General features: G+C 40.9%; 2 protein-coding genes across 4 annotated transcripts; both read left to right on the top strand.

The window, feature by feature from the left end:
* The first annotated feature begins 83323 nt into the window (after positions 1–83323).
* Positions 83324–102937, top strand: NSMCE4A (NSE4 homolog A, SMC5-SMC6 complex component). The gene is made up of 11 exons (XM_065408170.1): positions 83324–83627; positions 86792–86872; positions 87439–87569; positions 89516–89667; positions 91599–91698; positions 92863–92953; positions 96690–96784; positions 98903–98951; positions 101111–101202; positions 102023–102092; positions 102706–102937. The coding sequence occupies exons 1-11, from the start codon at positions 83324–83326 to the stop codon at positions 102708–102710; spliced, it is 1170 nt and encodes a 389-aa protein (XP_065264242.1). The 3' UTR covers positions 102711–102937.
* Positions 102938–106058: 3121 nt separating this feature from the next.
* On the top strand, positions 106059–259992 carry ATE1 (arginyltransferase 1). Of its 3 annotated transcripts, none has more exons than XM_065407279.1 (12): positions 106059–106828; positions 112581–112644; positions 115578–115640; positions 116508–116611; positions 118904–119179; positions 133295–133527; positions 137598–137726; positions 162696–162728; positions 178827–179008; positions 185317–185416; positions 230420–230540; positions 258850–259992. In XM_065407279.1, exons 1-12 carry the CDS (start codon positions 106741–106743, stop codon positions 259026–259028), a joined length of 1572 nt encoding a protein of 523 aa, XP_065263351.1. In that variant the 5' UTR covers positions 106059–106740; the 3' UTR covers positions 259029–259992. The 3 variants fall into 3 exon arrangements, with proteins under 3 accessions (XP_065263351.1, XP_065263349.1, XP_065263350.1); XM_065407277.1 differs by lacking the exon at positions 106059–106828 and adding an exon at positions 107239–107452; XM_065407278.1 differs by lacking the exons at positions 106059–106828; positions 137598–137726 and adding exons at positions 107239–107452; positions 136410–136538.
* Positions 259993–288358: the final 28366 nt, after the last annotated feature.

Here is a 288358-nt window from a genome sequence, read left to right as displayed (position 1 = left end):
TTCTTTATGTTCCTGTTCATCAGTACTTGTGACAGTATTCAGATTGCTTTGGTGTTTGTGTTTTTCAAATCCTATATTTGAAATGTGCTGTTGACTCTTTCTGGCAGCAAAGTTGAGGCTCTCTCTCTGCTCTGTTTGTGGAAGGGTTATTGACAAATCTCCCATTTCTTGCTTTTCTTTAATATAGCTTTTAAGGGTCTCTGGAGAGCCATCTTTGTCACTCTCGGATGGCTGTTTATTCTCAGTTATGCTGCTATCATGTAATTCTTCTAAACTCCACCGCTTTTGCTGGGGACTGAACTCCTCAGTATTTGCTGATGCTTGAGAGATTTCAGAATGAACCACTTGCATACTTTTGTCACTTTTTGCAGCCATTTGTTCCTGCTGAACTTGCTTTGGTGTGTCAGATATGCATTCCTTTTTCAGTGCCAAATCTTTATCATCTACATAGCTTTCCACTTCAGCTCTGCATTCCTCCTGCTTAATTTCATTATTTTCTTTAATGTCTACAGCACTGCTTTGTTTAACAACAGTTACAGGTACGCAGGCAGGATCACTATTAGGCACCTCCGCTACTTGTCTGTTCCATTCTTTGCTTTCACAAATACGTGAGGCCTCCTGAATTTTTGCTTTACGTAGTGCAACACAGTCAGTAGTTCCTATCAATTCACTTAAGCCCTGATGTTCAAGTTCTGATTTGGGAGTTTGTATATTTTCTTCAGACCCTTCATTGCTTTGAAACATTTCTTGATGCTTAGTTTTGCACTCTGACTCCAATACAGCTTCTTTAGCAAAAGTGTGTTCCCAGGATTCATCTTGCTTAGTTTGCATAATATTACTGTCCTGAGAGTGCAGAAGCGGTGAACCATGTGCATTAACTGAACAAACCTTTTCAGTCATTTTATAGCCTAGCAAGGCTAAAGTTTTGTCTTCTGTGTCAGTGTTAAAATGATCAAAACTCAGAGGGCATTCTTCCCTGGCTAACTGTGGAGTTTCCACAAGTGGAAAGCTGCACTTTGAGGACAAGTCGTGTGTGGCAATTGCTTTCTCTTTGCTCATTTGTTGTTCAGGTTCACGCTGGAAACAGAGTGAATTATCTTCAGCTACTTTCAAGTTACTCTCTGAATTCAGATGCTTTTCCACAGCTTTTTCATTTACGTCACTTTTTAAAGTCTTGCCTGAAAAGCTGATTTCTTTGAAATCATCCCCCCAGTTGGCATCGTTCCTGTCCTGCTTGTTGCTATTATCAAAGTTCAATAGTATCCCTTCTGCCTCATTGAACCCTTCAGGTGATGCACTGGTTGCTATAACTTGCACTTCCTCTGTTCTGTCCTTTCCCATAGAGTCTTCAGTTTTTTCTGCAGGTACTTCAATGTCAGTTTCTTTTAGATTCAGCTCTGTGGGTTTACTCCCACAAGTTAAATCTAATACATATTTTTCCAGTGCCAATCTTTCATGTACCATGGAATCTTCCTTGTTGGAATTCATAGCATTTTCTACATCAGAAAGAAGGATGTTTTCTACTAACACGATATCAGCTTTTATTGTTTCATTAATGCTGTCTTGATCTTTTGTGTTTTCAGATGTGAGATCTGTTTTTTGCTCTCCCTCTGCCTTAAGCAACAGAGGCACATTAAAAGGTTCAGTGCTAACAAACAAATTCACCTTTTGAGGCTCTCTTTCAAAATTGGGCTCCGCTGTTTTAGAAGTTGTTTTTTGTGCTTTACTTCTAACTGGATCGTGTTGTTCATTTGCAGATACAGATTCCCCTGAAAGTTCATCTGTCTTTGGTACCAGGAACAGGTCTGAAGGGTTTAAAGTGCAAGCTGCTTGTTGCTTCCCATTGTTTTCCGAGAGATGTAGGTTTGGGTCATTCTCTTTAGTTGTGGTTATATCTCCTCTACATAAACTGTTGGCATCACTGAACTCAGGGTTATCAACCAAACACTGAACATTCACAACTGCTCCATATTTTTCACTGTCTGAGCCTCCTGTTGTGGGATAATTTAGGATTAAAGTTTCCTTTTTCATTAACAGACCCTCTGTGCCATCTGTTTTCTGTCCACCTCGCTGTATTACAGTCTGCTCCTTATGACCCACTTCCAAAAATCCTGGCCCCTGCTTGGCCTCTTGAGTGGTAAAGTAATCTCCTGCTTCTTTACCCTGGGGTAATGAGACAGCATGCGAATCCCTCTTGCCATCCAGCTGTTCACTCTGCCATAATGGTTCTAATTCACATGAATTTGTTTGTGTAACTACTTGTGTCAAAGTAGCTTCTGCAGAAGGGCTAGATTCTAAGCTTGTATTTTCTGGATCATTCTCACTCTTTTTGATAGAAGAGGCAGCAATATTGTCACTTTCTGGGCCACTGTCCACAAATATAGCATCTGCTGTTCCTATTTCTTTGTCATCCACAGTGTTTGGGGAAGGCACCGTTACAATACTCTTCGGGGTTGGTAAATCATCACTGCTGTCCGTGAGATCTGCTGTGACATATTCTTTGGCACATTCTGCTAAAGGCATGGAGATAGGTAGGCTTCTCTCCGTTGCTTCTGCAGCCTGTATTAATAAGTCAGAACCAGTTTGTCCTCCATGTTCTTGCAGGATATTACTCTGTGCCGTCACCTCTGCAGACACTGCACATGAATTTGGATCAGATAAACCTTCAGCAGTGTGGCTACCGATGCCTTCATTACTGCTGCTGCCAACAATGGAAATGTTTATTTGTTTCATATCAGCAAACAAAGGGGAGCAAAACATAAAAATAATTCATGCCACTGAGGTTTCAAAGCCATGCAGTACATGCACTGAAAAGTTGACAATCTGCTTTCAAGAGGCAAGATATCAGCGACACATTCTATAGTGATTCAAAAACTCATGACACTGAAATATACTTCCTCAGCCTTGTCTGCTATCCATCATACTTGCCTTATGTTTTTTTAACCTCGCCACAGATTTGGTATTAATAATTTAATTCCTACACTACTATGTTTTTCCCTCCAAAATGCTGACAGAAAAAAATGAAAAAAAAATTATAAAAGAGAGAATTGGACAAAAAAAATAACAAAAATCCTCAATTTTGCAGTTCCTTCTAGCATAGACCTACCAGTGGAGCTAGAAATGTTTGTTTAGGGTTAAAGGACCTGATGTCCCTGATCATCATCATCATCATCATTTTGTTGTGCTTTTCTTGATCTTATTCAATTAAGCGATAAGGGCCCCATCTGTTAAAACACTTACTTCTGGGTGTGGTGCTTACTTCTGTGAGTACAACAGTCCCATTGATTTCACTGCGATAAGTGATACTAATAAGCGCTGCACCTGATAATAAGGGTTTGCAAAATCTGGCCTCAAGACATGAATGTGTTACTGCATAAAACTGCATTTAAGCACAGTTGAGGCTAGTCATGAGGCCAAAGGTTTCCGCCCACAAACCTGCATTGTCATGCAATAATACACACTTTGGACTGGTCTACACGGGGGGGGGGGAATCAATCTAAGTTACGCAACTTCAACTACGTGAATAACGTAGCTGAAGTCGATGTACTTAGATCTACTCACTGCGGTGTCTTCACTGCCGTGAGTCAACTGTTGACGCTCCTCCGTCGACTCCGCCTGCACCTCTCGCTCCGGTGGAGTACTGGAGTCGACAGGAGAGCGCTCGGCGGTCGATTTATCGCATCTATACTAGACACGATAAATCGTCGATCCAGCGGGTAATGTAGACAAGCCCTTTGTCTGGCCTTTTTGATATGTTGTTTGTTTTTTCAATACATATAAGAGATAACTGCTTGCAATAGCTATTTCTCCCCCTCAGAGAAAGGTTGAGGAAGAAGAAATGAAGAGAATAAGATTGAGAGTGTGTGTAGGGGGGGAATAGGATATTTTATATGATTTATCTCCATATTCATTTCACTTAAAATTGGGCTGATGATTAATCACAGTTAACTCACGCAATTAACTCAAAAAAATTAATCATGATTAAAAAAAATTAATCACGATCAATCGCCGTTTTAATCACATTATTAAACAATAGACTACCAATTGAAATTTATTAAATATGTTTGGATGTTTTTCTACATTTTCAGATATATTGATTTCAGTTACAACACAGTATACAAAGTGTACACTGCTCACACTATATTATTATTTAGATTACAAATATTTGCACTGTACAAATGATAAACAAAAGAAGCAATATTTTTCAATTCACTTCATACAAGTACTACTTCTTGTTCAGCCAATTGCTAAGATAAAACAAGTTAGTTTACATTTATGGGAGATAATGCTGCCCGCTTCTTATTTACAATGTCACCAGAAAGTGAGAACAGGCGTTCACATGAGATTTTTGTAGCCGGCATTGCAAGCTATTTACCTGCTGGCTTCCTAAACATTCGTATGACCCTTCATGCTTCGGCCACCATTCCAGAGGACATGCTTCCATGCTGATGACGCTCGTTAAAAAAAAAAGTGTTAATTAAATTTGTGACTGAACTCCTTGGGGGAGAATTGTATGTCTCCAGCTCTATTTTACCCGCATTCTCCCATATATTTCATGTTATAGTAGTCTTGAGTGATGATTCAGCACATGTTGTTCATTTTAAGAACACTTTCACTGCAGATTTGACAAAACACAAAGAAGGTACCTGTGACGTTGTGCAGTCTATATAGTTTTATAAAAATATGATAAGTGAATATAATGTAACTGGAATATGCTTCATGCAAAAGGTCTCTTGTAAGGTATCATTACAAAGCTTATAATCTACTGAGTGTGATCATCCTATTTGTATAAATGTACCACTCTTGTATCTAAAACTAGAAATATGAAATATAACTCTGAGGGCCTATTGTAATTATGCAAAGTGTGGGCCATTAATAGTGGTTTGGAATCTTGATGGCTCCCATTAACCAGGACCATTGTCTGCAGATGGCTGTGTTTACCTGTTAGTCTTCCTGTATATGTGTGTGCTGGCAAGTGGGTAATGAAGTCTTGCAGTGACATGTGATCATGTCACCTGACCTGGAATCCATCTTTAACCTGGGTGCTTTTCCAGTGAGGGGGGGGTTTGGAAACCCAGAGGGACAAAGGGTTCCCACCTTATGCAAAAGATATATAAAGGGGTGGAAGAGAACAGAGGGGGAGAGGAACCATCATGAAGAATCCCCTAGCTATCACCTGAGCTGCAGCAAGAGCTGTACCAGGGGAAAGAATTGTGCCCAGGCCTGGAAGGTGTCCAGTCTGAGAAAAAGCTTACTGAAGCATCTCTGAGGGTGAGATTATCTGTATTCAGTTTGATTAGACTTAGATTTGCGCATTTTATTTTATTTTGCTTGGTGACTTACTTTGTTCTGTCTGTTACTACTTGGAACCACTTAAATCCTACTTTCTGTATTTAATAAAATCACTTTCTACTTAGTAATTAACTCAGAGTATGTATTAATACCTGGGGGAGCAAACAACTGTGCATATCTCTCTATCAGTGTTATAAAGGGCGAACAATTTATGAGTTTACCCTGTATAAGCTTTATACAGGGTAAAACGGATTTATTTGGGTTTAGACCCCATTGGGAGTTGGGCATCTGAGTGCTAAAGACAAGCACACTTCTGTGAGCTGTTTTCAGGTAAACTTGCAGCTTTGGGACAAGTGATTCAGACCCTGGGTCTGTGTTGGAGCAGATGGGAGTGTCTGGCTCAGCAAGACAGGGTGCTGGAGTCCTGAGCTGGCAGGGAAAACAGGAATAGAGGTAGTCTTGGTACATCAGGTGGCAGCTCCCAAGGGGGTTTCTGTGATCCAACCCATCACAGTACCAATGTGAGATTTCTAAAGATAGCTACAGCACTCGACTCAAGGTTTAAGAATCTGAAGTGCCTTCCAAAATCTGATCAGGACAGGATGTGGAGCATGCTTTCAGAAGTCTTCAAAGAGCAACACTCCAATGAGGAAACTACAGAACGCGAACTACCAAAAAAGAAAATCAACCTTTTGCTGGTGGCATCTAACTCAAATGATGAAAATGAACATGCATCGGTCCACACTGCTTTGGATTGTTATCGAGCAGAACCCATCATCTGCATGATGGTTGAAGCGTGAAGGGACATATGAATCTTTAGCGCATCTAGTATGTAAATATCTTGTGACGCCGGCTACAACAGTGCCATGAGAACGACTGTTCTCACTTTCAGGTGACATTTTGAACAAGAACTAGGCAGCATTATCTCCTACAAATGTAAACAAACGTGTTTGTCTGAACGATCGGCTGAACAAGAAATATGACTGAGTGGACTTGTAGGCTCTAAAGTTTTACATTGCTTTATTTTTGAATGCAGGATTTTTTGTACGTAATTCTACATGTGTAAGTTCAACTTTCATGATAAAGAGATTGCACTACAGTACTTGTTTTAGGTTAATTGAAAAATACTATTTCTTTTGTTTTTTACAATGCAAATATTTGTAATAAAAATAAATATAAAGTGAGCACTGTACACTTTGTATTCTGTGTTATAATTGAAATAAATATATTTGAAAATGTAGAAAACATCCAAAATATTTAAATAAATGGTATCCTATTATTAACATTGCAATTAATCGCGGTTAATTTTTTTAATTGCACGATTAATCGCAATAAATTTTTTAAATCACTTAACAGCCCTACTTTAAATCACTAACAATACACCATACATTTCAGGGTGCTGGGAAAGACTGGAAACCTATGCGCTGGTGGGAAGATTTGGTGTGGCGTGGGAAAATACCAACTGTTTATATCTGCCAGAAACATGCTCATAATGAATTCAGAGGTAGTAAAACTCAGTTTATAATATAGTAACTCCTCACTTAAAGTCGTCCCGGTTAACGTTGTTTCGTTGTTACGTTGCTGATCAATTAGGGAACATGCTCATTTAAAGTTGTGCAATGCTCCCTTCTAACATAGGGTTACCATATTTTAAGTGTCCAAAAAGAGGACACTCCACGGGGCCCCGGCCTAACTCCGCCCCCAGCCCCACCCCTGCCCCGCCCCCTCACCCCCGGCCCCCGGCCGAGCACCGCCGGCCCCTCCCTCCCTATTTTCCCGGACATGTCCGGCTTTTTGGGATTTCCTCCTGGACGGGGATTTGAGGCCCAAAAATCCGGACATGTCCGGGAAAATCCGGACGTATGGTAACCCTATTCTAACATCATTTGGCAGCTGCCTGCTTTTCCACTGCTTACAGGAAGAGCAGCCCATTGCAGCTAGCTGGTGGGGGCTTGTAACCAGGGTAGACCGGCAGCTCCCCTATTAGCTCCCCCTATCAGCTCCCCGCTCTCCTAAGTTCCCTGTGCTGCAGCCACCCAGCAGGCTATCAATTGCCAGCAGTTCAGCTGTCCCTCCCCCCACTGCCATGTGCTGCTCCTGCCCTCTGCCTTGGAGCTGCTCCCAGAGACTCCTGCTTGCTGGGCAGGGGGGGAAGAGGAGGGAGGCTAATGTCAGGGTGTCATCCCCCCCTGCACCCCGCTTACCCCTTCTCCATATAGAGCAGGGAGGGGACACGGACGGAGAGAGACATAGAGAGCTTGGGGCAGCAGCTGCTGTCTCAACTTCCTGATCCACTTAAAAAGACAATGCACTTAAGAGTGGGTCAGCTTACTTAAAGGGGCAGTGTGCATCTCTCTCTCTCTCCCACACACAAGGTGTGTGTCTGTCTCTGTCTGCTATGCTATCTCCTCTCCCTCATGTTTGTGCTGCCTTGTGTGAGAGGCTACATTAACAACCCTTGAGGGCTCAGCCGAGTGCTAGTTCATCATTTAGCAGCAAGGCATTCCCTGGGAAATATCCCTCCCTCTTCCACCCTCTAACTTCACCACCTCAACCAAGCTTCACAATCATCATAGCTGTGAACAGTATTAAATTGTTTGTTTAAAACATATACTGTGTGTATATCTATATAATATATAGTTTTTTGTCTGGTGAAAAAAATTTCCCTGGAACCTAACCCTCCCCTATTTACATTAATTCTTATGGGGAAATTGGATTCGCTTAACATCGTTTCGCTTAAAGTCGCATTTTTCAGGAACATAACTACAATGTTAAGCGAGGAGTTACTGTATTTAGAAATGGTATACTGTGCTTTACATGCTCAAAGCACTGGACAAACTTTAAGGCCTGGCTTCCTCTGAAGTGCTGAGCATCTTCTGCAAGGATGGGCATGGATTAGAGTTAAGGTTGCCACTGTCCAGGTTTTCCCAGGATCATCCCTTTTTTGAGGTAGCTGTCTAGGAAATCTGTAAGAGTGCTCAGTACACATTGCAAACGTTCCAGTTTTATAAGCTCAGGATCATCCAGGTTGTCCTTGTTTTTTGTACTTCAGAAGTGGCAACTCTAACTGGACCCTAACTAATTAATCCTTGCAATACCTGTGATGTATGTGAGTATTATTTCCTCCACTGTGCACATGGAAGACCCCTGGCAGAGAGGGGAAGTGACTTGTTCAGAGTCACACATTGAGTCAGTGACAAAACGGGTTGAACTCACTATTGCCTAGCTTGTAGTAGGTCTACATTTAGTCCACTACTATACCACACTGAGCCTCAGGTGCAGGGCCGGCTCTAGGGTTTTTGCCGCCCCAAGTGGCGGGGAAAAAAAAAAAAGCCGCGATCGCAATCGACGACAATTCAGTGGTAGCTCCACCGCGCCACTTTCTTCTTCGGTGGCACTTCGGCGGCAGGTTCTTCCCTCCAAGAGGACCTGCCGCCAAATTGCCGCTGAACAGCCCGATGTGCCGCCCCTTCCCCTTGGCCGCCCCAAGCACCTGCTTGCTGAGCTGGGGCCTGGAGCCGGCCCTGCTCAGGTGACTAGTGAAGTAGAATGAAAACCTCAGATTGTTGTAATGCACTACAAGGTGCAAACTGCTATTGCAGCTGTAGTAAAAATCTCTTTGTACTGTGAAACTGTCCTCTAGGACCAATTACTTCCCTATAAGCAAGTTCCAGGATACTACCCTATTCCTAAACACTACAAAATAGTTTCCCCAAATCCCCCAAGATTTGTTTTTTATAAGACTGGTTTCTTTTCAAGGCTCAACAACTTTAAATGGCCAGCCACCTGGATTTGCATGTCTTAAAGATGAACTACAAGTCAAAAGTAAAATCGCAGTCAAGACCAGAAATGTGTGCTTAATTCTATTAACCAAGCTGCAGGGAATCAATCAATCAGTATTAATTTACAAAGTGAATTGATAACATTAAGGGGTTTTAAAAATTATTTTCTCCACTGTGACATACTCCTGGCACCTTCAGCTCTCTAAAAATATCTCGGAATGTATCATTCAGTGACATTAATGGCAAAATGAATGGCAATGAGATATCCGGTATCAGTGATGTCCCAAAAGGATACTCTGAGCAAACCAGAATATGCCAATGGGATTTCACTAAGGAAGGAAATAATTTCAATTCATAAAAGTTTATTTCTGTGCTAAATGCATCCCACTGCCTGGCTGGGGGAGGTGGGGCAACCACCACGTACCTGGGATTAAGTCAATTTTCATTTTAGATTTTTGTTCCATTAGCAGTTCACCTCTTCCTTAAAGAAATTATTTAGTGGAAGTTGTTACGTGCCTAAGGCCTGGTCTTCACCTAAAACTTGGGTTAGCCTAGCTACATAGCTCAGAGGTGGCAAAAATTCACCCCCATGAGATTGAGAACTGGGAGGTGTGGAAAATGATGGTACTTACAGGCACTTATATAATGATAGATATCATTTAATAGTGTTGCCAACACATTAACCCCAGATTATGAACTGAATTATCCAACAGCTCAATAGTTAAAAAGATTAATGGTGGGGAATTAGAAATGAAGAACTCAGGCTCAGATAAAGAAAAAGTGTCAAGGGCATAAATTCTAATAGAGTCCTGCTGCTGACTGGAGTATCTCGGAGACCTGACAAATGCATGTGACATCACAACAGACTCATATTTGCAGAGTCCACATTGTGTAAGGTCAAACATCTGTAAACAAGTGTGGAGTGGTTTCATTTTCTTGAATATGGATTTGTGAGTTCTTGATCTGTCTAATGCCATGTGGGTAGCTATTTTCAAGAGCTAAATTAGCAGGCTCATTCACCAGAGCAGATTTTTTTTCTTGAAAATCTGCAAGCCAAACTGTTTAACACTGTGTATGAATTATAGCACACAAATATCCCTTTATGGCCCTGGTGTTTGGACTAAGAGAAAAATCTTGCCTATCTTATTCATGCCAGTAAGACAAGTAGGGTGACCAGACGTCCCAATATTAGAGGCTTTAACTTATATAGGCAACCTATTCTCCCCCACTCCCCACGATTTTTCACATTTGCTATATGGTCACCCTAAAGACACGTATGATTTGTATATAAGTTTTAAACCTTAAGTGTATCCTACACAGAATCAAACGGACAATGATAGCATATGTTGTACTGACAACATAGATAACTAGTTCTTACTCTATGTCTTCTTCTACCATATGCCAGTTTGTCTTCATTTTTTATTCTGGGCTGCAATAGAGGAGTTAAAAAACATATTTCCTAGCTATAATCCAACCTCTGTGAAAAAATATTATTCATCAGTAATTACAAGGAGGGAATATATATATACGGTATACTGCCATTATTTCAGTAATGTGGCATGATTAAAAGATGCTATACCCCTGAAAGTCCTTTACTAATGTAAAATAAATGTACATCCTCTACTGGGGTTACTTGGTCTTTCTTTGTACATAATCTGTTTTTGCTTGGTATCCTTAAAGGACAATTCATACCAAATGGTAATATTTAAAATGAGAAACACAGGTACATGCAAATGAGAAAGTGTAAAAGAACATAAAGTAGGTCTTCATTGCTTCAGTATAGCTTAAGGCATGCAAAGGAATTTTGCTAAAATTAGTTGTTGCATTCAGTGAAAGATACATCAGGCTGTAATCCTGCAAAGTCTATGCACATGTTTAACTTTAAGCGTGTGAGAATCCCATTGCATTAAAATTTGCTCAATGGGGATTACTCAAATGCTTCAAGTTAAGCATATGCTTGAGTCTTTGCAGGATTGAGCCTTAAATTTCAAACATATAAACATTACCCTAAAATTATAGTCTCAAATAATAATAAAATTATTTTGCATACGACAGAAGTGAAGAGAAATATAGCTTGCTTGCAGTTGAACATTTAAAGAGCCCTGTCACTACAAAAGTTAAAAGTATGCAGCTGCTACACTTTTTAGAACATACTGTGACAGAAGTGGACTGCTTTGTAATTTATTAAACACTGTATGTTGACCTGGTTGTTGGGATATTTACTGTATAACTGTATCAGGTTAAATATTTAAATGTTTATTGTATGACATATGGGGGTTAAATCAACAGGGATGATGGGAAAACAAGAAGAAAGGTGAACCTAAGGCTCAAGAGAAGACATCCCTTGGTAAACACTTCAGGGATGTTAAGAGACAATGCCCAAACTATTAGCTGTGTAGTTCTACCTCCTGACTCCGGCCAAGTTACAAAACTTGTTTTACCACCTACAGTATTCTAATGGTGATTAAGGAAGGCTTCAGGATAACTTCGTTTACTTTATAAATTATTTTTTGTTAGTTAACAACATATTCATGATGCTGTAATCTAGCCTGGTTGAATTCTCTGTCACAGCAACTGGTCCCCAGTCTCTGTGTGAGAGACAGCCTAAGAGCCACAGAAAATGTGGCACTGAATAAGGTCTTGCAGGATGCATAGCAACTTGAAACCTCCTGCTGATGCTTAACTCTTTGTAGCACAGGGCTGATCTCCAAACTGAGGATCCCACAGGATCTGTCTGGATCATTGAGGACTAGCATGAGGCTAAGATCATCCATGCAGAAGCCTTCTGCCTAAGCACTTGCTCTGGGACTCTGACAGCAGGCTTCAAAGGAGCCTCCCTTGGCCATGGCTGCTACTGAGATTTTCTTAAAGAGATGCTCTTGATCTGTATTACCTTTCCTGGTCAAACTTCATAGGGCCTACAGGGGTATGATGTGTGTCCCGACCCCCACCCACATCCCTACCAATAGCCCACCCTGCCCACCCGTACAGATCACAACCCTGGGAGGATGGTACAATGGAGGTGTGAGCAGAGTCCCCGCTGTGAATGTACTGGGGGAAATCAACCATCTATGTGTTAGTTACATCAAGGCCAAGGCAAAGTTTGGGATTGGTTAACAATTCCCCAACAGTCCTACTGCATCTGAAGAGATGAATGGCGAGTAAAGAATAATTGCTGTTAAAGAGGATATTTAGTACTATAAAAGGGAAATAGAATCTAAAATTGGAACCTTTCCTTCCATGCTGAAAATAAGTGCCTCTCCAGTAAAAATTGGTTTTTCCATATGTTACACACTGATATTCTAACCGGAGAATGCAGGCCATGCACAATGAGTATTAAAACACTTTACAGATTGTTATCCAGCTTTTCTGTTTAGGTCTATCCATGTGCATGGAAAAGATGCGGTTAAAGTAGTATGAAAGAATGAGAGTTTAAAATAAACAAACTGGAGTCTGAAATATTTGTGAACATCAGGTCTCTTCCTTTTATTGTCATTGTTTTAATTTTGCCAGGATATAATAGTTTAAACAAAACATAACTGGCTATGTGCCAGCAATTTAAAGAGTGGGGGCTACTGAAAGCTCTCTTGCCCAAATTACCCTCTACCATCCAGGATGTCTTCTGAAACAAGAATTATTCTTTCCTAAATTTTCATCCCACTAGTTTAAAAAAAATCAAAATTTTCCATACCAAAATGTCAAGTTGTCTCAACCAACTACTACAAAGCATACATTTGGGGTTGGCATTTCAGACCATGAAAAGCTACCAAAAAAGTGGTATGTTTACCATTAAATAAACTGCCTTTGGATGATAGAGGGAGAATATGAAATTTTAGTACTTCTTGGCATTGAGGGTTTTAAATCATAATTAAAACTGGTCAAGTGTATCAAATTGTAGTTTTAAACCAAAGCAATTTGTTTGTAATCCTTTGCTTCTTCAATGAACTTATTGTTTGGAAAGCCCACACACAGGAACTGCTGATATTAATAGAAGGTATCTCACACACACACAACATATCAGCTAAAGCAGTTCTGTTATTTTTCATTCACACTTAGCATTTCTATACCTGCTTATAGCTGGGATCTGAGAACGTGCATCTTCACTAATATCCAGACCAGCAAAAAGAAGATTATTGGGCCCAACTCCTTGCTGGGGTTCCCCTTTCTTGAAATCAGATACTACTGACCAGCTCTCTCTGCCAGAACTGGAGCAGGAAAAAGAGAAACACTCACTACATGGGTTTTTACAAATATATTTGCTGTTATTTATCTCAAGATAACAAGAGTCTATCAAGTTTTTATAGAACATTTTCAAAATATCATCACATTCTTCCTGATAACCTTTGAAATTAGTACATTGACAGGATCAAATTCTGCTCTTGTTATCACCAGAGCAACTCCACTGAAGTCAATGCAAAAAACTGAGAGCAGAATTTAGCCCATATGCTTTACAGCATGTGAACTGGATTTCTGTATATTCATGAGAAACCTCACCATAATTATAGTAGGCCAGATCATTCATTAACCCATCAAAAGCCACAGGAAGGTCAAAGTTAAGCAAAAAATGTGACAGCCTTGTTTCCTACACATTGTCTCCTCTTGTGGGTAGGGTTTGGCAGGCAACAGAAGGACAAAACTCCACTCCTAAGATGTCCTGAGATCTATGGGTCTCTAGAAAAACCCATAAGGGACAGACCCTGTGAGAAACTTCCTGGGTCTCCTCTGTCCCCACATAGTGGCAAAGACCTATCTGAAGGCTGGCTGCAGTGGCTTTTCACATCTGAATGGCTGGAATAAAAAATACTCTGAGGAAGTTTGCAGCAGAAGAATGAAAACTTGCAGGAATCGCAAGGACAGCATTCCTCTCCAGGTCTGCTGGGAGATGATACTGCTGAGAACATTTCTGCACACACCTTCCTGCCTAGCTACAGCTCCCAACCCCAAGGAGCTCTCTAACGATGTGGAATTAATGTAGAGGGGCCCCCATGGGCTTTGAAAAGTGGAGGGAAACGTTGCTATGCAGAGAAACTCAGTTTCCTCCCTCAAACAGATTTATGGCCTTTTGAGCAGGTTTACCCTCTCATTTCATCCTCTCCATGACAAAAACTGGGAGGACAGCAGGATGATTTGGCCCATAGTGAATGTAGTTTTTTTCTATAAATCCAAAGGCTGGTCAAATGTATCAAGTTTCAAAATTTTGATTAAGTTTCAATTTTTAAGAAAATTAGGGGGGGGAAATATCATGAAAATTGTTTTAAAAATCCATTTATTTCCTCTGAACTCTTAGATGGATTTACTGTGCTTGAAGTTTTTGCATTGCTCCCAGCTATCTTCCTTAAGAATGCAACAATAACTTTAGCCTGCAGTTCACTGCTGAGCTGTGCAGAGATTCTGAGATATCAGTTGTTGCTCTTTAGAACATTTTCCACCTTAAGGACTCATTTGAGGATGTCAAACTCCTTTACAAATATCAGCGTTTTAAGCCTTTCAACACCCATGTTAATAAAGTATTACCATCCTCATTTTACAGATGCAGAAAATGATGCGCAGAGAGGTTCAGTGCCTTGCCCAGGCTGACCCATTTGGGGGCTTGTCTATATCGTGGAGTAAAGTGCACTATGTGTGTGTGATTTCTAACGCTAACATGTAGACCCTAACAGTGCACATTAAGGGCTCCCTCGTGTGCATTAACGTAGGACTGTTTCAGCACTATGTTAAAGTGCACTAGGAAACCTTTAGTACGCACCAGCTCATGGACCAATTAATGCACAACACGTCAGCGAACTTTAGAAATCACACCCACATAGTGTGCATTGCTGTACCGTGTAGACAAGCCTTGAGCAGGGACTAGAACACATTTCTCAGTCCCATGTTTTAATTACAATACCATCTTTCCACTGACCTTCCAATTTTGTTACATAATTGGTAATGGGTTGAACTTGAAAGGGCCCACACATAGATACTGTAGTCGGGGTTTGTATGTGTTTTTCTTAAGAGTGTATAAATGTTGAAACTGTATAAAGATAAAAGGTGCTTTTTGATAACTGAAAAGAGAAAATAAATTTCACAATAATGCTTTGGAGCTGGGAATGAAGCAGCAGAGAGAGCAAGGAGGAACTACTACATGCTAAAGATCTTGGAAGTTAATTATGTTATAGATGTGGGTACAAACAGTTTTCCTCAATTCTAATGAGCACCACTAATAAAAAGGATGTGTGTGTGGAGATGCAATTTCAAATATATACCCCACATTTCACCAGTTTATAATACCTGTAGGCTTTAAAAATGTGCTAGCTACCATGCTATCTAAAACATAGTGCGAGCAATTATTAATCCCCATCCTATCCAATTGCTTTCCCTCTCTGACCCTAAAGTACACTGAGTTTTAGAAACAGGAAATTAAAGAGATGAGGCAGGAAGTGCCCACATAATGCATCAAATGGTAACTTACAACATGTTTAAAATAATTTACAAGAAATGTATATTTTCATTAGTTATCCCAAGCAAGTGTACTGTATAATGATTACCCAACCATAAACTGGCTAAGAGACTGTATATAGTAGGGAAAGAATCTACATAACTGCATGTGGTATGTGTTAACCACAATAATAAAAAGAGAGGAGAAACATGTGCCTTTGAAATTCTCCTCCTCCTCAAGTTTACATCACAACTTGAGTTAATTTTGCTAAACTAGTGTAAATGACACATCTGGGGCCTCACTGATTTTGAAGATGCATACAGTATAGACACTTTGCGTGATATTCGGAACTAATCCAAGAAAGAACACATTTTCATGTACAGACCTGGTCAATGATATTAAAGTGATTCCACATGGGAGAGACTCATTCATGCATCATTAGAAAGTGCAACACTTCGTCAACCTAACTTTGTTACCAAGAACAAAACTGGGAATTTGTCCCACAGGAACTATGTCTATTTATTTATCCAACTAATTTTGATGGACATTTTCTTATTAAAGCCAGTTTTGACTGTTGATGTTTCTTCATGCTGCTTGCCAATTTTGCTATTTAAATGATACTCTGGGGCAGATATATAGTGTGTTGTGGAGTTTTGTCACAGACTCTCTTGGACTTAACTCCCTTACATGAGTGCTTTGAATAACTTGTATAGTTATGGTCATCAAAAGTAAGAGGTATGATTCTTTTTCTGTAAAATACTGTGTGCATTGAATCACGATAATCAATGGAATTTTAAAGCCTTCAACACAACAACAGGCACAAGACAGCAACCAAACAGATTTTAAAACTGGCCTCCCTTGTGTAAACCTTTTTGCTATAAAGCTGATTCCCTTGGCTACAGTCTTTGGCCTTGGCTACACTTGCAGCTGCACAGCGCTGTGAGGTAAACCTGTCTTCGTGCAGCTGAGTAGGGAAAAGCGCTGCAGTCTGTCCACACTGACAGCTGCCAGCGCAATGGTGTGGCCACAATTGCAACATTTGCAGCTGTGTTGGGAGCGGTGCATTATGGGCAGTTATCCCAGCATTCATGTGGCTGCAACGTGCTTTTCAAAACGGAGGGGTGGGGTGGATTGTGACAGGGAGCGTGGGGGGGAGAGAGAGTGCTTTTTGGAGCATGTCAGCTCTCTATTTTGCAAGTTCCGAACTCCCGGCCCCCTGCTCATTCATTTACTCACTCAAAGCAAGCTGCAAACTGTTTGCTTTTCTCTGTGGTACGAGCTTTGAAACCGGCACTTCCGTATTCCTGCAGCCGGTCACAACAATGGAGAGGATTGGCCACTTGACAAGGTGATTAGTACAGCGCTGCAAGCGTTTACACTCACACCTGTGAATCGTAGCCACTCTGCTGCAGCTGTTATTCCTCTCGGAGATGTGGAGTACCTGCAGCGGTGTACCCAGGGAGATACAGCACTGTAAGTGCCCTGCCAGTGTGGACGGGGAGTGCGTTACAGCGCTGGGGGAGGCTTTACAGCGCTGTAACTTGCAAGTGTAGCCAAGGCCTTTGAAAGCCATCAGTGATAGCCTTTAGGCTATCTATACTATGCACCTTTTAGCGACACTGCTGTGCCGCTACCGCCGTGCCACTAAAAGGCATGCAGTGTAGCCGCTGTTTGTCGGTAGGAGACTGCTCTTCCGCCGACAAAAATCTTTCACCCCCAACAAGCGGCAGTAGCTTTGTCGGCAGGAGCACTGTTCACACCCACGCTTTTCATCGGCAAAATTTTGTCATTTGGGGGGGGGGGTGGATTTTTTTCACAAAAGTTTTGTCAATCAGGTTCCAGTGTAGACAAAGCCTTACTTCTTAGGTTATATCTACACTACGCAGCTTTTAGCGACACGGCTCTGCTGCTACAGCCGTGCAACTAAAAGGCGCACAGTGTAATCGCTGTTTATCAACAGGAGAGAGCTCTTCCACCCCCAAAGAGCGGTGTTAGCAGTGTGTGCAGGAGCACTGTTCACACCCACGCTTTTCATCAGCAAAACTTTTGTCTTTCACGGTGGTGGTTTTTTAACACCTCTGAACGACAAAAGTTTTGTCTTTCACTTGCCAGTGTAGACAAAGCCTTAATGTCTGTGCTTGTGAGAGTTTAAATCCAGCCTGCTGCATGACAATAGTGATTTGTTTTGTGCTCATTCACAATTTGCATTATTACTTAAAAGAAGAAAAAGATGAGCTAAATATCTTGGAAAAAGAACAGGAGTACTTGTGGCACCTTAGAGACTAACAAATTTATTTGAGCATAAACTTTCGTGGGCTACAGCCCACTTCTTCGGATGCATAGAATGGAACATATATTGAGGAAATATATATACACATACAGAGAGCATGAAAAGCTGGGAGTTGTCTTACCAACTGTGAGAGGCCAATTAAGTAAGAGAAAAAAACTTCTGAAGTGATAATCAAGATAGCCCGGTACAGACAGTTTGGTAAGAAGTGTGAGAATACTTACAAGGGGAGATAGATTCAATGTTTGTAATGGCTCAGCCATTCCCATGACAAAAGTTCATTTTTTCAAAATGAAAAACTTCAAAAGTTTTTTTCTCTTACTTAATTGGCCTCTCACAGTTGGTAAGACAACTCCCACCTTTTCATGCTCTCTGTATGTGTATATATATATATATCCTCAATATATGTTCCATTCTATATGCATCCGAAGAAGTGGGCTGTAGCCCACGAAAGCTTATGCTCAAATAAATTTGTTAGTCTCTAAGGTGCCACAAGTACTCCTGTTCTTTTTGCGGATACAGACTAACAGGGCTGCTACTCTGAAACCTGATAAATATCTTGGATAGTTTGGGGCAGTACAGTAACTCCTCGCTTAACTTTGTAGTTATGTTTCTGAAAAATGAGACTTTAAGCGAAACAATGTTAAGCGAATCCAACTTCCCCATAAGAATTAATGTAAATAGTAAATGGGGGGGAGGGGTTAGGTTCCAGGGAAATTTTTTTCACCAGACAAAAGACTATATTATATATATACACACAGTATAAGTTTTAAACCAACAATTTAATACTATACACAGCAATGATGATTGTGAAGCTTGGTTGAGGTGGTGAAGTCAGAGGGTGGAAGAGGATGGATTATTTCCCAGGGAACGCCTTACTGCTAAATGATGAACTGGCACTCGGCTCAGCCCACGTTGTTAATGTAGCCTCACACTCTACAAGGCAGCACAAATGGAGGGAGGGGAGACAGCATGGCAGACAGAGACAGAGAGACACACCCTGTGTGTGTGTGTGTGTGTGTGTGTGTGTGTGTGTGTGTGTGTGTGTGTGTGTGAGAGAGAGAGAGAGAGAGAGAGAGAGAGAGAGAGAGATGCGCATTGCCCCTTTAAGTACGCTGACCCCACTCTAAGTACATTGCCTTTTTAAGTAGATCAGCAAGTTGAGACAGCAAGCTCCCTCCATCCTGAGCCCTGTCGTCCCCATCCCCCCCACTCTATAGAGATGGGGTAAGCGGGGGGCAGGAGCAGGCGGGAGGGGGATACCCTGACATTAGTCCCCTCTCTCCCCCCCTCCGCCCCCCGCACAGCAAGCAGGAGGCTCCTGGAAGCAGCTCCAAGGCAGAGGGCAGGAGCAGCACATGGCAGTGTGGGGAGGGACAGCTGAACTGCCAGCAATTGACAGCCTGCTGGGCGGCTGCCGCACAGGGAACTTGGGCGAGCGGGGAGCTGATAGGAGGGCTGCCAGTCCACCCTGGTTCCAAGCCCCCACCAGCTAGCTGCAACGGGCTGCTCTTTCTGCAAGCAGTGGACAAAGCAGGCGGCTGCCAAACAACATTATAAGGGAGCATTGCACAACTTTAAATGAGCATGTTCTCTAATTGATCAGCAACATAATGACGAAACAACGTTAACGGGGATGACTTTAAGTGAGGAGTTACTGTATTGTTTTTACAGTGTTGGATTATTTTATTTGGCTCTTGCTGAGTCAGGAACCAGTTTTGAGAAATTTGTGTTTGTAAGGGAGTTCCTGTTAAAACATATTTGCTACTACCTGACTTTTGTATAGTAACTCCAATTCACAGTCACCTTACTAATGTAATTGTATGTTATACGATATACTGATTACATTAAGAGGAATTTTTGCCAGTTTTCATTATTTCTGCAAGACTTTTTAAAATTAAATTGAATAATTTGCATCGGTATTATAATAAACAACACAAAGGGCCAAGTTCCCATAGGCTCTGGAAACAGAGATAATAGCTCCCAGAATGAGTATACTAATACACTACAAAAGCACCGTATTGTGGGTGAGATCAACTGACTTGCAGCTCCCTCACATATACTGATTCTGCTATGGTCTGTCAATATCCACCTGTTGTCTTGTGTTTTATACTTAGATTGTAAGCTCTTTTTGTTCTGTGTTTGTACAGGACCTAGTACAGTGGAGTCTTGGTCCATGAGTGAGGGTTCCTAGGTGCTACAAGAATACAAATAAATAGTAATAAATAATAATAATAATAATAGCCAGGGGGCTGTGAGCAGGGCAGGGCAGCCCCAGATGTATAGCCACAGAACTAAATTGGTTGCTCCACCTGACCATCCATGACCTGTGTTGCAGAGGACCTGCAGAGCAGACTCTCTCAGTTCAGACAGCCAACTTTTGTTCTGTCAAAAAACATGTTGCATGTTTGGTAGGGATTGGAAGTGGTTACATTTATAGCACTATATGACTGTAAAAAGAATGAAAATATAATGTAATGTAATGTAATAAGTATGAAAATAATTATTTTTATCTCTAATGTTTAATGATAATCATTGTTTCCAGTGTTTGGTTGTGTCATCTCACGCACCACCTTTTTAAACATAATTTTTACATTAAAAATTTTAAAAAGCTGCTGAGAGAGAGAGAGAGAAGGAAGCTATTGTTGGTGGGGAAAGAGGAAAGCCTATGTGCATATTATAGGATTTAATTACTGCTCAAGAAGGATGCACTCAAATGGTGGCTACTTTATCTTATTGAAGAAGTTTCCATGTAAATATAATTGCAAAAATCCTACCCTCACACCAGTAAATCCCTGCCACTCCTTGTGAATGATAGATATCGTTTGCATCCTGAGTCATGCTTATGATCTGGAAAGAATGCAACCCTGTTGAAATCATGCTGGCATTAAACAGTCTCCCCATTGTAACAGCTGAAAACGTTACTAACATCAGAAAGTAGAATTCAAATTCTCCTTAGATGGTATCAGTGTCTCAGGGGAAAGCAGTCTCCCTGTTTTATTTAATGAAGTCCAGATTCTGTTACCCTCTGCCATCCTTAATCACACCACATAGTACTTAACTCCTTGAGTAGTCCATTGACTCCACTGTGATTATTCAGAGAGTAAAGTACTATTCAATGTGAGTAAGGGTGGCAGAATCTAGCCCTAAATTATGGCCTTTCTAAAACCTGTATTATACACATACCACTGCACTTAGCCGTATTTTAGCACCTAAAAGACATTTCTCAGTATTTTTGTGTCCCAGGAAAAGTTTTATTAGCATGAACAAACAGCAAAGGAGATTTAGATGAATAGTTATTATGGCAGCTAAAGAGTACTAATTTACAATGATGTATTTAAAAAAGAAAGATAATTTTAGTTAATGTTAATATCCTTTGTTTTTTGATGTGCTATTTTGCAGACCATCTCATTGTCCATGAGTAAGACAGATTTTAAATATTGATTGCCCACTAACAAAGTCTAGCAACAACACACACCCGATCTCTCAAATAACAGAGCGTAATGTTACATTCTCAATATTGACCATATGAAGAAAGAAAGTCCATTTCCTACCTTGTAGCCCTTGTGGTTAATGGTGAGACATTATCAGGCAGTGGTGCAGCAGCAGTAGTTGCAGGTAGAAGATTCAAGACGTCTTGACCACCAGATCTTTCTGTACTCTTCTTTTCCTGCTTTTTCTTTTTTATATCTTGCCCATTACCAGGAGGTTGGCCTGGTTCCGGAGCCAGGGCTGAGGAAACATTCTGAAACATTAAGGAAAAGGGTCAAGTAAGTATCTCATAATATAGTCTAGAATACAGAAGATTTTGTAGATCATTATCTAGCTTCCATCATTTTGTTCCATCCACTGACAAAACTTTTGAGTAGGGTACCTATGATGGAACTCAGAGATTCCATCCTTAAGCCACTTGCTTTTCCTAACTATATATTGAACACAGGGAAATCACTGAGTCAAAAATAAATACAAGAAAAAGAGCAGAGATGGAAGAATGCAACAACTGTTTTCAAGCCTGAAACTGCTCAAGGCATTTACTGGCCCAACGAGGTATTCATCTTCTCTTTCTCAAGCCCAGCAAATGCTTCCTTGTGCTAAGTGCATTTACAAGGACCAGAAGGAAGGATGGACACAAGCTATAACTTATTTATTCATAAAGGTGACAAACAATTTGCAAAATAATATAATAATAAATCAACATTAATCAGCCTAGGACCCAAAGCAAGATAGTCAGAGCCAGATTTCAAATTCTCCCCCATATTACAAGGGTATTCAGAACCAAGGTTTGGCATTCGATTATTGAAGTTAACAAAACAAAACAAAAAGGAAGGCCTGATTCTCCCCTGCCATGTACCTTGTGCAATCATTCACACCCACACAAAGTGGGTATGAAACATCAGTCTGACTTGGTAACATGTTATACCCACTTTTCACAGGTGTAAATGGACGTCAGAGGAGAATCTGACCCAGAGCATGAGCAGGCTCTACTCAGGACTCAGCAGGCCAAGCATGCAGCTTTGTTGGCAGCACAAGAGATCATATCAATATAGCATGAATTTTTATTTTCAATAGCTTTCCATAAGCCCGATACAGTCTCCCCACTCACATTCCTACAAATGGAAAAGGTTTCAGAAATTTCAACATATTAGCTTCCTGGCTGACAAACCTGTATTTCAATTCACAAGAGAAGCTGTCCTAAGTATTAGTTTCTGCATGGAGGCTGCCACCCTCCCACCCAGCCAACTGATGCTCAGTCTAAGGCAGTGGTTCCCAAACTTGTTCCGCCGCTTGTGCAGGGAAAGCCCCTGGCGGGCCGGGCCGGTTTGTGTACCTGCCGCGTCCGCAGGTTCGGCTGATCGTGGCTGCGGTTCGCCGCTCCAGGCCAATGGTGGCTGCGGGGAGCGGCGAGGGCCGAAGGATGTGCTGGCCACCCTACCCCCCCCCACCCCCATTGGCCTGGAGCGGCGAACCGCGGCCACTGGGAGCCACGATCGGCCGAACCTGCGGACGTGGCAGGTACACAAATCGGCCCGGCCCCCCAGGGGCTTTCCCTGCACAAGCGGCGGAACAAGTTTGGGAACCACTGCTCTAAGGGTATGTCTACAGTGCTTCTAGGAGTAAGCCTCCCAGCTTGGGTTGATGGACTTGTGGTAACGGGGCTTGGGCTAACGTGCTAAAAATACCTGTGTAGACATTGCAGCTCGGGCTGGGGCTGAAGCTCTCAAGCCTGGGGGGTGGGGGTAGGGGTGGGCTTGAGAGCCCAAGCTTCAGCCTGAGTTGCAAGGTCATAGCAACATCTACACACATTTATTTACAAGAACCTCCACAAATATTGTCAAATTGGGTGCATTCCTTGATGGCACTATGACATATTATCTGTTCAGAGTCAAATTCTGCCTGGCCCTTACTCAGTTAAGGGAGGGTGCAAAGAGCCTTCCGACCCCTTGCACCATTCATGCAAAGGCCACCAAAGGTGATGAGCAGAGAGGACATGAGGCCATTTTTCTGGACCTGCTACTCCCTATGGGGTCAGTAGACCTGGCTGGTTGCATAAGATAGAGGGAGGAGAAGTAAGTTGCATCCCCAAAAGTGGTACATAGGCAGGTATGCATCTTTTAAGCACCAAGATGCTCCGGGAGGAACTGCCTTCCCAAGGCAAAATGCTTCTTGATGCGCCCCCTGGGGCGGTGCAGCCCAAAGTGCCCAATCCTGAATCAGCAACTACTGATTATAAACCCCTGCATCTGCATGGAATCCCATGGGTATATAAGACTGATTCCTAGTTCTGGGTTTCTGTATTTGTATTTTCTTCATTGACAAATGAAGTTGATAAATTTTAATTTTAGAAAGATTTTGCATATGAAACCACATTTCTTTCCATGTTAACATGCTGTGCTGTCATGCCAACACAGACTTTTCACATTAATACTCTGTGCTGTCACACCAACACAAACTTTTCAGGGTCAGAGCAGAGAGCCAGAGACACCCAGTGGCCAAATTTTTTTAAAAAAATTGTGCATGTAAGAAGCAACTGAAAAGAAGAAGTAAACTTTCAGGACATACTAAAAGCATAAAGGAAAGAAAGAATAGTCAACATCCTTCAGGCTCAATGCAAAACTAATAAGCTCTCATATCATCTTCCTATCCCTGGAGGGAAAGTACACAGTTTTGTTTACATAAGAGTGTTGCAGGGCTCATCTTTGTCACAACCCTTTCAGTCGGGATAAGCTGATGGCTCTAGGGTTGTTTATTGTGTGTATGGATATCCAGCTTGTAGGGTTTTCATCTGTCTGGTTATGTATACGGCTTCTATCACTACAGTATCTGAGTAGTTCCCAAGATTTAAAAAGAAAATCTCTTTCTACCAACAGAGGTGCGTATACATACGTGTGTGTGTGTGTGTGAAGAATTCACGGAGAGAAAGGAATATTGAAGAAATGTGTTTTGCATTTAATTCTGGTACCCATGACTGCTGTCTTCATCTCATCTCTTTCAGAAGCAAGTTCTACAGCCTAGGTCCTGCTCACCTGAATGTTCTGACTCCCACACTCATAAACCTTTCCTCTGCTGGTTGACAGTTTCATAGTTCCAGTGGAACGTAACCTTGCACAACAATTATGATCATGGAAGGAAAGGAGCTCTCAGGGAGCTGGGGCTAATCTCTTGGAGATCTTTGCACCATTATTCTAGTTAGTCCTTGAACTGGACTTAATTAAATGAGAAAGCAGTACAGAGAGTAGAGTACCAGGGTAATATGCTCACAGCAAGCTGTGCTGTTAAGCAAATAAATTGCTGTGTTTTGTACTAGCTGTAGGTTTTTTCAGTGTCTATGGCTTTACTTCTAGATATGATGAGTTACAATAATCAAAACCTGGTCACAAATAGGATGGAACGTAATCTTCTGGCCACTCACAGATGGATGGGGTTGTGGTTTTTTTTGCTGCCACAACTATTTGGGCCTCCAGTAGCACAGAGAAACATAAAAGAACCCCAAGGGAACAGATCAATCTAACAATCGCTGTGCAGATGCTTTCAACAGTTTGGGGTGGTGTTACAGAGGAAGCTTGTTCTTCTAGGTACTTTCCTCTTCTTCTAATATCACCTTAATGTTTCCTGGGATCCATTTTAGTCAATTGCTTTAATCAAGGTGCTGACTTCAGCTAAGAAAGCGAGGAGACTGTTCTCTCTGTGTATAATGTAGATAGAGGTGGCTGTTGTCTGCTGGCACTAAAACCTGTGTAGTCTCCCCAGATCTCCCAATGCCTTCATATAAATGTTGAGCAGGATGGAAGAACGAACTGAGGCTATTGATATTCCACAGTTGTGGGTACTGGATGTGGAGAAACAGTTGCTCACAATGACCGTCCAGGTTAAATTTGAGATATATCAGAATGCTAAATCAGGAAGCTGAGTTTACTTAAAAAGTTATTCAATTGTACTAGTGCTTTGGGACAGGGACCATATTTCCCTGTGTGTTTGTATAGCACCTCGCACAATGGGGCCCTTATTCTGATTGAGCCTTTTGGCTCACCTTACAAATCATGAATACCAACAGTCTATACAGATGAACCACCTGTAGCTTTCAGCACCACATTTTCTGTCAGGATGTCCCACTTTCAGGCTCAGGGAGGCTGAGAGGAATGCAGTGACGAATTAAGGCATTAACTCACTGTGGTCCTGGTATCTACTCCTCCTTCCTAATTAATCTCTTTCACAAGATCAGCTCTTTAACTCACAGGTCTCTTTCAAATTACAAATCCTCTGTGTCCTACTGACCTGAAGTCATCCCACTTTCAATGCCACAGGGTAATGGGGGATGTCTCCTACATACAAAGCCGTTTATCAAAACTGTTTCCTAGAGAAACAACTTATGTTCTCTAAATTTACACCCAAAGCCAATGAATCCTGAAAGTAGCATGATTAACCTGAAGTTAATAAATAGGGTGGACCTGATTATGGTATTGAAAAAAATTCTTGCTCATCAGCATGTCAGATAGCAAAATTATCAAAGTATCATCACCAAAACACGTAATACCGGTAGTAAATATTCCTGATGAAAAACAATGTTGATATCCATGTTATGCATTTGCAACATCACAACCTGATTCTTCCAGACCCTGTATGGTGTCCTATAGCACTGTCATGTACATCCAATTTTTCTAGAAAATCTGTTGCTTCCCAGAACACTTTGGGGACAGAATGATTTTGGCAGATGTATATATTGGCTCAATGGTTCTGAGCAGTTTGAATGCAAATCTCATTCTTGCCCTCACATTCCCACACTGGCAAGTGTCTGGACCCTCATCAATGACAGGAAAATTAAGCTTATGCTCAAATAAATTTGTTAATCTCTAAGGTGTCATAAGTACTCCTGTTCTTTTTGAGGAAAATAAAAAACACTTCTCATCTAGTTAGGCAAGAACACATAGCCAGGCAACTAAAATTTCAAGATCTAATATTCAATATCTAACAGGGCCCAGTCTCAGGATCTGAAAAATTATTACAATCAAGGTGTAGGTCTTTAAAAGGTAATGCTCCCCTTTTGGTTTAAGTGATCAAGAATTGCATTTTAAAGTAGGTTTGTGTTAACAGATTTCTAGTTCACTGTTACTTTTCCCTCATAAAAGGATATGCACCTTGTGAGTCTATGCTGAGCAGCAGAGAAACAAAATTCAACTGTTTTGTCAATTTGTTCAGAATTCAATCACAAAGATATGCAAACAAATTGCTGTACTAGATTTTTCCCACAATACATACTTAAGGTAGAAAGTTACAGGTTCAGATTCCACCACAATTCTTTTTTCACATGGTGAAATTACACAAAATTTACAGTTAGAGAGCTGACATTAAAAGAAAGCACACATATGAAATTAAAGATTACTACTTGTTTGACCTCTTGAAGTCTCTGAAGTGATTTGACACTGAAATTTCCACAGAAACATTTAACCAGTCAGTGGAGCATGACATTTTCTTTATTTGTATTCAATGATCACTGATGAGACAATTTTTAAAATAGTTTTTAAACCATTAAATCAGAAAAAAGTTACAGTTAAGAGAGACTGAATTGAGGATATACAAATATCAGAAGAAACAGCAAATATCTCAATACTGCATTTTTCTTTAAGCCTGTATTATACTTAAGGGAGTAAAAGTATTTCTTCTGGAAAAGGAAATATAATAGGGACTGTATTTAATCCTTGCAAAAGGACAGATCTTTTATGAAAGCACAAGGCAAATGTACAATGATCAGCTTTCAGTATCCCAATAATGGTTTTCTTCTGGTGCAGTCTGTTTGATCAGGGGCTAAAGAGACCAATGATTTACAAGAATAGTCTATTATTAAAATGATTTTAGAATCCAAGAGATTTAAATGATCCAGTAAAATCCACTGTTATACTATGGCAAACATTATTGAATCAGAAAGTTGCTTTAATACAACATTGGATTCTATGCACAACATAGTTTCCTGAACACTCATTGAATCTCCCAGTCTGATTTAAAGCCCTAGCAACAGCATTAGCTGCTGCCATGGTATTGTATTACAAAATTCCAAGAGGTCTGACAGTTTCCCCAACAGATCAGTAGGCTCTTGATAAGGCACCACTAAAACGATTGTTTTAAAAGTAGAAATTTGTACTTAAACACAAGGGATGGGTGGGCATTATTTTTTTTCTTTGATTGAACGAAGTTGCTTTCTTTTAAATCTTCCCCTATGGTACATTCTTACATTAAACACACATCCTTTTATGGAGTTGTTGAAACATGCCATAGTTCTGACTGTAGTTGAAAGTAACCTTTGAAGAGTTACACTAAGTTTCCATTTCTAATAGCTCCTTGTGTTTATTGGGAAGGGAAAAAAAGAGATGGAACAAAGCTTTGTTCTTAATCAATAAACCAGATCTTACCTTTTATTTTCTGCACATCTTCCATTGCTCTTTTCTAACGTGAACTACAAATTATTTCTTAGATTGGTTTAAAAGTTTGTCTGTTAGAATCATCAGTTCATTCACTCCAAGTCAACAACTTCCTCTGTAAGAAGCTTATGGTGAACAATCTGACTGCAGGTGAATGCTGGGAAGTGGACCAAAGGTCATCCCCATGGTGTCAGGAATCAGATTTCAGAAACAACTGCCAAGCTGACCAAATAGGGAGGGTAACACATGTTAACCGTTAAAGACAGCAGGCCACACATCTTTTCAGCCAAATGGTATGCACATGTGTGACTTAGCAGGCTATTATCAAGTGAAAAAAATGTGTACAAGATACTTTGCGGCCAGTACACTGCTCATTTTACTGCCCTGAACTGATTGCAGAAAAGGGTAGTGGAAAGTTTGTCATCCAAAACTCAGAATAGTAGAGCACTAGTCAGTATTCTTGTTATACTTACAAATTAAATCAATTTCTTAAAACTGCAGCAGAGCCCTTGTGAAAAGAGCTGGCTGCTATTCACAGTGCATCCAAATACACAAAGTGGGATACTGCCACTTGCCTAAAACACTAATCCAATACCCTAACAGCTATTAGACAGGAGTGCCTATATACGTACGTGTGTGTGTGTGTGTGTGTGTGTATATATATATTAATGTTCCATCTCCACTATAAAACTGGCCAGAAAAAGAGTTTACAAGACGGATTCTTGAAAAAGATTTCTGGTAACATAGTTGTGTCGATCATGTGGATGGGAAATCACTAGGGCTGTTGATTAACCATAGTTAATTCACACGATTAACTCTAAAATTAATTGCAATTAAAAAATTAATCACGATTAATTGCACTGTTAAACAATAGAATACCAACTGAAATGTATTAAATATTGTGGATTTTTTCAACATTTTTAAATATATTGATTTCAATTACAACACAGAATACAAAGTGTACAGTGCTCACTTTATATTATTTGTATTGCAAATATTTGCACTGTAAAAATGATAAACAAAAGAAATAGTATTTTTCAATTCACCTCATACAAGTACCATAGTGCAATCTCTATCGTGAAAGCGCAATTTACAATTGTAGATTTTTTTTGTTACATAACTGCACTCAAAAACAAAACAATATAAAACTTTAGGGCCTACAAGTCCACTCAATCTGACTTTTTGTTCAGCCAATCGCTCAGACAAACAAGTTTGTTTACATTTGCAGGGGATAATGCTGCCTGCTTCTTGTTTACAATGTCACCTGAAAATGAGAACAGGTGTTCACCTAGCACTGTTGTAGCCAGCGTTGCAAGATATTTACGTGCCAGATGCGCTAAAGATTCATGCTTCAACCACCATTCCAGAGGACATGCGTCCATGCTGATGATGGGTTCTGCTCGATAACGATCCAGAGCAGAGTGGACCGACGCATGTTCATTTTCATCACCTGAGTCAAATGCCACCAGCAGAAGGTTGATTTTTTTTTTTTTTGGTGGTTCGGGACCTGTAGTTTCTGCATTGGAGTGTTGCTCATTTAAGACTTCTGAAAGCATTCTCCACATCCCATCCTGATCAGATTTTGGAAGGCACTTCAGATTCTTAAATCTTGAGTTAAGTGCAGTGAAAGTGTTCTTAAAAAGATATGCTGGGACATCCGAGACTGTTATCACATGAAATATATGGCAGAATGGGGGTAAAACACAGAACAGGAGACATACAATTCTCCCCCAAGGAGTTCAATCACAAATTTTATTAACTCTTTTTTTTTTTTTAATGAGTGTCATCAGCATGGAAGCATGTCCTCTGCAATGGGGGCCAAAGCATGAAGGGGCATATGAATGTTTAGCATATCTGGCACATAAATACCTTGCAATGTCGGCTACAAAAGTGCCATTCGAACATCTGTTCTCACTCTCAGATGACATTGTAAATAAGAAGTGGGCAGCATTATCTCCCATAAATGTAAACTAACTTGTTTCTCTTAATGATTGACTGAACAAGAAGTAGGACTGAGTGGACTTGTAGGCCCTAAAGTTTTACATTGTTTCATTTTTGAGTGCAGTCATGTAACAAAAAAAAATCTACATTTGTAAATTGCGCTTTCACGATAGAGATTGCACTATGGTACTTGTATGAGGTGAATTGAAAAATACTATTTCTTTTATTTTTACAGTGCAAATATTTCTAATAAATAAATATAAAGTGAATACTGTACACTTCGTATTCTGTGTTGTAATTGAAATCAATATATTTGAAAATGTGGAAAACATCCAAAAATATTTATATAAACAGTATTCTATTATTGTTTAACAGCACAATTAATTGCAATTGACTTTTTTAATCACTTGACAGCCCTAGAAATCACTTTGTGAAAATGGTGGTAGAGAATTATTTGAGCAGAGCTCCTTGCAAGGTCAGGTCCATCATTTGCATTTTTGTCCCATACTTGTTGGCAAGGTCATTTTACTTTACTGCAATCTCTGTCAGGTAAATGATATTTTTAGTACTGAGTTCTTTGGTGTTGTCAGTGCCTCAGAAGAGATTTTATTGTGCTGTTTGATATTGCAATAACCAATGGAGCAGTGGCAGGTGTAGCCTCCCGTGTCGATGGGTGAACTCCTCCTCCTGCAGCAGCATCCTTTGCCGGAATTGCCGCAGCACCATAACCTTAATCCTAACCTAGCATGGAGGGGAAAGCCCAGGAACTCACCCAGCAGCGGCGGCTACCTACTCAGGGCACTGCAACCCTGCGACCAGGCCAAACCAGAGCAGCACTGCAACTCCATGGGCCAGTTTGCAACACCCAGAGTAGGGAGCCAGGCCCACCCCACATGTGGGGTGAGTGCAGGGTGGGCTCATTCTCCAACACACATACCCAGGCCTCCTCTCTGCACCAGTCGGAGATTAGGGTTGCGGGGTGGGGGGCAGAGAGTGCTGCTGCAAGTGGTCAGTGCCTCCAGGTCGCAACTTCTGGAGCAAGGAGAAGCACATTGGGAAACTTTTAGTGCACCTCAGCAGGGTCCACACGGCCAGTTAGTGCCCACTAGAAAACAAACCCCCACTGGTGTGCACTAACACATCATGAAGATAAGCCTCTAGTGAACACAGAAGTTGCTGCTTGACAGAGCTCTAACACGAGGAGTTCTCTACCAACACTGCAAAGGCAGTGGCAGCTTTCTGGGGGCAAGGATCTTTTTGTTCTGTCTGTGGCCCAAGTACAATGGCCTTGATCCTTGACTAGGGCTCATAGGCACTATGTAATGCAAATACAATAATAAAAATAATAAATAATAATAATAATAACAACAACTGAAGCTTCATATCAATGTGTCTTAAAAGTAACCTTGTGGGTAAAGTAATTCAGCTTTCACAACCTTTCAGTATTTAGCCTCCCTGCTGAAGGTGACAATTATCATGGAGGTTTTTCCCTACCATTTTATAATCGACACTAACAGGACAAAGTTTAGGCAATTGTGATAACAAGAAAGCAAAAGCCATTTTAAAATTCTGCTCAGAGACTTTTATTTTATGACCCTACAGTAGCATGTTATTTTCCTCCTTTTGAGTAATAAGTTAGAAATCTCTAACTGCGCATGTAAAAAATCATTTTAAAAATGCTGTGCTTCCATACTTAGCCACTGTCTTAATCTCACTATCACACACCATATTTCTTTTTCCTTTCAGAAAAAGCAACGGCAGTCTGAACCCAAAGGTTGCACTACTTGCACTGTTGGTGTTTATGACCTTTCTGCGCTACTGAGGAGTCTGAACTATTTATCCCCAGAACAGGTGCAGCACAGGCAGTGGCAACGTGAGCTTCTTCACAACAACCCACCAGTGTGCTTCAGCCCTGACCTGCATGAATGTATATAGCAGATGCTTAAGTGCACTTTGGGACAAATGCGTTACAGCTACAGAACTGCTTTCACATTTCTGGTAAATGCTTTGTGTTTTACGCCTGCCCATGTGACCTACATCACTTGGTTGTTGTGCAGCTGTCTGTCGCCCATTGGAAATTCTGGAAAATGCTGGGCTTCTTGGACCTCATGTTAAGTATGACAAGAGAAAACAGCAACTCTGGCTTCATATAGGCTTGCCAGGCGTTTGGTTTTCAACCGGAAACAGCTGATCGGGCCCTTTCGGCTAAGGCAGGCTCCCTGCCTGCCCTGGCTCCGCGCCACTTCTGGAAGTGGCCAGCATGTCCCTGTGGCCCCTAGGCTCAGGTGCGATCAGGAAACCTTCGCACGCTGCCCCCGCCCCGAGCACCGCTTCCGCAGCTCCAATTGTCCGGGAACCGCGGCCAATGAGCACTGCGGGCACGGTGCCTGCAGCTGTGGGGAGCGCGCAGAGCTGCCTGGTCCCACCATGTAGGGGCCGGACATGTCGGCCGCTTCCAGGGACAGTGCGGAACCAGGGCAGGCAGGGAGCCTGCCTTAGCCGCGCTGCGCCGCCGACCGGGAGTCGCCTGAGGTAAGTGCCACCCGGCTGGAGCCCGCACCCAGTGATGATTTGCCAAAATCTTAACAACCGGTTCCCTATAAAAAGTTCTGATTTAAGGGATGTGCCACAGTATGTATTTTTTGTACCTTTCTCCATAGGAAGTGGCAATGCATTGAGTCATTGGAAGTCATACTTAATAATAAAAAATACGTCCGTATTTTCCCGGGAAGAATTTTTAAAATTTAAAAATTCCTCCCAGACGGCGATTTAAGAACCAAAAAGCCCGATATGTCCAGGAAAATACTGATGTATGTTAACCCTACCTAAAGTTATTTTTTAAAAAGATGGGCCTGAATTAGAAATGAGCTCCGTTTCACATGTGTGGGTCCCCGTCACTCCCTGGGGGTGTGGTGTGCACACGTGTGGGTCCCAGCTGCTCCCTGCCCCCCTCATTGAAGCAGGTGTGCAGGGTTACTGCCCTGGGAACTGCAGGGCACCAGTGGCCGGCTGCAGACAGGGGCGTGGGACAGGGCTAGCTGGAGGCAGGGGGTGCGGGGCTGGCTGGGGGCAGGGCAGGGGGTGCGGAGCTGACTGGAGACAGGGGTGTGTGGGGCTGGCTGGAGACAGGGGTGTGTGGGGCTGGCTGGCTTCGGGGAGGGCCACAGGGGGGTGCGGCAGGGGTTGGCTGGAGACAGAGGAGTGCGGGGCTGGCTGGCTTCAGGCAGGGGTGTGTGGCAGGGGTTGGCTGGAGACAGGGCAGGGGGTATGGCAGGGGCTGGCTGTGGGCAGGGGGTGCGGGCTGGCTGGAGACAGGGGCTGGCTGCGGGCAGGGTGGCGGGTACTCACCGGGAGAGCGGCTTGGAGCAGTCCGAGCAGCAGGACGCAGCCCAGGCCCAGCAGAGCAGCCGGGGACCCACCAGGAAGCAGCGGGAACCCCAGGACCAGGGGTCGGGGGAGCAGCAGCAGCAACAGGGCCCGTGCCCAGGGCCAGGCGGCGGCCCACATGGCTCCCACAACGCCCCCGGCAGCCGGAGGAGGAATTACATCACTTCCTGTCCAGAGCCCATCAAAGCCGCAGCACCCCCTTGCAGGGACGCGGGTTAACAACCAGTTCTAAAACTGCTTCAAAATTTAACAACCGGTTTGCGCGAACCGGTGCGAACCGGCTCCAGCTCACCACTGCCCACACCCTAAACCCCCTGCCCTAGGTCAGAACCCTCCTCCCACACCCTAACTCCTTCCCAGACCTTGCACTGCAACCCCCCTGCTCCAGGTCGGAACCCCCTTCCACACCCAAACTCCCTCTCGGAGCCTGCACCCCAACCCCCTCCCGCACCCCAATCCCCTGTCCCACTCAAAACCCCTCAGCCCCAGCCCAGAGCCCCCTCCTACACCCCAAACCCACCCCAGAGCCTGCACCCCCAGCCACAGCTCTCACCCCCTCCCTCACTCCAACCCCCTGCCCCAGACTGGTGAAAGTGAGTGAGGTTGGGGGAGAGCGAGCGACGGAGGGACAGGTATGGAATGAGTGGGGGCTGGGCCTCAGAGAAGGGGCGGGGCAAGGCAAGGGTGTTTGGTTTTGTGCAATTAGAAAGTTGGCAACCCTAGTGACAGTTGCTGTGTTTTTAAATGCCTAATGGGAAGCCCAGTGACTGGGCTCTCCTGGAGCACCAGAAGTCATTTTGCCTTCCACAGCTTTCCCCTTAGGAAAGGGTGACTCTGCAGCAGCAGCTACTTGTAGTGTGCTGAAAACTGTGTTAAAATCCCAAGCTACCACTTTAAGTGTGAAGGGTTTCCTGGTCCTGCTTGTGTAACACTGACAGATCCCCGTGGTCAGTGGCTGGGATCAAACCTGGGATCTCTGGAGCTTAACACATGAGCGTCTACAGCATGAGCTAAAAGACGTGTCTCTCTTAGCAAGGCTGTAGAAAACTCATCAATCTCTAGTGCCACACCAAACAGGCATGGGTTACACTTGCAGGCTAAGGGACTCTATAGGGAAGGATGCCATCTGTACCTACAACAGTCAAGGTATAGCTACACAGCAATTAAAAACCCTGCGGCTGGCCTGTGCCAGCTGACTTGAGCTCACGGGGCTTGGGCTAAGGGGCTGTTTTAGCCCAAACCCCGCAAGCCCAAGCCAGCTGGCATGAGCCAGCCACAGGTTTTTAATTGCAGTGTGACATACCCTCTGTCTACAGCCAGCCAAAAGGTCTGGAGGGGTGAGGTGTGCCTCTGTTTTATCTAGAGGCCTGTTCTCTCTCTCTCTCCCTCCCTCCTTCCTTCCTTGTGGATTGTTGTTCTGAATTTTAAGAAATAAAGTGGTGTTACGCTGCAACCTTCCAGCAAGAGTATTTTATGTTTTTATCTAACTTCTCTGTGTGTATGTTGTGAACATAACACTAATAAGGGCTGGGCCTTAATTGCACAATCTGGGCCAAAACTTTTGTTGTCACTAACTCTCCTTGAATTTAACAACACAATTTCCCCTTAATTTGAACTGTTGCTTTTCAAAGGAAATGTGACTTTAAAATCCCTGTATTTCTAACTCAGTGGAAGCAAATGTGCTACGCCACCAACAAGAATAATTTTCTGAAAGTAACTTTTCCCCTGTTTCTAGGATGACCAGAGGATGGGGGGTGGGGTTGATAAAAATCACACAGCCGCTGAGAACTCATGCACTGCCAGAGCCAACTCTAATATCAAAAATGCCAAATTCAGTTCTAAATCTAGAACTTTCTGCTTCACTTTCTATTTATTACCATCACTACTTGTGTGATTTTTGAATGTAGATTGTATACTCTCTGGAGCAGGACTGTCTTTTACTCCTTTTCTGTGAAGCTCCTAGCACAGTCTTGGGTGCTCAGAATTAATAAACAGACCTTCTAACTTTTAAGTCAGTGCTAAATTTAGTGTATAGTCTCCCATCTCTGATTCCATGCTTGTACATTTTGTTCATGACACAGCTCAGTGCTGGAATTTTGGGATGTTGCTACCTGATAAATATATCAACACACACCACATGTGAATTGGTATGGGCTCCATCAACAAAATTCATTTCTCCATCTTAATTAATAAAAAACCGGAAGGAAAGCTGGCATGCAATAACATATTAGCATTGGACATTTCTCTAATAGCATAGAATGTTACTGAACAACTAAACACATGTTTAAAAGAAACCAGATTTTGATTTTTTTTGACAACTTGCTGAAAACATATACATGGCTGCTTATTAAATTTGCAGTCAGCGTCAAGAAAAGAAAAGCCAAAAGGTCATGCATGTCAAACAAACAGCCACAACTTATGTTAAAATGTTGAAACACAAACCATGCAAATCATTTTCATTGTCTAATACCTGCTGTGTTCCTTCGTTGGGTGGTATTAGGGTGACTTTATTTGTGCCAGCAACTTCTGACTAGAAACAAATGTAGTTAAACATTTATTAACTGAAACATGTTAGTTTGGATCACTGGATAAGCAAAACATAACAAATCTTTTCAATGGATGCTTTGCAGATTTCAGTGATTCCTTCCATTCTAATTACTTGTAATTTTCTCTGCCTAATAATGCATTTTGTGTTAACCAAGACCTGGAAAATAATTTGGGCTTGTATCCTTTTTTTTTGTAGCTACAGGGCTATAAAATTGCAGCGTAGGGCTAGAGCTGGACTCTGAGACCCTCCCTGCTTGCAGGGTCTCAGAGCCCAGGCTCCCAGCCCAAGCCTGAACGTCTACACTGCAGTTTTATAGCCCTTCAGCCTGAGCCCTGTGAGCCCAAGTCAGCTGACCTAGACCAGTTGCCAGTCATTTATTGCAGTGTAGACATATAGAGTCAACGTAATCAACACTATGCGATCTCACTCCCAGTCCCAGCATAAGGGAGAAATGTGGCATGGCCAGAGAGCTGTTGTGTTCCGGTGATCTCCAGCTCTTGGAACAATCACAACTTTTACTCACATGTAATCAATGGGCCAAATCCTGAGAGGCGTTGAAGCATCTGCAACTCACTATTAGCAGCCCTTGGAGTTAGGGCCAATGTAACTAGACATATTTAGCAAAGGGAAAGATTACAGGTACTTTGCACTGCAGTGATTTAAAAAATAAAACGTTTGAAGGATAAACACATCTGTAAATTTATCAGACAAATAATCCAAGATCACCTTCCACCAAAATTAAATACTAGAGGACTCTTGTGCTGAGCAAGGTATAAATGCCTGGATCAACACATGTAAACTAGGCGGTTATCTTGAAAGAAGAGGAAACTAATATAACATTTTACTGTTTAAGGCCCAGATTCTGCCCTCAGTTGCATTCATTAAACTCCTTGGACTTGCATGGGTATAACAGAGCAGAATTTAATACATGGGAAAACGAGCAGTTCTCTGAAAAGACTTGCTGTAAGATAGGCAGTAAGGACAAGGGGGAAGGAAAGTTTCATCACACCCACCTGATTTTCTGTGCGGCTGTTTTCATTCCCCATTGTGATGCAAGAGATCCAGTATCACACAATAATTAGGTTAAGCCAGATAACTAAAAGAAACGAAAAACTGTAAACCTTCATTTTATAATCAAGTGATTTGAAACTTTGCCTCCTCATCCTTCTTTCTCCTAAAATTAAGGCTCATAACAAGCTTCATCTCAAACTTCATGAGAAAATAGCTTTCAAAGGGTTCCTTCTGTGATGCTCCTCCCTGATCTCTTCTCCAACATTGTTTTTGCTGAAGCTGGCAGACTCTCCCCTAAATACAGTTTTGTTGCTATGTTTCTCAGTTACCAGAAGCACTGTGTATATCATCTGAGTGGCAAGGGATTTTCTTTGCCAAAGTTAGTTCTGATGGACAGCTCATTTGAAACTTTTTGCTTTTAACTGTATTCAAATAATTTTAAAAATTTCTTATACTACCCTGAATTCATACGGTGTCTGGAATTCTAAATGTCAACTTACTACATTAGAAGTATTATTTTTCCATTGAGCTTTAGATAAAAACATTTGGTTTTCACATCCTTAACACTAAATGCAGTCTTATCCTGCTGTCCTCACTTAGGTACGTCTATACTTACCTCCGGGTTCGGCGGTAAGCAATCGATCTTCTGGGATCGATTTATCGTGGCTTGTCTAGACGCGATAAATCGATCCCAGAAGTGCTCGCCATCGACACCAGTACTCCTGCTCCGTGAGAGGAGTACGCGGAGTCGACGGGGGAGCCTCCCTGCCGCGTGTGGACCCGCAGTAAGTACCTTGTAGTTCGAACTAAGATACTTTGACTTCAGCTACGTTATTCACGTCACTGAAGTTGCGTATCTTAGTTCGAACTGGGGGGTTAGTGTGGACCAGCCTTTAGACAAAACTCCACTTATAGGCAGCGGGCCTGACTCTGATTTCATACCAGTTTCACATAAACAGGGCCTGATCTTCATTTCTACCCATTTTGTACCAGTGTAACTTCATTGATTTTAATGGAATTACTCCTGACTTCCAGAATTTAAGACCAATGGACTATTTCCCTGAGTAAAAAGTGCAGAACTGGGTCTTTGTTCATCCAATCTACACAGGGAGATTAAAAAAATAAAACAAAAGGATGGAATTGTTCTCCACTTAGGCGTTACTACCAGCTCATTTTCCTAATTTATCAACTCTCTATTATGATTGACTCATGACACTCAGAACTATTGTACAGACTATGTTCAGACATCGTTTCCAGTAGTTTAAAATGCAGGTTTTAAACTACTGTTAATATTCTCTAAGGAACTCTCCACCACTCTCTTTATTTTTGCCTTATGATGAAATTCCAGATTGTTGGCCTAAATCTGCTCGCATGCTCCGTAATAAAGCAAGAGTTGCTAACTAAAATCGATGGCACTATGTGGGTGTAAGAAAAGAATTGGGATCTAGTAGTCCATAAAATGCCATAAGCTTCTAGGGTATTTTATTACCATGCTAGAATATTAACTTTTTTAAATTGGAGGGGTTTTTGAAGTTATTTGGTGCTGTGCTTATGTATAGTGCCTGAACCTGCTCCATAAGCGCAGGATTAAGCCTTTAGGGTATGTCTACACAGCAAAGAAAAGCCCGCAGCTGGCCTCAACAGGCTCAGACTCGTGGGGCTCAGACTTCAGGGCTGTTTAATTGCTGGGTAGATTTCCAGACTCAAGCTGGAGTCCGAGCTCTAAAACCCTGTGAGGTGCGATGGTCCCAGAGCTTAGGCTCCGTCCTGAGTCCTGAAGTCTACACAGCAATGAAACAGCCCCACCACCTGAGCCCCGCGAGCCCAAGTCAGCCAGCCATGGGTTTTTCTTTGCTGTGCAGACATATCCTTAAAGAGTAATAGGAGTCCTAGCTTTTTCCTGTTGAAGTTACTGTCAAAACTCCCACTGGTTTCAAAGGGAGCAGGATCTGGCTCAAAGATCATACCAAATTTCAGGATGGGTTCTCCCAAGAGATAAAGTGGTTCATCATAGAGTGGTGAATGCTCTCGACTCCCATTAAAATCAACGAGAGTTGAGGATGTTCAATCTCATAATTTTGCCATCTGAACAGGGCCATCCTTAGGATTTATGGGGCCCTACGCAGTATTATTAAATTGGTGCCCCTATGCCCGACTTGGGGCACAGCCACCACCCCCACCCGTGGACCCTCCATTGCTGACACACACCGAGCTTTGTACGCAGTAGACGCTGTTGTAGACGCTGTGGCAGCTCGGGCTCACAGCCTAGGGGAAGGGACGAGGCAGCAAAGGATACCGAGCCGCCCGGCCCGCCTCACAGCTCCCCACAGAGAGCCCCATACCCTCTCCCTCACGCACAATGCACCGCGCCAGCACATTCGGCTCTGTGAATACGGCCCCTGCCTCAGGAGACTGCAGAGAGCGCTGGATGTGTGGGAGCTGAACTGCTCTTACCTGCTGTCCTGGTGGTGCCCCAAATTTTCAGGTGCCCAACGCAGCCGCGTATGCCTAAGGCCGGCCCTGCATCTGAAATGGAAACCCCACAACATGACAAAAAAACACCTGTGGATGAACCCTTTTCACAAAGCAATCACTCTTTATCTGACCTCTCTCAGCGGGGGCTCCAGGCACCAGCGCTCCAAGCGCGTGCCTGGGGCAGCAAGCCACGGGGGGCGCCCTGCCGGTCCCTGCGAGGGCGGCAGTCAGGCAGCCTTCGGCGGCATGCCTGCGGGAGGTCCGCCGGTCTCATGGATTCGGCAGCAATTCGGCGGCGGGTACCCCGAAGCCGCGGGACCGGCAGACCTCCCGCAGGCATGCCACCGAATCTGCGGGACCGTGGACCTCCTGCAGGCACGCCGCCAAAGGCAGCCTGCCTGCCGTGCTTGGGGTGGCAATAAAGCTAGAGCCGCCCCTGACCTCTCTGTCCTTATCTTCAAAGGAAACCTGCACAACACCTTCAAAAGACGAACCTGGGATCTTAAATTCATAACTTTGCTAGACACTAAAAATCATGAACAGCATATAGACACTGGATTTATGGTTTATTACAACAATCTATAACTCACTAATCCCCCCCCTGCCCCCCAATGACTAGAGAGGTGTTAATGGGCCAATTCACCTTCAATGATCCCTTGAAATATGTGTTAACAATTTATACTAAACAATTTGTTCCACCTTGTATTTAGCTGTGACACTCTGAAGAAGATCTGAAGAAGAGCTCTGTGTAAACTTGAAAGCTTGTCCATCTTACCAACAGAAATTGGTCCAATAGAAGATATTACCTCACCCACCTTGCCTCTCCAATCTCACAGGATGAGTCTCTGAAACAAGGTCCTATTAAGCCATCCCAGGCTAACAGGTAAATATTATAATATATTTTGAAATATATACATATAACAGTGTTTTAACAAACTGCTTAAACAACTACTCCAAGACACTACAGACATTTTAATTAATTCCCCAAGGGAAGACTTTGATTACGTTTCCATGCTGCTGACCAAAACCTTTTTCTGTTCCCACAGTTTGTTCTGTGGCAGGAAAACAGCTGGCCTTGTACTCAAATAATGTTGAGATTGTGATACTAAATGACAAAGCCGGGAAGTTCAAAGTTAAAGCTCCCAATTCTGCCCTCTGATGGATGTGCACAGCAATAGCATCTGTGGGAGAAGTGCACACCTGAGACCAGAATTTAGCCCATTGGCCTTAAGTGAGACCTTCATGTCATTTCCTCTTCCCCACCCGCCTTCAGCATTGCGAATGATCATCAAGAACAGAGTTTTGGGCTCAATTCTTCCCTTGCTTTGGTCCCCTTGTGTCATGTTAGTGTTGTTTAACACTTTTAGGTGAAATTCACTCAGTTTCAGAATATCCTGCAAGTGTTTTACACCACTTCAGTACTGTTAAGCACAATAACTACTAATGGAGACTAAAACTGTAAGGTACTATTACAACCAAAATAAGACAGTGTTGCTTACAGGACATTAGAATTTACAGCAGTTAAGGTACATGAAAATGCAGCTGACATATAAGTACTAAAAACTCTAATCACTAATCCCCAGTAAAATATATTTTTTTCTTTTCTTGCAATATAAAGCTGTCTGGACTTCTCAGCTAAGATATCATCCCTTATCCAGGAGTTAAAATAAATCTGCCATAAATTAGGAGTAAAAGTAAAGTCTCTACAGGCTCTACATTAATAAGTGAAGTGTACATTGCTGAGTTAAGACATTTTTGCAAATTAAAATACAATTCCAATGGGTTTAGTTTACATATATCTGAGTTCATATACAGTTCTAAAATATTTCCTCAATGCAAGTCACGACTCTAGTCTTAAACTGAGTGTTCTTTCTAAACATTTTCATATTTATTTTATTTCAAGTGAATATTAAAAGCTTGCTAATAAAACAAACCTCAGTCCATACATTAAATATTAGTTCAGTTAAAATATAGTGTATCCTTCCTATGTTCCTAAATACCATGGAACAACTTTAAATAAATAATTTTAATAATGAAATGTATTTTAACACTTCACATTTCAAAAAGTAGCTGCTACTACAAAGCTGGCCTGGTAAACCTTTCGAGCCCTTTTCTGGTGTACAATAAAATCATTTGTCCCCTTAAATAAAGAGAATACTTTATTTTGCACTTACATTCCAGGATTAAGTCTGGTTGCTCTGGAACTATTGACACTTCAGACTGTTGTCTTTAAACCATTCTTTTTGGCTGCACCTCGCAAACCTCTAGCTCTTTTCCCACCTCCTCTTCCACTCAGAATCACATGAAATGTAGGCTTATTTCAGACACACCCACCTTAATTTACACATAACCAGTTGAACAAACAACTCTGCCTCCACCCCAGGCACAGACGAGAACCAGTTTCTCTCTCTCTCTCTCTCTCTCTGTACTGTTCAAGTGAGAGATCATTATGGATTTGCAATTTCATTAAAAAAATGCTACTCTATTACACAAATACCATTTCAGAAAATGTTTGTCTCCTCATCACAACGTATAGTACTTCTCCATCTGTAACATTGGCACTTCTCCTTACATTGAAGATTTACTCAAGGTGAAACTGTATCAATATTAACCATATGGTGGTTTATTTTAATAGAAAAAAATCAGTATTTTCACTGTTTTGCTTATTTGTATTTTTTAAGTTTGTCTTTCATTTTCTGACACTGCTGTCAGAAACTCCCAGAAGTGTTTACTGCCAAAGGTAGGTGTTCCGGCACAGGCTGTATGTTGGAGTAATTTTCCAATGAATCATCTTGAAAGGTGGAGGCCTATAACAAAAACTCTTTGAAATGTGATGGTGCAAGAAGGACCGGTTTATGGTGTGAGCTAATTGCTATTATTACTGCTTGCTGTCAGTTCCAGGAAGTGCACACAAAAAGGGTGTTCACAAAGGCAGCTGACAGCAACAGCCAATGAATTTCTCATTAGTTAGAACTGCAAGTGATTAACATGCTTCCACACAGAGCAGTGGCTCTTGCGGTACCACATGACACGACAAACTGTCATTTATTGCATTTTGAGGGATTGCACTACTGTACTAATTTTTGCACTGTTAAATGCATGGTATCTAAAGAAGGATAAGTGGCAGGACTTTCATTGGGTAGCTATCAAAAAATGCTCTTTTTCCTACAGTTACTCACAACTGAATTCATCTCAGAGGATTTTGCAAATGACCCTGGTTCTTCAAATATGCAATTTAATAACGTTATGCATATGAGCAGTCTGACTGAACAAAGTATTTGCAGGACCAAGGCCTAAATGAATTCCATTGCTTCTGTACCATTTTTGTTAACAATATACTGGAAAAAGCAACAGAGGGTCCTGTGGCACCTTTAAGACTAACAGAAGTATTGGGAGCATAAGCTTTCATGGGTAAGAACCTCACTTTGAGGTTCTTACCCACGAAAGCTTATGCTCCCAATACTTCTGTTAGTCTTAAAGATGCCACAGGACCCTCTGTTGCTTTTTACAGATTCAGACTAACACGGCTACCCCTCTGATACTTAATATACTGGAAGCGATTCTGTCCCCAACTCTATCCACTATACGCTGGTGCACAGCTACTGACCAGAGGAGAATTCCCTGGTGCAGGCATAAGTGACTATGTTCCCTACTCTCTTTTGCAAACCCTGGCATGCCCAGGGTGGAGTTAGTGGTGGTTCTGTAGCACATAGCGCCATGGGGATTCTGCGCCACAGCTCACAGGGAGCTCAGGATGGGCTGCCATAAACGAGAACAACAAAATGCTGGTTTGGGTCTTCACAGGAGCCTACAAACTGGAGGGAACAAAAGTGGCTTAAAACCACTTTTCCCCTGGGCTTCACCTCCTGGTTTAGGTTCTGTAAAAGCTTATTTTATCAATCAATGTTTTATTTTATCAAGCTTATTTTATGAAATGTGGGTCTTCACTGTACCTGACAATGCCCCCTTTATTTATTGATTTTTAGTTGGGCCATCATAATGTTCATTGTTGGCAGACAATAAAATTATCTAAAATGTATGTCTGAGCTCTTTCTCTTCACCTGTAAAACCAAAGGCCTCTTACTGGAGCTTAGGAAAACACCTATAGCTAGCACTAGTAGTAGGCAGGTACCATATCCTTTCTCTTTGCCAATCACGAAAAGGCAGCATCATTCACTCATACGCACACACACCAGGCCAGTACATGGCACTATTCCACCTATCATATCAATGTGGGTAAACCCAACTATCTGAAATTGGGGAAGGCGCCTTGCAGAATATAACTTGTTCGGCACAAACTATGGGGGCGGGGGGGGGGGGGGGAGAGGGAAATTAACCTTTTGTAGTTGTTCATGATTCAGGCCCTCTTTATATTTGCTATTAGAACATGTGCAAAGCAGAATTCCTTTGTCTGTCCAAACTGCAAATATTTGCACAGCATCTACACAGCAGTTTACTACTGCCAGAAGCATGAGTAATCCGAAAGATGGATGGAGTGGCATATGGGATCAGGTGGCTATGCGCTAAGACACATCAGCCACACCCCCTAACCCTTGGACCTACTCCAAAACAGCTCTCAATGTATTTGAGGACATCAAGAGGGTAAACAACATAGTTTTGGGGAAGCTGCCAATGAGGCACAAAAGCTACATATCATTTAGCGTATTCTACATATTTGTAAGAGGCGACCTGAATAAGTCCTTTGTAGACTTAAAGGTCCATAGGCTACTCATGTATTGTGACTTTTAGAGGAGCAGAATATTCACTGGCTAAAATCTATATGGGAAAGCGTTAGCTCAGGGTCATTTTACTTTAGAATCCAAATACTGTCAAAGGAAGATGGGATACATTTTTTCCTTAATGTCACACTGCCTGGTACTGTGAGATAAATGGATTAAATTGCATAAAGTTATGCATCTGTAGGGTGACCAGATGTCCCAATTTATAGGGACAGTCCCGATTTTGGGGTCTTTTTCTTATATAGGCTCCTATTACCCCCCACACCCTGTCCCGATTTTTCACATTTGCTGTCTGGTCACCCTATGCATCTGCTACACTCAGAGGTACGACACAGAAGAAGGGTGTGTTCAGAAGAGATATAATTTCTGCATTGTATACTCTTAATGTAACCACGTCTGTTTGCTTTCTGTATCATAATAATATCTTGAAGGCCTACAACAAGCATCACCCTAAAGTTGTTACCAGCCCTAATTTCCTGTCACACAACAACTAGCAAGAGCCAGGCTAAGATCTAGGAGAAATCCCATAAAGCACTCTTCCTATAATGGGATATTACAGGATTATTCCAAAAGTGCACACATTGATGCCAATTGATGTTGCTTAGCAACTTTGGCAGCTGGAGCCACTGTGAAAACTGCAGAATTATACTGTTGCTTAGCAACCACAACCAGAGTTGGCTTTTAAGGGGGGAAGCCTTTTGCTGCCCCTTCCGCAAATGGACTGCAACCAGTATTTGTCCACCATGGCTACACCACTATGCACAGGGACAGAGGATTTGGGGGAGTGTTTGTGAGAGGATAATTTTGGGATACATCCCACATTTGTCTGATTCATTCTACTTCAAAACTTACTTTACCATCCTGGTGCTATAGGACTAAAGATATTATCATTATTATTATTATTATTTTTAAAGAAAAAACCTAAGATTTTCCTTTACATTTCCAGGCCCTCCAGATCTAGGGACCTATTTCCGTCAATTTTAGGGGACCCATTGTCTGGCTTTGACCACAGCAACAGAAAACCTATTATGTGGTCATGCCAGACAGGGCCGGTTCTACCATTTTTGCCTCCCCAAGCAAAAAAAAAAAAAAGCCACTCGGACTGCCGCCCGAACTGCCAAAGCCGGCCCTGATGCCAGATTGGGGAGGGTAATACCTTATTTAAAAATTACAACATTGTACTTTAATGGTACAAGTACTACATCTAGCAATGTTGATTTTATACACTACAGTATCTTACAGTAATAATACAGCTATTATTCTCCTTCAGATTTCCTTAGACACTTACTCTATTGACATGAATCAATCATGTCATCTTCCCTCAGTAACTAGGAAGGAGGTTAAACAGCAACTATTAAAGTTAAGCAATTTAAATCTGCAAGACCTGATAATTTGCACACAAGGATATTAAAAAACAGTTGGCTGAGGAGCACTCTGAATCATTGGAAAGTTATAGGCTGAATCAAATCAGTCCTGGGCAAAATCATGGAAAGACAGATATGCAATGCATTTTGCAGAGAATTAAAGGACAGTAGCATAATTAATGCCAATCAATGCTGTTTTATAAAAAATAGGTCTTGTCAAACTTGGCATTGTTTTTGATAAGGTTGCTGTTTTTGTTGATAAATAATTATATTGTCATAATATCCTTATACTTCTGCAAGAGGTACGACTACATGATCATAATGGTTCTATTTGATGTTAAAATCTATGAATGACGTTTCCCTGATGCATGTAAGTCTGTGAATATCTGTTTTTACATTTGCCTTGTGTGCTGTGAAGTTCTTTTTTTCCTGAATATTGTGACTCCATAACTTAAGTTTGTTTCCAGCTTGTTTACTGAATTTCCAGAGTACTTGCTCAGACTTAAGGAACCCTCTAATTATGATTCTGCTCCCATCTGTTTTGATTTCAAAGCGTGGGCTGTGAATATGCTACCATGATTTACTGAGATCACTGATTAAACTGGAGAATCAAATGGATTATATTATTAGATTTTGACATGGGGTAAAATTTTCAAAAGCACCCAAGTGATTTCCAATGGGACTTAAGCTCCCAAGTCATTGGGCTCTTGAAAATTTTACTCATGGTCCTACTGTTATGAAGTACCTAGGTATTATAGTGATATGTTTAATACACAACCTTAAGATAAACAAACAAATGCTTGTTTCTGCATATCACCTTCGTAAGTGGTTTTAGAAAATAGCAAATGGCATTTATGGGAATTACAGAATACATTTTAGCAGCCATTTTTGCAGATTCTTAATTAAAGTGATGCTTACAGGCATTGTACAAATTGTCCTTTCCCCCAAAGAGCTTACAATCTCTAAACAGACATGACAGACCAAGGGTAGGAGGGGAAACGGAGACAGAGAGACTTGCCCCAGGTCACAGAAGTGGCAGAGTTAGGATTAGGACACTGCTCACCTGAGTCTTATTCCAATCCACTGGCCTTTCTACTTCAAATTTCTTAATGTTTTTACAAATCACCCAAGATATTGCTTTTGAGTGAGTAAAAAGCATCGATGTACTCAAAACATTGTCCTGTTCCCTGATGAAAGACGGCTACACTAATTAATAGTGAATTCTAGACCTGGAATAATATTTCCCAGGTTGAAAAAAACTGTGCCCCATTTCAGGCTTTAGTAATACCAAATAATCCCATGGCACTATAGGCTGAAAGTTGGTCTGGAAGCCTCCCATGTAGTGAGTGTCAAATGTTTTGGACACATGTACTTCCCATTTCTTCTCCTCAGGGAAGAAATATGTTTGTCATATTAAAGCAAAGGATCTGGTCTTTTAAAATGACACTAGAATTATTTGGTAATAATTCTAAGTGGCTACATGAATAGCTTCCAGTCATTAAATATTGAAGAATTCTGGTACTCTTACAAAATTCTGTCTATATCACAGACTGGTCTAGGGTTTTCCACTTGATTGTGTGGCACCATGAATGGTGCAGAGTATCCAGGTTTCATGATTGCTTGTGCCCATTCCATATTAATATAAGAAAATACCTCACACCCAGTTATGTCATTAGACACCTATGATTATATAATTAGGTACATAGTCGAAGGGCCTGTTACAGTGGGTGTCACCATATTTTAGACACACTCCACTTGGTAGGAAATGAAGGAACTGAATTCCTAAACCTAGCTGAGGCAGAGGCTGGAATAACATTGCTCTGACTTTGTGAGGGGTTGGGAAAGAGCACGCATGCACCTGGGCGGCAAAGATCTGAGCTGATGGGGACGGTCCCAGCATCTGCTGACTTCTGGGCCATACTGAAGGGGCATTTTCTCCCCCAAACTACAGCAATAGGGAAAGTGGGACAAAATCCACAGACAGTGGAAGATGGTTTCAGTTATCTGCTGGCAGAAGGGGAAGAAGGAGCTGCTGCTATTTGGCTCACCAGAGCTCTAAAGCCACATACAGAGTGGGGAGACCACACTGTCAAAGCCACACAAGGAGCAGTGCCAGGAATCTTTCATCTCCTGCCTCGCTCCAGCTTCTTCCTCCTCCCTATTGCTACCCCTGGCAGCAGCTGCTGTAGTGTTTACCTACTTCCGCTGCCCCCTCCTTCTTTCCAGAGACAGGCAGAGAGAAGAGAAAAGAAAAGCTCCGGGGGCTGCCAGTAAGTTGAGTCTGATAACGTTGTGCCAGGTGTGGAGAAGGACAGACAGGAGAAAGGGAGCAAGGGCTACTTGGAAAATGAATGATTCCTTCCTCCTCTCTCTGAAGCTGTGGAGAAACAGCCTGAGCCAGCTGCCAGCAGCTGCCTCGCCCTGCTTGTGGCTGGCAGCAATGTTTCATCTTTTAATTTCTGCCCCCCGCCCCAAGGCTGCAGTGGCAGAGCAGAATTGCTGGGCTGCGGGACTACTCTCAATCCCTCCCTCGCCCTTCCCTATCGCTTCCATGCCAGGGCCATAGAATCAGTGGAAATAGTTCTTTGGCTCCTACAGAAGGTCTCCTGCACTTGGGTATTCACTTGGGGACCTTATGGTTTTTTTGTGCTGCTCAGAGTACAAGTAGGAATTCCCTTGATGGTGTACGTCCCTGCCAGATCCCATCCAGCATCCTCAAAATCAGAGAATTTAGCCTGAAACTTCCTTTCAGTGAGAGGAACTGAAATTAGCCACCAAGAGAAGGAAGCTCATACTAACTGTTGAAAGCCACCTTATGAGGTCAGAGTTATGGAAGAGAATGACAAGTGAGCTACTCGATCAATGGCTGAGGATAAACGTTGTTTTAAAACAACACAACTTACCAAACACTCGACAGAGTGGCCTGACAGAGAAACAATAATCTCTCTCGTGAAAGTGCACTGGCTCTCTTAATATCTGAGGGCAGAGCACCAAAACAGGTCCCTCATCCCAACAGGATAGGTGTCTCTCAAACTCAGATGTTAACAGTCAGACCATGACTTTGGTACAGTGTCCAATCCAATGCAAACAATAGCTCCACAGAATGACCACCAGCTCTGTCACAGCTGAGCCAGTAACCCAACTGGGATAATCTACTAGTCATCATGATCTTCATCCTGAGCTGATTCTAAAGTGTCACCTTTCACACTGATGTTAAAATCAGCTGGAACAATATTCTATGAACTGAAGCTTGGCAGTTATCAGCAACAGAGTTTTTTAACCTTCCCCACTATGGGTTCTGGGGCAAAAATCAGTACTTGGTCCTGCTAGTGAAGGCAGGAGGCTGGACTCGATGACCTTTCAAGGTCCCTTCCAGTTCTAGGAGATAGGATATCTCCATTAATTAAAAATTTAAAAAAGAGTATATTTTACAATAATTATACTTAGCACTTATCATAACACCTTTCACACCATGATCTTCAGTGAATTACAAAGAGGGATAATAATGCTTCGCAACAGAAGGGGGAATTGATGCACAGAGAGGTTAAGTGACTTGTCCAAGGTTACACAGCACATGAGGGTACAAGTCAGGAACTCAGGGCTAACTCCCTGACCCCTGAATATTATTGCAGAGGGGAAATGGCTACTGACTCCATCCAAAGTAGTCATCTTGGGAGAGCAGACCATGCGCTGCAGGGAACAAGAAGTCCTGTAGCAGTGGTCTTCCTAAAGTGGCCACATTGTATCAGTCCTTCACAGAGAGTCCCCTTCACATTTTAAGGCTGCAGGAGCTAAATACACTGCTTGGGATGGCTCTTAAGAACAAGCCAGGAAGAAGAGCCTGACCACAGCAACATTACAGAGGCCATTAAGCAGTACAGAGAAAGAAAGGAGGGAGAGAAGTGGCGGGCATAAAGCCACTTTTAATTATCTTATTTCACATGGAAAACAATTGATGAATACCGTTGGTGTCTCCTCAGTATAAATATTGTTACATAACATTAGTGTTTAAAGCTAATGTGCAAATTATGCACCTAGATTTTGTCTTGATTACTGTGGTGCAACTAAATATAAGCAAGCAGGTACTAGGTGAATTCAAAAAATTCAAGAAAATATCACTTAAACAGAAAACCTGAAATAATTGTTATGACCTAGTGAACAAGACTGGTTGCTAAATACTTTATCACTTCCTAAAACGAAGCATTGCTTCAGGTTTGTTCACATGGTGGTGGCTTTTTTTAAAAAGGTGATCTAATCACATGGTAATGGATAGTGGCCCAACGTCCCACTGTAGTTGTTGAAGATAAGTAACTAAGCCAGTCACTGTTGTCACAGATGGCACGAGTCTTCATCCTTTAGACAGACATAAGACCTAATCAGCTTCTCCTAATGACAGATTTAAACTCATAGCTCATTACCTTGCCCCCTGGGTCTGGCACTATTTATATTTATGTTATCATTTTCCCGTAATATAAACAAACTGCTGGGCAGTGAGAAAGTATCCAGTGTCAGAAGCTCACTCTACTTTAAAGTTGTACTTTTCCATAAGGATTTCACTATGGTTGGTACACACATTGGGCCTGAGCTTAGCCATGCTGTAACTCAAACTTGTGTTTGCTTTGGAGAGAATGCCCCAGAGACTGGAAACCTTATTCAGCAAAAGTTTGGGGCAAAGTTTAGTTGTATGTACTGGATTTAAGTTTTTTAAGCAGGAACAGTAAAGCTGAGTGAAAGGTTGGAAATAAAACCTTCAAAATATGAAGAACAAACAGTTGCAATATTTTTTCCTGAGTCTGCAAACAGGCTGGAACAATTGCTCTTTGAGGTGTGGACTTCCCCACACCCATTAATCTCAATGGGGTATTGATGCTAAAGTCTAACGAAGTTCCTTTAAAATGCTATATTAACTATTTAATTGCTGGCCATTTTAGCAGACAAAAGGGGAAAGAGGAAGACAGAAGCCCGTGGTAGGTAGAATTGAGGCAGGAAAGGAAAGACAGAGATGGGGGCGGGGGGGGGGGGGGGGAGATAGAAGAGAGAGGCAAAAAGAAAAAGGAGAGAAACTTAGAAAGAAGAAAGGTGCAGGAACAGAAACAGAGGGCAAATATAAAACTAGTGTAAGTGAGAGATGAATCAGGACTTATTTTGTGCATGAGTAAACTCTTTCAAGACTTAATTAGTGAAATTAAAAAATAAATAAATAAAGATATACCTATCTCCTAGAACTGGAAGGGAAGGGTCATCAAGTCTAGCCCCCTGCCTTCACTAGCAGGACCAAGTACTGATTTTGCCCCAAATCCCTAAGTGGCCCCCTCAAGGGCTGAACTCATAACTCTGGGTTTAGCACGTCAATGCTCAAACCACTGAGCTATCCCTCCCCTTTCATAATATATATGAAAAGGAATAATATTGCTCTTAGAAATATCTGGGTGCTCTATGGATAGGATGAAATCTTTAATATAAAATATGAGACTATAACTTGCCAAATATAGCAGGATTGTAGGGTACACTGAAGAAATCTCATGCTTTATTGCAAGGCTTAGTACCACTTTCAGAAACTATTGCCATCTTCTTTATATTAATAAAAAATGTCTAATGTTGCTGTGATTAGAATATTGGCTTTGGGCTGGTAATTCTACTTGTAAAGGGTATATTACAGACTACAATTAAACACATTTTGAAGCTAATTTGATTAGAATATGAAGTGTCATCACTGGTGAAAATAGCCTGATGCCTACCTTCCCTGAATACTCTTGCCATGTAAATGGCAGAATGGATCAAGCTCCTGCAAAAGAAATGGAAAGAAAATGTTTTACACCAACCATGAATTTAAAAAGCCACAACATGGTGAGTTTTTCTTCTGGATTCAGTAAAACTGTGTAATACTCCAGACTTGTGGTTAACAGCAGCTCTTTTTCATAAAGAAGGTGGTTGTGTGTAATCTTCCCGTTTTCAGTTAAGAATTGCATGGAAACTATGAGTAATAGTCTGGATGTTTCACAGACAACTTGTTTCAATAACAAGTAAAGATAATTGCTATCATTTTAGTTTCTCAAATATTTTATATAATGGCAACACAAACTATTTCACTCTAGGATATAACCAGAAGCCATTTTTTAAAAACAATGATGACAAGAGTGGGATAACATGCCAATTACATTAATTTGGGATAATGTTTCAGAAAATTTTGTGCGATAGATAGATTCACACACCCCTAAAATTATGGAGACTTCACAGTGTGCCAACCTATCTTGCAGGTAAAATAACACAAATTCATTAAAAGGTAGATATAAAAAACCCACTGTGACAGATATGGCAATTTCCTGTAATATCTTGAAGACATCTTACTGTATTAAATGTATGTGTCACTGTAGGCCAGCGATTGTATGTAATTCCATGGGGGAGGGTGACCTCAGCCCTCCAGGAACTAAGAACAGTTGGGGGTGATTAGGAAAATTCACTCAGGTTGTAACAGCTCCAGAGAGGTACCACCACTTTGAGAGGCTTGTATATACTGGTTCAAACTGGAGTCTCCAGAAACCAAACAAAGGAAGGACTTTTGGATAAATAGCCTAAATTTAAATAGACTCCGGGCCTTCTTTCTGATCCAACCAACCACCAGGATCTTCTGTCTAAGAGGGGCCTCAATCCTTCCTGAGAAGGATTGGAAGGACTTTGGCCTACAGAGGCCCCGTAAGACTGATGGATGACCTTTGGGAAGCTTTTAGCATGCAGATAGGAACTTCCATTGTTTTTATATGTTTTCTCTATAATGCTTTCACCTTAAGAATAAATGTGCTTGCTTAGAAAAAGCTGTGTGGCATCTTATAATCGTGGGCAATTACATACACCTCTACCTCGATATAACGCTGTCCTCGGGAGCCAAAAAATCTTACCGTGTTATAGGTGAAACCGCGTTATATCGAACTTGCTTTGATCCACCGGAGTGCGCAGCCCCGCACCCCCCGGAGCACTGCTTTACCGCGTTCTATCCGAATTCGTGTTATATCGGGTCGCGTTATATCGGGGTAGAGGTGTAGTTTATACCCTCTAGAGAGAGAGCGAGCAAAGCACAGATGCTGCTCATTTAGGCAGTCTAGCTTGGTGGGAATAACAGTATAGGCAAGGAATTGTACAGCCTGGATAAACCCCTGCTCAGGAGGGTGAGACATGGGTTTCCACCCAAAAGAGGTGATGGCTGAGGAGCTGGGAGACTATAAATGGGTGGACACAAATGGGGAATACAGGTGCAGTTGCCCTAACCTGTGACACCCACCACTGTAAACTTTCTGTCCTGACCCATAAAAATCAGGCTTCCCTGCCAAGAAGCCACAGAAGCTGCTTCCTAGTCTAAGGCACTTCTTCCCACTCAACAGCAGTTGTGTATTACAATTTTGGTGTTATAATCCCAGCCAATGCCATGGTCTTTCCAGTCTAAGGACCTGATACTTAGGCTCAGCTGATCTGTGATCCCAATCCCAGCCACAATCAGGAGTAGTTCAGCCCCACAGGGACTGTTACACCACTGGAATGTTTGAAGCACAAGGTGAATCAGCTACATCCTCCCCAACCTCTATGGCAAAGGTGAGAAGAATTCTATTCACTTTTTCCCTTCCCCCCCTCCAACACACCCACACACTTTTTAATCAAAAATGCTCTTGTGACCAAGGAAAGAGGCAGCACTGTTTCACCAAAATTTTATGAAGTGCATATGCTAGAAATTTACTCCCAGAAACCTATTTTTGCTAGCACAGTGTAGAATTTGAAATGGGTGGAGACAAAGAGCTTAGAAGGGGTCTGGAATTATCCTCCCTCAGGAAATATTTTGAAATGCCAGTCATTTGGTAAAAATAGAAGCCAGAAGGGTGATTTAGTATAGGTGTCTTCAAACTTTTTCACAACCTGAACCAGCTCTCGATAGAGAGACTGTCTCATGTGGTCTCAGACCATCTTGGGGCACCACCAATATGATTTTTGTTGCACAACAGATCCAAGAAAAGTGTAGAGAACACCACCAGCCATTGTCTATGACATTTCTTGACTTAACTAAGGCCTTTGAATCCATCAATCCTGAAGCATTATGGAAGATGCTGTCTAAGTTTGGTTGCCCATTAAAGTTAATTCGTGTTCTCAGGCTACTTCATGATGGGATGACCACCACCGTCCTTTGTAATGGGTTGGAGACAGACCCATTCATCGTTTGTACTGGTTAAGCAGGGCTGCGTTATTGCCCCAATACTTTTTTCCATATATCTTGCAGTAATCTTGATTCTTATTCATGACTACCTTTCTTCTGGAATTGGGATTGAGTATTGCATGGACAGCCAGCTCTTCAATCTGTGGCATCTTCATTCTAAAACTAAAGTCACCAGAACTGTTATCAATCTTCAGTATGCTGACAACTGTGCTATCCTCATGCATACCGAGGCTGACTTGCAATCCACCCTAGATCTCTTCTCATGTGCCTACCATACCCTGAGACTTTCCCTGAACATTGGGATGACTAAGGTGCTCTACCAGCCAGCCCCAGCACAAGTTGCCTCCCTTCTCCCACAAATTGTCATTGGTGGTGAACCCCTGGAAAACGTTGAGCATTTCCCTTACCTTGGTAGACACCTCTCCCAAAAAGGCAATCTTGATGGGGAGATTGATCATAGGATCCATTGAGTCAGCATAACCTTCAGAAAGTTGCTCCATCATGTCTTTATTGATAGAGATCTATGGATAGAAACTAAGATCCTGGTTTACAATGCACTAGTCATCCTCACTCTTTTTTATGGGTGTGAGACATGGATGACATATTGAAGCCATTTAAAGCATCTGGAGTGGTACAACCAGCCTTTGGAAGATTCTCCATATCAGATCAGAAGATTGTCACACCAATGCCAGTGTTCTCTCTGCAGCTAACATCACAAGTGTTGAGGCAAAGATTATGAAATATTCAACTTAGTTGGGCTGGTCATTGTGTTCAGATGGCTGATGCATGTCTTCTGAAGCAAGTCCTCTTTTCTCAACTTAATCATGGTAAGAGGACCCCATGGAGGACAGAGGAAATGCTACAAGGACACCCAACATTGGGAAGAGGTCAGCTGGCTGGCAATAGACTGCAATGGCATCACATCATACATCAAGCCTCAGTCTGTTTTGAAGAGAATTGCCTTGCTCAAGAGCAGGGGTTCTCAAATTGGGGGTTGTGACCCCTCAGGGGGTCACAAGGTTATTACATGGGGGGTCATGAGCTGTTAGCCTCCAGCCCCAAACCTCGCTTTGCCTCCAGCATTTATAATAGTGTTAAATACAAAAAAAAGTGTTTTTAATTTATAAGTGGGGGGGGGGGGGGTTTGCACTCATAGGTTTGCTTTGTGAAAGGGATCACCAATACAAAACTTTGAGAAACACTGCTCAAGAGGCTGAGAAATGGCAGAGGAGGAAGGAATGGGTACAGCATCCCTGCCAGCAGTTGTGCTCTCTCCAAGCAACCACCTGTCACATATGTGGAAAAACCTCTAGAGCATGAATTGGACACCTCAGCCATCTTAAGTCCCATCAGTGAGTTTTCCCCCTGGCAGAAATCATCCTCGTATACAGGGATAGCTGATGACATCTCATGGTCCTACCCATGCCCTTCCATGACATCTCTGTGGCAGCTACAACAATTGCTTACATGGAAAAGTAATAATAGGAAAATATTTAATTAATTTTAGCTGTCTTTTAATGTGATTTAGCAGGTAGAAATAAGACAGCCAGCACAATGTATCCAGCAAGCCCCCCATGAACCAACATATCCTGCAGATGACAGTTTGAGAACCCATTCCTGATTTAGAAATATTCAGGGAGGCAAATTTCAGAGGCAGTGAAATCATCCTAAACTCCCCTTCCATTAGGTGTCAGAATTTTTGACAGGGGTGCTTTGAAGCCCCTGCCCAAAAATCCCAGCAGCATGTTACTGCTTTAAATATGAAACAAAACCAACCCCAACTCCTTTGCAAAGACTCAAAGAATTGGATCTTTGATGTCTTGTGGCTGACCTGGAACTAAAAGTGTTAGTTGAGTCATATGCCTGCTGTGAAATCTGTGAAGTAAAATATTTGCCAAGTCCTAACCAGCATGTTATGACCAATTTAATTAAGCAAAGAATATATCCTTACATAGTTTATCAAACTTGTTGAGCAATGCCTTCTGGAAATGTATTGTGATCAACCATTTTCTTAATACCCTGTTTCAAGTGCTTTTTATGATTTATAGTACATAAAAGTGAAAAAACAACAAGCTTTGTTCTGTCATGCAGTACTTAGAAACTGGTACTTAAAACTAGTTTGTCAAAATAACATTAACATAATCTATGGGCCTGTTTCATTCTGTTCTCACAGTTACTTTACACCAATGTAACTCCATTGAAGTAAACAGAGTTACTGCTGATTTACACTGATGTAAGTGAGAGCAGAATCAGTCCCTATTAATCTCTGAAATTTATAGCACGGTGAAATCAGTGCATCGAAGTGTAACCTCCAGAAGATTAACCACTTGTTTGTGAGCCCTACTATGCAGAGCTAGGGAGCTCATCTAAACACAATCCCACTGGCAACAATCACTGCAGAACAAAAAATGACCTGAACACCTACTGGAACACTGATATAGGCTCTAGCAATCACAGAAATTAAAGCCCACTTTCCCAGAAAATAACCAGTCTAGGTTAGGAAAGGTCCTTTTGAATGGACCAAAAGCCAGAGACTTTTCCCCACAGGTAGAGGAAGTAAGTGCTAAGCTCAAGCTTGAGAGAGTCAGTTGTCTGCAATCACTAGTTTTTGCTATTGACACAAAAGCATCTGAGATTCTGCCCTGGTCTACACTACGGGTTTAGGTCGAATTTAGCAGCGTTAGATCAATTTAACCCTGCACCCGTCCACACGACAAAGCCATTTTTGTCAACTTAAAGGGGTCTTAAAATTGATTACTGTACTCCTCCCCGATGAGGGGATTAGCGCTGAAATCGACATCGCCGGGTCGAATTTGGGGGTAGTGTGGACGCAATTCGACGGTATTGGCCTCTGGGAGCTATCCCAGAGTACTCCATTGTGACCACTCTGGACAGCACTCTCAACTCAGATGCACTGGCCAGGTAGACAGGAAAAGCCCCGCGAACATTTGAATTTTATTTCCTGTTTGGCCAGCGTGGCAAGCTGATCAGCACAGGTGACCATGCAGAGCTCATCAGCAGAGGTGACCATGGAGTCCCAGAATCGCAAAAGAGCTCCAGCATGGACTGAACAGGAGGTACTGGATCTGATCGCTGTATGGGGAGATGAATCCGTGCTATCAGAACTCCGTTCCAAAAGACGAAATGCCAAAATATTTGAAAAAATCTCCAAGGGCACGAAGGACAGAGGCTATAACAGGGACCCGCAGCAGTGCCGCGTGAAACTTAAGGAGCTCAGGCAAGCCTACCAAAAAAACAAAGAGGCAAACGGCCGCTCTGGGTCAGACCCCCAGACATGCCACTTCTATCATGAGCTGCATCCAATTCTAAGGGGTGCCCCTACAACTACTCCACCCCTGTACGTGGACTCCTTCAAGGGAGTCTCATGCAACAGGGATGAGGATTTTGGGGTCTAGGAAGATGATGATGAGGAGGAGGTTAAAGATAGTGCACAGCAGGCAAGTGGAGAAACCGTTCTCCCCGACAGCCAGGAACTGTTCATCACCTTGGAGACATTACCCTCCCAACCCGGGCTCCCGGACCTTGAAGGCAGAGAAGGCCCCTCTAGTGAGTGTACCTTTGTAAATATAATACATGGTTTAAAAGCAAGCGTGTTTAATGATTAATTTGCCCGGAAGACTTGGGATGTTTTCGCAGCCAGTAAAGCTACTGGAATGCAGTCAAGTAACATCCAGTTCTTTATCTCTCTGTTATCCTCAGGAGAGTGATATCATTCATGGTCACCTGGTTGAAATAGGGGAATTTTATTAAGGGGACATTCAGAGGTGGCCGTTCCTGCTGGGCTGTGTGCCTGTGGCTGAAAAGAAATCATCCCTGCTGTTAGTCACACGGTGGGGGGAGGGGTGAAGCGATCATCCCAGAGAATTAGGGTTTAGTTGGGTTTGTGCTGCACATTAACCCGAAAACCCCAGCCCCTCCTTTTAAATGACCAACCCATTTTAAATGGTCAACCCAACTCTCCTTTTTTTCCTCCCGCAGCTGCAAATGTTTCAACGCTACCACTATCATCTCCGTCCCAGAGGCTAGCGCAGATAAGAAGGCGAAAAAAACGCACTTGTGATTAAATGTTCTCGGAGCTCATGCAGTCCTCCTGCACTGAAAGAGCCCAGCAGAATGTGTGGAGGCAAACAATGTCAGAGTCCAGGAAAGCACAAAATGAACGCAAGGACAGGAGGGAAAGTTTGGCAAAATGCTGATCTCTTGTTTCTCCAATTCTTGATTCCAGTTGTTGAAAAGGTACCTTTCAAATATAACAACTAAATCCCCACCATAGAAAGATTAAAATGTGCACGAGCAAAACTGCCTGTGAAATTAGTGGTTGAAAATACTTTTAGAGAGTTTCTAGGATTTTCCATGGGCCTTCCCAGTCTACTGCTGACATATCCAGACACTGTTGGAGCATATGACATGTACCCATTACAGCTAATAGTGTAGCTGCTCTTATTTTGGTCTCCTTTTAATCTGGCCCTGTTGCAGTTTTGTAGTTTCCCCAATGTAAAATAAAGTATGTCCAATTGCTAAAAACAACCTCTTTCAGGTTCATCTGCTCAGGGGCTGAAAGCTGGTATGCTGCCATGATTATTGTTTTCTCTTTGTGGGTGTGGGTGTGTTTCCCCCCCTCCCCCCACAATATTTGTAGTTTCTGATTTCACGTACCTGCAGAAGCTGTCTCACTTCTTACATCATCTTCAGTGTTCAAGCACAATAAGTGAGAAAGCCAGAGCAACATTCAGGCTTTATTCCTTCCTCCATGTATACTGTACTCTCTCATCAAGCAGTTTTCTTAATTCCTAGACATTACCCTATGCATAAACATGCTATCATACTATAGTGCCCCATTTTGGAAAGCTATTTATCGTTACAGTCGGGTAACATGTAGATCTCCCTCTATCCCTCTTTATCTTTGGGCTTTGTGAAGGCCAAGACTACAACAGGGTTCAAAAAAGAACTAGATAAGTTCATGGAGGATAGGTCCATCAATGGCTATTAGCCAAGATGGGCAGGGATGGTGTCCCTAGCCTCTGTTTACCAGAAGCTGGGAATGGGTGACAGGAGATGGATCACTTGATGATTACCTGTTCTGTTCATTCCCTCTGGAATACCTGGCATTGGCCAGTCTGAAGACAGGATACTGGGCTAGATGGACCTTTGGTCTGACCAAGTATGGTCATTCTTATGTTCTTATGAGATGAGAGATGGCGGGATCAAGAGGAGCGGTGGCGGCAGCGTGACGAGAGGAGGCAGGAGGCAATGCTGAGGCTAATGGAGGATCAAAGTGATATGCTCCGGCGTATGGTTGAGATGCAGGAAAGGCAGCAGGAGCACAGACTGCTGCTACAGCCCCTGTGTAACCAACCGCCCTCCTCTCCAAGTTCCATAGCCTCCTCAGCCAGACGCCCAAGAACGTGCGGGGGAGGGGAGGCCCTCCGGGCACCCAACCACTCCACCCCAGAGGACTGCCCAAGCAACAGAATGCTGGCATTCAATAAGTTTTGAAGTGCAGTGTGGCCTTGTCCTTCCCTCCTCCACCACCCCTCCCGGGCTACCTTGGCAGTTATCCCCCTATTTCTGTGACTAATTAATAAACAATGCATGAATTTGAAATAACAATGACTTTATTGCCTCTGCAAGCGGTGATCGAAGGGGGGAGGGGAGGGTGGTTGGCTTACAGGGGAGTAGAGTGAACCAAGGGGGCAGGTTTTCAACAAGGAGAAACAAACAGAACTTTCACACCGTAGCCTGGCCAGTCATGAAACTGGTTTTCAAAGCTTCTCTGATGCGCACCGCGCCCTGCTGTGCTCTTCTAACCGCCCTGGTTTCAGGCTGCATGTAATCAGCGGCCAGGCGATTTGCCTCAACCTCCCTCCCCGCCATAAACGTCTCCCCCTTACTCTCACAGATATTGTGGAGCACACAGCAAGCAGTAATAACGATGGGAATATTGGTTTCGCTGAGGTCTAACCGAGTCAGTAAACTGCGCCAGCGCACTTTTAAACGTCCAAATGCACATTCTACCACCATTCTGCACTTGCTCAGCCTATAGTTGAACAGCTCCTGACTACTGTGTATGGCTTCATGAGCAGGCTGGGTCCCCAAGGATAACTATAGGCATTTCAACATCCCCAGTGGTTATTTTCTGGTCTGAAAAGTGAGTCCCTTGCTGCAGCCGATCAGACAGACCAGAGTTCCTGAAGATGCGAGCATCATGTACCTTTCCCTGCCATCGCACGTTGATGTTGGCGACACGTCCCTTGTGATCAACCAGTGCTTGCAGCACCATTGAAAAGTACCCCTTTCGGTTTATGTACTGGCTGCCTTGGTGCTCCAGTCCCAAGATAGGGATATGCCTCGGTACTGTGGATGCACTCCACCAACATAATGCGACTTAATGCGCTTAGTGGGGACACACACAATCGACTGTATAAAATCGCTTCCTAAAAAATCGACTTCTATAAATTCGACCTAATTTCGTAGTGTAGACATACCCTCTGTGTAGTCTGTAAGGACTTTGGAAAAGAACCAGCTCAGAGACCCAGAGGCACTTCCCCATCCTACACTCCTCAGAAGCTCCTGCATCTCTCCTCTTACCAAGGTGAATGAAATCTCAAGTGGATCTATATAACCACCTGCTATAGTTTAGAGTAGGTTCTACAGCCTTACCTTTTCACAGGAAAACTCATACCCCATTGGTTCCTGAGAGATCTCCAAGCTACTGTTGCTTTGTGCAGCCTTCTCTTCTGTTCCCTGTCTCCTGCTCACCAGTGTAACAGGCCCCACAATCTAACATAGAATCTGTAGTTTTTGCATAAGCGAGACCCATTCAGTGGGAGTGTTTGTGGGGGAGAGACTGTATTCTGAGCAATTAGGTCATTCATTATATCTGTAAGAGAGTTGTTTAACTAGCTGTGAACAGGTGCCCTTCCCAACCTGCTCTACGAGACAGTGCTCAGACTAAAGTCCAAGCTCACCCCTTTCCTGGGGGTTGGCTTTATTAACAAATAAACTAGGGTTTTTTTCAAATTAAGTTTTTAATCAAAAAATGGCGTTTTAGATTAAAATTTTATGAAAAATTTTCAATGTTATGGAAGTTTTTGCTTTGTGCTTTGTCATTTTTATCAAAATACCCACTGAAATTTTTCATTGACTGAAAACTGGGTTTTTAGTAAACAAAATATTGATAATCATTTTTCAATAAAAAGTCACTGAAAAAAAATCATTACATAAATAATGGGTGCACTTGGAGCCCTGTGAAACCACAAACCCCCTTGAATGTTTTCAATTTGTTGACCACTTCTACCATGAATGTCATTGGTATGTTACTACCACCTGTTGGAAGGGCTGGGGGATACAGGGATAGAATGCAAAAGGAGAGAGTGCCTGGCTTGTGGTCTACGTAGTGAGCCCAGGACTTCTCATGGATCTCTGGCATCCCAGTTATCTGGTCAAGCTTCCTGCCCTCACTCTGTCCATTCAGAACTGGGAGGGTTTGATGCTGGCAGACCAGGTGCCACCTCATGCCTAGGCCTCTCTGAACACTGACAAATGCATAGTTGGAAACCTATCTGGCTCACCTGTGTGTTAATATTGTTAAAATAGGTACTACATTCAGAGAAATGTGTTTAATGTTTGGACTTCATGAAATGCTTGTGAGTTGCTGCATGCATTAATCTCAATTATAATATCTGTATCCCAAGTTATAAGGCAATATTTAAAGTGTTTGCTATGAAACTAGAAACCCCCATAGTCAGGAGAGAAGCATTTCCAAGTGTAAAATACTAGTTTACCACAAGAGGTGTCAGGGCCTGGCCAACAAAATAAGACCTGTAGTCTCTAGATGAACCTTTGTGGAACATCAGGGGACAGAAGACTTTGGGAATGTCTACACTGCACTTAAAGACCCATGGCTGGCCCACACCAGCTAACTCAGTCTCGTGGGACTTGGATAAGGGGCTATTTTAATTGCTGTGTAATGTTCAGGCTCAGGTTGCAGCCAAAGCTCTGGGACCCTCCCATCTTGCAGGGTCTTAGAGGTGGGGCTCCAGCCCAAATGTCTACACCACAATTAGATAGTCCCTTAGCCCAAATCAGCTGGCATGGGCCAGCCACGGGTTTTTAATTCCAGTGTAGACATACATTTTGTTGATTGTTTACCCTACACCCATGAAGAGGGGACATGCACAAACACTTGTCCCATCACATCTTGAACTCTGGGAGAAGGGAATAAAAATCCCTGCCAAGAAGAAATTGCCATCACTATGCTCCTTGGAATTTGAAGAGGGGAATATTTCTAAGCATAAGGAAGGATCCCCAAGCTGCCTAGCTCTAAAGAAGCTTCTACTACAGTGTTAGGTTCCAAAACCTAACTAATTTGGGTGTGTATGTTAACCTGCTTTAACCTTGTAAATAATGTGTTTCCTTTTCTTAGTTAATAAATCTTTAGTTAGTTGATTACAGGATTGGCTACAAGCGTTGTCTTTGGTGTGTGATCTGAGGTGCAATTGACCTGGGGTAAGTGACTGGTCCTTTGGGACTGGGACTAACCTGAATATTGTGATTTTTGGTGTAAGGACCATCTATCACAAAGGCAAGTTTGCCTGGCTGGCAAGATAGACCAGAGTGCCCAAGGGGATGTCTGTGACTCCATGGTAAGGCTGTTACGGTGCTTGATGAGTTCACACTTTATACTTGGTTGGCAAAATCTAATTATAGAACACACAACTAATTAGGGATTTGTGCCCTGGTTTGTAACAGTCTGCCCTGAAGCTGGCACCCACATTTATGAGCCACTCTAGACTGCTTGACGGAGGGGACATATGGGATTTTGACTATTTTCTTCCCTTCTGTGGATTTTGACAGTTGAGGAGAGCATGAACTATAGTGACTGCTGCCTTTTTGGTCATGTTACAGTAGGTAGAGCCTCTGCTATGTAATTTTTCAACACTGTTACTGATAACATTTATATAATACTCTGTATAAGTCTTGCCAAAGAGAGACAGATCATCTCCCAGAAGAGACCTAGCTAAGTGGCAGCTGCATATAATACTCAACAACACATGTTAGAACAGACTAACCTCTCTAGCACAAGATTAAAAACAGTGCATCCTTTTTTTAACATTTCCAACTCCTCTTGTGTTCTCTTTTTGAAACAGAGTAAAGGCTGCCTACTTGAATGCAAAGTTAGCATTAGGAATTTTAAACATAACTTCTGACAAACATTTGGCAAAACAAGTTCTTCCATCTCTATGGTAGCAAACAGGCAATTGCAACATCTCCTAGAACAAAGCAGAGACTTTTTTTTTTTGGAGGGGTGGGGGTGGTTAATTTTTGCTTTGACATGTTGGATTTATTGCATAGAATTTTATTTTTAAAGATAATCTGCCAAATGCTAGAAGTCAAATCCAAAAGCTAAAATTACAAATACACCTCTACCTCGATATAACGCTGTCCTCAAGAGCCAAAAAATCTTACCGCATTATAGGTGAAACCACGTTATATCGAACTTGCTTTGATCCACCAGAGTGCACAGCCCCGCTCCCCCCCTGGACCACTCCTTTACCGTGTTCTATCCGAATTCATGTTATATCGGGTCGCGTTATATTGGGGTAGAGGTGTACTCTTTAAAAGGTAGCATTTAAACATATCCCTCCTCTTAAACTCTTCCTCCCAGCCCTACATCTGGGAAGAGTGACTAGAGAATTATGGAAAGTGATTCCGAACTCCCTACACCACCCAAGCCAGCCATCATTACAGTTCTCTTTTTAAGAAGGAAGCATGCATGGACGTAGATAATTAAATACCAAGTGAAAGGTCATTGCAGGCATGCACAGGCTTTCCCCCTCCTATTGGTGGTAGAAGAGTAGATCTTTAGTGTCAGGATTAGACCTTAAAGGAAAAATACACCAGTCCATTTAAGATATCTGAAGGGTCTGAATTCAGCAGACCTGGTGCATTTCTTCTTTAGGGAGTATAGGTAAGATCACAATGAGAGCTAGTATAGAGGGGTTTTTGGACACAGCATAAGTAAGGCATAGTCATGAATCTACCATCCATGGTCCTTACGCGGATTCACCAGCCAACTGTCTGCCTTTGTTCTAAGTCAGCCATAAAAATGTTGGCATATTTTGGGGCCATGCAGGTACCCATAGCAGTCCCACTGACTTGAAGGCTGACTTGTCTGCCTTTCCACATTTCTTCTCCCTTCATCTCCTCCCACCAAAAGTGTGTGTGTATTGGGGGATAGGGTTGTGGGATACAACTGCTCTATTGCCTATTTCAGCTTTGATACTGCAGAAGTAGATTCTGCTGCCACCCCATGGCTTTAGGGGAGGGTAAAGACTTATCTTAACTCCTATATGGCTCTAGCTCACTTACTCAGTCTACGCAAAGAGAACATGATTTTCTCCTAAGTCCTGATTCTCAACAACTGAGGCAAGGAGAGCAAGACCAAGCTCTAGAACAGGCAGTTTTCTTCATATACACAAATATTGTGTAGGTCATACCTCCTTCATACTACAAACAGACTCTGCCTATAGGAGGACCAGAAAAATTGTCAATTTATATCTGACAGTTCTATGCTTCATTCATCTGTCTAAGGCAAGTCATGAAACTAACTATTTGAGGGTAGATTTACTGTAAATTAGTTTCCATGATAGTGGCAGTTTAATGTTTATTCTAAAAGTGTCATTCTTATAAGCATCAGTGGTTTACACATGGAAAATATAAATCAATATTATGCCATTGTTCAAAATAGCAATACAAAAAATCTAATTCTAATGTATCTCTAACTAGTGGAAGACTGTATTACACTGATCAATACTCTAAAATAAAAGGCTAGAAGTCCAACTGACTAGGGATATGTGAAAGGATTCAGCTCCCCAAGAGTCACAATTTGCCATTGATGTGTCCAGAGTTTATGTTTTAAAGCCGATGGCAGTTTCATTCATGAATGAAAAGGCAACATTTTATAGCCACTTGTCATTAAGAATATGGATTGACAATTTGCATAACATCAGTTTTGAATGAACAGGCAGCTAATGTTATCACTGAAATACTGCACGGGAAAGACATTCTTATCATTAGACCATAGCAATTTAAAGACAACAAGCAGCACTTTCTCAAATATGTCCTAGAGCTTGTCCTGGCATCTTAAAGAAAAGAGAGCATTGGTGGAAGACAGACATGATTAAACTCCAACATTTGTAAGTAACTATTCCTGTCAAATGTTTTATCATGTTTTCAAAAACCTGGTTTTGGACACAGTTTGTGATTAGCCTCCTAATAGTAGAAAAACTGAAATAAAAAAAACTTTCTGCCCCTACTGTGCACACGCACATGTGCGCACACACACACACACACAACGTTGCAGGTTATGTGGATTGTAAAACAAGTTATGCAAAAGATTATCATAGAGCCTCAAAATGAGCCTTTAATTTTTGCTTATAAGCAAAAATCTCTCCTCCAGCACTTGGACTTTTTGTAATGCCTAAAATTCCAGCTAGCAGTTTCCAATCTGTACATTATTAAAAGGATTAATGAAAAATATGATTTGTGATTTACTTACCCAGCTTTCCTCCTAGAATTAAAAAAGCCACAACAACAATGTACCACTCCGTCCCTGATTTTATAACCCTCCGTATTGCTTTCCTTCTTGTTTGTGTATGGAATCCCTTTCCCCTGGGATCACATGAAAGTGTTCTATTAATGTGAATTGGCTTATGTTTGAGAACACTATGTTGGATAGCAATGAAGTGTAAGGAATCTGATCCTGAGAGCTTTATAGCTATGACACATCAGTTCTCTACAGGAATTCTCAGTTGCTGGATGAGAACAACATGAGAAGCAGGCAGCCCCCCAACTACTGCAAACTGAGTGCAGTCTGTTTTTCTTTCGCAGTTTAAAATAGTGGGTCAAGTTCTCACACCAGTATAACTCCATAGGAGTTTCACCCACTACCTTTCTGTCCCATGGCTATACCTTTGTGGCTTTACACTGTTTGCCTCACCTAATGAACATATTTCAGTGAAACATGACAACGGCAACGGGAGTTCTCTCAGTTAGGAGTTCAGGATTGGGTCGTAATAAAACAGCACAGATCATACCACCATTTTAAGGACTGTACTGCAAATCCAAGTGTGTGGGGGCGGGGGGGAAGGGGGAGAAGCATGAGATGCACACCTGAGCTGTAGAGATTGAGTCTTCACTGGAATTAGAGACCTATCCCGAATATCAGAAATAACCCTTAAAGATATTTTGTACCTGATTTGAATTATGTAGCGGCTTTGGTTAAGCACCTTCTGAAATGGTTTATTGCTGGAATGAAAACAAACCATTTACTGAGATAGAGGCATTTAATTGCCTCATTAGATACATATCCAAATCAGCACAAAACATTAAGAAATTATCTATTTCACAGGAGTGTTGACGCTTAACTAATTGTTTGGTGATGCTATAAATGCAAGGTGTTACAATAAAGACAAATGCATTAATATAGATTATCTTACCATAAAGTTGTTATCAGCATGTTAAAGTTCAATGCATTGGTATCAGAATAATTGCCATATTATTTACAAAAATTGCAACTCAGGCAAATCACCAGCTGGCTCTTAATACGATATCCTGGCATTGCTGCTGCTTCTGCTTTTAATTCCTTTTAAAATAACTGAAGTACAGAGTGTGGAATATCTAGTCAGTCGTTAGCTGGTTATTCTCTGTTATTCTCCCTTATGAATTATTCATGTACATACATGTGAGAAGGAATAGGAAAAGTGTTTGTACCTTTCTAAGGGCTGGTCCACACTAAGCCCCCAGTTCGAACTAAGATACGCAACTTCAGCTACGTGAAAAATGTAGCTGAAGTCGAAGTATCTTAGTTTGAACTTAAAGGTACTTACCGCGGGTCCACACGTGGCAGGCAGGCTCCCCCGTCGACTCCGCGTACTCCTCTCGCGGAGCAGGAGTACCGGAGTCAACGGCGAGCACTTCTGGGATTGATTTATCGTGTCTAGACAAGACGCGATAAATCGATCCCAGAAGATCGATTGCTTGCCGCCGAACCAGCGGGTAAGTATAGACGTACCCTAAGATAAATAGCTGTGGAGTCCAGGGGAATAGATGGTATTTGAGTATTCTCTGCCAGTATGTTATCTTATCTTAGCAACCTTGTCAACTGTATCACTCTTCAATTCATTAATCTTTTCTTTTGAAAAAAATTCCTGGGGCCTCTTTGAAGGCTTTATACTGCAAGGTGCTGAGTGCTCCTCCCTGAGTTCCCGGCACTTCACAAGACTGGGCCCTAAGTTTGCTGGAGTTCCATCAATAACTGGTGATCTTCATCCTCTGAAAATACCTACTCAGCCTGACAATGCATATTATGATTTGATGGGCTGTAACCCACTGCACTGAAAGAATATCTGGAGGCAGAATTTTACCTCCCACTGAGGTGAACTGCAAATGAGGAAAGGGAAGCATCTGTAAGAATCAAGTAAGAAGTGCTTTTAAAAAGATACCTGCACCAGTTAAACTACCTCCTTCTGTTCTCACGTGCAGAATTGTTCCTTGAGGGGCAGTCCTTGAACTTGGCCTGAATGCCCATTACAGGGGTAATCCGTACATCAGAAAGATCTGTGATTGGACTCCGGTTTACAATATTTAAAGAGAAGTGTGAAATTTCCTTAGTAGCAGGTAACCTATTAGGCTACAATCAGGGAGAATTATGGCTGAGAGGAAAATCCTAATTATGGGAAGCTCACCTGTGTGGGAACAGGGAGGGTTTATAAAGACAGAGAGAGGGCTGCAGAGAAGTAGGCTGCAGTTACTCCCTGGTTGAGGAGTGTGTTTGGAGGCTACAGAACTTGGGTAACCTCCAGTTACTGCTTTTTCCATGAGCTTTTTCCTTATCTTTAGGCTCCCCCTCCCCTTCTCTGGGTTATACAGCCTCACAATTCCCTAGAAGAGAGGAGGGGGGAGACAGAAAGTAAGGAAAGGGCTCAGAAAAAAGGCAATAAGGTCCAGGAGGGAACAGACCTTGGCTGCTGAGTAGAGGGTCCCTGAGCTGGAACCCAGAGTAGAAGTCAGGCCAGGGTTCTCCTTCCAGCCACTGAGGAAGTGGTACTATGGGGCTAGTGAATCAGAAGATTGCCCGAGACTGTTGGCAAAGAAAGACTTTGATACCCCGGAAGCGGGAATATACAGTGACCTGGCCAAAGGGCCAAGTCATGAAGAAGGAGCACCTGGAGTCAGAGAGAGAGAAGCAGTAGGGCATGCAGTGGGCACCAGAAGGGGATTCTGACCTGGAAGGAACTAATCCCCACAGTGGCCAGCAGGAGGCGACCCTAGCAGTAAGTGGACCCCAGGACACTCTCATCAAGACTTAAAAGCAACTGGTAGTGGCTAGTTAATTTCTACACCAGTAGGTCTCTCTTTTGGAGTTAGAGAAGTGTTTTTTTGTCATATTGGTATATAAAAGTGGCCCAAGCATATGCCCGCAAAGGAAGATAAAGTTGGAGCTGATTTCTGGGCATCAGCATTAGCACTGGGGGCAAGTCACTCGGCTGTCCTGTAAAATAAATGTTCCTGTGTACAACATACCAAATGAGGCTGCCGGACCCTGCACTTCAGCAAGGAACAATGTAATCACTTAGACTGTTCCATTAAATCATGGTATAAAAAACTATGAAGTAATCTGAAATTCAGTACAGACTGAGCTATTGTGCCAGAGGCTAGGAACATTGTGTATGTACTGCATTTGGTCCCGGTGGAAGAGGACTTGGTAAGGATCGTGAACGCTGGCCCTTCACAAGTCACCCATTTTTTTAGGTTTCACACACTGATACATCTTGTAATTCCAATGAAAATACATCACTGAAGGGTGAACCTAACAGAGTCTGATGGACAGCAAATAAAAATACTCCTGTCAGGAATAAATCATTGGAAAGCCTAAAAGCAACTGAGCATAAACTAGTTTCTTTTGCCACAATCTTGGGTGTTAATGATACCCATTGGTGTACAAGTCAGGAAAATGAGGGATAAGGTAAGCTGAATAGGAGGAAATATAGAAATCAAAAAGTAGGGAAGCTTTAGGCAATATGTGAAAGTATGCAATTCACAACAGATGCTCATTCATAAAAAGGTAATTCATATGTACTTGCATTAAGCCAGTGTTTCTATCCTGCCATAAGGAATCACTGGGAGGATGCAGTGCATATATGTTAGTTATTTAAGAATACTACCCTAAATTGCCTCAATTTCAGAAATAATGTGGTTTGTGTTGGCTAATATTGCTATAAGTGAGCCAATAGAAGACCTTGGTATGATTTGGGAAATACTGCTCTTTAAGCCTTCAGAGGTCATCATGATCGATCAATCAGAGATGTTGCATATATATTGCATTATAAATTTACTGTAGTATAGGTTCTTAAACAGGAGTCCCTCTGGAAATTGCTGGCAGTCTGCAGGGATCTGGCTGATCACATGATGCTGGCTTCTCATTTCCAAGAGCTGAATCGTTTAAAAGTCATCTAAAAATACATAGCTGATATCTTTCTATGGAAATAATTGCCACAGGGATGTTAGATGATGGTGAAGGGGAGGGGAACAATGCTGCCAACTCATCAATAATGTGATTTATGCTCATTTTGTAGTTGTGAGTCCCACACAAGCTATTCCATAGCCTAGGAGAAGGTGCACTAAATTGCACAGCTAGAACCCATGAATTTTAGTTCTTCTGCTGGCTGCTAATACTTTTGTGCTCCTCACAATCCTTATGACGACCCAAATCCTGTTACTGCTGCCTTGGTGGAGGTAACTATCATTCATCCCGTTCGCAGACAAGAACTTGCAGTGGATCACTTCCGGTAGAGCTGGAGATAGAACCCAGGTCCCTAATATAACAGAGCCAAGTTTTATCCACTTGACACATTACTTCTGAGGGACTTATGGCAAAGTTAAGTGTGCTGTAATCATCTGCATTAAGCATGGCTCTGTCGCCCTTTACTGGCTAGACCACATAGAGAGGGTTGTGACTGCCATTGCTTCCATTATAGGAACACTGATTCTTTAGCTCAAGTGATAGAGATTTATGATTTTACATCCAGAAGTCCCAGGCTCACTCCCCACAGATGACCCAACCATGGGTGGTGTGACATTTGGCAATGCTGTCTTTAACCACTACACTTCTCTACTCACAGAGTCAGGAAGAGAAACCAATATCCCTAATGCCCAGCATTCAAATTCTCACAAATATTTATGTAACCCAGGGGCACAGTGTCCCCCTCTGTATAAGTTAGACCACATAGGATAACAGCATGCTTCTCTCCCACCTGGAGCATGGGATTGCATCTCTGACCATCTTGGCTAATAGTCATTGATGGCTATCTTTCATGAACTTTTCTAATTCTTTTTTGAACCCAGTTATACTTTTCCCCTTCACATCCTATGGCAACGAGTTCCACTGGTTAAATATGTTGGGTGAAGAGTACATCCTCTAGATTGTTTTAAAGCTGCTACCTATTAATTTCCTCAGATAACTCCTAGATCTTGTTATGTGAAGGGGTAAATAACATTTCCCTATTCACTTTCTATCCCTACTATTCATATTTTTTAGACCTCTCTTATATCCCTTAGCCATCTCTTTTCTAAGCTAATCAGTCCCAGTCTTTTTAATCTCTCCTCCTACAGAAACTGTTCCATACGCTGAATAATTTTTGATGGGTAACCAGAATTGTATGCAGCATTCATGGTGTTAGCATACCATAATTTTATTGGGGCATTATATTTTCTTTCTTATTATCGATCCCTTTTCTATTGGTTCCTAATGTTGTTAGCTTTTTTTGACTGCTGCTTCGCATTGAGCAAACGTTTTCAGAGAACTTTCCATGATGACTCCAAGATCTTTCTTAAGTGATAATTTAGACCCCACCATTTTGTATGTATGGTTGGGATGAGGTTTTCCAATGTGCATTACTTTACATTTACCAACATTGAATTTCATCTGCCATTTTGTCACCCACTGTGAGACCTGAAGAAGAGATCTGTGTAGTTCAATAACTTCTCTCTCTCACAAACAGAAGTTGGTCCAATAAAAGATATTACCTTACCCACCTTGTCTCTCTAATATCCTGGGGTCAACAGGGCTACACCACCACTGCAAATAATGTAACACTACAAAGTAACTCTTTGCGGTCAGTTTTTGTCTTAGCTTAAGTAACTTTATCATCTGCAAATTTTGCCACGTCACTGTTTACTTCCTTTTCCAGATCACTTATGAACATTGAACAGCACAGGTTCCAGTACAGATTCTTGGGAAACTCACTATTTACCTCTCTCCACTGTGAAAACTGACCGTTTATTCCCACCCTTTGTTTCCTATCTTTTAACCAATTAATGATCCACATGAGGACCTATCCTCTTATCCCATGTATGCCTAGTTTGCAAAAGAGCTTTTGGTGAGACTTTGTCAAAGGCTTTCTGAAAGTTCAAGTATACTATATCCACTGGTCACCCTTGTCCATATGCTTGTTTACTCCTTCAAAGAATTCTAATAGATTGGTGAGACATGATTTCCCTTTACAAAAGGGATGTTAATTCTTCCACAAAATATCATTTATCTATGTGTCTGATAATTCTATTCTTTAAACAATAGTATAGTTCTACCAGTTTGCCTGGTACAGAAGTTAGGCTTACTGGCCTGTAATTGCCAGGATCACATCCGGAGCCTTTAAAATACATATATCAGTGTTACATTAGGTACCCTCTACATATCTGGTACAGAGGCTGATAGGTTATAGACCATAGTTAATAGTTCTGTGATTTCATACTTGAGTTCCTTCAGAACTCTTGGGTGAATACCATCTGGTTCTGGTGACTTATTACTGTTTAATTTATCAATTTGTTCCAAAACCACCTCTATTGACCCTCAATCAGGGACAGTTCCTCAGACTTGGCACCTAAAAAGAATGGCTCAGGTTTGGGGATCTCCACCATATCCTCTGCAGTGAAGGTCAAAGCGAGAATTCATTTTGTTTCTCCACAACAGCCTTATTTTCCTTGACTGCTCCTTTAGCCCCACAATCATTCAGTGGCTCTACTGCCTGTTTAGTAGGTTTCCTGCTTTTGGTGTACTTCAGTGGCATTCTATTTGTGTAAATGAGGCATGCAATGCATGCCCAAGGACCATGAAACAATTCCATCCAGACCCTGAATGTGCATGGAGGACATTATTTTGCATGCAAGTGTAGAATTGCATACCTGACTAACTGTCATTGCACGCCACTGATGTACCTAAATTGTTGTTAGTTTGTGTCTTCAGTTAGTAACTCTTCAAGTTCTTTCTTGCTTTCAATAAACCAGTTTATGTATAGTCTTTTAAAAAAGATAGTAAGAGTTCTTGTGAATCAAACTGTACCTTTACATATTAGGTATTATATCAACTACTTATTTTAGTAAAGCTTTGATAGTGATATTGGAATTTTAAAATAAAATTACGCAAACTTGTTAAAAAGACATTGTTTTAAGTGACGTTTGTTTTGCCTTGTAACAATGTACTAGGCCAAATTCATCCTTGGTGGAATTTGACTGAAGTCAGACTTGCACTAGGGATTTTTTTTTTCTGCTGATGCTCTGTACAGTATAAAGACTACATAAACTTAAGCTTTTTTAATGAAATATACTAACCTGTGTTTCTGCTGTTATTCATCAGGCATTTGGATCTTGAGTCAATCTTCACAAACTTGTTTCTTTTCCAACTGAACTTCAAATGGAACATTCCTCTGGACTGATGTTACAGGACTAACAACAAATGTAGAAGAAAATGGTGAGTCTGAGCAACACATGTAGTCAAAATAAGATTATAATTTGAGACTCTTTCAGATTGCAAATTACTTCTTTTCTATGCTATGTATTCAGAAAGAGTTATCTGAAATAAATATCTAGGAAAGAATTTTATTTTAACAAAGCCCAAATGAGTCAACGTAGGTAAGAACTAACTTGTTTTTGTATAGAATAGCTTTTATCTGAATTATAGAATACTCCACCTTAAATTAATATTCATCATAACTGTCTTCTCCGCAATAAGCATAAATTATTTGTTGTTCTTCTCAGCCCCTTGAAAGGCTCCCAAAAGTAAAAATCCTCTATAGTAATCCTTTTAGCTGCAAATCCTTCTTCTGCTTCTTTTAAATTCCATAAATATGTTAAAAATAAAATTCCATTAATGTTAAAAGGTGAGTCAGAAGTCCCAGTCTTGCAGCTGGAAGTTCTATCTGAAAAAGTTTGGTTCAAAACCAGTACAAAAAGTAAACAGGTTTTGAATAAAAAAGTTTTGAATTTTTGGTCTCTCCATGTTGATTGGTGATGAGATTACAGTGCCTAGCACAATGTAATCCTGACCTAGTTAAAACCTGAACAAGCTATTGTAATACACGTTATGAAAAATAGCTACCTCTATGTAAAAAAAGTAAACAATGTTTTAAATAGGATTCTTTCTTGTACTTTTTGGGGGGATGGTTAACAGCTCTTACGAACTACAGTGATGGGTCTGACACTGGGTCAGAAGGCATCGTAAATTGTAATTCCAGATGTAACTTTACATTGTTACAATTTAAATAGATCTATTTTGAAAAAGATCATTATTTGTCACTTTAAAATGGGTTTTTTTACCCATGCACGTAAACCCATTCTGAGCAACGGAACAGGATATTAAGGCTTTGAGGTTTCCATCTCACACATTATTTAGATTGTAAGCTTGTGTAGGCAGGGACTGTATTTGTGTTTGTATAATGGCTAGCACACTGGGGCTGACGCTGTAGGCACTATTGCACTATTATGGAGGCACCAGTCATTATTCCATAATTAAGACTGAACTCCATTTCATGCTTCAGTCAAGCAGGAATTAAGCCGGTTTCTTATGAGTGTTTTAAATAGTTACAGCAGTTACTCAGGGTGCAGAATGAATTTGCTGAGAATTCACAAGTTACTATTAAATAGTTGTTAAATTTAAACATGTTTTTTTTAAAGAAACTTAGCATCTGCCACAGTCTTTTCTTTCAGAGTAGCAGCCGTGTTAGTCTGTATCCGCAAAAATAACAGGAGTACTTGTGGCACCTTAGAGACTAAGGTGCCACAAGTACAGTCTTTTCTTTGTCTCAAACCATAATAAAGTATCACTAGAACTCTTCAGACTTTCCAAACATTCACATTAATCAGAATCTTGTGCACTGGCTATATCTGGAAAAATTAGGTTATAACTAAGCTAAGTTACTAAAGATTGTTGTATCTAGTTATGATTATATAGACTACAAACAGGTTCAGGTCTCTCTTAAGTAGAGCTATCTTGACAGAGATGACTTTAACCTTTCCTCTCAGTTAATTTGCATCCAACAATTCTCTTGGTTGTAATGAGGCCACGGAATGAGGGATACTGGACAATGACAAGTGTTCTTACTGGAATATTAGTTGGGGGTGATTTTAACAATCATTTTCATCCATTTTGTGACTATAAACACTAAAAATCATTAATCTTAATAGTTGTGGCATAATGTCAATAGAGAGCAGAATTAAGGTTGTTTGGGTACCTGTGAGCTCTTATGGGCAGGGACTATCTTTTTGTTTCATGTTTGAATAGCACCTAGCACAATAGGGTCCTAGTCTATTAATAAAACTCTGCAGAAGGATAGACTTACCATTGTGGTACCCCCCTTATGACTGGACATGGCATAGCATCTCTTTCATCTTTATCACCCCCTGCTTCACTTTAGTGGTCTCTCTTGTTGCAACATGGCCTTCCAGCCAGGTCAGATTTAGCCCTACCCCTTCCAGGTTAACAGAAACTCAATAAGTAATTCCAAGTCCTTGTGTCAGGCATGGGAACTCAGTCATCCTTATGCCTTCCTAAAGATTTTACACCATCCTTATTCCCTTATGTCAGAGGGGATTCATGCTACATTTCTTGTGGCTGGTAGGGGAACCCAGAAACACCCTCTACACTGGGTTCCAAACCAAGAACCTTAGAACAAGCAGCCAGTCTGTCCTATCACCCACTTTCCCACTGCCTCCCTGTACTCCCTCCTATCATTAGCCTTTTCCCCTCACGCTTTTCCTCAGCCTCTTTGTAATAAGCAATAGCTCCAAGGACTTCTCAGAGGTTTAGCTCCTGACCTTATATCAGCTACAGGAGTTTATGCCAATCATGTGTATTTCCAGACTTCCTTCTTTTACTAGTCGCTCTAGTCTTTGTCAACTACAAAGCACTTGTTTATCTCCCAACTACTTCCTTCTGTTGCAGACATCCTCTCTTTATAATACCACCTTTAATTATACCTGACCCCTCTTTCAGGTGCAACCAGGTAGGAGAATTGGCTTTTCATGTGTACATTAACCCTATCACAGGCTCCTAGGTGCTACTGCAATGCAAATAATAATTTCCTGTAGCCAGGTCTATAGGTTGGATTGATAGCTTAACATACAATAGTCTGGAAGAATTCAGCCGGAGCAGTTACAGCATTAGAAATGTCATTAGTGTGAGAACATCAATGAGTGCATAAGACCCACTTAAAATTTGGGAATACCTTCTGAATCATCAACAATTTGAGTAGCACAGCACCCAGAAACACAAACACCATAGCATAGCAAACAAGATAGGGCTAGTACAAAAGGCTCAGCACTTGCATGAGTCACACCCTCCCTTGCAGGGAAACCCCAACTGTTAGTCATTATCCTCCTTATCATCGTTATCCTGGTGTCTCCTACAGCACACAGGCTGGGCAATGTTATTACAATGTGTTACACTGATGCCCCCTATATTTAATACATATTTATGAAGGTTTCAGTCCTTTTCCTTATTTGAACTTCTACACACCACTTGTGTTGAAGTCCCCCCACTTCCTATAGGTTAATTAACCATTTATATCAAATTAATTAGCATGTATGTAAATTGGTTGCCATACTATTATTACAGTTAAACCTTGTGAGTTTCATTTTTACATATTGCCTAAAATATCCTAAACTTCAGTAACCTGTGTTTGTGTTTTTCTTACTTCACATCCACCAGCACTCAGCACATCTTATTTGTTGCAGAACAAGCATCTTGTGACTTGTCATTTGCCTGTCATCCAGTCATGTCAAGCTTAGGCTTTACTTATGCTAAGCCATACTTACCTTATAGACCTTGGGCCTGTTGGTTCTCTACTTGTATTATAACATTCATCAATACTTTGTTTATTATAGACAAGATTACATTCCATATCTTAATATGACTGAATTTCTTTTAACTACAACCTTAACTTTGAATTTCCTGGGTTTGTAATGCTTGGTTTTGGGATCAATACAACATTCTTGTAATGTTCTCTTCCCCCACCTTAATTTCCTGATATGTACTCTCAACCTTAGCTCCATATTAAGTATTTTGTCTTTGGCTGAATAACACAACTGTAGTCTGTGGTTAGCTGATATGTTGGTGTCTGTGTGTATCGCAGTACCAAGTATATGCTTGTTAATTTACTTCACGTGACATAAACTGCTTAGTCAGGGACTGATTAATGTACATACTTACATAACTGAAATGTCTCTAAATTAATTTTCACATTGTCTAGCTGATATGTTGGTGTCTGTGTGTATCGCAGTACCAAGTATATGCTTGTTAATTTACATCACGTGACATAAACTGCTTAGTCAGGGATTGATTAATGTACATACTTACATAACTGAAATGTCTCTAAATTAATTTTCACATTGTCTAGAAATATTCAATTATACTGTTGAACTGTACCTCAAGTGTTACATGAGTCTGTACTCTTAGAATATAATTTATGCAGGGAAGGTTAAGCACAAGCTTTAGCAGAATCTCTTGCAATCATGTCTATCATGAAATCAGTTTCTGTTCCTTAATAGGGTGAAAGTCTTAAGTCATCTTTGCAGGGTCTTAAGTCACCTTGCGCCCCCCCCCCCCAGCCCTGCGGCAGCTCCCCCCCGCCCTGAGGCACCCCTCCCCGCGGCAGCTCCCCCCCTCTGCCCTGAGGCACCCCCCCCCCGTGGGAGCTCCTTCCCCCAGGGAGCCGTGCGGCAGCTCCCCACCCCAGCTCACCTCTGCTCCGCCTCCTCCCCAAGCACACCGCCCCCGCTCTAATTCTACTCCCCTCCCAGGCTTGCGGTGCCAAACAGCTGATTGGTGCTGCAAGACTGGGAGGCGGGAGAAGTGGAGTGGCCGCTGCGCTGGGAGAGGGAGTCTGAGCCGCAGGTGTCAGTGCGCCGCCGGCAGCCCAGCCCAGGAACGCTGTAAAAAAAAAATTGGGGGCACCGCTTTTTGGCACCCCCAAATCTTGGCGCCCTAGGCAACTGCCTAGTTTGCCTTAATGGTAGCACCGGCCCTGCATCTTTGAATGGCTTTGCTCTGTCTGGCCTTTTTGTTAATAGCAAGCCAAAACATAAAAACATAACTTTATTTTGCTAAGCCAAGATGTAAAAAGTCACTGCTATCTCTTCCCTGCAGGGACAATTTTGCTTATAGACTTCTATTTCTTTTATTCCATTTGTAATTACTGGAAATTAAATTAAAACAGGATTTTTGTTTAAGAGTTGTAGTGTGTTTGAGTATCTGTACATCTCTGCCCTCTACTGGATAGAAGATCAGATCCTATTCCATCTGTGCCAAAGGTAGGATTTCAGGTATCTAGTTTTCATACTTTTAGAATCTATTTTAGGGAAATTCTGGCTTCCTTTTAGGAGTTAAAACTATTCAAAAAGTAAAAATGGGGAAAAAAGTTCCCTGTGAATCCCCATTCTTACAGAAATGAGACAACCATATCTGAGAGATCTTTAGGGCCTACTCATCTCTTTTGTAATCAGTTTTCAATGTTAAAAAGGTTTAATTTAAAGCTTCATAACAAAAGCTTTTTACAAACATTTGCTTGATATTTTAGCAATCTTAACCTAAAACTAGAAACTAAAGTCATAAGCCCTGCACTGACACAGATAATAAGGATTTTCCTTTGTTTGTAGGCACCTCTGGAGTAGAATGGCCTGATTACTGAGGAACCAGTGATAATTGTGCAGGCCTTGCTGGTCATAGATTCATTATGCTTGGCAACAGATTATTGGATTTGAATTCTTGTGAACTGCAGCTGCCTGGAGATGAATTTCATGTAAAGGGGTTATGGAAATACAGTATATGCAGTCACTTACATACTTGAATAACTATTCACATGTGAATTTTTTTCATTACGTGCACATCTATGTTTCAGAACTGGTGTCTGGGTGTTTCTTTCCACTTAAAAATGGCTAGTTCTCTGTGAGGGATAGTCCTCAGTAACCTTTTGAAAAACATATTTGAAACAATGAAGTTACAAGTAATTCATATTTAGCTTTCATGTAAATATAGTAGAAAATATCCTTCTAGTTTTAGGTTTCACAGTTGCCTGCTGTGTAGCTCCACAGTTCCATGTTGATGCAGTTCTATAGCTATTTATTTTTGGAGTGCTGCAGTTTAAATACTAGTTCTAGACAACAGAGGGTCCAATTTTGAAACAAGAATGTCTTCTTAAAAGCCAGATAAGGCTGTGGGTGAGGGTGTGCAGAAACCACTGTGAAACATGCAGCTCAATACTGTCTCATTGTTTAGTAGTACTGCCAGGGCCGGCTTTAGGAAGTGCGGGGCCCGATTCGAACAGTTTCTATGGGGCCCCAGCAGGGATGACTCACCCGGTGGCGCACCGGGTCTTCCGCGGCACTGAAGGACCCGCCACCGAAATGCTGCGGAAGACCTGGAGCGAGTGAAGGACCCGCCACCGAAGTGCCACCGAAGACCCGGAGCGCCACCGAGTGAGTAAAAATTAAAAAGGCGCCTAAATTAGGCGCTCTTCTTTAGGGCGCGGGGCCCTCTTAGGTGCGGGGCCCGATTCGGGGGAATCCGCCTAAAGCTGGCCCTGACTGCCAGCAATGGTTGGGCCCTGCTCCCCTCTGGAGACACACAAGCTGGAGGAGCAGGCACCTAGTGAGTTCCCCACCTTCCCGGGGGCAGTGGGGTCAGGCTTCAGCCCTGGGGTGGCGGGTGGCAGGCTCCAGCCATGGGGCTTCGAGCTTCATTCCCTGGCCAGTGGTGGTGGGCTCTAGCCCTGAGTTCACCCCCCCCCCATCACCCTGGCCCCCTCTGCCTCCCCCAGTGCCCCTGTGCCCTGGCCCCCTCTGCCTCCAAACCCACCACCCCATCCAGGGCTTGCCGGGCGGCTGAGTAAGTCTGCTGTGAAAAGTGATATTTGTATGTTTGTTAATATCACTTTTCACAGACTTAATAGCTAGCAAGACTTAAAAAAAAAAAAGCAACCAAAAAAGCAAAAGAAACAACAAGAAAAAAGACAAGAATGTGCAAAGCACCTTATTTGTGTTTCTGTTCTGTTTAGTCCAGTAAAGAATAGAGACAACTGTACGTTATTTTTATTATCGAGTTTGCAAAAAAACCCCTACATAAATAAATTACAATGATTTGGACATGTATATGCATAGACGCCAATTTCCTCTTTACCCCGGGGAGTGCTCAATCCCCCTTCTGCCCCAGACCCGCCCCCACTCCACATCTTCTCCCAAGCCCCCGCTCTGCCCCAGGTCCCGACTCCACTCCACTCCAAGGCCCTGTCCCGCCCCCAGCCCGGTCCTCACTCCACCCCTTACCCCAAGGCCTCATCCCTGTCCCACCTCTGCTCCGCCACCTCCCCACCGCTTACCGCCCCCTCCCCTGAGCATGCCCATCCCTGCTCCTCCCCTCCCTCCCAGCGCTTCCAGCACACCGTGGAACAGCTGATTGTGGCGGGCCGGGAGGTGCTGGGAGGGAGGGGGAGGAGTTGATCAGTGGGGCTGCCTGCAAGCGGGCAGGAGGCGCTGTGGGGGAGCTTGGCTGCCGGTTGGTGCTAATCATCTGCTAATTTTTTGGCGCCAATGCATATATGTGCATATTTATTTGTTTTTCCTAAAGTTAATTTTAGGAAAAACTGTCAGAGCGACTACCAGAAAGAGTTGGTGGCCACACTGTGAGGCCACCTAAAATGTGTTGTGAGAACCCAGGAGATAGCTGATCTATTGTAGAAGTGGCTAAAGCTCTTACATTGAGCTACTCTACGGGGTATTGTAGAGGGCTGGGCATAGGGGAAGAGGGGGTCTGTCCCCATCTCTGCCACTAGTTTAGGATATGTCTATGCTAGAAACATGCTGTACTGTAGATGCTCCAGCCCTGTGCTGAGCAGGATTTTCCCTGCAATTACAGCTCTAGCCTGCTGAGCCCCAAAGTCATAGAAAGCAAAGTGCTGGAGGCTCTCTCATGCAGCCTTAGGAAAGAGCTGGTCAGAGTCACTTGTGCGCGTAGGGGAAGCATAGCTGGGAATCCCAGTTAGGCAGTGTAAAGAGGTTTACAAAGTTCACATTTTAGTTACTGTGATTTATTTTGGATTTCTGTTTAAACACTTGGTTTGATTAAACTGCACCCTCCCTCGAGAGTGGGATAAGGGCATGAATGGCTGAAGCTAACAGTGGACATCCTTAGTGTTACTGCAGTTACAGTCCCTCCGCAAAAGAATAAATGGACACAAATCGGACATCAGGAATGGTAACATACATAAGCCAGTAAGTGAACACTTCAATCTCCCTGGTCATTCTATTACAGATTTAAAAGTCACTATCATTGAACAAAAAAACTTCAGAAACAGACTTCAAAGAGAAACAGCAGAACTAAAATTCATTTGCAAATTTAACACCATTAATCTGGGCTTGAATAGGGACTGGGAGTGGCTGGCTCATTACAGAAGCAGCTTTTCCTCTCCTGGAATTGACACCTCCTCATCTATTATTGGGAGTGGACTACATCCATCCTGATTGAATTGGCCCTGTCAACACTGGTTCTCCACTTGCGAAGTAACTCCCTGCTCTCCATGTGTCAGTATATAATGCCTGCATCTGTAACTTTCACTCTATGCATCTGAAGAAGTGAGGTTTTTACCCACAAAAGCTTATGCCCAAATAAATCTGTTAGTCTTTAAGGTGCCACCAGACTCCTTGTTGTTTTTGCTAGAGAGAGGAGACTGGGGTGTGAATTGCTGAATTTCTCAGCCTTGTACCCATCATTTCTAAGCAGAGGGGGCAAAGGTGCAATTGCATACCAAAAAAGAGTGAGGAAGGAAAGTGGGAGTGAGAATTCATGAATTCTTTAGCTACTTGCAGAGGGACAGCAACAGGATCTTAAAAAAGGACACAGCTCTTCATTCCCCTCAGGCCTCTTCCTCTTCCAGTGCCAATAGTGCACTTTGGGCATATTCTTCTACTCCTGACAGTACTAATGCTGGTCACTGATGTGATTCCAAATCCAATGCATGCGCAGTTATATTGCTACTAACGTTTTTAGTCCAGTAATTTATTTTGCTCATTTTCTAAGCTCTTCATCTCTTCTGGGAAGGAAGCAAAAAACGTGCTCAGTAGAGGACAGAATGTGATCAGGTCTGGCTGGCCAGAGGCGGGGCCTGTGGGGTATATGATCCTAGGAGTCCCTCTTGATGCTTCTGTCTGTGAAGAAGTGGCAGGGGAAGGTTCTCTGCAGGTGTCTTGGTCCAATCTGATAGCAGAGCTGCACGGTCCAAAGGAGGGAATGCAGGCATTGTTGTCACTGTGGCCAGGAGTTGTGAAGATCTGGGTGGACCAGGTGGGTCACTCGCTCTTCCTGTGGCATGCTGGCAGCACAACTCCTGTAGTATGGTGCCTCCTGCCAAGTTGGAGGAGGGATGGTCACTTGCAGTGGGGCCTCCTGCCCTTTCTGGAAGGGGTGTGTGTGTGTCCCCTATTAGAATAACTATTGTTGTTAAACATTTGTATAGCACTAGAGCTGAGAGGCCCTAAAAGAAGTCCAGGTCCCAGGGTGCTAGGCACTGTATGTACACAGAATGGGAGACAGTCCCTACCGGAAAAAGCTGATACAGTCTAAACTACCCAAGGATAGGAGAGAGGAAATATCACACTGAAGCACAGAGTGAGCAAGGTCATACAGCAAACCTGAGACTGGAACCTCAGGTCTCCCGAACCCCAGTCCAGGGTCTGAATCACAAAATCATCCTTCCACTCCGGAAGAAAGTGGCAGGTCTCCCATATACAACGTTGCTCTGACACTCACGGGTTTACTCTACCGCGCTGGGGAAATAGGAATTTCGCGCGTGCTCCCAGCATTACGGTAAGAGGAGAACGGAGGAGCTACAGCTAGGATACAAGTATAATCCCAGCATTACGGTAAGGGGAGGGGTTGGTCTCGCGGGAGCTGGGCGCGAGTTCTCGTGAGATCTCGGTGCAGGACAAGGAGGGAGAGCCAAGCAGGAGCTAGGGAGCCGGTTGCGGCGGGTGAGTGTGAGAGGCCCGGGCTGTGCCCCAGGGCGGTAGCTGGACTGGCCGCCCCTTTGCAGCACGGGGCCCTCCTTCCCACAGACACTCCCGACACTGACCCCCTCCCCCGCCCGGGCATCAGCACAGGGCCCCGAACCCCATCCCCCGGGGCACGGGGCTTTGGAGCTCCGGCCCGGGGGGCGGGGCCGCGGGAGCGGACCCTCTTAGGCATGGGGCCCGATTCGGGGGAATCGGCCTAAAGCCGTCCCTGGGTATTGCCCAGTCTGTTTAGATCCATCTGTTGTCTCTTTATAGTTAAACTGTAAGCTCCTGGGGGCAGGACCATCTTTTTGTAGGGCACTTAGCAGTAGAGGGTCTGGGTCCAGGTCAGTAACACAACTCTATTACTGTGCTATGAGCAAGGTGGGGAAGTGCTCTGCTGCCGGCTGCACAGACTGTATCACCACACTGTGCGTTGAACACTGTAACGCATAAGGAACGGTGGCAAACCTGTAGGCAGTAGCGTAGCTGGGTGGGGAGCGGGGGGAGCAGCCGACTCCCCGGGTGCTCCGGGGCTGGAGCACCTCGGCAGCTCCCAGCCCCAGCTGACCTCCGCCTCCTCCCCTGAACGCGCCCCCCCGCTCTGCTTCTCCGCCCCTCCCCCCCTGGGTTCCCATGAATCAGCTGTTCGCGCGGGAAACCTGGGAGGGCTGAGAAGCAAGCGGCGGCTTTGTGCTCAGGCCCAGGGAGGTGGAGGCGAGCTGGGGTGGGGAGCGGTTCCCCTGTGTGCCCCCCCGGGTTACCTGTTGTGGCACGGGCGGCCTTCCTCGCGCCCCAGCTCACCTCCGCTCCGTCTTCTCCACCCCTGAGCATGCTGCCGCTCCCCCCTCCCTCCCAGGCTTGCTGCGCGAAAGCCTGGGAGGGTGTAGGGGAGGAGGCGGGGCCGGGGATTTGATCTTAGAACCTGGCTACACCACTGCCTGCAGGAGCACTAAGGCTGGGCTAGGAAGCTTCCTTTGCCCGCCTGCCTGGTGCAGCAGATTTCCACCCATCATTGTGCATGAAGCGTGGCCCCTGTAGTTAATTTCCAGGTTTTAAAGCGAGATTAGGTGAGGGGGGGAATGTAAAACAACGACAACAGCAAGGTGCCTCGTGTCTCTGCAGCGCTCAGGGCAGCATCAGGAGCCCGCTGAGCAGAAACACTGCTGGCTGAGCGCTGTGTGCCTCCCACACGCCAGGGGGCGCTGCAGATACTGAGTGATAGAGGCAGTAGAGGACGCCGCCAGCGCTACACATATCCCGCGGATGAGTTGCTTCCTCTTTGCTCTCCCCACCCCCATTGACTTCACGCTTTGGCTCTCGCAGTTGCCGTCATAAGATTTCTAACAACGCATGACGCTCACGGTGCCAGTAGCACGCGGGGTTCAGCGCGTGGAGGGGGTCAGCCGAGGTGGTGGCGGCGTTTCTCGGGCCCGGCGGAGGGGGAGGGTCTGAGGAGGTGTTTCCCCCTGAGGGGGGATGGGGCAGGGCCTGAGCCTGAAGGAGGCCGGGGGAGTGGGGAACGTGTAGGGCCGCTCGTGCTCTCCTTCTGTCCCGCCCGCAGGGGGAGGCGGCGATGTCTGAAGATGCTGGAAGCGGCAGCAACTCCCTGCAGGGCAGGGGCCTGGACTCAGGCTGCCGTCAGCCTTTCGCATCCACCTCTCGCAATGGGGCCGTGCCCGAGCACCAGCAGCGCAGGTTGGCGGGTGGCCAAGGCCGTCAGCGCCCCCTGGAGGCTGCGAACGAAGGGGGTGATGGGGAGGAAGAGGAGTCGGAAGAGGAGCCCGGGCAGGGCAGCGAGAGAGCCGAGCCTGATGGGAACCACACGGACAGGAGGATGCTCCGGCACCAATATCGTCAGCTCATCAACAGAGTACAGCGTAAGCCTGGGGTTTGCACCTGCCATGGGGGCAGGGAGGGTGATCTGTGTTCGTACCGTGTGGTCCTGGGCAGTGACTGGTGCTCCTAGGTGCTAGGGTAATACAAATAGTAACAACAACGAGGAGTCCTTATGGCACCTTAGAGACTAACGCATTTATTTGGGCATAAGTTTCTGTGGGCTAAACCCACTTCATCAGATGCATGGAGTGGAAAATACAGTAGAGCGGTGTAAATACACCACATGTGAAAAGATGGGAGTTGCCTTACCAAGTGGGTGGGGGGGGGTCAGTGCTAAGGAGCCAGTTCAATTAAGGAGAATACCCCACTTCTACAACAGTTGACAAGAAGGGAGAATAGCCCACTTCCACGTTAATCGAATTGGCTCGTTAGCACTGACCCCCCCACTTGGTAAGGCAACTCACACCGCATGTGAAAAGATGAATTTAAACCTCCCTACTGTTTTCCATTCTATGCATCTGATGAAGTGGGTTTTAGCCCACAGAAGCTTATGCCCAAATAAATTTGTTAGTCTCTAAGGTGTCACAAAGACTCCTCGTTGTTTTCGCTCATACAGGCTACCACGGCTACCACTCTGAAACTTGTCACAAATAGTAACAACAACAATAATAATAGTGTTGAGGACTCCCTGCAGCAGCCAGAGACTTAGCCCTGCCACAGAGCTGCAAGTGTCTCTGTCATGCTTGCTGCAGCTGCAGGAGACCGTTCCACTCAGGACAAACAGCCTGTGCCCTACCCACTGGGAGGCGCATAGAGCTAGGGCTGAAGCTGATGGGGGTCTTGGGATGATAGAGACTAACTTCACAGCAAAATTCTTCCTCTCCAGAGGGAAAACACTTTACCAAGTTCCTTAAAGGATTGTCTCTCCTCCTGAATTGAATGAGTGAGAATTGCCAGTTGGGCATTAGTGCCAAATTTTTCAGTTGTGGGCACCTAAGGAAGTGGTTTGACCTTCATAGGTGCTGGATAACCAGACTAATCTGTTGCAGGAGTTGAGGGTGTTTGACATTTCTGAACCTTAGGCGCCTAATTTAGGTACAGTAACTCCTCACTTAAAGTCGTCCCGGTTAACTTGTTTCATTGTTATGTTGTTGCTGATCAGTTAGGGAACATGCTCGTTTAAAGTTGTGCAATGCTCCCTTCGAAAGTCGTTTGGCAGCCGCCTGCTTTGTCCACTGCTTGCAGGAAGAGCAGCCTGTTGCAGCTAGCTGGTGGGGGCTTGTAACCAGGGTGGACCGGCAGCCCCCCTATCAGCTCCCCGCTCCCCTAAGTTCCCTGTGCTGCAGCCGCCCAGCAGGCTAGCAATTGCAGGCAGTTCAGCTGTCGCTCCCCCCACTGCCATGTGCTGCTCCTGCCCTCTGCCTTGGAGCTGCTCCCAGAGACTCCTGCTTGCTGTGCAGGTGGGGGGAAGGGAGGGGGTAATGTCAGGGTGTCCCCCTCCCCCCTGCTCCTACACTCTGCTTATAGAGCAGGGAGGGGATGGAGAGAGACATAGAGAGCTTGGGGCAGCAGCTGCTGTCTCAACTTCCTGATCCACTTAAAACAGAGGTCCCCAACGTGGTGCCTGTGGGTGCTGTGGCGCCCGCCAGGGCATCTGTGTGCGCCCATGTACTGGCTGGCGGACAAGCATCCGCCGAAAAGCGGCGTCATCATTTTTCAGCGGCATTTCAGAGGGGACGCCTCTTGACGTTGTCGCTTCTCGGCGGCATTTCAGCGGATGATTGTCCGCCGGCCCTGGTCCTCGGTGGCTCGTCGTCCGGCTCCCGCCACCCGGAAAAGGTTGGGGACCACTGACTTAAAAAGACAATGCACTTAAGAGTGGGTCAGCTTACTTAAAGGCGCAGTGTGCATCTCTCTCTCCCCCCTACACACAAGGTGTGTGTCAGTCTCTGTCTGCTATGCTGTCTCCCCTCCCTCGTGTTCGTGCTGCCTTGTAGTCAGGCACTACCTTGTAGCAGTGCTGTCCCTTTGTCCCTATTCTTCTGATTTGTAAGAGTGCTTGACTACTAAGTCATCAATAACAATTCCAGCAGCACCTGGTATGTATATATATATATATTTTTTTTTTCTGTTTTTGTTTGTTTGTTTCCTCCCCCCCCCCCCCCCCTTCCCCTGGAAATCTTCCATCTCCTTCTGACTTGCTTAACTTTCATGTTTTTTTAAAGAGATTGCAACTCAGTTTTAGAATAACTCAGCTAGTGTGTGTTTTAATAATACAATTCTCAAGAAAAACAGCAGTGCTTTGGAAAAGTGTATCAAGAGCTGGATGCATGTGCTCAAACCACTTGAACACTACGATGCTGTGAGTAGTCGTGTAGAATCAGGCATTCAGATATTCCCATTGTGTCTGTGTTTATTAATCTAAATAAATGTAGATTTTTGTTTTAACCTAGTGATGTCTAGAAATGAAACAACCTTTATTATTATTATTTGTATTATCGTATAGTGTTTAGAAGCCTTAGTCATAGACCTCGACCCCATTGTGCTATACAACCTTGCATGTTTTTGTAGAGGTCCTTAATTGGTGATATTTAAATGCATAAGACAAATGACATATGGCATACCTCTCATGAGCTCTGGTAACTACTTTGACGTAGAACAGGAAATTTAAATTGGATCAGCAAATTACATACAGGATTAAGATCTATTTCTTAATTTTGGAGATTTTAAAAATGTCCACGTGCCAGAAATATACTGTAGTTGGTTTGTAATCACTTTAGGGCTTGTGGGGGAAATCCTAGCCTTTTAATTTCTCTGAGTCTCATTCTATAAATGGGAACTCTTTTTTGAAACATTCATTTTACAGTATTGAAATAGTCCCACTATCTGCAGTGATAAGTGCTACTGTTTTGATCTGCAAATACTTACATGCTTCGCAGTAAACGTGAATAGTCCCATTGATTTCACTGGGACTACCCACATGCTTAAAGTTAAGTATGGTCATAAATGTTTGTAGGATCAGGGCCTACATAAATGCTCCCTGTAAAAGGTACTATCGACAGATTTGGAGTATTTTGAATTTGGTGAGGTTTAGTGTCAGGCACTGTTAGCTACTTATGGTTAAGGTTATAAGTGTTTGTTTATTTTTTGATGCGTACATGTTTAATTTAATATTTCACTTATTTGTTGTTTTCTTTTTTCCCAGAGAATCGTGAGGATATGCTGAGTTCAAAAAGCAATAGTTTGACAGATGCACTACAAGAAGCCAATAAATTGTTCAGTGGAGGTAAGGTTAATCCCACAGTCTGTTTCAGAAATTTTTGCTTTGAACCTCAAAGCTAATGAAGTGATGCTCAGAATAAAAAAATGTTAGTCCCTCACTACACTTAAAAAAAAAAAAAAAAAAAAAAAAAAAAGGCAACAAACAAAACAGCCAGGAAGGTCCTATTTAATAAATTTAGGTTTATAGTTTAAAAATACAACTGTTTACTTATGCTTCTGTATCTTGGCTCTGTAATGCAAGAGGAATGAAAAAATAGTGTAAAAAATAGTGTTATTTAAGTAAATAGATTCAGTATACTATATTTGGAGAGAGCAAACATATTGAGGAAGAAAATGTAATTTTACTTTAAGGATGGCTTGACGGTGTTTCATACTTCCTGTTGGCAGTGATTGGCAAATGTTTTCTTTTAGAGCAGTCAACTATCTCTGTACAATAAAAGGAATTGTTTGATCTTCAGAAATTGACTTACAAAGCACATTAGCTCTGATTTTATTGTTCGTGTAGTGTATACTTTGACATTTAGACAATTGTATATTGATAACATAAAACTCTTTCTTTTTCCATAACAGTTTCCCAGGCAAGGGAGGCTGCCCTGGATGCCCAGTTCCTTGTTTTGGCATCAAATCTAGGAAAGGAGAAAGCAAATGAGTTACACTCTGAAATGACAGTATTTGACTCGCCAGCATTTGCTGAAGATTTAGTAAGTTAAGAACTGCTGACTTGTTAAAATGTGGTTTGAGATTGCCATGTATGTAATAGAAGGGGAAAATAAACGGGTTTGAAGATTTCAGGAAAAACACTGCTGTTGCATTAAAACTTTGCATAATTTTTATGAGGTTCTTTAACTTTTTTGCAAGTAGTATAGAAGTTGATCCTAACTTTCTGCTCAATCTACAGTAATTGCTTTAAAGGCTACATTTAGAATCTCCAGTTTTAATAAAGGAAATGTAGCTATACAAACTTAGACTCCAGATGTTACAGGATCAGCGTCTTACTTCATCAAATGATATTTCACAGCAGTTAATTGAATGAGGTTCTTTACAATAGTGTATTTAGTAAAGAAAAGAAATCTGCTGTTTTGGTTTTGAAAAGCTATACCTCGAATACTTTCAAAACAGCAATGTTTGCTGTTTTTTCCCCCTATTACATTCACTTATTCCTATTTTAACCAAAGCTGTGATTTTCAGTGGAACTTCAGTATCTGAATCTTTTGGGTACTTTTGAAGACCTCATGTTTTATTTCTTGATACTCTGGCTGAAAAGTGCCAGTTTGCCCGGACATTGGAGCAAAAGCCAATTTCATCTTCTTATAAGCTGTTACAGTAGCCTAATGAGGAGTTGCAACTTTTTGTCAAAGGTGTAGCTTTGTTGTACAAGAGAATTAGGTTCCATTGCTTATTATTGTCTAAAGGGGGAAGAGGCATGTGATGGTTATACAGTACCTGAAATGTGTTCAGTTGTCCCAAAAATGTGATATGTTCAGAAATTGTGCTTTTAATTGCATTGTAAAGTTAAGAAACAGTAACTTCCACACTTGCTGGCAGCATAGAGGTCATGGATTATATGAAGGCAGAGGCTAAACTGTACTCTCATTGTTAGATATAGCTATGCAAAGACAAGTTTAACACGCACTGGGCAACGGAAGAAAGCTTGCAAATGAATAGAGGACTTGTGTTGTCATTTTACATCCATTCATAAGCATTCATTTCCATAGATATTAAGTTTATGGGTAAAAATACAGGTGTCTGAAGTTAACTGGCAACTGAACAGCTAGAGAACATATGATCAGTAAGATAGAAGATAACACAGCATCACTCTTTGTTGCTATGCAGGAGGACACTTCAATTTCTGTCCTCTGAAATGCAGGAAAATTGTCATGTTGAAGACAGCCGTGAGGCAGTGTCTCTTTAAACAGCCTCCTGCTGGCCAGTCTAAAAAAGAGAATTGATAACTGCCTTAGGTCGCATTGATTTCAGTGAAACTACTCACAAACTGGTGCATAACTTTGTCTAAATCTTAGCAGAATCGGGGCTACAGGTCCCAGTTCTGCAATAAGCTCTGTTCAGGCAGATGCCTACATCCACGTAGATGTCCGACTTCAGTGTGGCTCCCATAGGGCTGAATGGGCTACCTGTGTAGAGCTTGTTGCAGGATTGAGGCCTAAAAATTATACAGTGGGGGTGTGGGTAGACAAATGAGAAACTATAATTAAGAGAAACTGCTATGTTCCAAGAAGGAACATATCAGTTTCTTTTTTTGTGATAAAATCACTAAGACGTCAGACCAAGACCAATCATTCTTTCCTATTATAGTTAGTGAATTATTGTATAACCTTTAAAATGTGGATTTTTGTCCTTTGTAGTACAATTTGGGAAGAAATATCTAAATATTTGAATTTTTGTTTCAGTAGCAATTGACTGTGTGATTCTTTCTTTAGGTAATTCATGTTTCTATATATTCACTTTAACTTATGTCTGTGTTTTTTTTTTTTTTTTTTTATTTTTTTTACTCTAATTGGAAGAAAAGTAAGCAATTCTTGCAGTATTCAAGTAGGGTATCCATTATAATGCAATATCTTAGAAATAAGCATCCATTGACTTTGCTTTGTGAAATTTAGATGCAATATCTTTCCCCCCCCTTCAATAGCTAACATTTATGGGCCTAAATCGTCTAGAAGGAGAAGAAAATGATAGCGATGATGAGAGCATTGCTAGTGGATTTTTACCTAATAATGCCTGGCATAAACTGGGAGCAGAAGCAGAAAGATATTTCAGAAGATCTCCTTCTTTTCACTACATGTAAGCATATTCAAGGAAAATGATAATATATGCTGAAGTGCAACATGGCCTAGTTAGTTAGTTCTCAAAAGGACTGACCCTTAGATTATCAATTTTTAGGTAGTACACTGTATTTGAGAGAAGAGATTAACTTGGGAGTCTGGCTGCAGTCCATAGCAGAGCTCTCTCCTGGCATGGCAGTCAGGTCACTGCACCCTCAGTTGTGCCCTTCTCCCACCTAGATGAACTCATGTACACCCAGGCATTTCAAATAACATTCTCCTTTTCGGAGTCTGGTTTATGAAGTAGTAACACAAAATGAACATAAACCATTTTTTCACTCTTCTGAGGCAAACAGTTCTTCCACTGGACAGGAAGGTCTCATAATTTCCTTTACCTAGTCTTTTCTGCCCTACAGTGCCATCCTCTGCAAACATTCCTTCTTCCCTTCTTGTAATATTTTGCATTTTCCTCATCTGGGAGGCACAGCCAAGGCATAGGAGAGTTCTCCTCTCCTCCTTAGGGCTTCCCCAGGTCCTGTAAAGCACATTGTGGGATTTGCTCCGGACCTCCTACCTGATTGTGTGTCTATCCTGATCTCTCCCTGAGCACCATGTAATCCTCTGCAGGATTTTGTAGTTTGAGAGCCTCCCAGTACTTCCTGCTTTCCCAGCTCCTTCCTAGGAAACAATCTGAATCCTGGCAATCATTCCCACACTCCTCCTGTCCTGGCTGTACTGCAGGAGAGTCTTCCTGCTCCCTGCAGGTTTTCCTCTGTGTGAACAGGCACTTTTATGAGGTGCTGCCTCTGGGCTGCTGTCAAATGATCCTTGGTTATCTGACTCAGGCCCAGAAGCTCAGCATTAACTTCAGACAGTCCCAGCTCACCCTGTGATAGATCCCAATTTCCCCATATAAATGAAAAAAAAAATCAGTTTAGTCATCCTGTCCCTGCTAATGCAGTTTTCCCCCTCCCACAAGTATAATTTCAGCTCTGATAAAAGGCTGAAGTATTTGAAGGGCTCAACCAGCTATACAATTTGCACTACAAGTAACTGTTGCAAGTGGTTGTAGAGATGATCATCTGGTCTAACACACTGGATAGTAATAAAAGATGAATGGTATGTTAGGAAGACTAGTAGCTAGTTTACCATTTTAAAACATAAATAACTATCTGAGATTACAAGTACCAACAAAGTGCTGAAGGTAATTTTATTCTAATGTTATACTGGAAATGATCAAAGATATTGAATGGAAGAAAGTCTAACTTTGATTTCTTTGTAAATAGTTGAGTATGGACCTTTAGCTATATCCTCTTTTATATAAGTTTAGGTTTCCTATGGCAAAGTGTGAATATTGAGAAAGTACTGAATTTTTGGTATCTATTGAAGTGCCCTATATTAGAACGCATGTTTTAAAAAATTAGAAGATCTAACTCCATTTTTCAGTCCATTGAACATACAATGCCCTATCCTGAATTTTATTTCAAAATGAGAAGTTATTAACATGTTCATAGCTACAGGCCTACAATTGTAGAAATTAAACAAATGATCAGAGAAAAAATATAAAATGGGAGTATTTTCAGAAAAAGAAGCATGGAATACCCCAAAAACTCAGTTTAAAGATATACTCTGTGTTACTACTTAATATAAAAAGTCATGTCTCTATGACGAATAGATTTTAATTTATTTTACTAAAAAAAACTTGGAACAAAATAATGCATTTAACAGTGTATTGATTTATGGTGTTGCAAAGCTGATTGCAAATCATAACTCATAGAACCATTAGTGGTGGCAGTTTATAGGAATCATAGTACATATTAGAAGCTTCATGTTTAGTTTCCTAGCATTATTTTCTATTTTAACCCAGCAAACTGCTCAATATATTCTCTAGTCTAGTGCATACTTTAAAGTAGTTTTCATACATTCATGCTACTTTTCTATTTGGATTAGGTTGGGATCTTTCAAGGCTGATCCTCCTGTACCAAGGCAACGGATTGAGAGGCAGAAAAGGAAAGCAGGAACAGAAGAAAAAAGGGCAATGCCTGCTCAGGTTTGTAAAGTAATATTTGTAATAATCATTTTTGACATCATAGCTATCCTAAGTCACTTTTTTTAGTTTGTGAATTATCTGTTTTCTCTGCCGCTATGGCTTCACTTAAAATGCGACAATGGCACTGCTGCAGTGGTAAGGATTCTCCCGTTGCTGTAGTTAATCCACCTCCCTGAGAGGTGGTAGCTAGGTTGATGGAAGAATCGTCTAAACTACATCTCTCAGGGTTGTGGATTTTTCACAACTCTGGGAGACTTAAGTGATGTGGTCAAAGTAGGAGATGATCAGGATTTTATGGAAGTATCTAATCTCTACTACCTGTATTTTCTGTTCAAGTTCTGCCGTAAGGGTCCGTGTCTTGCACGCATACAGAAAAATGGAGATGACCAATGCGTGCAGTAGTTTCAGTTTGGATTCCAGGGAGATGTTCTTATTCCTCCAAATTGGCTTCAGGTTTGCCACTGCTGCTTTAGTATACCCCTCTTTATTATAAATAAGACAGATCTGCAAAATCACATTACCTCATTAGTCTCCTGTTAGGAGTAATTTCAAATCTGTCATGACTTTTCTTAAGTAAATGTAGGACCTTTATATCAATATAGGTCAAAGAAAACCTTAAGCAACTGTCCATTTAAGTAATAACAAGCCCCCTCCCGCCTTTAAACTGATTTTTAAAGTTTTAGAAGTTTATGCACCAGCAGAATCCTCCCAATTCCTCAACTAGGAAAAACAAATGGGCCTTACAATAAGTCCTGGAAATTGATAAAACTGGAACTCTTGAGATGGATTGGAGGGGAAGTACGTTTCCAAAGCACCTGCTAACTGTCTCCTTTCTTAAATAAGTGAGCTGCAGTTCAGGTGCCACTGTGCGTGGCAAAGAGAGAAAGGTAGTCTTTCAGATAAATAGGTTCCAGGCATTTGACATAGTCAACTATGTTACGCCTATTGTGTTCAGTGACAGCAGCCTTTTATTACCCTGTCTTCTGTTTTTTATAGCCAAATGCAACAATTCAGAGCTGATGTTTTCTTTCTGCTTAGTACTAAAACTTGTCACTAAAAGAATGATTTAAAAAAAAAGTAGAAAAATGTTTTTCTGTATAATGTTGGTTTACAGCAGGATAGATGCATGATTCTTGATTTTTTTTTTTTTTTTTTCTTCTCCAGTTGAAGAAAATGGAGGAATCTCATCAGGAAGCCACAGAAAAAGAAGTAGAGAGGATCTTGGGATTGTTACAGACCTATTTTAAAGACGATCGTAAGTATGCCTCCAATTTAGCTAAAATTTGCACTAACGGAGGTTTGTAATATGCTACATTGATTACACTTTGGAAGCTAGGGAATGATACTCTGCTGCTACATTAGTAACTAATGGGGTCTAGCATCCCAGTGTGTCCTTCTTTGCTGGGGAGGAGGTTTGGCTTGTAGACTTAAAACTCTGGGCACCTTCTAAATTCTGTCTCTCTGCAGTCTCCACAGTGATGGTACTGTATTTATGGCCGTCTGCAGTTGCAGCATTTAGCCCGTGGAGCTATTGTTTCTGTCTGCAGACTCAGAAAGACATGGTTTCACATTTGGAACAATAAGGACTAGAAACTGGATATTTTTAAATGTAAGCTTGGGTTCTGCTGAAACTGATGGAGGTCACTAAAGAAATGCAGGTATGGTATATGGCAGTGAACCAGTTCAACTAATCTCTTGACTCGAGTCAAAAATAGGGTATTAGAAAGGTTCTTCTAGTCTTCTTTTATTTTTTTTTATTTTTAAACAAGGAGATGATACCTCATCCACAATATGTTTTTTGAGGGGACATTAGTTAGGTCTCTACTTGAATTTCAGCCAGTGTCACTTATGAGATTTTGGATGTGTTGAGAACTTTTTTTCTATGACTTGTTATTGCCTTGGCTAGCAAAGGCCAGTGGGGGAAAAACTGAATCCTTCACTGATGGCATCTAACAGTCCCTCTGTTAAGGGAGTACAAAATTCCAGTTGGCCTTAAGGAAGAGTGTTTTGGGGGCCTGTGTTCTAGAAACCAGCCCTTGGTGTTGAGAGTCTGTTCATTATCAAACTGCATTTAATCTTTTATTTTTGGTTAAGATTATTATTTGGATTGTTATGATGTGATTGTTTTTACAGCATATGGATTTCTTTGACTTATTTGATCTTTGCCAGTCTGGAGAAGGCAAGACTGCAACTTGTGCTGCTGGTCAATGATCTTCTCATAACATTGTCAACATAACTTTTATCCGTCTTTATCTATCAGTTGCCTTTGTTAGTGTTGATCTTGAGGTGGTGGTAACTCTCATTCAGACAGGAGCGGGAGTAGATCAGTCTACCTTTCAGTAGCTTCATTCTTTCCCTTCTGAGATCCCAGAGACTAGTTTCGTGCAATTGCTCTTCTGCCCCAAAGATTATTTTGTGTGGTTCTGCAGGATTCTACTTGGTCACATTTCCTGTTAGATGTGTACATGTAGCAAGGAAATATGTGGTGTCTGAATATGATAATGACACCCAGTTTTCTGTCTACATTTTGTCTGATCCAAAGGGCATACTTGAGCATGTGTTTCTGGCAAGCTAAAAATTTGGGCATGGATGATGGGAAGCTAGCTGAAACTGAGTTTGCATAAGGTAGAGATGAAGATGGTAGACCACTGAATCAACCAGAGGATATAGCAAAGATTATTAGCCTCTTTGAAGGTTGTCACTCAAATTCACTTTTTAAGAATTGTCTGATTCCCAACTGCATTTAGATGATATAAATAACTAGGGCTGCATTTTCCAATCTGTCTGGTCAGGAGGTTGCGACTTTTTATGATTTATACAGACCTTTCTATTGTGATACATGCCGTTGTCACCTCAAGATTAAGCCATATACTCTCCATGGGGCCACATCTTTAGTTCGCTAAAACTGAAGCTAATGCTGAATGCAGCTCTTCACTTCTTAAGCAGATGTCTTGCTGCAAACGTGCAGTGACAGTACTTGGAATTTGCATTGGCTTCTGGCTGGAGATAAAGGTGGTGATTTGGACCTGAGAAGCCCTAAATAGCTTGGGCCCTGCCTGCCTTCACCTGAGATTGACACAGTTTGGGTAGTGAGGGCTGTTGAAGCTGGAGCTTACTTGGTATTTGAGAGGACCCTATTGGCAGGGCATTCTGAGGGCCTTTCAACTTTCCCATTAATTTTCCCATCTCGGTTGGAAATAATCTGAATTTGTTGACATCTAGAACTAAGAGTAAGTCTACTCTTAGACTTAAGTGTGGTGAGGGGTGATTCCCAGCTCGAGGAGACATACTCTCATCAAGCTAGCATACTAAGAATAGTAGTGTAGCCACAGTAGCATGGGAAGTGGGGTGTACTCAGGGTGGCCAGCTTTGCCCTGCCCATGCTACTTTGGCTCCACTATTATTTTTAGTGCACTAGCTCAATGACAGCTAGTGTGAATATGTGTACTGGAGCTGGGAATCACCCCCAGCTTCCAGGATAGACCTAGTCTAAAAGCCTACCAGTTTGGAAGGCTAAGGTGGATAGGTTTGAGGGTTTTGTCAACTCAAAGGTGTGGAGTTTGTGCTTTCTGTCAAAGCAGAGATGAGGATGTTTAAATATTTGTTATGCTTGGCTATTTTTTATGCTTGGAGTAAAGGGGTGCAGGCACTTTGATCGCTGGTCTCCCATTGTTGTTTTTGTTTCTGTTATGGATCTGTGTTTTTAATTTGTCATGCATCTAAAATCAGAGAGAGGTGTGTCGCTTTTCATTTTAAATAAACAAATACACCTCTACCCCGATATAACACATTCGGATATAATGCGGTAAAGCAGGGCTCTGGGGGGGGTGGGGCTGCGCACTTTGGCGGATCAAAGCAAGTTTGATATAATGCGGTTTAACCTATAACGCGGTAAGATTTTTTTGGCTCCCGAGGACAGCGTTATATCGGGGTAGAGTTGTAGTTCTTTCTGCCATGTTCTGCAGGCTCAAAGGCTAATATTTAGGGTGGGAGGAAATCACTTAAACATCTTGCTGTTTTGGCTTCAGCTCATGTCTTGCCCTGGATGCTGGGATCCCGATCAGGATGCAGAATCTATAATTTTCAGATTTGAATGGGGAAACTGATTCAGTTAGTTTTTTATCTTGTTTTTGTTTTAAAGTTTTTTGCATATGCAATAAATATGCTGATTGTGGACACACTTTTGCCAGTAGTATATTAATATATTTGTATAAGAACATTTTAGTAGTATTGATCATCTATATTTAAAAAAAATCTCCTACTAGACTTGCAGGGAAAACATATGTTTAAAAAAAAGTGTACTTAGGATGCATAACTGGGAAACTTCTTTTAACAAGACTCTAGGCAGAGAGAGTTCAGAACCTTTAATTAAATGTCTTTTGGTCTCCTACCACCCTTTTCCTTTCCTTTCCTTTCCTTTCCAATATGTAGCCATTCCAACAGGGCAGGGCATGTTAGCACTTATCTTGCAGGAGTGTTCTTAATCCCTTTCAGTGTAGGGTCCCATGCAATGGCAAAGTTCTCTAGATAAGGGCAGGAAAAGGTCCATTTTAGAACACTGTTTCTTCCATTAATTGAATATTGGGGGTTTCATAGCAAAAGAATACAAAGCATTCCCTCTTCCTAGAAGAATGCTATACTCCTTTGGAGTGAAAGGTTGATCAATATTTGAATTGTGATCTCCAAAAACAACAACAAAAAATTAATGAAACAATGACTCTTTTAACTCCTTTATTTCATTTCAGGTGTATGTGGGGAGGTGGGACGTAGTGGGGAGAAAGATTGTGGTTTTTTTTGTTTTTTTTAAAACAGCATATTACACCTATTACATTTGAAAATGTATTAAAATTGTTTCACATGAGAACAGTTAAATATATAACAATTTGCTTAAGCCCTACATAGAATATTATCTCTCTTAAATTAGCATTTACATCTCTGCTAGCTTTATGTATACCATTTGTTTTATAACCACTGTTTTCTTATGTCTATAGCCAATATACCTATTTCCTTCTTTGATTTTGTGATTGATCCAAGTTCTTTTGCACGCACTGTGGAAAACATCTTTCATGTGTCCTTCATTATAAGGGTAAGGAGTAACTTGGTCTTCAAATCTTACTTGTATACTGGAATGATACAAGAAAACCAGAATATTTGTTTGTTTATTTATTGTAATTGTAGCTGCTGTTTCCACAGTTTTGGCTAGGTGGTATATTTTTGCTTCTGGGACAGGATGGTGTGGGAATACAGGTCTAACATTTGATACTCTGGAGTCCAACTCTGCCAATAAAATTTTCACAAATGCAAATCAAAGTGTTTTGAAATCTCATTCTTTTCATTAGTCTAATAGAGAAGTTTTAATAGATTTCTGATAAAAGACAATAAAGCATAGATGAATTTTACATGGTCACCAGAACCCTAAGATAAAAGTTGAGGTGGATTGATTTAAATTAAAGCTATATAAATCAGGAATTTTGATCTTGTTTTGCATTTATACTTTAGTTACTGTCTTAAAGGTTAATTCTCAATGGTCAATACTTGTTGCTAACAGGAGGATACACTATAACAAATACACATCATTGCTTAAATTAAGATAGTTTAACATACATTTTAAAAATTAATTTTTACATTTATATTGTTAGAAAATGGTGAATGATTTTTTTTATTTACTGGGTTGTTTCAAGCTGCATTTTCATGAAAATCTGTTTTTAAAAAATTAAATATGTTTAGCACTTAAAAAAAAAATTCTTTAGTTTTATTAATGTCTATTTTGCATTTATAAGTATGGTTTATGCATTGAGCCTGGGACTTGTACCCAGAAACTCCTGAGATCTAATCCTTGCTCTGACACTGACTCATTGGGTGGACTTGTCCACGTGGTTTATTGTCTGCGTAGATCACCTGTGGGCCACACGCAGCCCGTCAGGGTAATCCGCGAGACAGTTTGTTTACATTGGCACAGCCGCCCGCAGCTCCCAGTTGCATGACAATGGGAGTTGCGGGAAGTGGCGGCCAGCAACTGGTGTAGATGCATCTGGTTGTGAAATCAGCCATTTACCACCTACAGAGGTGTTTTGAGTGGTTTTTTTAGTGTGTGTTTGTAAAGCATTTTAAAGAACTAAAACTTTGTGTAAGCACTTACATTATCTTGACTATATTTTTGTAAATTAATCCTCAATTAATCTGTGAAAGTGCTTTGCCCCTTTTGCCTGATTTCAGACATGAAGTATGGAGTACCAAGCATTATTCTTCACCCGAATGACATTGTCCAGCAAGAAATAGGAATAATGCAAATGTAGTGGGTTTTTTTTTTCTTTCTTTTTCTTTTTAAACGGCTGGTAAATATATCAATTTACCACAGTCTCAGGACTGTGGAATATATTGGAATAGTAGTTGAATTGTTTTTAAGCTGAGTTTTAAGTGCAAAAGCCTGTAATCGCTTAAGAAGACCATATTTTCCTGCCCATGTGTTTTAATGGATTTAGTTCTGTAGTTGACAAATTTTTAATTCCAAATGCCCCATTTTTATATCCTTATAACTTCACTTAAGTATTTTGCTTTGGGCTGCAATACCTCAAGTTTGTTCTCTGCCTAAAGTTTCCTCTCTTGCAAAGTTTTAGCATATAATTTTATTAAAGGTTTTTTCAGTGGTTTAAAAGTATCCAATCTAGTTCTCAAATCTTTTCAGGACTACTATGTGCTCAGGTAACCTACTTTCTTAATTCAAGTTTGGCATGTTTGCTGAATTTGAAAAAAATACCTTTCACTGATTACAAAGAAAATTTGAAAATGAATGAATGAAAATATAGTTTTCATTATCTATTTTTAAAATGCATGTGGTGTAATGACCAAGGGAAGTGTATCCATACTATATTCATGTTACGGTTGAGATTTTATAGATACTTGTTCAGAAGTTCAGTTATGTCTCCCTTAGCAACTGTAAATTTTGCACTCCTGTGAATATGTAGGAAGTATGTACTGTATTTGCAAGAGGCTTAGTTATTGTTGCTCTGGTAACATAACTAAGATTCTTGATGCAAGAATATATGTACATTTCCACTGATATAGCATTGCAAAGTTAGTCATATAAATAAATGAAAAATGTGTATCCGTTTAAAAGAAAATTGTCATTGTCTATTTCAGTGTTTTATATCATCTGAACAGTTGTAGTTTCTGTAATTCTAAATCAAATTGTATTGCATTCTAGGATGGCTTTGCAAGAATAAAGCTGGATCAGGACAAACTGCCAGTAATAGGTAAAATACATTTAACTTTTTAAAAGACAGACAAATTACTCAAGCACCAAAGGAGCTTGTGTATCTAGAAGGTGTATAGGTCTTTTAACCAATAGATTTAGGACTTGTAACTCAAGACCTGACCATGACCCATTGCCTTCAGTGGGCATTGCTTCTGTCCCTATGTGGTATCTGCTCTGTAGGCCTGATCACATAACCCTTACTTATTTGAGTAACTGTAGGATTGGGCCATGCATCTTTCAAAATATTGCAAGCAAACAGAAGCACTATAACTTGCATTTGTTAAAATTAAAAAGGATATCTCCGTTAATTTATTTGATCTCCTAGAACTGAAAGGGACCTTGAAAGGTCATCGAGTCCAGCCCCCTGTCTTCACTAGCAGGACCAAGTACTGATTTTGCCCCAGATCCCTAAGTGGCCCCCTCAAGGATTGAACTCACAACCCTGGGTTTAGCAGGCCAGTGCTCAAGCCACTGAGCTATCCCTCCCCCCAAAATGTTAAATGAGTCCTTTAAAGATTACGTTAGTTTCAAACCAGTACTCTTATGCTGCTGGGACCCCTCCCCCTCCCCCCCACACACAAAAGAAGAAAAAGGCAAGGCCCAAGAATTCATGGGCTTTGGTATACAGGCCACTGAAGTTGCTAAAAAGGTTGCTACTAACTTCGGTAGGCTGCAGATCAGGCCCAATATGAGCTAAGAACATACATAAGAACGGTCATACTGGATCAGACCAAAGGTCCATTTAGCCCAGTGTCCTGTCTTCCGACAGTGGCCAATGCCAGGTGCCCAAGAGGAAATGAACAGAACAGGTAATCATCAGGTGATCCATTCCCAGATTCTGGCAAAAGAAGCTAAATTCTGGCTAAAGAAGTATCTGTCAAAAAAACAACCACCAGAAAATGGAAATCTAATCCAAGTGAACCTAATAGAAAGAAGTATAAATTATGGCAGGTAAAAAGTAAGATGAACATTAGCAGCGCAAAGAGAATTTGAAGAGAAAATAGTCTGCAAATAACAAAATTCTTAAACGTAATAGACAAAGCAGGGAGTCTGCAAAAGGAAGCCTGCAAAAGCAAAGCAGGAAGCCTGGTGTGTCTTCTAGAATGCCAAGGTAAAAGAGGGCAATTGAGGATAAACTAAACAATTTTCTTTTTAGCCTTCACAAAGGGTGATGGGGTATATCTACCTCAGACCTTTATTTTTTAGGTAAAGTATTAGTCCTGGAACAAATTGATAAAGAGCAGTAAGTTACATGGACCAGATAGTATTAATTCAAGAGTGCTAAAAGAATAAGAAGGAAGTTGACAGTGGCAAGCAAAAAATGCAATATCATTAAAGTCGGCTACAGATGACTGGAGAACTGAAGGGGAGCAGATGTCATATAAAAGACAGTGGGAGCGATCCTGGGAATTACAGACCAGTGAGCCTTACATCAATACCAGGAAAACTGATTTAAAACAAGAATTAAGAACAGAATTATAAACACCTAGATTGTAGTATTGTAGGGACAAACAAAGTGCATCACTTATAAAAGATAATTGTGTCTAATCTAGAATTTCCTGAGCACGTCATCATCCTTTAGTAAAGGAGAGTTAGTTGCCATGAATTGACAAAATCCTTCCTAAGAGGATACACCTCTACCTTGATATAATGCGACCCGATATAACACGAATTCGGATATAATGCAGTAAAGCAGTGCTCCGGGGGGGGCGGGGCGGCGCACTCCGGTGGATCAAAGCAAGTTCGATATAATGCGGTTTCACCTATAACGCGGTAAGATTTTTTTGGCTCCCGAGGACAGCGTTATATCGAGGTAGAGGTGTTCTAGGAGAACATGAGGTGTGAGGTAAAATTCTGTAATGGATTAGAAACTGAAATGTGGTAATAAATAGGTGAAGTTTTAAGATGGCAAAAGATATATATTTTGACTTGAAACAGTTTGGCAGATTTGACACAAATTCACTACCAACTACCGAAGTTAAGAGAATGTCTTGTTTTTTTGTGTAGCATCTGGTACTGGTCTGTCAGACATAATTCTGGACTAGATGGGCCACTAATTTGATCTGATACGGCAATTCTGATGTTCCTGAAGGGTACTATAACACTTGACATGCCTTTCTAACCGTATGGGTCCTGAAAATGTGGTATTTTGAACAGAGCCTTCACATGAAGAGGAAGGTAGAGAAAATGACCAGAATGCCCAAGTACGGAACCAAGCAGTCATATCTTTGAGCCATCAAGACTGGAAGGTACAATAGATGACACTGCCTTTGCTTTAGTTGAAATTTAAAGGGTCTCGGAGAGCTGTGCTATTCTATGATGTGAAATCTCAAAGTAGTGCATCTTATGACAAGTTGTGTACACATCTTGGTATCAATACATATTGATCATTATGGACCTTGGAAAACTAGTAGGTACAATCAAATAGTTTCTTCCTATAGTGAGAGATGGAATGGAGACTTCATTCCAGTGCATGGGTGCCCTGTCACATTTATACTGCTTCCAATCTAAGGCTGTGCCGCTACAAACAACTTGCAATTACTGTACTATATAAAGGCCAAGTAGATATTAGAAGTAAGTCCAAATTGCTATCTGTTTCCCCCGTTACATGCATTCAGTCATGTGTGTGTGGGGGGGGAGGTGATGTTTCTGCTATTTATTGTATCCATAATCTGATTTAAAAGAATGTCCTGCAGTGCACAAGATCAGGCTTATTTAAGTTCCTGAAGGTGGTATGAAACAATGATAGTGCTCCATATGGCAAAGTGCTAATTGTAAAAGCTGTCACATATGCACCCACTTTTCACAGGCTGGGTGTGCAGAACTTGGTGATCTGAAGTTTAATTTGACAGACCTACAAGTGATTTTATTTTTAAATATACCTTAAGCAAAAAGAGGTTTTTGGCACATGGAACTCCCATTCCTCCTCCTCCCCAAGTTGACCTAATCATTTTGGTAGGTGCTGAAATGTGAGAGCCCTGTGTATTTCTAATGCAACTAATTATTTTGTGTTTAAGTAGTCACAGTAGTGTAATAAACTTTTTTTTTAATCTTACTTTCTCTGATCAGGACATTGTAGAAACTTTTGAAATCACAGAACCTATGATTCCCCCTCCTGGTATCAGCCAAGAAAATGAAAGTATGTATTTGTCAGAAGACTTCTTCATAGTTCAATCCTTATATTTTTTTTTATGTATTTGAAAGAATTGTAGAGAAATTACTTATAATGCTTGTATAACCCATATAATTTAATATGTTTAATGTAAATACTTGAAATTGCATATTTGTTTAGGTTTTTTTCCCCTTAAGTATACTTTAAAGACCACTTTAATTTAGGTGAGCTACTCTGGATATTGCAAAGTGTTTAATTACAATGATGGGTGCTGTAGAAAAACCTGAGTGTGACTGTATTCTTTGTGGATCAAAAGTCTTTGCATATAAATCTTCTAAACAGCAAAGAGTTGAAATATGTGTATTTGAACATTTGATGGCCAGCTAGTTTTTTGGTTTTCAAAACTTCATATTGATATTTTAAATGTAATGCTGTGAATGATCATGGTTTAGTTTATATAATTTTTAATTTTAAAAAGGACAGTTGATAAGGGATAAAATATTCTAAGGGCATCTTAAAATACATCTATGGAATTTATTTTTGAGTAATAGAATACATGAAGGAGCAATGATAAATGCAGTGCAATAAGGTTTAGGTGATATTGAACTGTCTCTTAAAATGTTCTTTATTTCTTTTCTAGGTTAGGTGCCGTGAAGAAAAAATGTGTTTTAAAATATTCAAATAAGTTTTATATGTATATACTGTCTGATAAAATTTATTTTTGATGAGAACACTAGTTTAAATTCGATGCTTTTTATATAACAAGCTTATTGTATCCTTTTATTTATACATGTCATTTACAGTAGTATAGGTTGTCGTGATACATAAGGCATTTTCATCCTATCACGATTTTCTTTAATAAAGTCCTTCTGTAATGTTGACTGTTTTTCCAAATTTTTATACAATAAATATAGATAGGGATGGCCCAGAATACACAGTCTACACAATGACTGCAACTTAAGTTCCATTTGTGGTTATTAGTGATTGTTATTGATACTCTGTACTTGATATGGAGGTGGGGCATACGGGAAATAGGTGGTTTAGAACTCCTCACTGGGAGCTTTAGACAAATGTTGGTGTCACAATTGAAGTGGAATGAGAATGAAATGAATATAAACACCAGGGGAAGAAACAAAAAACTTACCAGATTTTGATCTTCAGTGTAGTATCAGGGGAATGTTTAGAGGCTGGTGGCTTCAGACCTGTTGCTAGTAACTACACTTCCCCCCTCTCTTTTTTTGTCTCTTTAACTTTCCTGCCTTAAATAAGTTGACTTAGGTCATGCCAATAACTTAATCAATATTTTTCTGAAGACAGAGCTTCCTTTCTTACAAAGGATATTTTTGATGAGCTTAGGGTTTTTTTTTCCTCTTCCCTTCTACTTTCTGTTCTTTCCCACCCACTTATTGTTACATCTTCAGCTTTGTTTGATGCTGTTCTCCATTAGCACTCTGTTTTCTGGTGTATGATGTGCTGAAATACCTTGGGTGACATAATAACCTCCTCTGCTAGCTTTAAGTAGTGTTGCCTCTGGTTTGAACATTTATGGGCAATTTATTGGATCATTAGGCAGATTGAACTAGGCAAGGAAGGAGTTTACTCCCATGCAGGTTGAATGCAACAATTTCCTGCTTTTAGCAGGGTGCTGCATTAAGGCCCTGATTCAGCAAGCTATCTCTATTCAGTGAGGCACTTCAGGATGTGGTAAGATCCCATTGACTGTAGTGGACTTAAGCACATACTTGAGTTATTTGCTGAATTGGGGCCTAAGTTTTGAATGGATTCACTTCAGCTACTCATTATACAGTAGGTGTTCAATGGGTTTTGATGGGCCTTACAAGAGAAAATTGCAAGTTTCTTGAAATGTTACACCTCTTCTGCAGTTTTCCGCCCCAAGTTTTGTACAGATTCTTCCCTGGTTTTGGAAATCTTTCACTTTTGCCACGTGTTATAATGCTCACTAATACTGTACGCTGTAACAAAAACTGTTTTATCTGTCAGCATTTAACCTGCAACTGTAGAGTAGAGGCGAGGAGTGAGATTGATAGAGGATATTGGAAAAAGGAATTAAAACACAGGGAAATAAAGAGTTAAATAGGATAGTGTTTCACTCACTGACATGGGGGGTGAGGGGGAGGAAAAGAATCAGAAAAAAAGGGAAATGAAATAAAGGTAAAAGAACAAAAGTAAGGAAGAAACAGCAGTAATCACTTTCTTCTATTGAGATTTCTGTGAAATCCTTAGAACAAGAGGTGCCGTTGGTTATTTAAAAAAAAAAAAAAATCACCCGAGCTCACAAGTACTGAACAGCTCAAAAGGAACTGTCACCAGCTTTGTCAGACACTGGTCTACCTTCAACTACTAGTTCCTGATAGGCCAAAGCAATTGCAAAATGCACATGGAGATTCTTTAAACTAATATCCAGTAAATAAACAGCCTTTTTCAGGGACAGGGTAAGATGTACATGGGCATATTTGCATCTCGCTGCCAAACTTTTCTACATGTAATTCTTATTAATCTTGTAGGTGACTCAAGAATCCAGTGCTCCATTCACCTGCCTGAAGGCCTGTCCTGTTATAAGCCATGCTGTCAGAGATGGCTCCTGGGTTGGGGTAGAATGAGATGCTCTGGTGGTGGAAAAAGGATTTGAGGCTGGGATCAGGTTTGGTTAGCTGCAAGAGAGCTGAGAAACATTGGTCTCCATGATCATGATGCCATGGTGATTATCAGATGCTCCTTGTTTCTCCTAATCTTTATCAGGACTTTTCGTATTGAAGCAGTGGTAGAAAGGCACCTAGGAGCCTCATTCCTCAATGGAAAGAGGAGACATTGCTTGTTATTGCAGTCTTTGTTGTTTGAGCAGAAAATTGCTACTACTCAAAAGAATGACTAAGAGATCCATCCACTACCAAAGAATACCTCATCAGAACAATTATGAGATTGAGCATGCAGCAAATCAGTTTGTCTTCAATTCTACCCTCATAGAAGTTGGTGTGTTTAAGGCTTTAAAGGGGTCCCATAATCAAAATTGCCTTTTACTGAAGGAGAAGGCAGCATCAGAAAGAGACATGAGGAACACTTGCAGAAGTGGCAGGTGAGGGAGCCAGTGTTGTGCTTGGTATGTTTGTACGTGGCAGCTGTGAACCTCCTGTGAGGGCAGGAAAACTCTGTAATTCCTTTCTTCTCTCATTATGGGGAACCTCCTTAGATTGTCAGGGGCCAAGAGAACAGGCATGTTCAGTGCATGCAGAGCAAGACAGGGCTGAAAATGGGAAAAGGTGGTGTATGTCACACATACTCCATGTTGGAGGGAGTGAAACTGGAAATGGTCAAACTCAGTGCATGGCACAACTGCCTTACAGTGGGATGAGGGAAGCTAATAATGGGGAACTCTATGCTTGCACCAGACCCATGGGGCGGTGGGAGAAGAGACTAGTCCCACTTTTACAAAGGAGAAATTCATTTCACACGAACTTTAATGTGGAATTAAAGTTGCTTATACTCAACTGCTTCCTGTGCCCCACTCCTCCTACCCTTCCCAATATGAGTTTAATTCCAAAAACTCCAGAGTTAGAAAAGGTAAGATATAGAGTACAGACTTTTTTCTACAAAAGGAGAGCATTACAAGGAAAAAAAAAAACCAACCAGCCAGCAAACGTGTTGGAAGACCATGAGGTGCATAGTTAAGGTGACATCTCCTCCTAACTCTTGGATATTTGTAAGAACAGTAAGTGAAATTTTAGGCATAAATTGATTTTTAAGTTAATGTCCCTTTACAGCACCTGACTTGCTCAAAAATAGCTTTAGTAACCGGGAAAAACCTTTCATAATCATAGGTTTCAGAGTAGCAGCCGTGTTAGTCTGTATCCGCAAAAAGAACAGGAGTACTTGTGGCACCTTAGAGACTAACAAATTTATTAGAGCATAAGCTTTCGTGGGCTACAACCCATATGCATCCAAAGAAGTGCATCTTTTTTACAACCCATATGCATCTTTTTTCATAATCATGGTGCCGTTCATGCCTTTAACCTTCCATGACACACATTTTTTTTATTTATCCCACAATAAATAACAAATAATTGTTTTGATCATTTTATCCTAAATCCTGCATTTACTAGAATCGTGTACTAAACATTTTATTTAAGCTCCACAGCATCGTGTATGAGTATCAGCTGGCTGACAGTTGTAGTAATGGGTTTCATGAAAAGTGCCATGTGGGGCCTAATCCTATGGCAGGTGCAATACCTTCTTGGTTTTGCTTGTTTAAAGTAATTGAACAAACACCTAGGCAGGGCTGTGATCCAGCTGAGAACGTTTTATAGCCACATGCACCCCTACATCCACCCAGGCTTCTAAGCGATGAATTTTCAATCCCCGGAGCAAGTTCTTGCGGCGGAGCAGCTCCCATGAGTTGAACGGCGCTCGGAAACGTGTGCAGAAGCCCAGCGTCCTGCCCCCTCACCGCAGCTATCATGATACAATTCCATACAGCGCGGCACCTGCTAACTCCCCAAATGCACGAAATGGGTAAACCGGCTGCGTCCCGGCGGAAGGCTTGTCAGCTGGGTCCTATGCACATGGTGGAGCAGCTGCGCCCTTTCCCCCCGTGGAGTGGCGCTGCAGGACGCAGTCCGTAGCCGGGTGTGAGCTAAGCAAGCTCGGGCGGCTGTGCACGATGCACTGTACCGTAGTGGAGTACAGCGGCGGCAAGGAGGGTTACCCGTGTGGCTACTGCGCCTCTGCCCAGGGGAAAGTCTCCATTGGTAAGTGGGTAAAGGGCTGGGCTAGAAACCAGCCCTGCAACACAGGCTCTCGCAAAGGCCGAGCAGGCAGCCCCGATCTTCATGCAGCTTCATGCCCTCTCTGCCTGCTGCTACATAGGCAGAGGTACAGCTTGCCCAACAAAGGCTGGGCACCCGGCCACCACCGGTCTGTGCCGGAGACCTGAAATACCGCTGGAAAACTGGGACCCCCTTAGCTGCACTTGCCCTTAGTAAAGATGGCGGAGCTAGCGCCCACCCCCGTTCTCCTCGAGGAAGCTCCCGTGCCCTTAGTAAAGAGGACGGACCCGCCCCCTGTATTTCTACTGGAAAACATGTGGGCTGCCTTTAGTAAACATGGCGGAGTTTATGACCGTGTTCTTTCCTACGGTGACGCAACCAAGCCGGGCTTGCCCATAACCAAAATGGCGACGACGGCTGCTTCTGGGCTGCCCGGGGTTGCTGGTAGGGTTCCAGGCCCGGCGCTGCCCTGAGCTGGGGGGTCAGTGCGGACCGTGGGGAAGATGGCGGCGGCCGACCGCTCCTCGAGCATCGTGGAGTACTTCGGGGGAGAGGCCGGCTACCGCTGCGGCTACTGCAAGAACGTGACTGGCAACCTCTCCTACGGTGCGGGCCGGGACCTCCCCGGGGGTGGGGGCCGGGGCTGGCGGGTAGGACATTGGGCGCGGGGAGATGGAGGAGTAGCCGGGGGGCGGGGGTCGGTTGTTGGAGCTGTTGGGCTGAGGGGAGGTTGGGCGGGTGGGCCGACCCGGAGGATAGCCTATGGGGTGGGGTGGGCCGATGGGGGCAGTTAGGCAGGGTGGGAGGAACTGATGCGGGCAGTTTAGCTGAGGGGACTGGTTTGATTCTGGCTGCAGGACAGGGAGAGTTGCCCGTGTGAAGGGGGCCGGGGGAGAAGAAGAGACGTTGGGACTGGAAGAGAGGGGACTCGGGAGCATGGGTGCTTCTTTGTTTGTTTTGGGCTCAGGGAAGCGTGGGAACCGGGGACGTTCCTAGGTTGGCTGGTGGCAGAGGTAGGCTCTGAGGGTTAAGGTCCAGTAGCAACGTGTTCATGTTAAAATGCCCTGGCAAAAGCTACCCTTTCTTCCCTTAAGCCTTTCCGTGAGCCCTGCTTTCCCCCTATCAAGCTTGCATCTGTGTAGAGTTACATGTGTGCTAGTCACTCCCAAAAGTTTTAAAAAGATCTCCTTAAAGTAGGCTATGCCACTTTTGGTTGTGAGAGACATAGCATTTGTACTGAGGGAAGTTGGCATTCAGATTAGGAGAGGTATGGGGTGTGTCTGACAAAGCCAAACTTTCAAACCTGGCCTCTAATGTGGGTGCTTCCGTTTTTGGATTCTTAGCTTCAAAGAACCTAGATCTTGATATTCGAGGTACTTAGACCCCACAACTGAACTCAGTGGGAGCTGTAGTCACTGAAAAGTTAGTTACATAGGTTTGAAAATGTGTCCCCTAACCCGTGTGGGCCTCAATTTGCCTATTCTTTAACCCAGGAATAATATTTACTTATTTCATAAATTAATATTAATATTATTTGTGAAAGACTTTCAGCTCGTAAAAACAATATTTAAATATTTCCTTTTTAACTATTAATAGATGGGCATTTCATTATAATCATAATTTTAGTGATTTGTCTAGATGTACTTTTTGCAAGTATAAGTAGCTATTCAGTGCTGGGCAGTGTGAAACTGACAAGAATCATGTAAATTTCATGCAGCAGCTGCCAGGGCTTACAGGGTCTGTCATTGGGGGGCTACCCTACCATGTGGACTGCTCATTGCTGGATGCACAACAGGGCTTCTGTGGGAGTTGCTCAGCCAGCCAGCCTGGAAGTCTAGAAGCCCAGGTATCTCTAGCCCAGGACAGTCAAAGCTGCAGGGCTGCCCCAGAGTCGCAAACCCTGGATGCCCATCTCAGGACATCTAGACTCCCGGCTGCAGAGCCAGGAAGCTGGAAGCCCTCAGGGTATGTCTGTGCTGCAGTTGGGAGTGAGTATCCCAGCCTGGGTAGACAGACTTGCACTAATGGGGCCTGAGCTATTGAGCTAAAGATAGCAAAGTGGACATTATGGCTAAGGCTCTCAAGCCCACCCGACCCTGTAGGCCTGTGACTCTGAGCTGGAACATCCACGTAGCTATTTTAGCATGGTGGCTTGAGCTAGATATACCCTGAGAGTCCCGTCTTGAGCTGGTGTGATGGGTTTGGTCACAGAAACCCCCTTGGGACTGTCACCTGATGTGCTGAATTTGCCTCTGAGCCTGTTTTCCCTGCCAGCTTGGGACTTCAGAACCCTGCCTTGTTGCGCCAGACACACTAGCCAGCTGCAAACACAGACCCAGGTCTGGTCCATGCCCCCAAAGTTGCAGACTTGAACCAAAAACTGCTCAGCAGGTCACCTATTTCCAGCACTCAGACACCCAGCTCCCAATGGGATCCAAACCCAAAATAAATCTGTTTTACTCTGTATAAAGGTTATACAGGGTAAACTCATAAATTGTCCGCCCTCGATAACACTGATAGAGAGATACGCACAGCTGTTTGCTCCCCCAGGTATTAATCACTTACTCTGGGTTAATTAATAAACAAAAGTGATTTTATTAAGTATAAAAAGTAGGATTTAAGTGGTTCCGAGTAATAACAGACAGAACGAAGTAAGTTACCAAGCAAAATAAAAGAAAATACGCAAGTCTAAGCCTAATACATTAAGAAACTGAATACAGGTAAATCTCCCCCTTAAAGATGTTCCAATAAGCTTCTTTCACAGATTAGACTTCTTCTTAGTCTCGGCCTAATCCTTTCCCCGGTACAGTTCTTGTTAGTTCCAGCTCAGGTGGTAACTAGGGGATTTCTCATGACTGGCAGTCGCCTTTGTTCTGTTCCACCCCCTTTTATAGCTTTGGCACAAGGCGAGAATCCTTTGTCTTTCTCTGGCTTCCCACCCCTCCTTCTTAATGGAAAAGCACCAGGTTAAAGATGGATTCCAGTATCATGTGACATGTTCACATGTCCTGTGAGCCCCCTCCATTCTTCCAGGACTGGCCGCAGGTATGCAGTGGAGGCTTGCAGGTAAACAGAGCCATCTACACTTAATTGTCCTAGTCAATGGGCGCCATCAAGAGTCAAAACCACCATTAATGGCCTACACTTTGCATAATTACAGTAGGACCTCGAAATAATACTTCATATTTCTAGCTTCAGATACAAGAATGATGCATTCATACAAATAGGATGAACACACTCAGTAGATTATAAGCTTTGTAATGATACCTTACAAGAGACCTTTTGCCTAACGCATATTCCAGTTACATTATACACCTCTACTCCGAATTTGGATACAATGCGGTAAAGCAGTGCTCTGGGAGGCGGGGGGGAGGGGCTGTGCACTCCAGTGGATCAAAGCAAGTTCGACATAATGCGGTTTCACCTATAACACGGTAAGATTGTTTGGCTTCCGAGGACAGCGTTATATCGGGGTAGAGGTGTGTTCACACTTATCAACATTTTATAAAACATGGAGTGCAATGTCCTGCTAGTGGTGCTTGAGCTATTGAGCTAAAGATAGCAATGTGGACATTATGGTTCAGGCTCTCAAGCCCACCTGACCCTGTAGGCCTGTGACCCTGAGCTGGAACATCCACGTAGCTATTTTAGCATGGTGGCTTGAGCTAGAGATACCCTGAGAGTCCCGTCTTAAGCTGGTTCTTAGCCCTGTGTTCCCCAACCTTGGCTGCAGTCCACACAGTGGGGCTGCCCCAGAGCCACAGACTCTGGAAGTCCAGGCTCCTCAGCAGCACACCAGAAAAATAGGCTGGCTTCTGATGGAGTTTGTCAAACCTGAGACATTTCTGTGAAATATTTCAGATTCAACACATTTGCATTTTCCTTTGAAAGTGTTTGGCTGGAAAGTTCCTGACCAGCTGTAATGCTTCAGAACCAGAATTCCAAGGTTCAGTCCCCACCCAAGAACACAGTATTAAATTCACACAAGTAGTTCTGCTGTTTTCAGGTAGACTACTCTTGTGAGTAAGGACTTGTCTACATGGGAAAGTTATACTAGTGTAAGCTAAGCTGTGAATTTAAACTGATATACATGTGTGAACATTCTTGTTTTGGAATAAGAGTGGCTTTTTTTGGTTTAGCTTATGCTGCTTTGGAAGGAGTTTGATATCCCCCTCCCCCTCAAAAAAGCCAACTTTATTCTGGAATTATACTGGTATAACTGGTTAAACTTTCCTGCGTAGACCTACTTTAAGGATCTGCAAGGTTAGGCCCTATACTGACGGTCTGTGGTCATATTCTGTGCACTTGACCTAACCACCTGTACAGTTCATGCTATTTTGTGGTCTGTCTTGCTTCTCTTGGCTTGAGGAGTGCTCTGTTTCTTGCATTCAGAGTCCCATTGTCAGGTAATATGGTACTAATTCTAATCTTTTCATGTTGGGAATTTGGAATCCTGTTTTAAAGTCCTTATCAGAACCACCACTGCGTTAGATACCGCCTTAACTGATAGCATAGTAGGCACAGGAAGAAACTTGGATAATCCCTCTCATCAGGGCCGGCTTTAGGCCGATTCAGCCGATTCGGCTGAATTGGGCCCCGCGCTAAGAGGGCCCTGCGCCGCAGCTCTCCACCCCGCCTTCAGCTCACTTCCCCCTCCTCCCCTGAACGCTCCGCCCCCTGCTCCTCCCCCTCCCCTGCTTCCCGCGAGTCAGAGGTTCGCGGGAAGTCTGAAAAGAAGCAGGGGCGGGCAGGCAGCACCAGGTAAGCTGGGGTGGCGGGGGGTGCGAGAAGGGCTCCGGGGAGGCGCGGCCCAGTCCGGCCCCGGTTCCGGCCGAGCACGCAGGCCCCAGCGGCTCTGGCCCGGCTCGGGTCCGGCCCGGCCCCCGCGGCCCGGCCCCCGCGGTGCGGCGCGGCTCCGGCCCGGCCCCCGCGGTGCGGCGCGGCTCTGGCCCGGCCCCCGCGGCGCAGGCCGGACCCAAGCCCGGCAACCCCAGCTGGAGCGCGGCTCGATTCCTGGGGGCGGGGCTTGCAGCAAGCCCCGCCCCCAGGAATTGGGCCCTGCTCTTGCTAAAGCCGGCCCTGCCTCTCATTACTGTGTGCCCTTTCATCTGCATTTTGTTTTGCCATTTCTTTTGGTGTTAAGGGGCTGAAATTCCTGGTTTAAATCTGCATCAGGTGACCTTGCAAATATATCCTGAGCTACTCACATCTAAGAGGTGGGGTATTTTGCTCCTAGCCTTGAATGGCATCACCTTAAAATTGGGGAACTATTTGTGATTGTCTCTTTCAGACATTTGTCAGTGGGGAATTTGGGAAACTAATAAATGTAGAACAGACTTTATAATCTGGTTATATTTTATATGGATGTGTTTGAATAAAAAGCTAAAATAACAAAACACATAAGTATTTTAATACACTTAAACACAGTGACTATTTGACAGTAAAATGTTCTAAATTTAAATTAATTGGATGATTGACTTTCAGTTTTACTTCAATCCTGTTTTCCATTGCCTGTTTTTAAATTGTCTCTTAACAAATTTCCCACTAAGTTTTGTCTCTTTATTCATTGAAATGGTTAATATGAAGTTTAGAAATATAAGAAACTGTTTCTCCAAAAAATTGTTAGAAGAAATCCCAAATTAATCTTCTAGATTTACAATAAGCTGTCAGTAGAAATTGCTTAAATTTTAATGTTTTAAAGATAACGGTGACAGTGTCCTGTTGTTCATTACAGGCATGTGGGCGCATTCAATGACGGTTCAAGATTACCAGGATCTTATCGACAGAGGATGGCGAAGGTAAATTAAGAAAAACAATCTTTAAAGGGATGCTGTCATCTTAAGCTTGGTCAAAAGTTTACATTTTGTTTAAGGAAGAAAAAGCTTTCATAATACCTAAGACCAATAGAATATTTCACTAATTAGATAGAAAAGTGAAAACAGTTCTATTTAAACAAATACACACATTGCAGCACTGAGGAACTGAAAATGATTTTCCTTGTCCTACCTGATATAAATGCAGTCTGCAAAAGTATAAATTATGGCAGGTGAATTCGATTTTCAAAACTTTCACCAACATAGGTAAATACGTATTTGTTTATAATATACTGTTTTTAAATTGTGTCCGTTTGAATTATCCTTAATACAAAAATACTTAAATATTTAATATGAGGCCTACTTTTTCCTTTGGAGATTGTGACACTAGATGACTTCCATCCTTTGACTAAGACTTGAAAAAAAGTGGGGGCCTAAAGTCAGGCTTCTAACCCTGTATTTAGTCATTCAAATAAATGACTGGGGTTTTTAAAGGTGCTGAGCACCCAGCAGCACCTGTTGACTTCAGTGGGAGCTGCTAGGCACTCAGTACTTATGAAAATCCAACAATGTAATCAGATGACTAAATATGGGTTTAGGAGCCTAATGTTAGGCACTTCATTATTATGTCTTGGCTTTAATGTTTTAGAACAATACTGAAGTACTTCATACATCTTGACAATGTTACTCTAATCCAGATAATCTGTAATTGCAAGAGTTGGGTCAAATTGGAGAAAGTTCTTTTCACAATTCCCCCTCCCCCCACGCCCTTCAAAGTTGGAAGATATGGATGTGGTGACCAACTCTAGCATCCCCCAGCGTGGAGAAATGAATGAAGAGTATCATGGCCTTTAAAAACTGAAATATTTTAAAACATATCTGTAACATTTCTGTTATTAATGCTATGCAATAATTTATTTGTACAGTATGCATGAAAGAAGAAACTTTTTTTTGAAGAAAATGCAAGTTTTCAAGTACTTCTTGTTAGTAAATAAGAGAACTGCCATACAGATATGATTTTTATTCATGTGTTAGCTCTCAAAACTTTCATCAGAGAACTACTGGCCAGAGGCTAACCCTTCTCGCTAGCGGCAGATACGAAAAAATACCCTATTGAGAATCCCATCTCACACTCCAATTGTCAAGAAAAGGGGTGTATTCTAGGACAGTTGTTTTCCAACTTTTTTTCTGGCGACCCAGTTGAAGAAAATTGTTGATGCCCGTGACCCAACGGAGCTGGGGACGAGGGGTTTGAGGTGTGGGATGGGCTCAGGGCTGGGGCAGAGGGTTGGGGTTCAGGAGGGGGTCAGGGGTCTGGGCTGGGGGTGCAGGCTCTGGGGTGGGGCCGGGAATGAGGGGTTTGGGGTACAGGAGGGGGGCTCTGGGTTTGGGGGGGTTCAGGGCCGGGGCAGGGGATTGGGGCGCGGGCTTACCTCGGACGGCTCCCGGTCAGCGGCACAGCGGGGGTGCTAAGGCAGGCTTCCTGCCTGTCCTGGCACCGCGGACCATGCTGTGACCTGGAAGTGGCCAGCAGCAGGTCCAGCTCCTAGGTGGAGGTGCGCAAGCGGCTCCGCGTGGCTCTCGCTCACGGGCCAATGGGAGTGTGGAGCCAGTGCTTGGGGTGGGGGCAGCACACAGAGCCCCATGGCTCCCCAGCCTAGGAGCCGGACCTGCTGCTGGTCGCTTCTGGGGCGCAGTGCGGTGTCAGAACAGGTAGGGACTAGCCTGCCCTTAGCTGGGCAGCACCGCCAACGGGACTTTTAATGGCCCGGTTGGTGGTGCTGACCAGAGCCGTTGCAACCCAGTGCCTTATGTTCTGCGACCCAGTACTGGGCCGCGACCTGCAGTTTGAAAACCACTATTCCAGGATTCTTACCAAGGTGCTATCCTTGAGTATTTTTGGAGATGCCATGTTTTGTATCAAACTTTGACTAGTGGGGACGGGGTAATACATTTGAAGCTGAATTTCTGTATTTGAGGAAGAAATCATTGTTTCACCTCCCTCTGTCCCTTAACCCAGAGTCTTGTGGTTGCTGCAAGGAGGAATGCTACTTTACCTTTTCCCTAGCTTTTATTGTTTTGGTTTTTGTACTCCGTGGATACCAATACTTGCATCCATCCACAGTTGCTCATAGTTTTCCCAAGGAGCAGTAGCAGAAGTACGGATTTGCAATGATCCTGATTCTTGTCAGTTTCACTGTTGTCCAGGTCTCTACAGTATTCATGAAATTGACCATTCTAACTTGTCAAGTCATTCCAACTTGACTTGGTTGTGGCTTGCAAAAGCTGTGAGCAAACATGACACTTGGAAGTATAGGTCTGGAGACTCAGAAAAACAGTCCTGTATCAGGAAACATATCTGCAATTATAAGAGCTAGGCATATAACTTCAAAAAAAAAAAAAAAGGAATCTCACATTGTGTGGAAATTGTTAGTTTAGGCCCCTCCACTCCCCAGGATAAGCTTCCATGGTAATAGGCAAGTAGATTTTTCAAGCCCTATTCTGCTTCTAATTACAGAGAACTGGAGATCACTATAATTTATATTATAGTTAAGACACTTTTTAACAATCAGGTAGGAAGGTGTTGAAAAGTTCGATAGGGGATGGGGCTGTATGATCAAGATAAGAGTCTTTCATAGTTGTGTTTCTATGCCTCAGTTGGCATTATTGAAAGACCTAAATATGACTTGATAAAATTTGAATGCGGAAGTGCTTCGATGTAGCAGGTTGGTGAAAAATGCTAAAGAACTTGCTATTTCAGTTTTGTTACTCTATTCAGTACAGGATTTTCATATTTCTTGCAGGAACAGTTTCATGTGTTTTTAGAACAACTTAGAAATTTCTGTGACTTAATTTTGTATTGTACTTATAACAAACATCATTACAAGTTTAATGAAGCATTTTATTATAATTTTTAGAAGTGGGAAGTATGTCTACAAGCCCATTATGAATCAAACATGTTGTCCTCAGTATACAATAAGGTAAGAGTTTATTGCATGTGAATAGTGCCTTTAAAGCTATGTTACAGCTAAGAGGAATAATTTAAAACATGATAGTAGTGAGAAAAATCATAACATCTAAGGCCACACGTTTAAAAGTAACTTGGCTTGACTATTTCCAGTTGAGATCGTGGTCATACAAACATGGTTATCCAGGGTGTCTTAGTTCCTCCTGCTTAAAATAATCAGTTGGATGGTAAACCTACTTTTGAATGGTATTGTGTTCTTTGAATGTTAAATAAGACATAAGTGGGTTCATGCTAACTACGACAGGCTTCATAATCTCTTTCTATTTTCCTGCACCATCCAGTCATGAATGCATTCTGGCCTATTTCATCTAGATTGCCAGCTCAGAGCAGCAGTTATGTGAAGGCATACATGAAATGAGTTGTTGGTTGCAGGCTGGCTCTTAATGGATGTGTCTGCATCCTACAGGCACTCTTTTTAGTATCCTCAAAAGGGAATACTATGGATTGAATAGTGATGGAGAATGAACTACCTTTACTTCCTGATAATGGTGGTGGGTAGTATAAAGGAAGCTTGCATTGCCACCGCCAATGTAAATGTTCTTTGGATAACTGGATGACTCCCAATAAGTTCTTTTCTCAAGCAATAAAACTCGCTTTATATTTTTTAATGAGAATGTACTCCTTTATCCATATACAGTTGTAAGAGTGTATAAAGGTGCATATTGTAAAGGCATCCATGTAACATAAGGTCAGCAACTTGAAAATAATCCTTTTAATAAAGTAGTTGAGCTATAACTTTCTAGAGTTCTTTGTTTTCTTTTAACTATATTTCTTGTAAAAAATATATATATATTTAAAAATATTTGATTTCCTGTTTTAGATGTCAACCTTTACATTTTCAACCTTCCAAATCTCACAAGAAAGTTCTGAAGAAAATGTTGAAATTTCTTGCTAAAGGGGATTCTTCCAAAGTGGCTGGTGATGGTAAGAAATTCTTGGTCATTGAAAAAGTGTGAGGATTATTCCCACAGAAGAGCTACTGTAGCCTACTATGTTTTTAGAAATAGTTCAGGCCCTGAAAGGGGCTTTGAAAGTGTAATAGGAGGTGTGGGGTAGGTAAGAAGTACTCTAATTTAAAACAAAACAAAAAGCTAAAAACAAGATAGAATCTAGCCTCAGTGTTTATTGGTTGGATTCCAAATACTGTATCTTTACGACCTGTCCTACATTGGCTACATTGCCCCAGGAGCAGACTAGGAATGAATTGTGACAATTCCTCCTGTGCTACTTCCTTTTCTGTCGAGGAGTAAGTTTAGCGTTTTTTTTCATATAGCAGCTTGCTTCCTCCACCATGCACCTGGCCACTTTCTAGCTAGAGGAGTATCAGGCAAGCCTTGTCTCACCCCTGCAACTGAAGCCACAATCTGAACAGGTTCAAGGGAGAGGTATTTGAGGGGCCCTTATTCCCATATGTGATTACAAGAGCCCCTACTCAATAAAGCTCTGAGAAATTTAAAGAAAAACAAAACTGGCTAATTTTTGTGTGAGCCTTTCAGTTATTTTGTGCTTCCTCTATTGGCTCTGCCAAAGCAGGTTATTAGTATTAGTTATTAGTATGAGTATCTTTCTTGTTTGAAGTGAGATTAGTTGCGATTGTTCCATTTTAAGAAAGCAAACAGCTGTTGTTATGGATGTGTGGCACAAAGAAGACATTTGATTTTTCAGGCTTCTAAGAGGGTATTGCAAACCAACAATAACTGTATCTTTTTTTTATGTTGGAAAAAACTTGTAAAATTGGGAAAATGCAACACTATTTTGGATGTTGCCATGAGCAAAGTGTGAACTATAATTTATATAATGAAATTCAATCACACAATTTTTTCTATGCCACTTAAGCCTGTTGTTGGCTAGGCAGATGGAAATTGTAAAGATGGAGAGGGAGGATGTGTAGTGCTGTGCATGTTGGAGTCTCTGTGACCACACTGCACAAGGTATTGTGGTATTGGAATGGAGAGTATTGGTGTTTGCCAGTGTACATGAAGCACAAGTACATGAATCCAATTGTTACAGCCAGGGCCGGCTCTAGGCATTAGCTAAGGAAGCAGGTGCCTGGGGCGGCAAATTTGAAGGGGCGGCACTCCGTCCGTTCTTGGGGTGGTACGCCGAGTTTTTTTTTTTTCCCCTCCTTCGGCGGCACCTTTTTCATTTCTTCTTCTTCGGCGGTACTTCAGAGGCAGCTTTTTCATTTTTTCTTCGGCAGCACTGCTGCGGCCGCTTTTCCCCCCCCCCCTTTGCTTCGCCGCTTGGGGTGGCAAAAAAGGTAGAGCCGGCCCTGGTTACAGCATATCTCACATGAGTTAATGCAGGCTCTGTTCCCCTCAATAAGATAGAATAGCAGTCTGAGTTATAAGTAGTTTCAGGCCTAAATCTGCTTCTGAATCTGAGTTCCCCTTGATGCTGTGTGCATAGGCCCCCAGCTCCTTTGGAAGCTGACTGACTATATTGGGTGGGGAGGAGAAACGTGATTGTAAAACTGATCCTAAAAAGTGGGAAAAATAGACTTTTCTTGAATATTTTTATAATAATCTTAATTGTTACTCATAACTAAGGTCCTACTTAACTTGCGATGTTGAGGAAATTGCAGATTCCGCAATATTAGGCTTCAACTGCAGTTTTGACCGTGGGAGCCCTGCCGTGTGTGTGGGACTGACAGTGGGAGTCCAGGCAGTCCCGGGCCCTCGCTCTCAGCCCCGGTGGCTGACAGCGGGAACCCCCCTGCTCTCAGCCTCAGGCAGGTGACAGCAGAAAATCGCAATAAAGTAATAATGGACTTTATTACCACAAATAATAAGGTCCATTATTACTTTTCTGCAATTTTCCATGGCTTGTCTGCAACTCAGCAGCAATTTTTTTGACAGTCATCCTACAGTTCAAGTAGGGTTTTACTTGTGACATTAAAAGGTTTAAAAAAAATAATTTGGAAGTGATTTTTAAGTGGACTGTCTCTTTAAGTGTTGGATAAAAATCCAGTGATATGTTTATACAAGCCAAAGACAATTACACCCACCGCCCCCCCTTCTTTTTTACATGTCACTATTTCCTATCTTGATACTCTAAAATTGATTGTGTCAAGATCATAACTGTCTGCATTCTTGCTAGCTGTTGTAGTTTCTAAATGATTTGGATTCACATGAATGTTAATATAATAACCTTGGTGTGGTATGGATGTGGATTGCCTGTCTTACATTGACAGTTTGTCATCTATCTTGATTACAGAAGAACCTATGGATTCCCACAGAGAGGATGCTGTTGCTTGCAGTTTTGTATTAAAAAATGAATCTGACATCAGTCAATCTGAATTGAAACCCCTGAGTGTGGAGGAGACGGAGAGGGTGGAGATTGAAGATAATAACGAAGAGGAGGAAATGAAAAAAGAAGTAACTGTGAAAAAAGTGGAATCAGAGCCTCCCCAGACATGTGTAGATAAAGACAGTGCAGGATCTAGTGAACGATCAGATTCAGCTAAACTTGTTCATGCAACACCCAAACCAGGTAGCCAAAGTTTCTTTATTTGTCCCTCCCCCCCTTATTTTTCCCTTCAGATTAGTTTTGTTAGAGTATTATACCTTGGCTGGTAAACCTAGGGCTGTTCCTCTTTATTTCGTATGCCCTCAGCTGCCCAGGGAACTGTCTGTAAATCAAGATATGGTGCATATTGCATGAGTTTTTAGTGCATCCAATATTTTGCCCAGTTCATCTTGTTCAGCTCATTGGAGCCCTCCAGCAGGTATTTATGTCCATGGCTGCTAGTTTCTATGGCTGCCAGTTCATGGAAGCTTTGAGAGTCATCTCGGCTCTCCAGCCAAATAGGCAATTGATAAATCTCACCTCATGAGCAGCAATAGAAAACCAAATTGGTGTCTAAAAAAGTGGACTTTGTTACTTCCCTTCATGAAAACTAGTTAACTAAGGGTTGTCTTCCTTTAGGTGGTATGTCTAGTTATCCTCTAAATTATTTTCTCTGTTATAGTTGCCTGTCTTATTTGTGCACTTTTATAAATTATTTTCTTCTTTTTAGGGGCTATGTTTCTTGCACACAAAAAACATCATTTGTATATGTCCAATGGACTAGGGTTGTACTTTCCATTTTCTGTTCAAGGATAGGTTGGATGGTACTTTGCTGCAGAAGCAGAATACTAGTGTTTTTGCACTCCAGAGAAGGATAGCTTTGCCTTGGCCTTGACCCCATGGAAAGACCCTTTATGGAAGTGCCCCTTGGCTTGTTTCATGTGTTTGGGTTGTAGCCTTGTTTTTCTTTGAGAGTCTTAAAGGTTTAAAAAACCCCACCCTACTCGATAGTAAAATGTGAGATAATGAAACTGTATTTTTTTTAATTGTATGTGTAGTATTTGCATTTCTCTTCTTTTATATAGCAAAAGTAGACATTTTCTAGTTCATTTCACTTTCAGAGACTCATGCATTTGTACAATGCTGGGGTTTTTTTTGTATCAAACATTGCACGGGAATTTTTGCTTATAGAGTTTTTCTTTGGAATTAAGAAGCAGAATAGTGGAGTGGAGATATTTTTAACATTTTTCGTAACTTAGTGGTTGTTTAACATTTTTATCACACAAGTTACAGTTCAATCTCTGAACTGCCTTCAAATTTGTTGTTGTTTTCCAAAATATTCACCTTTCAAGGCAGAAACTAAGTATGAGACGTTTATTCCTAAACAAAACCAAAAAACCCCAAACCGAAACCAAAGCAAAAAACAACAAATTGAGCATTCTAAAGGAATAGCTTGAACAGGAGTCCTTCCATTCTAAACTCTTCTGTTTATGGGAGCTGTGATATTGCTTACTGTGGCAGAGGAGCCAGGCAATTTATAGCTCATGGACAAGGTTTTCAGAAATGATCAACCCCCATGATGGATTGTCTTTATTAGAAAAAAGGGTGTGTTCTTACCTCCTGTTAGTGAGCACATGCTAACTATACTGGGTGAAACCCTAGTGAAGAATAGGGTTACCATATTTCCACAAGCAAAAAAGAGGACACGGGGGGGGCGGAGGAGGAGCCCCGCTCTAGCCCCGTCCCTGCCCTGCCCCGCCCCCATCCACTCCCTCCCACTTCCCACCCCCTGACTGCCCCCCTCAGAACCCCCAACCCCCCCGCTCCTTGTCCCCTGACTGCCCCCTCCTGGGACCCCTGCCACTAACTGCCCCCAGGACCCCACCCCCTATCGAAGCCGCCCTGCTTCTTGTCCCCTGACTGTCCCCTCCTGGGACCCCTGCCACTAACTGCCCCCTAGGACCCCACCCCCTATCGAAGCCGCCCTGCTTCTTGTCCCCTGACTGCCCCCTCCTGAGAACCCCCCACCCTAACTGCCCCCCTAGGACCCTACCTGTCCCCTGACTGCCCCGACCCTTATCCACCCCCCCACCCCATATTCAGACCCCCGGGGCTCCCATGCCCTATCCAACTGCTCCCCGCTCCCTGACAGGACCCCCAGAACTCCGGACACATCCAACCCCCTCTGCTCCCTGCCTGCCTCGACCCCTCTCCACACCCCTGCCCCCTGACAGACCCCCCAGAACCCCAGACCCATCTAACCCCCCCTGCTCCCTGTCCCTGACTGTCCCAACCCCTCTCCACACCCCTACCCCCCTGACAGCCCCCCCCCCCAAACTCCTGACCCATCCAACCACCCCTCCCTGTCCCCTGACCAGGGCTGGCTTTAAAGAGCCCAGGAATCAGGCTGCGCTCCGGCCGGGGTTGCGGGGCTTGGGGCTGGGCCGGAGGTGCTCGGCCGGGGCTGGGGCTGCTGCCCTAGGGCCCGAGCCGGGCCGGGCCGGAGCTGCTGGGACCGGGGGTGCTTGGCCAGCGCCGCTCAGCCGGGGCAGGGCTGGAGCGCTCGGCCGGAACCGGGGCCGCCGCCTTGGGGCCCGAGCCGGACCGGAGCCGCTGGGGCCGGGGGTGCTTGGCTGGTGCCGCTCGGCCGGGGGTGCTTGGCTGGCGCCGCTTGGCCGGGGCCCAAGCCGGGCCGGAGCCGCTGGAGCCGCCGGGCGCTGCTCGGCCCAGGCCGGAGGGAGCCGCTTGGCCAGGGCCGCGCCTGCCCAGAGCTCTCCCCCTTGCGTCCCCCCTGCCCCAGCTTACCTGCTGCTGCCTCCCGCCTGCCCCTGCTTTTTTTCAGACTTCCCGCGAAGATCTGATTCGCGGGAAGCAGGGGAGGGGGAGGAGCAGGTGGGCGGAGCGTTCAGGGGAGGGGAGGAGGGGGAAGACAGCTGCGGGGCCGAACGGCGTGGTAAGGCTGCAGGGGCTGCAGGGGATGGGGGGAGCCGGGAAGGGGCTTTGGCTGCCGAGCGGCGCTTGGCTGCCGCTTTTCTGTCCATAAATAGCCGACCGGAGGGAAATCCCGGACATTTTTAGATTTTTTAAAATCCCCCCCCCGGACGGCTATTTATAGACCGAAAAGCCGGACATATGGTAGCCCTAGTGAAGAAAGACAAGGCAGTTTGTAGTTTTCACATATGTTGGTAGGTAAGTGTACAGACTATGGGGGAGCCTAGAGGTTAGCTTTACCTGAAAATGTGTGACAACTACAAACCACCACCTCTTCATGAATTATTTCTTACATTAGTTAGTGACTGGCTAACGTGAGGTAAACTAAGAATACACCCTTTTTTCCTAGCAAAGACTCACCCAGAGAGTGCCAGATTTTCAACAACACAACTCCCATTTAAGCACCTAAATCAGTGGTCCCCAACCTTTTTGTGGCCAGTAGCACATTCATGTTTTCAGAAGAGTGTGGTGGGCGCCAACAATTTTTCAAGGCTTATTTTGTATTTGTACATTAAATAATATGAAAAACATCATATTTAATATTACATAATATATGAATCCAGAGAGAAGCTGGAGAGAAGCCGCGAGGACAGAGAACACCGGCGCCCGCCGCCCCGGAGTACTCTGTCCCCAGCAGGCGCGGGGCCCCGGCTTCTCTCCCCTGCTGGGCACTAGGCGGGCGCACATAAATGCCCCGGTGGGCGCCATGGCGGGGACCACTGACCTAAATGAAAGAGCCAGACTTCTTGTAAAAGTGCTCAGCAAGAGCATTGGGAAAGCTGCTTGTTGGGCACTTCTGTAAATCTGGTGCCAGATTTCTAAGGCTTGGTAGAATATGGTGATTACGTTTTTAAAAGTCAAATACTTTTCTACCCCCTTGTGGACATTTTACCAAAAAACAGAAAAACTAATTGTTAAAAAGACAAAGCTTTGCCATTAACTAAGTAAACTGTTTTCCTAGACCTTGAATGCAAACTAAATGGAAATTGACAGCAGATGGCAGCCATGAGTAAAGATTAGTATAAATTGCCTTTTTTAAAGTCGAGGTACAGTCCTCAACTTGTATAAAGAATAACATTGTGTGACACTTTTTAAACAATATAGATTCAGATACAGGAAGTTTGAAATGTAATGTTTGTATTCATTATTTTAAAAATTAAGCACATATATTTTAGAAACAGAAATTTCCGGTGCTGTCCTTTTCGTTTTTGGCAGGGTTTAAATAAAATATAAAAGTGAGTTACAAACCCACCAAATCTTATTCAATATACCTATAATTTTAAATGTAGTTAGTGTTAAAGGTTACTTCTCTCAACCTGGAAAGTTTTAAACTAGATGTTTAGTTTTTGCCTTGGAAAAAGTTGACGTTTTCCATGATAAAATTTGTTTATGTAGAAATAAAAACCTCTTTACATAAACAGGTCATTGTCCTACAGAATAAGCGGTCTGTTTCTGCACATTTTCATAAGGAAAAAAGGTTTGCATTTTTCTATTTAAAAAAAAGTTAAACCAATGAATTTATTCCTTTGCAGGGCCAGCCCACAACATTTTGGCACCTGAGGCGGGGAGCTCAAATGATGCCCCCATGCCCTCTCGCTTGGGCCAAAACTTTAAAAGGTCTCAATTCTGCCTTGTTCCTGTTCTACTCCTCTCATGGTACTGCTCTGCTACCTACCCCAATAAAGGAGAACTAACAACTTAAAATGCCTTGTTCAAAAATTTTAAGTAACACTTAACTTTCAAACGCCTGAACAACAAATGTAACTTTTCTTGTCTGCCTAGTAAATACTGGCATTTTTATCTGTTTGAATAATCAAAGTGGTGCTTTCCGTGCCTTCTTGGTTGCAAAGATTTGAACTGCTTCCTGAAGGTCCACAGTCTGCGCCAGCTTATGCTCTATTGAGATGTTTGCAAGCCCAACCAGCCTCTCCTGTGTCATTGTGGAGCATAGATGTGTTTTTATTAACTTCAGCTTGGAGAAGCTGCGTTCTCCACTGGCAACTGTTACAGGAAGTGTTAGAAGTGCGCAGAGCAACAAAAGCATTTGGAAAGAGGGTGGTCATCTTATTTGTGTACGTATATTCCAGAACAGCCTTTGGAGTTGATCCTGCTGAAATGTATCTTGAAAGGGCTTTCAGTTCATCACCTAAATCACTCGCATCAATATCGCGCATGTCATCATGTGTCAACACTGTCTCTAGTGCCCTGCATTGCTAGTGTAGGTCTTCTTCAGGTATAGTGAGGAGTATCATACAACATCCCAAATATACTGCTGTGTTCCTTGAGCTGCTTGAAACGTTCTTCAACTGACTGTATTGCACAATCTAGCACCTGGTTAAAGAATTCAACTTTGAATTGTTGTTTGGGGTCTCATGGGATTATCCCGTGCCTCGTAATCAAAATGTCGTCTTCTTCGGTGACTCTTGTATTCTTGAATGGGTGGGAAAATAGCTTCAGTGTGAAGTTCCTCTGCTAACTTCTGTGCGCTCTTCAGAATGTTTTGAAATCCCTCATCTGACCGGTAAGACTGTAGGTATGACTTTGCTTTGTCCAGTTGTTCCATTGTTCCAGATATATCAAGTCAACACCTTGGAGTCTCTTGCTTACAACATTTATTTCAAACAGTATGTCATGCCACAACACTAAGCCACACATTTGAAGTTATGTTTGTTTCTGGTGATTGCATTTCCCTCTGCCACTGTTCTCCCTCGAACAGTTCCTGTCATAGCATTATCCTCCATAATGGCAACTATGGCATCATCTATCTTCCCAATTTGGCGTTTGATAGGCTTCATCGCCTCCACTCAACTTTCCCATCATGTGGCACTCAGTGGTTTCAGTGTCAGAGAGGATGTTCCCAGATGTTGCTTCCAAATTTGCCATCGATGAGTTGATGCAGAGAAAAATACATAGATGCTTTGAATTACATTAAAAAATTCAGCAGCCTCACTAGAAGCTTATGCTGCATCACTGATCACCAAGTTCAATGAATGAGAACTGCATGGGACAAAAAAATCTCGAGGGTTTAACTCTCGGATCTATGTCTGCACTCCTCTGTTCTTTCCTCTCATGTCGGCATCATTATCGTAGCCCTGACCTCTCATGTCAGCTATTGCAATTCCCGTATCTTCCAGCTTTTTAAGAAGCACATTTGTCATACCAGCGCCTGTAGTATCATCAATGTCAATACATTCTAGAAAATGCTCTCAGACAGTCACAATTGCAGGGACGTTTTCACTAGGTTCTATTGTTGTTACAAAACGCACCATTACAGTCATTTGTTCCTTATGGCTGATGTCAGGTGTGCAGTCCAGCATAACAGAGTAATATCTTGCTGACTTCAGATCTGCCACAATCTTCTGTTTGACTTTTGTTGCCAGTAACTGTATGATCTCATTTTGAATTGTTTTTCCAAGGTAGTTGTGTGTGTACGTTTCTTGGGTGGTGACTCTTCTTAGATGCTCCTGGAGTACAGCATCAAACTCGGCCATCAGCTCCACAATTTTAAGGACGTTTCTATTGTTTGGCACATACAGCTGATCTGAAGTGCCACGCCGTGCTAGGTTTTGAGTAGCAAGCATTCTCACAGTGGCAACGAGCCTTTTCAGAACATTTTGCCAGTAAAGGGACTCTGATGCAATCTTCCCTTGATGCTGATCATCTATGGTGGCCTTTAACCTTAGTCTCATCTCAAGCTCTTTCCACCTATGGAATGCTCTCTGGTGATTTGCTGCCTTCTCATGGCATGCCAGATTTCTAGCCAGATTTTTTCTAGTCCTTTGTTCCTGTAGAACCCAATATGGCTGGAAAATTAGACTGAAAGAGTTTGCAACAAAAACAGTATGCAGCATTCTGGGTTTTTGAGTACATAAGACATGGCCTCTCCACTTTGTCACCATTGGGGATTTCACGCCAGTCATGTGTTGGATGGAAACTTCTATTTTCATTGTCTTTGGGGAACATGAAGTTTTTCACTTGCTGTGTCCCATGCAGTATAAGGAAGTCCCTCAGGCTCAAGTGGGTCCACAGTCCCTGGATCATCTAGACTTAAGGAACTAAACTCAGCAGCAGCTGTTTCTTGCACCTCCACCACACCCTTCTCTGATCTACACTTTTCTTCAGGAATGTGCATTTGAGATGGAGATATGGATGCTGCAGTAGCTGCCAGGTCACTTGCATTCTGACTAACTGGAAGATCAGGCATCTCCTCACCACTCACATCCTCACTGGGGCTGGAAGGCTCACTGTGAACATTTGTGTCTATGTATCTCAGGAGAGCTCCTTCCTGCTTAGATAGAAAAGCTTCCTTTGCTTGCTTGTTTTTCCTGATGCTGCCCCAGAGGGGCGTTTTCTTCTTTCACTCATGACTGTTGTTCTGTGCCAGCTATAGTGGCTCTCACCACTCAATGGAAGGAGACAAATAAGCAGGCTGGTAGCAGGGCCTGAGTGAGGGAAGATATCAGAGTCTTAAGGGCCTAACTGGCTCCTACTACTTCAGTTGACTGCCTGTTCTCCTCAAGTGGGTTCAGGGAAGCAGCAGGAAACAGGAAGCTCTCTGAGAAGCTGGTGTTAATCAGTCCAGGCTCCTAGGGATGCTAGAGAGGTACATAAGAGGCTTCTCCTCCTCTCCCTCCCTGCAGCTTTCCGTTAATTCCCTCTCACCTTTTCTCCTGCCTGCCTGTTATCTCTCTTGTGCCCTCCTTTCTCCAGCACAGCACTCCACCATCTCTGTGCATCTAGAGCAGAGAGAATACATGTGCACCAGCAGCAGACACAATTTTCTACACTCTGGGTCCTAGTGGCACCCCCTCCACAGTCTGGCACCTGTGGCGGCCGTCTCAGTTCGCCTCATGGTAAGGCCAGCCCTGTTCCTTTGCTAATATATTGTTTGTGAAATTTACAGCAGAAATGTGAAATTAAACAGATGCTGAGGACAGGCTAAGTGCTCAAAAAAACTCTTCAAGAGTATCATGAATATTTTAAACTCTTCTGCTGACTTCTTCTAGGATCTTGGGCACGTCACAATCCTTGTGGTTTCCCAATCTGTCAAATGGGGATAATGATGCTTACTTCTCTTTGTCAAGTGCTTTGAGATCTCTAGATTAAAAGTACTATTCGCCTAAACAAAAATGTTAGTTAGCTGAACAATAAGGATGATCACTTACATTCTTTTCATTACATTGGCAGGAATTGCAGAGGAAGAGAGCAAGAGTGGTGGTGGGGTGTGGCAGTTACAACCTCCCAATTATTGGCCAGTTATGCCTTTTCCCAAGGTCTTTGGGAAGTCTTCACCCTCCCAGATGTAGTGAACACTGCTCAAGTGCATTAGATTAGAACCCTTCTGGTGAATCATGGCAGGCTTGCCAGTGGAAGAAGCTACCTCAGAAATGCAGTATGGTACCTCTGCTCCATATCGAATATGCATGCATGCCTTTTTTTCTACCTGACAGCAGCTCTGTAAGCTTTTCTTTGCCAATCTGTGTTTCTGGCCTTCACATTTTCACTAGCAGTACTCTGCATGAGGAATTTAGCTAACAGATGTATGTTGATGTGCATTCCAGGAAAGAATCCAGCTCACTCTCCCATAGCTTTTTTGATGGTTCAGTGCTAACAGGAGTAAAAAGTAAAGTAATTTGTCACTAAAGAAAGTGGATGCTATTTCTAGAGTTACTTTCTGGATGATAATCAGGGTTTGAGAAATCCACTTGCCAGTGGCAAATGGGAAACTTTCCTGGGTGAGCCACGCCATCAGTTTCTGCACAATCTATTTTTAAAAGATAAAGTTTCTAAACTTAATGATTGTGAAGATAAGTCTCCCAGTGGGAACCAATGCAGTGTCTTGCAGACATCTAGCTACAGTGTTTTTACGGTTGCACAAAATTTCCCAAGCGGTAGCACTGGAGGCAGGCACTGGTGCTATTCAAAAGTGAAGAGAACCTAAACAACCAAACAAGCTCTGGAGGAAGGGAGGGAGTAGGGCAATGGAAGCCGTTCTCTTCTCGTATCAGTTAGGAAGCTCTGAGGAGGGCAGGGCAGAAGGAAGGGCTCTCTTCTGTTTTATAAATGACTGGTAAAAAACCCAATTTTTAAGCCCTTATTGCACTTTAACAAAAAAGCCTTTGGCTGACATTGTGGAGGCTTTTGTGTCTTTCACTGAGAGTAAAGAGGTGGTGTTATCCTCACAATATTCTGTTACACTCAGTCTACGGCACTCAACTTTTCCCTAAATTTGTTGCCCGCACACACTAGGACATCCCACCTCTACCTAGTTCCTAGGGCTCAAGGCATAACCCGGTTGATTTAGGCACCCCTACCCTTTCCCAGTTCTTTGGGCTCCAGACGACAGGCACCTAACTTTACTCCTCCGTGGGCTCAGGGCCCATTCCCTGTGGACTCAGGGCTTAATCTTTTGCAGGTTTACAAGGTCTTTTACCAGTGAAAGAGCCTTGCACCGTAATATCCTACTTAACTTCTACTTATTAACAATCACCAAAACAATGCACATTCTAAGCATACAATGGCCAGTCAGGATCAGGTCATCTGGGGGACTCCAGCTTCTGCATGGTGTCATTGGCAGGATGCTGAGGGCTGCCAGCTCTGATCTTGGGGCTATGTCCTGGAGCTGGTTTCCAAGAACTTCCTTTTGGACCCCAGTTAATATAGTGAAACTTGAGTCTTGCTTAGCTGTCCCTTAACCAATCATTTTACTAAAATATTACTAAACAATTTTCTAATAATCCTAACATATTGTAAAACAATTCTTTAACCAATCCTACCCCACCACCATAGTTGATTTATACCTAGCAAAATTGTTTCTGTCTGTTGCATAACTAATCAAAGAACCAGAGAGAGGCCATACAGATAAACAATAGCAAAGTGGGGACCGTAAAGAAAAAACAACAAAGAAGTAGGGATTTTACAACCACAACTGTTGATAGCATTCTGTCTGGCAAGAAATCGCTTATCAGGCAAAGTTTTCTTAAATCACCTTAAGATCTGTTTCTTTATCTGGTAATGGTGGGTACTATTAGGACAGGATTGCCTTCTTAATAGCCCGATATTACATTGTTTTTAATGTAATTTAGCTGTCGCATCCTCAGATTCCATTCTGCTTCTTGGCTCATGGCTGCTGCTCTCCTAATATGGCTGCAGAAAAAGGTCTCAGAACTTAGAATGTGCCTACAGGAAAAGGCCTTATCCTTACAGTTGGTTATCCACAGCTAGAAATTTTTGGTTAGATTATCCTTGCTTAGTTAGTTTTTTTATTCTAGTGTATGTGACCATAGTTGAAACGTTTCATAACTTTGACACTTCTGATGACGGCATTTGATTGTCCAGGATACTTCCAAAATTAAAGATAAATCTCTTTACAAAATAGTCACAACGACTAATTCTGAACTGCATCGATTCCAGGACAACACTAATGGCACCCAAATGTTTCTTCAACAATTTGTCATAAAGTATTTGCTACAACTGTCTCTCTCTTTTTTTTTTTTTTTTTTTAAATCTGCAAAAATAAATGGCCCTCTATTCTTTCCGGTGTAGAAATAAATCTGTCTCTGCACTGCCCTCTTGGTCCCTTACAACCCTGTAGCAGGAATGATCTTTCACAGCCACTAACCCAGTTCTAAGGCCTGGAAATGGAACATGCACAAGGTAATGCTGACTCTGTCATTAGCTACACTAGTTTGCCATGTAGTTTTGGAAGAAGACAATGTAGCACACAACAGCCTGTTCCTTTCTGACCTTGGACCTTGCAGAGTACCTGCAGAGTCAGGGACAGTATTGTTGCAGAATTGGCAATCTTTCTGTTTCTCTCTCCCCCCACAGCCCACTCACAAAAGCAGAGGAGATCATGGGACTCAGTAGTCTGTGGTACTTAACAGGTAACACTGGCTTATTTGAAAGATATAAAAAACAATGAAAGGACTCTGAAAGGCAGTACCTGAAATGTTGGGGAAAAATCCCTTCATCACACTGTCTCTTGTGGCCTATAAACATTTTAATTTATAGATTTACATTTGGCATAAGCAGTTAAAATTAGTGTTTCACTGTAGGCAAACTGGTGCTGGTAATGAATATACAACTTATTTAAGGATGTTTTGTTAAACATTTTGTTTAAGTGCTCCTATGAGGAAAGCACAGGAAATAGCTGTCCTTTCTTCGAACTGGATGAAATCAATGTTAATTTTCCAACTATTGATATTCCTCATATCTTGTGTTCTAACATTGATAGCTTTTGCCTCATTGTCAATATCATACTTATAAAATGGAAGATTACAGTTCCTTAAATTCTGAGTTCATTTTGTTGTATAAAAGCAAATGGAAATGAGACTACAGATCAAGAATTTCCCCGCTAAGTGATCTGGGTCTTGCTTCATTTAATTCTTGGACCAAGACCAAAATATTACTGCTGACTTGAAGGATCAGTCACTTTTGAAAGGTTCAATATCTTGGCCAATGAAGCTAAGTAAAGAAAATAATGGATTTAAAAGAGTGGAATATTTTCTTCAATTATCTTTTTCTAAGTCTTATGTTTTCTCCAGTATACATAATTGGACTTCATCAAAAACCATAACACAACTACCACCACCACCCACAATAAAACAATAACACAACTTAATGGAAATTTGTTGACCAGCCCTGTTTATCATTGCACAATATCTGTAGAGCTTGGGTAGAGAGTAGTGAGTTAATTCTTAAACCTTTAGGTTATGGAAGTATTCAGCACCCATTATTTTTAATGAACAAAAGGGAAAATTATAATTTGTATTGCCTTAATTTATGTACCTTCAACATTTGTTCGTGAAAGACTGTTTATCTGTAGCATGTAGCTACTGGTTTTAGACTCACTATCAACCATGAAAATCAGCAAAATTCTAATAAGGGGTCAGGACTCAAGTATTTTTCTGTTTTTTCTCTCCAGAGGGACCATTTCTGCAAAGGGAGACTTTCTCTTCATTTGTTTCTCTGCATCATTCCATATATATGTTTTTACCAAATGAACTAGTAGAAGGCCCCTTTGTACCTCTGGATCAGAGGGGTATGCATAAATTTAAATGATTGTCTCTCCTACTAGAAATGGAAATAGGCCTGTTATAGTTTATTTAAACTCAGACATATAGTTCAGCTTCATGTGAGATAGGAAAGTAACATATCTGAATGTTTAGAAAAGGTGTCAGTGGGAAAGAGAGGCAGAATTTGAAGGTGAACAGGAATTCAGTGAGTCTAGTCATAAATTAGCAGCTTTAAACAATGATTAATATTGAAAATATTAATTTTGAAGTGTATTGAAATACTTTAATACCCTTTCAGTGAAAAGCAGGAGAAAAATTGCATTAGCCCATTTCCGTAAGTATCAGGAGAGTTTTAATTACTGTAAGCAATGTGTTGGTGTGTTTCCTGCAGCATGATGGGTCCAATGAAATCTAAGAATACACCCTTTGAATTAATAACTGTGACTTGTATGAATACATGTAATGTTCTGCATTCTATCAAATGTCTAAAAATGAATATGCTTTCTTAAAGGCATAATTAATAGGTGTAAGATTTTTCCATTTTAACTGTTTGACGTCGGTACTCCAATATGAGTCTTACTTCAAGTGTTTTTACAGGTACAAAGCTTGTATATGGTTGGAAAAAGCTTTAAAAGGCTTGATTATTTTTGAAAAGAAAAGCTCAGTTTGTAAAGCATAAGTATTAGATGTTTCTTCAGTAGGTAAAAAAAATCTGAATTTAAATGATACATATAAAAATAAAGTAAGTGAGATTTTCACAACAAAGCTAAGAATATATATATATTTTTGTAGCAGTATCATACATATTACAGCTGATGTGCCATTTTCATTTGCTAAAGAATAAAATACGTTTAATAAAATGGAAGTGAGAGTGGTTGGTAGTTTTTTTCAGATCTTGTAAATTACGTAAATACTAGAATACCAAAATGCTGTATTTTCTAGAGAGACCTGTTGTAAAATATTGTACCAAATGTCTTCTATACATTATCCTGTTTCCAATGTGATTTAAATAAGACAAGAATGATATTTTGAATATTTATTTGCTTCTGAAACAAATGGAAATGTTAGAAATGGAAATATAAAAAAATATTGCCAGGAAACCCTATTGGCGATGACTATATGTATGTAGCAAAGGGTTTCCTGGCAGTGTGAAACAAATTCGTTCTACTTTGTGTCCTGTGCATGATTCTGTCAGGTTGCCCTTTGCGTTGCTGATGCAATATATCAATTCTCAGTTGGTGGTGACAAGTCTTTCCAGTGCCTCAAGGTGATCCTTTTAGTTGCTTGGATATACTACTGTTTTACACAATGCAGCTAAATAGGAGTGGGCCTTTGTTTGTGGATACGTGTGGTGGTGATTTAAGCACAGTGTGTGTCAGGAATTGGGAAGTCTTGATTTGTATCCTTGACTCTGAAACTGATTTGGTGTCTAAGCCAAGACCTTTAACCATCTACCTCAGTTTCTCCATCTCTAAACAGGGAATGATATTTGCATCATGGGGCTATTGTCAGGGCCTTGTTTATTTTGCACTTCTGCCACCACGGAATCCATCATTTACAGTATAACTTCGCTACAGAATTTAAGATTTAATTTAAAATAGATAGGTATTTTAGTCCTTGTGATTGTGAATATCAGCATAAAAATGTGAATGAATGAGTTATAACTAGATTATCCTCCTGAGTCTGTAGAAAGCATGTAAATGTAACTCTGCCCATTTGTCTCAGTGGAGCATTAATTCTGAAACCAACCATCTTATTGGCTGAGCATTTTAGCTGAAACACCCACCTGCTGTGTTTATCTCTGATTTCAAACTGACTTCCATCCCAAACATCCCATTTCCTACTCAGCAGCTAAAATCCTTTATCATTTATATGATGCAGCTATGCATTTAGACAAAAATATGCAGCATATTGAAAACTGAGTTCAGGGTACAGTGTAAAATTGAATTTAATGTCAAAATGAATGAGGGCTACTGTAATGATTGTATTTTTGTTTAATTCATTTAAAAATCTCAAATTTTAATTTAAGTGACGCTACCGTAGGATTTCTAGTTTGCCATGTCAGATGCCATGAAAGGAATGATCTTGCAGCAGTTTAAGTCTGGCTTGCCTTAAGACATGTGGGTTCCTAGCTAATGGCTGCAAAATGTTCTGAACATGGAAAAGCTAAATGCTGTGTAAATGCTAAAAATCATCATCTTTTGTAAAAGTATTGTTTGTAACCAACTCTCTTCTGTCCCACCTTTCATGTAATAGCTATTTTTCTTGTGATATAACCTTGTTGTTTAATTCTTTGTTTATGTCCTTCTAGGAAAAGGGGCTGATTTGAGCAAGCCGCCCTGTCGAAAAGCTAAGGACATTCGGAAGGAAAGAAAATTGCACAAGCTTCTTCAGAACCAGACACACACACTTGAAGGCACTCCAAGTCAAGTGGAGCCTCAGGTTTTACTCTCTCAAAACTCTAAATCTAAAGCGAACCAACCTAAGTCCATTGAAGACTTGATTTTTGTCTCCTTACCTGATGATGCCACACATCAGTTAGAGGTATTGTCAATTACATTGCTACTGATTTATTTTTATGCACATACATAAGATAAATAATTTCTACCATTAGAAGCAGCTTTCAAAGAAAAGACTCGTGAAAACATTTGAAGTGGAAAAGGCTCACTTTTAAAATAAAAGCATTGGAGCAATGATAAATACTATTTACATTTCCAGCACTTAATTTGTCAGCTTTTGAAAATATATTTTGCTACAAAATATACATTATCAGGGAGATTTTCAAAAGTACCTAAGTTATTTAGAACCATGTGCTCATAAATTGCCTAGCCATTTTTAAAAAATTTCCACTTGAAATCTTATGACTGTGAAAACAAAGGTAGAGCCTTGCTGGGCCTCTAGAGGGCACTCTGTCTCTTACAGTCAGGGACTCTTATTAGCTGAGAATCCTACATTTAACAAAATACTTTGAATCATGGTGTATAAAATCAGTTTACAAATGAAAGACTTAGAATTAGCTGAGTGTTATGAAGAGAAAAATGCAATGTAAATTTCTAAAGCATATAAATATTTAACCGTCTATGATGATGAATCTAATAGGAAAATAATACCTGTTCTTACAACTGAATTGAAAAGGTGTAGTACAAAATTCTTTCCTGTAAACGCACGTCTGAAATGATTTATAGCAGTTCATCAAAATTTGCATCTCTAATTTTTTTTCTTAATGACAGTCAATACTATCATCTATTAAATGAGTTACAAAAGAATTAGTAATATACTGGCTACCAGCTGGCAAGTCTGAGTTTTGAGAACTTTCTAAGCTTTTTGTTTGTTTTTAAATTGGACAGACATTGTTCCTGGAATATGAGACCGAGAATAGCTTATAGAAGACTTTCTTGCCTCTTTTATAAACTAGCGCCTGGTAGTTATTGACCACCATGGGCAGTAGCATTCATAATATTGACTGAAGTTGAGAAATATAGTGCTTTGTGCTAATAGGTTGAAAAGATCATCAGTGGTAGAAAAATAATGGCTTGATTTGTACAGCCTAAATAAAAATAAAAAATAAAAAAAATAAAGAAAAACCCCACAGGCCTGGCTCATTCTTCCAAGCTTTCTGATACAGTTAAGTTACAGGAGAGTAGGAGAGGACTTATGTATTAAGAAGGAAGGAGGGATAGTTGACAGGAAGAAACTAGGCCTGTGGAAGGGGAGCCAAGAGTTTAGGAGGATTTGCAGGAGGGAGCCAGCACAACTGCCGAAGGGTGATTCCATGAGTTTTCATGGGTCATGGTGGATTTTATGGGCAACAACAGAATCTGCCCAGAACTGGAAATTATATTGTTTCCATGCTGTCCTTGAAATTGAACCCTTAAATATGCCTGAAGATACAGGATGAAGATGAGGTGGTCTATATGATAATCACTTTTTTTTTTTTAGTCTAGGAAGCAGCCATTTTCACTATAAACTAAAAATTTCAGTTACTTAAATTGGTCATGAGGATGCCTACTGTTGTAACTCCCTAGTAAATTCCAATTTCTGAAGCAACTAACAGGTAGGAAATGGGGACAGCAAATGAGAAATGATTGCCTAGGAAAGAGTACTGGAGAAAAGTATCTGGGATTATAATGGGGACCACAAACTAAATATGAGTCAACAATGTAATACTGTTGCAAAAAAAGCAAATATCATTCTGGGATGTTTTTGCAAGTAAGATATGAGAAGTAATTCTTCCACTCAGCACTGATAAGGCCTCAGCTAGAGTACTGTGTCCAGTTCTGGGAAAAATGTGGACAAATTAGAGAAAGTCCAGAGGAGAGCAACAAAATGAGGACCGGACAGGACAAGAAGTAATGGGCTTAAATTGCAGCAAGGGAGATTTAGGTTAGACATTAGGAAAACTTCTTAACTGTAAGGGTAGTTAAGCACAGGAACAAAGTACCTAGGGAGGCTGTGGAATTTCCATCATTGGAGGCTTTTAAGAAAAGGTTAGGCAAACAGTAATTGGGGTGGTCTAGATCAGCGGTTCTCAACCAGGGGTCCGTGGCCCCCTAGGGGGGCTGCGAACAGGTTTCAAGCAAGGCCAGTGTTAGACTTGCTGGGGCTCAGGGTGGAAAGCTGAAGCCCCACCCGGGGCTGAAGCCGAAGCCTGAGCAATTGCCCTGCTTGCTATCCCATAACATCAGCCCTGGCTTTTATATGCAGAAAAACAGTTGTGGCACAACTGGGCTGTGGAGTTTTATAGCATGTTGGGTTGGCCTCAGAAAGAAAAAGGTTGAGAACCCATGGTCTAGATAATACTTAGTCCTGCATTGGTGTAGAGGACTAGACTAGATGACCTGTCCAACATTTCTGTGATTCCTGTGATTTTATGATTCCTCTCTTCTTTTCCTTTTAATTAGGAAAAGGTCTAACTGTTCTACTGTCATCACCACAAGGGAAGAGTGGCCTCCCTCCAAAAAGTATAGAGTTCAGACTTCCAAGGCTTAAGTGCATCTAGCATTTTTTCAGCATGATGTGAGATTACAGTAAAAGCACATTTTTAAATTATGGAGATCAGTTAGTGTCTTGCATTTCACTTATTGGCTTATTAGTTTTTGAACAATATTTGTATATTTCTAATATTAGGGCTTAATTACCTTAAAATTAATACTTAGAAAAACTCAAGTTTCATGCACTGAGAATAAAAGAGAACCTTCTTCATTTATCTGATACATGGTAGAATTTTTTAGCTAACACACACCTGAAAAAAATTGAAAGGTTGAAGCCTGATTTATTAATTAGACTTTTAAGTTTGATATTTTAACTGTGATCTGTTTTGCAGAAAGTCAGAATTTCTCTATTTGTGGCATCTTTCATCAGCTTTTATTTATGTATGTAATTATGTGATATTGCAATAATGAATCTGTCTTTAACTTCTTCTGAAGGTGAGGGTAGTGAGATCATCTCCACCAAGTTGCCAGTTCAAAGCCACATTTCAGGAATCTTACCAGGTCTATAAACGTTACCAGATGGCTATTCACAAGGACCCACCTGATAAACCAACCATAAGTCAGGTCAGAAGGCGAAGTATAATTTTATGCAAAACCTCAACTTCCCCTCCATTTCATATGTCTTGGATGGATTCTGTGAGAAACAAATGTGGACTTTATATCCATTATATACCTGTAACTCTAATGGAAGCATGTAAAATCAAGAGACGGGTGAATTAAACCAAACCAACATCCTGGAAGTGCAAGCTGTTTTTGGTATCTTATTGTAGGTGCCACAAATATGTAAACTTTATTGCAGACAAAAAAATGAAGAAATCATGGGCATGGTTCAGAACATTTGGAAGAACTATACAGTAAAGCCATAGGGGAGCAGGAGAGGTGGACTGTGGGAGGCACTCAGATACTAATATGAGGACCACTATATACATATTCAGCATTTCAGAGGGGTAAATCCTGAAGTAGAGTTTCATTGATTTAGATGTGAGTCCTTACATGAGGAAGGCAAGCATAATATGAACCAAAATGTGTGTGCAATAATTATCACATGCCAAAAATTGCCTGTTCAGGTTTTACTAGAGTTTGTATAAAGCTCTTTACTACTTACAATTTAAACCAGCTTAAAAGAAAACAATACATTCTAGCTAAATTACATGTTGTCACTATTTCACACAATGAATGGACATCATGTAATAGTTAAACTTGCCAGGTATATTATTTCTCTGAAGCTAAACAGAAACTGGGCGGGAGGGCAACTTAGGTAGCAAGTATTGGGGATGTGCCTCTAAAAAGAAGACTTTCAACCACTCTCTGAACTGTGCAGTCAAAATAAAATGTCTGTTATTTTGTACTGTTTGTATTACCAAAGGATAAGAGGGCAGAATAAATTAGTACCTGCAGTATGACAGCATTATATAAATTCTAATTTAAAATATCTATAATAATTTAATATAACAATCCTTTAAGCTTATGGGGTATACTTGCCTTACCCCATTTAAGATATGATGCCAATGGCTGCGGCTTTGAAATTGCTATGAGGAGATCTTCCACTAGCCTTACCTTCAGGAGCATATAATCTGATTAGGTGCATTTAAATATTTTGCTTGTATTTTCCTTGCTCTGAAGGTGAGGTTAGTACCTGTCTCCTTTGAAGACCCACAGTTCAATTCATCCTTCAGCCAGTCAGCTACTTTATTTGCCAAGTATCAGATGGCTATACACAAGGATACACCTTCTGAATGTGGCGAGTCTGAGGTACAGTTCACTGCATGCACCTTTACCAATATTTTTTGATAATGTTCAGATAAGTGGTAGCAAAGAGTATACCTTTGAACTAGTCTAAGCACTGAAAACTATACTGCTGTTACAATTTGGGAAGGAAAAATAAAACATTGTTGCATTCAGTATCTGTGCCAGGTTTTAGCTCAGAGGAAAATTTCTCAGCAGGAGAGAGACTGGATGTGTTATTGCAATCATAAAAAAAAAAAAATAATAATACTGACACCAGCAAGTAAATAGAGCAGTTGTACATGGTTTAATTAAGGAAATTTGAGACTGACATCTACAGTGAAAACAATGAATAGCAATCTGATGACTAATGACTAAAGATTCTTTACATGAGTTAGAAAATGTGTTCGATTCAGGATACTATTTGGTAGCTGTGACAACTTTACATTTCAGATGCCATTCTTCACTGTATTTTGATGTTGTGTTGCTTCTTTTTACAACTTCTTTTTTTTAACACCTCTATTTGTTTTGTTTGCACTACATTGCTAATGACATCATGTATGGTCTGGTTTTTCCACTGCGAAAGCCAAATTAGCATTAAGAATATGCTACAGACTGGTGGTTGCACACTCAACAAGAATACAAAGACTGTGAAGAAGCTTGCTTTTTAAACCCAAAAAAGTGTTTATCAGATTTTAATCCTAGCTAACCAAATAGACATAGGTGATTTCCTGAGAGGTGACACAGACTTTAGCTAGCAAACTTTACAGAATTCGTGTCTTGTAATCTAGTTCTCTCTTTTCCACTGGGCACAAGTATCACGTTAATATGTATCCCTTATCTAGTCAGAAACTTCTTCCAAGGTTATACTTAGCTAGAACATTTAATTCTTAGGAATAAGATTTGTACCAGCAGAGGTGGTATCAGATAACTCATGGTTGCTTTCCACTTGGAATAATAGATACAGTAATTTTCTCATTTGTTTTCAGTACAAAAGTTTCAAAAAAAATGTAAGGAAGGTCTGAGGGGCGTTACTGAAGGATGTCTAAAATACCAGACTGTAAAGCCATGAACTCTGATTTTTCACTTCATTTGCTAACGTAGTTTTGTTATAGTTCCTAAATTAGTGAAATCTGAATAATATTTAGTCATTCCTTTCACTGGCATTAACCGTAGGTTATTACAAAGCAAACCATGGAAAGCAATACTGGGGAGAAGGTCTAGTTTGGACTCTTAGTAATATTCATGATGGTTAGATCATGAAATTGCTCTTGCTTGGGGTACAATGACTATTTCCAACTTTAATGTCTTGAGTTTTAGTCTGACCCAACATCCCCTATCTTTTTTGCTCCAAAGATCTTGCTGACACAAAGAGGCAGAGATGAGGACCTGCTACTTTTAATTTCTCCTTGTTTTTTAATTAAAAAATAAATGAGGAAGTCTTCATATCATAAAGGACAAAATCAAAATAGCTATTTGATTTGCAGTTCATCTTTGAACTAGGGATCAGGAATTAGAGGTGATATGAGACTTGGCAGCTCTTTGGACCAGTGCGAGAGGTCTAGTATAGGGTTTGATGGCTGTGGGCCCTGTTGATTTATTTTAATCTTATTTTGATTTAAGAGGGGAGACCTGAAAAAAACGACTTGTAAGGATGGCTTGGTCGGAATCCTAATTTTCCCTGTCTCAAGGTATCAAGAGTGCCATGAGGCATTTATCTGAATTTGAGTGGAAGGAAGGTAGATTTCCAATAACTTCTTAGCGCGTCTTCATCCTCCTCATCCTTGTGTAGAAATGCAGTGTAACATGCTCCACTTGAATGATTTTACTATTCTTTTTCTTGACACCTTGAGTATCAAGGCTAAGTGTAGTTCCCTGCTTGGGAAGAAAGACCTAGTGCCAAAGCTCATTGAAGTGAGTGGAAATACTTCTACTGACTCTAATGCAGCATTTCTCAAATGCATCCACCAGGGGCTTTTCTTGTGGCCACAGCCTCCTGGGTGGTGATATGGGGAGGGGCAAAGCAGCCGCCCCTCCCCAGGGCCACCAGCAGGGGCTGGACCTTGCCCTCTTCTGGAACCACAAACACAGTAGGAGTAGGCAACCAGTGTGAGTTCCCCACCATCCTGGGGGCGGTGGGGTTCAGGCTTCGGCCCTGGGGTGGTGGGTGGCAGGCTCTGGCCATGTGGTGGACTCCATCCCCCAGCCGCAGGACTTCAGGCTCCAACCCTAGGCTCACCTTCACATCGTCCCTGGCCTTTCCCACCTCCCCATCTAGGGCTTAATTTGTCCCTCAGCTTGCCGGGGCTGAGTAAGTCTGCTGTGAAAAGTGATATTAACAAATATCACTTTTCACAGTAGCAGATTTACTAGCTAGCACGTCTTTAAAAAAAAAAAAAAAAAAAAAAAAGGCAAAACATGCAAAGCACCTTATTTGTGTCTCTATTCTGTTTAGGTCCAGTAAAGAATAGAGGCAATTGTACATTACTTTTGTTGTTGAGTTTGCAAAAAAAAAAAACCTACATAAATAAATTGCAATGATTTGGACATGTATATGTGCATATTTATTTATTAATTTTTCCTAAAATTAAGTATTTTAGGAAAAAGTGTCAGTGCAGCCACCAGCAAGAGTTGGTGGCTGCACTCTGAGGTCACCAAAAATTTTGCTGTTAGAACTCCTGCTCTAATGGCCTTGGATCAGGCCCTTTGAAAGCATTAGTAAGTCTCCTTTGGTAGAAGTCGTTTGAAGAAGTTGTTGTTTACCCTTAGGATTTCTTGATTGACCATTAACATGCAATGAGGCAGACAGGGTGACCAATGAAATAGCTAGGGGAAATGCAAGATGTTGTGTGACCACAACCTGTTGCTTCTCATGTCTGCCCTGACTTGGTCATTGTACGGTAGGAACCAACAAATATGACAGGAACCAGTGCTCGGACATTGGGCAGAGAGGGTTTTGTTTTGGTTCGTGAAGGAAATAGTCCACAGAGTGGATTCTGCATACTGTTTGATATATATTAGAAGCCCCTAATTTTTCAGACTATGTGGGATAAGGAAGGTGTCCTCAAGTCCTTGATCTGAGTCACTTGTGGGAGAAGATGGAAATTACCTCTTAAAACACTCTTTTCTCTCCTCTTTAATCTATTTATTTAATAAATTATTCAGACATTAAAAAACCCCACTCTCTGGAGCCAAGCATTTCCTTCAGTGAACATAGAATAAATTCTCTCTCCCCTGCGCAAGGCCTCTTATCAGGGTAACCGCAAGAGTGGATTGAGTTTAAACTGATAAAAGCTAGTTAATGCAGAATAAAGAATAAAGACCCCTACTTCAAACAGTTAGGTCTTGTCTAGATATTGTAGCACATATGGGTGTAGTGGATACTCTTTCTGCTCAGAAAGAGAGTACCACAATTCACATATTTGGAGTGTGGCTGGGTGCCAGTTCAGAAACCTTCCTAAGTTTTAAATTCAGAAACCAACCTCCTGAAAATATTATGAGACATATTTCGCATGCTCTTTTGGGAAGATGATCCTGAAATTTTGGCATAGGTATACTCAATGTACTCACATTGTTTTTTGGTAGCTCAAATATTTCTCATTGCAGCAGATGGCAGTTTTAGGAATAAAATAATTTTGTGACTGACAGAAAAAACTAAAGATGAAAGTTGTAAAGTAGTTAAAACTTTTAATCTTTGAAACTGAGTACTGCTAATATAATGTGAAAGAACATTCACTTCCATGCAGGTTTAAGATGAGAACATGTACCTTTACATCTGGATGTCAAGTGAGAAGGGGGATAACGAGCCTTCTCTAAGAATATCATATTGACTGGATTTCCTGTCGCATGGCACAAGCTGCAACTGTCCTAGCTCTCAAAGATTTTTTTGAAGCATTGACTGTTTAGTCCCATTCTGAGGCCAGTGCTCAGTGCCCTCTAGAATATTCAGTCTAATTTCCTTTCTGACCATGGTTAGCTAAAAATACTAGAATAGTGCCTTTCAGTCACACCTCTCAAACTGCTTTACAAAGAAAGGGAAATATAATTACAATAACTCCTTGCTTAACGTTGTAGTTATGTTCCTGAAAAATGTGACTTTAAGTGAAACGATGTTAAGCAAATCCAATTTCCCCCGTAAGAATTAATGTAAATAGGGGGGGTTAGGTTCCAGGGAATTTTTTTCACCAGACAAAAGATGAATAAATATACACACGCACCCAGTATAAGTTTTAAACAATTTAATACTGGTACACCACGATGATGATTGTGAAGCTTGGTTGAGGTGGTGAAGTCAGAGGGTAGGATATTTCCCAGGGAATGCCTTACTGCTAAATGATGAACTAGCAATCGGCTGAGCCCTCAAGGGTTAACCCATTGTTGTTAATTTAGCCTCACACTCTAACAGGCAGCGCGAATGGAGGGAGGGGAGACAGCATGGTAGACAGAGAGACACTGTGAGACAGAGAGAGATGCGCATTGCCCCTTTAAGTATGCTGACCCCACTGGAAGTACACTGCCTTTTAAAATAGATCAGCAAGTTGAGACAGCAGCTCCTGCCAGTAAGCTCCCTCTGTCCTGAGCCCTGTCGTGTGTTACCCCATTTCCAAAGAGCAGGGGGAAGTGGGGTGCAGGAGCAGGGGGGAGCACCCTGACATTAGGCTCCCTCTCCCCCCCTCCCCCCTTGCACAGCAAGCAGGAGGCTCCGGAGAGCAGCTCCAAGGCAGAGGGCAGTGAGGGGAGGGACAGCTGAACTGCCAGCAATTGATAGTTTGCTGGGTGGCTGCCGCACAGGGAACTTAGGCGAGCAGGGAGCTGATAGGAGGGCTGCCAGTCCCACCTGGTTCCAAGCCCCCACCAGGTAGCTGCAACTGGCTGCTCTTCCTGCCAGCAGTGGACAAAGCAGGTGGCTGCCAAACGATGTTATAAGGGAGAATTGTGGAACTTTAAATGAGCATGTTCTCTAATTGATCAGCAACGTAACAACGTTAACCGGAACGACTTTAAGTGAGGAGTTACTGTATTCACTTTAAGTTGGAGAAACTGAGATACTGAGAGGTTGTTGGTGGAAGTGATTTGCTGTTTTGCTGTCAGAACAGGCTTTCTTTTTTGGTATGTTCCTTACTCCTAGGCTAGTATGTCTAACCACTGCAGTGATGGAACTGAATATCCTTCTCAGCTGCAGCTGAAGGAATTGTTTGCAAAGATTGTAAAACTCTCTGAGGGTTGTTCCTCATTTGTTTATTTTATGAGTAATATGCTCATTCTGGAGCATGTCCTTAGGGTTCCTCTTCAGCATGGATCACAAGGATTTGGAGAATCAGAATCTCAGTTTTCAACAATGGGCTTTAAAAGGAAAAACTCACTGGTGCTGGAAGAAAGACTGGAGGTGCTCTTTGAGTATATGGTCAATAGCGAGACTTATTCACTGAGGTGTTATTACAGATGGAATCTGACTGATATTGACCATACCTGCTGAAGAGTTTTTCTGGATACCTGGGGAAATTATCTCTAGGTTGTCCCCTTTGGGCACTATCCCTGAAGTTTCATTTGTTGAACTGGAATGAAATTGACCTGTAAACTTTGGATGATTTTGTAGAGTCTAATAAGCTGACCCTTTCCCTTTGGCTTTTATGATGTCTGATATAGGCTATATGTACACTAGAGAGCTTATAGCAGCACAGCTGTACCAATACAGCTGTGCTGCTGTAAGATCTCTTGTGTAGCTGCTCTATGCCAATGGGAGAGAGCTCTCCTGTCAATATAATTAAATCACCCCTAACAAGGGGCAGTAGCTATGTTAGTGGGAGAAGCTCTCCCACTGACATACCACTGTGCACACTGTTACTTATGCTGGTGAAACTCATGTCGCTTAGGGGGTGGTTTTTTTTCACAATCCTGAGCGAAATTTTTTTTGCTGACATGAGTACTAGTGTAGACATGGCCTTAGTCAACTCTTCTGGACGACTTCTAGTGTCTGGTCCAGTATGTATCGTTGTACTAATTTGAAAGAATAAATCTTGTATCTGGCTCTGGTAAATAATGAGCATTTCATGCATGACTTGAGGGCAGTATGTGAGTGGAACTTGTGTTGTGGCCAATATCCTTTTGCGCTTGCTTGCTAAGATTGCAAAAATGACAAAAGCCAGATATTAAAAATCTCTTATATGCCATGAGTTCCTTTATTATGATATAAAAAAGGATGCTTTTTAAGACCGTATTGCTAGATTTTTTTTTTTTTTTTTTTAAGCAGCTCTAACACTGAATAAAAAAAAAAATGCCTCAGGAGCTAGTTGACATTGGGGTTGTTTGTTTGTTTGTTTGTTTGTTTATTTATTTATTTAAAACCTTGATTTAATTTGTGGTGTCTTTCCAAAACTACAGCTATTTGGTGTGATATTTTTGCTCTGTCAGTGTGCACAACTCTGCCTGAGCCATGTGCACAAGAGAGAATAATGACAGTATTCTGAACAGGAAATTAGTGTGGTGTATTAACTCTTAAGGAGAAATATTAGAGAATAAAACTTTCTTTTAAATTTAAAAGACAAGCTTTGCCTTCCTAATAAACAATTTCTTTAGTGGCCCATAAACAGCCGCTCTACCTTCCTGCTCTGTGCAACGACAGTAGAACCACAAGACTAACACCGTTCCTTTAATAAGAATACCAGTTTGTTCAGTCAAGTTCAGTGACTAGTTACTAGTCAAAACTGACTGAAATAATTGAACAGAGAATAGCTGTGTGTTGCTGCTATCTGCTTCATCTGGCAGTTAAGTTTTTCTCTTTTAAAAAAAAAATTGTTTACATTCTACAAGTGCAAGACCGTCTCTTTTTGGTTCCCAAATCTCAGGATTTATGTAAATTCATAGCTAGGCTAGTTGCTACACTGAGCTCTACTTGTAGCAAAATATGTCATAGGTTATATATGTTACTAACTATAGTAACTATATAAATGTTACTCCAGTGCTTCAAAGATTGCAGTGGCCACCTCTTTGCTTCCGGGTGCAATTCAAGTGCTGATGTTAATATGTGAAGTCCTAACTACCCAAGGCCAGCCCTCCATATGCTCTTTCTAATAGAGTAAATGAAGCAAGGTTCCGGGCGGGAAAATACATGATTATGTGACTGAAAACTCTCAATGCATTATAAATAAGTAGAGGTGTGCGTGAACTGGATTTTTTGCTTTGGGGAGAGTGTCACAAATTTGAATTTTCTTCTATTCTGGAAGAAAACCAAAGTCTTTGAAACTTTATAGAAGCTAAAATTAGGAAAAAGTTGATCAAGACATTTTGTTTTGACAAAATCTAAACATTTCTTTCTGATTTTGACTTCATTTTATAATATGAAATAAACTGAAAAAAGTAATTTCAAAATGGAAAATCAAAACATTTCAAAAAGTTTGAAATGGGATGTATTGACCTTAAAATGCTTTTTTGTTTTTATTTTTAGTTTCTAAATGAATTTTTGTTAAAAGGCAGCACACTTCCTCAAGTTGTCATGCTTTTGATGAATCAGTGTTTTTCAAAGGAAAAATGTTCTGTAGGAAAATTTCCAACCAGCCCTACACATGGAGGGCCAGAATTAGTGTTCCTGGGTGGTCTTGATTCTGGTATTTCCTGACTTTTGGGTGCTTGAGTTTCCAATCTTAACTTTCTTTTAACGTAGGTTTTTTGCATATAATTTCCTAGGTTATTTTAAAAAGAGGAAAAATAAATTGTATTATGTGCAATTGTAGGATATTGAACGTTCAGGACCTTTAGCATTAAGGCTTTAGCAAGCTTCACAGAGCAAAATACAGACAAGAAATGGTGATATTTGACAGTTTATAACACAATTAAATCTGAAAGGATTTTAAGGGAGATAACAAAAGTCTCCTTTCTGACCCCGGGGTCATCATTCCACCAAATTTCAAGTTCCTGCTGCAAACTATAGTGGCGGTAGATCTCTTTTTGAAAAAAAAAAAAAGTCAAAACATATTTATAATGGAAAATGTTAGGCAATATGAATATAGAGTTTGCCTCCACTCCTTGTATCATAAATTTGCTACTGTATCAGGCTTCAGCTTTCCTTTTTCTTGCTTAAGCAGAAAGCCTATAATCAGACCTTTTAGTATGTAGAAAGATGCTAATGAAATCAGTGCTGCAAAGATTTATTTACAGACTTAACAAAATTATTCACTTATTTGTACTGAACTTGCGTGGTGGTTATGTGGGTTTGGTAAGCCAAAGGAAATGATTCAAGCCATAAAGTAAGAGGAGAAATTACTAAAGCTAGGAAAAAGTAAGTATAGATGTGACCTCTGTAATGAATAGCAATTTAACATGATGTTCTGATCACTGACCAAAAGTATATTGCAATGTATATTTTGGAGAACTTTACCCTGAATAGTGAATTTTGTGCAACCCTCCATTAAATAAGTTTTTAAAAAGTATTGATTTTTTTTCCTTTTGCTGTCAGATGAATACAGTATCATTTAAAACAGGAATTCTATAGATCAAGAACACTATAGCTGTTCAGACAAACTGTAATAAATGGAATTTTGTTCACTGATTATGTTTTGAAATGTTTTTAGAGTTACACATTTTTATTTGTCTTTGAGTGACTAGGAAGAAGAAGTGGTTTATGAACTTGTGATATTGTTTGGAGATGTGAGTAATTTTCATGTTGGAAAAGCTAAGTGTGGTTAAAATCCACTCCATTTTTCTTAGGAGCATTAATCTTAGTTTTCTGCAGTAAACTACTATAAACCTTGCATACACTAAGATAATATATATGAAAATATTGGCTTCTTTGTTAAACCCATACACAACTGTGTATTTAGAAATCAACTTGAGGTCAAACTCAGATGAACCATTCACTGAAAAGTACATTTAAACTATGATATTGTCATCTTCTTATTTTTCTTCATCTCAGAAAGACATTCAGTGGCTGCCAATATATAAATATTAGAACTTGCCTCTGAGCTACAGAGACTATGAAAATGATAGAGTAAGGTAGTTGCTAGGAGAGAGTAAATAATTCACTGTCGTACTATTGCAAGCAGACAGCCATATTATATTACTATTATGAGAAATCATTACAACAGTGTTGTTTGATTTATAACTGAATTAGCTTTGGCTGACTCATCGAGCTTATTCGCTCCTCCCCTCTTGCTCCTTCAGACAAATGAGTTAAGTCAACTAGTATCCAAAAACACTCTACAATTCAATAACATTTTGCTTTCCAATGTGAGCTAGAGGAATTAGTTTCCTCAGTTCCTGTGGCTTTGCTAGGCAATGTTAGCAGACTATCAAAATACGCAGTGCAAACTTTTCTTTTGTTTATTAGTTATTATAGTTTCAACACCAAACAGAGGGATGTGATCGAGGGTATGTCTACACTACAGGATTAATTCGAATTTATATAATTCGAATTTAGGAAACCGATTTTATAAATTCGAATGTATTCGGCCACACTAGGCACCATTAATTCGGTGGTTTGCGTCCAAGCTACCATAGTAGCATCGATTTCCAGAGCGTGGCATTGTGGGTAGCTTTTACATAGCTATCCCATAGTTCCCGCAGTCTCCACCCCCCTTGGAATTCTGGGTTGAGACCCCAGTGCATGATGGGGCAAAAAACATTGTCGCAGGTAGTTCTGGGTACAGCCTCCCCCTCCCTCCCTGAAAGCAACGGCAGACAACCATTTCGCGCCTTTTTTCCTGAGTGAACTCTGCAGACTCCATTCTGCATCAAGCATGGATCCCGTTGTGCTCCAGAACGCAGTCTTGAACATTATAAACACCTCGCGCTTTCTCGTGGAGTTTATGCTTACACAGGACCAGAAAAAAGAGGCGAGGAGGAGGAGGCGGCGATTGCAGCGCAGCGACCAGCGTGATGAGGACATGGACACGGACACAGAATTCTCTGAGACCGCGGGCCCCAGTGCTTTGGAGATTATGATGTTAATGGGCCAGGTTATAGGCTTGGAACGCCGATTCTGGGCCCGGGAAACAAGCACAGACTGGTGGGACCGCATAGTGTTGCAGGTGTGGGACGATTCCCAGTGGCTGAGAAACTTTCGCATGCGTAAGGGCACTTTCATGGAACTTTGTGACTTGCTTTCCCCTGCCCTGAAGCGCCAGAATACCAAGATGAGAGCAGCCCTCACAGTTGAGAAGCGAGTGGCGATAGCCCTGTGGAAGCTTGCAACGCCAGACAGCTACCGGTCAGTCGGGAATCAATTTGGAGTGGGCAAATCTACTGTGGGGGCTGCTGTGATGCAAGTAGCCAAAGCAATCACGGAGGTGCTGCTACGAAAGGTAGTGACTCTGGGAAATGTGCAGGTCATAGTGGATGGCTTTGCTGCAATGGGATTCCCTAACTGTGGTGGGGCAATAGATGGAACCCATATTCCTATCTTGGCACCGGAGCACCAGGGTACCCAGTACATAAACCGCAAGGGGTACTTCTCAATGGTGCTGCAAGCACTTGTGGATCACAAGGGACGTTTCACCAACATCCATGTGGGCTGGCCGGGAAGGGTTCATGACGCTCGCGTCTTCAGGAACACCAATCTGTTTAAACGGCTGCAGCAAGGGACTTACTTTCCGGACCAGAAAATAACCGTGGGGGATGTTGAAATGCCAATTGTTATTCTTGGGGACCCAGCCTACCCCTTAATGCCATGGCTCATGAAGCCATACACAGGCAGCCTGGACAGGAGTCAGGAGTTGTTCAACTACAGGCTGAGCAAGTGCAGAATGGTGGTAGAATGTGCATTTGGCCGTTTAAAAGGTCGCTGGCGATCCTTATTGACTCGCTCAGACCTCAGCCAAACCAATATCCCCATTGTTATTACTGCTTGCTGTGTGCTTCACAATCTCTGTGAGAGCAAGGGGGAGACCTTTATGGCAGGGTGGGAGGCTGAGGCAAATCGCCTGGCTGCTGATTACTCGCAGCCAGACACCAGGGCGATTAGAAGAGCACACGATGAAGCGCTGCGCATTAGGGAAGCTTTGAAAACCAGTTTCATGACTGGCCAGGCTACAGTGTGAAATTTATGTTTGTTTATCCTTCCTGAAAACCCGCCCCCTTTATTGACTCATTCTCTGTAAGGAACCCACCCTCCCCCTTCCCCCAGCTTGCTTTCAAAGGAAATAAAGTCACCATTGTTTAAAAATCATTTATTCTTTATTAATTGATTATAAAAAGAGGGAGAGAACCTGAGTGGGGTTTGGGAGGAGGATCAGCGGGAAGGAAAAGCCCAGTAAAAAAAGGTTAAGAAAATGGCAGCCTTTTGCTTGGGCTGTCCACTGGGGTGGAATGGGAGGGTGTACGGAGCCTCCCCCCCCCCCCGTGTTCTTACACGTCTGGGTGTGGAGGCTATGGAACATGGTGAGGAGGTAGGGGGGTTATACAGGGGCTGTAGCGGCACAGAACCTGAGTGGGGTTTGGGAGGAGGATCAGCGGGAAGGAAAAGCCCAGTAAAAAAAGGTTAAAAAAATGGCAGCCTTTTGCTTGGGCTGTCCACTGGGGTGGAATGGGAGGGTGTACGGAGCCTCCCCCCCCCGTGTTCTTACACGTCTGGGTGTGGAGGCTATGGAACATGGTGAGGAGGTAGGGGGGTTATACAGGGGCTGTAGCGGCACTCTGTTCTCCAGCAGCCGTTCCTGAAGCTCCACCAGACGCCGGAGCATGTCTGTTTGCTCACGCAGCAGCCCCAGCGTTGCTTCCCGACTCCTCTGATCTTCCTGCCGCCACCTCTCATCTCGAGCGTCTCTCCTCTCCTCACGTTGGTCCCTTCTGTCCTCACGTTGGTCCCTCATGTCCTCACGTTGGTCCCTCCTGTCCTCACGGTCACTGGCTTCTTTCCTATACTTGCAAACCGTCTCCTTCCACTCATTCAGATGAGCTCTTTCATTCCTGGTGGATTGCATGATTTCGGAAAACATCTCTTCTCTCGTCTTTTTTTTACGACGCCTTATCTGGGATAGCCTTCGGGAAGGAGGAGGGAGGCTTGAAACATTTGCACCTGCTGGAGGGAGTGAAAAAAGGAGAGAATTTTTTTAAAAGATACATTTTTCAGAACAATGCTTATACTCTTTCACGGTGTATACTATTCACATTACATAGCACATGTGATTTCTGTGCAAGGTCGCATTTTGCCTCTTAATATTGAGTGCCTGTGGCTTTGCTGCTAGAGATCACAGACGCAGGTCGGGGCAACAGAATTCACCTTGCATGCTGCCATGGTAAGCCACTGTCTTTAGGCTTCTGCGCCCTGCTTTCCCACATACCAAGCAAAGCCCGTTGTGCTGCATTTTTCCTGTTAGCTTGTTTTCTGCTGCTGAAGGTTAACACCCCCCCCCCCCATCCAATTCTCTGGGATGAGTGCTTTCTCCCTCCCCCGACCGCGTGGCTGGTATCAGGGAAGATCCCTGCAGGAACCAAACTAACACCCCCCCCCCCCCCCCCCCGCCATGAATTCTCTGGGATGAGTGCTTTCTCCCTCCCCCCACCGCGTGGCTGGTATCAGGGAAGATCCCTGCAGGAACCAAACTAACACCCCCCCCCCCCACCCGCCATGAATTCTCTGGGATGAGTGCTTTCTCCCTCCCCCCACCGCGTGGCTGGTATCAGGGAAGATCCCTGCAGGAACCAAACTAACACCCCCCCCCCCACCCGCCATGAATTCTCTGGGATGAGTGCTTTCTCCCTCCCCCCACCGCCTGGCTGGTATCAGGGAAGATCCCTGCAGGAACCAAACTAACACCACCACCCCCCACCCGCCATGAATTCTCTGGGATGAGTGCTTTCTCCCTCCCCCCACCGCCTGGCTGGTATCAGGGAAGATCCCTGCTAGCAAAACGCGAAAAGCTCTGCGCCAATCCTCCCCCCCCCCCTTTGCACTTGGCTAAATGCAGGGAAGGATTTCTTTTCAGCCACAGGCAAACAGCCCAGTAGGAACGGCCACCTCAGTCCCCTTAATTAAATTCCCTTATTTCAACCAGGTTACCCTAAGCGATATCACTCTCCTGAGGATTACACAGCAAGATAAAGAACGGATGTTGCTTGAATGCCAGCAAACACCGGGACCATACGCTGCCAGGCTCTGTCAGGCAATGATACCAGATTACTTGCTACTAGCATGGCGTGGTCAAGTGTCCTACCATGGAGGACGGAATAAGGCTGCACTGCCCAGAAACCTTGTGGCAAGGCTTTTGGAGTACCTCCAGGAGAGCTTCATGGAGATGTCCCTGGAGGATTTCCGCTCCATCCCCAGACATGTTAACAGACTTTTCCAGTAGCTGTACTGGCTGCGAATGCATCCCAAGTGCTCAGGGCAAATTAATCATTAAAAATGCTTGCTTTTAAACCATGTTTTATATTTTAAAAGGTAAACTCACCTGAGGTCCCTTCCATGGGGTCATGGTCTTGGGTGCTGGCTTGGGAGGCTTGGGAGGGTACTTCAGTCAGGGTGAGAAACAGTTCCTGGCTGTTGGGGAGAACGGAGAGCTGGGTGCTCTCTGCCAGCTCGTCCTCCTCCTCCTCCTCTTCCCCTTCCACGGAATCATCAGGTGTACCTGATGAGATTATCCCCAGCTCGGAATCCACAGTCAGAGGTGGGGTAGTGGTGGCGGCCCCCCCTAGAAATGCATTTAGCTCAGCGTAGAAGCGGCATGTCCGCGGCTCTGACCCGGAGCGACCGTTTGCCTCCTTTGCTTTTTGATAGGCTTGTCTCAGCTCCTTGACTTTCACGCGGCACTGATCTGTGTCCCTATTGTGGCCTCTCTCCATCATGCCCTTGGAAATTTTTTCATAAGTTTTGGCATTTCGTCTTTTCGAACGCAGTTCAGCTAGCACTGAATCCTCTCCCCATATAGAGATCAAATCCAGTACCTCCTGTACGGTCCATGCTGGTGCTCTTTTTCGATTATCAGCCTGCATGGTTACCTGTGCTGATGAGCTCTCTGTGGTCACCTGTGCTCTCCACGCTGTGCAAACAGGAAATGAAATTCAAATGTTCCCGGGGCTTTTCCTGTCCACCTGGCCAGTGCATGCGAGTTCAGATTGCTGGCCAGAGCGGTCACAATGGTGCACTGTGGGATAGCTCCTGGAGGCCAATAACATCGAATTGCGGCCACACTAACGCTAATTCGAATTGACAAATTCGATTTTGGCGCTACTCCGCTCGTCGGGGTGGAGTACAGAAATCGAATTAAAGGGCCCTTTAATTCGAATTAAATGGCTTCGTTGTGTGGACGGGTCAAGCGTTAATTCGAATTAAGGCAGCTAAATCCGAATTAAAGTCGTAGTGTAGACCAGGCCCAAGTGTATGTGCACTAGCTGGTCCAGGAGAATAAGGTGTTAATGCCAGTTTACCCCTCTGCTTATGCAGGTGCTCAGGGGAAAGGTTGAGTGGCTCTCTTGAGACAGGGATTGGGAAGAGAGAGGGATTGGGAATTTCCCTGGGGCATAGGAGTCAAGGAGAGGTCCAAGAACAGAGCAGAACCCGATGGATATGACTTCCTGATGTGTGGCTTTGTTTACTTAGTTAAAAAAAAAAAGTGTGAATCAGAATAAAAATTGAGTTCAGGAGGAAGTGTTCAGGTGGTGTATAGTGATTTATCTGTATGTCTCCCATTGTTGTTACTGCAGTCTAGTTGTAGCTGTGTTGGTGCTAGGATGTTCAAGAGACAAGGTGGAAGAGGTAATACCTTTTATTGGACCAACTTCTGTTGGTGAGAGAGACAAGTTTTTGAGCCACACATTGCTCTTCTTCAGCTCTGGGGAAAGATACTCTGAGCGTCACAGCAAAATGCAAGGTGGAACAGATTGTTTAGTGTAAGTAGTGAGCACATATTGTAAGTGACCCTTCAAGGTAGAGTGGCCTGCTAACACCTCTGCAGACATAGGACAAAAAGATGGGTTTAGCGGGTTACAGATTGTTGTAATAAATCATAAATCCAGTGTCTGTTCAATCCATGATTTTTAGTGTCTAGCAGAATTTAAGCTCCCAGGCTCAACTTTTGAAAGTGTTGTGCAGGTTTCCTTTGAGGATGAGGACTGATGAGTCAAATGTGGAGTGATCGCTTTGTGAAGTGTTTTACCCACAGGTAATGTGGTATTTTTGTCTTTTATCATTTTCCTGTGAGTTCGTTCAAGAGCGTAGTGATTGTCTGGTTTCACCCACATAGCAGTGGTTGGGGAATTTAGTGCACTGGAGGAGATATCCCACATGTTGTCATAGGCATGTGAAGGGGGTGTTGATTATTGTAGCAGTAGAGAGAGAGATGTCTGCAGGTTTTGCATCTGTTCTGGCAGGGTCTGGTGCTGCTGTGAGTTGGTGTGTCCTTGTCTGTGGGGAGCTTGCTTCTGATGATGACTTGGAGAGGTTGGGGGGTGGTTTGAAGGCCAGAAGTGGGGAGTCAGGAAAGATTTCTTTCAGGATGGGGTCCCCATTGAGTAGACGTTGTAGTCTGAAATCCCATATAGGTTCCAATGTGGTAAGTGAGAACCAGGGTGTACAGTTGGAAGTGGTTTTATTTCTTTTATTGAAGCAGGTTCTCGTGGGGTATTTGGGTGGCCTATTCCATTATGCTGTCTACTTCTGTGGTACAGTGTCCTGGAGGCAGGAATGGACATGTCCAATCACTTGAAGAAGAAGATGAAGGAGACACCTACCTTTCCATAAGTATAGTTCTTTGAGATGTGTTGCACATGTACATTCTATGACTCATCCTCCTTTCCTTCTCTATTGGAGTCTATCTGGTAAGAAGGAACTGAGGAGGGTTGGGGCAGCTCAGTCCCCTTATCTCCATGCAGTTGTGCATGACACCAGAGACCATTCGAGCTGCTCCAACAGATACCACTGAGGAGAAAAAGTTCTCCAATAGCTGTGCATGAGGCGCGCGCGCGCACACACCAACAATGGAATGGACATGTGCAACACATAGAAGAACAACAGTTACAGAAACGTAGGTGGCAGTTTCTTCTCATGATGTGGCCTTTCACTACTTTGGCCAGAAGAGTGGGTAGCTCTATTCCAGTTCTTGCTTGAGGTAAAATTATTTAAACTTTTTTCTTGTCCTTAAAGAAATATATAGACACCAAATATCCTAGTTTTCCTGACTCTGGCAGCCAAGCTTTCAGCATTGTGTACAATTACCTTCTTTTAGTTAGCTGAGGTTTTGTTTTTTTTCTCCCCTTACCATCTCTTTCTGCTCTGTCCACCACTCTTTGACCTATGAGATCCAGCCACCTTAGGACAATGGCTTCTCTCTTTCCCTCCACACCTGGCAGGGGAAGCTTCAGCAGTAGTTTGCTCAGTTGACTCCCTCTCTCTCCCTTATGGCCACTAGCAGCGATGTCGTTGTTTGGATCACCATACTCCTTAGCTGCAGTGGCTTATTGGTTTTGATTTCCAGTTCACTGAAACAGCCTTGGGCAAGCTATCAGCCATATGAACTGCAGCAATGAAGGTTCCTTCTCATGGCCTTGATGTATACACACCTGGTTATTAGATAAAGACGAATTGAGGGGATGCAGAGAAAAGCAACAAAGTTAGACACAGACTTCATGTATGATTTTAGGCCAGGTCACTTAGAACCTGACTCTTGTGATGCTCAGCACTTATAGTTCTCAGTGAATTCTGCTGGAGTTTTGAGTGCTCAGCACCTCTGAAAAGTCTCTGTGCCTGTGTCATCTGTTAAATAATACATCCCCACTTTACATGGTGGTTGAAACTAAATAATTCATATTTGAAAGGTGCACTACACTGTAAGTGCGAACTGTATTTTTTGTGACTGTCAAAAGGAAAAGGCCAAAATCAGTAGGGAAAACAAGTGTTTTGAAGAGGATATATACTGACACTAAAAATGAATGGAAAGCTATCAGAAATGCTTCATGCAATCCCTTCCTCAACATCTTAACAATAAAAGACAGGAGTTGTTTCATTTCTGGTGCGGTGTGCTAAAAACTTAACCTTCAGTAAGTTAAATAAACATTAACAAGTGTGAAGTTGTATTTTACTAAACAAGTAATTCTTCTATGAACAGATCAGTTGTTGTTAACACTTGTATTACATGCCTACTTTTTCCAGTAAGCCTAAGGATGATCCCATTTTATGACAGTTGACAAATGAACAATATTAAATTCCGATAACTTAGCGTAAATGTTAGTTGTTGTCTTTTGATGTGGAAATTCATTTTACCGGCAAAGTCATTTTGAACAACTGCTTATTTGATTAAAGATAATGTCCCCTGTTCTAGAATACTGTTAATTCTTAATTACTGCCACTGTAAACACCGTGTATGTATGTATGTGTCTGTTTTAAGTACCCATCCAGGCATCCAGTAGATTTATCTGTAGAATAGATATTGAATGATTATTGGTTTTTTTTTTTATTTTAGTAATGTTAAAATCTGAAAGAAAGAGGTAGCTTTTCCTGATGCTCTTGGTGATGTGTTGAAAGTAAATTATGCTCTCTGACAATGCTGACATGGTAGAAACCAAAATGACTTTGGTTGTATTGCTAATAAACATAAAATTAAAGGGTTATAAATTAAAGTCTAAGTATAATTTGTGTGGTATTCATATATAGAACTCCATTAAGATTAGTGTGGACCTAAAGCTGAAATATTTCACTGTTTATTGAGTGAGTGTTTTCCCGTTTTAGACACTAGAAATTTAAGCAGAAGTAATGCAGTAACATTGTTACTGTAATAATACAGATATGAGAAGACCAGCAGGTTGCATTTGAAAGGGGTGCTGGTCATTAAACTTACAAAGGGAAGATTTTTCAACCTACTGAAATATACGAGTGGGTGCAATTTCAGGTTACAAGTCCAATGTCCTTATTCATTTGTCTTTTAAGGTAAATGAAAAGATTGACAAATACCTTTATGTTATAAAACATTTAATGACACTTGGCTTTTAGGTACATTATTTTTGGCACCATTAGCCTCATTTATCATTTGTGCCATCTCAAAACCAGGTAAATAAATTTCTGGCTAGAGAGTGCTAATTTTTGTGAAGATTATTATTATTATTTTTTTTAACAACTAAGTATCTTCTGTAAAGTGTTGTGTGGTATTATGCCACTGTAGATATATCCCTGCTTCAAGACTTTTCCGCTATTGGTTATCTTCAAAAGATTTGAGGACTTATAGTTTAAATGTAGTTTTTTAAAGAGTCTAGTTTTACTGTACTAATATGGTGTACTGTAGTTTTGTCTTATTTGTATTGACATTTATATTTTTTTATATTTTTCTTGCTCCTTTTCGTCCATCATATGTAGTAATCAGTGTGGCTGTTCTAGGATTTAGCCACATGCTATTTCTACAATGACATTGTTAGTTAATGTCACGTCTAGATTTTAAGTTTCTTTACAGCATTGTTTGTTTTTAAGAAAAACTTACAGCTGCAAGACAAACAAAACAAAATGTGACATCTATACAAGTTAGAAAACATTTCCATACATGATCATAAAACTTGTAAGCAGTTTTCAGAAAAAAGCCAAAATGATGAGTTTTATTGCCCTGTTAGACCCACTGAAGCAAGAATTCTTATTTAACTTATTTGGGATATTTTATAATGACAAGCTCATAGAGGAAAAATAGTATGCCCCTCAGTTTCCACTGCTAAGGTAGTTGGTCAGCCTCCTTACCTTGTGCTTAGTTAAATATTTGTCTTGGAAGAAAATAATTTAATAGCATACAAAAGATTCAGTGTCTGAAAAGGTGCAAAAAATATTACCAAAGTGGTCAAATAGTTTATTCATTTTTCCAGTTTTTTCATTACCTCCCTGAAAAGACAGTTGAACCAATACAGAAAATGAAGTCAGAAGTCCACAGTACGGCTGAGGGACTCATTCAGTTCTTTAGAAACCATATATCTGTGTAAGAAAACAATTAAAAAAGTTGATATACCTTGATACTTGACATAGTTGACACATCTTGTCTTCCAGGTATCCCAATACACTGGTTCTCTACTTTGGTGTCTTGAGTTTCCTGTGAGAGCGTGGCCAAAAGTCCTATAGTTTAAGGTGTTTTTTTGTTGTTTTTGTTTTGTTTTTGTTTGTTAAACAATCAAGGCTACTGAGGCTACCTCATACATCTATAGTTGCACCTTACACTGTTCCTCAGTCAGTTGGTGTATTAGTGCATTTGCTGACAGCTACCAAACACTACTCTCCCATGCCACTTTGTTTTTGATTGTTGCCTTAGCAGATTCTTCCCCCGTACATTTGCAGGTTAGTTTTTGACAATTAATTGTAGTTGAAAAGGATCACTTGCATATCAACGCTTCCTTTGTTGGTGCACCAAGTATTCACTCTAGTTATTTACGTGGCCTGCTTCCGTGTAGTAAACCGACTGCCTCGCAATCATTAATGAAGTTTTATTCTTACAACATCCCTGTGAGTGAGGGAAATACTATATCTATTTTACAAATAGGGAACTGAAGCACAGACTATATTAAGTAACATGCTCAAGATCACTCAGGCAATCTGTGCTGAAATGGGAATTGAAACCATGTCTCTTGCATCCTAGTCTAGTTCCTACCCTGTATGTTAACTTTCCCTGGGCCTGTTCTTGTGTAAACACCAACTGTAAGACTCACTGAGCTCCATCACATTTCAGGAAAATTTGGCAAGAGAAAACCCCAGTAATCTTGATCACTCAACTCAAGTTTGATAAATGTGATTCTCTGATATGTTAAATTTGCCCCACGATATCTACCATTTGTATTTCCCCTAATTCAAATCTTTCCCTTGAGGAGAGAATTGGATCCCTCACCCAGACCTCAAATGGAATGGCAGACTTTTTTTTAATGTCACTTTTCTAATCAGGTATCAGCTGTGCTCTTGGTATCGCTGTAATGTGTTTATGTGGATGTATGCCTTTAATGGTGACGGCAAAGGAAAAAGATTGGGCTTATACCCCTTATTTGCCTGACAGATTTTTTGAAAGCAAATTTCTAAGCGTTTCTTTCTTTTTTTGCATTGGAAGTTTTGTTGTCTGTCCTGGCAGACCGTGGAACTGGAGGTTAGTGAAATGATGTTGTCACAAGAGTTCAGAGAGCAAATACTGAGCAACTGATGGGAGAAGGGATTTGTAGTCAGACTATAAAACTTATTGGGAAAAGGTGTGGGTTTTTTTTGTTGAAACCTAGTTAACTACGGTGGTAAATGTTTTGGGTAAAGGATGTCTCTGTTAAAAATTCAGTGTCCTGCTCCTTCAGTTAAAATTAGAGCTCAGGTTAAACACCTGAGACAGGTTCTGATGAGTCTCCCAGGAAAAACAGGGAAGACCAGACTTGACATTGCTGATGCTTTGGTGGTGAATATCAAGTAGGATTAAAAAAAACAAACGTTTTTTAGGCCTTGTTTGCACGCTAAAGATACAATAAGGGATGCCAGCTGTTCTTAAAACCCTGTGCTAGTCACCTCGAAGGGGAAATGTTTCTGTTTTTTGTCTAAGTATTTTTTTTTTTTTTTTCATGGTCTGTTCCTGTATTATTTCTTTTTATGAACTCAGGCTGGTCTCTTTCAATAGCTGAAGTGTACTTAGCAGCCATTTCCTTCCACAGTGTTCCTGTACAAGGAATTTGTTGGCTTTTCTCTGTACCTGAGTGAAATAGTTCCTTAAAGGCCTGGTGAATTTATATCAACACATATGAAGTCCTTACTGTCTGTGGGATTTTAGTCTGTTTTTTACTTGCCAATTGGTAGCACTTAAATTTGGGAATTACCCAGTTCTCCTAAAACCCTGCCCAATAATGTTCACCCTGCTACAACTACAGCAGGTCTGGAGGGAGAGGAAGATAAAAGAATAAAAAATTTGACCTGGAAAGATGGGCCCACAGAGAGAATCCTGAGGAACCTCCATTTGGCTTGTATGGAATTGTCGTCTCTCTCCGTGTGTTTGTAGTACCTGAAGAATGCCATCGGGGGAACTGGCAAACAGTTTGAAGGAAGGAAAAAGCTCACTAGATGGATCTTCTGTCCGTAAAATTTCAGGAAGCCTGCAGAAAAGCTTTCTTCTGCAAGCTCCGTGCACCAGTTCCTGCAAGCAGCCTGCAGTGCAACGTTCAGCCCCCAAAAATCAAGCAGAACTGCAATATGTAAGAAGAGGGAAGCACTCATGAAAATATTCCGGAGCCACCGGATAAGTGGACAGTTGGCTGTCTTTGTGGGTGAAGATAGATCACTTTAGTTTTCAGGGCTGAGAGTTTGGCACCTTCCATTTAAAATGTTAAAACTCTGTTCAAAGATTAAGTTCACAGATAACCCTTTTTTCCCCAAGGGAAAATGGCAGCTATTAATCTGCCTCTGTCTTTGAAAATGAATTGCAAAGATAAGCAAACAACTAACACTGTCAAAAAATATACTTTGCTTTCCCTTTGAAGAGCTCAAATCACTATACAATCATTAACGTGAAGGAAAGACTGAGTGCTAACCCTTTCCCCATACATGCTATATACATTGGATTTATGGTTACTATTTTGCTTTTAAAGAACCCATGTTGTTAGATGTAGATGTCATTTCCCCATAACATTCCGGATACAGCTCATAATTTCCCACTAAAAAGTCAGAAATCTTATTTTTCTAGAAGCATGTATTTGTCTTCTCTACTGGTTTCTTTGGGTTAAAACAAAAACTTCCCTATGTTCTTTCTATACCTTTTTTAAAGTATTGCTTTCTTAATGTGGCTTTTTGGTAGTATATTCATCTATTTTTTATTCTCAGTTGTATTTTGTTTTAAATTAATTCCCCAAGAGTTTTTTGGTAGTGGTAGGCAATTTATAATAATAATTGGATTATGATAAATTAATGTAGCACTCATTTTATAATTGTTTACTGTATAAAAGACTGAAAGCTATTGATTTATCTGAGGTTAACATTAGAAAAGTTTGCACTTGCCAAAAGATGTCCAGTAATATTCGCAAATAAATGTTGATAAATGGTTTCTGCTAAATAAATGCAGGCACTGTGGCCACTTACCTCCTGCATTTGGGGCAGCACTTTAGAAATGTGTTTGTAATTGTCTTGCATATGAGAATGAACTTGAATTATGCATTCATGGCTAACTTCAGACCTCCTCTTCAAATTGGGTGATTCTGAACCCAAATAAAGATACCTTTGTTTTGCTGGTCAGATTGCATTTTTTATGAATGTAAATAGCAGATGTGGGCTTCCATCAACCTTTCTGCCTCTCACCAGTCCCACTGCTGCCAAAAACTACACCATCATTGAATCACTTATTTACGATTACAGTAGAAAACATGGCACTGCTAGTTTTAGAGATATTCTTATGTAAAATATGTTGATGGAGAGCTTGCTTGTTTGTTTGGGCTATTTGTTAATATTTGTCTATATCTTCACTATCATTCTTTTTTGGTGAATTTGAAACACTGATCTGGTGAAGCCTACTTCCTAATTGCAATTATTATATAGTTTGCTGTTAACTGAAAATCATGTGGAACTGAAAGGTAAACAGAAGTTATCTAAATGTTTACATTTAGATTGGAAACTAAGTTTTGTAAATTTACTTACAGTGGGTTATGCGCCTGCTTTATATTAAACAGTTTGTGTTGATTTTTCTGAAATTATAAATATGGAGTTCATTAAATCTTAGATCTGCAGGTTCTATGGAACAATCAGTTCCTTGCTTTAAAATAATTGACTTTCTTAGGTAAAATGTCAGGAAAGTTAAATGAATAGATGTATCATTTAATATGAAAGCTTTAGCAGATATGAATAGATGAGGAAAGTAACGTGCAATAATTAGATAAGAAATCAAGTGGATGACTTGGAATAGTTAGTTTCCCATAAGACTGTGAAATAATTCTAGGTTATTACTTCTCCAGTAGAAAGGCTGCTTCTGTGTTTCCAATATTTTCTTGGAAGCTGACTTTTTTATCTTTAATGATATGGGGTAGCTGTGGTAGCGAGAGTGCATTTCTGAAAAACAGTATCTAGATAACTGTGGCAACATATACTCTCTGGCGAGTGGCAGTTTTGGCTGTGGAAACTAAGTCTTAGATTAAGATAAAAAAAGTTTTCTAAAATCAAATGAATTGCACAGCAGGGCCTTAATCGATAAAACTGTTTGAAAAGTGTCTTTGGCTCAGCTTACTGACCCATAGGGTATAACTTGCACCATAAAGCTAGAGTTACAGATTAAGAACTATTGGGGGTCTTCTGACATCAAAATTAACAACACATGTTTTTTTTTGTTTGTTTTTTTTTCTGGTGCCAGAACCTTCTAAAACTATTGGCTATAATGATTGATATCAAGGTCATGGAAAACAGACAAGCAATGTAGGAATTTATAAATCTCTGCTCTCTTTTTAGCCTGTGTGCCTCAACTTTGAATGGCTCTATGGAAAACATAAAACATGTTTTTTTTTTCAGAATCCAGAAGTAGAATTAGAATATTACAACCATACATTTTCCCATGCCTCTGCAATAAAACTCAGAATTACTCAGGGTGTTGAACCAATCCTTGTGAGCATATCTGAAAGGGCTAATTATAGACAACACACAGTTCCCTTGTCCTCAGCAGCTGTTTATAGACATTCCTTAAAGCACATGTCTAAATATTTACCATTCATTTGTAGGTTAACATGATATTATGTGTTTGGGAGAAAATGTAAACAAAATTAGTGCCCTAGGAAAAATCTTAAATTTTATTTCTGTTGAGCTCTTGATTAATTTACTGTCGAATCAGTCTTTTCTCATATACCATAATACAGGGTTATGACTGACTACTCAGTTTGTACTTCACTGATTCTCCAATTAGTGTATTGCAGATTTATGCAGCTTCAAGGGGCTGAAGTCAATTTTTAAGTGATCTGTTTTACAGCAGTTTGACTGTACACTTTCATAAGTGAGGGTTTATTTAGGATATGTATAGCACTTTGGCCTAAGGTCAACAATGCCAGTGTAGTTTACATGTTGACAACGCTGGCATTTTTCTACCTTATTCTGTTCTAAGAAAGATCATTTGCTGTGGGAAGTCTGTTTATCGATGATACCGTACATATACTCCTTCATCCTTTGCCTACATAAATCATAGTAAGTTAATTAGGGGAGGAGTGAATCAAACTGGGCAACATAACGCTATCTGTTAAATAAATTGATTATATTTTAAAAAATCATTTTGGGATAAACCGATACCCGTAGTATCTTTAAAATATTGACAAATACATGTTGTGCAAAATAAGTAAAAGTTCTGCTGCTTTATTTAGAAGATAAATGGCATTAGGTAAATTACATTATTGTACATTCACAGTCTTTTTTTAAAATCTTGAATACGATCACAATCTTTCTGTTTGAGTTTCTCCTTTTACGTCAAACTGTTTGTGGCACATCAGTATATGTTGAAGAAAAACTCTAGTTTTGATAACACTTGCACTTTCCGGAAATTGGCTTTCATGGAACTGATCAGGCACATTTATGACTATGATGTTCTGTCTGTAAATGTTAAGATTTAACCAATCTCTACCACCAAACAGGAAGGCCAAAAAAAAGGTGCTTTAGTGATAAGGATGATAAGAAAAGCCGCACCACTAGTGAGGAGGATGGAGGAGCAAAAGGTATCGGGGTGGGAAGAGGAACTTTGAGCTTGTGCAGGGCATGGATTTAGAATAAAATAAACTATAATTTAATGTAACTTTCCTTAGTCCCTTTTAGCAATTTTGTATTTTCTCCTGAGTTTTGTATTTGACAGAAGATTTCAATTGTTTTGTAAAATTAGTTCAAGTTTTATTTTCCAGTAGTGGTAAATAAGACATACAGTGGTATATTTTTGGAAGGTTTATTTTAATTTATGGAATCAGCAGCTTTTACTTCCAATGATTTGTTTTGGAAAACAAAACTGCATAGACTTCAGTGTATTCAAATTAATAGAGAAAATTTAACTTCAGTGCTAACATTCTCTTGTTTCTGTTTTGTGTGTTCTGTTTGTTCTGACCATTCTCTGGGGACTGTGCTTCTGGTAAATCCCTCCAATGCAGTTCACAAGATTCCTCTGCGATTCTCCACTTGAGGTATGAATTTAATCCTAATTCTAAACTTTGGAATTGTTTAATGCCAGGGTATCTTGGTTTCTTCAATCTTCTGTAAACTGTACTTCTACTAGATCATTATCTAGGTATTCCAATAAGAGGACTATCTGTAAGGGGCATAGGCTGAGATTTTCAAAGGAGCGTATGGGAGAGGCACATTCTTCCTTTGAATTTCCGTGGGAGTTAACTCCTTTAGGCTCTTTTGATAAACCCACCCATTGACTCTGGTATACACAATACACCTATATTTTAGTATTGGGGATTGCATACATTGAGGCAAAACCCGGTAACCCTTGGTCAAGCAAAGCTCTTCAGGATTGTAGAATCAGATCATGAAAGGATAATAAGATGTCTAGATTTCTGATTGATTTAAGTTAATTTAAAAAAATCATGGTTGGATTTTTTTTTTTTTTTTTTTACTTTTTTAATAATGGCCAGGTATCCGATTGAATGTTATAACTATCTTAGGATGCTATGCTATCTTTTCCCTCTTCTCTTTAGTAATAGCCACTAATGCAGAATCTATCCATAGTCTGGGAGAGAAAGTTATCAAATTATTAAGGGCATCATTAGTGCCCCTCAAACATTATAGTGGGTAGGGCCTTCTGTCCCTGCATTCCTTCAACATCAACTTCATTGCCAGTCCAGCAAGGTCTCTCGGCATATTTTGAGGGGGACTAAAGGGGCAGAAGTTAAGTAAAATTCTAAAGTTTTCATTGTGTTAATCTGATTTCCCCCGCCCCCACATAGGACATTTATCATTCAGTGCTACTTAGGACACCTGGTATTCTAAAGACCAGGCTTACTTTATATACTAATTACGAAACATGTTCTACAGTAATATCATATCTTAATGGTACCAAACCTCAGTGAGTGTTTGTCCATACAAAAGGATGGTTTAACAAGTGAGGAGCTGTGTGTCTTATTTTAAATTGATTATGTTAATGTTTATCAGTTGCAGTGTCTGGTTTTTATCCTCTTAACTGATTCTCTGACTCTGTTACTACAGTACAAATCCAAGATAAACAAAAAATAAATTTAATAATTGAGGAATATGTCCGTTCGGTTCTATGTTGCAATTAACTTCCTCAGCCATCAACAAACTCCTTTCTCTGCCTTCCTTAAGAGTCCATCTCCAGTGCACAGCCCTTAGCCACTTTTGGGCACACACCATGTAGTAAGGTTGCTGTTGCTCACTAGGTCTGTGAAAGAGATCTTTTTTTAAAATAGGTCATCCTCATTTTTACTTAAAAGGGATGCAAATTGTAAATTGGTTATTGCATCAGTTGGCTTTGCAGAAGTTTGGCTAGCATGATTGTTTTATTCCGGTCATCTCAATCCATTGTTGTGACATCGTACAATAAGACTTTAACCTTTTCAAGATCCACTCTTTTAATGTTGGGGCCTGCATGCCAAACCAGGATGGCTGTTACCAGGAAAATCTTTGTGTAAGTGAAAATTTTCACAAGATGTTGAAAGCACAATAGTTTACAGGGCCTAACGGGCTCTAAGATCTTTACTGTGCTCACATGCTTATGATTATATGTGATCACCAATTTTCTGTTCCTTTGCTCTCATTGCTGGCAGAAGTTTTTAGCACAGCCTGACAGCTAGTCCCCTAGCTGGTTCCTAAATGCATGCTTGTTACATGGCTCTTCTGCTGGTTTAAAGTAAGTTCACTAGCAGGTTTCTGGAAAATGGCTAATCTGTCAGCCTCAGTTTGTTTAATATCCCTTTTTCTTTTAAGAATTAAAACCATGGAAGAATACTGTGGGGGGGAGGGGGGGAGGGAAAGGGGAGAGAGGGTGGGCTGGGGGAAAGAGGCTATGCATAACATCTCATGTCATACTTTGGGTTATTATGTCAATACAAGTAAATTAGAAATGAGCAAAAAACTCAACATTAAGAAATATTTTCAGAAAGATTTTCTACCGTTTTGGCAGTTTGTTTGTAAAAACTGGTTTATTGTGAAGTAAAGGAAAATTAAGTGAACACATCACGTTTTAATCTTATCTGCTTTTGTTCTAAAGAGGAATCCAGGACTAGTGACTAAGAACTGAGAAAGGAGTTCACAGTTTGGAATGATGATTGAGATTACTTCATTTCCAGAACAAATACTGGGAAACAAAAATGTGGTATTGTCTTTGTTGTATGTCTTAAAGAGTTAACAACCACATGATGGTAATGAAATTGTCAGGTTATAGTATAATTACACCAGTAATTTGATATGTTGCAGTTTGAATGAAGCCATGTGTGGAGAGTTCGTTACTTTTCTCTGCTGAATCCACCCCCTTTACATTCCTGCAAGCTGAAGACTAATAGAGCTCATTAGACTTTATAGGAAAAGGGCTTTTATCACCTCGTCAAGTCAGGCAGCAGATTTCCATTATATTTCTAATTTTGTATGGCTACATAGATGCTGATGTACGCTTCCCTGCTAGGTTTATGCTAGTATTCTTTCTTACAGACATTTTTTATTGACATTTCGAAGCTTGAATTAATTTTTGTGTGGCACCACTTACAGATGTCTTCAATTAGATGAAGTTAAATAAAAGGGGTTGTATATCTGAGGCCAAAGGATTCTTGAAATTCTCTATTCTGAAACGATTTCCACAAGCCAATCCAGTAGGATGCAGCTTCTTCCATTTTGAGAAAAAAAAATTCAAAGCAAAACAAAACCTTATGTGAGTTTGAATTTTTAATCTGTATTAGCTGCAGCAAGTACCTATATTAAAATAGTCTTCCCACTCATTTTATACTTCCTTCCTTTATTACTTAATTCAATCTTGAGGTATTGCCATCAATTCTTAAACATGAATTAAAATATTATTTCCTTCGAGATATAGTAAGTGACAGGGGAAGAACAGACAACTCTCTAGCAAAAAATACAACTCTGTAAAGAGAACCATCCTATTTTCCCCACTAAGACTATATAAAAAGCATTCAGCTCTTTATCACTGCTAAAGATTTTGGTGCCTTTGGTGCCCCTTCAGTCTGTCTAGACAAGAGCAAGATTGATGGTGTGGTACAATGCATAGCAATCTGCCATATAAATATTAGCAGAATAGCTAAGAATTATTCAATGAGTAGAAATAAGCATATCAGTGATGACACTGTCTTGTGGTACTCTTTGGTGTTTACTTGGAGAAAATGCAATGTTCTTAAAACAGAAAGTTGCAATGTCAAGTAAGAGTTTGTACATGAAGTTCTCTCTGCACTGAAATGAGAATTTACCTTACAAAAATACCAAGATTGGGGACGAAAGTAGGACTACAGTAAACGATCTTATGAAGTTCCAAATGGTTGTGATGTTGGCAAATCTTTATTAAGCATAGTTGTTAAATAGATTTTTGGTAATCAGCAAATCTTAGTCAGTTTTTGTTATCTCTTTGTTACCCTCATTAGTTTGCTTTTCCCCCTTTTACAAGCCTTCCTATGTGTCCTCTTCCCAGGCCACTATGTTGCTTCTTTATAGTCTTTTTGCCCTGTCTTTCCCTCGCTTAGTCTCATCACCTCATTTCAGGTTCAGAACTTTGTGCAAGAGACCTGTTACTAGCATTGACAGTGCTGTGCCATAGATTTGCCATCAGCCTTCTAAAGTGCACCAGTCAAACTAGCTTTCAGAGCAGGCACAGCTTACATGTTTTGCTAAACCTTCAGGGTGAGGAATGAATGTGCTTGTGACCACTGGTTTTCTGTCTGGACAACTATTTTTTTCCCTTGACCGCCCCTTCTAAAAATATTTAAACATGCTACTTCGTTAATCCCCATCCTCCACCCCAAAAAAGTCATGGGTTACTATTTAAGAAGTTAAATTTAAGGGTTGATTTATTATGAAATGCTTAAAATACGTGGTTTATATTTTAGAAGAATAGAACTAAGAAAAAGTTTGTGCTCCAACACAAATTCTAATTTTTATATCTGACCTTTTATATTCATGCTGTTCAGAAAACAACTGATAGCCAATACATTTCTGATGTTTTGGAAAAACTAAGATTAATGGGATTGGTATATAAGGTAATTCTATATTGTATCCTTTTAGCCCTTACTTACAATTTGTGATAAAAATAACTGATTTTTTTTAAAATGTCAGTTTTCTGTGCAGTTTCTTCCTGTCTTCTATCAGAGGGGTAGTTGTGTTAGTCTGTATCCTCGTTCTTCCTGTCTTCACTGGTCACAAGGCCAAGACCAATCAATACAAAAACTTTGCACCCTCCTTATTCAGCCCATCACGTTTTTGTCCATCCTCTGCCCCAGGCCCGCTCTCTTTCTCTCTCTCTCCCTCCATCCGTGTCCCCACCCTGCTCTATATGGAGAAGGGGTAAGCGGGGTGTAGGAGCAGCGGGGAGGGGGACACCCTGACATTACCCCCTCTCTACACCCCCCCCCCCCCCGCACAGCAAGCAGGAGTCTCTGGGAGCAGCTCCAAGGCAGAGGGCAGGAGCAGCACATGGCAGTGGGGGGAGGGACAGCTGCAATTGCTAGCCTGCTGGGCGGCTGCAGCACAGGGCTCTTAGGGGAGCGGGGAGCTGATAGGGGGGCTGCCTGTCCACCCTGGTTCCAAGCCCCCACCAGCTAGCTACAACAGGCTGCTCTTCCTGCAAGCATGGACAAAGCAGGTGGCTGCCAAACGATGTTAGAAGGGAGCATTGCACAACTTTAAACGAGCATGTTCCCTAATTGATCAGCAACTTAACATCGAAACAATGTTAACCAGGACGACTTTAAGTGAGGAGTTACTGTATATAAAATTGTGGTACTATAAGGCTTAGCTATCATAGCTAATTAAAAATCAATTTAAAGCTTGTAACAGTCTTGAAGCCTATAAGGATTCATAGGAGTGCTGAAGTTTGGTTCAGTCATATATTTAGTGAGAAACGGGAAATAAAAATATTTGGCCAAACTGTGAAGTCATTCCACATTTATTTCCTTGTGGGTATAGAGAATTATTACCAGCTACAAGAAAAACAGCAAAGATTTACATTTTTCAAATATATTCCAGGAGTTGCTTTTATCAGTGTCCTCTTTGTTGAAAATATATAGCTTACACTGCATCAACCGAAGAAGTGAGCATTACTGTTCAAAGCCACCAAAACTGAAGAAATTAAAAATGACCACATACTGTAATTCAGTCTGACTAGTAAACGGGCATAATGTTAGTGTGATAGCATGCAAGAACCTCTAATTTATCTCACCCTCCCCCCCACCCCATACACACAATTAACTCCAACATCAGCAGACTTCCAATAAAGTGAGGGCACACGTTGCAAAAGTTTCCCTCTAGGACCCCCAGGAGCATGGCGAGCTGCCAGGTACACAGAATACTGGGGAGGCACTTTGAAAGCCATAATTTCACTGACCCCAGGGAAAACTCTATCTAGACTAGAAGCCAGAGATTTCCTCCTTTCCTTTCCCTTTATGGGTAGTATAGACTTGTCTTCCCACCTTCTTCTTTACATCCAAAGCAGAAGAGAAAGAAAGTATGATCCCCTTAATTGTTATGGTTAATGTTACATTCCATCTGGTAAGTGATAATTGCTGTATCCCAAGATAGAGCAGGAATAGGTAGTGACCAGACTATATAGGAGTAAAAACTACACAGTTACCTTGATCGTAAGTTCTTTGGGGCAGGAACCATCTTTTTGTTTTGTTTATGTACAGTGCCTTGCACAATGGGGTCCTGGACCATTACTCCTAAGTGCCCTGGTAATACAAATGAATGATAATAAATAAAGTAAAGCTTCTATAAGAAAAGTGAAAGTGACTGACATGCATTAAAGCAATCTGGGACATTGACTATCATAAGTGAAATTTGAATATAACAATTTACTATAAACATGTTCCACTGTATTACTGGACTTATGGTCAATACAATATATTATATGATAGAAGTTAATATTAAATATGATTTAAAGCACTAATGATACAACATTGAGATGTAAAAATTTATAGCCAGTATGGTATGATGTCAAACCCTCTGGTGTTAATAGAATTGAATATGATGTTAAGTGGAATTAATATGCAACAAAATGCATTTTATTGTACTTTTTTGACATGATATAAACTAGTTTATCTTTTTATTTTGGTCCTGGTTTTCGTTCTTAAATCTGCATTTTTGATTGCACCCATATCAGCAAATCTTTATTATTCTCACACCAATGAATCATTGATTTTTTTTCACATTGATACCTAATATTAGCATTTGTGACCTGGTAGCCTCAACCTCCCGGGGGGAGGGGAATAATTTAGCTTATTTTTGTATAAAACTTCAACTTGTTGACTGGGAGTATGGTGTGATATATTCAGATATCCCACACTGTTGTGTTTGGGGATTTAAATTATTTAGTTGGTCTCCCTGTGAATGCTAAAAAGTTGTTCAAACTTAGAGATTTGCTGCAGAGCATATTGTAATAGGACATTCTTATTTCTATCACTCTACCTCTCTTCTTATGTTTAGCTGATACAAAAAACTTCCTGGGACTGTTTTACCCTTTTCCCTGCCTGTTTTTTAAATTAAAATGTGATACATTTTCAAAAATATATTCAACTATTCTATTCAAACTAAATAAATACTGAATTTTGTTAGCTTTTTTCTTTCTCATTATTTCCTGTGCTAAAAAACAGCAAACAAAACTGTCAAATGTATTGCACTAGATAATAAAATAAGGATATATTAGCACAGGTTAATGAATGGCCAGCAGTGGGACATGAGTTGTTCAATTATAAACTATGCTGCTTTCTGTGAGTCAGTGTCTGTTAACTCAAGGTACAGCACCCTGTGAGAGGGGGTGGGTGTCCGAAGGCTTGGGATGGTACAAGATACCAGCAGCTCCTGCTGTACCAGATGGCCTGGAGCCAGGCCACCCAACAGTTTGTACCATGTTCTGCTAACCTAGGGTTGAATCAAACCCATTGCCTTTAAAATACCATAATAAAAATAACCCAAATGTTAGGTCTTGTTTGAAGAAAAGGTAGCATCCAAGGTCATTTACCTCAGACTTGTGAGAGCCTGGGGTTTTAATAATATTCTATAGCCCTTAATCACAGCATACCCAGTTGTGTTGTGATTCTCTCTCTCTCTCTCTCTCAGTTTGAGGTTTAGCTTTCCCCCTCCCTCTAGTGTTTTTCTTTTTAATGTAATTTATTAAATGAGAAAAAAACACTGTTAGCTTTTAAAATTCCCATTTTTTTCACTTGGACCATGCTGTCTTTAGACACCCTCGTTTTAAAACCCTGAAGGCATAAATATTTTAAACTGCGTTACTAAGGGAATACTATTTCTAATGTCAGGCTGTTTCCACAGCGTGCTTTTGACCTTGGATTTCTTGACTCATTAATCTTAGAAGCCATGGCACTTGTTGTAGTAATCAGAATAACTCAGGGTTTTTGTGGAATAAGAGTGAGGGTGCAGTGTTTCTGGTAGATGAGATGAGCCCTGTACGGTATGTCTTAATCACCTGATGTCAATTATGGTGTACTTAACATAGCGAGTGCCAAACATTGTCCCAGAAGGACACTTTAATAGTGCAAGGTGCTATACACCCATTTCTTGAGGAACAGATCAATATTTCACATTGACTTTGTATTCTAGATCTGTTATACCTCAAAAGCCCCTAGATGGAACTTAATACAAGTAAGACCTCAAGTTCAATGGAGTTGAGTATTCACTAAGATATTGGGGAGTGTGGGGAATAGTATGGTACAAAAGATTACTTTGCATGAAAGGAGAAAATGTGTAAAGTAAAACTTTATTCAGTGAGGTTTTGTTTAATATAACAAATAGAACACTTTGCCTGGAATTATTGCCATGCCTGTAATACATTCATTGTAAAATATAATTTGTTCATAATATTTTACAATAATTGAATTGGTGGGAATTAATAGTGGGAATACTTAAGGTAGAAATAGTAAATACTGTACCTGACACCTGTGCTTCTTTTGCGGAGGTTCATTGATTCGTTTTGGTTGAGATGATGTTATAGGGCCTTTTCTCCCTCTACTCGCTACCATCTGCGCGCACACAGGCATTCTTTTACTTCACAAAAAAACTGCACGTTAGCTGAAATGTCATTCTGTATACTCTATACTGCTTGTCATTCTATATACTTTTTTTGAAAGTTCAACAAATAGGGTTGGACAGTTTTTAACTTCAGATATTTAAGTTTAGGCTTTTTTTGCATGTGGATAAAAGCTTACCCTTCCAACTTCACTGCTTCACAGAGATTGACTTTTTAACATGTGAAGAAATTAGAAGCAGTTTAATTTACAAGAAACACAAGTACTTGTTTCTGAAGCTGTGTAATGCAAAAGCATAATACAGCATTTTCTGCTAAATTTAAGGTACTGGGATGTGACTCTTCAAATAGAAGTGCACCTCTATTGCACTTCTCTTGGTGGAATGAGACAAAAATAGAAAAACTTATTGCTCTTAATATATTGAGTGTATTTCAGTCCATGTTGCTCAGGCCCTCAGCAAGAAGACATCTGTTGCTAGGGTGATGTGCATTCTGAGTGCATGCAAGGGGCAAGAGCATGATGCTCCAACAATGCTGGAGTAGTGGAACATAACAGCAGGCACAAATTAGAGTAGTTTCACTTTTGTTTTAACTTGAAATAATGGCTAAACTGACCCCTGACTGCTTGCAGAAAGTGCTAAGAGCTCTGGTCCACATGAGGAGCTGGTGCTTAAAGTAGTGTTGCTTTCTCTTGGAACATATATGTGAAAATAATCCCTAATGAAGAATTAAGCATTAGATCTAACATAGAAATAACTCTGACATGGTTAAGGTTTTAAAATTCTGAATTTATTTACTTTAAATGATTCTTGATATTCAAAAATCAAGGTTTTTTTGTCTGAGTAGCTGCTGCATGAACAAATAGTTTATATAAGAAAAAACATAACTTAGGGTTACCATATTTAAAAAATAAAAAGAGGACACTCCATGGGCCCTGGCCCCGCCCCTTTCCCACCCCTGGCCCTGCCCCTTTCCCACCCCTGGCCCTGCCCCAACTCCGCCCTTTCCCCGCCCCTTCCCCAAAGTCCCCGCCCTAACTCCCCCTCCTCCCTCCCAGCCACGCGAAAAGGGCTGCCCGAGCGCTACCGGCTTTATGGTTTGCCGGGCAGCCTCCAGACCCTGCACCCCCGGCCGGCGCTTCCCCAGCGCAGCTGGAGCCTGGGAGGGGAAGCGCCCAGCCGGGGGCGCAGGGTCTGGAGGCTGCCCGGCAAACCATGAAGCCGGTAGCGCTCGGGCTTCGGGCAGCCCCTATGCCTCCGGACCCTGCGCCCCCGGCTGGGAACTTCTCCTCCCCAGCTCCAGCTGCTCTGCTCCTCCCCGGACTCAGACTTTGGCTCTGTTTAAGAGCCAAGCTGCCCGAGCCAGCGCTACCGGCTTCGGGCAGCCCCCTTGCCTCTGGACCCCAGCCGCCGGCCGGGCACTTCTCCTCCCCGGCTCCAGCTGCTCTGCTCCTCCCCGGACTCAGACTTCGGCTCTGTTTAAGAGCCAAGTTGCCCGAGCCAGCGCTACCGGCTTCGGGCAGCCCCCTTGCCTCCGGACCCCAGCCGCCGGCCGGGCACTTCTCCTCCCCGGCTCCAGCTGCTCTGCTCCGGCGGCGCAGGGTCCGGAGGCAAGGGGGCTGCCCGAAGCCGGTAGCGCTGGCTCGGGCAGCTTGGCTCTTAAACAGAGCCGAAGTCTGAGTCCGGGGAGGAGCAGAGCAGCCGCGGGAGAGGAAGTGCCCGGCCGGTATTTTTCCCGGACATGTTCGGCTTTTTGGCAATTCCCCCCGGAAGGGGGTTTGATTGCCGAAAAGCCGGACATGTCCAGGTAAAAACGGACGTATGGTAACCCTACATAACTGATATAAGATCTGCATACAAACAAGTCTGTGTATATGCACTATAGTTTAAGGTCCACATTTTCTATTGATGCACAAGCTGTCAGTTCCATATTTAGTGTTAGTAACACCACACTGCAGTTATTGGTTGCAAAAGCAATTGGTGAAATCTGTGCAAGGAGAAACATCTGAGTTTTAGGCCTTAAAATCTTGAAATTGTCCTATTTAGAGGTTTAATATTGACAAGGTTATTTCATATAATTTTTTTTTGGGGGGGGGGGGAAATGGAGGAATATTTTGAAAATATAGATGGAGGACATGCAGCTTTCCTAAATAAGATTTTAATCTTGCTTGTGTACTCCAATCTTAGCTCTGGTTCAATGCATTTAGTTTGTAATGACTATAGCCAAATACTTTCTCTTTTGCCTTTTATAAATGGTCATATTGTAAACACTACTTGCCTGGTCTTTATCATTGGAGTTACTTGTTTGGTAAAAGTGACTGAATTGTTCAAACAAGTCAGTTGAAATTATTTTTGCTCATGTGACTAATTTTTGACATGTGGTACCGATCAGAATACGTTCGACTGCCCATTGTCTATTCCAGGGGTCGGCAACCTTTCAGAAGTGGTGTACCAAGTCTTCATTTATTCACTTTAATTTAAGGTTTTGTGTGCCGGTAATACATTTTAACGTTTTTTAGAAGGTCTCTCTCTATGTCTATCTATAATATAACTAAACTACTGTTGTATGTAAAGTAAACAAGGTTTTCAAAATGTTTAAGAAGCTTCATCTAAAATTAAATTAAAATGCTGATCTTAAGATGCCGGCCTGCTCAGCCCGCTGCCAGTCTTGGGTTCCGTTCACCTAGGTTGGCAGCGGGCTGAGCGGGGCCGGGACCCCAGACCGTCAGCGGGCTGAGCGGTGCCGGCACCCCAGACCAGCAGCGGGCCGAGCGGCTCAACCCACTGCCGGTCTGGGGTTCCGTCCGCTGGCTCCTGCCAGCCAGGGTCCCAGCTGCTGGCCCCACTCAGCCCGCTGCCGGTCTGGGGTTCTGGCTGCTGGTCCCTTGCCAACTGGGGTCCCAGCCGCCGGCCCCGCTCAGACCACTGCCAACCTGGTGCTCAGGGTGGGGGGTGGGGATGTGGGGAGTGCAGGAGTCAGGGCATGGGATGTGGGGGGGCTGGGTATGTGTGGAGGATGCAGGAATCAGGGATGGGGTCGTGGAGGGGGTGCAGGGGTCAGGGCAGAGGGCTCCCAGCCCCCTGCCTGACTCACGGCAGGGGGCTGGAGGGATATGCCCCACTCCTACCCCGCTTCCCCCTGCCTCTTCTCTGCCTCCTTACCGGTCTGAGCAGCGAGGGCGCTGGGGCTGCTCTTCTCCTTTCCCTCGCAAGGGCTATCGGTGGCAGGGAGGGAGAGGAGGCGGGGCTTGACGCAGCACGCTGGGGGAAGAGGCGGGGAAGGGGGAAGCTTGGCTGCCGGCGCAGCCTGCCGTACAGCACCAGCCGGCAGGACCAAGCTTGCTTCTGCCCCCTGCCCCTGCCAGAGAGAGTGGTAGGCGGGGGGCGGAGAAGAGCGGGCTGGGTCGGGCAGGATTTTTAATGGCACGCTGCTGCCTGCTAGGGTCCCACTCAGCCCACTGCCGGGGTTCGGCAGCGGGCTGAGTGGGACCCCGGTAGGCAGCAGCGTGCCATTAAAAATCGGCTTGCGTGCCGTCTTTGGCACGCGTGCCATAGGTTGCCGACCCCTGGTCTATTCAGTCTAGGCTATGGTATAAAAATTCTTCACTTAAACCCACCTTCTGTTGTTGTAATGTAAAACAGTTGGCAATAGAAGGTAATATCAGATTTACTGAGTGAAAAGCAGTTCTTTCTGAAGAACTTGTTGTCCAGTGAAAAACATGACAAGATGGATAATTAAGTTGAACATTGTGGAATTCAAGATTAAAGGGAACTAGATGGTAAAGAAAATGGCATGCCAAAGTTAGTTGTGCAATACATTTTAAATTAGAAGATGATTTTCTTTTAGTTTGAAGAACCAGTCTCTGGCTTTAGATACTCGCCTAATCTGCATACTAGACTGCCTGTACAAACCCACAACAACAATAAATTATATCCCTACAGCCAACCACCCTGACCTGCCCTCTCCCTATTGAGCTGAGAAAAAAGATAAGCTCTGAAGATTCTTCTGCAACAAATACTTTACAGTTTGAGATTCTCCACTAGTTACTCTGAATACTCTAAATTACTGTAAACATTAAACCTCTCAATACCTGTCTGAGAACAGTATTGTACCAATTTTAAACATAGAAAAACCGAGAAAGGGAATTTCTCTGGCCAAAGTCACATAACAAATCACTTTTGGTACTTGGAATAGAAGTCAGGATTCCTGACTTCACAAACTAGTACTCCATCTATGTAAAAATACATTTCATTTTTCTGAAAACTTGGAATGCCCAAATATTGCACAAGGGGGGAGGAGGAATAGCTCAGTAGTTTGAACAGTGGCCTGCTAAACCCAGGGTTGTGAGTTCAATCCTTGAGGGGGCCATTTAGGGACCGGGGGTAAAAATCTGTCTGGGGATTGGTCCTGCTTTGAGCAGGGGTTGGACTAGATGACCTCCTGAGGTCCCTTCCAACTCTATGATTCTATGAAAGGAAAACCATGTATTTGTGTGTGTGTGTATATATGTATGTGTATATATATATATGTATGTGTGTGTATGTGTGTATGTATATGTATATATATATATATATATATATATATATATATGTATATATATATATATGTATATGCTTCTAGAAGTTAGAGTAAGCAGATAGTATCCCATATTGCGTTTGTACAAGAGTTGTTTAAGCATAATCTTCAATTATCTTCAGATATGTGATAGGATGGTTCTAGAAACAATCATATGCTGACCTATATGTACTTCTGATCTTTGTTTTTGGCTGCTAAATTATGTTCTTTCATTTAAAAAAGAATCGTGTTCCTTCCATCAGAGATTTTGAGTGTCTTTCTAAAGGATGCAAGAAGTGCATAAAAGGGGTATGTGAGCTCTTTAAGTTATACACAGTCTCCATTTTAAAATCAGATTTAAAAATTGAATTTTTGGGGGATGTGGGTGGAAGGGAGTGAAAGTGAGACCATTTGTACTGTGTTTAAAGGATGTTGAGATGTCTCTTTACATCAGCAGGATTCCCATGGACAGTTAGTGCACAGCAGGCTATTGTGGGGTAGTTGCTCACCCCAACTTTTCATGAATTAAATGTTTGTGTAGACAAGCCCCCAACTTGTATTTGGCAGTGTGGGATGTGGAGTTTTTCTAATACTGCTGTATATATCTGGACATGAGATCTTGGTCTCTCCTTTAGCATAGAAGAAATGTGCAATTCTGTATCATTTGGTAGGTGTGGAGCGATTGTGGAACCATCAACATTGAATGTTTTCTGTATGTTGTTACCTTTCTGATATTGAGGTATGTCTTTGTCCTCTTGCGCTGTCTTTTTTTTTTTTTTAAGAATAAGAAGAGCGTCCATATTTTACGGTAATACTGTTGTAGAATCTATACCCACTCTCCCATCGCTTAGTTAAATACTGTCTCAAGGTATTTCAGTGCTCATGGTTTTAAAGGATAGTGATTTTAACTGTAGCAACAGCACAACGTGGACTGCTTAGCCTCTTCAGAAGTTACAGAATTGTCTTGTTGATCAATTTTGTTATGAGCATGGGACAGGATTGGTCTATATTGTGTTCTTCCCCTCTCCTCACACTTTTCTTCCAATAACCATATTCTGAAAGTAATATATTAAATGAAGAGCCATGAACAAAATCTTGTCCTGCATTGCAGTTAGTTCTGGGTTGATCTGGGACCATATTCAAAACATTCTTGTCATAAAACCATAAATTATATCCTCCGAAATCCTGACAATTTGTAGTAAAGCAAAAAGTGTTACTAGAGTTTAAGTATTGTACTCTAATATTATGTATGAGAGCACATTGCCAAGATTGTTTTCCTGTTGTTTTTTGAACCCTACAAAGCAGAATACTCATCTTCAAACTTTGCTTCACGGAACCTTCACTTTTCCTTGAAAATAATTTTACAATGGAAACCCTTGGTAACATACAGAGAGCATTTTAAAATGCAAATAGTATATCGGAACCGTGTAGCAGTCTTATTGACTGTAAGGTATACACAACTTGTTAGTAACATACATAGTGTAACACCAAGGTTACATATTTAAACCCAAAAGGCAGAGAGTACGAAGTAATAATTAAGGTTCTCATAGTAATAGTAAACCATATTGTGCAATATATTCATGTATGCATTTAACAACCTAGTTAGCAAGACTCTTTGGTAAATAGATGCATGAGTCAATGTTGGACCTGCATCCAGCCTTCCTCTAGGGGAAATGTATATGTGTTTGATAACATGTGGGAATCTGAGACTATGGCTACACTGCCTCTAACTCAGGGGTTCTCAAACTGGGGGTCGGGACCCCTCAGGGGGTCCTGAGGTTATTACATGGGGGTCGCGAGCTGTCAGCCTCCACCCAAGCCCTGCTTTGCATCTAGCATTTTTAATGGTGTTAAATATATAAAAACATTTTTTTAATTTATAAGGGTGGGGGTCGCACTCAGAGGCTTGCAGTGTGAAAGGGGTCACCAGTACAAAAGTTTGAGAACCACTGCTCTAACTGTATTAATGAAAACAAGGTACCTTTTAGTTCTGCGCTCAGTGTCCACACAGGGGAGTTACAGAACAGCCCTTTGGTGCACACTGCTGTTTATTCCCATGTAGTCTGAACAATGGGGCACTGTAGACAAGCCTTGAGAGGAGCTCCTCAGAGTCCTACTTCTGAATATTTTTGACTTTTCCAAAATGGGAGAAGCAGAAAATGTCCCCAAATTAGTTTTAAGAATAATAATAAAAAAAACTCAAACCTACACATTTAGACAGAATTGTTATATGAATATAGCACTATGTGCTATGCTACATGATTACACTATTGAAGCCTTGAGTCAGTTTGTATCATTGAAATTGGTAATCTATACCAGCAACTGATCAGAAGAGAGCTATGTTGTTTTTTTTCCCCATCTGAACAACAAGATTACAGGTGAGGTTCTTGTTATACAAAAATGGGTTTGTTCCAATAATCACAAAGCAGATATGGAGGGGTAAATCTCTTTCCAGCAACTCTGCAAAACTAACATAACATCATTAATTCAAGGATGTGCTCCTATATCATAGCTTTTTCTGACACATTCTTTGATCCCTATAGGACCTATTAAATCTAGAAGGTGGCTTTAATAATTAAGGTTAGATCCTTTATATATTGCACAAGAATCGTTACATGTATTCAGATCCTTCATAGCTATTTGTTTTATTTAACAATGCATGGTGTTAAGATAAGATTGCACACTTTCTTTCTTTGAAGGGAAAAGAGTCAAAACAGACTGTTCCTGCTTTATTTCTTGCTCCCCATTGCTAATAAACTAAAAACATTGCTTACAGTTCTAAGTGCTTAGTCCAACAAGAATTATCTGCAGTCTTCTGTTATACACTATACAAGACTACAAAGCTTAAATTTGGTTCTTCAGCACCCTGATCTTGCATACAATTTTTAGAAAATAAATTCTTAACAGATCAACAAGAGGATATTAATGAGTGGAAGAAATATAAAGCATTTATAAATACCATTTAAATATTTAATACCTATATTAAATGACACACACCTTTGGTGGCATGTCCCTTATATAGGTAGAAGTAGGAAAAGACTCATGGGCATATCAGGGAAAAGCATCGTTTGCAACCCTGCTTTAAATTGCACATATAACCATCTGGAAAAAAAAAAGATAATTTTGAATTCTCAGGAGATGTTTGGTACACAAAGTTTAGACTAATGATCATGACTATAGAGAGAACCATGCATTGACACCATCCTGCAAGCTATAAAGCTAACTCTGTGAAATGCATGTTTTTCAAAACAGGAATTGATTGTCCATCTTATTTGATTTTGATACTTCAAGATTTTAGGTATTCATGGAGACTTCACACTGCATTATTGTTTAATAGTGATAGAGAACATATGTAGTATGGAAGTGCAGGGTCTTCAAATTGTGTGTCCATCCCTTGTAGTGTGGAATAAGATCTCATTGTGTGTGTTGCTCTCTGCTCTCTTTTTTTCAGTGTTGTTTATACAGAAAACTTGTTTAATCACTAACTCTCCCCTTTTTTTGTTTCCCTTAGGCAGAGAATCCTCCCAGTGGTCCCGATTGTGGTTATGGTTCTTTTCACCAGCAGTATTGGCTAGATGGGAAGATAATTGCTGTGGGTGTAATTGATATTCTTCCATACTGTGTGTCCTCTGTGTACCTGTACTATGATCCTGACTATACTTTCCTATCTTTGGGAGTCTACTCTGCATTAAGGTAAGAGGAGAACATTTTTGATCTTCAGTTAGTAATAATTGATATTTGCTCTTAAATTTGAGCTTGTGTACTGTATGTCAAACCAAATCTTATAGTGGAGATATTAAGCAAGAGTTTCTTGTTTAATTTCGATGAGGGAGAAGCTTTTAGGGGGAAAATCCCTGTATGTAGTTACTCGAGATTTAGCTTAAGTTCTGAACATTCTCAATATTGTCTACTAGTGTTCAAGCAGCTATAAAATTTCCATGTAGATGGAAAATATAGAATTAAATTTAGAAGAGGGAAGACAATATTGAAATTAAAGTTTTTTTTTTTTTTATTTGCTTCATATTTTTATTTGGATTAGGAAATGGAGTTTTTAAATGAAGGTTTTTATTTTTTTATTAATCAAGCTTTATATCACAATAGACTAGATTCTGCCATTCTTAGGCCAGGTCTACACTACAGACTTTTATTGGTATAACTACATTGCTCAAGGGTGCGCAAAATTCACACCCCTGAGCAACATAGTTATGCCACCCTTAACCCCCTGTGTAGATTGCGCTATGTCGGTGGGAGAGCTTCTCCTGTTGACATAGCTACAGCCTCTCACGGAGGTAGATTAACTATGCTAATGGGAGAAGCTCTCCCATTGGTGTAAGAGCATCTTCACTTACGTTCTTTAAGTGCAGACCTGCTCTTACTCATGTGAAAGTAGTCTTTCACTCCTCAGGTAGTCCCATTGATTTCAGTGTTTACTATATCTCTGAATTTCAGCAAATAAACTGTTTGCCAAAAAATGCATTTTTCAGCTGAACAAAACTCAAAAATTTGATACAAATTCAACAAATAGTTTAGGACAAACAAATTTTTGTCAGGACTGAGATACTGTCCACAAAACAAGAAGAGATGAGTGAGGAGGAGGAAGTGGGGTGATGGTGCTCTCCTTATAACTTTTAGCCTAGTGGTTAGGCCACGCAAGTGGGATGTGGGAGACCCCAGTTCAATTCCTCACTCTGCCTGATGTGGAGAAGGTATCAGAACTTTTCTCCCACACTGCAGGAGAGTGGCCTAGCCACTGGGCCATGGGATACTCTGGTGTGGGGGTGTCAATCTGTCCTGTTGAAGCAGTTTATAAATAGCTTTAAATAGTCAATGGAGCTGGGACTTGAACTTGGGTCTCCCACATCCTATGTGAGTGCCCTAACTACCAGGCGCTAAAGTTATTGTGTCCCTCTGGCCCAATGGCTATTCATCGTTGTTCATAGTGGCAATTCATAATGACCACCGCCATCTCCTCCTCCTATTGTGTTAATCTATCCCTTTAAAAATGCTTGAAACAAAATGTTTTGGAGAGAGTGAAACATGTTTTGTCTGACCTGGAATGGATTTTTTCAATTTGCTGAAATGTTTTCAATTTTTGGTTTTGTTTAATTTGAATCAAAATTATATTGTTCCGTTATCTTCTGGAAGGGCCAGAGAACTGAAAAGTCAGTTATTCACTCAGCTCTGGTGTTTACTATCTTCAGTGGGGCTAATTGATGAGTTAAGGACCTGCTGCACATGAATAAGGACGACAGAATCTGTACTCAAGGAAAAATATATCCATTTTATTGTGGACATTTAATAAAAAAAAAAAATTCAGCAAGAAAGCTATTACTGATTGTGAAATGAAAATTATAGAATGTTAGATACATACATTAATATACAATTACCATGACATTTGTTTAGTTTTTTTATTTTCTCTGTCAAAATTTAAGAAAGGAAGAGCATCTATCCAGAACATTGGCTTTTATGATTAATAAATAATTACCTAAAATTGGTTAAAGAAAAGCCCTGACCACAAATATATGATACCTCAATAATCTGAAGTCTGTGAAATTGAAGAAAATGTCTGGGCTACCAAATGAATGCTAAATTTTCTTTAAAGATCAGTGCTTTCTGGTTAGCTGGTTAGTATAATTCACTTTAAGTATTAATTGAATTAAAATAGCAGTTCAATATTTTAAAGCATATTAGTTATTAACTTTTCTTACAACATACTTCATTGAGATATACCATTAAGGAGAGGAGACAAGACAAAATGCTGATTTAAATGAGACCAATGTCACTTTTATTGATTACCTCAATTTATTTAATGTAGTTAATTGTGGTACTGAACACCAAGGCCCCCATCTTGTAGCCTTAAATATGTGCTTTACTTTAAGCATGAGTCATTCAGTTGAGTTCCCTTAAGAATTTAAGGACTACTTAAAGTTAAGCAAGTGTGTACATCTAGTAGGAATAGGGTGAAAACCTTTTACCAGTAGATTATGTTCAAATATTTAATTGAACACTGCCAACTTGAAATGTAATCATCTATTAACTGAGTCTGCTTACCACTGAGTGCCCCCTCCTGGCCAAATGTGGCATCATAGTTCCTTGTTGAGCTAGCCCCCCCCGCCAACGATCGCTCTGGTGTGGCAGTTTCTCTGCTTGCTGGTAACTCATCCAATAACTCAGCCCTCTGGCTAGGTCACAGTCTTTGATCCACCCCTTCTGGGGTCACAGTTATCCAAATTAAAAATCCCCCAAAACATCTTAACATAAAACATTCAGCGTCTTCCCTGCTTGATCAGAATTTCTCCCAGGCCTACCTGCCTGCCTGGAGAGCTTTTCCCCAACTGACTCAGGGCCCTGCAAGAGCCTTCTTGCTCTTTGTACTCTTTACAGGTACAGTGGCTTTTTCCTCGTCTTCGCCCCTTTCACTTCCATGTCCTGCTCTGAGCTTCCTGCTTTTATAGGAACCTCCTTCCCCCTCTTTATCACTACTGAAGCCTGGCTTCTTTTATATAGGAATCATCTGATTCCTCTTAGGTGGGGCTCATCCTGTAATTAGGGTTGGCTTAGCCCCTGGCTCTCCTGCCCATGGGATAAGGCACCATGTTACAAATCCCCACTCCAACTTTCAGTGGAGGTCAGATGGGGCTCCATTATCTACACTTTATCTCTATAAGTGATCTAATTCAAAACAAAATATGGCTTTAACTATCATATTTTTGCTGGCAACTGTCTCCATCTATTTAAACTAAAATCTCAGATTTTTCTGTTATCTGCTTGTAAATGTGCAGCTGTCAATTCAAGCTCAACCAGGACCAAAACTGATCTCAAAACTGATCAAAACCACCCCCATCTCATTCTTTTAGGGTGCCTCCATCTGAATGGAAGACCATCGCATTTAGGTTAACAACTTATAATTGTTCCTGTCACACCTCCCCTGACCTAGTCTGGGCGGTACATGACACACACCCAGTTAGCAAATGGCTGCTACAGTATACACTGATGCATTCAGTGATACAGTAATTTTATAAACCTCAACTCAGAAGTTATAAGTTTTACATAAAGAACTTTCCCAAACTGTCAACATTATTTAAGCAGAGACCATTACTAGACTCATTGAATACTTCATCAGCCCAAATTATATTGCATAAAGTTAGGCACCTAAATAAACGGTGCCTGAATTTTTCAAAGTTGCTGAACACATGAAAGAGTGCTGTATGTAAAGACTGTTTTTATGTATTTTTGTATGTATCACATTGCTTTGTTTAACAATAGATTGACATAGACTGTGCAGGTGAATGTTTGGAATGATTTAAATTTCCTACATAATAAATTCTAAACTTTATGTAGGCACAACACACTCATGGCTCAACAAGCTAAGAGGCCAGTTTATAAATCGTGCTGCATTTGAGGCAGTAAAGCTGAATTTCCAACAGTATTAGAAGGTGCCAACATAGTGTTACTCTTCTTACACACACACACACACGCGCGCGCGCGCACACACACACACACACACACACACACGGTTAGAGAGAATTTAGGAAATCGCAAAGGAACATGATATTATAAAACCTGTTACCAATTTTACTCTGAGGAGATTGGAACTACATTAGTTTTGTCACTTCAACTATATGCTGTTGAGAATTTATGTTGCTGAGTGTGTAGAAAGGAAGAGATTTGAAGTTGACTAAGTAATGTAGAAACACAAGCAAAGAACAAGGAGAGGAGTCGGAAGTTACTAGTAAGATATCAGCATTAATGATTTTCACTACATGATATAAACTGATCAAAAATACACTGAGAATTGCATTATTCCCATTCCCAGAATGAAATTCACCCTCTTTTGAATACTACCTAATGTCATGAAAATTAACACTTCACAGTAATCTAAATTTTTTGACAGAACAAATATATTTCAAGTTCTAGTTGAACTATTTTATGTAGCATTGAAATACGAGTTAAAAGTTTTACGTTAGTTTATTTAATGTGTACACAGTAGGGGCATATAGCTCACAAGTATATTGTACTTTTACTAAGTGTGTATATTTTTTAAAAGGTCATACGTTGATGTTTTATAAAAGGTAGTTAAAGGGCACCATTATCCCTTTTATATGTACTGTATATGGACTGCACAGTTCTTAGCAGTTGTTTAGTGGGCCCAAAGTAGTCTGAATGGAAATATTAACATTGCTTAAGTCGCATTGTAATTACTTTTAAGAGGTTTTGTTTTGCCTATAGTATTCATACTAATCTCTTAAATGCCCTTTTATTTGGCTGGATTTTAAACATGCGCAGAAATTGGTTTCTGTCTTGGAGAGTGGCTGCCCTGTATCACCCCCTGCTGGCCTTGTGTTGCACTGTAGTCACGCCCTACCTCGGTTTCTCACCTCACGGTGGGTCTTCTTGGCTCTTTATGCTCTAGTCAGTTCTAGAGAAGTGTCTTAATCCTCCAACCAAGTCACAAAACAAGAAACTAAAGAGTGCCAACAAACAACAAGGTGGTTCTGCCCTTTGTGGCTTCTCTTCAGTCCCTTTCTGGGCCCTTTTCCCAGTCCCTGTCTGGATTGCCCTTGTCTTTTTCTGCTCTGAGTTATAGTGCTGGCCCACAAGCCGTTCCCTCTGGAATTACGCTTTCCCTTCAAGGGGCTGGCTCAGGACCTTATATGAGAGCCTACTTGCTCTCTGTGGTTCCAAGTGCCAGACTCTACTCACCCATTTTCTAAGGCCCAAGTGTTGCTAATTAGCTGCCACCCAGCCACTTAGATAATTAACTACTCATGGGTGGTACTGGGTTAGCTCATTCTCCTTAGCGGAGCCTATGACAGGTACACTGCTCCTTGTCTCATCTGAAAGGACCAGCCCTCTGCAACCATGTCCAACAGTTTTCTATTTGAATTGAATATATGCGTAGGTATAGAGTCCATTTAATAAAACACTTGAAGCACTTAGTTTCCATTACATGTAAGCATCATGTAATTTTTAAAAAGTTAAACATATTAGGATCTCAATATCTCGCAATATCCCCATTAGTAATTGGGGGGAGGGATAGCTCAGTGGTTTGAGCATTGGCCTGCTAAACCTAGGGTTGAGAGATCAATCCTTGAGGGGAGGCCATTTAGGGATCTGGGGAAAAAATCTGTCTGGGGATTGGTCCTGCTTTGAGCCGGGGGTTGGACTGGATGACCTCCTGAGGTCCCTTCCAACCCTGAAAATTCTGTGATTCTAAATTAAAACCAAATGTTGCTTATCCCCTTTCCTCTTCAAATACACGTGGACACACAGATCCATTAGACACTGAGAGTGGTGAGCTTCCATCCAAGTTTCAGTCAGATGCATATTTAAACTTCCAAGTTACAAATGTTTTAAAAAAGAGCATTATAATGGAAACACTGACAACATCTTTACTATAGCAGCAGTGCCCAGTGCCAGTGTAATAAAAAGAGAAACTTATTGTGAAGTATTGTGATGCTTTTCTCTCCTAATTTACATGAGGAAGTCATACAAACAGGCACTATATATGTGAAAAATAGCTTTCGCTGCATGAAGATGGAGATATTTGCATATAAATCGCTAGAACATACACAATAGAATAAACAAGAAGCTTCTCCTTGAAACGTGTTGATTTTAAAAATGCTCTGATGTTTGCCTGTACTGTTTTAGCCTGTCTCTATTCAATGACTGGGCCAGATTTCTATAGAACTCCAATGAGCATGAATATTAACAAGAAACCTGTTAAATGGGTGCCTTTAACCTCTTGCTATTTGAATTTCAGATCAGCCAATTGGTAGGCCAAAAATGAGGCTCTTTTGCTTGAAATGGTGTTTTGAGTTTTTGTGGTTTTGAAATAAAACTGCTTTTGAGTTTACAATTTTCATTCTTTACTTGACTAGAGTTTTGTCCTTTACTTAAGCCAAGAGTTAGGGAACTGTAATGTATTTCTTTTATAAAAAGAGTACATATATCTATGAAGACTTGCATTCAAATTTATTCCCTTTTCTTCACTTTCACAGGGAAATTGCTTTCACTAGGCAACTCCATGAAAAAGCTTCTGAGCTGTGCTATTACTATATGGGTTTCTACATTCATTCATGTCCTAAAATGAGATATAAGGTAAAAGTGTGTTTTTATTACTATATTAGCATATTTCATGCTATTTGAAATGTCTGACTGTGATCATCGTACTATTTTATAATTCTCATACTGGATTTTAACATGGATTTTGCAGGGTTACAGTCGAATGTTGGCTACTTTTTAACGTGGCTTAAGAGTTAATTTTCTTTGCAAATTTATTTGTATGTGGTATTGATTACAATTTGGCTTAACATTTCTTTCACTAGGAGAAGTTTTCAAGGATGTCAGATAGCAGTATGTCATATGATTGGTTATCTGGGTATCTCAGTTTTGCAATATGTCATGCAGTGTACTCTTGTCTTTTTTTAAAAAATCACATGTGACTGAATGTGGAAATGTTGGGCAACAACAACATACCTGCATGGGTCTTGGGTATGCTTGGGTTTCTCCCATTTCGTATTTTGTACTAGGGACAGAGGAAGTGCTGTACTGGAACAAACCAGTGGGCACCTAGTTGAGTATTGTGTCTCAGATAGTGTCCAGAAGCAGATTGCTCAGAAAAAGGTGCAAGAATCCCATAATAGAGAGTTTGGAATAACCAACCCATAAGAAGTTTCTTCTTAACCCATGTTAGTTTAGATTAGCTTATGTCCTGAAGCATGAGGGTTTTTGTCCTTTCTATTTTTGGTGCTCTCATTATCTCTATGAATGTAAGTTCTTTTTTGACTCCTACTAAACTGTTGATCTCAATTTTGTTGTATGTTTCCCCAAAAGTCTACAGAACAATGAAACGGCAAAATAAATGTGTCGTATTAATACATTTTTTTTGCTGGCTGAAACCTCTTTTTCTAGCAGCTTAAAGGAATACAGCTGAAGGTAAAAGGCTCATTGCCACTTCTTAATAGATATTGGTTCAAAAATAATGAATGTAAAGTTTGAACGCAGTCAGAGGTGCATTTATTTTGAACACTAATTGGTAGAAAGGATGCGAATAGACCTGCTGAGATTTCAGTTTCTGATATGAGGGCACTCTAATGTCTAAAAAAGCTTGTGAGCTTTCTAAGCTGTCTAATTGAAAATGAAGCAAGAGCCATCTCAATTTTGCTGTGACACATGTTCAGCATGTGTCCACGATTACTCATTTCTCCCTAGCAGACAAAACAAGCCTGGTTTTGTATAAAAAAGTGATCATCCCTTTTTCCTTTGCCAGTGTCAGTTTATCATCTGCATTCACCAGCCAAAGCAAAGAAACAGTTAAATTTGATGTAGACAAGTCAGTGAATAGCAATATACCACCTCTGTCTTCATGTCTCCTTAGAGTATCACATCAGTAGCTGAAACTATGGGTTTTAATTACTTGCCATGATTTTTGGTGTACATTAGACTTTTGGGATGACTCATGACCATTAAGGCACCAGAGTTTAACATCTCTAATCTATTATGCAATGCAACATTTGTAGAGGAATGTATTCAACTTAATAAAGTATCTGAATAAGAAGAGAGACACCTATTTATAACTGATAAGACAAACACTGTGTCTCAACTCTTTAGGATATCATTATTAAGAATCACCTGTCAGCCACTGGCAGTAACTTTACTGAACAAGGTGAACTTTGCATCCCAGGTTTGAAGAAAGCTCACATACCAGCCAACGTACTGAAGTAACCAACAAGCTATCAAACTGTAAAGACTAAATGGTGCAAATGTATGACTGACCTCCACAGCCTTTTTACAGTTACATTACTAACCACAATATAGCCTGAGTTCTAGTGAGGTAAATTCTACTGTTTGTTGTTAGTTAAAACTGACTCCAGTGAAAATTTGACCTTTTGTAGATGCTTCCAGCTTGCACGCTGTTTCTTGTTAAATTCCTACCATGGAAGTAGGGCTGATTTGATATTCTATGCCCTTTTTAGTTACTTGGAACCAAATTCTGTCCTCAGTTACACCTGAGCGACTCTTTTGACATCAATGGGGTTGCTAGAGGGTACTTGGTCCTTATTTAAACCTATATATCTCAACTTTAAATGTCCCAATTTGAAATTCTGCATTTGCAATACCAGAAAGATGTCAAAAAACAAAAAAATCCCCCCAAAAAACTATACATACACAAGACAAGTGCAATAGCAGGAGAGGAGGGAGAGTGGAGATTTATGGGAAAGGTTTCAGGTTTTTCTATTCAACAGTCACCACATATGATGTCATTGCAAACCAATTTGACATTAATTCTGTAATACCCCCCTCATTACTAAGGGTATGTCTACACTGCCGCGCTAGTTCGGCGGCTGGGGATCGAAGTTCCGGGTTCGATTTATCGCGTCTGGTGTGGACGCGATAAATCGAACCAGGAAGCGCTCGCCGTCGACTGCGGTACTCCAGCTAGACGAGAGGAGTACCGCGGAGTCGACGGGGGAGCCTGCCTGCCGCGTGTGGACCGCGTCTGAACCGCGGTAAGTTCGAAGTAAGGTATGTCGAATTCAGCTACGTTATTCACGTAGCTGAATTTGCGTACCTTACTTCGACTTGGGGGGTAAGTGTAGAGCAAGCCTAAGAGTAATACTCTGAAAACAAATCTTAAAACAAAGCATTGAAACCTCCCCTATGAAGTGAGGAGTGGTTTTATATATGACTGGTGGTGGTTTTAGGGATTAAATAATTACACAAGAAATTTCTAATTGGACATATTGGTGTTAAATTGAATACTCTGCTTAATCCCGGTTTTAATAACTCCCTTCCTCCAATGATGCCAGTCTGGAAAAATATGAAGAGATGTGACTAGAAGCTGTTCAGCTGATGTCATGGTGAGCACAATCAAATGATGGAAGAGAGAAGATGGGGGCAAGGGGGTGCTGAGAGAACCAGTCATCCTATAATCTGCTCTGCAGGGTTATACATTTTGAGACCGTTTAGAAACTGAACATAGTTCACCATGTGGCTATTCACCTATTAAGTAGTGACTTTAAAAGGGAATATATATAACAACTTGCTGCCAACTTCAGCTGAAGTTGAAGATGTTATTGCTTTTAACCAATAAAGTAAAAAAGGGTTGGGATAGGGTTTCATGGGTGACCTCCCTTCTTTCTGTGCTATGCTGCTGCAGTTGATATATGAAGTCTTTTGAGCTGGGATCCCGCCCTTGGTTTTAAAGAGAGGTGCTGCTAGCAAAGCATTTTCAATGAAGACACTTCAGTTTTGGAATTCAGACTCTCCCTGAATCATCTCATCTGCCAGAGTTCCAATCTTTTGATCTCCTAAATGGTTTGCTAAGACTACAGTTTTCCTTCGGTGTTTGGGGAAGGGGTGGCTGATGACGTGGGATGTATCAGAGTGATTATTTTATTATGATTTAGTGATGCACTTCATGTGGATGTAGAATTGAAGTCCTTGATCCTGTGTTATGATCCATGAGGGCAGACTGCTGTTGAAATAACTGGGCACTGCGTGCATGCAGCAGTCTGCCTTCATGAGTCACAATCCAGGATTGGGGCCTTAATTGGTTGTGTTCAGATTAAAAAGAGACCATATTGTGCAAAGTGCCTACTGCCCAGGTGAGCATTTTAAAACCTTTAATAAAAAATGTGGCTCAAAGCAGAGAATGTAAACTCACATTCGTAAACACCAGAACCCTATTCTGACTTGGCACTTTTATGGAATGCTGATCACTGACCATATCCCTTTTGGACATTGTTTCTATTGTTGAGACCATGTAATATTCCAACTGAAACATTTTAGAACAGAATTGTGTAGTCACTATATAATAATGACTTCCTTTTTCCTTTGTAAGTAAGTGCTGGATTGCATTGTGTGCTATATAGAGAGCAGATGGGAGGTTGCCCCATCTGTAGTTTTTATACTCATCACCATGGTAATTGGGCATCTGAAGTGAATTTTGCTCAATTAAAATTAGAGGCCTATATATTGTATATCTTTTGTGTAATATATTTTTATAGTTAATGTAAATCCTTATGCAAGAGTATCTTGGTTTGGGCAACCCTTCTTTAAGTATAGCCCGGGCTTAACCCCAATAATGTTTTTAGCAATGCTGAGCAAGTCTGTACGGACAATGAATACATTACATCTTTAATGGTAAATGTGGGCCCTTTTCATTCACGAGATGCTGTTTCCACAAATGCTCATATGATTCTTGGCACACAGTGATAAATAGTGTGTAATGCTGGTTGAAGATCAGAGGCTAGAACATAGGGAAATAGAATCCTCTGACCCTAAGTCCCATGGCACTATAACAACACTTAACTATTCTGACTTCCAGGCAAAGGGTTGAATGACTAAAGGATAATTTTTCAGCCCTGGGAATCAAGCATGTAGCTACAGTAGTTATTAAAAAGGAGTAATGTTTGACACCGCCACCTCTCAGATCTCCCATTTGACTGTAAATGTGTCTTAAAACAGTAGTTATAGCACCAATTAAATTATTGTTAAACTGGAAGTGGGGAACAGGAATGTTCAAAAACCCTGTCATATGAGTTTTTTATATTCCCATCACTTTCCAAATTTGCTTCCATAATGGGTTAATATTTATTAATTGGTGAAATAAAACCCCCATAAAGCACAAATTTAAGGATTTCTGTAAGCCAGTTAACCAATATGTTAGTGTGTGGAAAAAATACAGTGAATAAACATTAAGCAGTGATATTATTCCATTTATTTTAGGGTGGAACTAAAACTTTTTTTATGCAACCTCATGACCTTCTGGTAAAACTTTTCAGACTTACTCTGTTAAATGTGATGGTTTTTATGTTGGAAAAAGTAGTCCGCTGGAAAGTTCAAGAATGTCAGTGTTTCCACGTTCAAAAAAGCTCTCCAAGATTCATAATGCATGGTGCCTTTTTTCTTAGGCCTTTTGGAGTCTGTGACAAAGCTCCAAGCACAAAAAAGCATTTTATTTTATAGTGATGGTGGTTTCGTGATGGTGTTCCCGTGTATTTTAACAACTGTTAATATTTCCCAGTTAAAGGTCTGTGTTTACTGGTACAGTTACGAGATCAAATAACCAAATTCAGCTAACAATCACTCCAGAGAGATCCTTGGGAAGGATCCTTTCTCTCTCTCTCTCTATTGAGCCTACATTTGCTGCTTCCTGCTTTGTAATTCAGAATGGAGAACTTTGACTGGTCAGTGGCTACACGTGCTTAAACAACCTCATTCTTCCAGTCTTTTCTGACTAAAGGTCCCCAAAACAGTGTATTTTGCTTCCTTTACACTTTCTGTGACTGTTGCATCCTGGCTCTCTAGTGGTTGGTATCAAACTGCTTTTTGTTTCTGCTGTTCTGGTTTCAACAATTAGTGTGTAGTTTGCTATAAAATAGTATTGACTATAAAATAGAGTTTTATTTTATTTTGTGTTGTTTTAGACTGAGCTTGCTTGCCCTCTGAGTTTTCCCAGGGTCCTTCAATTCTAATAGTTGCATGCAAATTAATTTTAATTTTATTTCACATTGTCGCTTACTTTGGCCAATGATCTGCTTTTGCATAAACTGTGTGTTTAAGTGTTTGTAAATAAAAACTGAAGTACTTTAAAGTGTGAAACAGAGCTAATAGCTTCTTGCCATGCTATCTCTGTGTACTGTTTTAAGGACATTCTGTGATATGAAGAGGTGTTTTGACTAAACTCTTTATCCAGACTTGTATGCAGGCCAAAGTAAATGGAATTATTTCAAACAGTCTACTTCAGTATCATGACGTGGCCAGACATCAGATAGATGGAACACTAGAAAGGGCTCTGAAATGGCAGAAAAGAAACAAAAGACCAATTCATCTGTGATTAATCATTCTTAAACTAAATACCTCAGACTGACTGTGGTCATAAGCAGTGCCCCTGGAATTCGGCAGAGCTTCAGAGCCAATTTCTGTGCTGATTTTTAGGGAATTCAACATCACTTCTGCAACGGTGAAAATATGTTCAGTAGTAGTCTGCAATTTCACATCCGCAAAATCCAGAGTTGGCTGTCTAATTCCCAGGAGTCCTGGCATTTTCACAGTTCCCTGACCAGGGAATTTAGTTAACCTTTTCAGTAAACTTGGATTTGCTGCATAGACAGAAATGAAATAACCACAACACGGTACAGTCCAACAGGATGTTGCTTACAGCCTCATGCTGTTGTTACTCTGCCACTGAAGTGCTGAAAAGATTGCAAAGTACTTCACTAACTCCACACAAAATAGAGCTGGCTTTTGTACCTTAGTGATGGATTCTTTATTCAGAATCTAATCAGATATCAACCAGCCATTCTTTGTCATGTTAATACTTAGCCTGACAATGGAAAATGACAATGAGATGAGAGATTGCTTTGGAGGGAAAATAGGAGGATTTGAGACTAAGCCTGCTTAAATCTATTAAATGTTTTTAGTGAGTTTCCAGGGTTGAATGTTTTGTTGGGTTATTTGTAACAGTAAATGTACATCAAAACATACACAAATAAATAGTTACATAGTGCGATACCAGAAACATACTGCAAAATCAGTTACATTATATGATGGAATAATTAGCTCAGATCACAGGCATCTATTCTTTTTTTTTAATTGAGTATCATAGTTTATAGACTGAAAAATTGTTACCCTCTCATACAATAATCATGTCTCTCTCTCTCTCAGTGGAAAAAGAAGCAAACTCCAGCATACAATATGTTTGATTTCTCATGGGATTGGTAAAAGACAAACTAAAATTGACAGGTGCTGTAGCAGTAGAATAAACACTCCTGCTTTGTCCTTCAATGGCAAATTAGATCTCTTCCAGACTGACCGATTGCCTTCTAATAGTAGCATCAGTTATAATGAATGCAGACAATGTGTAACTACTCTGAGCTCAACCTTTGTTACAGCTGCCACCACTCTAGAAATCTGTAATATCAAGTTAAGAGAGCAAAGAAGTGTATGTCAGCCCTCCACTTGTGGAATAATAATATCCATCTTGAAATCACTGTACAAACTTGAGCTAAAACCCCCTGTGTGGTAAAGTATATCCAGTTTACAAATGAGGTATTGAACACAAAGAATGTGATTTGCAGTCATGCAGTGAGCTGGGGTTAGAATCCAGAAGTCTTGACTCCTGGTCAGCTATATAAAGACTAAACAACATTTATCTGGACAAGCATGTAAGATTCATGTAGTATGATGGGGAAGAGAGTGGGAAGGTACTTTTCTTCAGTAGACTTTTCCAGTGATTAGGATACTACTACTCTACAGTAATATCACCGGCTAAATGTCAACATTCACTTCTGTTTAGATCCCCATAGCTTGAAAGTTGTGTTCTATTTAGTGTTTTTGATTAGGGACTGGCAGTCAAGACTACTCCTGAGTTACATTAATGGTTTTGGCATTGAAACACAATGTGGTTTTTGGAAAAATCACTCAATCTGTCTGGCCAAGATTTTCAAAAGTGAGTTTGGATGCCTCAATATTTGGTTGCCCAAACTGTGACACTTTAAAAGAGCCCAATTTTTAGAATGTATTGCTCAGCATTTTCTGAAAATCAGGCACTTTTAAAAATGTCTCAGTTTGGGCACTTAAAATCACTAGTCACTTCTGAACATTTTGACTCTCATATACTGTAAAATGAGGATACCACCTATTAGCCTAGGTCTATACTACAGACCTATATTGGTATAACTTCATCACTCAGGGCATGAAAAATCCACACCCCTGAGCGACGGTTATACCGACCTAGTCCCCGTGTAGACAGTGCTATGTCAACAGGAGCAGCTCTACCATTGACATAGATAGCGCCTCTCGGAGAGGTGGATTAACTACGCCAATGGGAGAAGCTCTCCCATCGGCATAAGAGCATCTTCACTTCAGCGCTACAGCAGTGCAGTTGCATTGGTGCAGCTGCACCAATACAGCATTTTAAGTGTAGGCCCTCCCCTTAGATAGTTTACAAATTAATGTCTGTACAGTGCTTTGAAGTTTATCTATTATGACTGCTTTTGAAAGTAGGTTAAAGAGAGAATTCAAAGTGTTGCTTCCTTTTAAATGGAAATGACATAAGATGGCTTCCTGATTCCACTGTAAAAGTTGATTTTTCCTGGGCATCAGCATCTAAGCATCTAAGGGACAATTATCAATTACTGCCAATTACCCACAAGTCAAATCCAGTGTGCTTATGAGTTTTCCACTGCCCAAATAGATCCAGTAGGTCCTCTATTCAAGGTGTGGGATACTGGTCAGGTCGGTTGATAGCTATTAACCTGCTAAAGTCCACACACAATCTCCTGATTTTATGTACTTTTAGGTACCATCACAATGGGAGATGTCCAGGGGCTTTTTGATTTAGTAATCACCATATCCAGAATGTTTCCCACTTCCTCCTGAATTTTCTTCTGCATTTCTCCTTTAGCACGATATGCTTGCTAGGAGCAGGGGGAAGCCCTGTAGTTTCAATGGAAAGTACAATCTTGTCAGTTAAACCTGGCCGGTTAGAAAATACCTGCCTGTGGTTTTGCAAAAGGTCTAACATCTGCTTTTGGGTGGGGTTCACACCCTCCCAGATCTCAATGCTCTCCAGAGGAACTTGTTCCTTATTCTCCCTGACAATATCAATTAAGGGGACAGTAAACGTTCCCTCATCAGCGCAACAGATCAGATTCACTGCCATCTTCCGTTCATCTATTGACATACTATTTGCACAGCTTCCCTGTCATGGGGTTTCCTTACATAATAAGTGACCTCATTCTTTCTATCACCTCAAAAGGTTCTCCCAACACTCTTATATTTTGTTCTTCACTGGAGTCAACGCTAATACCAAATCACCTATTCCAAACACTTCTATGTGTGAATAACAAATAAAGGAGTAACATCCCATTCATTCTGACAAGATTTCTTTGGGGAAACCTACTCTGCTGAAAAAGGTGAATATGACAGTAGCCACCATCTCAGCTTCTACATTAGGTAGAGCTGTGGCTTCTGGGTAGCTGATGGCAGAATCCACCAAAACAAGTATATATTTCTTTCCATTCCTGGAAGGTTTAGTGAGAGGCCCTACAATATCTATAGACACTCTGCGAACACCTCCTTGATGCTGGCAATGACTGCAAAGACACTTGCTGGGTCCCTTTACTCTCTTACACTTCTGACACCCATTTTTTCATGTTCTCTGTGTGTATATAATCTTCCTACTGTATTTTCCACTGCATGCATCCGTTGAAGTGGGTTTTAGCCCACGAAAGCTTATGCCCAAATACATTTGTTAGTCTCTAAGGTGCCACAAGTACTCCTCACCTCCTTTGGACTCCCACTTAATTTCAGAGCAAACTCTGGCAAAGCAGTGGAATTTTCAAATCCCTCATCTGACAAAGGGCTGTGGGTATTTCCCCTCCCCAGCCCTTCCTGCTGTCCACGGACAAAGCAGGTGAGTTAGTGCCATATTCTTTCTGGCTGTGACTAATTACATTAAGCTGGTTAGCCATAGTTAAAGTATTATTGCCTATTAAAATATCAGCAGGAAGAGGATTTCTGATGCCCACAATAACATCTCCTTTAAAATCCTCCCACTCAAGGTGGACATTATCCAGTGGTGCAATTATAGAAAATTCTGCCAAACTTTATATATTTAAATTCTTATCGGGGAGTTTGTCTTCCTCCCTTACCAAATTTTCCTAGACCAACGTGATTTGGGACACTGTAAGGGCTGAAGGGACACAATCTATGCCATTTACCTTAGCATTTTTAATAAATTCTTCACTACCTTCCCAAGACTCAGTCCTAATATAGTTCACTGGGCCTTTCACCTCCCCTTCTGCTGTCTCTGGGTCGATGGTAGGGGCACTCACCTTGGGGATTGTGGGTGTGGACTGTGGGATGACTACATTTTGGACAATTTGGTTTTATATGCCTGGAAGCCCCACAGTGATGTCAGACTATCTGCCTTTCTTTAGGGCAGAGGGTTTTAAAACCTGGCCTCCGTTGGGGTTTTTTATGAAAGTTGAGGTTAGGTTTATTCCCAGACCCTCCCTCTTAACCTGGGGGGATGGGGATTTCCCTTCCTCTGAGATTTGCATCCCTGTGAGCCCTTGATTCAATAGTTTCATCAGGAATTGCTGCAGCTTCCAAAACTGAAAGTTTTTTTTTGTCAAGATGGCTACCGTCACCTCATCTGTAACTACTCATAACAATTTTTCATAATCACCTTCTGCCCCTACCCCATCATCCATTGTCTGATAAAATTACACATTTTATGCACGTATTCAACATGAGTGATATTGTTAAGATTTCTATGCTTCAGTCGATAGGATTCAGGGGTAATCTTAAATCTTTTCAATAAATTTTCTTTAAATTTCTTCTATACCATAGCATCACTCTCCTCCATATCATTAACTGGGAAGATGACAATAGTTTTTAATCTGGTGAAGAGGATGGGCATCCCTTTATCTTTTGGAATCTTGTTATACCACGCAGTTTCTCACAGGTGGACAGAAACTCTTCTACACAGTCTCTATAAATTTGAGCAGACTGTTTCTCCCACTTCCCAGTGTTGTGCGGGGGTGTACTCACGGGCTGAGGAAACTCCTTTTGCTGCTCCAGTACTTCGAGCAGCAGTGTGCGAACTTCCATCTGTTTCCAGTGTGCCCTCTCCTCAGCTTCAGCATTGGTTTTGGCTGCCACTATATGTTCGATGCGTCTTTGGTGGGCTCTCTCCTCAGCCTGCTTGTTGGCTTTGACTGTTGCTTGGATTGCCTCAGTCTCCCTGATCCGCAGCTCCGCCATCATTCTCTCATGCTCATGTTCTTCCTGGGCTGACGGTTGTTGCAAGTGGACCAGTTCCCCTGCAGTGTCTGGGGCCGGAGAGTGTGTGGATGCCTGGTCAGAACTTATGAGCAAAGCTCTCAATATCTGATCTGGGGCTCTCTTTTTATGGGTTATTCCCCTCTCCTTACATAACTTTTCAAGGTCTTTTGTCTCAAGACCATCATATGATTGTGGTCCACTCGTGTCTATTCATTTAACCTTTTAAAAACTCTCAATATCAAGTTTAAACTTTTAACAGCGCTGGGTTATGATCTATAAATCCAGCAGACTTGTGGGCATGTGAATCCTGCTGAATATGCCAAATATCACACTGTCTGGAATGGCTCATGACAATGATTGCCAACCTTAGGGCAGACCGTCAAAAAGCAGAGCAGAAACCCCAAACTGGTGGTATGTTCTATAATTAGATTTCACCAACACAGTTACAAAGTGTTAACTCCTAAAGCACTATAACAATCTTACCATTGAGTCACAGACAGTCCCCTTGGGCATTCCAGTCTATCTTGCCACCCATTGAACACCATTAAATTAGGCCTCAAGAAAGGCTGGGAGTGGATGAGTCACTACAAGAACTAAAAAAAACTAATTTCCCCATGCTAATTTGCCCTACTGTTACTCACACCTTCTTGTTAACTGTTTGAAATGAGCCACCCTGATTACCACTACAAAAGTGATTTTTCATCCTGTTGATAATAGCCCACTTTAATTGATTTGTCTCAACCCCGCACTAGATAAGGCAACTCCCATCTTTTCATGTACTGCTATATATATCTTCCTACTGTATTTTCCACTCTATGCATCTGATGAAGTGGGTTTTAGGTTTCCCACGAAAGCTTATGCCCAAATACCTTTGTTAGTCTATAAGGCGCCACAAGTACTCCTCGTTGTTTCCTCTTTGTGAGTCAGGATGATCCCTCTTCGTGGCTTGGCCTGCCGGCCAAGTAACTATAGTGTTTCCCTTCCGGGGAATCAAAGTCTCACTGGACTGGTTGAGCGGGTATCATTCCTGGCAGTCCTCCAACTCAAAGTTATGCCACTTCCCCAGTGGCTGTTAGGGGAACCCAAACCCACCCACCCACTATTCTGGGTTCCAGTTCAGAGATACTTAAATCAGTGGCCAACGTCTGTGCTGTCCCAAATCTTGCTACCGTTTCCTGGAGCCCTTTTCTGCCATATCATTCTTCTGGGTATACCCTTTCTTCAGGGATGGGATCCCAGGGCTTCTGTTCTTATCCTGGGTCTCCTTTCCCTCTCTAAGCCACAAGAGTGACTACAGGCTTCCAGAGTGTAGCCACCTTCTGCCCTCATTTCCTGGTGTTATACTAGCCCCACCTGTTCCTGCCCAGCTGGGCTCCATCCTTAATCGGTGTTTGTCAAGCCTAATTCTCTCTCAGGTGTGAATTATCGGTTACTTATCCCCCTCTGAAGCACAGGCTATTGAGAGGTGAACACTCCATCAAATGGGGTTTCAACCCTTCCAGATCAAGCAAATATAGAATTTCATGCAAGATTTCCAACTTGTTTTCTGATCCATGAAGGTTCATATAGGGATCTGAACTATTCAGCTGGAATGTTTATCAAATATTATTGGTTTTGCTTTTTACTTCTTACTTTGCAAGGGAGACATTTTTGCTTTTATCTTTAACTAAATGTATACATAGTGGACACGTTCTAATAACCTATTACATTTGTATTGCTTCAGAAATCCACCCCTTTCCTCTTCCATAGGTCCTTCCTGAGCAAGTATCCGAAGAAGTGGGCTGTAGCCCACGAAAGCTTATGCTCTAATAAATTTGTTAGTCTCTAAGGTGCCACAAGTACTCCTGTTCTTTATGTAGCCATTGTGTGTTCAGGGAAATGCAATAGATTGCTTACAAACAGATGTGACTTTAAACAACAACAAAAACATTCCGGTTGCTTTGGCAGAGGCCTTGAAAAGTGAAATTCTGTTTAAAAAAAAAAAAAAAAAAAAAATCTGAAACTTTTAGATCTACTGCAGTTGTGATTTTTTTTTTAAAACTACTCATTCATGTGAAAATCAAATAATCTTGATGCTTTTAAAACCAGTAGGATTGGTATGCATGTATATGCATATGGTCTGTATTTTATTATACAAATTTTCATGGTTAAAATGGTGTTGTGTTAATTAAATCAATACATGTATTATGTTGCATTTTAGTTTTACACAAATCCTTTGGCTAGCAGTTGCTTTTTAAAAAAAAAAAAAAAAAAAAAAAAAGTTACTGCTTTCTTCCATACAGGATATTTTAGGTTTCTACCTTCATTCTATCTCAGCTGGAAACCTCTTTTACCAGTACCCAGCTGAGGAAGACTGAGTTAATGGCTCTAAAACATCCTGGAAAAAACAACTATTTGGATAGTAGAGGAGGATGAAAGATGTGGGAGAAAGGAACAAAATGTGTAGTTCTCCGTGGAATGCCAATGACTGGTAGATAGTTTTACATATTTCTTGTTGCCCTAGGATAGCACTCTTGCACGGTGTTTCAGATCACTTTCTCAGCTGTTTTCTAATTACAGGTATTTTGTTTGTGGATAGTATATCACAGTGTATACAGTAAAGTGCAAGATTGTGCAGATACGCTATTCTAAACATCAGCAGCCAATACTGACCACTAAGTGCTGTCACACTGCTACTCAGGGAAGAGTAAAACATCCGTTTCCACACTGCTTTCACTGTATTGAATTGCTGTGGAGATAGTTTGTTGTTGTCTTTAAAAACAAAAACCCTGCTTTGTTTTATGTTGTCTTACTGGTTCTTCATTAAATATTACTGGTGGATCTTCATTTTTTTCCCTCCAGAGTTACAGTGCATAGTACTGTTCACCAGACACTGTGTACCATATTCTCATTTTTGCGCACACAGTCCAACCAAAGCCTCAATTCTGCAATGAGTTCCATACAAATGCAAGAGTCTATATAGGGTTGCCAACTTTATACTCGCACAAAACTGAACACCCTTGCCCTGCCTCTTGCTCATTTTCACCGGGCTGACTCGGGGTTGGGGTGCAGGATGGGGTGAGAGCTGCAGCTGGGTTTCCAGGCTCTAGGGTGGGGGGGTTGAGGTAAAGGAGGGGGCTCTGGGCTCAGCTGAGGGGTTCAGGGTGTGGGGGGGGGCCTCTGGGCTGGAGCAGATGTTGAGGTGCGGGGGGGTGTGAGGGCTCCAGATGGGGTTGCAGGCTCTGGGATGGGGCTGGGGATGAGGGGTTTGAGGTGCAGGAGGGTGCTCCAGGCTGGGACCGAGGATTCGGTGTGCGGGAGAGGGATCAGAGCTGGGGCAAGGGTTGGGGCGCGGGGGGTGTGAGGGCTCCGGCTGGGGGTTCAGGCTTTGGGGTGGGGCCGAGGATGAGGGGTTTGAGGTGCAGGAGGGTGCTCTGGGCTGGGACCGAGGGGTTCAGCGTGTGGGAGAGGGATCAGGGCTGGAGCAGGAGGTTGGGGCACGAGGGGGGTGTGAGGGCTCCAACTGGGAGTGCGGGGGCTGGGGATGAGGGGCTTGGGGTGCAGGAGGGTGCTCCGGGCTGGGATCGAGGGGTTCAGAGGACGGGAGGCGATGCAGGCTCCGGGCGCCACTTACCTCAGGCAACTCCCGGAAGCAATGCCATGTTCCTCCAGTGGCTCTGCGCACTGTCCTGTTCCTGGCCAATAGGAGCTGCGATGGTGGCGCTTGTGGTGGGTGCATCGCCAGAGCCCCCTGGCTGCCCCTACGCTTAGGAGCCGGACGGGGGACTCGCCGCTGCTTCCGGGAGCCACACACAGCCAAGGCAGGCACCTTAATCCCACTGCGCTGCTGACCGGAGCCACCAGGGTCCCTTTCAATTGGGTGTTCTGGTCGAAAACTGGACACCTAGCAACCCTAAGTCTATATGAAACTCATTGCTGGTTTGGGGCCTAATGGAGCTGCATGCAAAGGATTTGCTGGGTCTGGGGGAAAATAATGTAAAGCACTAGCTTGGTCTTTAGCCTAAAATGAAAGCTTTTATCACTTCACATTGTTGGAAGCACTATTATAGGCCTGACACAGGTTTTCTTATCACTCTGGGGGGAGGGATAGCTCAGTGGTTTGAGCATTGGTCTGCTAAACCCAGGGTTGTGAGTTCAATCCTTGAGGGGGCCACTTAGGAATATGGGGCAAAATCAGTACTTGGTCCTGCTAGTGAAGGCAGGGGGCTGGACTCGATGACCTTCAAGGTCCCTTCCAGTTCTAGGAGATAGGATATCTCCATTAATTCAACTCTCTTAGCTGATCAGGCAACACAGATAAAGATGAAAATTAAAGGTGGAAAGTCATTGTGAAGGAAACATCTAAGGTAGTGCAGTGATAGTTTTTCTGATGAGGCACCGAGTGATACCAATTACATTTTAAATGTAATTAAATAAAACATTGGCGTTTGTTGAACATAGATACAGCTTCATGTAGTGTTTGGGCAAAGTAGCATCATTTGCCCTGGGGAAACCAGATGGAATCCTGTTCTGCTCCTACAGGAAAAACGCCTTTAGGGCTGTTTAATATATTTGTTTTTTGAAACACTGCTGATCAATGCTACCTTTTTATGGTCAACTGAAGCCCCTTTAGAAAAAAATACAAAAACATACAGTTTTAGTTGTGCTTTTCTAAATGTATATGCGGCGTCTGTTCCTTATACCAAGCTGAACATAACTGAAGTATAAAACAGCTGACATAAAAGAAAATAAATACATTTGTGACTTTGTACACCAGTCTGCTTGAATCAGCAATGAATTAAATGCTTGTTACACAGCTTTTTGTGGGCCTCTCTGCTCCCTCTTATGTGACCAAGTCTCCTATTCATTACAGCTTTTTTCCTCTGAGGAAATAACTAAACTAGTGGTCATGTGCCTGAAAACAGACACCTTTGGCCGTAAGTGAATATGCTTATTTAAGCATTAGAGAGTTCAACCTCAAATACTATATATTTATATGGCATGGACTTGCTACTGTACTAGTTATCTACCTGGCACCATTTACTAGGGTAATGCCTTACTCACCGGACAGATTTCTTCTGAAATGCTTTATTAAACTTTGTTGTTTGGAGTGTGTATTACTTCTGTGCTATATTAATGGATATTTTCTTTATAGAGGAGGGATAACCCCACTTAAATCTTCATATTTGTTGTCTTTTGTACAAGACTGATATTTTGTTTATGAATACACATTAAACACACAAATTCCCATGTAGTTTTTCAGAGATTTTCAAACTCATCTTTTATATTCTATAAGTAATTTCAAATAAGATAAAATATCTGGCAAATGTAAATGCTCCATCTGTCTTGTGTGAGTGGTATATGTTTATAAATAATCATATGAATTAGTCATTCAGTGATAAGTTAAAAACTCTAGAGATTAAATTGTTACATCATTCGTGTTTGGGCATGTGCATTAGGAGTAAGCTTACAAATTTACCTTAAATTTAAATTTACCTTATGTTAAATTCTTTTGGCTTATGACTACCTTCCTGTGGAACTTTTTACAGTAACTGTGTAATCTTATTAATTTGTGTGTTACGGTCTAACGAGGCTAAACTGTAGTAAGACAATGCATTAACTTTCCACTTTGTACCGTTATTTCTGTTTTTTTAAAAGATTGCTGAATTGCAAAGGAAATCTGCAGGGGTTAATGGCTCCAGAGTTATTAGGAGCAATTTGACTACTGCTGTCAAAGAGAGCTGCCAAAAAGATTAATTCAAGATCACCATAACAAGCCTGAGATAAACTGTCCTGTGAATGATACACTGGAGAGAAGTTTATCATGTCTAATGCATGACCCTACGCAGTCATAAACTCACTGATTACAACAGAACTCTTAAATCTTCTTTGTAGGCTTATTCATGAACTCCATGGCAACTATAAAGCAATTCACATGAGCACAATGAGAACCATACTCTGTGATTTATATAGCCAAAGCTTTGATTATTTTTTTTTTTTAGTACCGTAAGCAGAGTTTACATTTCAAAAGTCACTGAGTCGTCCCACACCTGATGTGATGGGATACAGCTCCATTTTTTAGCATTGATAAAAATTTTCAAGTTCTGTAAACTGGTTTTGTCATTTTGAGAAAGTATAAGAAATTTGGCAGAATATTGAATATATTTCTCAGGTTATAATGAGCAACTGATTAATGTTGTATCGTCATAGCTCAGATTCATTTAATAATCCATTAGATTGGGTCATTTTTTGGATGGTCCCATAAGGACAGTATTAATCTCTCTCTTGTGTGTATGTCTTTCTCTACACATCTTCTTAGACATTGATATTTCTTTTTACCAAGTTAAAGAGAAGTTGGGAAGAACTGCCATAATTGATTACATTGGTTGTCATACTACAAAGATATTTGCACCTTTGCCCTCTCAGACAATGATTTCTCAACCTATGGCTCTTGAGCCATGTGAGGTTGTTGGTAGCCCTGCACATGGCTATTTTCACAATAATGGGTGAGACATTTTGGCATCAAAGGTCTGGTGTTCTAGAAAGAAAATGGCAATTAAATACAATCTCACACACACAGACATAGGTGGTAGAGCCATCCATACAACCAGATTTACTGAATCTAGTGACACTTTGAATACTATATCACTCATTTAGCTGTAAATAATATAGCTCATATTGTATCCTTTTTGATTTTTCTGGTTTGATGATTGTATTCATTATGATTGTTTTCATTAGGCAACATTGGCTAGTGGATTTTATTGGGGCTGGAAGCCAGGAACTCCTGCTACTCCTGCCCCTGCTTCCCATCGTGGCCTTCACAGTAGGAGTTGGCTGACATATCTTGTAATCTACACAAAAAAAGAGCTTTCTCTTCCTCTTTCAGTAAAGATTGAATAGCAGATGCTGTAATGAGGTCTGATCATACTAAAACTTTGTTAGTATACTACAGTACCTTTCTGGGAAGTATAATAAACTTAATCTATGACTAACAATATAAATTAACACAAGGGTCATGTTGTGATGCATTATTTTTATGTTTGTTTGAGTTTGTTTACTTGCTAATTTGCACAGTGTGTGTCCCAGTCCATGCAAATTAGTGAGGTTTTAATGTTGGAAATGTTCAGCTAGTCCAACAGTTTAGCTGGCAAAATATCCTAGTGTTTAAAAAAATGATTAACTGAGTGGCAGCACAGCAGCATTGTCTGAATAGGAACTCGAGTCCTAAGGCTACCCATGCTGGCCAGGCCCAGATGCAGGGGGTTTAGGTAGGATGATACCATATTTGCAAATCATGGCAAATGCTACACAGTTTATATACATTTTTCTTACCTACTAACATCTATTCTTCCTGAATCGAATTGGTTTGGACATCATAGGGTTTACAGTAAGCTGCCACGGGATAAGAGGGAAGGTGCTCTCATGGATTGGTAACTAGTTAAAAGATAGGAAACAAAGGGTAGATATAAATGGTCAGTTTTCAGAATGGAGAGAGGTAAATAGTGGTGTCCCCCAGCAGTCTGTACTGGGTCCAGTCCTATTCAACATATTCATAAATGATCTGGAAAAAGGGATAAAATTTGCAGATGATACAAAATTACTGAAGATAGTTAAGACCCAGGCAGACTGTGAAGAGCTACAAAAGGATCTCTCAAAACTGGGTGACTGGGCAACAAAATGGCAGATGAAATTTAATGTTGATAAATGCAAAATAATGCACATTGGAAAGCATAATCCCAACTATACATATAAAATGATGGGGTCTAAATTAGCTGTTACCACTCAAGAAAGAGATCTTGGAGTCATTGTGAATAGTTCTCTGAAAACATCCACTCAATGTGCAGCGGCAGTCAAAATAGCGAACAGAATGCTGGGAATAATTAAAAAAGGGATAGATAATAGGACAGAAAATATCATGTTGCCTCTCTATAAATCCATGGTATGCCCACATCTTGAATACACTGTGCAGATGTGGTTGCCCCATCTCAAAAAAGATATATTGGGTTTGGAAAAGGGAAACAAAAATTATATGGGGTATGGAACGGCTTCCGTATGAGGAGAGATTAATAAGATTGGGACTTTTCAGCTTGGAAAAGAGATGGCTAAGGGGAGATATGATCGAGGTCTATAAAACCATGATTGGTGTAAAGAAGGTAGATAAGGGAGTGTTGTTTACTACTTCTCATAACACAAGAACTAGGGGTCACCAAATGAAATTAATAGGCAGCAGGTTTAAAACAAATAAAAGGAAGTATTTCTTCACACAACGCACAGTCAACCTGTGGAACTCCTTGCCAGAGGATGTTGTGAAGGCCAAGACCATAACAGGGTTCAAAAAAGAACTAGATAAATTCCTGGAGGATAGGTCCATCAGTGGCTATTGGGCAGGAATGGTGTCCCTAGCCTCTGTTTGCCAGAAGCTGGGAATGAGCGACAGGGGATGGATCACTGTTCATTCCCTCTGGGGCAGCTGGCACTGGCCACTGTTGAAGACAGGATGCTGGGCTAGATGGACCCTGGGTCTGACCCAGTAGGGCCATTCTTATGTTCCTATGTAAGGTCCTTTGCAGATTGCTTATGGCCCAATTTCTTATGTCCTCACTTTATCTACATTTCAAGTTTATAATTTCAGGGTATTTGACTTATCTCAACTAGCCCCAAAACACTATCTCTAGCACAATAGTATATTACACCTTTGTTTAAAGTTTAACCATGCACTGAAATCAAACTGCCTGTCACACCCTTGTTTACAGTTTAACATTGTACTCAAACCAATCTATATGCAAGTTTATTCATGTCCAGCAACATCTATGCCTGCAATCAGTAGTTGTGAATATATTATAGGATAAAACAGAGAAATCTCTTTATGAGAATACAAAGCTGTAGGATGCTTTGAACTGAAACATGATCTGAGTTATTTGTAGTGTTTACATTTGTGGTGAAATTAATCTGAAAATGGACTTTGCAGGGGGGCCAAAATGGTACAGAGGTTTCTGTGCCTGTTATGTACAGCTGCTGCAGAAGCTTGGTGGACAAAAGTTTTGTTTTATTTTGTTTCACATATTAAATAGAGGAAATGGTGCATAGAGAAAGAAATAGGTTAAAGGAATTAGAAGGAAATCCAGGACAACTTTTCCTTCACAGATGATCGTAATTAGTTGTGTTTAGATAATAGCAGAGAATCATTATAGAACTTATTCCATAGTATCCTATGGTAGCTGAAATTTATTCAGGCCCATATAATTTAAAAGCAAAATCACAGTCCAAGTGCCCTTAGTTAATATTAGAGGCACTGCATTCCAGTCCAAGACTGTGGAGTCAGGCAAGCTCTTGGCTGGTGCCTTGTTTTCAATAATAGCATCATGAGGGCAATAGAGCTTTGACATACTGTACAAAACAGGGCCCCAGACAGAAGAATCAGTGGAGACGTTAAGTATTTTTGTTACAATTTTAAAAAAAGTTTTGATTAATTCCAATTAAACAGTTCCCAAAGGCTCTTAGACATTACCGGTACTTTACTAGTAAGATCTGGAAGCTTGGCAAGCTGTTGTCTTTGCTTTCAAAACATGAGGTGAAGTCTTCTACAGAAACACTGCAGTTTCCAGACAGTGCCTAGGGCTTTTGAATTACCATAAATGAAGTTTAAAAAATGTACTTAATTTTCTCTTTATTCAGTTACTTAATGTTTTTCAGCTGTATAATTAAACTGTATTAGAAATGAAAGAATTTAAAGTGTTTCGGTTCTGAACACAATTAGCAATATCCATTTGTGTTGTATGGTGTGTAGAATATTTCGGAGATTTTTATAGTATGTTTTTTTTCTTGGATAGAGTGTATGATATGTTCTCTTCCTTTCCCTCCCCAATTAAAAATTGTGAGTAGTTGGGACATGTTTGCATAAGTAAGAAGGGTGGTAGAATGGGGAGGAAAGAGGTTTAAAATGACACTGTTAACTAGCTGAACAAAGTTGCTTGGAGCAGAAGTACAGTGGAACTGATTTGTTCATCCCAGCACAAACATAATATTGTTTCATGGGTAGGCAATGAAGAGAGGAAAGAATGAATGTTTTATTCTGCTGACCTACTGATTTTGTGGGTTTAAAAACTACTGTTCTAAAAGGCAACTTACAACAAATACATACTGTTAAGAGACAATCCCCCAGCTATGTTGTTGCTTATTTTTTCCATTATACCCTCTTACTAGCCAGTGTAATTCTGTTTGCTACAGGTAACTGTTGTTTAAATTGTCTACTGGTGGTGGGTTTTGTGTGTGTGTATGTGTGTGTGTTTGATAATACTAAAAGGGAATAACAATCCTTCTAAAATCCAATATATTATGTGTTTAAGTGCTGGCCAATGAGAATGGAAACCGACTTTGCTTTTCCCCACAACCTCAATTTATAAGCTTTGTATTGATGATTAAGACATTAAATAAAATGCTTAGATTAAGAGTACTGAAAGAAAAGGTCGGTGTGGTGGGCTGGAGGTAGCCACTTCTGAGTTCTGCCTTTCACTCCTCCCTCCAGAAGGACCTGAGGATGCTGTGGAGTATAGGCAGCCAATTTCCTAGGGGGGAAATGAGCCTTAAATTGGATCCACAATGATTCTTAATAAGTCAGGAGTGGAATTGATGGGACTGCAGAGGTAGCAGTGATCTAACTATAACCATAACAGTGTGATATTTTGTGGAGGTTTCTCCTAGTAAATAATTCTGTAGCTTTGGTAGAGATATTGCACTGTCTGTTTGTAAGGACTTATTAAAACTCTGCATTTTAGAATCTGAACTGACATTTCCTTCCAAGGAGACCCTTTTCTGTTTGTTTTGTTTGTTTTTTGATGCTGATGACAGTGGCTTTTGTAAAATAGCAAAAATGCTGCCTGATCAATAGGCGATGATGAAGGGACTTCACATGATTGATGGCCTTCCTTATCACATGGCTGAATGAATTGTTAGCCCCAAAATAACTGGATTAGAGATGGGACCCACTTCTTGGTATAGTTCTAGGTCCACAGCATGTTTTACTTTGTGATCTGTACTGTGGAAACAAGTTTGTGTCATTGCCCACCACTGAAAACCCACATTCAACCTTTTATATGTTCTTTCAAAACAATATGCTTTGGGATGGAGAAAATTTAGGATTGCCACAAAAGTATCTTATGTCTGTGGTACAATAAGAACTAGATGCTCTGTAAGATGTGCTTTTTTTTTTTTTTTCCTGATCCTTCTATGTGCTGATTGCATTTTTTTAGAAGAGCAATGAAAAGAAATAATGGGTGTGAACCTTTCCTGAGAGAGACTTAAGATTGTGAACATTGTCCTTTTTGGGGATTTATGAATTTTCCCCCCTAGGTTTAGGGTTAAATCTTTGCTACCCGTCTTGGGCTGTTTGGCTAACACAACGCAGTTGAGGATTGAGCCCAAAGAGTCCACTCAAACTATGATTCCATTTCAGCACAATAAAACTCCTTAATTCGAAACAGTTCTATCTATATAAGGAGCTACACCTCTACCCTGATATAATGCGACCCGATATAACACACATTTGGATATAACGCGGGAAAGCAGCGCTCCGGGGGGGCGGGGCTGCGCACTCCGGCGGATCAAAGCAAGTTCGATATAACATGGTTTCACCTATAACGCGGTAAGATTTTTTGGCTGCCGAGGACAGCGTTATATCGGGGTAGGGGTGTACTTATAAACCAGTTTACACTACTACATCCGTTGTATACAATGAGCATTCATTCAAATATTTTATTACATTATGATTGCTCTGTAATCTAGCAAGATGAACGGAACTACCTGTGCTTAGAGATAAACATGTGCTTAAGTGTTTTTGCTGGATCAGGGTTTAAGTTTGTTTTAGTACAATTAGGGGAAGATAGTTTTCTTCTTTGGTTTTCTGACTCTGTGAAGCCGAAGCCTTATACTTATACAGTACAGCACAGATACTAAAATTGTGCAAGTGTACTTCTATTTTTAATATACACTTACTCATCATTGTGTTGTAGATATGGTTTTCAATATATTCTTGAAATACCATAAACTCTCTTGGTGTCATGAGGATCTAAGTAACATATAGTATAGTTGGTGGTTTAACTCATTTGTGCGCAACTTATTTTTTATTTTGTTATGGCAGTTTAAGAAAAAAGAGAACAGATGTAAAGCTGCTGGAATTAAAAACAAAAGAAATACAAAGTAGTGACATCTTGACTTACTGTCTATTGTGATACATAAAGCTTAGTTAAACAGGAATTTTCCAAAAATGTAAGTAGACCTATTTTAAGGCCCAGAGTATTTCTGAGCTAACTGTAGCTAGTGGTAAAACACAATAGTAAATTATGCTAGCCATTCAGGAGAGTGTTGTTGAACCCAGGCTATCTTGTATTTATGTAGTCACTTGGCAGAAAAACATCTAATATTTTCTTTCTTTTAAAAAAAAGTGAGTAGTAGGATTTCTGAACTTACTCCAGTCTTACCATTTATGTCACTTTACTACTAATTATCAAAGTTAAAATCATAAATCCAACTTGATAAATGTTGAAAAATCTCAATATTAAACACTGTTTTTAGTGCAGGAGACAGAATTGATTAACATGAGTAGAAGTTTAGAAAACAAGTCAGTTAAAAAAATTATACAATGCAAAGACCTTTTATATATTTAATACATTATGTCCTAAGGCAGTCAGCATTCTCTCCAAAATAGCTTGGCATAAATGCAATATATTTATCTTCTTGCTTATTTCTGGCCATATTTTCTGCACATCATTCCTACAATTGTTTACTATTCTAGTAATTGGATTCCTTTCCCTTATCATATGTTTAGCATAGTCCGAAAGAGACTCAAATGGGTACAAGTCCAGAGACTCTGGGGCCCCAATATCCCAACATTTATTGTAGCATCTAATAATGTTGCATTCTGCATTTCAAGTTCGTCTCACTAAAATTGAGAAAATGAATGGAAGCTTGTACTAGCTGCAACACAGTTCACAATCTGCTTTGTGCTGTTTTAGATCTTTCAGCAGTTACAGTAGGTACATTTGTTGAGCCACAGGAAGGCCATGATGCTGGCTGTTTTGGGTATTTTAAGTTTTGGGAATCTAATGACGTATCTATCATGACTTTTATTCTTGGCGTAGGTTTTGTCGGACTGATTGATGTGGCTGTTTTTTACCCTAATCAATCATCAGTTAGCTTTGACTCAGGTGTTCGTAAATTTTTATTTTCCGTCTCTGTGGTTGTGAGAGCCTCAATGAAGTAGAATGGCTTTATACCATAATACTATTTTGCAGACAAATAGGTTATGTAAGAAAAGAGTTTATTGAACACATTTTACGAACAAGCGGTGGCTAAAATTAGAATGTTCAGCTAAATAAACATTAATTTGCTCTGTAAAAGGAAGTTCTGCTAAAATACACATCACTGATGGTCTAAAATGTAAGTTCTGTTTTGTACCAGTACTTTCATTTATCATTTAACTTGCTGCTTTTAAGGTTCAGATTCAAACATAGGTGCCTCCAAGTACGGGCAGCCCTTTATCCATAAGATCATGTAGGAAAACCAGACAGACTGGTAGTAACAGAGATGTGCATTAATCTTTCTTTCAGAATCCCCGATAACACACATGATGGACATTTTCAAATAAGCATGAACAGTTTCCCTTTTAGTTGTAGTTATGCTGTATATATTTGTTTTACATTTCCCCCTTCAAATTTCCTTTTTATGGAATAACTTACATTTTGGACCAGTTATGTTATAATCATGTTTACTTGAAATTTATAATAGTACATAAATAGGATTCACAGTAATGAGAATAATTTTTTGGTCATAAGTTAGTTTTCAAACATATAGCCATCTGTCGTAGCCTACTGCTTCATTCTAGTCCTCATTTTGTCTCAGGGTACGTCTATACTTACCCGCTGGTTCGGTGGCAAGCAATCGATCTTCTGGGATCGATTTATCGCGTCTAGACAAGACGTGATAAATCGATCCCGGAAGTGCTCGCCGTCGACGCCGGTAATCCTGCTCCGCGAGAGGAGTAGGCGGAATCGACGGGGGAGCCTGCCTGCCACGTGTGGACCCGCGGTAAGTACCTTTAAGTTCGAACTAAGATACTTCGACTTCAGCTACGTTATTCACGTAGCTGAAGTTGCGTATCTTAGTTCGAACTGGGGGCTTAGTGTGGACCAGCCCTAACAGTATTTGTCTTACAGACCTCTTGTACCATGCTCCTACCAAGATAGCTTTGACTTCAAACAATTATAAGTGACATCCTGTAAACCTGCTATCCAGTCTCCAGCAGATGGGAGTATCGTGAAGCTGTTTAGAAGTGCAGGTGGAAACTTTGTCTGTGCCCCCAAAACATCCAGTCTTTATTCCTCCAGAAAAGCTGTCTCTTACAAACAATTTACATGCTGAATTAGTGTTCAGCTGATAACCAATCTCATGCAATGCTACCAGAATCTTCTGCGTGGGCAGAAATATGTGATATTACTGTACATTTTGAACTTAAATTGACTAATTATTTTTTTCAGATTGTCATACTATGATAAATCATCAGAAAGAAACATTTGTTTGAAGTATTTACAGATTTGAGATTTTAAAAACAAAAATACAGATGGCTGTGGTGCAGAGGGGCCCATTGGTGGTTCACTACTCTGTGAGCAACTCGTGTCAGGCCTGACTTACTCACTATACCTTATACACTATTGTCAAGATATATACCCAACAGGTGGCATGTAATATCTCATCAGAAAACTAATAACTCATACATCATGCAAGAATGTTAATGATTGATGTTTGGGATGTGTACAAAGAGTTATGGATATGTGCTAGAATTATGTTCTTAAAATGTGTTTGGTAATCAATGCATAAGCATAGTGTGTGTATTTGCTTGTCTGACCAACCTGGTCATCAGGCAGACACAGTGAAGGTACATAAAAGGTAAACACAGCCAACTAGTGAGTGGGGGAGATAGTGTCTTAACTATAACAGGAGTACTTGGAGGTCTGAATCCTCAAATGATGATATTGAATCAAGTGATTGTATACAATTACTGTATTACGAAAGTGTATCGAGTAAGGGCTTTCCTGAAAGCCTGTAACACACTGGTGATTAATATTATGAAATGTACTCAGCACTGTATGAGGAACTAGGGATTCTCACTGATACTATGTTTAAAGTCTGTGACCAAACAGGTTTTCTCCTTGACAGGAGGGAAGGCTGCTGTCTACCAGTCTCCAATGTAAATTGAGCAGTGTGGAATCAAAACAGTGGAACCTCTAACTGCATTCAAATTGGCAGGGGATGGAGATAGCACCCTCAGGAAGCCTTCCTGCCTCTTGAAGGAGTGTCAATGAACTTTGGGAAGAGAGCATGCAGCACGAGTGTAAATAGGACTGTAAATAGAAAGGAGAGAGAGCCCCATAGTTATCCATCAGTTCTTGGATTCAAGGGGCCAGAGCTCTTGAAATCATAGACTGTTGAATCCTTCGGCCAAGGGGATTCAGGTCTCTGGGAACTGAATATAGGTGAGAAACATGCTTAGGCAAAGATTGTAACTTGCTGAAGTTGAGTTTGTGTTAGAAGAATATTTTTACATTTTGTTTGTACCCTTTCAGTCTTTACTCCTCATGCTTGGTATTGCTTAAACCTGTGACTTTTTGTTTTATAAACTTGTTTTACTGTTAAATAGAATGCTGTGATTGAAATAAGAGTGTTTGTCAAACCCCAGTTAAATTAATAAGTTGCAGTGTATTGTCCCTTTAAAGGAGCAACAAATGAAAAAACTCCTGAGTGTTCCAGGAGAGGGCTGGATACTACCAAGGCAGACAGTTTGGGGAAATTTGATATTGGGGGTGGTGTTTGGGGTCAGTCTACAAAAAGTAACTGGTTGGTGGAAGCAAAGGTGTGACCTGTACGCTTGTTGCAGGCTATTGGTGTCAGGGCTGTGAGTAGGATAACATTTCAGGTATCCGGAGTTGTAGGGCAGGTGGTGACACAACCCCTTACTAGTCTGGCATGAACCTCAAAAGCATTGTATATATTTGAGATCAGCTAAGCTGAGTATTTTACTCATGTTTCAATACCTTATGGCTAAACAGAAATAATCATTGTTTAAAATCAACATTTGTTGATGCTTTATAATATATTATCGATTACCACAAATATATGCATCAGACATCCATGACTTGGCATAAACAGTAAAAGGTTTTTTTATGCATGTAAGACAGTATGGACCTAGCCATTCAAAATACTATTTATTTTCCATAAGTGTTGGCAAGCAAATCTACAGTTCCAAAAATATTAAGGGTGGGATTTCTAAAATCCACCTAAGAGACGTAGGACTTAGTTTCACAAGTCCCATCCTAAGTCACTTAAATGCTTCTGAAATTTAAGTGCATGGCATGCCTTAATCTGATGCCTACATCTCCCAATTGAATTCCTAATTGGGCACATATATCAACTTGTGCATTTAAATGTTTTCACTGGGGTTGAGGGCGGGGGGCATGGATAAAACCTCAAGACAGCTATAAATTACTCTAATATTTATTATGCTCCCAAATAAGAACTCAGGTTGAATAAGTGGGTGGACATGGAGGTAAGCTTTCTCTTTAAATGTGCAATTATACATTTGACATAAAGTAGGCTACCATTGTATTTGTACATATAAATAAATCATAATTTGTTTGAAATGTGCAATAGTTGCCTCTAGTTTCCTCAGAATCGTATTGCAAATCATATATTTGATTATGCAAATTTTTATTTTTTAAATTGCCTTTCTATTAATTCATAGTCAAAAAGCACTAAAAATACACAACTATTAGCCAAAGAAAATATATATAAAAATGTAAAAGCATATTTACTATGATTTACATAGGACTAATTACCATAAACCTTTTTTTATCCATGTCTAATCTAATAGCAAATTCTTTTCAAGTGGATGTAACTCACAATATTGTTTGAATTTTAAATTTAGTTTATCTCAGTGTCCAAGTCAATGATTATCATTGTTTTGCACTGACAAATTACTTGATGTTCAGTAAGGACAAAAAGTGAGACTGATCTGCTCTATATCAAAGAATCAAAAGGCCTTAATCCTGGAAGGGGATCTTTATGGATACACACTAAATGCAAAAAGATCCTTTTTCAGGCTCAGGTTACAAAAGGTAGACATGTGGCTCAAACAAAGATGTAGGAAAAGATGGAGTTGTGTAGGCTCTTAAAGGTGACTCTAAGCTACTTAAATGCAGATTTACTTTCAAAGAGCCCTGTAGCTAATCAGCTATTAAACCTGAATGAGCTTCTAAAACCACTTTGTACTCTGACAGTTTTGCATACATGTACCTGCTGCTTGTGTTTATGTATTGTGTATGTGCAATGTATAATACCCAATGATTATTTTCATTTTTTGCTGGATACAAGAAAAGAACCCCTAATTTTCATCCATTTCATTTAACACCCACACAGGCAAACTGACAGTATTGTCTCGTCAGCTTTTGCCAATTCTGCAAAGGAAAGATATGGGATCCATGTGATAGATGCTTTAACTTCTTTTTTACTTTTCACAGCTGCCAAAATAAGCTTCTTTTGATATACACATTGTTGGCGGGTGTCTCTACTGCAGCATTCCACTTGAGGGCTCCAGTTGGGTTTTATCTTTTTTGTCACAGTCTGTAATTTTTTTAATATCCGTTTCTGAATTTAATGCCTGAGCCTCCTTAAGATCTTCTGCACTAAAAAATTTAAGGTGGTCACATTTCACTCCAGTAATCACATGGTTTTATTTTTGAATATTCTCCAGCACTTTTGTTTTAAAAGTAAAAAGCTGTATAGTATCACTTACTATTAGCAGACTCCTTGCAGATTTCTGAGAGTCAAAGATAATGAGCTCCACTTCTTCATAGCCCTTTTCCCCCTACTGTACTTGATTCTATTTAGTAAAATACACAGCTATGAAATTTAGGGAATTTAATATCATTCAGCTTACTTATAACTGGTACCCATTTCTCTGTTTTCCCCTCAGACTTCCACATTAACTTGTAGCACTTATTTTCCTAAGGTTGTTCTATAGTCTTCCGTTTATTCTTCTGCTACTGAATTTTTGCTCTCATGATGATTAGGTACAGTATGACCAAAAGGGTCAGATGAACTCCAGTTCTCTGCTTCAGAAGAGTGTCCATGCTATACAGTCTTTAATGCGGCTGTTTTCACTATTCCCAGTTGGTTATTTTTAATGGGCACTCCTGCCAAAAAGGTCTTTTCCAAATTATTTGAAACCACTTTAGCTTTATTCTGTGCCATAAACCTTTTGTATCTGCTGCTATATCAAATTCTCAGTAAATCTAGCAGCTTGCAATACTGGTCAGCAGCACTAGCATTAGCTACAGTTAAATTGGTCCAGCAGGGTCCTCAAGACTAGTTATAAAGCTCAGCCTTCCAATTGCCATAGTATGTTTGGCTCCATCAAACTATGCTCAGTTTTATGTACATTTTGGAGAGTTATTTACTGTTTCTGTTATCTTGATCCTTGCATTTTGAGGGGAGGGGGAAATATCATTTCATGTTTTCACACAGTCCACTTAGAACTGTTCCCTGCTCAGAATCCAAAATTTGTGAAATCATCCCACTTTCTCCCTCGCTCTCATATTGTTAAATAATACTTATGTGGCTGAGGTAATTGTTTCAGACATGTGGAGCAAAGCTTGAACTCTGAAAGTAGGAGCTGGTGATCTCTGGTAAGATGATATTGGGATCTGGCAGAATGCTAAGATGAGAAAATTAGTTTTCCACAGTGTCTCTGTGTTTACACCATCAACTGTATTCCTGTGGAGTTGTTCTGAAAATATTTTAGTGTATTCTCTCTGCTTAGGTTGAAATAATGTTTACAAGTACAAATTGATTGTCCAAATAGAGTGCAGTGAATTTTATTCTAGTTCTTGGCTCTCTAATACCTTGCGTGTCTGCTCCCTCCCATTTCAGCATTGTTTCCCTGGTTACCTGCACCATATTGTTGACACAGGACACAGTGTCAGAGAGTTCTTGCAGTTGGCTATACAACTCAGTTTCTTCATGTTTGGCTGCTGTAGTTCATAGAATATCAGGGCTGGAAGGGACCTCAGGAGGTCATCTAGTCCAACCCCCTGCTCAAAGCAGGACCAATCCCCAACTAAATCATCCCAGCCAGTGCTTTTTCAAGCCTGACCTTAAAAATCTCTAAGGAAGGAGATTCCACCACCTCCCTAGGTAACCCATTCCAGTGCTTCACCACCCTCCTAGTGAAAAAGTTTTTCCTAATATTCAACATAAACCTCCCCCACTGCAGCTTGAGACCATATGGTACCACTGAGAACAGTCCAGATCCATCCTCTTTGGAACCCCCTTTCAGATAGTTAAAAACAGCTATCAAATCCCCCCTCATTCTTCTCTTCTGCAGACTAAATAATCCCAGTTCCCTCAGCCTCTCCTCATACGTCATATGCTCCAGCCCCCTAATCATTTTTGTTTCCCTCTGCTGGACTCATTCCAATTTTTCCACATCCTTCTTGTAGTGTGGGGCCCAAAACTGGACACAGTACTCCAGATGAGGCCTCACCAAAGCCGAATAGAGGGGAATCGTTGGTCCATTGACTACTGGAGCTTCCCTTAAAGTACCAAATATTGAAGTAGTGCAGATGTATCTTAACCCCCTCTTCCTTTGACATGTATGCCACTAGTTTCCTTCAACAGAACTGAAGTGGATATTGCCTGGCTATTGAGGATCAGAAAGATATATGCCAGATTCTGATAATATGCAATATTTTGACATTCCTGGGGGGCAATCCGTATAGTTTTTAACTATTTCCATGGTGATATTATCATGTGATGGACTTTCCTGGTGATGTGTTCAGTCCAACCACATTATGACGATACAGAAAATATCTAGAAAAAAAGTTTACACAATTACCCTGTTTTATGTAAGCCCTTTTGAGGCTGTGCATACTTGTAATACTTGCCTTTGTTTCTCAGTTTGAAGAACTATCTTTCTCATGCTTGTCTGTCATTTGGATGTTATTATTTCAACTTTGGATAAACATTCAGCCAACTTAACTCTGTTCAGAGTCCATAAACTTGCTGTTTCTATCCTCAACAGACTGAAACCAAGGTACAATAACCACTGTAGACTAAATAATGTTATTTATTAGGCTTGAAGAGGCCATTTGTTAATCTTTCTATTGTCTTAGGATACCATGAAACACTAAATATATTGCTTTGAGAGGTCTTATACCTCAATTTATTGCCTTACTTTTTATAAGGCAGATCATGACAGTCATCCGAATGAAATGTTGAATTGTGTTTTTTAATCCTCCCTATTCATACTTCCCAGAGAAACATTACAGCAAAGTTTCTAAATGTTTCTGTTGTGCAAGCTGAGAACACCAAGAAAATCCAAGATGGCATTATACGCGAAGAAGAGAGAGATAATGTTAGTGGTCAGTTGAAGAGCAACCCATTAAAAGTGGAGTCAGCACTTCAGAAGTTAGAATGTCTTTCCCCACCTCCCTTCCTTCACATTAAAATGCTGCAGGATATTGTTGGGCATTGTGTTCAGTCATGTAAACCATAGAAATATATGCACATGTTCAGCCCCGGAGCAGTCATTCTTTAGGAATGCAGATATAAATAAAGTAAATATGTACATGCAAACAAATATCAAGTACCTGAGGATTGTAACCCAATGCACAAGATTCAATGAGAGGGAGGGGGAATATGAAAAACAAGAAGCTGTGATGAGCGGGAACAAATTGGTTATGAGATTAGAGAGAGCAAATAAAAGATATTTTAGATTGTGTGCTCTGAGGTATTGCATCATAGATGCGATGGGAGAGAGTGGTGGTATTAATCCCTCACTATTCAGCATTGGGAAGATGGCATTTAATATGTATAATTATGAGTAGTGCAAAACGGGCAAGCTTTTTCTAAAAGGAGGGAATTCAGAGAATTGCAAAAAGAATGATAAAAGAAATGGAGAGCTTGGTAAGAAGAGAGGATATAGAAGCTAAATACACTTCTACCCTGATATAACGCGACCCGATATAATATGAATTCGGATATAACGCGGTAAAGCAGTGCTCCGGGGGATCAAAGCAAGTTCGATATAACACGGTTTCACCTATAAGATTTTTTGGCTCCCGAGGACAGCGTTATATCGGGGTAGAGGTGTATATATGTTTTGACAAAACTGTAACTAAAGGCTGTATAAAAAGTAATATTTGTAGCTACCAAGGAGAATGAGATTGGTTGGCATAGTCCAAGGTGGGGTATAATTTGTATCCTAGACTGTACAATAGCATACCAATGCAAGTGGTGGAAGCCCCTTTGCTTGAGACATTCAAAATTAGATTGGACTGAAAAATTCAGAACATATTACAGAGAACTTCCTGTCTTGGCAGGACAAATTTACCTGACTGGTCTTTTCCCTCTCTTATTTCTGTGTTTCTGCTAAATTATTTCATAAAAAAATTCACCTGGCGGTCATTGATGCTTTTATAAACTTGTAAACAGCAAATCTGTTCCTACAGAACCTAGAATGATTACACTTTACTTAGGTAATGACACATTTTAAACCATCTTTTAGAATCCTGTTGTTTCAGTCTCTTGTGGGCCATTCAGATTTTTCAAGCTGAAGTGCTTTATTTGTAAAGGTTATTTTCCCTTTTTTCCCCGGGCACAGCTTGCTAGGACTCTGGAGGGCTAGAGAGAAAATTGAGTGATGTCAACTCCTCTGTAATAAAGGAAATGAGTTCTACCATGTCTGATCCCTCTCAAGAGAGAATTTTGACAGAAACAGGATTGATAGCACTTACCTCAAAACAAAAGGGAAGCGGATTGTTCCTTTCCCCCCACCCCCCGCCCCCTTATTTCTGATTACTTCTGCCTTTTACCTAATCCCACTTAACTCTTTTCTTTTAAAATTGCACACCTGTCCTTTGGTGGAACATGCTGTTACTGAAAATTATTTGGGAAGTATTTTCTTCCTGCCTTCCAGTAACATCACTCTTAATTGTTTCTCCACATTAACGTTGTGTTAATGTAGTGCTCTGAGTTGAGAAACATGCGTATTTGCATTTCAACACTTCAGTTTTAATGCACCTCAACTCACCATCCAAAGCCAACAGAGAATATCCTCTGACCCCCTTTTCAAATAGATCTGATGGTAAGGAATATTATGCAATGTTAAACTCACTTCTGACTCTTTTAGGAGGAAGAGGAAGGGAGTTATTCTTTTATTTTGAGAGAGAGAGAGATGGTTTAAAGAAAACTTCATCTAGATCAGATTTGGGGTAGGCTATGTGCTCAGCACCCCTTTCCAAACATTGGAGAAAGCTGGAGAAAAGTTCAAATCTACATCTCTCAGAACCTGTGGAATTTTTAGTGTGTATGGGAATTTTTTTGGGGGGGGTGAGGAGGATTTGTGTGTGTATTGTAATATAAATTTTATGTATAATATAGATGGGGTAGTAGCACTGCTTATTATTAAAGTTGCCTGACACCTTCCATTATAAGACCCTGTTTGGGCTAAAATTTTACAAACTGGATGACTGCCTCAGCCTGTGCACTTTTGGGGCGGGGGGGAGGAAGGGGAAGGGGGTTGGTGGCAGGCCCGGAGTAGAATTTTAAGCCAAAACAGTTAATCCATTTCTGAGAAAGAGGTTAGGGGAAAATGTTGTTTTTGTCCATGTCAAAAAAAAAAAATTGGATGTTTTCTTTGAAAAGCTTTATCTGTCCTGAGCAGGGATTTAAAATTTGACAGGGGGTGTGTGGCCTTTGTGTCAGGGATGTCTCTTGCCATCTGTGTGAAAACTCACCCAAATTTAGACAAGTTATAAGGCTTTGAAAAGTCGCAGTTCACTTGTGCTCAACAGAGACTTAAGAGTTTACCTGCTAAATTCCTTGAAGATTCCACCCTTGCTGAGCAGGATGTTCCTTGCAATTGTACCTCTAGGCTGCTGTGGGACATTCTGTGGGTCAGGGTCGAGGCATCTGAACTGAGAACAGGGAGCATGTCTCTCCTTTGCTCTGTGACTCCCCACCACCATCACCATGCCCAGCCAGCGTGGAGGAGAAAGCTGCCTAACTTGAATGCACAGGGGACAGCCACCAGACCTACGGGGTAACAACCTACAGGAAGTTGAGGCATGGGTGAATAGATGGGAAGAAGGAACCTGGGGGTGAAGGTGGTGGAAACAGGGACTGCAGGTTGGTGTGGAGAGGCGGGGAGGGAGAAGAGAGGGAAAACTAGGAGTTGAGGTGGTTGGGAGACTGGGTCAGTAGATTGGGGGAGACTGAAATCAGATGGAGAGACTGGGACTGGGAACCAATGGGGCAGGGGGAAGAAGGGAACACAGATCTGATGAGGTGCTGGGATGCAGGGGGTACAACCGGAACTGGGTGGGCAAAGAAATTGGACAAGAAGCCTGATAGCTGGGGTGGGGGGGCGGACATGGAGGCTAAATAAAGAGCCATGTGAGGGGGATTGGGACTGGGAGTCAGTGGATGGGGAGGAGCGACTGCAGGCTCATATTGGGAAGTGAGAGAGATAAGATGAAGAGCCATGAGGAAGGGGAATTGGGAATATCTGGACAAGGAAACTGAGATGTAATGGGGAGGGAGACTGGGACATGGAGTCCAGAGGTGAGAGATTAGGACTTGCTGGGCAAGAAGATTGGGAATGGGATGAAAAGCCTGAGGAGTGGCGACTGGGACTCTGGGTGACAAGTAGGGGATGGGGATGAGGAGCCGGGGATGGGGAAGAGATGGGGTCAAGAGTCCTTAATTTACATGATCACCATTTTTTTCCAAAGGACCCCTGCCTCATTCAAAGTACTGCTCTGGGGATGAATCAGGAGGCTGCTGTCTGTAGAACCTTGCCTCACTTGTTGCAGAAGTTAGAATTTGTGTAAGAATTTGCACAGTGAATGGGGCAGGGGATTACAGATTAAGGCAGTTGAATGCTGCCTGGGAAAATTATATTCTATCCCTGCTTCTGCCATGGAGGTCCTACATGATGCAGGACAAGTTACTTAAACCAGACTTTTCACAGAGTGGTCACTAATCATGTGTTCCTCAGTCTGTGTACCTGACTTGACACTCTGCGGTCTGATTTTCAGAAATGCTGCGACTGAAGTGAGTGCTATGTAATGCCTTAGCATTGGTTATGATATTATGCTCATTTCAATTCAGAGTTACCAGCAAATTGGAACCCTAAAAAATATAGTAATTTAAATTTGCAGATTATGACAGAGATAGCCACTTCAATGTTTTTACTTATACATCAGTCTCTGTATGCATAATAGGGTTTTGTATTAAGTAGGCTTTTCTGTCTTTCTCTTGTCAAAATCATTTTGTTACATGAAATGTTCAACAGTAATCCTAGAATAATTGAGATACAATAATATTTCTGCAAAATCATATTTACATTCATTTTGGGTGTATCACAAATGTTTATAATTTGTTTTGAAGTTATAGCTAGACTGTAGTAGTGTTATATTCAGACATGTTGTTATTGTGGCAAAATGTATAGATATCTAATCTATACCTTTATTTTTATTGAAATAAATGTTAGATGAAACCTTCCTGCAGAAGATTTGACAGAGAGGCCATTGCAGTGTGTCTGAGTTTGGCTTAATATGCAGTACTTTAATACTCTTGAGTAGGGAGTGTATATAATTGTTGCTACTGTGCTTCAAAAGTAGAAGTTTTTTCCATGATAGATTAAAATGTCTCCCTATTGGTTAATTCAGATAATGATCATGGGTTGATGTGTGAAACAATCAAGTATATGTTTTTATGGTGAGATTTTGATGTGATTGAGGTAGAATTGAGGAATTTAAGTTTTGCAGAGTAACCAAGAAAAGCTTTTGCATTTATGAGAAACAATTTTGCTGGATGTTAGAACAGAACTATTTTTATGGAATTACTACATCTGTGTAAATTTAGCTGATGGTTGGGTCATTTATGCTTGTTTAAAACATTAATATGAATTTTGTGAATTGTACCTTAATCACGAGGAACAAATCTGCTTAGTTTGTCCTTTCATTTCTCCCCCAAAAAGAATCAGTTCACTCTAGAAGTCCTATTATTTTTGACCAGTTGGAAGTAATGTGTTCAGATACTGTATGTCTAATTTTCGCATTCAGTTCCCATAATTAGACACACACATATAGTATTTGCATTTTGTAAATAACTAGTTAGATGTTTAAATGGCTGCTTACACATAAGGATACAAAACTGAGTATTCCAGAGAGGTAACACAAGTATTGAAAGTTGGGCTGTATGAGTTGGATTTTCAAAAATATGGTAGGCATTGCACTAATTCTGTTCCAAGTAAAGTCAATGAGAGCTTTATTGCTAACTTCATTGGGAGCTGAGTTAGGCCAGTGCTGAGCACTTTTGAAAATCTCACCCTGTAGTACAGATATTTCCTAAAACAAGTAACACTATTGTTTAACTTCTCCTTCATTCTGTATGTTTAGTTTTTCTAAGTAAAATCCATTTTGCCTTTAATAAAATCATTCCATTTTTGAAAAGCACATGAATATGAAGATTTTGGAGGAAGACTAGATATACATTCATACGTAGTTTAACTACTGTAATGATTTGACATAACTCAGAATTTCCTTGCTTTTATAATTGTACACTTACTACCATGATCTAATTAATCTGAACACATTGGTAATAGTTAATTCTCACGTAGTCTTTTTCCCTGTACTATCCTTCCATTTCGGTTAAGAGTTATGCTGAAGTATCCATAATAAAAATAGCCTAACCATGGCATATTGGGATCATGGTCAGGCATAAATCAAAAGGGTCAGTATTAAATCCATTTATATCTTGGATCTAATGTATTAGAGTCTGAGACAATGCAAACCTAGTTGTGATGAGGTAATTCCTAAAGAGGTACAAATATTTTTTTCTCAGAATAAAGTCAAATAAATAGATAAGTCTGGTTAATAATAGTGTTTCAAATCTAGTAGCTAAAATCACTTAGATCAAACAGTTCAAACTTTCACGTAGTTGCCAGTCTTTGTGAATGGAAGGGAATAAGCTTTTGGCAACGTGCCTTGGAGAGAAAAGGGACACTTGAAAATAGTTAGCAGAATATGTGTAGTGCATTAAATTATATTTCCTTCAGAGCTATGGCACCAGAAGCTGATAAAACAGCAGACAGAAATGCAGGCTTTGCAAACGCTATGGTCTGACTGCTATTTATAATAATGAAGCAACAGTCTCTTGAATGTACTAATTGCTCTTAACTTTGAGTTTAAATCCAGAATTATCTTACTGACTAATGTGGTGCTGTCAGTAAGGATAATGGGATCTGTTTAATATTAAGAATATGGCTATAGACACAGATTATCTAAAGCAGTGGTTCTCAAACTTTTTTACTGGTGACCCCTTTCACATAACAAGCCTCTGAGTGAGACCCCCCCTTATAAATTAAAAACGCTTTTATATATTTAACACCATTATAAATGCTGGAGGCAAAGCGGGGTTTGGAGTGGAAGTTGACAACTCGCGACCCCCCCATATAATAACCTCGCGACCCCCTGAGGGGTCCTGACCCCAAGTTTGAGAACCCCTGATCTAAAGCACTATTGATTGGCTAGCTGGGTCTTTCTGATGTCACACTCTCAACAGTTCACAGCTGGGACTTCATCTCATAAACGCACACAAAATTTGCTAATCTCATGTTCTGTGGGGGAGTGGGGGAATGTGGTTATGGAAGAGGAAGAAATGCGGCTGAAGGAGAGAAGTCACTTCAAAATGCCCCCTCCTCCAAAGTGCAGGCTGGTCCTTTCTGCAACACTTTGTGGATCTTTCAGACACATTTATCTCATTTTCTAGTGTAAAAGCTAAACTGAGAACTATTCAATAGTTCAGATTATTTTTATGAAAGAGAGCAATTTGAAAGTAGCTGTTAGGCCAATGACTATTTTAGATTCTGATGATAGGAGTTTCCAAATAACTCAGGGAACCTTGAAAAAAAGTGAGAGGGGGCTAGAAAAAAAATTGACAAACTAAAAATATATTGAAAATAGTTGGGGAAATGAAGGTACATGTCAACGATTCCCCACTTTAGCTTTCTTGTAGTAACTGCTTTTCCTAGTGGAAGGTTATGTCCCACAGAAGTGGTTATCAAACAAGATTTTTTTTTAAAAATTAAAAGTTAACTGAGTGAGCTGTACTCTAATAGCAGTAAGCCATAACAAGGTGTGCAGTAGTAGGTTCTTGGCACACTGGGGACAGGGCCGGCGCTTCCATTTAGGCAACCTAGGCGGTTGCCGTTGGTGGCAATTCGGCGGCGGGGGGTCCTTCCGTGCTCTGGGTCTTCGGCGGCAATTCTGCGGCGGGTCCTTCACTCGCTCCGGGATCTGCCGCCGAAGTGCCCCGAAGACCGGGAGCGCGGAAGGACCCCCCCACCGCAGAATTGCCGCCTTCGACCGGGAGCGCGGAAGGACCCCCCGCTTAGGGCGCCAAAAACCCTGGCGCCGCTCCTGACTGGGGATTGAAGACACTAGTCGGACTCAATGGAGTCATCAAACCAGGTAAATCCTATTGGTTCCAAACCCAGGGGTGTGAAAAGGGTTTCAGTCTGAGAGAGAGAGAGAGAGATGCCTTGATCAGGGCAGGGCCTCCGTAGATCAAATGGCAAGGAGCTTCTTCGGCACCCCCTCTTCCATTTGTTAAACTTTTGAATACCTTATTTTTTTTATTGCCTTTGTAGCCCATTTCACAAGTTTGAGGCATGATTTGCATGCATAGATTCATAGTCTAGGACTGGAAGGGACCTCGAGAGGTCATCGAGTCCAGTCCCCTGCCCTCATGGCAGGACCAAATACTGTCTAGACCATCCCGGATAGACATTTATCTAACCTACTCTTAAATATCTCCAGAGATGGAGATTCCACAACCTCCCTAGGCAGTTTATTCCAGTGTTTAACCACCCTGACAGTTAGGAACTTTTTCCTAATGTCCAACCTAAACCTCCCTTGCTGCAGTTTAAGCCCATTGCTTCTTGTTCTATCCTTAGAGGCTAAGGTGAACAAGTTTTCTCCCTCCTCCTTATGACACCCTTTTAGATACCTGAAAACTGCTATCATGTCTCCTCTCAGTCTTCTCTTTTCCAAACTAAACAAACCCAATTCTTTCAGCCTTCCTTCATAGGTCATGTTCTCAAGACCTTTAATCATTCTTGTTGCTCTTCTCTGGACCCTCTCCAATTTCTCCACATCTTTCTTGAAATGCGGTGCCCAGAACTGGACACACTACTCCAGTTGAGGCCTAACCAGCGCAGAGTAGAGCGGAAGAATGACTTCTCGTGTCTTGCTCACAACACACCTGTTAATGCATCCCAGAATCATGTTTGCTTTTTTTGCAACAGCATCACACTGTTGACTCATATTTAGCTTGTGGTCCACTATAACCTCCGTTCCAAAAAGTTCAAAAATGCTTTTTTCAAATTTAGTTTCAAAACCAATTTTCATCACAAGTGGTATATTTCTTGAAAAATTTAGCTGTCGACAAAGAAACGTTTTCTGACAGAAAAATATTATATTGGAAAATTTCCAACCAGCTCTACTTAGAATTGAAGTTTGATTGTATATTAAAATTACTTGGTATTTTAAAAAAATATTTGAGCAATATATTGGGCAAGGGAGTTCTGCATTTTTAAGGCTTTTAGGCTCACCTATTGACACATGGAATACATAGGAGTGATTTCTGAATGTTAGAAGTACAAATGGATTCAGATGTTTAGTTCTTTGTCTCTGCTAGTTCTGGCTCACCTCACTGACTCAGTGTAGCACAGACCAAACACAGTTTGTGAAAACGAGTAGCTAGAGTTACTTGCAAAGCGCTCTCTTGGGGGCCAATAAAGTCTATCTCTGTTTATGTAATGAAATCAGGGAGCAAGGGTCTGCTGTAGTTTTTTGCTGATGGGATTCCATTGGTATTGTCTTTCAATGAAAAGCCTGAATTTAATAAACCTTTAAGGCTGACTTACTCTTTCTCATGATGTGCTGCCTAGCCCTAATGGATTGCTGTTGATAATTTGGGTTGTTTTGTTTATGTAGTGTTAGAGCTTCTCTTTAAGCAGCTGGCTGGAAACTGAGATGAAGGCTGCCTTAATTCACTTTTAATAAAAGATCAATAGGTTTATTGTGGAAAAATAAAATACAGATGTAAACTTTACCTGATAAAAGAATTAAATGTGTGTTTAACCTTCCTTTCTTGTTTGTTCAATGCTACTGGTATTTAATCCTTTTTGTTTTTGAGACTATTATCTTTCTTTTGTGCTTTTACATTTCAAATTTGACTTAGACTGTGAAAACAAACTATGCTGACTATTTTCATCTCAAATGCTCACCAAATCCCTCAGATTTTTCAAAATATTTAAAAAGTAATTTCCAGACTGAAGTCTCATTAAAACCTTTGCCCTTGCTCTGGGACAAAAGTTCAGAGAAGGTTCTGATGATTTTGATTTGGAAACTGTAAAACAAAAAATGGCAATGTGTGAATTGTTAATTTAAGTTTTATTGTAAGTCTGCCAAGCTTGTCTCCAGAAGTTTCCAATTAATATCCAAGAATGCTTAATAATATCCTGAATGTCATATTAAATATTTTTTCTATTTTTATATTAAATATAATAAGGGAAAAAGCCCACTAGTGAAAATAAAAATAGAGCATGTCTTATTTTTGTAAAAGAAATGGCTCTGTGTTTACATGGCAGTAAATTAGCCCTCTAGAAGGAAACATCAGTCTCAGAGAAATCTTTCAGTGATGATTGTTTTCAGTATCTTTTTTTTAAACAAATCAGTTGACAAGATGTGTGATTTTTATGAAGACACTCATTTTATTTTTGGTCCTTGGAATGTATAGGATTTTAGATAAGGGTTATTGAAGTGCTGTTCTACTTTTCTACAGTAGAAATTAAAACAACTTCTTATGGAGGGTAATCCCAACCCAAAATGCACTGACATTTTGTCTCCTCAACAAAACTGGTTTTTGCAAATTCCTGGAATTTTTCCCATGTGGAATTTCCCCACAAAATTTTAATGGCTAGAGGTTCAGGACAGGCAATGTTTAGTCTTGGGACAAGGACAGGCATAAGCTCAAGTATCTCATAAATCACCAAATCACCAGCTGAACAGCATATGCTCCATCCCCCTTTCTAATATTAGAGGGAACTTGTTTCTAGCTATGGTAGATTACAGTGTAGTGTAAACTGTAAATCTATATTGAGATTAAGTCTAAATCTAAACAAGATTAATATTGTAATTAATTCATAAATGTCAAACACCATAGAAGGGAGTTGGGATTTCACTCCTTTCTATATGCACACATCTTTTGTCTCGGTATTTGTAATTCAGATCCTTTTCTTTCAAAGATCATGATGAAAACTTTCAGGTGACAACCCAGGAGAAATATAAAGGGCCCAACTGAATGATTCCAGGGACTGTAATATGTTTTCCTCCTCTCTGATAATATATACTCACTGAAGGATGTAAGTTTTCCTAAGAGTTTATATTGAAAAAAACCTTTGTATATGTGGTAAATTTCCACCATGGTATGTGGAAATGTAGATATTTTACATCTATTAGTATGACTCATGCATATAACTTTTTTCATGCTGCAGTGAGTTTTAATGGCACAATATAAATAGAAAGCCAATATGAATTTAGCCACACAACTCCCATTTTAAAAATGAGATTTTTAATGAGAGATGTGAAACTAAATACTCAAGTCAACTTTGAAATTTTCTCAAATTTCTACTCTACTTAATATGTAAAGAATTGGGTTTGGGGATATATCACTGAAATTATGAGTTCCTGAGGGGAGGAGGGGGTGTTGGAGGGACTCTAAACTGTTATGAAGCTGTGAGAGCCCTAAATTAGATTGCATTTTAATAGTATATCTTATGACAAAAATGTTCCATGTGTAATGAAAGTTTGTGGATTTGCCAGGGATATAGTTAATTTTAATTTCAGGCCCCACTTTGTTCCTTGAATGTGGTGTTTTTTCACAGTTACATATCACTATCCATTTTTAAAAACATCTTGGACTTCTGCTTTTGTACTTGCTACAGGCAGTGCTTGAGGTAGCCATTTCATTCACGTTTTGTGTTATAAAGTTTTGAAAAGTTTGCTCTCTGCTGTTGTGTTGTGCACCACTCAAGAGGCCCATCATCTTTTCCTTTGATTTAGAATCTGCCAGTTAATACTTTAATCTAGTTAATTTTATACCTAAAACTTCACCTCAAAACACAAACAATCCATGTAATTTTTCAGAGGGCTGCACATTTATTTAATTTTCAAAACTCAGAGAGAACCTTAAACTCAATATATTTTCAAACCCAGTGTAAATGCATTTTAGGGAAAATTGAGTTAAGATGAGTGACCAAGATCTCCTTGCTTATGTAGATGAAAGTACAGTATCCAAGAGACTGAGCAAGAGTTAAATTGCCTTACCCTATTGTTTAGGTTGGAAAACAGCTCTCAGAGATGGTTACTTAAATATTTTTCTACTCTGGACCATTTGAAAAAAGGTGCTTGAATCCATAAATAATTACACTTGTAATACAAACAGTTTTTTACTCAGTCTAGCTGAAAAGACAAACTGGTTTCCAAATCCCCAAATTGTTTCGTTGGGGGTAATGGTGACTTAAATTGTGCTGCAAGTGTTACACTAACGTTTTATTCAACCAGCTCTGTTTAGAAAGCATAACATTTAAAAGTGGTTTATTTAATAAAGCAATTTCTAGTCTTTGGCTAAGACGAGAATGTTCTAAAGCCATGAGCTTTAAGCTTATACTTGGAGTTGAGGAATATTGTTTTAACTTAATGTAGAAATTTGCTTTTAGTAAAACAGCAATAATTACAAACTGATCCTGAATGATTTTCAAATGGGAAAATCAAGATCATATAGTGAATTTTTAAAGTACTTGTTTTATTGCGTCTTTTAAGCAAACACTGTATACAGTAGGCTACTCTAAATGAAAACTTCCTGGTTGTCTGTAAATGCAAAGTAATCAGTTTAATCCAACAAAAGGTATTGATTATACAGAAGCCTTAAACAAAACCCTACAAATTGGAGTCATAGAATCTCAGGGTTGGAAGGGACCTCAGGAGGTCATCTAGTCCAACCCCCTGCTTAAAGCAGGACCAATCCCCAGACAGATTTTTGCCCCAGATCCCTAAATGGCCCCCTCAAGGATTGAATTTACAACCCTGGGTTTAGCAGGCCAATGCTCAAACCACTGAGCTATCCCTCCCCTGGATGATTGAAAATAGAGGCATTGCTAGTGAGCAGAATGAATTATCATTTGAGGTGGAAGGATGGAGTGAATGGAGCTGGGAACCGTTAGAAGGGCTTGGGTTGCTAGAAACTTCAGGAATGTACCCTGGACATTTGATGTGCTTCTGTGTAAAGCTGATTAGTTCGTCTTATTTTTTCAGTGATCAGTCTTAATATTGCAATTACTAGGTGGTTGTTTCTCATTCTAACTGTAATAAGTATGAAAGCTGCTGATCAGTACTATAAATGGGTGGTTAGTATTTTAATTTTATTATAATAGTATTTTAAGTGTATGAATTTCTAACTCAGCATGCCTAAAGTTGAAGTAATTGGTAGGAAGCAATTAATTGAAAGTAATAAAACCAGATATCTAAATAGTGTCGAGAGTTTAGTAGCAGGAGAGAGGATTTATGCTCTTCTCAAAAAATTCAGAAAATCTATTTCTTCTAATTCTTCACGATCAAATGTGCCACTGCATAAAGATTTGCGTATTTAAGTGGAAGAGCAGAACACTGATTAATTTGATTCTGTGAATGAGATGGTTTCAAGGACATTGTTGTCATTGAAGTGTGGCTGCAATAACAACTTAAGTCCTTTTTCAGATCTTCTATCAGTGTTTCTCAAACTTTGGTACTGGTGACCCCTTGAACATAGCAAGCCTCTGATTGTGACCCCCCCCCCCCCCCCCCCCGCCGCCTATAAATTAAAAACACTTTTAAATGTATTTAACACCATTATAAATGCTGGACCCCCTCACGACCCCCCATGTAATAACCTTGCGACTCCCTGAGGGGTCCTGACCCCCTGTTCTATTAGCTCTTTAGCGTCAACTTTTTTCAAGAGAAGTCTCTGCCGTTTTTTTGGCAGTAGAAGATGAACATCAACTGATTGCCTTTTTTATTACACAAAATGAACTGTTTAAAGAAATGGCTGAAACTGTTTGAGATACAGGCTTCTGACTCTGCTACATTCAGTGTGATCTGTCATAATTCCTCTCTTGAGCAGTGGGTTTAAGACCCTATGTCTCTAGAACTTGTTCTTCGCTTTATTACTTTGCATAGCATACCCCTTGTTTTTGTAACATGATACATGTTTTCTGTTTGAAAACTAGTCATGTTTGATAGTGCCAGCACATTTCTTGAACTGTGTGTGGAGGTTCAATGGGGGGAGTGACTAAAATGAATAATAGGTCAAAGGTGGGGTTTCAAAGTAAGTAACAGCTCAAAGATCAAACTTGCTTTAAACAGGGTGAATTGACTGATTAGAGCGACAAATTATTGCTGAGGTGATAATTTTCTTTAACTGCTGGGATAAGGAATATTTTTGTTGTTTTTCATTTCTAGAAACATTTCGTAATCTTGGGAAGATTATCCTTTTAACAAAAATTCTATCTCTGAGGCTTTCCTAATGCTACTTATGATATTCTTGGAATGACTTGGAACATTTTCGTTAATTCAATATACATTTCTTGTTTTGTATTTTAATATTTCATTAAAGAGTATACAACAAAATGGTTCATAACTAATAGTTTGCTGCCTTAATGATGGGTGCTTTTTGTGTTTCGAATGAACATTTCAAACAAGCTGCTTTTGTAGTGTTGAGTTTTTTATTGTCAGCACCAACTCAACAAGACTTTAGGCGATAACTGACTTTAGAGTTCAAAGAAGCAACACCAAGACTTGAGTATTCATCTTGGACGCCATGAAATATATTAATATATAAAATGAATATACATTATGTAAAATTTATCTATATCGATATGGATATTAATTTTAGAAACTTTTTTTAAAAGATACCAAAATCAAGCTTGTGTTTCTGAGATGGTGCAGAAATCGCTAACAGGGTCACTTAATGTTTATGGTGAAGTTGTTTCTGGATCATTTTGTTTAGACTTGATTAAAACCATTCCTTATACATAGTGAACTCTGGAGGCTTGTAGCTGGGATGTTATGTAACTGATATGTCTATTCTTTTTTTTATTCTTCTTCATAGGGTCAGTATAGGCCATCTGACTTATTGTGTCCAGAGACATATGTCTGGGTACCCATTGAGCAATGCCTACCTACACTTGAGCACTCTAAATATTGTCGCTTCAACCAGGACTTAAAAGCAGGTAGGTTTATAATAAAAGGTAGGCCTGCAAATTATCTAACTTATTTTTATAATCTATCACTGTCATCATCTGCTGCTAAGATTTCCATAAATCCTTATATCTATTTTTATAAATATCAAAAAAGCACTTCCAGTAATCATAGCAAATAGAGAGTATGTCTTCAGCTGTCTATTAACAGTATGCAAGTGATGAAAATGAAAAGGTTTCAGGGTATAATACATTCCATAGAATATATGTAATTTAAAGTGAATATTTCCTAATGGCTTTATGTGAACATATACATTATTTATTCAGTCCATTTGATGAGCTAAATGACCAGTCTTTTCCTTCTTTAGAGTTCAGTCTGATGCAAATAAAGAAAAAGAAAAGAAGTCAGTTAGGATAAATGTCTTAAGCTGAAAAATTAAGTTAAAAGGGATCTCCAAATGCTTTTATTAACAAAAAAGATTCAGTATCTGTAGGGGATTATTTGATGAATACCTCAAATAGTGAAGGTAAAAGGAGCATTGTGCATATGACTAATCTTGACTTCACCTCGTTTTACCAATTAGTGCCTGGATTACTGCTTTCACACACTGATTCACCAGCATGTGCTGTTCTGATCAAACCCATCACTGTTTAGACTATAAAATAATAAAAAAGATTAAAAACAACATAATAGAAAAAAGTACCTGTCCTGTAGACCAACTCCATGCTCCAGAAAGGTTCTGTGGGAGTATTATAGCACGGGATAGTGCATGCATGAGAGAGGTGGCACTAGGACAGGAAGCCAGCACTGCATATCTTTGGGAGACCTCATTTAAAAAATAGTTTAAAATAAGGTGCTGAATACCCTTCTTTTTCACCACAAAGCTGTCTCCTCATATCCCCGTTCTATGAGGTCACCAATCATGGTACATTCAAAGATGTAAAACCATTAGAGTCCACATGGCTGGAATGGACAGCTTGATGTTTGAAACTGTGGTTCCCTAATGATATTCCATTCTTTTTTTTCTGTGAGCATGAACAGTAATGGAATTAAATATTATTTGTCCTATTTTTCCTTAATTCTTATTTAAAATAATAAGAATATTTCCATGTATTTTAGTGTTGGGGTTTTTAGTGTGTAGTTGATAGTTGAATAAAGAATTAGTGTTTCAATGGCAGTGTATGTGCAGTGAGGGGAAGGAAGGAGGACGTATTGTCCTTTCTCACAAGCTGTCTGGTTGACTGAAGGGGTTGCTTTGGACCTTAGAAGGAGCTACATTCAGCCCTGCTCATCAGTAGGAATATTATGGCAACACAGGGAACTTTAAGAATTGGGCGTTCTAGAGGAATTCCCTCCTCCCACAGCCCATGTTAAGATGTGCTTTTTTTTTTTTTGCTCCAGAGGTAGGTAATAAAGTATCTGAAAAGGGATATATCAATATCTAGACACTTAAATGCATTTGAAAAGAAACAAAAAAAAATGTGTGTTTTGTACAACTTCTGAGCTGAATTTTAACTTGAGGCAATTTGCAAAATTAATTGTCTATAAAACTCCTGAAAAGTAGAGCTCATTATGGAAACCTGGGCAGGATCTTTTGTGTGTGTATAAATAATATACCCTTCCATTCATATTGCCACCAATTATATCTTCCTGTTTCATCAGCCCCTGTCTATTTAAGGGACATCATATGCAGTAGTAGCGGTACTAAGTGATACCATATCACTTAGTGATATATCACTGTTTCGCTCCCTACAAGTAAACAGTTGCAGGGAATAAAACAGTAGCATACGCAGCTTGTTTGAAAAGTGTTGTATTAGTGCAATATGTGCACTTACAGTAGGACCTGTTTATCATGCAAACATTTATTAAGCTATTATCATTGCAGTAAGTTAGGTGTGTAATATGCTTTCTCACCATGTGATTACAGTAACGTGCTTAATATAACATGGACATTGAGACCACTGAAATTGAAATTTAATGCAGAATGCAGCAGCCCATTTATTAAAAAGGGTTTCTTCTTGGGAACACACAACACCAGTGCTCAGTGATCTCCATTGGCTGCCAATAAGTTTTTTGGTGTATTTCATGGTATTGACCTTAATCTATGAAGTTCTAAATGACCTGGTATCTGAAAGACCTCCATTCTCCCTCTCCAGTACTGCCACAGTTGTGATCAGTAGAAGAGTGCAAAGTGCCTCTCTTGTAAAAATGAAGATTGACGGTAGGGTATTTTCCATTAAGGGTTTTCTGCTTTGAAATTCGCTCCCTCTCCCCACCCATTGGTCCACCTGTTCCTAGATCAGTTTAACTGGGAAGCATGCTGCAAAAAATCTTTTTCTCCCGGACATTTGGGGAGAGGGCCAAGGCTTAGAGGAGGGTTATTATATTTGCCATGGTGGAGTGTATGTTTTAATTATCATTCTAATATGCTAGTGAATATTTATATATTCTTTGACTTTCTAAAAGAAAAACTAGTTTTTTGTATTTGCTGCATTATTAGCCATTACTGATTTGTGCTACTATTGACTAAAACGGGGTCGGCAACCTTTCAGAAGTGGTGTGCCGAGTCTTCATTTATTCACTCTGATTTAAGGTTTCGCGTGCCAGTAATACATTTTAATGTTTTTAGAAGGTCCCTTTCTATAAGTCTATAATATATAACTAAATTATTGTTGTATGTAAAGTAAATAAGGTTTTTAAAATGTTTAAGAAGCTTCATTTAAAATTAAAATGCAGAGCCCCCCTGACCGGTGGCTAGGACCCAGGCAGTGTGAGTGCCACTGAAAATCAGTTCGCGTGCCGCCTTTGGCATGCGTGCCATAAGTTGCCTACCCCTGGACTAAATGATTTTATTGGATCACTAGCTGTAAACTCCTGTGCCTCCTTTTGCATTTATTTTGCACAGTTCCTGAATCTGAAACCTAGTGAGGTTATGGAATAAGGAATAAATGTACAGCAATAGGGGGGAGGGGGGTTTCCTATGTTACCTGGTGAAGAGGGTGACAAATTCCTGTGCTTCTCCTCCCTCGGCATACCCTGATTGCTCTAAAAGTGGATACCAAGCATGTTACATTCAGTTCAAGAGAGCCAAGCCTACTCTTTCCAATGGGCTGCCTGCATTATGAAAGCTTATATCATTGCTTATATAATGGTTGCCATTAAAATGTCAAAATTTACCAAGACACCACACCTTCCCTTTCCTTAGAAAACTATTGTATGGTAGTTATTGGCATATGTTGAGAGGAAGGATTCCCCCAGTGGTAGGACCCAGAACACCTAGGTCTGCTACAGATTTCCTGTATGACTGGGCAAATCATTTAGTCTCTCTGTGACTCAGTTCCCCATCTGTAAAATGGGGATAGTAACACTTCCCTATGTCACAGGAGTGTTGATAAATACATTAAAGATTGTGAGGCAGTCATATACCACAATAATAAGGACTATATAAATACCTAGACAGAAATGTTACCTTTTAAATATTTAATGCAGCCATTACGTTGGGTATTGTATAGGGCAGGGATCGGCAACCTTTCAAAAGTGGTGTGCCGAGTCTTCATTTATTCACTCTAATTTAAGGTTTCGCGTGCCAGTCATACATTTTAATGTTTTTAAAAGGTCTCTTTCTATAAGTCTATAATATATAACTAAACTATTGTTGTATGTAAAGTAAATAAGGTTTTTAAAATGTTTAAGCAGCTTCATTTAAAATTAAATTAAAATGCAGAGCCCCCCCAGACCGGTGGCCAGGACCCAGGCAGTGTGAGTACCACTGAAAATCAGCTTGCGTGCCGCCTTCGGCACGTGTGCCATAGGTTGCCTACCCCTGGTATAGGGTGACCAGATGTCCCAATTTTATAGGGACAGTCCTGATTTTTGGGTCTTTTTCTTATATAGGCTCCTATTGCCCCCCACCCCCTGTTCCGATTTTTCACACTTGCTGTCTGGTCACCCTAGTATTGTACAAAACACAAAAACAAAGAGCATTCCTTCTCCAAAGTTTTTATAATAGAGCTACAACAATAACAAGGCATAGTGGGGGAAAAAGAGGAGGGAACTTATTTGGAACTTTGTTTTTAAGTGCTTGTGGATATCATGAAAAAAGTAGTTTTGAGGAGGCATTTAAATAGGGAGGATGGTGGCTTGACAAAGCAGGACTAAGAAGTCATTGCATTCCAAAGAGAAAGCATGGAAAAATGTGCAAAGACACGAGTGGGATAAGGAAATAAATTTCCTTGGTTTGGAGGCTGCCTTTGTTCCTTGCCGCCGGAAAGGAAAATGTTGTTGTGCTTGCTAAATAACCAAACCAAAGTAGGTTGGTGATTGTGCGGCAGTGAATAAACTAGAGACTTGGAAGATAACCCTATAGGGGTAAGGAAGCATCAGCAGCTCTGGGCCATGGAATCCTTATCATAGAAGAAACATTTGGAAATTTTAAGATGTAAAACTTTGAATCTTTATCAGTATTGAATATCTCAGTCCAGACACTATTTGAAATCAGACTTATGTCCTGTGGTTTAAGGAAATGAAAACATAGTTACATGTTGAAATATATGAGGCCTGCTGTGAGCTTACAGTCATTTGAGGTTTAAGTAGCTGCTGGCTCTAAGGAAGCTGCTCTCTACTGCAGGGCCAGTTTCCTGCAGCACACCCCCAGTACAGTCAGTAATGTAAGAGTCTTTAATTAAGGACAGATTAGACAATACTGTTCTATTTTAGATGACTGGACTTTCCATAACCCTACCTGTAGGTATTCTATTAAGAGCTCCCAGTTTATCAACTACAGGCCTCCCTACTATCAGATTAGTAACTAGTCTCAATAAACAGCTAAAAGAAGCTACACAACATTTTCAATGTCACCTTTTGGCAATAAAAAGTCAATGGAAATTCTCTTCTCCCTGTCTTCCTTAACATATATTTTTCAAGGTGAGGACATTTTGCAGACATTGATCAAGATTGGAAAAGATCCAACATCTTTTGACACACTAAAAAAAAACCAAACATTTCCAGTTGAATTTAGCAGTTGCAGAATAATGTGTGTGTGTGTGTGTTACTGCATTTGTTAAAATCTTCTGAGCAATGTAGAACTTTTTTAAGCTCTTCCCTCCCCCACCTCTGCAATACTGTTAAGATTTCTGAAGGTTCCTATGTCTACCATGTACCAGAAAAGTATCTTTCCTTAAATCAGCTAGAAAAAATACTTCTGTGAATTTTCCACATTTGCATTTGGTTTTGATCAAATGGTAAAGCATACTTTAAGAACAAAAATACTGTGATAGTATTTGCATTTCTGATTTCAGAAGATTATGCCTGTTTCACATTTTTTGTGTTTTGATATTTGGAGCATTCTGCACTCTGTTTTTGTAATGTCTTTAAACTGTACCATTCTTTCTCCTTTCTCATAGTCTGCTCCTCCAGTATCTAATATCTTTCTCTGCAGCAGCAGACTGAAGAAAGAGAGAAGGAGGTACAGATGGGATAAACTCCTCCAGTTATTACACAACTAAGTAATTAAACCAAAGGAGAGTCTAACATAGATAATATAAACAAAACATAGGTGCTAGTCAAGCATTTTGTTAAGCCTAAAAGAATTTTAAAAGCTCTAATTATTTGGAGCTGTGACTTAGGCTAGTTTTCAGGATGGAAATCAGTTGGTGCCTGATAACTGCATCAGATTGGACTCATTACTGGTTCTGGTCAATATAATAGGGGTCAATGCACTTTATTTAACAAAAACAAAAATGCTTCCAGTCTTACAGAAATAGTTAGATCTTGTGCCAGCAAACCCTCAAAACTGATTGTATAGTATTTGAGCATGTTGAAAATCTCTAGATATGTATCAGAGGGGTAGCCGTGTTAGTCTGAATCTGTAAAAAGCAACAGAGGGTCCTGTGGCACCTTTAAGACTAACAGAAGTATTGGGAGCATAAGCTTTCGTGGGTAAGAACCTCACTTCTTCAGATGCAAGTAATGGAAATCTCCAGAGGCAGGTATAAATCAGTATGGAGATAACGAAGTTAGTTCAATCAGGGAGGGTGAGGTGCTCTGCTAGCAGTTGAGGTGTGAACACCAAGGGAGGAGAAACTGCTTCTGTAGTTGGATAGCCATTCACAGTCTTTGTTTAATCCTGATCTGATGGTGTCAAATTTGCAAATGAACTGGAGCTCAGCAGTTTCTCTTTGGAGTCTGGTCCTGAAGTTTTTTTGCTGTAATATGGCTACCTTTACATCTGCTATTGTGTGGCCAGGGAGGTTGAAGTGTTCTCCTACAGGTTTTTGTATATTGCCATTCCTGATATCTGACTTGTGTCCATTTATCCTCTTGCGTAGTGACTGTCCAGTTTGGCCAATGTACATAGCAGAGGGGCATTGCTGGCACATAATGGCATATATAACATTGGTGGACGTGCAGGTGAATGAGCTGGTGATGTTGTAGCTGATCTGGTTAGGTCCTGTGATGGTGTTGCTGGTGTAGATACGTGGGCAGAGTTGGCATCGAGGTTTGTTGCATGGGTTGGTTCCTGAAGAAGTGAGGTTCTTACCCACGAAAGCTTATGCTCCCAATACTTCTGTTAGTCTTAAAGGTGCCACAGGACCCTCTAGATATGTAGTTTCTAATGTATGATATGGAACAGTTAAAAATAACAGGGTTCATCAAAAATTGTTATAGTGTTTTTATAATCACTAGTTAAACTTCAGATTTTAGTGCATTCAAGCTGTGCTTTGTTAAAATATTCTTTCTTTTTATACGTGGTAGTGAATTCAGTGGTATGAGTTGAACCATACACAAATAAAATTTCTGTTCACTGTCTTTGCATAGGTGGGTACCAGTTTTCAGGAATTATGGTAGGTTTAAACCTTCAGCATCTTCAATTCCTCATACTTCTGTGAGGAGGTATGTTAGGATCCTGATAGAAATCATTTAGGCAGCACCAAATATCTTCACATAAACAGGATTTGACTAATTAAAAGTAAATAGACAGGAAGCTAATAGAACAATGAAAAGTACTGATAGTTTTTTTTTTTTTTAATAAAGAGAGGTTTGGAGAGTGAGTGTCTTCTGAACTGTCATCTCTGTGTTGTTATCCCTAGAAATGTTCTGCCTTAACTGAGCAGCCTATTGCAGACCAAGGGTCTGCTGTATATTGAAACTAAACTCTCAGTAGCAATACAAAATGCCTCTAAAGATGTGCTTTGTCATCTATTGTCATTAAAATATTCAACTCCTTCTTCACTAAAACTGCCCTGGAGCTTTAATAGACATTGTGTTAAGTATTCTACAAAAGACAAAAATAAGGACAGATTCCTGTCCAAAGTTGTAAGGATAAATACATTAAAAAGTACATACATACATGTAAGTACCTAAGATAGATAGACAGAACAATGAGGCTAAAACAAAATATTGAATAGCTGTCCATTAAGTGAGCACTGTCTATCCTGTGCACTGAATGAGGCCGGGGTCCTGTGGGAAAAAAGTGAGTTTGATCATGTAATTAAAAATTGTATCATAATTAGGGCTCCGTGTCTGTCGCAGAAGTCATGGATTCCGTGACTTTCTGCGACCTCCGTGACTTCTGCAGTGGCCAGTGTGGCTTACCCCAGGGCTGCCCAAGCAGTTGGCTCTGGGGACAGCCGCTCAGGTGGTGCAGGGGACAGTCACTCAGGCGGCCCCGCACCGGCTGCTACTCGGGCAGTCCCAGGCAGCTGGTGCCGCTGGCCCTGCCCTCCCCAGCAGTGGCCCCCCAGTCCTCCCTCCAAACAGCAGCTCCCCAGCCCCTCCCTAGCAGTATTCCCGGGGGCGGCCAGAGCAGCCACTGCTCAGTGGTCCCTGGCAGCTGATGCTGTTGACCTCCCTCACCCCAACATTTAGTCAGGGGTATTTATAGTATAAGTCATGGACAGTTATTGCCCGTGACCTGTCCATGACTTATACTATAAATACCCCTGACTAAATCATAGCCTTAATCATAATATATATTCACAAAGGGGACTTAATTAAGGTTTCACAGGTAACCTTAAATCTGATATTTCCTAACTTTTGACTGCTTGATTATGCAACCTTAAAAATTTTCTTTTAATTTTGTTGGAGTATAATATAGTGTATATTTACTGTAACATAGGTAATTGAACAAATTATTTGTGTTGCCTTTGTTGACACTGTGAAAATGTACCAAACCCCCGAATTATTTAAAAAAAAGAAAGTGTGACGGGTCCCCTTGGGACTGTCACCTGCTGTGCTGAAATTACCTCTGAGCCCATTTTCCCTGCCAGCTTGGGACTTCAGAACCCTGCCTTGTTGAGCCAGACACGCTAGCCAGCTGCAAACACAGACCCAGGGTCTGGTCCACTCTCCCAAAGCTGCAGACTTAACTGAAAACAGCTCAGCAGGTTACCTGTCTCCAGCACCCAGACACCCAGTTTCCAAATCAGACAAATAAACTTCATTGTTTTAAACATTTCTCCTGCATGATCTGCAGTGTCAAACTGATCATAATTTAGGTGTTCTCAACAGTATCACATGCACCTTCTTGGGGAAAATAGATGTAAAAAAAAAATCTATTAAAAACAGAGTAGTTGCCTTTTAAAAACTCAACTTGTCTAAAAATTACCACACAGTAGTATCAGAAATTACCGCATTTTCCTCCTTAGGAGGTAGCTGTGGTAGCTGTAAAGGAGGTTTGCAAATGTTAGCTTTTTAATAATATCTCTTGTACATACATCAGCATGGGACAAATATGAAATAAGTAGATTTTCCTATAAGTGAAAGAGAACTGACTACTGTTTTTGTAGTACAGTAAAAGCTTTGTTATCCAGCATGGTTGGGGAGTGAAATACCAATTTTCAAAGAATTATAATACAATAAAATGAATAAAGTATAAAGTACATTAGTACTGTATACGGGTATTCACCCATCTAGTAGTAGTACTGCACTGCAGAGTGGTTGGTTTTTTGACGCACATAGGTGTATACAAGTAAAGTTTTCTATACAGTTGGTTATCTTATGATACTACATAGCACTATGGGCAGCGCATGGCATAAACCCAGATCACTAAAAATACACTTAACACAAAAGCTATACTGAACATAATTTAATCTTTCTTTGATGATTCAGAAGGCACGTCAGGATCTTGCAGTGTCTCAAGGGTCATCATTATCAACTTCAATTATCATTGTAGATGTAGAAGGTGTAGGAGATTGGGCTGAATCTGTAATGACCCTATGATACACCCTGGAAGCTGCTTTTGAATAAATCCCTGCAGGGCCGCCCTCCTTGGGGAGGGAAGGAAGAGGACTGCCCTGCAGGGCACTCTGGTTCTCCGCGCCGCCGCCCCCTACAGGGCAGCCGGAGCGGAACAAGAACAAAACAAAACAAAAAAGCGGCCGTGCCGCCCTAGGATTGGGCAGAATGCCGCCTCAAACAATCTGCCGCCCCAAGCACCAGCTTGCTCAGCTGGTGCCTGGAGCCGGCCCTGAATCCCTGGTATCACCTTGCGTACTTGTCTTCTGCCTCTTTTGCATAAAAGTAGAGTGCAGAATGTGCAATTGCATAACCTCCTGGGCAGTATACTAGTCCCGGTTACTAGATTGAAGATTTGTATTGGGAGATATGAGAAATGCTGGATAATAGAGCTTTCCGGTTGATAAAGTGCCAGATAACACAGCTTTTACTGTACTTGTGATCTTGACAATCAAAGATCAATTCCTTGCTCTGCCAGAGACTTCTTGTGTGATCTTGGGCAAGTCACTTAGCCTCTCTGTCCATCTGTAAAATAGGGATAATAGTACTCCCTGCCTCTCAGAGGTTGTGAGAATAAATATATTAAATACTGTGAGGTGCTCAGACACTATGGTGATTGGGGCCATATAGCTATCATAGAAAGCTTTACAGCAAATGTGCAGAATTGGGAAGTCCTTCTCAGTCTTATTTATGGGGACACTACTGCTATATTGTAATACATCTGGTATTTACCATGTGTTTTAAAAATAAATTGACTTCTGATTCCTTTGGGTACTTCAGAGGGCTGGGAGTGGGAAAGGGCATTATTACATTCTAGTAGATTGTGAAACATATCTTTGTTTTTCTTAATTAAAAATTGCAAAAGGGCTAAACTTTCTTTCTCTAAACACAGCCAAATGTGGTAGGCACCAGTTGTATAACCAGCAAGGAAAGACGCGTATCAATTACTCCTAGCAAGTCTTTTAGAATTTTGCATTTCAGTAGTTCATGTCTGTTTCTAATTAAGTTTATAAACTCTTGAAATCAATTTGAAGTGAGTATTTCTAAATCCAGCCTGATCCTTGATCACAAAAGGTATTTAAACAGTGAAGATAGTGCTAATTCGCTGTAGCCAAGCAAATTCGTCAAGTCTCTTCTTAGTATGTGAAGAAGGCGGGGGGGAAGCTAACATCCAAATGAAATGGAAATGATCACTCTTGGATTTTCCATCACACTAGTTAAGTCTTTAGAATTAGAAGAAGGATCACACCATAAGATCATCTTCTTGGACCTTAGCTGTTCTAGTGTTTCTTAAAGACAGGAAAGATAATTTAATCTATTTTAGTTGATTTTATTGAGCTACTTTTTCAACCATCAGTGACTACAGACAAAAGTTTAATCCGTGCAATTTGTAGGAAGGTCACAAAAATTAACCCCCATAAAAGTTTAATTTGTGCACCTTTTTTATGTTAATATGTACAAATGTTATGCACTTTTAAGCAAAATGTTAACCTCTTGAAAAGTTGGAAGAAATGCTTTCAAGATGTTCCTCAAAATAACATTACATACCGTATATACTTGTTCATACGTCAAATTTTTTTAGTAAAAAAGGGAAGCATCAGAGAAGGGGGTCGGCTTATGAACGGGTATAGAGAGGAGAGGTGGGACACAGCCCCTCCCCCCCCCCCGACAGAGGGGGCAAGGAGAGGCACCTCAGCCAGCAGACCCAGAAGGGAAGAGGCGGGGCCAGAGTCTCTCCTCTTCTGGCCACGCTGCTCTCCCCCCAGCCTCCGAAGCAGCTGCAGCTCTAGGGCTGGCAGGCTGCGGCCACGCCGCCGGCCTGGCCTGCCAGAGCAGCTCCGGCCAGGCCAGACACATCCTCCCCTGACCCCCAGCTTCTCCCACCCCCCACCCTCCCCCAAAAAATTTCCCCACCAGTTGCTGTCCTGGCCCGTCAGGGTAAGCAGATGGCAGGCCAGGACACTTTGTTTACTTAGGTTTACCTCCGTGCCTGCGGACGCTTGAGGTAAACAAACCATCTCGGCCCACCAGCAGCTTATCCTGATGGCCCGGGAGCCAAAGTTTGCTGATCCCTGAATTATAGGGTCGGCTTATGAATGGGTCATAAAAATTTGCCATTTTTACTTGTCCATCTTGGGGGGGGTCGGCTTATAAACTAACCGGCTTATGATCGAGTATATACGGTATATTTGTTTTTATTAAGACAGTTGCATATGGTAGTTGCACAGGTGACAGCTGTGTTCATTTTTATATTTCTCCAGATAATTTGTCTTGGAACTTTCCCATAAAAATTGGAAAGATTAGGAATGAGTCCACATATCAATTAGATTTTCATCCAGGTTTACGTAGCCTAGGAAATGTACCTGTACTGTGTTCACTTTGACCTTACATTTCCTTACAATTTTTTCCAGAACTAAATAAACAAGGTATTTGTGTGATTGCTAAAAATCTCCTCATGGAACTATCCCTTGGAATTTCAGATGTACTTTTCAACATTTATTCTTTTGATATTGCTTATGTATTTTGTGCTAAACTATTTTGTAGTGTTCACGTAAACTGTTAAACAGTTGCCACATTTCACCCAAAGGCCATTTTGGGTGTGCTTGATGTGATCCCTATGTATGGTTTATATATTAATTAAAGGGCAAGAAGCTGTGAGGTTCTGAATACCTCTCAGAATGGGCACCTTAGTTTAATAAGTATTTAAGGGTCTTTTAACTCAAACGATACACTATAAATGTTAAGATCATTTGGAATTATTGAAAGTCATCGGTTCTGCAACGATAGTTCCAGAACAATTAATTGTAAAGAAGAAATGTATTGGTTCAAAATATGACTACATAAAAATCCTTTTCTTCTCTAAGCCATTGTGTGTGATCATCTGCTGTAGGGAGGCAGACCATTAATATTGTGAATCCATTTGTAATGCTTTTGTTTTTTGCCCATATTCCTTCTGCTACTAGTATTTCAAAAATTGTGTGCTCAGTTTACTGACCTAAGTATAGCTGCCTTTTAGTGAATATAGACAATACATAGAACTCCACAGGACCCCAACCACGGCTCTTTGTATTCCTGTGGAATGTATAAAATAATTGGGAATCCTCATCTAAGTTATCTTCAGAGAGATTGTGTGGCACCCAGTTTTTCTTATTTAAATATTTTCAGTTATCCATATACCATATTTTAACAACCAGTGAAAGAGTACAAGCCTAGGGAATGTAATAAGTTTTGGAGTTCCTGGATAAAGACAACTTTGTGAATTGTGATGGCAAAAACCATTACTTTTCCAAAAGCGAAATACTTGATATTTTTGAAGTTGTATGGGTTCTGTTCAAACTTTGCTTGAAAAATAAAAATCTTCAAAATATTTATGCAAAATATTGAAAGGAAGGATAATTTTGGGAACTACATGTCAAAATCTACCTTACCGTGGTAAATGTCCTATTTGTAGTTTCTTCTCCAAATCTATGATAAAATAGCATTTCCATGCCCTAGTTGTTAGTATTGAGGCAAGTCTACTACATGTGTAAGTTTATCATGTGACTAAAACTTTTCCTCACTTGTGAATATCAAGAAATCAGGAAAAGGATTGTTAAAATTCGTGAAACCGTTTTTCACACTTGTAAATTGTTCAGAAAAAATGGACAAAATTCTAAAAATAGTTGACAGGATAAGGTGGACAATTCAGGCTGAATTGTTTCGTGTAGAGGATAACCAACATATGGAATTAGTTACCAAACACGATAAAAGTTAAAAGTATAATTGAGCCCAGATATACAGCAGCTGCTGTTAGTGGCCCCAGGGATATGTGCTGGGCCTGCCTCCTCCTCTCACCGAACTAAGAAGAAGCCACTACGGGGACACTGGATTCCGCAGCTAACTCTTCAAGGGAAAACCTTTTTGTAAGGCCTTCACTGCTTCAGACCGTGTTTACTCTTCCTCTGCTGTCATGACATCATCCACTCTATTCATGTGGACGTTTTTAGACCATAATTGATTCCATATTTTTACTTATTTTTTCCAGTAATTGATTAATCTAATGTGATTTATGTAGCCAATCTGCTACTGCCAATCCAGTCAAACTTTGCCTCTTTCACGACGACATCTGCATTCATCTTTGTGGTTCTCAAATTTATCCATTCCTCTCTCCCTCCTCTTCACCTCGCTCATTCCCATCTCTTCATTCTTTACCCCAATGAGCACTTTCCTTTCCCCAGCTTCTCTGCAGATCCTCCTACCTGCTTTAATCTATTTATCTCCTTTGTCATTTCCACCATCACATAATTCAAAGCTACCAGAGCTTATCAGCCACGTTCCCCCAGCAGTCATGCTATGTTCATAGCCTAGCAAAGCAAATGCAACAACTTGTAACTCTTGTCCTCCATGCTTTCTTCCATTCTGTTGTTTTATTGCTGTATGTCAACATTTGGGGCTCAGTATTGTAAATTGCAGTGTGTCCCCAAGTGTCACTGAAACCTACAGGTGGTGGGGGCTCTTGTAAGGGCAGGGACCATGGGCCAGATTGGTTCACTTCATTATAGTGCTGCTTCAATTTACACCAGTTGAGAATATGGTCCTGTCTTTTATTTGTCCAAAAAGTGCTCGCCATACTTTAGACACTATATAAATATAATAAAAATATATTATTTCTGAAAAAAAGAGGAGTTTGTAAGGATATGGCCAAAAAAAAAAAAAACCAACAAGAAGATGAGACTAAAATAAATCAGAAAAATACAGGTGTGCTGTACTGGATTACTTTTCTTTTGAGTTAAATTTTTTTGTTTTAATTATTAAAGTATTTCTTGTATCAGACCCAGAATACACAGAAAACGTTATTTAGGACCTCAGTTCCTTAAAACTCAGGATAGTCATCCATAATTTTAGGGATATTATTTTGAATATCCACAGTATATTCCTTTAATTTGTTTTTAATTTGAAATGGCTGAGGAATATGTCACTAAGCCTTGGGTATCAAACATCTTCAATTTATTTAAGCTTAAAAATAAAAGCTTTTACCCATCATAAGTATAAATTAGCTTTGCAATCCTAGATGTTGAAGGATCTCAACCATCTGGAGGGACGTTCAAACTCTGACTTTATGGAGGCAGGCATGACATTATATCTGTGCACTACTTATGGCAACATAAATTAAACTGGCAGACTAGCATGATTTTGCCATATAGAAAATTACTGTTTACAGCACAGAGAGATGTTTGGATCTTGACTTGGTTTCTGTTATGTTTGTCTTGACAAAGAGTTAGGGCTTTAATTAATGGCTAAAGTTTTTTTTCTCCAGTTAGTGTTTCTTCTGTACTGCAGTCATTTTAAAATATTTCCTTAAGCAAAATGTGTTCAGAAAAGTAAAGTGAGCATTCTGTATTTATCACAGATGTCCAGTGTGCTAGCAGGTTTTAAAACTTGTATGTCTTCAATCTCAGGTAGTTTTCTGCATTTGTTTATTTGAGCAAACTGTTTTGACCAGAGAATAACAACATGTTATGTTTCTGTTCTCCCTAATGAAATCCTCAGTCTGAGTTCCCTGCCATGCCTCATGACTCCTACATATAATTCAGCCATCTAGCTGTTAGGTATGCACACAAAACTAATGATCCAACTGAATTTACAAAAGGCATTACCTCTATAGCTGAGGTTTATTACCTTTCTACCACCTCAAGCAGTCTTGGAACCATTCTCTCCTCATCTACTGCAGTTAGTTTATTTGGCCAAACTTCCTTCGTTGGTGTTTGTTGAAATTTACTTACATAAAATTAATTTTAAGTTACATTTCATCTTGGTATATGATCCAGTCAAGGTGGTACTTCTGGAGAAGTATTCAAGCTCCGAGAATTGTGCTTCCTGCGACAATAGAGGTGGCCCTCAGATCAGCATGTCAGTTGCTAAAACTCGCTAGGAAAGGGTGCTCAGCACCTCTGGTGTTTGTTTCACAGCAATAAGCAAGTTGGAGAGATGCCTTCACTTGGAGCAGGTCTTTTCCACTCAGCCTGTTGTATCAGTCTCTGAAGAAAAAGAGATCCATGGCTCCAGTACCCTCAGAACAGTATAGATTTCTCTGTAGCACTGCCGCCTTCTCCCAAGAAGATCTTCATCTATACCGAGAGACTCCGAAGAAGAGGCCTCAAAGTGCTCTAAGTCTAGGTGCAATTTCTTTCTGCTTTTATTGACAGCAATGGTTTCCAGGAGATTAAAGTGTGCTTAATATGAGCGTAGTCATTCGAATTAGTGCAGTCCAAGGAAAAAGCACTCCAGATACTTTGGGGACTCCGTTCACAACTCCCTGGCCTTTGGAGAAAAGTCTAAAGTTGAAGAAGTCTGCATCCAGGCCTACTATTAGCTGATACGATTTCCAGCACCAGAGAGACTGGGTTGTGACAGTACCACTTAGAGCTCAAGTCAAACCTTTATTTAGCCTTATTCTCTTCACTTTGGAGCTAAATCAGATGCTCATTTCAGCTGGCAGTCCTTCAGTCTTTATTTAACCAACACTTCCCGTGGGTATTGCTAATCTTCTGCAGTGGAGCCCTTCAGAAGCAATTTCATGTGGGGAAAAAGGAAGGTTACTTTTGGTAACCAGTGTTATTTAAATACTTCTACAGCTCTTCACTGGCCATTTCTCCTTCCCCACTCTTCAGAGCATAATAGCTAGATTAAATGATTAGTATGATTGTAGTGACAGTTATAAAAACTCTAAGGATAGAACAAGAAGCAATGGGCTTAAACTGCAGCAAGGGAGGTTTAGGTTGGACATTAGGAAAATGTTCCTAACTGTCAGGGTGGTTAAACACTGGAATAAATTGCCTAGGGAGGTTGTGGAATCTCCATCTCTGGAGATATTTAAGAGTAGGTTAGATAAATGTCTATCTAGGATGGTCTAGACAGTATTTGGTCCTGCCATGAGGGCAGGGGACTGGACTCGATGACCTCTCGAGGTCCCTTCCAGTCCTAGAATCTATGAATCTATGAAATGTAGTTTCAACTTCATATTCCTGTATTATTTTATGTTCACCTTAATGGTTAAATGGCTTTAGAAGGATTCCAAAATTGTGGGCCATGCCATACAACTCAGTTTAGTGTAGACCTGCATAGGCGGTGTATTCCAAGAACTCCATTTACTGGTACATAAGTCTTTTTCAGATTGCTGCAAGTAACATCTGAAAGCTGAAAGGATCTTTATGAACTTACTTTGTTGTTATACAGAAAAGATCTTCCAGAGATATTTCCAAGAATATCTTTCCATTCATCTTTAGTATTCAAATAATAAGATTCAGAATACAATTGCTTAAAGTTTCTGTTAAGGCAAGTCTGGTTTATCAAATATTGACTATTTGTCAAGTGTTTTTTGTCTTGTGGTTACTAAAGTTTTAATTCTAAATCAAAAATCAGTGATATGATTTCAGGCTCAAAGCCAGACAATTTTATAAGATGTGTATAATATTTATTGCATTTTCCTCTCTCTACCCATCCATTTTAAGGTTTAATAAGTTGTGCTTGCAGTACTGTAATTCTTTTGTCTTAATTTGTTAAACAATCACAGATGATGTTGAGATAAGATGCATTTTTCCTCTTAGGACAGAAAGTTTGCCTTTTGAATAGTGATTTCAGAGATTACCAGCTTCTTTTCTGCTAGAGTAAGTGAACTGCAAAGACTTGGCTGAGTCAGACCATCCTAAACGTTTTACTGTACTTCCTTTGTGACTTGTTCTTGCTGGTTTTAATTAAAAACTTTTTTTTCCCTGGTGAGGTGTTTATGTTAGCTAATGCTTCCTTTTAGCTGTGCTTTTAGTTGTTCCGAAGTAGTAGTTTTATATCATGAGGGATATTGGACATTCATTTTTCTTGATGAATGAGTTTGAGACACAATTGGAGACAAAAAAACTCACTTCTTGTTTTGCGTAAATATTAATATTCTTGTGTCCAGCTTGTCTGAATTGTGTACTGTATCTTTCTACTAATAGCTTATACTATTCTATTTTTCGAAAGGCTTCCTGTATCTAGCAGCTGACACAAAAGAAAACCTGCTTTACAATCAATAAAAAGCAAATTAAAATAAAATTCGAAGTCAGATATGTCATACTTTAAACTTGCCAGCTAGCAAACTATAAGTCCATTAACAGTGGTCTGTACGTCTTTAATTTAGTTTATCATTGCAGATCTGAGTTGTAAAATTCGAAAAGGTGATAGTAGACAATTAGTTTCATTTAGCTCTAAGCTCTGAAAGATCACATGATCTGAAGCACTTACAACATTTATAAACTAAATTTGTATTTGAATTGAAATTTTAGATATTTTAGCTTCCTGCAAGTTACCACTCTTTTTTTTTTTTTAAGGCATCGTTTTTGATGTTGGCAGTATAAGGCAACTCTCATCCTGACACATTGTACATTATGCTTCTTTGCAGGTTTTAACACACTAGAAATCCTTGAAATTAAATATGAAATTAGCATTTATGACTAATGAGTTTCAAAGCAAAGTGGAAACTGGTTTATAGTCTCTTTTGTATGGTAATTTCTTTAAAAGCAGCCTCAAAAGCTGCCAGTCACAGAGATCCAACTTTTATTGTTAATGGCACATTTTTGTGCCTCCCACACTGATTTTAAATTATGGAGTGATACACTGCATTGTATGACCATTAATTCTTCAGTTATTTTCTCTAAGTTACTAAATATGGAGCTAGATCCTCTAGTATGATAAGGTTGTTTTGCACAGGTTAAGCCGCACAAAGAAGCCCTAAAAACAGTATAACTGGCAACTTGAGGATACTCACTGGTTACAGGAAGCTTTGAATGGCATAGAGCCACCCAGTGGCTCCAACAAGACTCCCCCATTCTCACGCAATAGCTAGCAAATGAAACATGGAAACTGGTATTTGACAGAATATTATTATGCCCCAGTGATCCCCCACTGGTGAAAGGGCTCTTTGGGCCCTGGGCATCTAGCATAGATTAGAGCTGACCCGGGGACGAAGTTAAGGTTGTGCATGCAACTGTAATGTTTCCTTTGTGTTCAGTTATTAGAGTTCTCCCCCTGCCCCCAAATGGAGTGTTCTGAATCCAGTGAAGTAAGTTTTTGTTTCAATTTTTTTTATATTTTGGGGGGCGGGGGTTAAGTTTAGGTTTTTGCGTTGTACCAAAGGCCATAAGATCTAAACTGCAGTTACTGATCTATGAAATGTGAGTTCTTGGACTGAAACTGGAGTCTAAGCAGTATTTTTAGAGAGGTAGCACTTCCAAATGGATTTACTCCTGTCAATTCAAGCACTTATCTCAGAGTTACACAGACATTTCTACATATAGAAAATAATGTGCATCTGATCTTTGGAAGTTGAAGCTAGACAAATTCAGACTGGAAATAAGGCATACGTTTTTGACAGTGAGGGTAATTAACCATTAGAACAATTTACCAAAGGTCATGGTGGATTCTCCATTCCTGACTATTTTAAAATCAAGATTGGATGTCTTTCTAAAAGATATGCTGTAGGAATTATTTGGGGAAGTTCTATGGCCTGTGTGATACAGGAGGTCAGACTAGATTGTCACAATGGTCCCTTCTGGCCTTGGAATGTATGAATCTGTGAATTTACCTATACTCAGAAATGCAATTTTTACCTTTTGGAGAGCATCAGTGCATCCTACTGTTATATATTTGTCTGTGCTATGAAATCACTAGTGGACCTGTGTGTATAATGTCCTCTTGATACCTTAAACATGTGTCTCAAACCAGATGACAGTAGTTAAAGAAACATAAGCAATCTTACTGGGAAAATGGTCTTGATGGCCAAATATTTTGCATGGTATAGGGGTTTTATAGTGGGGTTTAAGGAAACTCGGAGTTGTGATCAGAGACAGCCTCATATCAGAGTTTAGCCGGGATATCATGTTTCTTTCTTCATTAGAAATAACATAACCGAATAAGATTTTTATGGTGACTCTCTAAATGTATCCAGTCCAGAAAAATATGAGGAATATTTTCCTAATTAGTGACTTGAAAAAAAATTGGCAGTTGTCCAATTTCTTTTCTGTTTTAAAAAGTAGTAAATGGCAATAAAACTGACACTTTAATTTTTTTTTGGCTATGTCTACTTTTTTATTTTCCTGTCATTCAGAATTTTATGTACTTAAAAGATGAGCTCTTAGCTTGTTCTTTTTTGTTTCTTGCATAATTTGAGAATTGGTGTTCATCAGCAGTCCATTAAATGAGAAAGAAGAATCAGGGAAAAGGTGTACCCTTCAGTGATAGCTTCTTCAGGTACTGCCAGCGCCCCTCAGTTCTGCCTTGATAGGCCTTTAGCCTCTTAACAGGTTCTTTGTAACTGGGCACATTTTTGTAACACATCTTCCCATATTCCTACTCTTATTTCTGCTCATTTCTGTCACACATTGGAAAAAAATGACTTTCAGGGACTGTATTGTGACTGTCTTCACTAGTCTTTTTTTCATCAAAACTGTTTGAACCCAACAACCCAAACTTGAAAAGCTGATTAAAATTTTAAAAATATGCTGCAAAGAAGTTTTGAACCATTAAGCTTTGCATGTTGTGGTGTTGATCTAAAGCATGTTTATAATTGCAACCGTGCATTTGTACAATTATGTGTCTACATTTTCTTGATCTTTCTGTGTGCTTCCAAAAGGCCCTGTCCCCTGTTACTGCCACAAACATGTAAACACAAAATCTAACGTAAAATTCGCTAACTCCCTTTAAGAAACCAGGGAAATCTGCTTGTTCAGCTGATATGAGATCATAATTAAGAAAATTAAAAAAAAAAAAAAATCTTTGGATTAGATTCAGGAATAATGTCAGAGAACAGAAAGACTTGGACTCTAGCTGTTCAAAACCTTTATAGGAATAATAAATAAAAAATAAATTCGCACAAGACTTTTAAAAAAGGAAAGCCACAGCTTAAGCTCTGAGAACCTGCAGTTGTGACACACTCTCAATGTTCACCTCGTTCTTTGTATGACTAGAATGGCAAAATACTTTGTTTTATTAAAACACTGTCTTTCACTAGTTCACTGAGTAAGTGAGATTATTGCCACAGTTACCATAATATTAATGTTCCTACACTACAGTTCGGGCTGTCAAGATCTCAAGGCATAATTTGCAAGTTTTGCTTTTCAGTTTTCTTTACAAATCTTTGAGTGTGTTTTTCAGTTGCCTTGTGAGAAAAAACCAAAGGTGAAGAACCACTGGTTTAAACTGCAGTAATCAAATAAAGGCTACTCTCTCCATACACCGCTACTCCCTCTAAAGTCCCTACCAGCTGCCATATTGCGGAAACGTTCCCTAGAATGAGGGCTGATCGAGATTGCCTTTTGGAGAACACTATTGCTACTGTTAAGTGATCACTTGGTGCTTGCTGTGTAGCAACTTAAGGCCCTCACTCCAGTATCTGAGCTGGCTGTCTCAACATTTCTCATACCTTTTGACTACAGAATGAGTATCCAGGCCAGGAAATGTAATCAATATCTCTTCTAGCAAGACAAAACACTAACCATGGGGCCTCTGGGCCAGCCCTACTGCTGGTTTCTTTTTCATTGATATTTGCCAAGCCATTAGTCCATAACAACAGCTAGATACTACAAATCGGCAAATGATTAAAAATATCAGCTGGTAGCATTCTCTTTGACTTGAGGATGCCAGAAGTTAAGGTTGCAAGTGCATACCAGTAATTTAAGGGTACAAACCATTACAAGGGTGTTATGATTATCTCAGAAACAAGCATTCCCAGGAAATTCACAGTTAAATTTAAAGAAATTCAAACATATTAAGATATAGAAATAGATGGCTAAGGCACCCAAAACTTTCACTCTGCACTGACACAGTGTGTGTGTGTGTGTGTGTGTGTGTGTGCGGGGGAGGGGTTGGGGCGGCGGAGGTGCAATCCCAGTATCCATAAAATTAGTTTATTCTAACCTGGAATGGTCACAAACACTAAAATGCATTGATCATAGTATTATAGGTATTGCGTGGCTTCAGCTTTAACTGGTCTACAGTGAAATGTGTAAAAATCTCTTTTGAAATCTAGTGGTTTTAGCATGATCCTAATTTAATGATGATGGTAGTTTTTTGCATGGCAGCTAGGACTGTGATAAATAGGAGACATAAATAAAGTGTATGTAATTCAGCTATGTCAAGCAATTTTGGTTTAAAAAATAAAAATCAGCAGATGACTAGTACGTAAATGACTTTGTGTGTTTGGAAAAAAAAAGTGGAGAGGGCAAATATGTTTTTAAATTAACTTTATTCAACAAAATTTCCATATAAACTTTTAGCTTAGAGGTTTTAGAGATTGACTAACCGCATATTATTTCTTGGAAGCCTAAACATAGCAATTTTCCCAAATTTTGCTGAGCTTTCAGAAATATTTCCATTCATGCTTTGTGACTTGTTCTGGATAAATTACTTGAAAGAAGAAAAGAAAACTTAAGATCAGTGTATACTCTTAAAAAAATTAGATGATATGCACTTTGCTATAAAATTACCCATTTTTATTCAAAGTGTTTCAAAGTCTGTTTCCCATTTGGAGAAGAAGTTTTAAATTGATTTATTCTATACTCTGGCATAAGCCTCCAGAAAATTGTTGCAAATCAATATGAGAACATGTGAGAGACTAAATCACTGGATAATACTTCTGTTAAAGTTTGCCAGTTTGAAGTAGAAGCATAAACCAGTTTGGGTTTCTTTAAACCAGAACCATAATATGGGTAGCCAAAGTTTCATATTGAGTTGTATTGAGGCTTTTAAAGCTGTGTGCATTTTTGGAACGATCCTTCCACTGGTAACTAGGAGCCTCAACTTTTTACACTGACAACCGCAGTTGGCTCTAGGTTCTTAAAACCTCATCCTCTGTAGTGTTGAATTTTTAAATCCTTTGCCTTTTTCAATATGTAACTAATGTCCAGTTTCTGCTGTGTAGCTGTATGGAACCATAAAGTAATCTGATCCTGTACATTCTAGTAAAATGAGTGTTTATTTTTCTACATTTCCTTGCTATGTACTATAAAGGAAGGATAGACATGGGTGTTAAAGGTGGGGGAGTAGCATTGGACATGAAACATTCTATAGATTGTAATGAAATAATTCTGAGTAAAGAGAATTTGCATGGATACAAATCCTAAGTCGTCATAATACAAATCTACTAGTGGGTTTACCCTTAAGAGACAGATGTTGTATATGTAGTTTTGGGGGAGATCCAACAGTTAACTAAATCTAATAAAAGCAGTAATGATGGGTGAGTTCACCCTAATCTAAGTGCATATAAAGTTAGGGTTAGGGTTTAGGGTTAGGATTTGGGTATTTCATCAGAGTAAAGTCTAGAGTAGTGGTATTTTTGAAACCTTAAATTATTTCTTGGACCAGTTGGTTCTAGAGCATACAAGTGATAATCATTTCCCAAATTGTATTAAATAACACACTAGAGTTGGTTGAAGAAGTAACTATGTTTAGTCAAGCCATCAGGTAATAGTGACCACAAAATAATTAAATTCAATGTTTTCAAGGGAAGAATTGCACCAAAAGTAGCACTGTGGCATTATAGTTTAGAAAGGAGATTTAAAAAAAATAAATAAACAAGGAAACTATTCAAAAAGAGCCTGAAGTCAAAAGTGAGGAAATGAAAATCCTTAGGCTCAGCATGGAGGCTGCTTAAGCATACCAGAATTGAGTCACTGAAAATATATATACCCCTAAACAAAGAAAGGGAAAGGAAAGGAATAAAATGATATTGTTAAATGACAGAGTCCAAGAGATTGAGTTAAACAGGTATCCTTAAAGAAACAAACAAACAAACAAAAAGAGAGAAATCCAGACCAACTGATAACAATAGAAAGGAACATAAACTATGACAAAAGTAATGTAAGATGAAAATTAGAAGAGCCGAGAGAGAATTAGCTGAAGCCAAAAAATTTTTTTTAAATATATCAGAAACAGGAAACATGCAAGAGATTCAGTGAACCTGTATACAACCAGGCAGTAAAAGGAGAAATGGAAGAGGATACAAACATAGGGTAGCTGAATGGTTACTAAATGGTTGTAGTGGCCTTCGTGGCAGAAATAATTACCCTAAATCAGTGATTCTCAACCCGGGGCCCCTTGGGGGTGGCCGTGAGCAGATTTCAGGGGGTCCTCCAAGCATGGCCAGTGTTAGACTAGCTGGGCCACAGGGCAGAAAGCTGAAGCCCCACTGAATGGGGCTGAAGTCCGTGGCCCTGAGCCCTGCCACCCGGGGCTGAAGCTGAAGTCTGACCAATGTAGCTTTGTGGGGGCCCCTGGCAATTGCCCTGCCCTAACACCAGCTCTGGCTTTTATATGTAGAAAACCAGTTACTGTGGCACAGGTGCACCGTGGAGTTTTTGTAGCATGTTGGGGGGGCCTCAGAAAGAAAAAAGTTGAGAACCCCTGCCCTAAAACTTCTCTTTTTAGGTAATAAAGATAAAGCATTGCCAGAGACTGAGGGATCGAAAGAGGAAGTGTTGAGATAATTTAAGAAAATAATAACAAATCCTCAGGACCAGATTTCATTGATAAGAGGCATAAGAGATGGAATTGAGAAAAAGAGCATTTAGGGTGAATTTCAAAAAAACTTCTTGACAGTGAGGTGTATGATGTCGTCTTCCCAGGATATGCGTAGAAACTCTCTTCTGCAGGACATTAAAAACTGGACTGGGGGGAAGGGGAGAGGCTAGGAAATACACTGTAAATAACCTTGAATGGTCCTGAGAGTGAACTGGTTGATCAAGTCTTTTCTGCCTCCAACATCTTTAATTTTATGAGCCTTTTGAGACAGAAGAATAAAGCGCACAGAATTGGGGGGAGAAACAGAGGTCATCGCGTGGTTCATGAGAATATACTGTGAGAAAGTGTGGTGAGAAAAAGCATCTTTTCATTTTATTTTTTTAATTATAACAGTTTCTCCAATGAGTAAGGTTGCTGAGCTGCCCTTTCTACTTTAGCTGCATCTGGCAGATGGTAACCCATGAGAAAATTGGGGAAGGAAACTAGGAAAACACTAGTTAAAACTATTTTAATAAGACACAGAAGCAAGATTAGTTGTTGGGCTTTTTTCATGCTTTAAAAAAACACAGTTTCATTTACATTAATATACTACAGCTTTCATTCCAAGCTGAGATGAGAGCGGCATGCTGTTTTGCACCTATGTAACAGCACAGTTACACAGAGAAGGGACATTGGCACTCGTATTTGCAATAATTATAAAAGTACAATTAATTGTCTTTAATGTGCACTTAATATTCAGATTTAGCAGCAGCAGCAGATTTCTGATTTTTATGTTTGTCAGGTCATTTCTTCTTTAAACAATACCAGAGCCCAATCTGTTTTTATTTTCCATTAAATCCTCTGGAAGCCATCCTATTTAAGGTAGGATGGCTTCCAGAGGATTTAAATGAATAAAGTGAATACTTTCCTACACTCATATGATTTTGGCACTAGAACAGTAGCAACTGGAAGCTGACTAAATTGTTTCTTATGGATTTGGTATTGTGGTGACAGAACTTCTTATTCACCCTTTATAAAAGCCTAAAAAGTGTACCTGAGATTAGTTTAGTGATGACTTAAAGTTCAAGTAAAACTGTTCCTTTTTCAGATGCAGTTTGAGTCATATTTATTTAGTCATTGAAGTACTTTCACAGCAGGTTCTTTTTATCACATAACTTTATTTTTTTATGGGGTTGATAAATTATATTCACAAGAGACAGATAATCTCTCTGGTGTTTAAAAGAACACCTATGGGAAGGATTGTATTGTTCTGGTCTTTATGTAACATCTGTAAGAATCATGAATGGGCATTGAATAAGAAGCGTAAAACATAAATACGATCACTAAAAGCATAAGTTAGGGGGCCATGCATATCTGAGTTTAACATATTGCCCTTTAAGACAGTTTTTACGTGCACATACACACAGTCTCTGCAGTTGTGTCGATGCTGAACTCAGGATGATTCTTGCTTCAGCAGTGTTCAGAATAGTTGCAAGTTTCCTTGATTGCCCTGTGAGGGTGCATTTTTCTGAAGACTTATAAAATGGTGCCACTGTCCAAGTAGGCATTGGTCTACTGCGTGGTTTGAGAAGCGTCGTTCTCCCCCAGAAAATACTTGCCCACAGCTACGCTAAAACCCCGATAGCAATAAGTATGTTGCATGGTCTGATTCCAAAGAGGACAATGCACTAAGACCTGATGTAATGAGTAAAAGTGAGCTAAGCATATAAAACCACACATTCAACAACCCAAACAAAGTTCAACTGAGCCAGTGAAGACTGTAGAGAAGTTGAAGGTGCAGTAGCTTTAGTTACTGTAATACATACAATCTGGGGCCAGGAGCAATACAAGCCAAAAGATTCATTTGCCCACAATATCTGGTTTCAGTTTTAAATAGAAGTAATAAATATCAACAAGTAAGTAAAGAACAGCCCTAAAAGTGCTCTCTTCAGACAACTTGTTATGAAGACTAGTTTTGGCACCAGTCCAGTTCAGGTTGCAATGCTTGGCCTAAAGGTGTAGTAAGTACAAACTTTTGTCTCCTATTTAAGAAGTTAAAATAACTTTAATTGTGTCACCTTCTGAGGCTGAACTTGCAAATTTTGTTCTCTTTGAACTTTCACAAAGAATGAAAATAGTATAGAGGAGTGGGAAGAACTGGTAGAAAAACAAATCCATTAGGATACCGGAAAGGTATTGGCTACACATCAAAAAGCCTAATGGATTTCAAAGAGGGAGAAAAAGCCAAAACAAAGTGTTTTTTACTTCAGTGTTTATCTAAAGCAAGTGCCAGCAATAATTAGTGGAGAAGTGAATCTTAGCATGTACTATTCAGATTTTCTTCTTTCACATCACTCTATCCTACTCAAGAAGGACATTGTACCTTTATGTAAGGAATCACAACAGATAAAAGTAATGAAGTCATTCTGAACTGGATGAAATTTAATGAAGCTCTATTTTACGTATTAATATCCGGATTCAAGCAATCAGCAGAAAAATTCTGATTCTGCAAGCTTCAGTGGTGACTTTCAAAGGAAAAACATTGTTAGTGACCTCTTTTGTTTCTTTGTAATGCATAAAGAAGGCCTGAAAGGGGTTTTAAAACTTTTTTTTCATAGTGAGGGTCACATTTTAATAGACATTCTCATGAACCACCTCCCATTCCCCATCACATACGCCCATCTCCCCCCTCTTTCATGATAACTCAGCCTACCTATGCCAGCTACAGAGGTTGCTTACATGGAAAGAATATTGCATTTTTTAACCTTTCGTGTAATTTAGGTGTTGGAAACAAGGCAAACCAGCACCATGTAATTAGCCAGCTCTCCAAAGACCATCAGCAGGTACTCCAAGGGCCACCAAAGACACCAGTGTGGCAATACTGGACTAAAGGATTCAGCATGAAAATCTGTCTAGTTTACGTTACTTGTAGTTTGTTCAGGTCTATTCTATTAACTGCCTGCAAAGAATTTCAGGTGCACTTTGGAAAACCCATTAGAAAAATATCAACCTCAATTTTGGAGGGCTCTATTTTTTCCTCTTTTTAATTAAAACTCTTTACCCATAAAGGAATTATTAGGATTTCCACATTGGTGGTTTGATTGAATCAGCAGAAGACATCATCCCAGTTGTTTATAATTCATAATGCCAAGGGAAATGGTGTAGAATGGACTCCAGCAAGATTCATTTGAGGGGGGTCTTAAATCTTACACCCTATGGGAAATGGATTTTTTTACATTGGGGTGGCAGCTTTAGTTGTAGTGAAGCACAATTTTTTGACACAAGTAAATTTGAAATATTAAAGAGAGTGTTAGAAAATTTTTATGTATATACATGGATCATGAAATGGCTTTATACCTGCCCATAAGAACTTTGTAACCAAAGCATCTTCTGAGCCTACAAAAATATTTGGTACTCTTCGCATAGCTTATGTCTTATATACTTACATTGTAATGAATGTCTTTTTGCTCTGTTTTCACTTAGCATTCAAATCTACTTTCCAAAAGTAGCTTTTAAGCTGATTTTTATATTAATGGCCATGTAAACCTAGTGTTCAGCAAAGTCAGTGTTTTCTTTAAACAACACTTTGTAAAAACCTTATTAATGTATCATGCAGCTGCTTGAGGCATATGGCTAGTTGTTCTCTTACTGAAGTAAAAACTTTGTTTCCCAGTTACTCTAGAACCATTTTGCCTGAGATGTAAACACCTACATAAATGAGAATTCAGCAATAGCAGCAACAACTGAATGCAAACAATCGAAGTTTTAACTTATTCAGCACAATACTCTTGCATGGTGCTTGTTAGAATAAATCAGAGTGGTATTGTACATTAGGTTAATAAAATGCAACTATGGATGAGGCTTGCTGCCTGTCTGGGTCCTGAAAGCCTAGGGAAATTTGTCAGGCCAATGCTGTCAACCCTGTTTATTGGATCTCAGGACTATGGTATGAGACTGGGAAGGGTTAAGTAATAAAGGACACATGCTGAACCTCATTCCACTACTGGACCCAGCTGATGGGTATTCATGGAAGAGTGCAAGAGAGACTAGGAGTTGGTCGGGGATAAAGCTGTATTCAGTTTGGGAAGAAATTTTGTTGCCTCGTTTATACCCCAGAAAGAATTGTGTGAGCACCTTTCTCTGCCAGCGAAACAGGGAGCCCGTGCTATAGCAATAACATTTGGAAACAGTGTAGTTGTCAAAAACAACACTGCTCTATGGCAACTGTAGGAAGCCCATTTTGATCAATTATATTGGAAAATAGTTTCAAATACAGTATTGCTTCTGGCACAGATCTCCCCTGAACACAAATTTAAATATAGCTTTTTATGTGTGTTAGAAACAGTGAACCTAACTACTTCAGGTGGGTAGATGCATGATGTATTTTCACTCCTCATGGATACCTGCTTTTCAACTTATGATTTACGTTACACCAGAGCCCATGCATATAGATCAGCTCAAAACAAAGTTATCTTATTCTTTAGTACTAAAGAGAGAACATAGGTACATTACCTTTTCTTAATCAAAGAAAATAAGGTGAGGAAATGCATACTAACAAGGACAATATGTTTATTAATTTGTGTTTATTTCTTTTTGCAGTTGATGAAGGTTGTATTAAAGAGCTGGGCCGAGTTCGGGTTCTTCACAAGAGAATTGTAATGCCTTACAGCATGTATAAGAAAAGACGGAAGGGGCCAAGTGATGAAGCCAGCGTTCAGCAGTATGCAAGTTTGGTGGGACAGACATGTTCAGAAAGGATGTTGTTGTTTAGAAGTTGAAGAGTTATTAAATGGCTCTTCTACGCCACTATATTTTATTGCACTGCTGTTGGATGATACATAATACAGTTCTGTATGACTATTAAAATAGAGCAGTATAAAATATAGGTATCTGTAATAGGCTATTGTGAATACATGGTAGTATACTTACAAGCAAAATCGGTTAACACTTCAAATGATTTACAGCAAGGCTTCAGCAATATGTAGAGTGTCTTAGCTAAACTTGCTTGCAGGAATTTTTTAAAATTAGGTACTTTTGGCCTTTCTTTGCATTCTGAATACCTTAAAGTACCCAAGTGAACTGAATACCAAATTATTATTTTTTTCTGTAGAGGCAAAGGTTAACCGTAACTCTCCCCCGGATGAACAATACATCTATTAGAAAATCTCTCATATGGCTCCCTGGAAATCTGTGATAAAAATTGTGGAAGTTGTAGTGAAATGTATATAACTCTTAGGTTTGTACATGAACTATTGCAAGAGACTTGAAGTGTGCAGTTACTTAATACAGAATGCTGCACTATTATATCATACAGTTTATTACCATGTAATGTAAATATATACAGGGGGCTCATAATTTCACTGGAACCATTTTATGTTATTTTTAAATAATGTGTATTACAGTGACGGAGATCACACTGAACTTGGAAATTAGATTGATTTCTCAATGAAAAGGGTGATAAAGTTTTGGAAAGCTTTCCCCTTTAGAGAGAAAACTGAGAGTAGTTCCGTTATAAAATTACCAAAGAGATACAGCTAAGTGGTATAGTGGGTAAATATGCTAGCCTTATACTTTTGCTGAAAAGGGTTCATATCGGAATGTGGATCACGTGTGAAATGAGTTTGGTAGTTAGCTCATGCTCATGTGTACATATTACAAAACCATGCTCAAAAAACACCCAGGCCTTGACGTGAAGTACCACTGCTATTCCGCATTGAGGTTCATTTGAAGAATTGTGTGGGGAAACTTGCACAGCACCTACCTGTTCTGTACGCCTTATAGCTAAGAGTGTTAGCATCCCTGGCTTTCATTTACACTGCAGCCACTCATAGGATGACACATTTCATTTTATTTTTGAATAAATATTTGTACTAGTTAAAAATTCAAGAGGTTATGTTGCTTTGTTATAAGCGCTATATTATCTCATATATTTGAATATTATGTGTGCTCTTTTGCCATCTTTGTGTCAGTATCTGCTGATAGAACCCAGTTTTTAGATAGTTCATCAATAGATTGCAATATCATAAAACTCCACACATTTGGAGTTTTGTTAATGTTTTTGCTAAAGCAATCAGTACTTAAACTGAATCAGTTTGAAGTTACATATTAGCCTTTCAAGAAAGTGATTCCTGTTGGAAAAAAAATATCTTTAGGTGCTTACACTCTAATGTACATAACCTGTGGATTTAAAAACCATCTTCAATCCTTCAGGAACCTTGATTTAATTTTAAATAGAAGCCATGTACAAACTTTGGCACTAATGATAATTAATTGGAAATGGAACAAGAATAACTAATTGAGGTCCAAGCAATGCAATTCAAGCAGACATTTTTTCTTCCCTTCTACTCTCCAATTTATGATGATCATAATATTGGTTTCAAATTCAAGTCCAAGAATATTTTTGAGAACTCTTTTGTATTTTACTCAACATGGTTACTGCATTGGTTTAGTCAAAGTCAAGTGGCAATAAAGAAATGATTATGGGTGTTAGCATCGCATCAAAAGTATGATGGTCAACCAGTTAGAATTCAGAGGTAGTTTGCATATGCTGTAATTCACATAGTTTATCCATGATTCAGCTGATGGTATTTTCACAGAAGAAATACCTACAGTCTTGTTTTTCAATGTGGCCTAAACAGTTGATTTCTTTCTAAAGAGGAAATACTCTTCCTACACTGTGTTAATGCTTCTTTGAGTGATGCACAGTGACAACACAAATTAAAATATAACCTTTATAATACTTTCTACCTACAAACTATATTGAAATGTAGTAATATCCAAAAATAACTTTTAATGTAATATACATTTATACAAATTGATCAGAAGGGCAGAAGCTCCCAGGGGTTTTGGTATTAAAATTCAACACTATGGGTGGTAGGCTTCAGACTTATCAGGTTTATTTTGGTTTGCATTTCATACTAAGCCACCTAATTGTCTGGGGTTATTCTTTTGCATTTCATACTAAGCCACCTAATTGTCTGGGGTTATTCTTTTGAAGAGCAGAGCTCTTGCTGTGCACTCAATTAATGGAGGCACAGAAGGGTACAGAGATGATGCTCAAACTTAGGATAGGCTTTTCAAAAGCACTCAGTGTTGGCCTAGCTCTACTCCCCTTGAAGTCATTAGTTAAAGCTTGCATTGATTTCAAAGGGAGAAGAGCTAGGGTAATGCTGAATGCTTTTGGAAATCCCATCCTTAATGCCTCATAGAGAGATATTAATTTATTGTTTTTATTAAAGAATGTTACAGTTCTTGGGAAGATGCTTCGACCAGATATACAATTAAAGAAAAATGGGATATTTAAACAATTGAAATTTGAGGACTGTCAGGCTTGATGGTGCCCTGTTTAGTTTGACAAGAGAATGTACTTGTCCATTTCCTAGATGAACACTGAATAGGTGTCTCCGCTCTCTGAATTTCATTTCAATTGCAATGCTACGGCTATGTGGACTTTTTGTATTCTTTCTGCTAAACTTGACCACTTAGCTCATCCAATCTAAAAGACTGAGATCTGACTTATTTTTTCTTTTCTGTTATTTCAAAGGAGATTATTAATACAGTATTTGTCAGCACTGCTCACTCTTGTTTTGGAAATGGTACAAAATACCTAAGGTGAAATCCTGGCCCCATTGACGTCAATGGGAGTTTTGTCGTAAACTTCATTAGGGCTCGGATTTCACCACTAGTCCATTTTTAATTTAGTATAATGTCATGTTATTGAGAACTGCTGTCATTAGAATTTCTGAATTTAGGAAAAAATATTTTATACATTACTTTTTTTTCAGTGTCAGTAAAAGCTGGAAAGAATAACTCCCCAAACGCTAGGTTGACTTTTTAAAAATCTGTGTGGTTTCTAAATTAACAGAAAAAAGGTCAAGAAAATGCAAATACTAAGAGAATATTTAATTTTAATTAGAATTAGCTGGGAAGCATATTAATTTCCAACATCAAAAGACTTCAGCAAATGTAAAGGAAAGACTTGCCTGCATGTTGAGTTTATTGTATTTGTAACTGCTTTTCAGCCAGTCTGCTTGACATTTCAATACAAAAAATAAAGTGATTTCCTGTTTGCTGTGAATGATTATAAATAATTAGTAGCTATATGATTGTGGTCTTCAGTGTTTCTCTTTCTGAACAACCAAGACAATTGTTTCCTAATGTGTACAGCCAGGACACAGAAGTCAAAGGACAACATTGATTAGGTGGCATGTGTATCAACTCAAATGCAGCTTTTCTTTGAAACTACTCATTTTTGTCCTAACTAGTAAAATTAAAACAGCTGCTTACCTAATACCTTGATGCAACCAATTCCCTATTCTACTATGAATAGAATAAAATCTAGAGGTATTACTTTTCAAATATAGGGGAGGGGCACAACTAGTCACTTCAGTTGGTCTTTACTATTTCCAAAAGGAAGTTTTAAAAATGAATTACCTGACCCAGGCAACCAAACGTTCTGCAGTTTACAAGCAAATACATCGGAATAATACCAGAAACGCTGCAGTATGTTACAGTATGTATCTATTATCAGACCCTGAAAAGAGCACCGCACAACGGAGAACTATATATTGCTCTGTATGTGTTTCTAGTTGCACATAGGTACTTTCTGAGAGCTCAAGTATATAGCTCATTTTACTTTGCATTGATGGTGATTTGTACAATCAGATCTTCACTCCAAACAGTACAACATGGTCAAGGCTCAAATATGAGATCTCCTGTGCAATCCTTATAACGTTAATACACATTGGAGGGGGAGGGGGGGGGGGCGTTGTTAACTCATCCGAAAAATGTCACTGTCCCTGAAACTTGGAATTCCAGGCTTCAACCCAAAACCTGATATTTTTGCTGTGTTTATCAAATCTGAGACAAATCTGGTAAATTATTATTATTTTAAAATTATATGTAATGTAACTTAACATTACATACTTATGTATAATTTTTCATTTTATAATCATTTTGATTTTTAAAATCCTGGCCAATGAATGCAGGCTTTGTACGAGGACCTGCTGATGCCATCCCAAGGGGCAGAGCCTTTCTGCCAGGTCTCAGACTCAGGTACCCTTATTGTCTCCGCCTGGTTAGTGCAGGGGAGCTCTTGAAGGACTTGGGCATCTTTGATAGGGAGGCCTAGACTGTGCCACAGCCATGAGAAGAGTTCCTTTATCACTTTCTGTTGGACATGGACTTTCCCTCCCTGTCCCCCATGATAGCTAAGCAAGGTGGTTCTTTTCCCTCAGAACTAGTTGGGCCAGAATTCCAACTATCTTAGATTTCTGAACAGAGCTTCTGTCAAAAGCCTAATCCCTCAGCAGTTCAAAATTCTTCTCTAAGCACCTTATAGGCTCCAGTAGATGGGATGTTAGTGTGCTTCTCTTCCCTGGTGCTGCATTTTCTGAAGGCAGTGACATTTTTCCACCCTCCAGGAGCTGCCCAGTGCCTTCAATGAGTTCTGAACCTAATCTTTCTCAGTTTATACAGACCTCCTTTTGAGGTTCTCCACTCAATGCATTTGCAATTGCTCACCTTGAAGATAGTTTTCTGATGAAGTGATGACCTTAGCAAGAGAGTGGAAGAGCTCTCCGTGTTTACCCATATTCCTCCATATTTGGTCTTCTGAGGTGATTCCTCGTAGCTGTCCCTGTTTTCATCTGAAGACTACTCTGAGTCTGTCCCAGTTCTGATATGGAAAGGGTAAACACTAGTTCTGAGAACAGCCTTAATTCTATTCTTAGATTAGAAACCTTCACTCTCTTCTAGCACTCAAGGAAATGGCTCATGGAGTCTAGATACATCATGACCAAATGGATCAGGTCCATATTCAGGAGGCTGACAAGAGTGTAGAAGTTCCCTCTTAGTGCACACTCTGCTAGAACCAGGGCCATCTTCTGCAGCTGAGAGGGAAGCTGTCCATACAAAAGCTTCAAAAAACTGCCACCTGGCAGTTCCACTATTTCATTACAACATGACTGAACTTGCAGGCACATATGGATGCATCCTTTGACTGGTGACATCTCTGAAAAGTTCTCCTTTTAGAGGGATTGAGAGAAGGGGTTAGAAATTCCCACCTCCTTTCCCACTCCCTCTTCCAGTTTATCCTTGAGTCGCTTATTCTTCCCTCCTTTTTATAGGATTCTGCTATATAAAGCCCTGTATGGGTGCTAACCCATACTAAGCCAGAGAAAGGCATATTATATTTCCATTTACCAGTGGATTTGCTTTCTGCAGCTTGGTTGACCACAGTGCCAACTCCCACCTTACTGGGCTTTTCAAGCCCAGGCTTGGACAGGGCCTTGTTAGGGAGTAGAGCCATCTAACAGTTTTCAGAAATTAAACTGGAGAAAGAGGGGGAAAAGATGACTTAGTGAAAAGGAAAATCCTGGGCTGTGATTAGTGATCATTCTGCCTATTGGAGCAAGGGAGGAAGAACAACAGCAGAGTATCTCTGCTGCCTCAACTGAACCACAGAAAACAGATTATCTGGTAAGTGAGAATGTATTTTTCCTTTATATAGTAGGAGACAATCCAGTGTAAAATGTGTTCATGTATACGTCATATGATTTAAATATTGCCTAATCCCAGTGTCAGCATAAACCCCACTCAGGTTGCAATATAATAAGCCATTGTTTTTACATGAATCTTCTTAAAAAGTGAAGGAAACTAAGGTCATGTCTACACAGCACAGAAAAGCCCGCAGCTGGCCAGTGCCAGCCAACTTGGGCTGTATTCTGTTTCATTGCTGTGTAGCCTGAGCTTGGGCTGGAGCCTGGGCTCTATGACCCTGTGGGATGGGAGGATCCCAGAGTTTGGGTTCCAGCCCGAGCCCAGAAGTCTACACAGCAATGAAACAGCCCCGTGAGCCTGAGTCGGCTGAAACGGGCCAGCCATGGGTTTATCTTTGCTGTGTAGACATATCCTAAGGTCCCAAGTATGCAAATGGTTATTGAACTCAAGGCCTGATGGGACTACTTATGCAAGTAAATTTGTGTGTGTAAGTGTTGGGGGATAGGCCTTAAGATGTGTTAACTTCATTGTAAATGTGTATCACCCTGTTAACGCAATGCGCTAGCTCATGTCATCACTAAAGATTGCATCCAGGTGGTGGTTCTGATTTGTAAATCAAGTTTCTAAATATGTATCTGTCCAATAAATCAGTATGCTATATAAAATGTGTATTTCATAACAGTATAAAATGTGTCTCTCTTACTGAGAAATTAATGTTCACTTTAACATTAAGATTCTGGCACAATTGAATGAAGGAGTTCAAACTGATGTGATTTCTTTAACTCACAAAATATTGTCCTTTTCCCTCAAACATTTCAGTTGACTGAATTTTTTAGCTCCTCTCCCTCCCCCCAATTTGCAGGCTTTTGGCAGTTTGTACTAGGGGAACCCTAAAATCTATTCAACATCATTTTATTTTTAAATGTGTAACTACTGTTAAATGAGGCAAGATGCTTACTTCATGAAGTCCAGTTTGTCAGAATTGTTAATTCTATGCTCAGAGACTATGGAGACAAAGCATTTCATTATTAATGGGGCTTTTTGATTATACAATTAAACAGCGTTATTACAAGTTTGTGATTAGGGACCTAAGGCTATAGGTCCTATATGAAATGAATCGTATGAATCAAGTCCTATATGAAAACTCAAGAGCCTATATTTAATATACCAACCAAAATTGGAGGCAGGGCAGGCTATTACTGGAATGGATGCAAAGTGTCTTTTATAAAGAATTATCTAGCATGGAAACATTGGGTGTTATAAATTATTAGCACCATGATGGATAAACTCTGTATTTGAAGCCAACATGAATAATCCCATAGAGATTATCTGCTGTATGTCTAGTCAAGTTTTGAGAGTACAACGAATGATGCTAGGTGGGAAAGTAGACTTACCATTGCGAAGCTGGCTCCCTTCATAAAGAAATGCTTCAGAAATAGAAGAGACTTGTTCCTTCAATAGTCACCACAATTTATAGAGAAATGGAAAGTTAACTACTAATCTGACAGGTAGGTGTAGAATAGTCTCTTCCCAGGCCTCTGTCTGACTACTTGTATTAAGTGATTAATTGTAAAGTAGATATTAAGCTGTTTTATTTTATTTCCCCAGCCTCTTCATGTTATGTAACTTGATAGTTTTCATACAGTACATTTTTCAGTTAACTATAACTGACTTTAAATTTATATATATCTACATTGCATGTATGTCTATATACTGAGTTTCTGCTGTATTGAATATAATTTCTATTTATTACTTGTTGGTACAGCGGAATTATATTCCAGAATATTATTGCAAGGTTTATTCTATGTATTTGTGTTACTGTTGGTTAAACTTGGGGGTTATTTCTTGCAGTCTCTCTGAGCCCTGAGAAGTGGTAGGACTGTAATGTTCAAAGAAGTTTCTCCAAAAAGAGAAATCTAATAGTGGAACGTACTTCCAAGAAAATATACTTTGTAAAAGAGAGGAAATGGAAAATGCAATATGTAGGTACTATATGTATACAACAGGTTCCTTAATTTGATGAGGTGGACATTTCTGTGTAAATAAACCGAAGAAAAATATGGATGGTAAATTTTTAAAGTAAAAGATTTTGACCTATCTTCTTTTCCAAAGTGATTCAGTATAATGACAGGCTTCATTCAATGTTTTATTTTAGTTTCAGATTCATAGGACTCTTCACAATTGTGGAAGATCTAGATGGATAATCTTTAGATACAGGAGTTTGCCTAAAGCATTTTGGACCTACGATAATGCTATTAGGAAGTAACACACAATTAGGTTCTGACCCCTGCAAAGAGTTACATGCGTGTTTTAACTCACACTGAGTTGTTCCATTGAAGTTGATCTTAATTTATAAATGTAATATGCCTGTTTAGAGCATGTGGACGTCTTTGTTTAGAGCATGTGGACGTCTGTTTAATTTTTGGTGTGACATTAGAGAGGTCTGCATAAATATTTTGTCTACTGAGATTTAAAATAGCATCATTCGTACTCTTCTGAATTTTCTTTTAGTTTATGCCTCTTTTTTCCTGCATGCTTTCTACAGCTGGATTGTAATCCTCATACAAAATATGCTGTATTCTCTGTCATTCTTACTATGCCATTAATCTTTTCTCTGTAAGGGTAATTATTAGTTTTCTTTTCAGTCTCTACAAATGGTACAAATGAGTCAAAAGTGATATGCTTTTTTCACAGGATTCTCAGACCCTTCAGCATCTTTCTTCTCTCTCCTCAACCTAAGAGGAGATGTGATATTAACATTTAATATTTTACAGCAAAATTTCCAGAGTACTTTGTTTCTAGGTGTCATACACCAAGCACTTTTGAACAATGCCCACCTGACAAGTTGCTGTAATAATTTTCTGATATTGTTTTGTTTTTTAAAATGTGCTATTTAACAACGCTGAACTGTTGTATGATAGGTCTGTACTGTCATACATGCGATTGGCATTGGCAATTCTGATGAAAGCCCTCTCTCCACCACAGTGGATGTGACAACACCCTTCCACATGTATTGTGGTGGTAGATGTGACCAGAGTAGCAGAAAGCAGGTTCTTGTTTTCAGTCCAGATTTTCTTCATGCAGATTAGTTGCCAGGATAATGAGACCAAGGCCTGAGTTCTCCTTCATGGTGCAAAGTGCCCTTGAAGTAGTGCAGGGGAACTTTCCAGAAGCTGGGAACGGGTGACCAGGGTATGGATCACTTGATGGTTACCTGTTCTGTTCCTTCTGAAGCCCCTGGTATTGGCCACTGTCGGAAGACAGGATACTGGACTAGGTGGACCTTTGGGCTGACCCAGTATGACTGTTCTTATGTTCCACTGGCATGAAGCTGATTCAGGTGGCCCTGCTGCATCTTAAACCAGGCAGCACCCCTCACCCCTTGTTAGGGGAGGAGGGAGTGTGTGTGGGTGTGGACAATGGAGGGGAGGAAAACGTGGCACAGCAGAGCTACACCTGATCCTCCACTGGCGCTAATTAGGCCTGCTCTATGGAGCCCTAACTTGAGCTGGGGCCAGATGGCCCTGAATCAGGAAGCTGCAAGTGTCTCCCTGCAGTTGCCCCTTTATGCCACGTCCAAGCATAAATCAGGTCTTAAACTTTTGTCCTCCAGGTGAGTGAGAGTCACAACCTGATTGTTGTGAAGTATTCTGTTTGTGTGAGAGAAGCACAAATGAGTCTCATCTCATTCTGAGTCCTTACCCCCTCAGTCGTGTGAAACAAAAACAAGATGGGATGCCTGGGGCCTGCTAGCAGTATGCTTGTGAGCTAGCAGATGATACTGTGTCCAAGTAATGCCATTGATAAGGGGTCTGAATATCCTGTTGGGGCAAACATGCTAAGGCCCCAAATGGGAGAGGCATGGCTTTCCCAGAAAACCGACCATGCTCTGAAGAAGCAACATAAACTGGTATCTGCATGAGTGGGCTCCTATTCTCCTATAGGAATATCAAGGACAAAGGGATACAATAACAGGCATGTGAGTGGGTACGGCGCTATGCAGCCATCTCAGAAGAGCCTGTAGGTTCTTCCGGGTGGCCTTCTTGCCTGCATGTACCCCGCATATCCTTTCCCTAAGCTTAACATCCTTATCTTAGTAGTCGAACCTTGCCAGCCAGGATGTTCAACTCAAGCCCTGAGTAATTTACGTAGGTCAGAGATGTGGGGGGAGGGGCACTCCGTTTTTGGAAAGAGCAAAGCCATGTCTAATATTGTTTCATGATCCATTAACAAAAAATTGTCCAATAATCTGGTGTCATGAACCACTGTCTGTCTGTTCTTTGAAAGGCTGCATGCCAGACTGAGTAGATAATAGGCATGGCCTTTACCATTCATTGCCTGTACATATTCTTTATCATAGAATCATAGAATATCAGGGTTGGAAGGGACCTCAGGAGGTCATCTAGTCCAACCCCCTGCTCAAAGCAGGACCAATCCCCAACTAAATCATCCCAGCCAGGGCTTTGTCAAGCCTGACCTTAAAAACCTCTAAGGAAGGAGATTCCACCAGCTCCCTAGGTAACCCATTCCAGTGCTTCACCACCCTCCTAGTGAAATAGTTTTTCCTAATATCCAACCTAAACCTCTCCCACTGTAACTTGAGACCATTACTCCTTGTTCTGTCATCTGCTACCACTGAGAACAGTCTAGATCCATCCTCTTTGTAACTCCCTTTCAGGTAGTTGAAAGCAGCTATCAAATCCCTCCTCATTCTTCTCTTCTGTAGACAACAATCCCAGTTCCCTCAGCCTCTCCTCATTAGTCATGTGCTCCAGCCCCCTAATAATTTTTGTTGCCCTCTGCTGGACTCTTTCCAATTTTTCCACAGCCATGGATCACTACCCGTTGAGCCCGACGATCTAGCCAGCTTTCTATCCTCCTTTAGTCCCAGAATAAGGAACTGTGAAGCAATCCTGAAAACCCTCTCCCAAACAGGCACACTGATGTGCTGGGGAAATTCCAAAACAGCTCTCAATACTACTAGCAGGGAGGGAGAAAAGAAGCCACCTGGATCAACCCTGGTGATCAATGGAGTGACAGATGTCAAAGCCAGGAAAAAGCATGAAAGGAAACCCTGCAAGCTGAGTGCACAGAGAGGAATGAGGGCATGTTTCCGTATGAGTACTGTTTAAAAGGCAGGCCATTGGTGTTGGGTAGGAAAGTTTGGTCTTATGGTCAAGATACTGGACTTGGATATCTATGTTCAGTTCCCAGCTCTGCCATGAACTGCTTGTGAGACCTTGGGCATAGTTTCCCATTTGTAAAATAGAGAACACAGGACTGTTGTGAGGATAAATTAATTGTTTGTGGGGTGCTCAGATTCGAGGTAATGGTGGAGAAAGGGTGGCATAAACTATTAGTCTTTCTAAGGGATGTGTGCTACATTGTGGCCTATGTGGATATGTCACTTTAAGATACCACCACCTACATAATAGCTGCAAATTCAAGGGCATAGTTTCTTATATTAACATAAAACAATGTATATGAACTATTCAAACAGTTAACTCTGGGCATTGTCAAACCTTTCTGTTCTTGAATTTCATATTCTATTTTTCTTTTAAACCAATATCTGTCAGTGTACACTTTATAAAATATGAATCATGAACATTAATCTGTAACATATCCTCAAAAACTTTCCTACCATATCTGCTCTGCGGCTGTATGTTACCGGTTGACACCTATTATCTGTTTCTTTGTAATTTCTTTTGTCAGATGTTTGTGCTTCACCAGTTACTTCCAATTTCCTTTTGACATTCAATACACCTGTGTAATGTCTGCCTAACGTCCATCATTGAGATGGTTATCAGAGCAGAAGAGAAGTGTTAGAAAGTCTATTAAGTGGTGAGAAGAGCGGGAGAGTCAATATGGACTAGGTCAGCTTGTGATCTGAATGTTTCAGGAAAAGGCGGATTCATTTATTTATGTTCACAGGAATCTTTTTTTTTAAGTGTGCTCAGCGAATGTTCTGGGTGCATATAGTTTACGAGTAACAACACTTATCACTACCAACCCCCCATTAATCAATTGTTTTCCCTTGTTTGTGATGCTTTGGCCAGTATAAATTGACAAAATGCATGTATTAGGGAGCATCAGTACAGCATAATGGTTTACAGAATGTAAGAAAAAAGCCTTCACGTCACTGTATTTGAGTTTAATTCAGTGAAGTACTTTATTTAAAGGATGAAATTGCATTAATTTATTATAGTTGGGATTCTCAGCCTGCAACTGTCTGAATGGTTGTTTATTCATTGCAATTCTTTGGCACTTGCTGGTAACATGAAAGCATACAGGCTATGTATAAGCATACAGGCTATATATGAGGACTGTTGGTACCCACAATGCCAGCTGCAGAGGTGGTTGGTCCATGGCCTTGGAATATCAATGTGCAGATTACTTTCAGTGTAGGAAGGAAATTTGTGGGGACTCACGCATTAGTGTTCTGAGTTTGGAATGAAAGTTATTTCATACAGACTTCCCAAAATTGAGATGCAGGCTCATTGCTTTCTCAGTACTGTCCCATTGTCTTGTTGCATGTTTTAACTAAGAGTATATTTATGCTACTGTTTTCCTGCTTCCAACAGCTCTATCTTCTGTTCAAAATTAAATTATGCAACCCAGGTTTCCAGACTCCCACTCCAATCCTCTACTATGCCAGGCCATGCTGCCTTTTCTTGTGCCTAATCACCTATTTCGTTTTGAGAAAAGATAATACAAATGTTACATTAGCTACAATCAGTGCCTTCTAAAGGCATGACTACTGCATGTCCGCTCCAAAGGGGAGCTACTATAGTAGGTTCCCTCTCATGCAACTAATTGCTGCTACTCTTTCTTTTGCCAAATAACAATTTTCACTGTTCTAACGAAACCTCCAGTCTAAATATACATCTAGAATCACGGTTCATCTGTCATACTCTTAGTTCCTTAACATATCTTAACATACCTCTTCTGTTCATATTACTTTGATTAAAATAACTCTCTGATCAGGTTATTCATGTGCAGTCACCAGGGGGCATGTTTCAACAAGCAAGTTACATGGTAGCTCTCTACAATGTTAACAAGTGTCTGGATAACAGAATTGTTTTTGGTTTTATCAGCTTCGTCTGCCAGTCTCATTCTGAATTTTGGCTTTTCTTGGAAGGGGAGACATTTTGTTCTCTATCCTAATCATGCCAGGGGAAAAAAATCTTATTCACTGGATGACAAATTTCTATGGCCATTTGTTCAATTACCCAATCGTTTCCAAATGCAATCCAGTTAAAGAGTGAGTTATTTCAATACAAGTGATCATGAGATTTTGATGGAATGAATCATGATCAGATGTACCAGAGATAAAATTAAGCACTAAGGACCACTTCACAAAAGCAACCACCTGACAAAATTGCCCACTTTAAAGTATCCTCACCCTGGGAGACAATGCTTCCTGGGATCCTGCCCTGACACAGTACTCTGTGCACAAGGCTGTGCCTCAGGACACAGTCTAGCCTTTAGAAGATAGAGAGGACTTCACCTTTGGCAGTCCCTCCTGATTGTTCCATTCTATTTCATGGTCACTGTAGATTTTTATGCTTTACTGCTATTTTAAATTCCTTAAAAGCTTGCATAGCACAGTGTACTTGACCTTACCTTTATAACTGCACGTTCTTCTGCCCCTCCAGAATACCTTGGATGGAGAGGATAGTTATTACAGTATGAGGAGAAAATGTCCATTTTGATCATTCTATTGAGAGAGTACTATTTCTTTCTGAAGCTTGTTTTGTCTGAGGATTTCAACAATTGATTAGTAAATCAGCATAATCCCCCTGTGATGTAATTAAGGGATTTATCGTGCCAACTGAAATGAACATGGCAGCTGATAGTTTAGGGAAGGAAGTAAAAAAGAATTTTCTGTCCAGCTGAGAGACTGCCAGGGGACTTAAGTGAGCAGAATGTAGCTACCACAGATGGAAGTTAGTCGAGACACAGAGGTTAATACCCCACCATATGAAATGTGCCACAAGTCTTTAGTGACCTGAGTTTTACACCTCATCCAAACCACAGCATAAAGTTGGCTCAATTCTGGCTGGAAAAAAAAAGAAGCACCACTACTACCACTTCCTGCAGGTAGACATTCTGTTAAAGCCTTCCATTCAAATACTGGCCTGGGAGTGAAGGGGTTGCTGGCCCCTTTAAGGGAAGTTTGGATCTAGGCTACCTCTCAAGAGCTCATTTTGAAGGGAAGGAAACCATTTAGGCAGTTGATTGAATAACGAGCACTTGGGACTAATAAAAGGCCATCAGGACTCAGTTGCAGGGTGGTGCTCCTAGAGACAGGAGCTTCCTGAGACTCTTGCTGGAGATGGACTGTGGCCATCTCCCAGGTGAGAGGTGAAAGGAGTGAGTACAAGGGAATAGTTGGGGAAAAGCTGACTGAGAATTACAGCTGGCCTGAAGCATAGCCCTGTTCCAGGAGGAGAGGTAGGGAGCTCCTGGCTTAAGGAGAGTGTTATAAACCAGAGCTGGGGACTCCTGACCTTGGCTGGATGCTTATTGGTTGGTATTAGCCCAGGGTCAGAAGAAGGGTTGGACTTGAGGGGCTAATGAGGAGGGGTTTTCTTTGTAATCTGGAAAAAAAAAAAAATAAATCAAAGGGGAGCATCTGGTTCTGAGTTCCTGGGTCTGAGTAAATCATTGCAATGGGGGGAGAAGAGGGAAGCCAGCATGCAAAGCCACAGCGTGTCACAAGGGGGTATTCTCAAGGGTGTTGCCCTAGGACACTGTGCTTAGCTCAGTGGATATTCTGGGGATCCCAACACAAGATAGTGCAGCTTTAATTGATGCCTCTTTATTCTGCTTCTAATACATGAAACCTGTATTGTTTTTGTATATTCCCTTTTATTATAAAACAGATTTTTTCTTCACTAGGGAAAGAAACCAAACACCAAAATATAGTAAGGTGACCTGCTAAAAAAGCAAAGCCAAACATCTAATATAACAAAAAACACATTACCCAAAGAATTGAACCTGTCAAAGGAAAACACTTTCTGGACACACAGATCAGGTGTTTTTTCCCGTATATATCATTATGTTTCCTCACTGTGTCCATGGTCCTCGATTTTTTTTTCTTTCGCACATATTAGCTCCTTTTAATTCTTGTACAGACTTCATAAGAACTGGTGCATTTATCTGGAGCTACTCATTCAATGACACATTTAACCATGCTCTTCATTATTACCTTGCAGAGTGACCTACTTGACAGCAAACAAAGAGCACATTGACATTTACAGTTGCTAATCTATTGATTCATGCTGGAATACACATATGCAGTCAACAGAAGAGCCGCAATTGTTTCAGTAAATCCTATGAACAGCACCCGTACGTTGATCTAAAATGTCCTGAAGTTGCAGCTTCACAATGTCATGATCCTACCTCCAGACATCATATTTTTCAACTTGCAAGCACTTTTTGAAAGTGTGTTTAATAGTCTTGTAGCATGGAACCAGTATCTTATCGTTTTGAAATATCTTTCCTTAATGTGACCCTGTTGCAAATAATCCACCAACACAAATGCCTGGAAAACCCAGCCATCTGAGGTGTGAGTGATTTCACACTTTTATATAGGTGTTGCTGCCTTTGGGATTGGCTCCGATTCAGATGAAATCAGACTGTTGTGAAAGAGCACAGTGAGTACTACACAACCTCATATTGTACCGCGTCTTTCAAACAAATGATATTCTCAAAGTTACATTTTTGAAATATAGCGAGGCAGAATTGTCTTGTGGTCAACCCTGTGGACTAGAACTCAAGAGAGCTTAGTTAAATTGCCAGTTTTGCCACGGACTTCCAGTGTGACCTTGGATAAATCACTTAATCTTCTTGTACCTTAGTTCTTCAACTGAAAAACAGAGATGATCCTTTTTCCTACCCTTTACTTGCCTTGTCTCTTTAGATTGCACCCTCTTCAGACAGAGACTCTTTCTACAGTGCCTACTTCAGTCAGAGCCTCTAGGTGCTACTGTAGTATGTATTTCTGTAGTGTTAAGAGATGGGCTGTCAGACGCAGAAAGATGGCACAAGAAGGCTGTTTTGATGGTAGGAGTTGCAAAACAGAAGCAGGCCTTTAGTACTGTGGTGGCCATACAGATTTTTAAAATCATCAACTGCAAGTAAATAGTGTTACTCCAATACCTACAATATTACTTTTGCTTTGTTCAGGAGCGTAAAACAGTAACTTTAATTAGTCGACCCAAAACTGCAAAGATTTTTGTGGCAGTCACATTTGGTTCCCTGTGGCTGCTTCTCTTGTGTTCAGTTGGCTTCTCTCCGCCCCCTCTCTCCCCCCCCCCCCCCGCTCCATCTCTGTGCTCCTTGCCAAGGAATGTGGATAGTTTCCTCCCCTCTTCCTGTGTCTTGAGGAGGAAAAACTTCATCAGGTGAGGTCCTTACTCAACTTCTGTTGAAGTATCCCAGATTCTTGGGTGGAGAGTTGAGGATCTCCTATCCTTGACCACAGTAGCTACTGGGGGTGGGTGTCTGGGGTGGTGGGATTTTTTAGCTCTGGGCTCTGTGTTTTTCCACACATGATGTTGTCTCTGTGTTCTAGCAGGAATGGCCTGGTGGAGATGTTTCACTGATACAGAGATCCTGTCCTGTCTTTACAGCATTGATCCTGTGTGTACTTTTTCAGAACATTTTCCACCATTGCTACCACCCATGTAGACAAAACACCAATCTTCACCCTCATTTTTACCTGCTCTGAGGAGGGATAGAGAAGACAGTGTTAAAAAGGTCCCCAACCTGTCTTCACTAGTGCTGGTGGTAGCACAACAGTTGGAAATGTTAAGAAAAAGTTCAGTTTTGACACATCCATTGATAGGTCTTTTAGCTCACCCTCTGCTTGATCCTTTTCAGACCTCTCTATATCCATTTCCCACCAACACATTATATGGTAAATCCTATTGTTAGCATCTTGATAGGATTCCCAGAACCTTCCTGTGTTCTACAAAGATTTGGGTTAGGTGGTAGGCTGAGGGACCTTTTAACTCCATCCTCTGCCCTCTCAGCTTCTGTTTGGCAAACACTGCATGGGGTTTTCCGAGTGTGTATCTTGTTCCCAAATCATGCCACACCTGAAATATTTTCCTATTCATCTGGTTGCACTAGAGAGTTAAATCATCTGGATCAGCAAGATAAATACACCAGAGGCTTGTGAAATAAACTTGGGAACCATAAACATTAGACCCTTCTTAGAGGCTTGGTGCTTCAGTTTAACACATTTTATCAGTTTATTCTATCATTCAGAAGAGACAGCAGCTTCATTTTTCTGATCTCTGACCTTTTGGGATTAACAAGATAACCACGCGCCAGTTGACTCTTGTATTGGTGGATGTATCCTTTCTTCCCCTCTCATGGTTTGTCTTTGATAGCCCAGATTTAATTTCCCCTTCCACCCACCTTGATGCTATCTTTGCCTTGTCTAGTCCTTGAGCATCTGTGGCCTGTTCATAATTCTCTCATTTTCCCCTCTGCCCTAGCTGTCTGTAAGGATAACAATTGGCCATTTGGTGCAAGTCTGTTCCCTCGGAATTTTTTTCACTGAGTTGTTCCAGACACTTTTAAAGACTGCACCGGCAAGTCTGAACATTGGGGAGGAAATCATGGCCTGGGTGCCAATGTGTCCTAGAGAACTGGACTGGGACTCGGGAGACCTGTGTTTTGTTCCTTGCTCTGCCATTGACTTGCTAGGTGACCTTGGGCAAGTCACTTACTTAACTATAGTTAGAAAGCTAATATCCAACCCAAATTCGCTTTACTGCAGATTAAGCCATTTACTTCGTGTCCTACCTTCAGTGTATGAATGACTCGGTTTTGGCATTGCTGTAAATCAATATGGTTTTTTAAAAATTACTTACTAAAATTGACCAGGTTTTTTTGGGGTGGGCCCCAGGGGAAACTTTTAAGCACCAATAAAAATTGATTTACTCTTTTATGATAGCCATTATTTTTCTAATAACACTAAAAATCAGGTGGCGGAGGGGAGGGAGCAGCATCACCCAGAAACCTTAATTAAGGACTAGATTTTGATACTTTAACTCATGTTGAGAAGCACCTTGCTCCACCAGTTATCCTTTTGCTTTCAGTGAAACTCTTCACAGAGTAAGGTTATTACTCAATATACCTTATTACTTATGCCTCCTGAACTGTGAGACATTCCCTCCCACTGAAGGCAAGGGCACTAGATGGGATATTGTTCTGAGCCATGGTATGTGCCTGTGCAATCCCTGACACCTCTGTTGAAATAGCCCACAAGGGTGCCAGTTCTGACTGGTGTCTCTATTGGATGTATATCGAAGGATCATATCCACACAACTCTGTGATTTTAATAGGGGACATGCAGACAAAATCATGCACAGTTCTTTGAAAATGTATGGGCTGAACTACGTATCCTCTCTGGGGAGAACTCCCTGGGTCCGTCAAAGTGAATTAAAACCAAATGTGTCAGTTTTCCATGTTTACTTTTTAAAATAAATATAGCAGATCGGCAGAATGTGGCTGTTATTATGAAGAAGTTTTCCCTTTTATTTGGAAGCAAGAGGGGAGCTGTATTTTAAATGCAGGCTCTGTTGACAGTAAAAAGAACAGTTAATACTGGACCACTGAACAACTCATTTATCAAAGTGGAAGAATTTCAAGGAAGGGGAAAGAATAATAAAGTTGGAGTAAAGAATGGCAGCTAGTATCCAGAAAATTCAAACAAAGAAAAGCAGTGCTGACCCCCGGGGCTCCTGTCAGCTCCACAAGAAATAGAGATTGAAAGATCCAGAATATTTGTTTTGGGGTTAGATTACAGTTGCTTACTTTTATTGGTTGGTGCCTCCAGGTACCTGACCTAGAATGCCCTTGATGGTTTCTTCCCTCTCTCTCAGCCACTCTTTACTGCGCCTTTCCTATACATTTATGCTAAGGTAACTTGGCAGAATAGGTCCCACTGAGTTAGTATTGCAACTGTTTCTGTTCAAGTCCAGGCAAGGGGTTGGAAACTGTAACTAGAGCATGGTGGCAGATGTAAGCAAGATGGATTTGGCAAGTCACTTAATCTGTCTGTAAAATGGGGGTGATAGTATTTAACCACTTCTGTTAAGTGCTTCAGATGAAAAGTTCTGGGTAAGTACCGAGTATTATTGTTAGTGATCTGGATTAGAGGGCAAGTCATACAATGGGATGCCACCAAGATGGGATAATGGCTGACAGGGTGAAAGGTACTGACAGATTGTAGAAGAATTGTGGCAAAATACGGAAACAGGCAGCCAACTGGAATTTACTATTGGGAGTGTAGGATCATGTTCTTGGAGGAAGAATGAAAAAGCAATTTCTATCCTCATTACTATCTAGAAGGAGCAAAGGAGACCTGGAACTAGGGGCCTGAGCCAACACCTGTTGAAGTCCAAGGAAAGATTTTCACCAGTTTCAGTGCCTTTGGATCAGGCCTTCTGTGAAGGTATATGATAAGTGATTTTAAAACTTAATGGGCTCATGCAAAGAGTTCTAGATGATGGTCTGTTCTTATGGCAAGGTAAGGTTCTGACATAGTTCTGAACTGAAGCTGAAGGTGGAAAATATTAAACTGAATAACAGAAGGAGTATTATTCTTTGAGAAAAAGCCTCATCTGTGAAAACATATGGGGTAGTCAGTGTGAAGGAATATGAAGTTATAAGGGAAAGAAATAATATGACAAGCCTACTGAGAAGCAGCGTGCAGCTACTCTGAGGCAGGAGTTAAAAGTACAGGGACTTTTGGTTTGATCAGCAGTAATGATTGTTCTTGTGCTGTTTATCAGCTAGTACAGGATGCTCTCTTAGTAACAGAACTCTTAGACCAGGCATCTCAGCCCTTTGGACATGCACTTGCCAGAGCAGAAGAAGTAATATGCAAATTGTATCTTGCGTTCACACAGCAGTAACTCAGAACCAGTCACTGCTTCTGAGCTATGTGGGCCAGCCTATTTTATTATATAAAATAATGATGAAACTTTGCAGATTATACATGTATTTCTTCAGTCCTTTCCAATTGCTAAAGTCCTGTGAATCACGCAAGGAGAATTGTTCAACACACATTCCAACAAAAGAAATTCTAAGGATACTGAATATTCATAATGGAGCTTGGAAAACCTGATTAGATCATAGGCAAAGTTTGACAAAGAGACTGATTACTTTTCGTAGTGCGCTCTGTACTCGTATATTAATTTGTGCTCTGTTAGAATTCAGCCCACACTTTGCAGAAACAGACAGAGTAGGTGTTAGAGAAATATTGGCAAAGGTGCATCGTTGTTAGAATCAGAAAGCAAATTTCAGTGGACTTCTCAGCATGGCAAGTATCTAGATGTATGATTTTGTTCTAGCTTTTTCTTGGTTGGAAGTTCTAACCCAATATTTCATACCAATGGAAATAATAACGTTTTAAACAAAAATGTGTGCACTGCAGTGAATGTGAATGTCACCACATTTTTCACATCAAATTAAGAATCTAAGACCATTATTGAGAGGAGTAATGACTTTCATCAAGCTGATGATTCTAAATCAAAGATTTTGTCTACTTTATGTCAAAGGAGATCTAGTCACATCTGGAACCTACATATTTATACTAAGGCAAAACTCTCAATTCATATTTTTTGGTACAATCTTTAAAATATATTCTCTAAAGAAATCAATCACCCTGGTATATTATAGTAACTTAACATTTTATTGCCCTTTTTTCTTCCTAGAAATGGGCTTGAATCAAAACCTAGGATCCAAACACTGCTGTCTGTTGGAGTGTTTGAAATATTGATCCCAATACCCAGACACTTGGGTGATGGGGCCACAAAGATGCCTATATGGAAAGACAATCCTAATCCATTCTCTGGACGGGGTGAGGAGGAGGGAAATGGAAAAGGGGAAAAATACAATAGATTCACAAGTGTTAATTAGTGAATGTTCCATTGTTAAGTCAAGTTCCTTCGTGGGGCTGTTGACTTCACATTACTACTGAACCTTACAGCCTGCCTCTATGGGGAAGGCAAACCTTGTTTTTACATGTGTTTGGGGGAGTTTGGGGTTGGATGGGTTGTTTGTATTTAAATCTAGGGACCATAAAATGAGAAGAATGAAATGAAATATGTAAAAAAGACTGACTTGATCTCCCATTCCAACTCTCCTCCCTATGTAACATAATGAGCCTTGTTAAAGAACCTTATTTGAGTAGCACAGGAATAGTTTAGAGGGGACTGGCACGCAAGTATCAAGTGTGTAGTACCAGAGCTTCCAACTACAGGTGTGGAGTGAGAGAGGGAACATGTGAGTGAAAACACTCTCTTCTAACTGCTGTCCTTTGCTTTATGGCCACCTCAGGATGCCTTGTTTTCCACAACTGAACCATGCAAGAGGTGTGTGTGAATCCTCCTCTCCATTTTGAGTCATGTGGGCCCTGACGCCCACTACCCACAGACATTTGTGTTTCAGATTTGAAATTAAACCTCAAAACTGCCAATTTTTCTCTGATTTCATATCCAAGCCAAAGAAACTCACAATTCTCTTGATTTTTGATGCAGAACCACCAAGGGATGCCATATTTGTCTTATAGCAGGGGTAGTCAAGTATTTTTGTCAAGGTCCAGACTCCAGAGAAAATAATAAAAAATAATAACAATGATAATAGTAAGTAAATAAAAATATTTCAGTGTCTATTCAAAAGCATCTGGTGGTCCAGATTTGGTCCACGGTCCACCTATTGACTACCCCTGTCTTACAGTTGGGGAACCTTTGAATGAGCCTACTCTGAGTTTTGTGTTCCTGGAGAATTCTGCTTAGTTTGGGTCTGTTGCAAACCTCCCTCATCTCTCTAGCTCTGCTTCTCCTAATTCTTTGGCTCAGTCTAATGCTCTCACCTGGGACCGATGTTATGCCTGCTTCTAGTAATGTAATTGCAGGACATTGAGGTTTAAAAGGGAGAATGGAGCTGAGGGTGTGTGGCTGAATCCATCCCACTGCTGCCCTACCAGGGACAAGAGGGATGCTGGTGGTGCTATCACCCATAGCCCACCTTCGAAAGTGAGTCTCACCTGTCTCTGAGTAGTGGCTCCAGCTACAAATGAAACTGCACTGTTTGAGGGGATGGTATAATTAATTTGATGGCAGCTGTTTGAGATCATGTGAGGGCCACTAGGATGATCCGAGGAATGGAAAACCTGTCGTATGAAAGGAGACTCGAGGAGCTCGGTTTGTTTACCTTAACCAAAAGGAGGCTGAGGGGGGATATGACTGCTCTCTTTAAATATATCAGAGGGATAAACACCAGGGAGGGAGAGGAATTATTTCAGCTCAGTACTAATGTGGACACGAGAACAAATGGATATAAACTGGCCGTCGGGAAGTTTAGGCTTGAAATTAGACGAAGGTTTCTAACCATCAGAGGGGTGAAGTTCTGGAACAGCTTTCCGAGGGAAACAGTGGGGGCAAAAGACCTCTCTGGCTTTAAGATTAAGCTTGATAAGTTTATGGAGGGGATGGTTTGATGGGATAACGTGATTTTAGTCAATAGGTCAATAACGTGCCATCGCTGGTAATTAGTAACAATGGTCAATGATGGGATATTAAAAGTTACTACAGAGAACTTTTTTCCGGAGGGTCTGGCTGGAGAATCTTGCTCGCATGCTCGGGGTTCAGCTGATCGCCATATTTGGGGTCGGGAAGGAATTTTCCTCCAGGGTAGATTGGCAGAGGCCCTGGAGGTTTTTCGCCTTCCTCCGCAGCATGGGGCAGGGGTCGCTTGCTGGAGGATTCTCTGTGACTTGAAGTCTTTAAATCATGATTTGGGGACTTCAATAGATGAGTCAAGGGAGAGAATTATTCCAGGAGTGGGTGGGTCAGCTTTTGTGGCCTGCATCTTGCGGGAGGTCAGACTAGATGATCATAATGGTCCCTTCTGACCTTAAAGTCTATGAGTCTATGAGTTCCATTGCTGTGGGCCGTCTCCCAGCAGTGTCTGCTCTGGCACTGCTGGGCTCAGAGCTGGCTAGCAGGCAGGACAGTGCTGCTTCTACCCTTCCCCCAGATGGCAGTCAGCTCCAACTCCCCACAATCAACCCCCACTAGCCCCTCTGTTCTCCTTCTGGGCTGCAATCAGCTCCCATTTACCCTCCCGCAATCAGCTCCCATTTACCCTCCCACAATCAGCTATCATTGACTCTTTTCCCTACTGCATGGGAAGCCACCATTTTCCTCCCTACTCCACAGGAAACCAATTCTCCCCCTCTGACACCTGCAGGGAACACCCATTCTTGCCCTCCTCACAGGCAGTGACATTTTATTTCCTTTTCTTGTTCTGCACTGTCCTCATCCCTCTAGGTGAGCAGCAGGTGCTGCTACTTTTCCTTCCCTTGTTCCTGCTGGCTGTCCATGCAACAATTGCTGACGTCCCTCCTCCTAGTGCAGCTGGAATGGTTTCCAGTCATAAACCCTCCCTTTTCTTGGGTCTGGGAGATCTGTTTCCCCCTTCCCCTCCTCCCATCCTGCCCCAATCATGGGGAGTTGGCTGACTGGACTGCCATGTGTGACCTGAACGGTCAATTTGGGAGAAATGTGCACAATCAGCTCCTTTCTGGGCTGAACAGTTTGGTAAAGTGTCAGTCAATTTCCCCCCCAGACAGATAGGACTATGGGAGTTGCTCTGTAGCCTTTTGTTGCTGTTATCCTAGTGAAAGACGCCGTTTTGTTAAGTTCCTCTCTCCAGTGAAATAATCACATCCGTCAGTTGTGCCATCTAACCCTCATGATGTAGTTGTGGTGAATTTTAGGTACTGGCTTTGTGCAATATTGCAATCCAGGAACTAAAGTGTTAATTATCTGGTTCTATTGTTCGTGATTTAATTAGAAGGAGATGTGGCTTCTGTATTGCTATTGGCTAGAACTGCCTGGGAATAGACAAAAAGGCACAATTATAGGTAATGTTTCGAATTGCACCTGTGTTTGAGGGGCCAAAATCATCTGTGGTGTAACTCCAGGATGATTTTGACCCTATCAATCTGCTTTGGTTTTCAGTTAGAGGAATCTATAGAATCTGCTTAGGACACTGGATTGATGGATATTTTTGGTGCCTAAATTGAAGTGGATGATTTGTACTCAACAATGAACTTCCAAAGCTTTCACTTTGGACTGTAGTCCAGTTGCTAACCAGATTGCATTGCATGCAGAATTGTGAAGAGCGAACTGTCCGTGTGCTGTGGGCTTATCCACATGACTTGCCCAGCAGTAGATGATCAGATACAGTGACAGTTGCTTTTTGAATCATAATAGTTGTTTTTTGGTTTGGCAAAGATATCACCAGAGTGTCTCATATCAGAAAACTGACCATAAAACCCTAACGCTTGGCATGCTTTAAAACTAGACTATACAAAGCTGCATGAACCCTGGGCGATAGGTCTTTTGTGTGTGTTTAGTTTATGATGAAGACTGCGTTTGCATTGTTTTTATTGTTCTAAAGACCCTGAGCACTATGATAATACACATAACAATACTAAGCACTTCCTGGCTAAGTACGGTGGTTTTATCTTTTAGTGCCATTGTTAGACAATTTTGCCGTGTCCATCAGAGGTTTATTCCAATTACAGAAACTATCGCAAAAATAAAATACGCTGACTAAATTAAAACTCCAATAAAAAAATTAAGTAATAAAGCTCAAGAAGTGCACAACATTTATCACTTTCAATAGTCACAGAGCCTTTGGCTCCATACAGCATGATTTAAACCCAAATAATTTAGTTTTTTTCTAAGCTAATCAGCACACAGATGCTTTAAATGGGAACGTCCTCCTTTCTTCTGATAAACATGTGGCCAGTCAAAAGTGTTTAAGTGTGGTGCCCAGTGGTGCCCTTCAGTGGGGAGGTCACCATGGTAACAGGCAGCTGGTCTCTAGAAAGCCCCTGTATGCTGCCAGGGGGCAGTCAGCAGGGGCACAGGCTCTGTTGGCTGTGTTTAGGATTCCCTCATTGTTTTCTAGGCATAAATATTCTCAATAGGATTAGAATGTTTAAGAGGCTAAAGGCTGTGGGAAAACTTTTGTGTGCCATATTTCTCTCTTCTTCCGTTGTATCTGAACATTTCCACTCGACGAACAATAGAGTTAAAAACATAAGAGCAAATGTTTTGGTAGTTTGATTTGGAATTATATATTCATGAATCTACATAATAGCCTTTCAGCTGCAGCATTGTTGCTTAATGCACAATCTAGGAGTCGTGAAAGAGGTGGGGGCAGGGAAGGAACAGGGGAAGCTAATGGTGAAAAAAGGGAAAACTATGACTTAATCAAAGGAACTTGAGAAATGGTATGAAATGATATTTTTTCCCCTGCTCACACATGGTGCCAAACAGCCTAGTTTGCACTTGAGCCACTTCCATGGAAATAATATTTTCTCTGTTTGGTTATTTGCTTAGATTCTTGGGAAGGAATGGAATAAAGCTGGTCTTCAGCACATACAGCTGGATTTTCCTTTGTTTGATGTGATTAAGGTGAGTGCTGTGGACCTGTTGGGTTACCCTAGAATGTTTTGCCTGACCTACAGTCTGTGGCAATTACATATAATGAAGGGGGAGGTATGTCACTTAGAAAAGAGGCAAACATGGCAAGCAGCCAGCAGGATCAATTTAGATGGGCAGCTTACAGGAGAGAACCACAAAAATTCCCACCCTGGGCAGCTCTAGCTAATGCGATCCTCATTTGTGCTATATTCTGGGCATGTTTCGAAGTCTCTGAGCATTGTAAAGCTCTCTTGACTTCACTCAGTGCAGTTATTAACACTCCCGCACACGTCTCCAAATTCATCCTTTATAACTGTATGGATTTAAAAAAATACAGCAAAGACACCGTTGCATCTCCCTCTCATATAATCTTCATCTTTATTTATATTACAGTAATAGCTGGAGGCCCCAAACAAGATCAGGGCCACATTGTGCTAGGAGCTGTACAAATGCATAGTAGGGGACAGTCCTTGCCCCCAAGAATTTACAGTTTAAGGCTACGTCTACACTTATAATGCTACAGCGGCACAGCTGCAGCTGTGTCACTGTAGAGCTTCAGTGTAGACACTACAGTGATGGGAGGGGTTCTCTGTCGCTGTAGTTAATCCGCCTCCCTGAGACATGGTAGCTAGGTCGATAGAAGAATTCTTCCATCGACCTAGTGCGGTCTACACTGGAGGTTAGGTTGTCACAGCTGTATCTCTCAGGGGAAGCAGAAGCACAAGAGAGGTGAAATGACTTTCCCAAGGTCACAGCAGTGGCAGAGCCAGGAGCAGAAATTCTCCCGACTCCCAGTCAGTGATCCAATCCACTATACCATGTTGTCTCCCAGTTACTTAATAAATTCAATGTAAGGCTTTAAAGATGTTTTCCATATCTATAATATATAAAATGATGCAATATTAGTTTAATTTACTTTTCCTCAAAGAGGATTTATTTTATTTCAAAGATACAAGAGCTTTTAATCAAGCTGTTACAAAATCCACTTAGAGCATTCGAGGTCTTGTCAAATATACTAACTATGGTACTAATTCCAAAGAATGTGTCCTCCTAGTGCTATATTACTGGGAAGTGGAAGAACCTTATACTTCTGCCAGATACACCCAAAAGCATTCACAGATCTGCCCAGCCCTAGCTGATTTGGGATGGTTAATAAGTATTTAATTATAAAACATATGTTATAGTCTCTAAACATATTTAGATGTGTCCTGAATTACTGAGTTACAAGTGTACATATTGCCAGCAGTGACAGATTCTGGATGTTAGCACAAGAGTGCAGTGGGTTAATTCACATAGGGATTTTTCATAGAATGTATTTTAGGTTCTTGTATGGCATTCCATTACTGTAGTATCTGAGCACCTCACTCTCTCTAATCAATGTATTTATCCTCTCAACACCCTTGTGTGACAGGGAAATACTATTTCCCCTCTTTTACAGATGGGGAACGGAGGCCCAGAGAGACTAAGAGCCAGATATTTAAAGGTATTTAGGTGCCTAAAGATAGGCGTCTTGTGGGATTTTCAAAACCACCTACGTGCCTAACTCCCAGTGGTTGAGCGGAGGCAAAACGGTGTTTTTCATCCTTAACATTTTTTTCTGATGTTTTTACTTAAGAGTTCAGCTGTATTGATTATTTAAGTTCCAGTAGTGAAGTCAGTGCTGCACAAGCGACAAAGGAAGGCACAGCCCATGTCCTGGGGAGTTTGCAATCTAAGGGCTCGATTCTCACAGCCTTTACTCAGCTGCTTAGGGGAGTAAGCAGGAGTAAAGTCTCTCCTTACTCTGCTGCTTGCCTGTCTCAGCACGTTGCTCAGGCTAGGTCTACACTACAGCGGGGGGTCGACCTAAGATACGCAACTTAGGTCGACTTACCTGGCTGTGAGGACGGCGGCAAGTCGACCGCTGCCGCGCCGCCGTCGACTCCGCTACCGCCTCTTCCCGTGGTGGATTTCCGGAGTCGACGGCAGAGCCATCAGGGATCGATTTTATCGCGTCTTCACTAGACGCGATAAGTCGATCCCTGATAGACCGATTGCTACCCGCCGATCTGGCGGGTAGTGAAGACGTGCCCTCAGAGTGTGTGGAAGAAAGCCGGAGTTACTCATCCACTGCTCTCCACTGCAAGTGAGCAGCTGAGGAGGGGGTGGAGCCCTAGCTCTCTCCTCCCTATTTTCCTGCAAGCCTGGCTGGATACACAAAGAAGAGTAAGTTGCTCCCCCAACAGGGATGAAGTAACTACTTCTCACCCAGAGAAGCCGGGCAGCTGGTCAGGAATGGTGATTGTTGGGCCAAAATCATCCTCTCTCCACGGGGAGAAGTGTGCACAGAGGAGCGTCTTATTTGGGATTTTTTTTTGTTTGGTTTGTTGTTTTCATTTAAATATACACATCACTATTGCAGAGAAGGGAGGTCAAAGAAATGTGCCTGCACCTGGATCTGACGGTGGTGAAATTTGTGATGGTTCTAGTTCCTGGGGGAGTTCACTGCACAGTCTGGGACTAGCCATGGAGAAAGCGTTGTCTCCTGCGCAGACGAGCTTAATCCTTATTGTGGAGAATTCTGTTGTGTCAGAGAAGTGACTCATTTGACATCATTTGGTATGATGGACATCATACCAAATGGACTGAAGGTAAAAAATCCATTGCAATCAACATACTACACTGACTATGGTGAGAGACTGTGCCACACAGTCTCAAAGAAACTGAGGAACCACCTGATCAGCATCCTGTACAGCAAACAGGAGAAGATAAAGAATGAGCTCTCAAAACTGGAGACTCTCGTACAATACCAACCTTCCACACAAACTTCCACGTGGCTGGACTTTACAAAAATTAGACAAGCCATTTACAATGCACACTTCACTTCTCTACAGAGGAAAAAGGACAGTAAGCTATCTAAACTCCTACCTGCCACAGGGGGCTACAACAGTGGTACCCTCAACTCATCTAACAACATTGTCAATCTTTCCAACCACACACTTAGCCCAGCAGAAGAGTCTGTCCTATCTCGGGGACTCTCTTTCTGTCCCACCATCCCCACAAACACGATACAGTTCTGCGGTGATCTGGAAGCCTACTTTCATCGTCTCCGACTCAAGGAATATTTTCAACGCACCACTGAACAGTGCACTGACCCACAGGAACCCTCCTACCAACACTACAAGAAGAACTCTGCGTGGACTCCTCCTGACGGTCGAAATGACAGACTGGACCTCTACATAGAGTGCTTCTGCAGATGTGCACAGTCTGAAATTGTGGACAAACAACATCACATGTCCCATAACCTCAGCCGTATGGAACGCAATGCCATCCACAGCCTCAGAAACAACTCTGACATTATCATCAAAGGGGCTGACAAAGGAGGTGCTGTAGTCATAATGAACAGGTCGGATTATGAACAGGAGGCTGCCAGGCAACTCTCCAAGACCACATTCTACAGGCCACTATCCTCTGATCCCACTGAGGAATACCAAAAGAAACTACACCATCTGCTCAAGAAATTCCCAGCTACAGTATGGGAACAAATCTACATGGACACCCCCCCAGAACCCCGACCAGGGGTATTCTTAGGGTGACCAGATGTCCCGATTTTATAGGGACAGTCCCAATTTTTTGAGCTTTTTCTTATATAGGCTCCTATTACCCCCCACCCCCTGTCCTGATTTTTCACACTTGCTATCTGGTCACCCTAGGTATTCTATCTGCTACCCAAGATCCATAAACCCGGAAACCCTGGACGCCCCATCATCTCAGGCATTGGCACTCTTACAGCAGGATTATCTGGCTATTTGGACTCTCTCCTCAGACCCTACGCTACCAGCACTCCCAGCTATCTTCGAGACACCACCGACTTCCTGAGGAAACTACAATGCATTGGTGTTCTTCCTGAAAACACCATCCTGGCCACCATGGATGTAGAAGCACTTTACACCAATATCCCACATGGACTACAAGCTGTCAGGAACAGTATCCCTGATGAGGCCATAGCACGCCTGGTGGCTGAGCTTTGTGACTTTGTCCTCACCCCCAACCACTTCAGATTTGGGGACAACTTATACCTTCAAGTCAGTGGCACTGCTATG

Source organism: Emys orbicularis, chromosome 7 (genome assembly GCF_028017835.1).
Source record: "Emys orbicularis isolate rEmyOrb1 chromosome 7, rEmyOrb1.hap1, whole genome shotgun sequence".
NCBI lineage: Eukaryota > Metazoa > Chordata > Testudines > Emydidae > Emys > Emys orbicularis.
The sequence above is the reverse complement of the archived record's forward strand: the minus strand, read 5'-3'. Positions and strand labels throughout refer to the sequence as shown.

What these genes read in the sequence shown, in the direction of transcription:
- NSMCE4A (XM_065408170.1), top strand. Translation starts at nt 83,324, where the DNA reads ATGTCTGAAGATGCTGGAAGCGGCAGCAACTCCCTGCAGGGCAGGGGC. An exon ending in AAAGGGCAATGCCTGCTCAG is followed by an intron (nt 91,699 to 92,862) that starts GTTTGTAAAGTA and finishes TTTCTTCTCCAG; the next exon opens with TTGAAGAAAATGGAGGAATC. An exon ending in GACCTATTTTAAAGACGATC is followed by an intron (nt 92,954 to 96,689) that starts GTAAGTATGCCT and finishes TTATGTCTATAG; the next exon opens with CCAATATACCTATTTCCTTC.
- ATE1 (XM_065407277.1), top strand. Translation starts at nt 107,350, where the DNA reads ATGGCGGCGGCCGACCGCTCCTCGAGCATCGTGGAGTACTTCGGGGGA. An exon ending in ATCGACAGAGGATGGCGAAG is followed by an intron (nt 112,645 to 115,577) that starts GTAAATTAAGAA and finishes TATAATTTTTAG; the next exon opens with AAGTGGGAAGTATGTCTACA. An exon ending in CAACCAGGACTTAAAAGCAG is followed by an intron (nt 230,541 to 258,849) that starts GTAGGTTTATAA and finishes TTCTTTTTGCAG; the next exon opens with TTGATGAAGGTTGTATTAAA.